At 33.0% G+C, this 280043-nt stretch overlaps 38 protein-coding genes, 2 long non-coding RNA genes and 3 pseudogenes across 63 annotated transcripts; 22 read left to right on the top strand and 21 right to left on the bottom strand.

Annotated features, from left to right (window-relative positions):
- Nucleotides 1-2127, bottom strand: part of LOC128195386 (adenylosuccinate synthetase 2, chloroplastic-like) — a 5985-nt pseudogene extending 3858 nt beyond the window's left edge.
- On the bottom strand, nt 1894-5297 carry LOC108320767 (adenylosuccinate synthetase 2, chloroplastic). The gene is made up of 4 exons (XM_017552293.2): nt 4868-5297; nt 3437-4129; nt 2914-3225; nt 1894-2731 (listed from the first exon to the last, which is right to left on the bottom strand). The coding sequence occupies exons 1-4, from the start codon at nt 5147-5149 to the stop codon at nt 2561-2563; spliced, it is 1458 nt and encodes a 485-aa protein (XP_017407782.1). The 5' UTR covers nt 5150-5297; the 3' UTR covers nt 1894-2560.
- Nucleotides 5298-9015: 3718 nt separating this feature from the next.
- Nucleotides 9016-11071, top strand: LOC128195508 (uncharacterized). The gene is made up of 3 exons (XR_008247132.1): nt 9016-9151; nt 9560-9631; nt 10671-11071. It is a non-coding gene; the product is annotated as an uncharacterized LOC128195508 (long non-coding RNA).
- Nucleotides 11072-12235: 1164 nt separating this feature from the next.
- Nucleotides 12236-18010, bottom strand: LOC108320753 (mitochondrial import inner membrane translocase subunit TIM23-2-like; annotated as a pseudogene).
- Nucleotides 18011-31487: 13477 nt separating this feature from the next.
- Nucleotides 31488-33215, top strand: LOC108320752 (L-ascorbate oxidase homolog). Its single transcript, XM_017552269.2, has one exon. The coding sequence runs from the start codon at nt 31520-31522 to the stop codon at nt 33167-33169; it is 1650 nt and encodes a 549-aa protein (XP_017407758.1). The 5' UTR covers nt 31488-31519; the 3' UTR covers nt 33170-33215.
- Nucleotides 33216-35918: 2703 nt separating this feature from the next.
- Nucleotides 35919-37967, top strand: LOC108320751 (L-ascorbate oxidase homolog). The gene is made up of 3 exons (XM_017552268.2): nt 35919-36210; nt 36294-37403; nt 37515-37967. The coding sequence occupies exons 1-3, from the start codon at nt 35969-35971 to the stop codon at nt 37810-37812; spliced, it is 1650 nt and encodes a 549-aa protein (XP_017407757.1). The 5' UTR covers nt 35919-35968; the 3' UTR covers nt 37813-37967.
- A 9433-nt stretch (nt 37968-47400) lies between these two features.
- On the top strand, nt 47401-50385 carry LOC108320755 (pheophytinase, chloroplastic). The gene is made up of 8 exons (XM_017552271.2): nt 47401-47640; nt 47735-47827; nt 47973-48184; nt 48275-48419; nt 48513-48585; nt 49178-49324; nt 49434-49559; nt 50127-50385. The coding sequence occupies exons 1-8, from the start codon at nt 47471-47473 to the stop codon at nt 50214-50216; spliced, it is 1056 nt and encodes a 351-aa protein (XP_017407760.1). The 5' UTR covers nt 47401-47470; the 3' UTR covers nt 50217-50385.
- Nucleotides 50386-51885: 1500 nt separating this feature from the next.
- LOC108320766 (serine/arginine-rich SC35-like splicing factor SCL33) lies at nt 51886-55050 on the top strand. 3 transcript variants are annotated; one of them, XM_017552292.2, is made up of 7 exons: nt 51886-51983; nt 52072-52260; nt 52353-52430; nt 52882-53043; nt 53930-54070; nt 54143-54330; nt 54729-55050. In XM_017552292.2, the coding sequence occupies exons 2-7, from the start codon at nt 52109-52111 to the stop codon at nt 54758-54760; spliced, it is 753 nt and encodes a 250-aa protein (XP_017407781.2). In that variant the 5' UTR covers nt 51886-51983; nt 52072-52108; the 3' UTR covers nt 54761-55050. The 3 variants fall into 3 exon arrangements, with proteins under 3 accessions (XP_017407781.2, XP_052729936.1, XP_017407780.2); XM_052873976.1 differs by having other exon boundaries at nt 51942-52260; nt 54164-54330; XM_017552291.2 differs by having other exon boundaries at nt 51942-52260.
- Nucleotides 55051-58657: 3607 nt separating this feature from the next.
- Nucleotides 58658-63594, top strand: LOC108320765 (ubiquitin carboxyl-terminal hydrolase 2). 3 transcript variants are annotated; one of them, XM_052872847.1, is made up of 3 exons: nt 58658-58990; nt 59481-62200; nt 63156-63594. In XM_052872847.1, the coding sequence occupies exons 2-3, from the start codon at nt 59487-59489 to the stop codon at nt 63385-63387; spliced, it is 2946 nt and encodes a 981-aa protein (XP_052728807.1). In that variant the 5' UTR covers nt 58658-58990; nt 59481-59486; the 3' UTR covers nt 63388-63594. The 3 variants fall into 3 exon arrangements, with proteins under 3 accessions (XP_052728807.1, XP_017407778.1, XP_052728808.1); XM_017552289.2 differs by having other exon boundaries at nt 58659-58990; nt 63159-63594; XM_052872848.1 differs by lacking the exon at nt 58658-58990 and adding an exon at nt 58997-59383.
- A 4206-nt stretch (nt 63595-67800) lies between these two features.
- On the bottom strand, nt 67801-69127 carry LOC108320756 (acetylserotonin O-methyltransferase-like). The gene is made up of 2 exons (XM_017552272.2): nt 68273-69127; nt 67801-68200 (listed from the first exon to the last, which is right to left on the bottom strand). The coding sequence occupies exons 1-2, from the start codon at nt 69047-69049 to the stop codon at nt 67895-67897; spliced, it is 1083 nt and encodes a 360-aa protein (XP_017407761.2). The 5' UTR covers nt 69050-69127; the 3' UTR covers nt 67801-67894.
- Nucleotides 69128-80126: 10999 nt separating this feature from the next.
- LOC108320759 (phytoene synthase 2, chloroplastic) lies at nt 80127-82118 on the top strand. Its single transcript, XM_017552273.2, has 6 exons — nt 80127-80518; nt 80601-80651; nt 80768-80940; nt 81035-81270; nt 81352-81544; nt 81786-82118. Exons 1-6 carry the CDS (start codon nt 80194-80196, stop codon nt 81969-81971), a joined length of 1164 nt encoding a protein of 387 aa, XP_017407762.2. The 5' UTR covers nt 80127-80193; the 3' UTR covers nt 81972-82118.
- A 1242-nt stretch (nt 82119-83360) lies between these two features.
- Nucleotides 83361-85690, top strand: LOC108320748 (pentatricopeptide repeat-containing protein At5g39980, chloroplastic). Its single transcript, XM_017552265.2, has one exon. The coding sequence runs from the start codon at nt 83503-83505 to the stop codon at nt 85531-85533; it is 2031 nt and encodes a 676-aa protein (XP_017407754.1). The 5' UTR covers nt 83361-83502; the 3' UTR covers nt 85534-85690.
- A 1867-nt stretch (nt 85691-87557) lies between these two features.
- On the top strand, nt 87558-94154 carry LOC108320763 (DEAD-box ATP-dependent RNA helicase 37). 8 transcript variants are annotated; one of them, XM_017552284.2, is made up of 8 exons: nt 87558-87633; nt 87851-87914; nt 88036-88773; nt 88900-88983; nt 89071-89313; nt 89633-89800; nt 90465-90578; nt 93140-94154. In XM_017552284.2, exons 3-8 carry the CDS (start codon nt 88090-88092, stop codon nt 93626-93628), a joined length of 1782 nt encoding a protein of 593 aa, XP_017407773.1. In that variant the 5' UTR covers nt 87558-87633; nt 87851-87914; nt 88036-88089; the 3' UTR covers nt 93629-94154. The 8 variants fall into 8 exon arrangements, with proteins under 8 accessions (XP_017407773.1, XP_017407770.1, XP_052729847.1 ...); XM_017552281.2 differs by having other exon boundaries at nt 87561-87633; nt 87851-87930; XM_052873887.1 differs by having other exon boundaries at nt 87562-87633; nt 87851-87918.
- A 2621-nt stretch (nt 94155-96775) lies between these two features.
- On the bottom strand, nt 96776-98157 carry LOC108320764 (non-specific lipid transfer protein GPI-anchored 6). 2 transcript variants are annotated; one of them, XM_017552288.2, is made up of 3 exons: nt 97350-98157; nt 97161-97256; nt 96776-97069 (listed from the first exon to the last, which is right to left on the bottom strand). In XM_017552288.2, the coding sequence occupies exons 1-3, from the start codon at nt 97738-97740 to the stop codon at nt 96972-96974; spliced, it is 585 nt and encodes a 194-aa protein (XP_017407777.1). In that variant the 5' UTR covers nt 97741-98157; the 3' UTR covers nt 96776-96971. The 2 variants fall into 2 exon arrangements, with proteins under 2 accessions (XP_017407777.1, XP_017407776.1); XM_017552287.2 differs by having other exon boundaries at nt 96776-97075; nt 97350-98150.
- A 2484-nt stretch (nt 98158-100641) lies between these two features.
- LOC108320762 (uncharacterized) lies at nt 100642-106340 on the bottom strand. 3 transcript variants are annotated; one of them, XM_017552278.2, is made up of 10 exons: nt 106093-106340; nt 105811-105927; nt 105329-105696; nt 104689-104817; nt 104538-104577; nt 104348-104430; nt 103207-103284; nt 102993-103046; nt 102714-102842; nt 100642-102569 (listed from the first exon to the last, which is right to left on the bottom strand). In XM_017552278.2, the coding sequence occupies exons 3-10, from the start codon at nt 105623-105625 to the stop codon at nt 100980-100982; spliced, it is 2400 nt and encodes a 799-aa protein (XP_017407767.1). In that variant the 5' UTR covers nt 105626-105696; nt 105811-105927; nt 106093-106340; the 3' UTR covers nt 100642-100979. The 3 variants fall into 3 exon arrangements, with proteins under 3 accessions (XP_017407767.1, XP_017407766.1, XP_017407768.1); XM_017552277.2 differs by lacking the exon at nt 105811-105927; XM_017552279.2 differs by lacking the exon at nt 105811-105927 and having other exon boundaries at nt 104538-104574.
- A 3056-nt stretch (nt 106341-109396) lies between these two features.
- On the bottom strand, nt 109397-109968 carry LOC108320761 (gibberellin-regulated protein 12-like). Its single transcript, XM_017552275.1, has 3 exons — nt 109870-109968; nt 109752-109782; nt 109397-109668 (listed from the first exon to the last, which is right to left on the bottom strand). Exons 1-3 carry the CDS (start codon nt 109933-109935, stop codon nt 109487-109489), a joined length of 279 nt encoding a protein of 92 aa, XP_017407764.1. The 5' UTR covers nt 109936-109968; the 3' UTR covers nt 109397-109486.
- A 9941-nt stretch (nt 109969-119909) lies between these two features.
- Nucleotides 119910-120449, bottom strand: LOC108320760 (gibberellin-regulated protein 12-like). The gene is made up of 3 exons (XM_017552274.1): nt 120360-120449; nt 120215-120245; nt 119910-120126 (listed from the first exon to the last, which is right to left on the bottom strand). The coding sequence occupies exons 1-3, from the start codon at nt 120423-120425 to the stop codon at nt 119945-119947; spliced, it is 279 nt and encodes a 92-aa protein (XP_017407763.1). The 5' UTR covers nt 120426-120449; the 3' UTR covers nt 119910-119944.
- A 4474-nt stretch (nt 120450-124923) lies between these two features.
- Nucleotides 124924-129027, top strand: LOC108320750 (PLASMODESMATA CALLOSE-BINDING PROTEIN 3). The gene is made up of 3 exons (XM_017552267.2): nt 124924-125330; nt 125410-125461; nt 128716-129027. The coding sequence occupies exons 1-3, from the start codon at nt 125027-125029 to the stop codon at nt 128906-128908; spliced, it is 549 nt and encodes a 182-aa protein (XP_017407756.1). The 5' UTR covers nt 124924-125026; the 3' UTR covers nt 128909-129027.
- LOC108320749 (purple acid phosphatase 15) lies at nt 128967-131924 on the bottom strand. Its single transcript, XM_017552266.2, has 7 exons — nt 131498-131924; nt 131116-131307; nt 130667-131000; nt 130339-130556; nt 130000-130190; nt 129488-129772; nt 128967-129304 (listed from the first exon to the last, which is right to left on the bottom strand). The coding sequence occupies exons 1-7, from the start codon at nt 131787-131789 to the stop codon at nt 129179-129181; spliced, it is 1638 nt and encodes a 545-aa protein (XP_017407755.1). The 5' UTR covers nt 131790-131924; the 3' UTR covers nt 128967-129178.
- A 4918-nt stretch (nt 131925-136842) lies between these two features.
- LOC108320747 (uncharacterized) lies at nt 136843-140192 on the bottom strand. Its single transcript, XR_001831409.2, has 3 exons — nt 139594-140192; nt 137190-137220; nt 136843-137106 (listed from the first exon to the last, which is right to left on the bottom strand). It is a non-coding gene; the product is annotated as an uncharacterized LOC108320747 (long non-coding RNA).
- A 5172-nt stretch (nt 140193-145364) lies between these two features.
- LOC108319032 (protein transport protein SEC23) lies at nt 145365-148147 on the top strand. The gene is made up of 2 exons (XM_017550038.2): nt 145365-146058; nt 146177-148147. The coding sequence occupies exons 1-2, from the start codon at nt 145489-145491 to the stop codon at nt 147824-147826; spliced, it is 2220 nt and encodes a 739-aa protein (XP_017405527.2). The 5' UTR covers nt 145365-145488; the 3' UTR covers nt 147827-148147.
- A 1613-nt stretch (nt 148148-149760) lies between these two features.
- LOC108319033 (uncharacterized) lies at nt 149761-156352 on the top strand. 4 transcript variants are annotated; one of them, XR_008247005.1, is made up of 10 exons: nt 149761-150018; nt 150098-150196; nt 150280-150384; nt 150466-150618; nt 151011-151109; nt 151199-151327; nt 151961-152140; nt 152605-152721; nt 154830-155197; nt 156031-156152. XR_008247005.1 is itself a non-coding variant. In XM_052873071.1 (10 exons), the coding sequence occupies exons 1-10, from the start codon at nt 149761-149763 to the stop codon at nt 155068-155070; spliced, it is 1203 nt and encodes a 400-aa protein (XP_052729031.1). In that variant the 3' UTR covers nt 155071-155194. The 4 variants fall into 4 exon arrangements, 2 of the variants coding, with proteins under 2 accessions (XP_052729031.1, XP_017405531.1); XM_052873071.1 differs by lacking the exon at nt 156031-156152 and having other exon boundaries at nt 154830-154884; nt 155063-155194; XR_008247006.1 differs by having other exon boundaries at nt 149881-150018; nt 150106-150196.
- Nucleotides 156353-160181: 3829 nt separating this feature from the next.
- On the top strand, nt 160182-162715 carry LOC108318973 (cation/H(+) antiporter 15). The gene is made up of 3 exons (XM_017549970.1): nt 160182-160445; nt 160527-161537; nt 161627-162715. The coding sequence occupies exons 1-3, from the start codon at nt 160182-160184 to the stop codon at nt 162713-162715; spliced, it is 2364 nt and encodes a 787-aa protein (XP_017405459.1).
- Nucleotides 162716-163091: 376 nt separating this feature from the next.
- On the top strand, nt 163092-167762 carry LOC108318952 (uncharacterized). Its single transcript, XM_017549946.2, has 13 exons — nt 163092-163647; nt 163932-164144; nt 164216-164309; nt 164398-164446; nt 164533-164634; nt 164798-164862; nt 165063-165164; nt 165288-165367; nt 165448-165667; nt 166466-166521; nt 166611-166706; nt 166783-166963; nt 167510-167762. Exons 2-13 carry the CDS (start codon nt 164113-164115, stop codon nt 167618-167620), a joined length of 1188 nt encoding a protein of 395 aa, XP_017405435.1. The 5' UTR covers nt 163092-163647; nt 163932-164112; the 3' UTR covers nt 167621-167762.
- Nucleotides 167763-170282: 2520 nt separating this feature from the next.
- Nucleotides 170283-172450, bottom strand: LOC108319019 (probable magnesium transporter NIPA1). Its single transcript, XM_017550015.2, has 9 exons — nt 172278-172450; nt 172014-172214; nt 171868-171924; nt 171690-171780; nt 171417-171577; nt 171186-171313; nt 170931-171068; nt 170738-170830; nt 170283-170648 (listed from the first exon to the last, which is right to left on the bottom strand). Exons 2-9 carry the CDS (start codon nt 172138-172140, stop codon nt 170463-170465), a joined length of 981 nt encoding a protein of 326 aa, XP_017405504.1. The 5' UTR covers nt 172141-172214; nt 172278-172450; the 3' UTR covers nt 170283-170462.
- Nucleotides 172451-175495: 3045 nt separating this feature from the next.
- Nucleotides 175496-182580, bottom strand: LOC108319060 (calcium sensing receptor, chloroplastic). 2 transcript variants are annotated; one of them, XM_017550075.2, is made up of 14 exons: nt 182425-182580; nt 182200-182295; nt 181142-181996; nt 180822-180922; nt 180602-180716; nt 180301-180378; nt 180045-180137; nt 179711-179794; nt 178887-178985; nt 177913-177975; nt 177496-177526; nt 177043-177089; nt 176762-176820; nt 175496-176052 (listed from the first exon to the last, which is right to left on the bottom strand). In XM_017550075.2, exons 2-14 carry the CDS (start codon nt 182251-182253, stop codon nt 175833-175835), a joined length of 1899 nt encoding a protein of 632 aa, XP_017405564.1. In that variant the 5' UTR covers nt 182254-182295; nt 182425-182580; the 3' UTR covers nt 175496-175832. The 2 variants fall into 2 exon arrangements, with proteins under 2 accessions (XP_017405564.1, XP_052729030.1); XM_052873070.1 differs by lacking the exon at nt 182425-182580 and having other exon boundaries at nt 182200-182314.
- A 2354-nt stretch (nt 182581-184934) lies between these two features.
- LOC108318986 (glycine-rich RNA-binding protein 4, mitochondrial) lies at nt 184935-186911 on the top strand. 2 transcript variants are annotated; one of them, XM_017549982.2, is made up of 5 exons: nt 184935-185087; nt 185592-185750; nt 185846-185914; nt 186429-186535; nt 186617-186911. In XM_017549982.2, exons 2-5 carry the CDS (start codon nt 185627-185629, stop codon nt 186743-186745), a joined length of 429 nt encoding a protein of 142 aa, XP_017405471.1. In that variant the 5' UTR covers nt 184935-185087; nt 185592-185626; the 3' UTR covers nt 186746-186911. The 2 variants fall into 2 exon arrangements, with proteins under 2 accessions (XP_017405471.1, XP_052729029.1); XM_052873069.1 differs by lacking the exon at nt 184935-185087 and adding an exon at nt 185151-185274.
- A 3156-nt stretch (nt 186912-190067) lies between these two features.
- LOC108319070 (UDP-glucuronate 4-epimerase 6) lies at nt 190068-192229 on the bottom strand. Its single transcript, XM_017550091.2, has one exon. It carries the CDS (start codon nt 191754-191756, stop codon nt 190422-190424), a length of 1335 nt encoding a protein of 444 aa, XP_017405580.1. The 5' UTR covers nt 191757-192229; the 3' UTR covers nt 190068-190421.
- A 4236-nt stretch (nt 192230-196465) lies between these two features.
- On the bottom strand, nt 196466-199816 carry LOC108319005 (3'-5' exonuclease). Its single transcript, XM_017549999.2, has 6 exons — nt 199513-199816; nt 198938-199117; nt 198087-198217; nt 197832-197990; nt 197242-197352; nt 196466-196936 (listed from the first exon to the last, which is right to left on the bottom strand). The coding sequence occupies exons 1-6, from the start codon at nt 199757-199759 to the stop codon at nt 196865-196867; spliced, it is 900 nt and encodes a 299-aa protein (XP_017405488.1). The 5' UTR covers nt 199760-199816; the 3' UTR covers nt 196466-196864.
- Nucleotides 199817-201956: 2140 nt separating this feature from the next.
- Nucleotides 201957-211504, top strand: LOC108319056 (DNA repair protein RAD50). Its single transcript, XM_017550070.2, has 27 exons — nt 201957-202178; nt 202253-202339; nt 202413-202580; nt 202654-202829; nt 202931-203045; nt 203523-203751; nt 204010-204188; nt 204275-204445; nt 204870-204974; nt 205058-205165; nt 205259-205470; nt 205568-205660; nt 206011-206138; nt 206500-206614; nt 206744-206873; nt 206970-207179; nt 207683-207891; nt 208057-208258; nt 208440-208609; nt 208682-209006; nt 209163-209288; nt 209376-209428; nt 210309-210459; nt 210547-210609; nt 210706-210839; nt 210927-211055; nt 211164-211504. The coding sequence occupies exons 1-27, from the start codon at nt 202056-202058 to the stop codon at nt 211201-211203; spliced, it is 3951 nt and encodes a 1316-aa protein (XP_017405559.1). The 5' UTR covers nt 201957-202055; the 3' UTR covers nt 211204-211504.
- A 759-nt stretch (nt 211505-212263) lies between these two features.
- Nucleotides 212264-214136, bottom strand: LOC108318999 (pentatricopeptide repeat-containing protein At1g09220, mitochondrial). Its single transcript, XM_017549995.2, is given in 1 exon segment — nt 212264-214136. A coding segment is annotated over 1 exon segment (1557 nt). The 5' UTR covers nt 214041-214136; the 3' UTR covers nt 212264-212483.
- An 826-nt stretch (nt 214137-214962) lies between these two features.
- On the bottom strand, nt 214963-217093 carry LOC108319054 (serine hydroxymethyltransferase 4). Its single transcript, XM_017550068.2, has 4 exons — nt 216333-217093; nt 215855-216245; nt 215671-215772; nt 214963-215410 (listed from the first exon to the last, which is right to left on the bottom strand). The coding sequence occupies exons 1-4, from the start codon at nt 217008-217010 to the stop codon at nt 215166-215168; spliced, it is 1416 nt and encodes a 471-aa protein (XP_017405557.1). The 5' UTR covers nt 217011-217093; the 3' UTR covers nt 214963-215165.
- A 536-nt stretch (nt 217094-217629) lies between these two features.
- LOC108318974 (adenosylhomocysteinase-like) lies at nt 217630-218330 on the top strand (annotated as a pseudogene).
- A 3070-nt stretch (nt 218331-221400) lies between these two features.
- On the bottom strand, nt 221401-222128 carry LOC108318994 (protein RALF-like 24). The gene has a single exon (XM_017549989.2). The coding sequence runs from the start codon at nt 221963-221965 to the stop codon at nt 221579-221581; it is 387 nt and encodes a 128-aa protein (XP_017405478.1). The 5' UTR covers nt 221966-222128; the 3' UTR covers nt 221401-221578.
- Nucleotides 222129-223635: 1507 nt separating this feature from the next.
- Nucleotides 223636-225601, bottom strand: LOC108318989 (heat stress transcription factor A-5). The gene is made up of 2 exons (XM_017549985.2): nt 225175-225601; nt 223636-224970 (listed from the first exon to the last, which is right to left on the bottom strand). The coding sequence occupies exons 1-2, from the start codon at nt 225412-225414 to the stop codon at nt 223831-223833; spliced, it is 1380 nt and encodes a 459-aa protein (XP_017405474.1). The 5' UTR covers nt 225415-225601; the 3' UTR covers nt 223636-223830.
- A 3687-nt stretch (nt 225602-229288) lies between these two features.
- LOC108318975 (probable polygalacturonase At3g15720) lies at nt 229289-230999 on the top strand. Its single transcript, XM_017549971.1, has 7 exons — nt 229289-229417; nt 229517-229654; nt 229747-229920; nt 230007-230214; nt 230292-230373; nt 230471-230579; nt 230655-230999. The coding sequence occupies exons 1-7, from the start codon at nt 229289-229291 to the stop codon at nt 230997-230999; spliced, it is 1185 nt and encodes a 394-aa protein (XP_017405460.1).
- A 1481-nt stretch (nt 231000-232480) lies between these two features.
- Nucleotides 232481-234929, top strand: LOC108319014 (probable xyloglucan galactosyltransferase GT14). Its single transcript, XM_017550011.2, has one exon. The coding sequence runs from the start codon at nt 232710-232712 to the stop codon at nt 234138-234140; it is 1431 nt and encodes a 476-aa protein (XP_017405500.1). The 5' UTR covers nt 232481-232709; the 3' UTR covers nt 234141-234929.
- A 146-nt stretch (nt 234930-235075) lies between these two features.
- On the top strand, nt 235076-238749 carry LOC108318953 (uncharacterized). Of its 2 annotated transcripts, XR_001831234.2 has the most exons (9): nt 235076-235345; nt 235421-235483; nt 235578-235644; nt 235740-235840; nt 237160-237204; nt 237287-237577; nt 237719-237821; nt 238210-238407; nt 238580-238749. XR_001831234.2 is itself a non-coding variant. In XM_017549947.2 (8 exons), exons 1-8 carry the CDS (start codon nt 235229-235231, stop codon nt 238290-238292), a joined length of 870 nt encoding a protein of 289 aa, XP_017405436.1. In that variant the 5' UTR covers nt 235076-235228; the 3' UTR covers nt 238293-238749. The 2 variants fall into 2 exon arrangements, 1 of the variants encoding a protein (XP_017405436.1); XM_017549947.2 differs by having other exon boundaries at nt 238210-238749.
- Nucleotides 238750-240214: 1465 nt separating this feature from the next.
- Nucleotides 240215-243348, bottom strand: LOC108319061 (selenium-binding protein 1). The gene is made up of 7 exons (XM_017550078.2): nt 243081-243348; nt 242777-242972; nt 242127-242354; nt 241572-241803; nt 241281-241388; nt 240911-241183; nt 240215-240624 (listed from the first exon to the last, which is right to left on the bottom strand). The coding sequence occupies exons 1-7, from the start codon at nt 243190-243192 to the stop codon at nt 240343-240345; spliced, it is 1431 nt and encodes a 476-aa protein (XP_017405567.1). The 5' UTR covers nt 243193-243348; the 3' UTR covers nt 240215-240342.
- A 3092-nt stretch (nt 243349-246440) lies between these two features.
- On the top strand, nt 246441-248827 carry LOC108319045 (pentatricopeptide repeat-containing protein At4g14050, mitochondrial). Its single transcript, XM_017550058.2, has one exon. The coding sequence runs from the start codon at nt 246680-246682 to the stop codon at nt 248513-248515; it is 1836 nt and encodes a 611-aa protein (XP_017405547.1). The 5' UTR covers nt 246441-246679; the 3' UTR covers nt 248516-248827.
- An 84-nt stretch (nt 248828-248911) lies between these two features.
- On the bottom strand, nt 248912-262061 carry LOC108319044 (probable acyl-activating enzyme 16, chloroplastic). Of its 4 annotated transcripts, XM_017550057.2 has the most exons (18): nt 261820-262045; nt 261226-261417; nt 259649-259763; nt 258910-258997; nt 257690-257901; nt 257103-257221; nt 256349-256498; nt 256193-256260; nt 255755-255860; nt 254897-255055; nt 253231-253284; nt 253070-253150; nt 252076-252213; nt 251532-251691; nt 250015-250094; nt 249752-249897; nt 249309-249366; nt 248912-249224 (listed from the first exon to the last, which is right to left on the bottom strand). In XM_017550057.2, the coding sequence occupies exons 1-18, from the start codon at nt 261958-261960 to the stop codon at nt 249132-249134; spliced, it is 2160 nt and encodes a 719-aa protein (XP_017405546.1). In that variant the 5' UTR covers nt 261961-262045; the 3' UTR covers nt 248912-249131. The 4 variants fall into 4 exon arrangements, with proteins under 4 accessions (XP_017405546.1, XP_052729026.1, XP_052729028.1 ...); XM_052873066.1 differs by lacking the exon at nt 254897-255055; XM_052873068.1 differs by lacking the exons at nt 261226-261417; nt 261820-262045 and adding an exon at nt 260232-260267.
- Nucleotides 262062-267167: 5106 nt separating this feature from the next.
- LOC108319065 (bifunctional aspartokinase/homoserine dehydrogenase 2, chloroplastic) lies at nt 267168-273931 on the top strand. The gene is made up of 18 exons (XM_017550084.2): nt 267168-267405; nt 267632-267684; nt 267805-268179; nt 268262-268350; nt 268433-268736; nt 268846-268898; nt 268981-269195; nt 269277-269364; nt 269456-269569; nt 270089-270187; nt 270457-270651; nt 270906-270991; nt 271290-271515; nt 272062-272207; nt 272450-272585; nt 272980-273063; nt 273148-273240; nt 273398-273931. Exons 1-18 carry the CDS (start codon nt 267272-267274, stop codon nt 273641-273643), a joined length of 2736 nt encoding a protein of 911 aa, XP_017405573.1. The 5' UTR covers nt 267168-267271; the 3' UTR covers nt 273644-273931.
- Nucleotides 273932-274551: 620 nt separating this feature from the next.
- LOC108318977 (receptor-like kinase TMK4) lies at nt 274552-277453 on the bottom strand. The gene is given in 4 exon segments (XM_052873065.1): nt 274552-275097; nt 275172-275615; nt 275618-275721; nt 275723-277453. Coding segments are annotated over 4 exon segments (2643 nt in total). The 5' UTR covers nt 277399-277453; the 3' UTR covers nt 274552-274678.
- Between the last annotated feature and the right edge of the window lie 2590 nt (nt 277454-280043).

Here is a 280043-nt window from a genome sequence, read left to right as displayed (position 1 = left end):
AAAATAATACAAAAGACCACAAGAATGAAATCATGTCGAGCTTTATCCAGTCTCATATGTTTCCACCACAACACAATTGAAAAAGTTAATAATGTGAAAAACATCCGAAACTAAACTATATGATCGTGAATAATTTTTCCAGGAAAAAAAAAAAAGGAAATATAAAGTGAAAGAGAAATGTGATTTTCCCGCCACTCCCCCGCACTCATCAATTCAATTTCCTGATTTTATTTTTTACACTTTCAACATTTTTAACACACTTTCAACTTTTTATAAAAAAAAATATTTAACACACTTTCAACCTTTTATAAAAAAAATCTTATTTTGCTTTTTTTAACTTTTTTAAAACTGAAAGGAAAAATAAAAATTTAAACTATAGAAAATTAATTTTAAATAACTTTTTAAAATATTAAGTTTAAGTTTTAATTGCTTTGAAAGGAAAAACACAAAAAAATAATTAAAGGTAAATAAAATTTGAAATTAAATTTATTGTCATCGATTTTTCCAAAAAATAACTTTTGCTTTTGTAATGTAATTTTAATTTTGAACTTATGAATTATAGAATAAATATAACGGTTTAAGTAAAATAATGTAATGTGAAAAATGTGAATTAAATAATTAATTGTTTTTATGAATGAATATTCTAATTTATTTTTTTAAATACTGTGATTCTTGTAACTCCTAGATATAAAAATAGAATAATAAGTATAATAAATAAAAAGACAATTAAGCAAATTAATAAACTCATAAATTACAAGGTTTTATCTTAATGTTAACTTCTTAAAAGGTAAATAATTTAAGAAAATGTTTGAAAAAGATTAAAAAGATTTAAATAAACTAAATGCAGATTTTTTTTAAAGGAAATAAATCAAATTTATCCTTTTAATTAATTGAACTCATTTAAATTAAGGAGTCAAATTTATTTAACCTATTTTGTTTACAAGTATAATTTTTTTTTATCCTATAGGTATTATAATATGTTCTTATTTTACGTTTCCAACTTAAAATCATTGTTATTTAATATTTTTTATAAAATATTAATTGTTTAATTACACTTTTAGTTTTCTATCTTTGTTTGGAAATTCGTCTTGTAATTTATTTTTTTCAATTAAGTTTTTATTTTCTTAAAAATTCATTCAATTTAGTCGTGTATTAGTTGATAGTATTTTTTACTTATTTATTTATTATTATTTAAGTAAAGAATATCACACAGTTGTAATATTATGTAGTAAGTACCACATGCAAAAACAGAAACAAAGTTAGAAACTCGGTCAAAATCAAAAGCTCGTTAGTAAAAATTATAAATAAAAGAACTTATTAGTTAAAATCATTAAATGGAAACTCTCAACACAATAAAATCCTAGTTTCCTTTTTAACGGAGTAGAATTCAAAGAACAATTATCAATCTCCACTTATCTAGGAATTAAAATGAGAATTATAGTGTTTACTAAGTTAGAATTAATCAAAATTAGAATTACAGTAAAATAATAGCTAAAATCACTGTATTAACACATTTACAAAATCAAAGAATTTTACTCTGTAAATCAAATGTCATAAAAACAAAAAATTAGACACTAAACACAACTTTAAAAAAATACAATTAGCTTAGAAAGATCCGAAATTAATTTACTTTTTTCAATTATTACCCTCAAAAACTCTGAATTATTTTAAATTTATTCGTTTGTTTTGTGTTTACAAGCCAGTATAATGCATAGAAAACACCATAATTATTTATACCACTTTGAAAAAAAAATTAGTGAGAAACATGAATTGGATATTTTGGTGGGAAATAATATAATAAGTAAAATTAACCATCATGGCAGATTGTATAAAATTTAGCACTAGTTGTATAAAATCACGGACATGACATGAGTACGAAGAAAGAGTACTTAGTTAGACTTAAAAAGTACATAAACTTTAAAATTCTCAGCGCCATAACCAATTAACTTCAGAGCTCGAGAATTCATAGGGTCAAACTTTAACTCTTTGCATGATACATATAACCCTTCAACAACTTAGCAACTTAGATGGTCTAAGAGCTCATTATGATTGTTAGAATCAGGCAAATCCAATAACCATCAGCTTACAAGATCCCAATGTTGACACCCTAGATGGTCTAACCTCCATAGCCTATGTAGACATCCTAATCTCTGTTTATTTCAAATTTTCCCGTGTTATAGTAGTGTGTTAAGTATTTTATGTGAGTGTCCAGAACATATACTGTTTCAGTCGGATCTAGTGTGACCCTATTAAAACACTCACGAACGGTAAAGACTCGCGGACGAACGATGAAACTGCTACGGATCGGACTGACGCTTGGTGACGGACGGACGCTTTCTCACGAACTGAAGCAGATCGAGCGGCTCTGGCGCTTGGGAACACTAGAAGCTAACGAAAACCAGACAGTTACCTCTTGCTGAGGGCTGGACGCGCTGGGAAGGACCGAACGGGAAGAATATGTTTTCATCCCAAAACTCATCAAATGTTAGCGGGAATTGGCATCCCTACCGCAAAAAGCCTCAACTTTACCTACAGAGGCATGCAAATTCAACATGAAAAATCATTTGTATATGAGGGCATCACGTCCAGGTCCAACACCAATGTAGTGAATAGGGACCCCCACAAGTTCTTCTACCCTTTCCACGTATTGCCGTGCAGCTTTTGGAAGGTCAGAGTAGTTTCTTACGGAAGAAATATCGGACTTCCATCCTGGAAGTACTTCGTATTCCACCTAAAACATAAAAAAAACAAATAAACATAAGCAAGCTCCCTAGCAATTAAGGAGCTTTACCTTCCTTGAAAAACCTGTTCTTTCACGTTCTGGTTATGTTAGAATGTATCAAATCAAAGCATTTAGTTGGTGATCCAGAAGGACCAACAATGGAGTGGATGGGAAAGATGGAAAAAAGTTACCTTCAATTGCTCAAGAAGACGGAGGTCAGAGGGAAATGATTTGATTAAGGTGCCATCATCGAGTTTGTAAGAAATACCCAACTGAATTTCTTCAAGATCTGATAAAACATCCAGCTTGGTAAGATTCAACGATGAAAAACCATTTATCTGACATGAGTATTTCAAGGCTACTATATCCAGCCAGCCACACCGCCGAGGACGGCCAGTAGTTGTGCCAAACTCCTGCCCGGCAAATCTGAGGAGATCACCCCCTGAACCCAGAATTTCAGTAGGAAAAGGTCCGGAACCAACTCTTGTAGTGTATGCCTTCACCTGCACAGCCAAAATAAAATTAAGTATGAGTTTAATTTGTTGACATTATATTCTTTAACACAAAAAAACAGAAACAAGTTGAAGTTCCTGAGCCAAGTGTTTAATGTTTGGCAGTAAGGAACAATTAGTTATAAGAAGCAAAAGAAAAAACAATTTCGATAAACAGATAAATACTCTAATGAACAATAAAAACAGATAAATATCCACGTACCACTCCTATTAAATCACCAATCACCCTTGGAGCAATACCAAGACCAGTGCATATCCCGCCTGCTGATGGGCTAGACGATGTAACAAAAGGATAAGTTCCAAAATCAATGTCCAACATGGTTGCTTGTCCTCCTTCAACCAAAATCTTCCTTTTCTGTGTTATGGCCTCATTCATGACATGCACAGTATCAGCAATAAATGGTTCCAACCTCTCAGTATATCTCTTGTATTTTTCAACTTCTTCCCTTAGCACGTCTGGACCATAGCTGAAATCTTTGAACCTTAATGCTACATCTGACAATATAACATCAAGCTTTTGGGGGAAAGTATCCATTTGCCTCAAATCACCTACTCTAATGCCATTGCGGTTAACCTTGCTGGAGTAGCAGGGTCCAATGCCTCTCTTGGTGGTGCCGATGAAAGATTTAGCAAGCTCGGCTTCCCTCAATCCATCCACTACTTGGTGGAAATCGAACAACAGGTGAGCACGATCAGATACCAATATCCTTCCCTGGCAAGAGACCCCACTTGACTCAAGACCATCAATCTCTTTAAACAACCCCGGCAGGTGCACTACAACCCCATTCCCAATAACACACAGAGTATCCTCGTTCAGAATACCAGAAGGAACAAGATGAAGCGCAAACTTTTTCCCTTCTGCATTGTAGATAGTATGCCCAGCATTAGCTCCACCCTGAGAAATACATTAATAACCACAAATTATCATTGCAAAACAACAACAAAAAAGACAAAGCAATACCAAGCGATCTCAATACACCAAAATAATCCCTAAAATTAACCCTATCGCAATCTGGAACTGCAGAAATGCGGTTATTGTCCCTGAAATTACCAGACATCAATCAATTTAAGAAAAAAAGAAAAAAAAATAAAAAAACAGATTCTCTAGGTTAAAATTTGATTGAAGCTACAAAACATGTACAGTACTCATTAAAGAAGAAACCAGACTGAAAAATTTATGAATTAAAATAAATTCCAACCACTAGTAGAAACGAAATTCAAAAGAGCGTATCAGACAGCATATTACTAAAGATTTCCCTCTCGAATTCTTACTTTTTGTAATTTCAGGGACTCAAAAGTCAAAACCCACTGTCCTTTGGTAACAAAGGAGAACTAAAATAAACATTATTTAATAATTTGAAAAACGAAAATGACATCACTGTAGATTCAGGGACAACGGCACACCTAATTCAAGATTCAATTCAGTGTACTTCTTATAATAAATTATTACAAAAAAAAATATGAATCAAAAAATCAAAAACCTTAAACAAAGGCACTGGTAAACAGACAAATGAACCCTAAGACAACACTTCCACCACAACCCACTAATTCCATCGAAATTCCAAGACATCCCTCGATTCGCGACAAGGGGAAAAGCTGCGAAAGGGTAAAAAGAAAAGAACTTGCACGGTACCTGACAGCGAGCAACGATTTCGAAGTGTTGGCCCAAGACGTCGACGAGTTTACCCTTGCCCTCATCACCCCACTGGCAACCCAGCACGCCAGAGACCTGGCTCAGCGAGCCGATGCGGGCGGCGGATGTGTCGGCGGCGGCGAGCTTGGTGGGAGGAGGCGCGACGGGCTTAGCGGAGCATACGACAAGGTTTCGAGCGAGATAAAAGCGGCGAGATGAAAAGGGGCGGTGAGGGTTGCGTATCGCGTGAGAATCAAACGTGACCGATGAGATGCTGTTCATTGTGGACACACACTAAAGATACTACTCACTGAAGAATAGAACAATGTGTGAGAGAGTGAGAGAGAATAAAAAACAAACACAGAAAGGGCACAAAAAAGGGTGTGTTGTTGACAATGTTGCGTTTTGATAGCTGATACTTCAAGCCATTATTGGATTCCACATCATAGAATAGTGAGATATAGTTTACGTATTTAAAACTGGTTTTAATGCACCAATCACATCTTATACCTTTAAAATAAATTACCAACGTAGTTTTAATAATTGGATTATTAATCATTAAAACTAAATAATCCAATATTTTTATTTTCTTTTAAATAGATTTTTCTAGTATTATTGTAAATATCTATTATAAAATATTTTCAAAATATTTATAAATAATATTTTATGATATAATAACTGGACTATTATTCATTAAAACTAAATAATCAAATATATTTATTCTCTGTTAAATAGATTTTTTTAGTATTACTGTATATATTTGTTATAAAATATTTTCAAAATATGTATAAATAATATTTTATGATATAGTTACTTATAACATCATTATTATCATTTTAATATATTATAAAATATCTTTATAATTTATTTTTTAAGATATTATGTTATAATAATTGATTATTAATATTTTTAAATAATATAATAGTGGACTGTGTAATAAATTGAAAACTTTGAAAACTTTTCATGAATGTACTTATTATCGAAACATAAACAAAATATTCATCTACAAAAAATTCTCTAATTTACAAATCAATAAAAAAGTTTGAGAGTATGAAAATGAATATTATTCCTTAAAAAATAACATGTATTTATAATGTTTATAAGTTCTTAAGAAATTAGTTACACAAAAATCATAATATCAATAATAATAATAATAACTTATGATATATCCTATACTTAGTAATAATAAAAGATAATATAAACTAATAAAATATATTATATTATGTTGATATATAATATTAAGAATATATAAAATATAATCAAACTACTAATATTTTATCACGTATTTTGTTAATATATTTTAATTAAGCTAACAGGTATATTTTTAAACATTATTAACCACATCAAGAAGTGAATAGTGTTAAATAGACTAACAATGTTATTTAATATATTTTTTGAGTTAGATAAATACCGTCTTAATTATTATTTTTAGATGTTATTTTATTTGTTGGTTTTAGTTACATTGAAATCTACATTTTTAAAGGATTGAAAATGAATATATTAGTTGTTGGATTTGAAGTCTCGTTTATAAATTTTGTAAGTTTAGACAAATTTGTTGAATTTGTATAAAATAACTTATATGTGTTTGATTTTTCTTGTATTAAGGTGAAGTTTTGTATTTGAAGTTATGGACCTCGTTAGATTCCTTCTATAGACTTATGTCATATACAGTTTAAATGTACTCTAAACATTTAGACATAAATCATTTGTTTAATTTTATAATTTTAGAAGTTGTTTTTTTTTTTTCTTTCCTTTTCTCTCAAATTTAGAATTGTTGTTTCATTTTCTGTCTCTTGTTGTGATATTATTTTTTTATATATGGAAAAGTAATTACTGAAAACTAATTTATGAATTCAATATATATAAATCAGATTAAAATTTGCATCAATCAATTGATGCTATGAGATTGTTTTTCTTTTTTCTAATTTAAATTTATTTTGTGATTGTAATCTAATGTCTTTATTTTTAGAAATCAATTGAATCTTTATTTGATAATTAGGTAAAAATTAGATTAAATGATATTTTAATTTGATTAATTTAATTGGTTAATTGTTTCAATTTATATCTAAATTTTTAGATAATTATGATAAGATGAATTGTATGGAGCTTCAATTTGTAAATTGACTTTTTTATCTTTTTATTTTATATTTTTCAATCTTTGTTTTATGTTTTTAATTCATTTTGGTTATAAAAAACCCAAATTACTTTATATGAGAATAAATGCTACAAAAGGAATACAATCAATAACTAATGTGTCTTTTGATAATAGACTTAGTATTAATGTGTCCTTTTTATAATAGACTTGGAATTAATGTGTCTTTTTGATAATACTAGAAAATATTGCACAAAATATTGATATTTAATCCTTAGTTTCTTAGTGATGAAAAAATTGTTCAAGTGGAGTCTGTAGAAAGCAAACAACAATTACAAATTGGGTGTTGCTCCCTCCACCTCCACAACTTTCTCCCTCCACCTCTCCAATTATCTTTAATTCCAATTATATCCTTAAAGTTAAAATTTTTTATTTTTATTATTTTAATATTTTAATATTTAAATATAAACTAATATAAATATACATTATTAAAATACATTAAAAAGATATTCAAAAATAATAAATCAAAATATTAAAATATCTAATAAAATAATAACAGAAACATAAAATTAAAACAAAACTTAAACGGATGACATCCTTCAACGTATGTCAACATCCGTTTAAAGCAAAACGGATGTCGACATCCGTTTCGCCTTAAACGGATGTTGACATCCGTTGAAGGATGTCATCCGTTTAGGCTTCGTTTTCATTTTACGTTTTAGGGTTAAAGGATTATTGGAAAGATTATTGGAAGGATTATTGGAAGGGTTTAGGGTTTAGGATTATTGAAAGGATTATGACTACGTACCTGGAGAACCACGACAAGCACATTACACCACAAACGCACTGCACCACGTACTGCACCGAAAGCAAGAGGAAGATTGCTTGATAATTCTTTTCACGATCATTGAGCTTTGCTGAAAAATATTTTACTCATACAAAGAATTACGTAGGTTATCAGTGAAATATGTTATAAATGAGTAAAATTAAAAAACAATAATTCTAAAAATAAAATTTTACTGAGGGGCAAAATAGTAAAGGAGAGGTGGAGGGAGAAGGCTGTGGTGGTGGAGGGAGCAACACCCTTACAAATTTAATACACATGTTGAATGTTGAAATACCCAAGATGTCAATACTTAATTTCGTCCAGTTTGATAAAAACATCTAGAATTAAGAGGAAATAATAAAATAAAATATTAAAAGACAAAGACAAATTTCATATAAGTTTATTGTCTTTTAGGAAGAAATAAAAAAAAGGAGAGTTTTTGTTGTTATTTTCTTTTCCTTTTTTTTTATTATTTTTATTTGTTACTTTTATTATTATTATTTTTCCTTTTCTATTTTTTGTTTTTTATTTTCTTCTCCTTTATTTATTATTATGTTTTATTTTTAATTTTATTTTTATTCTTTGTTTTTGTTTTATTTTATTTATCTTCTCTTTTGTTTGGTATTTCTATCATTTTTTTCTATCTATGTATATATTTATCTTATTTATTTTTATTGTTTTTATTTATTTACTTATTTATTTTTATTGTTTTAATTATCAAAGTTTTTCCTTTTTATTTTTATTTTTCTTTTTTTTCTTAGATTCAAGAAAGGAAGATTTTCTTAAATAATATATGATGCATTTCTAACGTTAAAAAAAAAAAGAAGAAAAAAAAAAGAAAAAAGAAACAAAAACAAAACACTAAACACTAAACACAAAAGTCAACTAAGCCTTTCTCTACAACACAAAAGCAACTGCAACATTACACATTAATGTTAAAAATACTACAGCAGCAAGAGAAAGTTCTGATTCCTATAGCTAAAATTCCCTATAGAGAGTTGCCATCATACATCAAATAGGAAAAAGATATCTGAATGGCTTATCCCAGCTGATTCAATTTAGAAAAAGAATACTTTGACACGGCCAAAGTATTTGACATTCATATCACACGCGGTGGGGTCCAAATTTTGTGAATGTACAAAAGGGTGATATTGTCATTTACCCTCTAAATTAAACGCTGCGTTTTATTTAGGGTGCTTTCTGTATTCAGTTTTCCAGTTTGTTTGATTTCACATTTTGGAAGAGCTCTTCGTACTTTGCTAGGGTTGGGGGTAATAGAGAAGCAGAGAAGTGGAAGAGCGTGTTGTGGTAGGGTTCGGTTGATAGAGAAGGCGAGAACTCCATGGGTGCCACTTAATCGGAGGGTGTATGGTTCTTCTTTGTTTCTTTTTTTGTCATGATTTTTGTATTTTTTTCATTTGTTTTTGCTTCATTTTGGTGAACCCTAGACTAAAGGGGTCAAGGTGGTATGAGGGAGAGTTGCGGTAGGGAGAACACTAAATTCTCAATCCGTGACAAGCGAGAAGACGGTTTGGGGAGTTATCTCTGTCTAATTTGAAAACTGTGTTTGAATGTGTAATTTGTCATATTATTTTGGTTAGTTTCCCTATTTGACAAATTTGATTGTCCTGTATTGTAAACTAATATTGATTTATGACAAATCTGGTTTGCTTGATTTGTAACTTGTATACTAAATGTTTAGTAAATCTGTAATTGAAAGTTGTTTCTTGATTGAAGAAAAATGTCTTTAAATTGAAGTTGTGACATTTTGCAGGTACGAGAAGCACAATTAGCTCAGTACAAGTACATGTTGGTTGTCGGAGAGGAGGAAGCAAATACTGGACAGGTTCTTCATTTTTCCCTTATCATAAATAATCCTTTTCTTTTTCTCTATTGACATATCGTCATGCATTTCATATTTATTTGACCTAGGGTTGCTAACAACTGTAAACACAGTTATTAATGAATTTCTCACACTTGGATAATTATGTTTGGATTAATTAGAAGTGTATAAAATGAAGAAGTATCTTCACTTTTATGTCTTAAGTATATACAATAAATATTCTCTTGGTAAATGGTTTATATTTGTGAATTTTGCCCTTCCATTTGTGAATAACAACTTAGGAATTGAAATTTGAAAAAGGGGAGAAACACTCTTAAGAATTCAAGAGCGTCATATCAAGGGAGAATATTAAGTTGGATACTGGAGTGGCTTTAGTGTTAATAGAATGTGCGTATAGATTTTTGTGGGTGTCGAAATTGAAGAGGGTTGAAAGTATTGGAAGTATCATGTGGGTGTTAGTGTTTTAATTTGTGGATTGGAAATTGGAAGTATATATCCTGTGTTGTTTTAATTGATTCTGGTTACATGTGTTGTGATTCTTTTTAACAGGTTGTATGGCCATCTGAAGTTGTCGTGGTAGATTTACTCTGCTTTCATAAAGTAGGAACAACTAAAATAAGTTATAGAAATTTATTGGTTGCTCTAAGTGTACTAATTTTCGTGTTTCCATCATGCTTGATGATATGAAGTGCTTTATTGGAAGTTAATTGTTCTCCACAAGCACATAACCATTGGGAATGGTCACATATCAACCAAGTAACAATATAGAAATATTTATCCTTTAGCTACAATTATAACTAAGGTGGTTGTATCCTGATTGATACCGCATGCATTTTTAATCTTTTAGGCACACCAATAAGGAGGAAATTTAAAGAGATGTACATTTATTGGAAAGATGGATAGGATACTTAGTAGGATAAACAATTACATTCAAGCACAGATTTTTAAAGAGGCTAATGCAGTTTTAACAAAGAATTATTGTGGTGTTATATATTTTTTGAACTTTTTTTATCACTTTGAATGATACTCCCCGTATGTGCAGGTTTTTGCAAGTGATATTGGTTGCCGAAGTGATGACCTAGTATGTCTATCAATACCAATTGTTACCAAAAGCCTCCAACATGTTCCGTTGATGACATCCTTAGCAAATTGATTTCACCTGTTTACAACGACAAACATGAAAGCAGTGGATCAAACAAGAACAATTAAAAGTAAAACAAATTGAGGACTTTCATAATTTGTTGATTTGTATTTCAATTTTATCCTTGTCATTTTTTAATATTGTGCGTGGTTACACTACTTTGTTACGCAGTACAATTAGTGAAGTACTAAAGTTAGTTTCATGAATGTGTTGTTGCATTAAGTGGTAATGTCATGTATGTTATGTTCTAAGTTTTATATGATGTTGTGATATAAAAAAAATTGACAAATTCGTATAGTAAATGGTTAAAGATGTTATATATTAAAGTGGTTTTGTACAACTGACGAAATGATTAATAACGAAATAAATTGCACCCAATGTTGCAGTTCAATAACTCTTAATCCATAGCACAACGAAGTACAATGATTAAAGTAAATAATTATGAACATTCTGCAAAAATCAAAGATAAATGGCACATATAAGTGAAAAACTGATTTCACAAGCATTGGTCCAGTAAGTGGTTATGTCTTAAGTGTTATGTGGTTATTTATTAAGGTAGTTATGTACAAATAAACAATAATAAAGTAGTTAAATTCAATATCAATGATCACATTTATTAGTGCAGTAAGTACTTATGTACTCATGCCTAAGTGGTATTTTACTCAATTGCTTACGAACAACAAATGTTGTGGTTTTTGAGGTTAGATTTCATCAAATATATTGGTGCAGTATATGGTTATCTGCTCAATCCTATGTGATTATTTTTTAAAGCGGTTTTGTACAACAATAAAAGTGGTTAAATTCAATATCAATGATCACATTTTTTTGGTGTAGTAAGTGGTTATATAATAGGTGTTATGTGGTTTTACACTCAACTTCTTATGAATAACAAATGTTGTATTTTTTAGGTTAGATTTCATCAAATATATTGGTGCAGTATGTGGTTATCTACTAAGTCTTATGTGGTTATTTTTGAAAAAGGTTATGTACAACAATAAAAGTGGTTAAATTCAATATCAATGATCACATTTTTTTGGTGTAGTAAGTGGTTATATAATAGGTGTTATGTGGTTTTACACTCAATTTCTTATGAACAACAAATGTTGTGGTTTTTGAGGTTAGATTTCAATCTCAATGACCACATTTCTTTAGTGTTGTAAGTGGTTATCTACTATGTTTTATGTGGTTATTTCTGAAAAGTGTTTTGTACAAGAATAAAAGGGATTTATTAAATCTGAATGACCACATTTCTTTGGTGCAGTAAATGGTTATCTAGTAAGTCCTATGTGGTTATTGTTGAAAGAGGTTATGTACAACAATAAAAGTGGTTTAATTTAATATCAATCATCACATTTCTTAGGACAGATTTCATCAATATGATTGCCATCCAAACTTTTATGAATAACCAAACTTAAATTTTCATCCATAAAGCATTTTATAATCAATCATACAATTCATAAACATTAAACATTACAACATATTCTTCATTACAGAAACTAAACAACCTAAAATATGTACATTATGTTCAATATCTGTTCCCATACTTCAATGTATTCAACTTGATCATGTTGTCCTACTTCATGAATTAATCAATGCCTAAAGCATCCCACAATTCTTCAATACCATACTGCGATGAGCATTATCTTCGTGTAATACCCACCGACAAACCATCTGTTGTTGCACAACTTGTAATTGTTCCTGCAATAACAATACTCTTGTTAAATATTAGACTTAAAAACCTTTTATCATAAATTATATTGAAATAAACATATACATAAACCTTTTACTCAGAGAGAAGAGAATTGATTGAAAAGTGAAAATAAAAGTGCAAGGTGTGACTTTAGAGATTGCATTACTTTGTTCATATCACTATATCCTACACATTGTATAACCACTTACTGCACCTGTAAAAGTTATTCATGAAATTCAATATTATCCAAATATGTATTTATATGGTCACTGTCTGTACTTCTCCTTAAACAATTCAATAGAAGAATAATTACTACTTATTGGGCTAATTAATATCATGCTCGATAATCAACTTAATCATTTTTTTTAGATGCTCATAACCAGTATAAGAACTAACCACATACGAATGACCAAATAACCACTTACTGCACCTGTAAAAGTTATTCATGAAATTCAATATTATCCAAATATGTATTTATATGGTCACTGTCTGTACTTCTCCTAAAACAATTCAATAGAAGAATAATTACTACTTATTGGGCTATCTAATATCATGCTTGATAATGAACTTAATCATTTTTTTAGATGCTCATAACCAGTATAAGAACTAACCACATACGAATGACCAAATAACCACTTACTGCACCTGTAAAAGTTATTCATGAAATTAAATATTATCTAAATATGTATTTATATGGTCACTGTCTGTACTTCTCCTAAAACAATTCAATAGAAGAATAATTACTACTTATTGGGCTAATTAATATCATGCTTGATAATGAACTTAATCATTTTTTTAGATGCTCATAACCAGTATAAGAACTAACCACATACGAATGACCAAATAACCACTTACTGCACCGTTAATTTTGAATTTTTATTTTAAATGACCATTCTGGAAACAATTACTTCACAGTTAACATTACAAACCATTATGCTATCTCATGAAATTAAAATGGGTATAAAGTTAAATAATTCAATCGGAAGAAGAAGTCAAATTCAAGTAAGATGACAAATATAAATCCAAACATTAAATAACTTCAACAACCTCCTGGGCAACACAAAAATATATTCTTTTGCAAATAAAACTTGTAATCACTCACCTATTTAATAGAACTTCAATGGTTGTGGACAGATATGGAGTATGCATTTTAAGTTTTACAGGACAATGATCATAGTTTTATCAAGCTAAAACATGTAACATTAAAATTTTTTGGTCATCCATCCAACATACCCAACCAGCAACATTTCAAATACATTTTAATTCAATTCTTAAATGCATACCCAAACAGCATTTTAACCCAAACAGTACAGAATTTTAATTGAAACAGTACATAATTCCTGCAACAATTTTAACCCAAACAACAAATAATATTTCTGCAGTAACAGCATCAAAACAGCAAACAATTTTTTGTAGCATTCTAATCAAAACAACAAACAATTTTCTGCACCAATTTAATTTTAAAACAATAAAGTTTCTGGTGCAGTAACAACAATCAATTAAATTGAATCCATAAAATTAGTAAATCAATTAATATTTTAAACAATAATATCACTTTGACTATTTTAGCATAGCATTTAAAGTTTGTCACTAATTCTATTATACACTAATCAACATAAAACATTACAATTATACCATATAACTCTATAAAACCATACTAGCATAGCATATAATATCATCATGATCCATTCTCACATGATAACCTTTAATTTCTAGCAATCCATCATCTAAGATTAACAACAAGAATTGTTTATTTGCTCAAATGAACTCAGTTTTTGAACAGCCAATTTCATATATATAAATCACCTATTTAAACCAACACATCTATTAACATCACATTTCATGCACGTTAATCCAACAGCCATGGTCAATGCTAAACTTATGTACATGTGATTTTACAGCAATTAGAATGAGTCTTTTATGCAAGTTTCTTAACCAAAACAGGAAGGAATTTTTTTCTGTAGCACTTTTATACTAAAAAAGCAAGGATTTTACGATAGTAACAACAGCCAAAACAACAACAAACAGCAATGTTTTATACAGGATTTTTAACCCAATAGAAAGACTTTTCTAGTGTAAAAACAACAAGGAATTTACAGCATTTATAATAGTTAACAGACAGACTTTTTGGCAGCAAACAACAAAGTTTTTATGGAGGTTTTACAGCAAAGGTTTCTGCAAAATTGTAGTATAAAACAACAGCAATTTTCTGCAGCATTTTTATGTCAAAACCACACCATTTTCTGCAGAATTATATTCTAAAACAACAACCATTTTTCTGCAGAATTTTATTTTAATATAGCAAACAGTACAGTGTTTTACATAGATTAATTTGTTAATCTTTTTTTTCAAACCTTAAATCCCCAACTACTGATTGCAGGTTTGACATCCCTCTGCAAAATTGGTGGCTTTGATATCCCTATGCAAAATTATAGGTTGAACTCCATACTTCAAATAGGCCAACCCCTTTGCCACATCCAAGATTATGCTTTTCCTCTTAGGCCATCTCCATGATGCCTTTGCTTTACTTTCATCTAAAAAGTCTGAACATAGATAGCTTTGCCACAAGCTTTTCATAAAATTCCCCCTCCTAGCGTAGGTTTATTTAGGAATCCATTTTATCAAAAACCCAAGCAACACCATTGATTTTCTCAACAAAAACACATTTATAAATTATAACCACAATACTTTCTTGACTCTCAAAACTGCTTCTTTTGTGCACATATATTCAAACATAAAAGAGTAAACATCATCACTAATTACAAGCCATAATCAACTTTACTAATATACCTTCAAAGTACAAGGCTGCAATGAGAGATGAGGAAGGTAAGAAACAATGAAACATGCAAAATATATCATCAAAGATACCAAAATTCATCAAAAATCTGATGAGGCACAAACAACCTTTTCCGAATAAGGTAATAATAGTAAATTTAAGTCTAACTTATCTCATAAAATTAGTTTGAAAAATAAAACATACTTTTAATCTATGTAAGAATTCCATCGCATCCCTCACAGATGAAACTATATATATATGCAGTACCATAAGTTTAACAAAATTTACTATAATGAACTCTGATATGATATCTCAGTCACACAAAAAACCACATTCAAAATGAGATTTTTCAGTCCAAAATGTTTCCAGCAAACCAATGAAACACAAGATGAGGTTTGGTATTCACTCAAAATCATATCCAGCAAATCCCATCACATAAAAAGAGGCAAGAGAATCACAATTTTTTTAGTGGCATCACAAACTATATTCATCACAAGGTGACTCAATAAATTACACACTATAATCTGCAGTCATAGTAAAAGTGAAAAAACATGGCATGAAAGCAATACTCTGCAACCTGCAAAAGATGCTCAGTCACTACCATCAACACTACCGTATTTGACATAACTATTACAATCATTTTCTAACACTGTAATCTATGTCATTTCTTTATCCCTCAAAGTTTGATATAATTAAAAGATATTAGAGGTTCTGTTTCGCACTCTAACCGGGTGATGATCTTTCTTTTATACAGGCACATATCGTTTCAACGCTTGCTTCCCCGCCACGGCCACTCCCACCACAGCGCCGCCCACCACTCCGGCTACCGCCGCTCATCTCACCCCTCTCGTTGCCCGGTACAGTGCGCTGGTGCAGAGCCTCGTTGGGATGCTATTTCATACGTCGTCTGCGTCTCTTGCCGCCTGGATTCTGCTCTCGATTTTAGCGTAGAGTAACCCTAGTATCCCGACCCGGTTTCCCCAGACCCGACCCGAGTGTCCCGCTGCGTTCAGAACGCGGTTGATTCGGAGCTTCATTGTGTCCCCGGACTCAAAGGCCTTGACGCCCTCAACGAGTCCTGAGCCTGCACCGCCAATGGCTCCGGCCAAGTAGCCGCATCTGGTGTAGAAGGTGAGGTTCTCGCCCCATGAGCGGCGCTTTCGGCGGGCCTCTTCAACGAAGAGGAACTCCGGCGAGGTTGGGAGGTGGTAAAGGTTTCGAATTGGAGCATCGAGATCCTTGTAGGGATCGTAAGCTCGGGTGGGGAGAAAGGGTTTTGCAGAAGCTAGGGTTTAGAAATACAAAGTTGGTTCTCAAACAAAGAGTAGTAATTTTTTTTTCAATCACAACCGAAACAAAGAACGAAACCTTCTCCCCTTTTTACCCTCAATCAGAATGTAATTTTAAAAAAAAAATTAGTAAGTCGGCCGTGTCATATGAATGTAAGTGCCACGTAAGCGTGTCATTGTATTACTACTCTTCAATTTAAAGAAGAAAAAAAGACAAAGAAAGATCTCATGTCAGAGAAAGGGGAACCATTTTGGGAGACATCAAGACACGGAACCCATCATTCGCCTCTCACAAAAACTTCTATCCACTCTCTACTCACTAAACAGAGGGACACTACTCTCAACTCCTCCAGAATTTCCTCCATCGGGCACACGCATCATTCCCCAACCTACATCCTCATTCACTCATTTTCCTAGCCGCTGACAGAAACTCCAACCTTTGTCTCCCTCGCAAGCCACCATCAACCGCTTGGATTCTCCATTAGGCCTTGACTCCCCTCACCCAAACACCAATCATAAATTTCGAGGTAACCATTCATCATTGGTAACAAAGAAAAAAGGGAGCAATCGAAGGAATAGGAGGGAGAAGGTTTTAATCAGAAGAGGAAGGTTACTAGAAATTACAAAGAGAAGAAAACTTGAATACAAAAGGTAAGTTCCTCTTCTTAAATCTTTATTGCTAATGGTAGACGTTTTGTCGTATGTTTATGTTGGGTGATATATGCTCCTATTTATTTCCATCTGATGATGAGTTGGTCTCGCATCTTGTTTATGCTTCGTGATGTCCGTTTTTGTTTGTTTTCCTTTAAGTTGATTTGGCCTCGTATACTGCTTGTCACCTATCCTAATAACAAAAACATGCCTCACCACAAATCCAGCGTTCACCTCTCACATTCAGATGTACACAACACACACTCATAATTTTCAATCCCAGTAAAACGTCGAATCAATCAATGCCAAATTAATCAGTAAATAAATAAAAAATGAGAAAAAAAGAGAGGAAAGAATGCGTCGGTCCGGTGGTGATGCTGGAGACGAAAGAACCCTTGAAAGAGAAATAGGAGAGCTCATCGCGGCAGCCTCGGTGGCGGTAGTTTCCGCCTATGTGGTGGCGGCAACTATGGACGGAGAAGGGAGAGAACTTCCCGCGCGCGACGAGCGACGGAGGAAGAGAGATTTCACCTCGACTGGCGACGGCCCCGGTGGCTCGCGGCTGCCAGCCGGATGGAGGCTGGGTCGCTGTGGCTGGATTTGACGAAGCAGTGGCGCGGTTGAGCTGGCGACGGCTTGACGGTGACTCGCGGTGGCCGGTCAAACGGGAAGCGAGTGCGTCGACCTCGCGCGCGAAGAAGAGAGGGAGAGAGAGGTCGGAGCAGTCGCCGGCGTTGGCCTTGATGGCGATCGGCGCCGCCCTGATTCTCGGTTTTCGGTGGCCGGCGTGGTTGATGCGGCAAAGGCTGTGGCATGGGTGTGCGACGGGCGCCATTCTTTCACGCTCTGGGGAAAGGTATCTCCGTTTTGGTTAAGGACAAATGAAGCTGTGGAGGCAAAACCCCTGATGTGCTGAAGAAACCTTGGGCCAAGTGGATCATTTCCTTTCCCTTTTAAAAAAAACGAAATATAAAATAAAATAAAAAGAACTTTTTGCCTGCACCCCTGGCTTTAGGTTTTGCACCCCGTTCTCGTTGGGCTTAAGTCCATTCTGCCTAGAAAGCTTTTTGCTTTTCTTTGCACCCCTTTCTCTGCTAAGTCTCACCCCCTTTTTGTTAAAAAGCACCTCTACACTTATTTTATTTTATTTTTTTTTATTTCATTTTATTTTACTTTTTATCTTATTTTTTATGTTTATCCTTATTTATTTATCTTGTTATTTTATTTTTCCTTTTTGATCTTTCTGTTTTAAATATCTATTTTCATTTTTAATACAAATATTTCAAAAATTAAAAATATATATTTTAAAGGTAAAGCGCATGTGTGATCGCTCGCATCGTCCTTGTAATAAAAATTTTTCCTCTTTCTCAAATAAATTATAAAAATATGTCTTAAAGATTAAGCGCATGTGTGATCGCTCGCATCGTCCTTGTGCTACAAAACCTTTTCACCTTTTTTTTCTCAAAAAAATACCAAAAAAATAAAAAAATTTCAAAAACTAAAAACATCCACAATTTCAAACAAAAAATGTTTCTAGCCAGAACTACGTGATCCTTGATTCTCCATCAAGAGTGGAGTTACGTAGGAGCAAGACTAGTCCTTGTCAGGTTCACTTCACAAAAATCCAAAATCATTTCAAATCAAATTTTCAAACAAATTTCTCAAACAGTTTCAAAAGAACTACGTAACCCTGATTTCTCATTCTGAATGAAAATACATAGGAGTAAGGTCAATCCTTGTCGGGCCAAAAAAACTAAAAAATATATTTTGTCTCTTTAGAGGTTTAGGGAATAGTTAAACATTTTGAAAACCACATCATATTCGCGTATTTAGTTAAAGGTACTGCCTTAGGACAGACGTTGTAGGGTGCTAATACCTTTCCTACACGTAACAGACTCTCGAACCCAGAACCTGATTTTTCCTAGACCATGCCTTATCATTTTATGGTTTTTCCGTAGTTTTCCAGAATAAACTATAGTGGCGACTCCCAAAAATCTCTTTTCAAAACCCGTTCTTTTTTTTGGATCGTCGTCCCGTCGCGATTTCGGTTGCGACACAAGAAGATATCATTTTCAAAAAGATATGAGTCTCCATCAACTTTTAAAAAAGATATATGATTTATCAATTCTTAATACAATTACCACAAGACAACATTGAAACAAATAAATGATAACAAATTAAAAAGAGTTTGTCAATACAAATAGAAATACAAATAGAAATAATCATAAAGATTTTATAACTCAACACAACTTTGATTATTTAAAACTAGAAAACACTTTTGAAAATATGAAACAACTTTGTTAATTTTAATATAATTCGGTCAAAATAACTGCAAAATTACTTCAAAGATTGAGATTGAATGTCTATTTATAAAGTTTTTAAAACACTTATTTAAAATACAAAATTATACTTTTATTGATTGTATGAAACATATGATCAATTATTTTAATTGAATTTTGAAAACTAATTATAGAGCTTTCAGCATTTTAAACAATTAATGAGCATAATTGTAAGGCAACAACAATAGTTTGGAGATTGACCATAATCTCTTGTTTGATAACCTTCGAGACAAGGTCATTCGGTTGAAATTACAGGTTGTTCCAAAAGTGTACGACTAACTTTGTCAGCATGTGGGTATCCCAATCAAAGTACTTGTGGATGCCATAGTGAGAACATCATAGCCATACTCTTAAGTTCTTGAAGATTAACCTAGTGTTAAAGGTAGAGCCTTGTTGATTTGTCTTTTGTTGGACCAACAATTGAGACTCTCCAAGCAACATCATAAACATCTTCAATGATGATGGAAACTTCTTAGTTCAGATTGGTGATCATGGTAGCAGGTAAGTGTTTTTGGAAGTTTGAGAGCTTCTAGGAGTGAACAAATTTAGTACATTCTAGTCGTCTGAATGAAAAGGAAAGATATATTTTGACATTGCATATGTGTATTTTTTTATTATTTATTTGATATTATATTGATTGTACTCTAAATTCAATGAAAAAAATGACATGTATATTATGTTAAAATATTGTGAAAATATATGTGATAATATGTATCATTATCTAAATGGAAACGACAAAGTGAAAACTAGATTACAAAAAATTTAGGCGAAATTTTATTGTGTTATTTTTCTTTAAGTAATTTTCTTCCCCTGCTTGTGGTGGTAAGTCGAATGTTGATTGGATCATTGGGCTTAAGAGTGATAGGTATTACACCATCACTTGATTGGGTCACGAGTGACATTTTAGCGATTGAATTTTGTTTTTGTCATTTATTGGATATTATGATAGAGAATACAAAAAGGATAAGGTTAAAGAAACATATTTATGTAAGACGACATATTTAATAAAATCAATAAAGGAAGAAAATTACTTTTAAAGACTTTCTAAAGGTAGATTAGAAGCTTGAGGTGGAAAGTCAATCTAGATAAAAAAAAAAGATGGAAAGTAAGGAAAGGGGACACTCTTAATGCTTTAGGTAATCGAATTTCATATCTTTTGACTAAAACATTTTACATGAGTTATTTCAGTTGACAAGGATCAATGATAATGAGAGTTTTGTCACCATATTTACTTAACCCTTAGAAATGACATAAAGAACGTATCTTTTTATTAAAAGTGTATAGGAATGTTTCTTTAACTATATATAATTTTGCAAATGAAACAATGCATAATTAAACTATATCATAAATTCAACTTTCAAATTGTGTAATTTGAAAATAATTTTTTTGGATTTTGCAACCTTAAAGTCATTTTTTACTTATGTATTGCATAGTCATTTTTATTAATATGTATTTTCATTTATTTTTAAAAAATAAATAAAGAACCTATCTAACAAAATTCGAAAGCATGATCAAATATAAAACCTATTCTAGTTTTTAAAATATTTAAAATTAAAAAGGACAACACAGAGGATAATTGTCTCTTCTAACGTTGAAAGATTAATGGAGTAAACGTGAGTAAACGTGAAGTTGGCGCCAACTAACAACTCTGTCACCGGACACTTCATTAAATATCCCTTTCGCTCGAAAAAGCTCCCACACACCACCTCACAACAACTCTTTTTCCTCTTTCTTTTCTTCCTTTCTCTCTCTTCAGTTCCCAATTCGTAATGCATTAATGAGAGCACCGTTCACCAATGGCGTTTCAGCTGCAAGTCTAGTTTGTCTTTTTTTTTCGCAATTTCATTCGCGTTTCTTCTGAGCGTGTGATTCTATTGCAGCAATGGCGTTTGAGCGCTCAACCGCCGCACCGCTCAACTCCGCCATGACCTACGACGAGGAATCCATGGAGCGTAGCAAGACGCCTTGCAAGTTTCCTCTCTCTTATCTCTTATTTTCTCTTTTCTTGGCAGTTCTTGTTTTAATTTTTGTGTTTGTTTGGTTGACTTCACCAATGGCGTTGCATTCCCAGTTTTTATATGATAGGAAGATTATGAAAGACATATGAAGGGGAAGATAACCAGAGAGATCCTGTTATTCCTCTTTGCCAAGGGAAACCCTTCTTCTACTACAACTGTGAAAACAGGTTATTAGCATCTAAAAAAAATACTTCCTCATCTCCTATCTGATAGAAACTTATATTTATAAGTCCCTCTCCTCAACTCTCAAATTTTTCAAATAGACCTCTCTAACTACTCTTACCACCTCCTTTACTATCTGGGTTTTCCAGTTACCAGTCGCCCATTACATCTTGTTGGTTCATTTGCCTCCTTGTAAAATGGACCTTTAATATTGGAATATCTTGGCGAGGTTCATAACGTATGATGTTTTCCAACGTGATACAAAAACATATAAAATTGGCCTTTATTTATGCTAATGTTAGATCATAATTCTAACTTATTAATGAATCATTGGGGGTAAAAAAATGTAGGGACTAATCTTGAGAGGTAACCTAAGATATATTCAAATTAATTGTAAAATACAGGTATACTATTGAAATTTTGTCATATTTTAACACTAATCAACTTTCGTTGTGTGTTCTTTTGTACTAACAATTTCCATTCAATTTTGTTTGGCTTTATTAAATTAATGTTAAAACACTTTTTGTCCTTTCATAAGGAAAACAAGTTGCCAGTCATAATAACATCCAGTTTTTAATCATATGCATTTAGGCTGATGGCTATGTATTCTTTCTTGTTTGTTTCAGGTAAAGAACAAGAATATTGGGAGCAGGACAATATAAGAGAAGAGTATGATCCAGTAGCATACAGGTTTGATAAGATTTTAGTCCTATCCATAGTGATTAAATGATTACAGCAGTCACTAGTGAACCTTGTAATTTAATTTATTACCATCAGTTTATTTGTGCAATATTCCTTTGATTGTTTCAGTGCCCTGATTCTTTTTTTAGTTCTTACGAAACTATAAACCATTGATATCTATATTTCTTATATTATAAGATATTCATTTTAGTCCTTACTATTTAAGAAAGATCAGGTGTGTTCTGTAGTAGATGGTTGTCACCTCAAAATTATTAGTTACTGGAGATCAAAACCATAAAATAAAATTTGATGGAGATCAAAACCATTAAATTAGTATATTACAGATACAAGAAACATAGTTAAGTCTGTTTTTTTTGTTTCCTTATCTTAGTGGGTTTCAATCTGTTAGTGCACTAGGGATTTTTGAAGCTGCTCTAGTACCTGATCTAATCAGTAATTATTAGAATAAATAGAAGTTTTAGGTTAAGTTATTTCTTGCATAAACTTATGATGTTTTCCAATGTGATACAAAAACATATAAAATTGGCCTTTATTTATGCTAATGCTAGATCATAATTCTATCTGATTAATGAATCATTCGGGTAAAGAAATATGGGGACTAATCTTGAGAGGTAACCTACGATATATTCAAACTAATTGTAAAATACAGTTGCTATACTATTGAAATTTTATCATGTATTCTGTTAGGGATGGAGAGTTTACGAGTGAAGGAATAAAACATTAAATGCCCAACTGCCTTAACTACCTTAGCAGTTAGGAAGAGCGAGGTTATTGGTTGTATAAATAACAAATAATCAATTGTAGTGGGGGGTCGATTGTTTGGGTTTGTCATCCTAAGGAGGGAGGTTAGGCTCTCTAGATGGAGGTTATGCTCCTAAACCTAGTCCTTGTAAAGAGATTGGTTTACGGTGAATAATAACAAAACTCATTCTTTCATTTATGTTTCTATCTTTTGAGTTTTTTCTCGTTAGGTTCCAAACTCATGAACCTAACAATTGGTCTGACCTGCCGGATATCCTTAGGAGAGGGGTCAAGAACGGATCAAGAAGTGGTCAAGAAAGGGGAAGCATGGAAGGGAGAGACAATTCTTGGGAAAGGAGGATCAGCGAACAGAAAAGGGAGCTAGCATAATGGAGAAGAAATATGCAAGAAATGCGGCAGGAAACCAGAGAACCCTTGCGAGTTCTTGGAGGAAGGGTGTGTGTTGAAAGGGTCGCACCTCCCACAAAAGTTGATTGCATAAAAGAATGCAGTATAGTGCTAGGAAGTGACTCCTAGGTCGTCTCTCAAGGACCAATTGTGGTTCAGGTAATAGGTCGAACACATTAGGGGGGGTTTGAAAAGGTTTTGCAAAAATTAAAGAACTTAATAAAGACACAGATGCAATCAAACTAATTTAAGCTAGCATGGTTATTAAACTAGGACTATTAAAAGCCTTAGATAACATTCATACATCAAACACTGTTACAAACTGATTAACAAACACAGTTAAAAATAATTAAATGCAACACTAACTCAAACACATAAACTCAACCTATTAATTAAATTAATTAAAAACCAAAGAAATCAACAAGCCTAATTTAATCCTAGCAAATTACTTGTCATAATGGCAATTAACAAATGAATTTAAAAGTCCAATTGGCCAAAGAAAACACATGGCCGTGAGTCATCATGCACCCAAGTCAAACTTCAATTTCACCTTAAATAAGCCACAAAATGTGTTGACTTCTTCTCCTATGTGCACCATTTTTCAAGAAATTAAGCATGTGCCTTCCACACTCTCCAAGACCGTCCCCTCTCTCCTTCCATGCAGCAAAGAAATGATTTTATACACCAAAGCACACAATTTACGTGAACCACCAAGTGGAAATGCCAAAGAATGCTTCAAAGACCAATGTGCAAATGGAAGATACCATGGGTGCTCCTACCAATGTGCCAAGTAAGCTAAATCAAATGAAAACAAACTCTAAAAACCTCCATTTCTTTGCAATTCACGGCTGGAACAAGCAAAGGCCAAATCTCAAAGTGGAAACATTCCTTGGGTCAAAACAAGCATCTTTTGTGTTGGTCCAAAAGTGGTAAAAATTAAATGAAGCAATTTCCTCTCTCCTACAAACTCCAAACGGTTTTTCTTCAAGAATTATGCATCCAAAAGCTTTCTTCCACTCTTCCATACAGATAACAACTTCAAGAAACCAAAGTTAAAGTTGCAAATGAACACAAGAACAATAAACCCAAACTTCTACTCATCAACCCATCTTTAACACTACATTTCTTCAAGTTTCTTTGCAAAAACGAAAATAATACTTAGACCATTAATTCCAGTTCTGTCCAGCCTCCATAACATCACAAAGATCTGATCCCAACCTTGTCTCAAGCATCAAAACCGAAAAATGCAAGAAAAGAGTTAAACCCACAACACCCACACATCATCTTAAGCTCTTTTCAACCTAAAACTACATAGAACTTCATTTTTATCATCCAACCATATAGAATGAGATAAAAATCGAGAGGAACAGCAGCAAAGGGAGAGGAAAACGAAATATAAAGTTACTCAAACCCAACATCCACCATGGAAATGCAAAGACAAGCTCCAAAACTCAAACTTCAAGCATCAAGAACAAGCAAATAGAAGTGGAAATGAATAGTTTTTCACCACCAATAAGCTTAGACAACCAAGAGTAAATTAAGAGAAGAAGAAAATCTGCATCTTGCTCATTGAAATGGCCAAAAACGAGACACCCAAGCCAAGCTCTCCATAAGAGTGTTCATATAAGAAACCCTAAGAGAGAAAAGAAAAAAAACGTCAAAAAAAATGAAGTGTGTAAGAGTCTTTTTGTGTGGTGGTTGGCTAAGGCTCTCTAAAATGCCGAGAGTTTCTCCTCCAAATGGGGTCCACAATCAATTAAAAACCTTAATCAAAAAGGCACATGTCCTACAAATGGGTCTTTTTACAAAATTGCCCCTAAAAGGGTCCAAAACACCTAATTCTAATTAAGGGCTTCTAGAAAACGAAATTACAGTTTTAATTAGAATCTAAATGACTAAATGTTGAGCCTTTGAGTGTGTCACGCCATATCCCAATGCTCCAGATGATGTTTCCACAACTTTCCTGCAACCAGAAATGCACTTAATCAGCTCAGAAAACCCAAATTAGCACAATTATGAATTTCCGACCAAATTAAGCAGAATTCAGAAAACGGGGAAATAATAGACAATTAAACATAATTCCTTGGTTTATTTAAGTGCAATAAACTAAATATAATTCAAGAAATAACGACTCATCAGTGTGGAACCAAGAAAAGGGATTAGAAGGTAGTCCAGGGTTTGTAGATGAAGATCAACATACTGTTAACGAGAATCAGAGAAGGAAAAGGGAGTGCTCGGGGGAGGAACGAGAGCGAAGACAAAGGGGGGAAAAATTAAACGCACTAGAAGGAAGAATGGAGGAACGAATGACGGCAATGGAGCCGTCAATGGATGGACGAAAGGCGGAGATGGAGTCGTCAAGGGAGGAAATGAAGGTGAAAACGGCGACAGTTCGACAAGACTCGGCAGCCACAAGCCAGGATCTTCAAGAAGTGAGGCGATTATCGGGGGGACGACACCGCATTCAAGGGGAACTGTTTGACGACAGTCAGGCGCCTGTGAACGCCAATAGGAGTACGAGACGCAAGGACGAAATTGGGGGTGGAGAAGGTGAGCGATTCAATTGGAGAAAAAGGGTGGAGCTGCCCGTGTTCGAAGGATTAGATACATTGAACTGGATCAATTGGGCGGAGCGATTCTTCAAATTTCAAGGAGTAGCGGAAGAGGAGAAGGTACGATTAGCGTATGTGAGCATGGAGGGGAGCGCTGGCTACTGGTTTAAAGCTTGGAAGGAGAAAGTCAAGAATCGTTCATGGGATGGTTTGAAGGAAGCCTTGGTGATAAGGTTTGGAACCATTGTTGAGCGGTTGACAGCATTGAGACAGACAGGGACGGTGGACGAGTATGTACAATACTTCAAGATATTGGCGGGTTGAACGAAGAGGGTACCGAACGAGCAGCTGTTGGGATATTTTCTTGTGGGATTGAAAGAGGACATCCGGAATCAAGTCCGACAGTATGAACCGCAGGAATGGATGGTGGCGATGCGGATCGCAAGGGATGTTGAGGAGTTACATAGAGTTGCCGAACGATTTTGAGGACAAGTGCTATAGCCCATACCGATCGGGAGTTGCCGAGCAATCTAAGGCCATAGAAGACCAATTGTTTAGGGGACGAACATGCGGTGAGGTGACACGATTCAAGGCCAATTGCTATAAACCAAGCAAATCGAAAGTTGTCGAGCGGTCTGAGGACAAGTGCTACAGTCCATGCCGATCGGGAGTGGTTGAGCGGCCCGAGGCCATAAAAGACAAGTCATCTTGGGGACGAATCGATCGCTATAACCTAGGCCGATCGAGAGTTACCGAACGGTCGAAGGCCAAGCGCTATAGCCCAGGTCGATCGAGAGTGGTCGAGCGGTCGGTCGGATCCGAACAAGAGAAGACTGATGGACCCAACGGGAGAGGCTTGACGAAGTCGAACGGGCTAGCACTACAAGCTGCGCACCCGAGAGGACTGAAGGAACCGAACGGTCCGGAAATGAACGGGAAAGAACTATCGAATCCGAACGTGAAAGGACAGGAGGAACCGAACGATCTTACATTTACAGTCAAAGGCCGAACGGTTTTACACTCAAAACGATCTCCTAGTCATTGGCCGAACGGTCTTACAGTTACATTCAAAGGTCAAACGGTCTTATAGTCCAAACAATCTCTCAATAATTGGCCGAACGGGCTTACAATTAGAATTGTTTTTACTGCAGAAGATTAGTTTAAGTGTTTAGGTATATTTTGTAGTTCTAGTTCTCTGAGTAGTTACCATAGTTGTAGTTTTAGAGTTAGAAAATAGGATTAGTTGCATTTAGTATTTTAAGTAGAATAGTAAGTTGTGGTGTAATTTAGTAGGTATAGTTAGCTCAATTTACAATTAGTTAATTGAATGAATTGTAGTACATTTTCTTATACTTAGTTTAATAAATTAGACTTGTTAGGATAGTTTAGCATAGTTTTTTGTTGTTGTAACGATAGAGTAGTTATAATTTTAGTATTGTTTTTAGTGTTCTAAGCAGGTTTAGGTGGTGAAATTTTGAATTTTAGGTAAATTTAGGTATTTGATATTTTCTTTTGCTTAGTTTAGTCATTTTAAACTTGTTTGACCATCTTAGTTTATATTTTTGAACGATTTTTACATATTTGCTTATTTAATCATTGTACTAGTTCTAGTTGCAAATTGTAGATGATGGATAAGTTGCTAATTTAAGTGTATAGCTTTTTAGTCATGTTTTTACAATTGCAATTAATGATGAATGATTTTTACATGAAAGAATTAGTATATAATCAATTTTGACAATGATTGACCCTTGAGTGAGTTTGGACCATATTTTCTTTGTATGTGTGTGCACTCATCAGAATGAACATCACAGAATCTTTGGTAGTATCACTTTGTCCTGATAAAACAGTCTGCCTTTCTTCCATTCATACCTACGGTGAGCCTTGGAATCTAACATGAGATCATGTATTATAGAGGTGACCTTGGAATCATGCTAAACTTCCTCATTCCAAGCTTCCTACTCATTAGTTTGGAAGCTAAATAAAGCTAGAAAATACCTTGTCTTGGACAATGCGTCTACCATCTTATTCTTTGTTGTTGGATCTCCTCTTGGTGTTGTTGCCTTCTTTGTCCTTGTCTATGTGTTGTGTCAAGATGAAGTCAATGAAAAAAGTTTCTACATTGTACAATTTGAAATAATTTTTTTATGTAAAAAAGAAAACTTATGGAACACAATATGAAAGATTACACAATCCCATAAGATTTTTATGAAAAAATACTTACAAATTGTTTACAAGCTGTTTTTTTATGTAACAAATGACTTTCATATTGCACATAGAAGTAAGAAAGCTTCAAAACTATACAATACATAAGTCAAAAATGACTTTAAGGTTGTGCAATCCAAAAAAATAATTAATAAAAGAATTATTTTTAAATTACACAATTCGAAAGTCGAATTTATGATATAGTTTTATTATGCATTGTATCATTAGGCAAAATTATATATAGTTAAAGAAACTTTCCCATACACTTTTGATAAAAAGATATGTTCCTTATGTCATTTCCAAAGGCTAAGTAAATATGGTGACAAAACCTTCATTACCATTGATCCTTGTCAATTGAAAGAACTAATATAAAATGTTCTAACCAAAAGTTATGAAATTCGATTACCTAAAGCATTAAGAGTGTCCCCTTTCCTTAGTTTCCATTTTTTTTTATCTAAATTGACTTTCGACCCCAAGCTTCCAATCTACCTTTAAAGAGTCTTTAAAAGTATTTTTCTTCCTTTATTGCTTTTATTAAATATGTCGTCTTACTTAAATATGTTTCTTTAACCTTATCCTCTTTGTATTCCCTATCATAATATCCAATAAATGACAAAAACAAAATCCAATCGTTAAAATATCACTCGTGACCCAATCAAGTGATGGTGTAATACCTAACACTCTTAAGTCCAATGATCCAATCAACGGCTTACCACCACAAGTACGGGAAGAAAATTACTTAAAGAAAAATAACATAGTAAAATTTTGCCTAAATTTTTTGTAATCTAGTTTTCACTTTGTTATTTCCATTTAGATAATGATACATATTATCGCATATATTTTTACAATATTTTAACATAATATACATGTCATTTTTTTTATTTAGAGTACAATCAATATAATATCAAATAAATAATAAAAAAAAATACACGTATGCAATGTCAAAATATATTTTTCCTTGCATAGAATGAGATTACCCAAATTTAAAATATAATATTCATGGTCTCGAATACAAAAGACTGGATCCAAATTATTTCACTCAGAATTATTCTCTTTAACAAGTTGCCTTTCAATACATTCTAAACTTTTAGCAACTGAAAAATAAACTAATGAACTAAGAGATACTTTCATAAGCATGGACTCGAGCACAATGTACACCATTCAAAATCCCATCAACTAAACTACACCTTAACCGTCTCTAATTTAACAAACCTCCCTCCAATTAATTTCATAACTCCTCTAAAAGAAGAGTTAAGTCTTAATTCATAAACAGTGTTCATCACACACAAATGTATTTCATGGCATCTTATACAAGATATGGAAGCTTATATTTCAATAAAAAGGAAGTTACTCATCAAAAGTGTTGTGCTAGAACATGTTTATTGGTTTCGTAACTATATTTTATTTAACCTGAATTATAAAATAAGTTGAATGGTTTCATAACTATATTTTATTTAACCTTAAGTATAAAATGTTGAAGTATGTTTGACTATAGCGCAACTTATATAAATTAATTATATTGATATTTTATCTTAACCTATAATTTCAAATTTAAATAGATTACTCTTAATGGTATTAAGCTCTTTTAATTTAATATGAAATTCAATATATATTTAATATACTTTAATTACATTAAATTGTGTAGCTTACCCAATACTATACACAGTTACATTAAATTATATTGACCTTCAACTTAGGTCGAGTCATTTTAACAGCTGACATGGTTCGATTATGAATTTAGATCGACTCGACTTAACTTTGAGTCCAAGCCGACTTAACTTAATCGTCGGCTAAAACCAACTCATCTTTATTTATGATCACGAGTGACTTGTCTTGACTTTTTATCCAACCGACTTATCCAAAAGTTGAGTCAAATAATTTTTAAAATAAAATCTTGTCTTAAAAGAAAAATTAATTTTTTTATCCAAAATAAAAAAATGAAATTCAAAATATTTCAATTAATCTATCCAAATCAATTTTAAAAAAATAAAGAAAATTCAATTCTAATTGAAATGATTCAAATTCTTAGTCTTTAAATTTATGGTCAATCATATTCAAATTAATCAATATTTGTTATGAATTTAAGGATACAAATATATAATATTATTTCACTTCAAAATTTAATAGATCAAGTTTAAAAATTCAGATCTAAAAATAAAGAAAAGAATAAAAATGTAAAGATAAAGAAAGCAAACTCCAAAATGAAGTCAACATGGGTTGAAAGAATGCAATGTATAAAGTATGGTATGGAGATGCTAGGGTTGCCTTTCCTACCTCTTATATAAATAACTTAAAAAATATTATTTTTTGGTAAATCTCTATCATATCATCATCTCATTAAAATATTTAATTCTTAATTTTTTAGGCAATTGAACTAAATTGATTCAATATACTCTCAATCAATCATTTATAAATTATAATTAATCCATCTATAATACAGATCATGAGTTTTTAAAGAATACATATTAAAATCAATATATTTCTTCCATTAATTCTATTAGGTGTTTTCCACGATATTCCATGTTTAAAAGCACTTTTCAATGTCAATTAAGTCTTTGAACAAGAGTGATCAAACTAATTCAGAGATTAAGGATACAAATAAGATCAATATAATTGAAATAACTTTTGTAAATTCAAAATCAAGTATTTATATTAGTCTGAGTTTTGATGTTCCTCCTAAGGAAGTAAAATTAATCATTCACAATCTCACTAGAAAATAATTTGAATGGATGAAAAAATTATTTGTAATGAGTTTTTATGTCTAGTCGATGTTGCAAAATAATATATTAATATAGATTTTTTTACAATAATATATGTATTGTTTTTTATTTGATTTAAAATATGTTAATATAATAATAAATTAGTAAAAAAATTATACGTGTAAAAAAAAGGTAAAAAATCTGTGTTGAAATATTTCTTTTACCTGTTGTTGTAAGTCTAAAGCAAGCAAAAACTCACTTTTATATTTGTTCATTATTTATTTGTTACCTGAAAAGAGAATGTAACGAGTAAAGGAAAAAAAATCTAAAAATAAGAAGAGGTCGAGCGAAGTATGAGGGAAGAGAGGAATGGAGGATTAGTGGTTGGAGGTGGGGGAAATGGTATAAAAGGGGGAGGGAGGGGAGAACAGCATCAGACCATCTTCTTCTTCCTCTTCTTCAAATAAACAAAAAGGAAAAGGAAGAAAATAGTGTGTACAGGAGCAGGAGAAAAAAAAAGAATGGGTGGCAAGAGAAAATTGTGGTTGTCGATGTTATGCCTGTTGGCGGCGGCAGTGCAAGGTGAAGACCCGTACTTGTATTACACATGGAACGTGACCTACGGGACGATATCTCCTCTTGGAGTGCCCCAGCAGGGTATTCTCATCAACGGCCAATTCCCAGGACCCGAAATCAACAGCACAAGCAACAACAACATTGTGGTAAATGTTTTTAACAACCTTGACGAGCCATTCCTCTTCACCTGGCATGGTATTCAACACAGGAAGAACTCATGGCAAGACGGTACACCAGGAACCTCATGCCCCATCGCTCCAGGGACAAACTACACCTACCACTTCCAAGTGAAGGATCAAATTGGAACTTTCTTCTACTATCCTTCTTTAGGAGTGCACAGGGCAGCCGGTGGTTTCGGTGGCCTTCGAGTCTTCAGTCGTCTTTTGATTCCCGTTCCATATGCTGATCCAGAGGATGAGTATTGGGTTCTCATGGGTGACTGGTACACAAAGAGCCACAACATCCTCAGGAAATTCTTGGACACCGGTCGCTCTCTTGGTAGCCCACAGGGTGTCCTCATCAATGGCAAAACAGCCAAGGGTGATGGCAGTGATGAACCCCTTTACACCATGATTCCTGGCAAGACCTACAAGTACAGAATATGCAACGTTGGTCTCAAGGACGCCCTTAATTTCAGGATCCAAGGCCATTCCATCAAGCTTGTCGAGACCGAAGGCTCCCACGTTGTCCAAAACGTCTATGACTCTCTTGACGTTCATGTTGGTCAATGCTTTACTGTCCTTGTCACCGCCGACAAAGACCCTAAGGACTATTACATGGTCGCCTCCACTCGCTTCACCAAATACGATCTCACTGCCAAGGCCCTCATCCGCTACACCAATAGTGCTGGCCCTGCCTCGCCGGAGCTCCCTCCATCGCCAGTTGGTTGGGCCTGGTCTCTTAACCAGTTCCGCTCCTTCCGTTGGAACCTCACCGCCAGTGCTGCAAGGCCCAATCCCCAGGGTTCTTACCATTATGGTCAGATCAACATCACTCGCACCATCAAGCTCGCCAACTCCGTAAGCAGAGTCCAAGGTCTTCGTTATGCCATCAATGCCGTCTCACATGTAGATCCTGAAACTCCTCTAAAGCTCGCTGAGTACTACGGAGTTGCTGACAAGGTTTTCAACTACAACACCATATCCGACGAGCCCCCATTTGATCTGAACTCAATCACCAAGGTGCCTAATGTCATCAATGCTACATTCCGCGACTTCATCGAGATCATCTTTGAGAACCATGGAAAAACCGTCCAATCATACAATTTGGATGGTTACTCGTTCTTTGCAGTCGCCATTGAGCCAGGCAGATGGAGCCCTGAGAAAAGGAAGAACTATAACCTTCTGGACGCCGTGAGCAGACACACCATTCAAGTCTTCCCCAAATCTTGGGCCGCCATCATGTTGACTTTCGACAATGCTGGAATGTGGAACCTGAGATCGGAGCATGCTGAGAATCGTTACCTGGGGCAACAACTCTACGTGAGCGTTTTGTCTCCTGGACGTTCCCTCAGGGACGAGTACAACCTCCCAGATACCCAGCTTCTTTGCGGCATCGTCAAGGATATGCCCAAGCCACCACCATACTCTTCTTAGAGTTTTTCCCTTTTGTGCCATTCCTATTTCATCCAAACACCCAAACATCCACCCATTCAATTAATTAATTAGCCCTGGTTACTGAACTCAATTCTATGCTCTTGTTTATATTTTATTTTTTATTTGTTTCATAAACCAACGTATAAAAATATATCCTAAAATAAAGACAAAAAAATATATGTTATAAATTAATTATCTAGTTAATCACGTCAGTAAAAGTTTAAATATAGAATTGAACGGACGCTGTCTATAATCAAAAGTCTATAAAACTTATTATTAGAATCGATTCAATTGAAAGGACAATTATATTTCCCACGTATCTAATTTTATATGCAATCTCAACTTTATGAGTGTATATATTGATCACTAATTTATACTATTTTTATTATATTACTTTTTCTTTTTGTTCATCTTACAAGAAAAAAAACTTATATATCTTACTTTTCTTCTCATCATATTTTTACTACATAATCACTTTTTTACACTTTTTGATTAATTATTAGGCCATTAGTGTTAAATACTAAATTTGAAGTCCTTGTTAGTCAGTTTTGTTTATTTATATATATATATATATATGGGTTAAATATGTTTTTAGTCCCTCGTTTTTTGTTTTCGTTATTCTTTCAAAGTAAGGTATAAAGTAAGGTACAATTTGGTCCTCATTCTTTTCGAAACGTTCGATTTAGTCCTCGAAAACCAACACCCTTCAAAAATTTGGTCCTATTTAGTCAACAAAATGAGAACTAAAACCAAAGTTTCGAGGACTAAAACGAAGACCAAAACCAAAAATGGCCAATAATTTAGGGACTAAAAACATATTTAACCCTATATATATATATATATATATATATATATATATATATATATATATATATATATATATATATATATATATATATATATATATATATATATATATATATATATATATATATATATATATATATATATATATATATATATATATATATATATATATATATATATATATATTTTAGTATATTCGAATACAAATAAAACTAGCTAAACGTTTCATGTCAAATTATAATTTTTTATGTTTTACTATATTAAAAAATATTAAAATACTTATGTATTTAAAGTATATCGTTTTTTATGATTAGAGATATTTTTATCAACTAAAATTTGATACATTTTAAAAGTTATATAAATTAGCAAACTTCATTATTATATATACAATAAACTGTCAAAAAGTAACAATTTTTCCCATATTTCATAAATATTAATTTTTAACAACTTTTTCCCGATATTTCATAAATATTAATTTAATTATATTTTTATATATTAAGAAGTAAAAACATTTAAAATTATTTCTTGTCATACGTTTTAAATTATTTTTTGTCATGCATATTTTTTACAATTTATTAATAAAATAAAAAAATTAAGATATATAGTTATATTATAACATATACTATCTTTATATATATATATATATATATCAATCTCCAATGTTTAGGCTCATAAGCCTTCCTAAATGAGTTGCAGGTTTGGGCTATAAAGCAATGAAAGATTGTCAATATATATACTTATATATTAGTCATAAGCCAAGCATGAGCTAGTAATATTTTTAGTTATTATCCTTGTATTTCTTGTAATATTTTGTTATTAACTTTGTGATCTTTAGTTTGACACTCGTAAATTGTTGCTAATTATAAAAAAAAAATATATTAGTGTCAGTCTTAATTTAAGTTTATTTTATTAATTACGAATGTCACACAATCTTCAATAATAATTAATTATTAATATCGAGTCTATTCTGTTTCGATAGAAATTTTGTGAGACCGAAATACTATGTGTGCTCCGCTTGTATGTTTCAAGTTTAGACTGCTCGGTTGCCTTGGTAAAAATGAGTGGTATCTGCAAAATGCACTCTGACGCTCAAGAAGTTAGGAGCGATTTTATGAACTGTTTGTTCAGGTTAAATATTTAAGTCCTGATCCGAAATAAGTAGGAGGTAGAGGAGTATGAGTTGAACGTGTGCTTACCTCAAATCTAAACCTTATAAAGATGCAAGTGATTGCATTTATTGAATATTTAAAACTTAAATATTCAATTAAATATATAGGAGAAAATTCTACAAGACATTGAAAGAAGTAGAATGAAACTAAGAGACATAACTGATTTAAACTGTGAATGTATAGTTTTTTATCCTACATACTGAAATAATATATATATATATATATATATATATATATATATATATATATATATATATATATGCATGCATGCACATGAGAAAGAGATGTAATAATCAAACGTAAACAATACAAATAAAATAATTAGTCCATAAAAAACAATAATAAAATTTTAAACGATCTAAAAAATAACATCTAAAAATAGTCCAAAATATATTTTTCAACAATAAAAACTAATATTTCTATACAAATATCATAGTGACATGTATTTGTTTTATTTTGCAATTATCAAATACTTACTCAAAAGAACTTTAAAGTATATTAGTTAATTTTATACAGTTACGAGAATTTTTTAAGGAATAATTAAGGATTTTATTAAAATAGATTAAAATTGAAGAAGTGGTATTATGACACTCCTTCCCCTCTAGGCTCTAAGTATAGGATTTGACGAGGAAAAGGGAAAGGTGTAATGAAGTACGAGTTGGAAGGAGCGGAAAATAATGGGATGTGTGGGGGATTAAGTGGTTGCGAGATGAGGAGGACATACATATAAGGGAAAGGGTGGTGGGGGTATGAGACATCAAGCAACAGTTCTTCTCCTGATCAGTAATCAGTAATAAATTGTAAAAAATAAATAAAGGATTCGATGGAGATACGAGGCATAATTTTTGGGGTCTTGCTGAGTCTGCTGTCGATGGTGCGGGGTGAAGACCCCTATATCAACCATACATGGAACGTTACCTATGGCATCATCTCCCCATTGGGAGTACCCCAGCAAGGCATTCTCATCAATGGCAAATTCCCAGGACCCAGTATTAATACCACCAGCAACAACAATCTAATAGTCAATGTCTTCAATAATCTTGACGAGCCTCTTCTTTTTACATGGTGATTATTATATTTAATTAATTATAAACATTATAATGCATAAAAAATAAATAATTTGCTTGATTAATGCATGCGCCGTGCAGGAATGGCATCCAGCACAGAAAGAATTCGTGGCAAGATGGGGTCCTCGGTACAAACTGCCCCATTCCTCCAGGGAAAAATTTCACCTACCGTATGCAGGTGAAGGACCAGATAGGTAGTTTCTTCTACTACCCGAGCACAGCGTTGCACAGGGCAGCTGGTGGTTTTGGGTCGCACCGTATAAACAGCAGGTTGCTGATTCCAGTGCCGTACCATGATCCCGAGGACGAATACGACGTTGTGATCGGTGACTGGTACACAAAGAGCCACACCACTCTGAGGAAGTTCTTGGATAGCGGTCGCTCCATTGGGAGGCCTGAAGGTGTTCTAATCAACGGCAAAACGGCTAAAGGTGATGGAAGTGACCAGCCATTGTTCACCATGAAGCCCGAAAAGACCTACAAATTCCGAGTATGCAACGTAGGGATGAAATTTTCACTCAACTTCAGGATCCAAGGTCACCCGTTGACGGTTGTTGAGATTGAAGGCTCCCACGTGGTACAAAACCAATACGAGTCTCTGGACGTCCATATAGGTGGCTGCTTTTCTGTCCTTGTCACAGCAGACAAGGACCCAAAGGATTACTACATGGTGGCTTCCACGCGTTTCAGCAAGACTGTTCTCACAGGAAAAGGCATCATCCGTTACACAAATGGCAAGAGTGGTCCCTCGCCCGACATCCCGGAGGCTCCAGTCGGCTGGGCTTGGTCTCTCAATCAATTCCGTTCCTTCCGCTGGAATCTCACTGCCAGCGCCGCCAGGCCCAACCCTCAGGGTTCCTACAAATACGCCAAAATCGAAATCACCCGTACCATCAAGCTCATCAACTCCGTCAGTAGGGAAAACGGTAAGCTTCGCTATGCCCTCAATGGTGTATCCCACGAAGACCCCGAAACTCCTCTCAAACTAGCTGAATACTATGGAGTTGCTGACAAGGTTTTCAAATATAATACTATCAAAGACGACCCATCATCTGACGTTGGAACCACTGTTAAAATTCAGCCAAATGTTCTCAGCCTTGACCACCGTAAATTCATCGAGGTCATCTTTGAGAACCATGAAAAATCTATCCAGTCATATCACATAGATGGTTATGCGTTCTTCGCAGTCGCGTCAGTATTCCTTCTTTCCTTTTTCCTTTCCTTTATCATTCTTACTCTCTTTCTCTTTAATTAGTTTTTTTTTTTGTTGATTACTTAATATATATCTTGCTTACAATACAGCATAGAGCCTGGCAAATGGACCCCAGAGAAGAGGAACAGCTACAACCCTCTCGATGCCATCAGCAGACACACAATTCAGGTCTTCCCAAAATCTTGGGCCGCCATCTTGTTATCAACCGACAACGTTGGAATGTGGAACTTGAGATCGATGATTACTGAAAATATGTATCTTGGCCAACAGATGTACTTCAGCATTATCAGCCCCGAGCGTTCTCTCAGAGACGAGTACAATATTCCAGACAACGCTTTACTTTGCGGTGTTGTCAAGGGTTTGCCAAAGCCCCCACCATACACCTAAGAAAGACTCCTTCTATATATGCAATAAAAAGGAGTGTAGATTAACTATTGGAGTTGATCAATGCCTCAACCCGATTTGCAGTTCTTTCCAACTTAATTATCTACTAGTTCTGGTAATGTTTTAGCAAAAGCATAGGCTCATACCATTTCATTTTTTTTAACAGTCACAGTATTTCTTTCTTAATAAACTGATGAGATTTTTTTTAGGTAATGATAGATGAGATACCTTTATATTCATATTCTTTACACGTAAAATGGTTATAAAAAAAGGATGAATTTTTGTACTTTTAATAAAAAGTAAAAAAAAAAGATTAAATAAATATAAATTTTGTTGTGTATGAAAGGATAACCTTTTTTATTTTTCTTTATTGTTTATGAAATCGTGTGTTCAGAATATTATAATTTTTATGTCTCCGTCCATATTTTAAAGTAAGTACTACTGTAAACACATGCATCTTGACTTTTTTTTATCAAAACTTTATTATATTATAAATTAATTTGTATAATTTTTTATTATTAACTTTTTTAATTATAAACAATAGTTAAATATATATATATATATATATATATATATATATATATATTCAAAGTTAATAATAAACGTTATAGATGGATGTTGATGTTGATATTTATAATTAAAAATTAATTTTAATAATAATTAAAGATATTTATTTATATTATATTAAAAACAATATTTTATAATTAATATTTTATTTTTTAAATGTTTCTATAAACTATTTCTTAATATTTATAATTAAAATTATAAAATATAGAATGAAAATTATTTCTTTGCTAAATATTGATTTCAATTTTATAGTAAAAAATTTAACCCACTGTGTATTTCTTAATTTCTAATTTTTGAAAAAAACATATATTCCTTTGTATTACAATAAAATATATATATATATATATATATTTATTTATTTATTTATTTATTTATTTATTTATTTATTTTGTATGATCAGATTGTCATTGACATTGGATTGAGCGGAAAAGAATGTTAAGAAAGAATAACCGGTTACATGCATCTAAACTCATAAAAATCAAATAAACAATATAAGGACCATCAAGTTAGATATGATTAGAGAAAGAACGGATGCCTTAATCGTAAATTTTTAAACTTCATTTCAAACCAAGATTATGAGTAAGTGTTACTTAGCAGATAATGGATTATGATTAGACCTCCTGATTAGGGTTTTGGTAATCATAAGTTCATCTTAAAAACTATAAATAAAAGTTAAAAGTAATAAAGTAGGTGATCACATTTATTAAGAATTTAAGATTTCATTATGACACGTCAGTCTCACGCGATTTGCATTATGAATCATCTAAGCAAACTCAAAGTAAGATGTGAAAATGTGTTTTATAGAGATATTCTAATCTATATCTAAAATAATATACATTACTTATCTATATATTTTATTCATATAAAATTAATCTACCATTGAAGATGATAAAACTTGAATATTATTTGAATTAATAAATTATTTACTAAAGATAAAAAGTAATGACGATGATATACTTAAATAAATTAGACCGGTAGATGTAAATTGAGAAATATAAAATTTTATAATACTTAATATATAAAGAGTTCGTTAAGTATTTAATTGAACATATTTTAATTTATCATACAATAAAAACGTGTATCAGTGAAGGCTTATAACCGACGGTCTTTGGGCCTTCAGTAATTTATTGGTGAAATTAAATACCGAGGGTTTTTGTCGTTCGGTAATGCCAGCGATGCCTCATCATATGCAAACCACATCTTCGTCCCGCCATTCTCCAGAGATCCACCCGCACACATCTCTTTTTCTCTCGAACCTCCGCTTGTCTCCGATCCATATTTCAAGCTCTTCCGCCTTAGATCTTCATCCGCCATCCACGGTTAGTCTCTAGATCTTCATTCTCCCGTACATTTCTCCCTTACCTTAGCCTAATCCACCATTGAATCCACTTTTCACCGATTAAACCTATCCTCACCGTTCTATCTTCACTTTTGCCTGATTAAAACCTCTTTTCATTCCATTCCATCGATTCAATCGTGGAATCCTTTTTCTCCACCGATCAAAACGTCCCAAATCCCCAACCCTAGAATCTACACCAATCAAATAACTCAATCTAGGGTTTGCCTTCATTGTCCGTGATCTGTTGCTATTCTTCTTCAATTAGCTCGACCTGTGCCAGTTTCATGGTGATATATTCTATCATCTTGTCCAATTCAACTTTTTGATATTTTCCATCCAATACTTTTTAATTTTTAACCTTATTGAGATGCTCTATGTGGCAATAATTTTTGTTATTGTGACTGATATTAAGTTAACTAATAAGCTACATTTAATTTTAATTAACAATTGTAATATTGAGAAAGATCCGAAGCTTTAATATTGAAGATAATATAAGACTTTTTGAGCAACTAAAACTCTCTTTCTATTTATAATATTAAAGCGAAAATTATCATAAGTTTTTTTTTTTCATACACGTTCTGATTATCAGATAAATTTTATTTTATCGCATCTTCATTTTTGCATTTTTATTTATATATTACTAACAAATAACATTTTAACAGAAAAAATATAAATAGTTAGCGATTTTTTTTTCATTGAATATCATACACTTGTATAGAAATGTTTTTAAAAAATGTTACAAAATTACAATGTTGTAATTAACTATCATAATTGAATATAACTTCTTTTTCTTATGGAATGTCAACTGTTTTTTAGGCAGTATTTGATCACACTTTGCCATTTTAAGTTTTATGCAAAATCACGATTTAAATAATTTTTCTCTTCAGTTAATCACTTAATTTGATCATAGAAAAAGCTTATTGTATTAATTATTTTAACCATTGTTTTAATTTTTTCGTAAATTTATTCATATAATTGTTAAATATATTTTATATCGCGAATATGTTGGAATATATATTTGAAGCATCCATTTTATTTTGCACATAAAAGTTATTTTCTTTTACATAGTACATAAAATTATTGTTGCAATGTATGAAATATATTTGGTCGTCGACAGTTAACAGATATATTAGCATGCATTGATGGATCATATTGTCCTATACTTTACAAATATATGGTAGGGTTTGATTGCGTAAAAATATTATGCATTAATGGTTAGTGAAAGGGTTTAGTTGTCACAAGTTCCATAAATATGCAATTGATGTTCAGGTAAAGACATCATTTTCTATCCTAACATGATATCTTTATGAAACATATTTGACTTGAGCATCAAAGTGTGTTATGCAGGTCAACAACTCATTAGAGTGTATTGCGTTCTGGAGAAGATTGGATGACCGAAAAAAAGCAGAGCAAGGAAGAACGACCAACCCTGGATAAGTTCAACTGAAACATTTGACACCCACAGTGTGACCAAGCGACATCTCCATGTAACCACGAGGAACCAGACGTGCGCTCGGTCTCGACATTGCTACTTTAGATTAATACCATGTTTTGCATTAGGAGCAAAAAATTCCAAAATAATTTTTAAATATTGAAGTGTTGCTACTTCATATTAATACCATGTTTTGCATTAGGAGCAAAAAATTCCATAATAATTTTTAAATATTGAAGTGTTTACTTTATTTTGTTTAACGCTTATTGTTGTGAGTAAAAATATCCTAGATAGAGAAGTTCAACCGCTCGCTCGGTTAGACCACTAACATTCAACCTTATCACGTTTTTCATTATAAAAGAAGATTATAAAATATTAAATATTTTGTTTAATCCATATATATTTTTTGTGAGTAAAAATATCATGAACAGGAAAGTTCAACCCCTTACCACCCTCCTTACCACTCGCTCAGTTGGACCACTAACATTCAACTTTATCAGGTTCCAATGACTTTTCATTATAAAAGAAGATTATAAAATATTAAATATTTTGTTTAACCCATATATATTGTTGTGAGTAAAAATATCCTCTAGAGGAAGGTTCAACCCCTTACCATTCGCTCGGTTGGACCACTAACGTTCAACCCTGTCGTCAAGTTCCAATGATTTTTCATTATAAAAGAAGATTATAAAATAATAAATATTTTGTTTAACCCATATATATTTTTGTGAGTAAAAATATCCTGCAAGGAAGGTTCAATCCCTTACCATTTACTGAGTTGGACTACCAACATTGAACTTTATCAGGTTCCAATATATTATATTTTAAATTTAACTATTGTTTATAATTGAAACTATATTACTTTTATAAAAAAGGCTTAAATACCTACTTAGTCCCCGTGTTAATAGCTGAATTTCCATTTAATACCCGGTTTTAAAAATGAAGACATTAGGTCCCTATATTATGAAAAGTGTATGACTTTAGTCCTGTCCGTTAAGTTGGTAGTAACGGTGTTAACTCCGCGCTGACGTGGCTACGCTTCTTTTCTCTCTCCTCTGCTCTTCCTGACACCTTCTGCTTTTTGTATATTAATTATTTTCATGATTTCTCTCTCACCAAACCTTTCTCTACACTTCATGCTTTTTGCACATTGTCCGTTGATTTTTCTTAGAAGAAGAGAAGCCTTCGGACAGCTACAGCAGAGTCCAGCAGCAAGGTGCTCCACGGTCTTGGTCTATGCAAATTGTCATTAAGGAAGGAGCAAATTGTCATTCCTTTTCTATATAAGCAAACGGCCATGAAGCACATGGAGGAGGGGGCCACCACTTTGAAAGCCTACGTGCAAATGAAGGAGCTCCAACATTCTATGCTTTTGATTTTTAATTAATGAATACAACCACACGGCCCACATGGAAAAGATGTATATTCACTTTGGCTTGTAGTGCAGATTTTTCACTCTCCATGCTCTTCCACGAAGCTTTTGGTTTTGGACATTCAATGGAAAAAAGAAGCTCACGGTTTTTAAAGAAAGTTGCTGCCACAATTCTTATGCATTCACGGTCACACTAGATTTGTTGTTTTTGGCTTCAAAACATATGTGGTCACGGAAGAGTAGCTTGGAGGGCCCCAACCTTATTTCTTTTCTCACCTCCAAGAGGTGCTCACGAGTGAGCTGAAATGTGGAAGCAAAGAAGGTGCATGTCAAAGGCAGCCCACGTTAGCTGGAAGCTAAAGACAGCAGCTTGCACACGGTGAAAGAAGGTCCAGCAACAGAGAAGCATGCCACGGCCCATGGCTGCAAGTGATCTTCATTTTGAAGAGAAACACAATGGAGGGCTGCATGTGGACATCAACACAAGATCTGCACTCCTTCAAATCTTCATCCAAAAGGGTCCATGAGAAGAAAAGCTTTGGAGCAGCCAGCTATCAAATATAAAAGCTGGAAGGAATTTAGGAGCAAATCAGAAGGTATCAGGAAGAGCAGAGGAGAGAGAAAAGAAGCGTAACCACGTCAGCGCGGAGTTAACACCGTTACTACCAACTTAACGGACAGGACTAAAGTCATACACTTTTCATAATATAGGGACCTAATGTCTTCATTTTTAAAACCGGATATTAAACGGAAATTCAGCTATTAATACGGGGACTAAGTAGGTATTTAAGCCTATAAAAAAATGTATAAATATTTTTACCCAAAATATAACATATATATATATATATATATATATAACATTATTTTTATATGAATTGAAACTATATATTACTTTTATAAAAAAAATGTATAAATATTTTTACGAAAAATATAATTTTTTAATTTTAATATTTCAATGTACAAAATATTTTTTTAATATATGATTTCTTAAAATTTTAATTTTACTTACTAATTAGAAATATTAAATATAATTTAATAAATAAATTATCATATAATTATTATTTTATTATTAATATTAATTTTATAATAAAATATTATTTATGAGTTAATGATTTTAACTTTATTGTGATTTTCTATTTTATTTAATCAGATTTATTACAATTTATTCTTATTTTACTTTCTTATACTTATCATTTACCTATTTGTTTAAAGAAAATATATAACAAAAGTGTAGCTTATATGAAATTGTTTTCACTATTATGTTCTATATTGTCTTTTAGAATATTAGTGTTAATAAAGTTTAAAAATTTATTTGCACTCAACCTATCTGACATGTTGTATTTTGGGATCGAAACACATAGTAATTATATAATATATTTGTCATAAATATAATTAAGTCGCTTTCATATAAGTTTGTAAAATTTATGTTTTAGCGAGGAACAACAAATAGAATTATAAACCAATAAAATTGTGACTTACTCAGTATTCTCTATGTGATTTTTAAACTTACTGATTTTTTTTATATGAAATTGATGTTTTAACCTCTTCTACTTTCAAAACCGATAAAGATATTTTATATCATGAAGATATTTTAAGTGTTTTATATGATAATATTTATAACATAATTTGTCACGGTAAACTTTTTTTAAACGTATGGTAATATACACAAAGTAACATCTTATAGTCAGTATAAAAAAAAACAGAGTTTTCTTTTAAATGGTAAATGTTATTCTACAATATCTTACTTGTCTAAAAGTGAGTTAAAACTTTATATTTTGCATATCTTTTAAGGAAATTCTTTACAAAGATGGTGATAAAACTCATTTCAACTTGTAAAAAGAAATTACATTTAAAATGTTTCAAAGTATTATAAGATATGAAAAAAAAAACACATTTCAAATATTTCAGAATGTACATGTCTTGTAAATGTTAACATAAAAGAAAAATTATTATTTATTTATTTTGAAGTGAGTAAAACTTCTTAAAAATATAAATATATTTTTTAAAGGATAAATTAAATAAAAATAGTTATGATACATGTTTAGATAATATTATTTTTTAATTTTCTAATTATGATATTCATGAAATTTCTTGAGATTATTAAAAAATATATTAATGTAAATTTGATTTTTAGTTTGGTGACTCAAAATCAACTACTATTACCATCACTGATGAGATAGAATTTGTTTAAGTTTTTTTATATAATTTATTATTATTAAATAAACACATATCTCTTACTTCAAATCATTCTAACAAGAAGTTGCTATATATAAAGTCTCTAGCAAAAATTTTAATAAAGAAAAAGGCATATGAGAGTCACATGTAAATTTCTTAGAAATTTAATTATTTATGATATTATTTTTCTTGATTTTGGCAAAAGATTAACTTACCAAGATTGATGAGTCAATAAGTACTTGAGAGAGAGATTGGGTGTTGCTCCCTCCACCATCAAGTGTTTCTGGATCTTTTTACTATTTTTTTTATTCCAAAAATATTTTACATATTCACACTATTTTCTTTTATTCCAAAAATACTCTACACATATCTATTATTTTCTTTTATTCCAAAATATCTTACATCTCTCCACTATATTCAACAAGTGAAAGTGAATTTGGAAGTAAATTTTTTTAATCTGTCATATCAATCAAATCCTACACTAATTCTTTCAAACTTTACTTTCAAATTCACTCTCACTTATTTCAAAATCTATTCAAATAAACAACAAAAAATTTACCTTCAAATCCTCTCAAATTCATTCATCCACTCTTCTCCAAATCCATTCAAGAATAAAGCCTTAAACTTGAAAGACTCAAATTTGAAAAGTTCCTTACAGTGAAAACCCAAATATTAAACATAAACTATAAATGAAAGTGCAAGACATAAAAAAAAATTTATTGATTGAATTTTCAATATTGGATATAGAGACATGGATTTAATGAATATGGTGAAGGGAATATCCACATAGCATAATATTTTGTTTGATAACAATGAATCATTTTTAATATCTTTTGTTGAGTTTGTTTATCTTCATGCACTAGTAAAAAATTAGTCTTTTAACACGCTTAATACATCTCGGTTTTCACAAAACCGAAGCATATTAAAATGCGGTGGTATTTTTGCAATTAAGACAAACTTATATGTCTCGGTTCAGTCAAAACCGGAGCCTATCCTCCCTACTGTCTCGGTTATTTACAAAACCGAAGCATTAAAGTCCTCTCCATTAAAGCCTATTGCTTCGGTCTTTATTCACCCGATGTCATTTGGCATTTATGATTCGGTTTGCGGTCTAACCGAGGCATATTAAGCTAGTAAATTTCTGAATCTTAAGAGGCATTTTCTTATACAACTCCTCCAAACCCTTGGTGCTCCTAACATCATACCCGACCCCTCAACGCACTCGTCGAGCTCCCTTTGGTCATTGGCGGCCTGAAACATCCGAGTGAGCCTCTCATTGCCAGCTTCATCCATCGAGGACCCACGAAGCCTGCACTCGAGTGCGGGGAGGCTGGAGGTCGAGCTGAAAGCAATGTAGTGGTCGCGAAAGGTAAGGTCGATGTTGACGATGTTGAGGGAACGAGGCTCGAACCATTGGGCCTCGGTGTGGAACTGGAAGGCACGATACTTGTGCGTGTGCGCATGTGAGAAGGGCGCGTTGTCGAAGGGAGGGAAGCTAGAAGGAGGCGACGGAGGACAGATCTGTGCGCATGGAGGGGCAGGGTAGATCTGGGCACATGGAGGGGCGAAATATGATGATCAGAAGGAAACTTCAAGTTTGTACTGTTCTGGAGGAATATGATGATCAGCTTCCTAAGACTGGCCTAGTGAATAATGAATCTAATATGATTCAGGATTTGTCTTGTATAAATTTAAATAAAAACATGAATTTGTTAGTGTATGTAAAAGGAAGGTCGTCTGCTGGAACCTTGTTGTTTGTCCAACTAGTGTCTTGCGGCAATGGGATGAAGAGTTGCACAGTAAAGTTACTGGCAAAGCAAATAAAAATACTGAAAAAAGGACCCTATTGACTCGGTTCAGGCTCTAACCGAGGCAGTAGAGGGGGAGAAACGACTTCAGTTCTTAACCGAGGCATAAAATCAACCACTTTTTATCTCGTCTGAATATGCCTCGATTCCGGAATCGATGTCTATCACCGAAAATAACCGTTGTCGTTTCCCCTAACTACACTAGTGATGTTTTGTATAATATGATACCTTTAAGGTCATTTTACATTAGAACGATATTAGAACAATATTTTGTCTTAAACTGATTTTATAAAAGAAAAAAAATATTTAAGTTTAAACACATTTTATTTTGAAGTTCTTTCAAAATATTTTGAACAAAATATGTATTTCATATTGTTTTAAGTAATTCTAATTATATAGTGAAACCAAATTTATTAACTTGAGGGATTTTAAATTATAAATGTGAATAACACCTTTAAAAGGTGTATACTGTCTGTTCAATTATATATATATATATATATATATATATATATAACTTTTTATAATCATTGTTATATAATTAGTTTCAATTTGATACAAATTTTAAAGTTTGTTATTTTTTTAAAAATTTAATAAAAATATTAATTTTAATAAAAATATCAACATAAGATTTATACCAAAAATAAATTTTGTTAAGAGAATACTAAAATAATAAAATATTATTATTCATTTCAAAAAATAAAATACTTATAATAAATTTTAGCTATATTTCTATAAATTTAAATTTATATAATAAATATATTTTAATTTAAAATAAGAGGAGATATTTTCAATTTCTCAAAATAAAGATGGTACTGGGATTTGTGGTTTTGACATGTCAGTTTTGAATGGATGAATTGTGCAATTATGTGTTAAATAAATACGTGGCGTGCTCTAGAACAGAGGAACTGGCGAGAAATGAGATATAGAAAGCAAGGGGAAAGGGCGAATGAGTGTGGAAAAGAAAGGCCATGGTCACGAGCACAATGACTAGCGCTTGTATGACATCAATCACCATAACCAGTCTCGGTTTCCCTCGCTACCGCTCACGCTGTCACTCTCCAGTTCAAAATAAAATTCATTTCCCCCGTCGATTCTTTTCCAAATTAAACATTGACGCTGAGGACGAGGTTCAGACCCGGTAATTTTCTTTCTGTATCGCATGATAATTATTTTATTTTTTCTAGTTTTTGGAACAGTGAATAAACGATTCAGACCTCGAATTGTACGCGTAGCGTTTGGAATTGGAGGGATTACTCCATTCGCTATCAACATTCTGGGAACAATGGTCCTGCGCTACTTTTAGTCCACGGTTTTGGAGCTAACAGGTACTAGGTCTGCAGTCTGGATGGACTTCATATGTTTATGTTTTATACCAAATTTAATTTCATCTGTTAGCTTCCGCACTTATTTTGACTTTCTCAATTCCTTTGTTTATGCCACAATGTAATTCTAGAGTTTAATTCGTTGCAGTGACCACTGGAGGAACAACATTTCAGTTCTTGCTCAATCTCACCGTGTCTACGCCATTGATCTCATTGGATACGGATATTCAGATAAACCAAATCCTCGTCAAATAGGAGACCATTCTTTTTACAATTTCGAAACGTGGGCCTCTCAATTAAATGATTTTTGTCTTGATGTCATAAAGGATGAAGCATTCTTTTTATGCAATTCTATTGGAGGTGATTTTTTTCAACTATCTTCCCTTCATAAATTCATAAATAATCACTGCCCTGCTTCCGTGTTTCATATTGTTGTTTATTTTTGTACAGGAGTTGTTGGTCTTCAAGCAGCTGTGGTAGCACCAAACATTTGCCGGGGCATTATCCTTCTCAATATATCTCTGCGTATGCTTCATATAAAGAAGCAGCCTTGGTATGGAAAGCCTTTCATCAGATCATTCCAGAGATTGCTTAGGTAAAAGTGAAACCCTAGTTTCTTTACATGGACTTGAGATATTTAAAGTCTTGAGCAGACGATTTACCCATATTATCATGTTTTATATTGTAGGGATACTGCTTTAGGAAAATTCTTCTATAAAACTGTTGCCACAAAAGAATCTGTAAGGAACATTCTTTGCCAGGTACTCCTCTCGCTTAACTTTCAATTTCATCTCTTTAAAACTCATGCCTTGAACACGGTAGACTGGATAGAAAAACAGAAAGGAAGTGTGTTAGATGAGGCTGGTAATGTATTGGAATAAATCTGATTGCTAAGGAGTCCAATTTGACAACAAATGATGGGCATATCCATGACGAGATTCACAGAAACAGGAACGTAAAATATTCTTAGAAACATTGCAGGTACTTGGAGGGGTAGTGGGTTGGCTTCCTCCCTTTTCAAACATTACTCACAATTCTCTGCCTTTCCCCTCTTTACTCTTCTGTCTTTACCTAATGCCCATTAGTCAAATCTGTTTTCCGGTACTGCCAAGTGATCAAGTTGTTACTAATCTCATACATTCCCTTGCACATCCCTTGCACACTACCCAAACATAGCCTATAATCTCATACATACACTCCTATTTTTCTTATTCTACACCCATGTTAGTAGGGTTGCATATCTATCACTGGAGCTGCAAGTGGCCAACTCCATGGTGGTATCATGCTTTGAAATTTGACTACTGAGGTTGCTATTACCCACAACTTATGATTACATGTGTATTGCTTTGACAGTGCTATCATGACACCTCCAAGGTGACAGATGAGCTAGTGCAGATCATCCTTAGTCCAGGTCTGGAACCTGGAGCTGCAGAGGTATTTCTTGAGTTCATTTGCTATTCAGGTGGTCCTCTTCCCGAGGAACTACTACCTCGAGTAAAGGTAAGCCTCCAAACACCAGTAGTTGAGGAAATGGGAATAACAAGTGAATGTATGTTTGAGATGCCAAAATCCAACAACGATATAGTGTGTTTAATTTTTATTTTTTCAGTGCCCGGTTCTGATAGCATGGGGTGACAAGGATCCTTGGGAACCAATTGAGATTGGAAGAAATTATGAAAATTTTGATTCTGTTGAAGACTTCATTGTCCTTCCTAATGTTGGACATTGCCCCCAGGTTCTCTCTCCCTCTCCTTCTCTCTCTTTCCTTTTACATGTAATGTAAGAGTTCCCAATCTTTTTCTTAATAGCATCTAAAATAATTCATAAAGTATTCATAGATGACAATTATCATTATCTTAATTAATTTGCTTGGAATCAATTACATATTATCCTAATCCCATAGTTATACTTGCCTCCTGCTCTTACTTCTGTTGAGAAGTCTCGGTGCGTCTTTTCTAATCCTAATTTTTTGGGTCTCCTTTTAGGGCGAGAAGCATTAAAAATTCCCATTTTTTTCTGCAGGAAATTAATTACAAGGACTACTAAAGAATAATGAAGTATTAGATAATCTTAAGAAACCAGAATGGTTAAAATTATTAAGGACACTACAATTTTAATCAAAGAGAACAGTGAAGGGCCATTTAATGCGATCCTTTTCTGGAATTTAGAGTTAATAAAATCTATATAATCCTGTTCATATTATCGTAATGGAATTTTATGTCTTCATTTTTTGTACGTGCATTTTTTTATGTTTAATTTTCATGTTTATGACAAAACTTTATTTATTGTGCACTTCATGAAGGATGAGGCACCTCATCTTGTGAACCCACTCGTAGAATCATTTGTGGCACGACATGCTCAATCCTCGCCCAGTACCTCAATTGTTAATTGATTCACTATCTGTGAGTTTGTTGATGCTGCTCGACTCATTGAAATCGTGTACATATCTTCATTGGCTTCCATTAAGATTGAATTTAATTTTTTGTATAGTTACAAATTGTGACCTGTTGATGTGAGACAATTTATCCAATATGATTCGTACACATAAAAGAATGATTAAATCAACTAAACAAATATTATAAATAAATTAAATTATAATATATTATTATAAAACAAATATTATGAATCAACGGTTCAATTAATTTAGTTCAATCAATTATTAATTGGTTAAAATTTATTCAATCAATTGAATCAATTATTACAATAAAATAATCTAATAAAATCAATTGCTTACTTAATTAGTTCTTTATATCTTGATAGAAAATTTATTATTTTTTATGTCCCTACCAACCAAAGCCCTCCCTTAAACCTCAACAATCGAAACCTTATTTACAAAGTGAGAAACTTTAACCATTTGTTTTACTGGCAAAATATTAGTTGTTAGTATATTCTTTTTTACAAACTTTTCAAACTAATCTTATAATTTTTAAATGTTAGTGGAGGTAATTAAATCTACAATCTCTTCCACTCTTCTTTTTTAACTTTTATCATTAACCTAATTTTATAGCTCTTTATTCCCACAACCATGAATCTCCTTTTTAACTTCTATCATTAACCTAGTCTTATAGCTCCTAATTCCCACTACTATGAATAAGACAAACTCAACAACCTCCACTAGACGTACACTATAATAAAAATTCACTTTTAAAGAAAGTTCCATGTATTATTTAGATAGAAGAAATTACATAGAGTTTATTTTAAAAATATAGGAATTCAATTAAATAAAAAATAAATATAGGAAAAAAAATCTTGGAACTCAATATAAAAACTAAATTATTAATCAAGTCAAAATTAATTTTAGGAAAATTAAAAAAAAAATTAATTGATCAAACTAATGTTATACTCAATTAAATTATTTCTAACACACCAAACATTTAATTAATTATTAAAATTACACAATTGATTAGATTTTGTTAAGAGACCATTAATATCAATCCAAAGTTAGTTTTCATGTTATTACTTATTCAAGTGCATCAAATTTAGTTCTTTTTATCAATTTATTTATTTATTTTTATTTTACTTCACTCAGTTTCTGTACTTAAACTAAACTAGATACAAGTGACTTCTCACGTTCACATATAACAATAATAACTTATATTTCAATACTTTATTTTCTAAAAATAACTTATATCCAATATTATTTTGTCCTAACGAAATATCACATTTTAATTGAAAATGCATTATGAAATGAGCTTTCTCAAATAAAGTTTTTGAAACAAGTTTTCCAGAACGTATAAGATGCTTTCTGATATAAAATAAAGTTTCTCAAATAAAATTTTTGAAACAAGCTTTTCAGAAAATATGAGATGCTTTTTAGGATGAACTTTCCATTACAAGTTTTATAAAAACAAACTTTCTGAAACATGAGATGCATTGTGGAACAGGATTTCCATAACAAATTTATGTAACAAACTTTCCAAACATTTTAATTTATCTCTCTGTTATTCCTCCAAAGTACAGTAGAATTAGGGTCCATTTTTAGTAATAATAGGGGCGCAGGAAGAAAAACCCATTAAAATTGGGAAAATGGGCCAAAAAGTTGGACCTAGGAGAGAGCTTGGGCCAGAGGAGAATGATAAAGGTAAACCCTAGGAATAGGGAGTCATGATGCGGGGCGGCGTAGCAGAGGTGTAAAATGTTGTTAAGTTATTAGGTTAAGGTAAGGAATGAAAAAGCTTTGCGTTTTGGTGTGGTGGAAGATCAGGAGCAGGAGTGGGGAAAGGGATTAATCGCAGTTGCAATTATAGTTGCAGGCAAAAGAGAAGAGAAGCGAAAGCGCGAGAGATGAGAGGAAGGAGCTATAGTCCTTCGCCTCCGCGTTACAGCAGAAGAGGCGGAGGGAGGAGTCCCAGCCCTAGAGGCCGCTACCCTCCCCGCCCCCGACAACCAGATCTTCCTACCAGCCTTCTTGTTCGTAACCTTCGCCACGACTGCAGGCTCGTCTCTTTCCCTTTCTTTTTATATTTTTACCTTCATTCTTTCATTCTAATTTCCGACCTAATCCATGTTCCAACCAACGGTTTTTCAGGCCCGAGGATCTTCGCAGACCATTCGGTCAATTTGGTCCTCTGAAGGACATTTACCTGCCTAAGGATTACTACTCTGGGTGAGTCACTCCCCTTCTCTTCCTCCCTTTTCTCCCCCTCCTCCGTCTTCTATCCTCTGCATCCACTGTCATCTTTAAAACACTACACACTTTCGATTAGGGTCTTTTATTTGAGACTGCTGCTATTGTAATAGCCACCTTCTTAGGTTTAGCAGTGATTTAGAGTTTTGAAGACATCAATCAATCAAGTAAGTAGAAGATGTTATTGGTAGTCAAGAGTTCAAGCTACTTCACTTTCATTACATTATGAAGATGTTCCAAGTCTTGAAGATTTTCCACTCATCTTTAAACTGACACAAAGGTCAGCAGCCTAGTGCTTGCCTGCTTTATTATCCATATCATTGGGGTCTATTTTCCTCCTAAAGTGTGCACTCTTCTCATTACCAGTTTCCTATCGGATTCCGACCAATACTAGTTATGATTGTGCCTTCGCCTTTCCTTCTTTGTGCAGAGAACCTCGTGGGTTTGGTTTTGTCCAATACGTCGATCCTGCTGATGCAGCCGATGCTAAATATCATATGGATGGCCAAATTCTTCTTGGTCGGGAGCTCACTGTCGTCTTTGCCGAGGAGAATAGAAAGAAGCCAACTGAGATGAGGTCAAGAGAAAGAAGGTGCTACAACTTTTCTCTTTACCTACTTTTGGTTCTATGTCTAAATTTCACTGACTAAATTACGTCTGCACTCTATCATGGCGTATACAAACTCTGATTACTTTCTGTCAGCATTTAGATTTTATATGTTTTATTCATGATGTAGTTTCATGAGGCTCTTCTAATTTGTTAAATATTAGTTTAATGTCAACATCTGAATAAAATGCCCATCTGAAACTACTTGTTTGGGAAATATTGCTTTTCGTTGGTGCTGCTGCGCTTTACTCTGTCACAGGTTTAGCTAATAATGCTTGCATTTTTACTCTTTCCCTTTAGGTATCTTGCAGAAAATAAAATTATTGTTTCCCTGTAATTAATCTCAACCAAACATACTTTTAATCTGACGTATCATGTTCAAAAGTGATTTGACTGCCCCATTAAGGTGCCTTTGTTTGCTGTTAGGGGCGTTTGGTAGAAGAGAAACTTTTTTTTTTACGTGGGAATCTTTTGTGATAATATATTTCCCACTTTGGTTCAGCTCTTAAAATTAACTTTCCTAGTCAATCCCAATAATGGGTTAGTTAAGTTTACCCCAAAAAAAATAATTGGGTAGGTGGAAAAGTTAAAAGTTGAATTTTTTTGTAAATATTCACAATAATATTTGTACCGATTAGACGTATTTTAATCATTCTTAGTAATCAATTTAACCAGATTCATGATTCTTAAGGTTCACGATTCTCAGTAATCATGATTTCTGGTTATAAATTTTTTGCTGTACTTATTTGTTCTGAGTCATTTTCTACTAAAACATAGTGTTATGCTTCACTTTTGTTCTGCCAACTGTTTCAGCATATTGCAGCTAATAGGACGGGTGCTTTTCTGATTTCGTATTTTTTGTCTCTCACAGGGGTCGATTTTATGATCGAAGGAGGTCTCCTCCTCGTTACTCTCGTTCACCCCGCAATTCTCGATCTCCACCGCCACGCCATAGATCTCGTTCTCGGAGTCGTGACTATTATTCCCCTGCCAAACGAAGGGATTATTCTAGGTATGTGGTCTTTACGGACTAATGGATGTATGGTCAGTTTTGCACTTGTATGATGCATGACCTGTTTTATAGATCTCTCTCCCCTGAGGACAGACGATACAGTCGAGAAAGATCATATTCGCCGCAGAGTAGGGAGAGGTCATACTCACGCTCTCCAGCTTATAATGGGGGCTCGAGGAGTCGTAGTCACAGTCCTGCAAAGGGTCCAACTCGAAGCAGAAGTCCAAGTCCGGACCATGATGTTAAGGAACCAGCCCGTGGTAGGTCCCCCAGTCAGTGAAAAGGGGGAAAAAAGATTTAGTTCGCAATATTAGATTCTGGATCTTGTCACAATATTGGGCTCATTACTGTTTCTGTTGTCTGAAGGCTGATACAGTGGAGTTGGATTTTGATTTGTGGTTCTATAGAACAGAGATGGTTGTTGCTTGAACTAAACATCGTAGGGAAGTCTAGACCCATTTTTATTTTGAATGTTATTACTATTCTACATCTAGTTTTTAGTTGGATGTTTATATAGTCATTGGTAATATTTGATTTTTTTTTTACGATGGTTGTCATTGAATGCTGATGGTAAGTTTTGGGTGTTGTCATTTAATGCTATTGATTATCATAAAAACACGATGATTATGATTCGTAGACATTTTAGTCTAATTTGCAGGTAAGCCTGTTTTTGGTATTCACAATGCCTGAGTATTCGTTGTCCCAATACCGAAGAGAATGAGAACATGGACATGACCTCAAAATAACCGTACGATCTTTGTCCATGGGTCCTACATGGTCGATAGTGAAACATGCGGCACGCTAAACCAAACCATTAACAACTCCTCTCAGCCTGCAATGGTTCATAATGATTACACTTATTACATTTGTATTCAATACTTGTTCACTTCCTTTATTTTCATTATTTATATCTTAGCCCATGTTCTTGATATTTTTATTATAATTGTCTCAACTCAATGAATTTCTTAAATTTTATCTCTTCTCCGCCTTTCAATTTTTTTATTGAAGAGTCTTATTTTATATATTTTTATCAGCAAGTGTTTGTATATAAAACATCATCATCCTTTCTAGTTGGAATAAACTCAACCGTTAAAAGACCATATTTATCATAATATCATTGCATGATCTTTACTTGGATATTTCTCCTTGACATTTTCCTTTTCCATTGCCTAAATGACCTCCAACACTAAAGTCATAAATCTCAAACCTTAATTAATTATGATGATGTATAATCTCTAGAATTTATTGATTATGCAATCTGAAGTAGAATCAATATTACAATCATGTAAAACGTTTGTCATTGAACTTTCTAATTTATCTAATCCATATTTGCTCAATAATATGGATGAAGATGTTGTATGTAGTCACGGTGGAACACTTTTATGCAGCAGTGATGCATTTGTGAAGTTTGATAGGATGGATATATACCTAATTGTGATTAGAATGTGGCAACTCATAAATCTTAGAACCAACCCCGATGTAAAAGAAACAAATATACAATTGTCTTAGTATTTTTCTTAGTTTAATATAAATTCCTTTGCAAGGCATTATTCTGTTCTTTGTTTGAAGACTTTACTTTTTCAAATATAATAGAATTTTATCTTTTGCTGTTGTCTTGTTGTATTCAGAGCTTCTAAGAAGCTCATGTCTTCTACTCAACGTCAACAATCTTTATCTTTTGCTGAATAATTTCAAACAAGTTTGGATGATTTTTTTGGTGTGGAAACAACAAGTTCTTTCCATAATCAGGGGTTTCAAATTAGAGTCATTTCTTACGGGTCTTGATGTACTATAACAATTTTCTCCATACGTCAAATTCATTTCTTAATCTAAATTCAAAAGGTAATTTTCCGAGTACCCTGATCACTAACTGCAAGGTCCACTTCACCACGTCGACCTCTGTTAAACTCAGAAAGTCCCTTTAGTACCTATAATGCTACAATGTTGCAGAATTCCATGCTAACCAGTATTAACCACTACGGTACCTTCCACATCAATTCCAAAAATTAATCATGCACCTAGAGTCTACCCAATTCATTCCTGACCGTAATTACATTGCCAAATGACGAAAGCACTAAAACAAAGTATTCTACTTTTAACCACACATGCACGTATAATCATTCAAGATCATCACATGCAAATTCATAGAAAATAAGAGACAAGGTTCAACTTTCCTTACCTTATTCTAATAAAGATTACAGCCTCTAAGTGGTTCCAAAAGCTCAACACAAGGACTCTTTATAATCAGTCTCTGAAGCACGTTCCTCTCCCTCTCTTAGACAGAAAAAAATGCAATATAAGCTCTCTTTCACTCACGACTGTAGTAGAGTCTTTTCGTACATAACCTTCACCTTAAACTTTATTAATAACTCCTGCCCAGCCTAACCCTATCCCTAACTGCCCATTAAGCCTTTTTTTCTTCTTCTAAAAACTCTCTCATTTAAAAAAAACAAAACAAACTCATCAGTTTTAGGAACTACCTCGAATAAATTGTTTTCTATTTCTCTGTTTAACTGATCTGAGTATGTGCAATTAAAACAAACACGTGGCAGCCAAAAAAAAAGGAAAACAAGATACATAAAAAAATATTAGCCAAGGTTCAAACCTTGCACTCTAAACATCATGCAGCGCACAACAATCACATTTAACTTTTCTTACAATCATGCATAATAATTTATATAAGCACATTTTAAAAGAATTAACCAAAACAAATCATTGCACAGGAATAGAACAGAACACAAGACTATCACACCATAGCAAGACTTTTTCACCAACCAAGCTACGTATTACTTGTGAAAAACATACACTTTCTTGTTAATAAACATCTAACACAATCACATTATCCGTGGATTTTTCCAGGATCTTACATTCTTTGCAATCCAAAAACATTTCATACTCGATAATTGTTCTACCCAAGGAAAACATACAAATATTCATTCTTTATATAATCTTCAAGCTCCCAAGTTACCACCTTTGTCCCAAAAGGGCTTCACCATGTAAATGTCTTTTCCGCGAAGCTTCTTGGTCTGAAAAACCAACACCCGCACTGGTCCAACATCTAAGGTTAAGTCCTCACTAACTTGGATGTCATTTGTGTCAAGCACATGAGCCGCATTTGGAATATACTTTCTTAATTGAGATACATGAAATACATTATGCAAGTTCACGAACTGTAGTGGTAGCAACATTACTTCATAACTCATCAATCCAATCCTCTTGAGAATCTCATATGGTCCAAGAAACTTTTGTAACATCTTCTTTGATCTGATAGTTATTCTAATTCTTGTTGTTGGTGTCACCGGCAAAAGTAGATGATCCACTACCTTAAACTTTAACGATCTCCTCCTTCTATTTACATAAGACTTCTACTTGCTCTGAGTTGTTCACATCCGATTTTGAATCAACTTTACATTTTTTGTATTTTGTTATAACAACTCACTATGGATGGCAACGGGTCAGGACGGATACGAATAGTACCTAACTGCAACCTGACCCGCAAAGAAATATTCGACCCATAACCCGTCCGCTACCCGCACGGGTACTGGTTAGAAAATATTCGTGGGTATTTGCGTATATCCGCAAAATATTAGAAAAATATATTTTATACATTTTTAAATAACATTTAAATAAAATTACAATATATATATATATATATATAATAATATAAATTAAATTTAACCTAATAAAATATACATTAATTTTATTTTTAATTAAATTTAATTAAAAATATATATAAAAATTAATATTTTTATTATTATTTTTTGTGAGTAGCGAATTTTATCTGCGGATACCCGTACCTGCGTATTTTTTTGTCATCCCTACTGAGGATATACTATTACTTTCTCATCTTGATATCGACACAAAGATGTTGACCATCTTCTTTCATACAAATCTTCTAAAAGTATCACCCCGATGCTAGAATGATAATTGTTGTTCTAAGTGATTTCCATTTAGAGTAAGATCTTTATTTCAACCTCTCAAATAATCTAGCATGCACATTCTCAATAGATCATCCAAAGACTAAATAGTTCTTTTAGACTGTTCATCCACATGAAATTATATGTTGAACTTGTGTACCTTGTGTAACTCTATAACTAAATAAAAGTATTGTTGGATCGTTTAACAATTATTGAACCATAAATACAATACAAATGTGTATATATATATATATATATATATATATATATATATATATATATATATATATATATATATATATATATATATATATATATATTATAAGTGTATATTTTTTAAAATATTTATTTTTACTTTAATTACATATTTTAGTTATTAATATTGCCTTTCGTATTAAATTTGTAAAAAAAAGTTCGTGAGACCATAAGTCCTGTAATTAAAAATCCATCTAATTCGTAAACTAAACCGATTGGTAACTAAAACTGCAACAGTCATCCATATTAAAAAGTGATTAAATTTATAGGATTGAATAAAATGAAAATTTATTGGCAATTCCTTTAATTTTTGTAGTGATTTAAGAAGAGTATTTATATAAGAAAATAAAATAGAGATTGAATTTAGGAATAGGAAGGAAATACTGTGAAAGGGTGATAAAATAAATTAAGATTAGGGTATATTGTCTTGTGTTGTCTTCTCAAAAGAGGGGCGGATCGGGTGGTGACCCCTTCCGGACTGGAACCCAACCAAACCAAACCTTGCACGTCTCTCGTCAGAGGCATTCTCACAGCACGGACCACGCAGATACTCTTCATCTTCCTCTCCTCTTCCTATTCATTCCTTTATATCTCTTATTGGATTCATCTATCTCTCTCTCTCTCTCTCTCTCTCTCTCTCTCTCTCTCTCTCTCTCTCTCTCTCTCTCTATATTCTCTGTCACTCACTCGCCTTCACTCACCAACCCAAGCTTCCACCCCTTTTCGACTCCCTTCCATTCACTCGCAGGTATTTCCTTTAAAGTATTATTTTTTGACAATTCATCGATTCACAATTCCGCTCTATCACACCAACTTTATTCCGCTCTATTCACGCCCACGCCCTAATCTCGATCTGATGCTTCCAACTTCTGCCATTTTTTTTCATTTATCAGTAGGGACCCATCAATGTATCCTAATTCGCTTCTCTATGCATCTCAGTAAATTTATTTAACTGATATCTGAATCCGACCTTCATCCCTCTTGATCTTCAAATAAATTTTGTGTTTTACATACTCCGATACCTAAAACATTTGCATTACATTAGTTTGCTGTCTTCGCGTATTTAACACACTTGCAATTCTCTATTTTCGTCGTCCCCTTCTGTACTTTTTCACCGGCTGTATTTGCGTGTTAACAACGGGTATCGTATGTTGCTATTTAATATAATAGGGACTGGATGTCTGTTTTCCTGTCTTTTGTATGCTGACCCAGCTCATTGATTTGAATTTGGATTACAGTAACTGATGGGGAAGAAAGTCAGAAAGAAGAGTCGAGGTTCTGCCAAGGAGAAGGGGGTTGCTGCCCCTTCACCTAAAAAGGTTGTTGAGCCTACCAACTTGACTGTCGAGTCTGTTGATGAAGGCGTTTTGGTTGCAAAAGAGACAAATTATTGCCCTCATCTCGTAAAAGGTGTTAATTTAAGCACATTGTCCACCAAGATTGAGTCTGGTGGATCCATAAGGTGTGAAGATTGTAGGGAAGGTGCGTCTGATAGAAGGGGTGGTAAAGGAAAAGGTAAACATGGGAAGAAGAAAAGTGGTGCATCACTGGATTCAAAATCTGAGTCAAAGTCAATATGGGTGTGTTTGGAGTGTGGTCAATTTACCTGTGGTGGCGTGGGACTACCCACAATCACTCACTGCCATGCAATAGGGCACGCGAGGAAAAGTCGGCACCCCTTGGTTGTTCACTTTGATAAGCCTCAACTGTGTTGGTGTTTCCCTTGCAAAATGCTTATTCAAGATGATAAAATTGTAAAAACTGATGAACCGATTCATCTTCTATCTGATGTTATGAAATTATTGAAAGGACGATCACAAGAAAAATCTTCCGTGGATATTGAAGATGTTTCCGCTGGGGATTGCAGTATTACTTCGGAAATCAAGTCAAAAGCTCTGTTCACTAATGATTCGACTGTACAATGCGGTTATGTAGTTAGAGGTATGCTAAATCTGGGGAATACTTGCTTCTTCAATTCAGTCATGCAAAATCTGCTAGCCATGAGTAGATTGCGGGACAGCTTTCTAAAGTTAGATGCTCCAGTTGGGCCTCTTATTAGTTCCTTGAAGAAGCTTTTCACTGAAACAAACCCTGTATCTGGATTAAAAAATGTTATAAATCCTAGATCCTTTTTTGGCTGTGTCTGTTCTAAGTCTCCCCAATTTCGAGGATATCAGCAGCATGACAGTCACGAATTGCTCCGTTGTTTACTCGATGGGTTAAGTACTGAAGAACTGGCTGGAAGAAAGCAGAATGGTGCTCCAAAGAGAGATGGGACCTCTTCCAATACGTTAGTTGATGCTTTATTTGGGGGTCAGATATCAAGTACTGTACGTTGCATAGAATGTGGGCATTTCTCAACAGTGTATGAACCTTTTTTAGATCTTTCACTTTCTGTTCCAACTAAGAAACCTCCTCTTCGGAAGGCTCAAGCAGTACCTCGAACCAAAAAAGGTAAACTTCCACCAAAAAGAGGTGGAAAGACTCGAGTCAAAGTTAACAGGGATACTGATCCCTTACCTGTTCAAACTCTATCGAACCAATCATCCAGCCACCAATCACAATGTCCTGATCAGTCTGTCATATCAGCTGCCGGAGAGATGGGGACTTGTTTTGGTGATTCTACATTATTGGGTTCTGAACAAATAAACAGCGTGGCTGATAAAGAGGAGTTGTCTTCACCAAATTTGGTTATTGCTGGAGAACCTCAACATATGCAAGTGCTTGACAATGGTGCAACGAAAACCTCAGAAGATTTTTCATGGTTGAATTATGTGGAAGCTAGACCAATGATAGATGAGTGTGATTTTATTTCCCAAAAGGAGGATGCCCCAGAGGTACAGGATACTGAGCGCAAAGATGATTGTTTAAAAGAATTCCACGGACAGGCCAGCAGTGAATCTAGTGGTCCTGTTTGTTTCCCTACGGATGATCAGAACTTAGGACCCGATTTTTCTTCAGCAAATGGATGGGAAGATGAGGTTCCATTACAAGTTCAAGATTCAGAAGTGTTGTTACTTCCATACAAAGAAGAAAGTTCCTCGGCTGCTGAGATCATAGGAGGAGATGGCGAGGCCTCCTCATCGGTTTTGGGTGGTCGTCCAGAAGAATTGGAGATTGATGGCTTTGGTGACTTATTCAACGAGCCTGAAGTTTTTGCCGGGCCTGCTCCCAGACCATCTTCTTGTGGTGAGGTTGTGGAAGCTAGTTTTATCGTTGGAAGTAATAGTGAGTCTGATCCCGATGAAGTAGATGACACAGATTCCCCTGTCTCTGTAGAGAGTTGCTTGGCACATTTTATAAAACCTGAGCTTCTCTCGGACGAAAATGCCTGGTATTGTGAGAACTGTTCAAAAGTTCTCCATCTTCAAAAGATGGAAGAAGAAAAGCAGGCAAGAGATGTATGTGATGGAAACGAGTCTGGAATTCATGATGAACCATGGCATGCAGGTAATTCTTGTTCTGTTAATGTCAGAACCAATGGAAATGGGAGCATAGAAAATGACCAAAACATAGAAAGTTCAGTTTCACGGGAGAAACATGAGACAAAGCTTGAAAATGGTCAAAGGGATGAGCTTTGTTTAATCCTTAATGAAAGGAATGGTGGGTCACTTGAAAAGGAAGATACTCCTAACAATGAGATGCAGTCTTCAAGGTTTCATAATGCTTGCAATGAAGAAAGCTCCAGTCATTTAACTGCTGATTCTTGTACTGCAGAAAATGTCCGAAGAGATTATCCGATGATAGATAATGATAACAGTGACTTGGAGGATGCTGACTCCAAAAGTGTGAAAGTGAAAAGGGATGCAACCAAGAGGGTCCTCATATATAAAGCTCCGCCTGTCTTGACCATTCATTTGAAGAGATTCAGTCAAGATGCCCGTGGTCGCTTAAGTAAATTAAACGGCCATGTCAATTTCAGAGAAAAAATGGATATTAGACCATATATTGATCCCAGGTAATTTGTTACTTTTCTAGATCTTGTTTGAAGTTCGAACAATTAATAAGTGCGCAATTCTTGCCCCTTCAGAATGGTATATCAGCATGTCGGACACTATTCAGCGCTGGGACTCCTTCGACCTGCCTTGAGCATGTGTCAAATATCCCTTTACCTCTCGCAATTAAAAACTAATTTATTTTCTGCTGAGACTCCTCTTGGAAACTGACTAAGAGCGGTGACCCAAGCCAACACGTTCTCTTGACTAGACACTTGAAAGAGAACAACTTCTGCTATTGACTAGACACTTTATACACTCCTATAAAACAGTACTATACGTTTTAAACAATTACTTAGACGTTCAAATCATTTAAATTGAAAAGATTATGAAGCACGGAACCCTTTCTATTGAAAGCAAGTATCCTTATACCCAAAACCCTGTTGTCTTGGTTCTAAGTAGCTGCTCTACCTAATCGTGGTGGTTGTTGTTGTCCTTCACTATGGTTGTTGTTGTTGCCTAATGTGCCTTGAGCATCTGTTGTTGGTGATGCTTCTCCACCATCGTGGTGGGCAGACGTCAATATTTTTTAGGTCCTTTGCCCGTATGCAGTATAATCCCTCTAAGTATCTTTTTTGTAATGGTCATTATCATATGAAAAATTGTAAAGCTTTTAAACTATTTTTAGAAGGGGCGCATATATACTGCATCCCATTGTTGTATACTTTGAAGATGTTTCACAGATGTGTCTACGTGTTTTCATTTATTTTACACTCACCCTAGTTTTTTATTCAAGTGTTGTGAATTGTTTTTCTAATTTTGGCACAAGAAATATTTTGGAGACAATTTCACATTATTTCAGTTGCTAACAGTTTGGATTTGTAAATGCAGTTATGATTGGAAGTCTTAGTTGTTTGTTTTGTTTAGTACTTTACTGATCTGGTGGCTTGTTGTAATTCACTCACAATTCTATTAAAGCAGGTGCACAATTGAAGAGAAGTATGAATACCACTTGGTTGGTTTAGTGGAGCATTCGGGAACAATGAGAGGGGGTCACTATGTTGCCTATGTGAGAGGAGGGCACAGGAACAGTGGGAAAGAGAGTGAGGGTTCCACATGGTATCAGGCAAGTGATGCATATGTGCGTGAAGTTTCCCTTGATGAAGTTCTTCGCTGTGAGGCATACATTTTATTCTACGAAAAAGTTTGAGTGAAACGCATCTATTTTTTAAGAATTTACATTCTAGATAGATATAGAGGTTTACTAAAGTTAGGAGGAAGGGAGATATATCTTTGCAGGTGAGTGTAAAAGAAATTAGAGGATATTGTATACCATTTTTTAGACATGTGATGAGATGTTGAATGTACAATGCGATGTCATACAATCAAAATTTAAAAACTTTCTTTTGATGCTAAACTCTAAAAGCCCTCTCTCCCCTCACCTTCTGTTCAACCTTTGTTTCGTCATTAATTATTTAATGTAGGTCATAAATTTATTCATACCAAATTTCTCTCCGATATTTTTATCGTGAAAAGAATTTCAATTCATAAGGTTATAGTGAACCTCACTCCCTATTTTTTCTCCTTATTTTTTCTCTTTTGGAAGCACGAATAAATTAGCTTTTCTAATGGAGTTGTTTGCTTGTTGGCATCATTACTTTAGTCACACCTGTTTTGAATAATTTTCTTTCTAATCACGTTTAGAGAATAAATGAAATTAGTTTCTTCATAAAAATTAATCCATAAATAAATAAGTTTATAAAAACTTTCTCACATAGTTTTTCTAATTTTTATTTAATTAGAAATATATTTATTTCTGTTTTTTCTTCTAACATTAACCAAAATGTTTATATTTAATAACATTAAATTGAAACCTAGTAAAAAATAATAAATGTAAGGATTACGTTCACTTTTTAATCCTTACAAAATTTGAATGTAGTTTTGACTCTCTAAATCACTAAAATTAAATAATTTTCATCTACCATCACTATATCAATTAATGGTTAAAAGAAAAATCTTAACATTATGAAGTTAATGATCAAATCTTTAAATGAGTAATTACTATAATTATCACTTTCTGTAACTAGATAATATATTAATTATTGCACGAATTTACTTACTTTTAAAATTGAAAATGAATCTGCAATTAAAATTTTACAAAAGCTAATATTATACAGTCACAAAAATTATAAGGACTGAAATAAATTTAAGCACTTAGTATAAACATTGAATTGGACTATAAAAGAAAGTAAAAATAAGGTTGCTAGAATTAAAAGAAGAATGAACATAAATTAAAATATAAATATATTATTATTATTTAGTTTTTCCGTTTACATATTATTTAAATATTTATATTTTCATTATAATAAAAATATTACTGAAACGTTGTTAGCATAATTGTTCATGTTAATGATAACCAATAATAGAATAATCAATTAAGTAAATAAGAATATTTACGTTTCATAAATTACTATTATATAATTATTTCTTGAACATAAATAAACGCCACCAATTATTCAATTTAAAAAATATATATATAGTTTTTGTGTGGAAAGTTCTATTGAAGGATATTTATGTTTCATAATCTCTTATTTATTGTTTTTCAATTTTTGACTTTTTTTTATGTTTTGTTCATTCTTCAAGTTTCCATGCCTGGAAACCACATTTATGCACAGTTTTACCCTTAATTTGTCTTCTCACCAACATTAACGTCTTCCCATGCACAATGAGTTTCCCTATTCTAAAGACTTCAACTGCCATAGGCAAAACTTTCTCATCACAAACACTTTTGCAGCCACTGCATTCAGATATTTTGAATAATAGTTGAGTATTCTTACATTAGTTTTTTGTAGAAATATTTAAGGAAAATTATAAATCATTTTATAAGTAAAAACTTATTTATACATAAACTAAAAATAATAATCATGCTGCTTTTAAATTCATCATGCTGCTTCGATTTACCGGGATAAATGTTTATTTTTATTTTTATATTTTTTAGCGCAAAATGTTCACTTTGTCGAGAATGTGTGTTATATCTATCAACCTAAGTAATCCGATTTCTGTACTCTGACTCATTTTTATAGTACTCAGAAGCAGCTGTTGGATACATAATTTTTGTTTTAAAATAAAGACCTTAAATTATGAAAATGAATGTTTAAGTAAATAAAATTAGATTTGTACCAATGAAAACAGTTGAGTTTGAATTTAATTTATAAAATCAATTTTTATTTAACTAAGGAGATTGTAAGAACCTAAAAATAATTAAAGTGTATAAGTAATTTATTTTTATAAATATATTTGATTATTTTATTATTAAAAGACTGAACTGTAAATAAAAAAATTAGTTCATCAAGTTTCATTTTGTTTTTTCTAAAAACTATTTTCACCTTTTATTTATTTGAATACCATAAACAAGTTTAAGAGTTTTGATTTAAAGCACAACACTTTTATTCTAACACATGATAAGAGTAAATTTAATTTTTGTTCTTTTCATCATTTGAAAAATTTATATGCATACTATATCTTAATTGATTTCATGTAGTTTAAGAGAGCTCAAAATGAATCTCTACCTTCTACCTGTTTATAGTTGTTAGAATGTGTTTAGATTATTGATGTAAGTTTTTTTTTCATAGATAGAACATTTTATGAGAATTGAGAATTAGAGCTTTTAGAGTGAAGTTGGTTTAAAATTTTCATCCAATTAGAGAAGTTACTATTTTTATATTGTAATGCTTTGATTGAATGATGGATATGACTAAATTACAATTCAGATCTCTTAAGATGTGTTATGACTAAATTATGATTCAGATCTCTAGATATGTTATGACTATCTGAATTGATAATTTATTTTGACGGATAGTTTTAGTCAAATTAATTTGAAGGTATTTTATATCTTAGAAAGTTCAAGTAGCCTTGCTTGCTGGGTAAGCTTATGAGAAAAGCTTCCAGTGGTCAGTAAACCACTTATGATACAAAAATATTTTTGTAAATGTTCAAAGAGCTCTCTATTTCCGCTAGAAAAAATTATATGTTTTGTTTCTAGTACTCATTCATTAGGTGAGTCGTTCCCTTGCCAAACGAAAATTATTGTTTACATCAAAAAAACTCAAAAAGGGAAATGTACTTCCATATTTCCACCGAGGCTTTCGCTTCTTCTTCCTCTTCTACCTTCTCCCTCGACAACACTCCCTCTCTCTCTCTATCTCCCATCTCTCTCTTCTTTTCACTTCTCTTCTGTCACCATCACACCTTCATTTATACATGCCTCTCCTAGCAGAGGCAAAAACCAAAATGCAAAGCTTATTTTTTACTGTTATTAATGCAGATTGAAGAGAACCAATAATCCATAATGCTAACATTAAAACCCACAGATTTGTCTCCTCTCTGTCCTTTATCACCATTCCTCTATGTACCTCATTAAATTAATATTCCAACTTCCTCACTTGTAGGGTTGTTGCAAATTTAATGCAACTTCTTCAATGTTACCGTTACCAGCCATCTCATCTTCTCCTGATCTTCCTTCTTTAATACCACATTCTTCTTTTCATTTTTACTTCAATGCTTCCAAACCCTAACAAAGATAACATCAACCCTCCTTTTTCTTACTTTTTTTCAATAATAAAAAAGAATGAAAAATAAAGTATCAATAAATATAGAAATGTGTCAAAATATATTTTCTAGATGTTTCTGCTGAAAGGGACCGAGGAAAACTCCTGCTGCTCCCGTTCGGAAATGCTTCTCCGTTACCGACCGGTCCTCCTCCTTTACTCCTGAATTCTTCTTCAATGTCAAAATGGGGTGACCTGCAGGAAACACTCCGACGCTCAAGTCAGAAATTATCCTTGCAAGTCTAACGTAAATCAATCATAATCAGAGAGTTTAACTTCTCCATCGTTTGTTATTTATATGGTTTCAAAGAATCTTATCCATTAATTTACCTCTTAATGACAATCAATGCTCACCTTGACTGCTCGACACTAACTGTTACACCATTAATTACGCATTCATGGTTATTCAAAAGCTGTCTCCAGCCAACGGCTGGAAAGTTTCCATCACCTTCATGTGTCTGGTCGGTCTAATTGGCCGATCAACCCCGCGTGCTCGGTAAAACAAGTATGCCCGGTCGGCTAACCCTACTCGATAATAACACTAGACAAGAGAGAATGGTAGTTGAACGATGTGACTTTACATTTGAAAATAAAACAAAAAATGGTTTAAAATAAAATATATCCAAATTTTAAAATTTCAAAATAAAATATATCCAAACATGTGAAAACTTTATTAGAGACGTTATCCTAATAATAATGTGAACTTGTACATACACAATGATATTACGTTTCTTGACTTTGAAAAACCCAGTATAAACTTAACCAAATCAACATTCTATTTAAAATTAATAATTAAATACATGACTATAGCTGTTTTGTTGATGGAATATACTATTATGAACACTTAAATATATATGGACTAAACATGTTTTTTATCTTCTCTTCGCAAATTATGAAATTTCAGTCGAACATGGTTATATATATAATATGAGTTAAATCAATAAATATTGGAAAATATGTGTTGTTGAATTAGGCTGAGTATGAGAAAGTACGTAAAGTTGGACGGAGAGAAAGAGGAAAGAAAATACGAAGAAGACTTTATTTGGGTGGCGTGAAAAAGTCCAAACATACATATAGGACGTGTTTTATTTGATTAAAGGGGAAAGTGGATCAGTAGAAAGCCAGAATCACAGACTGCACTGCGGGAATGGGTTTGACAGTGTATGAGCTAAAGCCTGCCATTTTGATAACATATTCCCACTCTTTCAGGGTCCGCTCTTTCCCAAAGTTAGTGTGAGCCATCATCACCATGTCCAGCATCAGCCCCACGTCTTCCAGGGCCTTCACCTTACCTTCTTCTCCTTCTTCTATCACCGCCTCCACGATCATCACCTTCCCATTTTCCTTCGAGATTGCTTCCCTACACTTCTTCAAGATTTCGATGCACTCTTCGTCCGACCAGTCGTGCAAAACCCACTGCATGTCTTTCTCTTGTTACAAAAACGCATACAAACAAAGTGAAAATGCAAACAATTAGTACAAACATACCATGAGAAAAGCAGCATCGGCTTTAGGAACACTCTGGAACATGTCTCCTGCCCCGTGTTCGAGGCCATCGGAGTGAGGGGCCTGGGCGATGACATGGGGAAGATCAAAATTGATGGCTCGAATGGAAGGGAGAGCTTGATGGAGGATGCGCATGGCAGTGCCGTTGCCCCCTCCCACGTCCACCACCGACTTGAGACCACGGAATTCCTCGTTGCAATTTTCGATGATGACAGGCATGACAAGCTTGGCATCGCATGCCATCGCTTCGTTGATGAGGTTGCTGTGGTCGAGATTGGCGGCGGCATAGCGCCACACGTCTTCGCCGTGAGTGTTTTGAAATGAGGGACGGCCATTGGCCATGACGCGAGCGCTTAGACTGTGCCAAGGTGCTAGCATTATAGGAGTACTCTCCAGCAAAAGTAAAGCGGCCATGCTCTGTTGCCCCTCTTTCATCAAACGACGAGACAGAGGTGTCTGTGTATAGCCATTGCTGCCGCCCATGGTTACGGCTTTGAATATCTTCCTGTGCGCCAGGAATCTCATTATGCGTTTCAGAAGAGCAGGATCACACCCCAGAGCTGATGATATCTCCGACACTGTCATCGCCCTTCCATGCTTTTCTATGGCTTCAGCAATGCCAAGCTCTATCGCACATTTCACCACTGCCATTTCCACAAATCCAAATATGTACTTCCATATCTCCACCGAGGCTTCCGCTTCTTCTTCCTCTTCTACCTTCTCCCTCGACAACACTCCCTCTCTCTCTATCTCCCCCATCTCTCTCTTCTCTTCACTTCTCTTCTGCCACCATCACACCTTCATTTATACATGCCTCCCCTGTTAGGCCCCTGCTAGGAAGGATACCATGTACCACACATTTTTATCAAGAAAGAAAATAAAAATAAAATAAAAAGTAAAAAAAAAACAGTATTAGTCAAAATGAACTTCAAAAATTTAATTATATCAAATAATATTTTTCTTGATAATATTCAAATACTCAGCATCATCAAAATATAGAAACAATGAGTGAAGACTATATCTAAAAGTACATGAAGCTTAATCCTCAATTAAGTCTGATTAATTTGTCTTGAGGTTGAGGTGATTAATTATGACTCCACTCCACTATGATTCAAAATAATTTAAAGCGAATGGGGTTTGGTGCAATTATTTTAGAATTGTTCGCAATAACCGAAATATTGCCGGTCCCGCCCAAAAGATTCACCTAAACATAAAAAGATTTAGGATGTCGGAGATGTTTTACTATTTACATCTAGATGACAAAAAAGGATCAGTTGGGTAAGTTTAACAGTCTAACTTCTTTGAAAATATATATTAAATTTTATGAATATATTTGAATTTTTAATTATTAATAAAAAAAATTAGATAAATTTATCGGAAATGTATATTTTATTTTTTAATAAAAATTTTCATTAACAATACTTATTTTATTTTATCAGTTAATTTTTCATTAATAAAGTTTTCTAATAATTACGAATCTTAAATTTCTACAATAATTTAAAATGTTTATTATCAATAGATTTATCTATTGATAAATATGTGGATAAAAAAATAATAATTTTTTTTGTCTAAAATATGCTTTGCTCCTAAGACTAAAATAAAAAAAATGTCTAAGTTTTTGAAAAGATGAAGATGCGATAAAGAGAAAAAGAATGTCATTTTTTAACAACTAACTTGACATAAGGATTCTAGCTCACTCACTCAGTTAGAGATTTTCGGACGGAAAAGTGTTACTGAGCATTTTTTTTCTTTGCAGTAATCGAGTTTTTTCTTCCTCGATGATTGGGGCGGTCACAAATTGTTGCACATCGGAGGTGTGTGCTTAAAGTTGCACTAACTTGTTGAAGCCAATAATGTCATCGCCTCGGCATAATGTAGTATGTTCGTCACAACAACTATAAATAAACAAACAAAATCACATTGTACATGTTAATTTAATTTTGGAGAACATGATTTGATTTTATTAGACATTTGTATTGATTGAGACTATGAGTGTTGAGTTGATGGAAAAGTGAAGATGAATTTTGAAAACTAAAAGAAAAAAAAATTAGGGAAGTAGAGGAAGATAAACCAAATTGTAATGTTTATTGACGAATTTTATAAATAAAATTTTTTCATCGATAATTAACGACATATTTTTTTGTCGATAATTACTGACGAACAAAAAATTATGTGGGTGAAATTTATTAATGAGAATTTTATCAATAATTTTTTTATTATTGGTAATTCGTTAGTAATTTTAATTTACTAAAAGATTTTAAGTATCAATGAAAAAATTTTAGTCATTTTGACAATATCAATTTTTCTTGTGGTGTAGGACTCATTGATATAAATGTCTATATATGTTAACATTTATGTTTGTATTGTATGATGTTTCTTTTTGGTACATTCTTTTATCTCTTCATTTTCTATTTTTTTTGTTTGTTTTAATTTTTGTTTCGGTGGATATTTTTGGGACCGAGAGACTAACCTGCTGATGTGTCTGAACCGCTCGCTCGCTTCCGGTCCCCTCTTTGACGAGGGAGGATGTACCTGCAAAAGATACTCCGACGCTCAGCGAATGATGCTTAAGTGGAACGTACCTGGCTTTCGGCCCTGGCTTTGTATTTATAATTTACCTCATGGATCCTAAGCTGATATAAACCCAACAAAATATAAACAGAATAAGATATAAACAGATTACTTCTTCATTTTCTATTTTTTTTGTTTTTTTTAATTTTTTTTTGTAATAATTATCTTAATTATTTGAGCAAATGAAGATGAGTGATGCTAAAGTGTAGAGTTAGATGGTTTGATTCTAGCTCATGTAAGTTTTTGCAAAAAAATTATTATACTTTTTAATCAGTGCAATTTACTTCTTAGTTGTACAAGACATTTTGATATTATAGTTATATTTGAAATAATTTTAATAACATGATGTATATATTTTTTAAATATATTCTTTTATATTAAATGTGTGATATTTTCTTTACTAATTGTATATTTTGAAACAAAATATTACAATATTTTTTGTCACTATTTCTTCAATAAAGTAGCGAAAAGTTAGCTAAAAATATTTTTTCCTATTACCAATTTTGTTTTAGTTTATACATTGACATTCTTTCGTAATTTTTAATACTTAAGAGGTCATTTTGAAAAAAAAATGATATTTACTTTTTTATTATTATTATAAAATAAGATTGCTTATGAAAAAAGGCATTCTTATACTTAATATATTTATTAAATATGAATCATTAAAATTGTTTTTATATTCTAATTCTAATATATTTATTCTATATACTTTATATGTTTCGGTTAGTGGGGTGGAAGTTAAGTCTTTTTATTCAAATCGTCTCCTAACTCTTAGCTCAAGTCACAAGATAGTCTTTAAATCTCCTTGTACCATTTGGTCCAATCGGATATTACCTGTAGAAAGCACTCCGACTAAGTGTTTGTCTGAATAGTTTTGCAATAAATGTGTAGCAAAAGTAGTCAACAATCTGAATATCAAACCTGTATTTATAAATTGTAATGGGTTTATGATTAGGACTGACCCAATTACGAACCACATATTAGTAACCTTATCTTGGTTTAACCTAATCACTCCTAATAATTAATCTTGTTTGAGTGATTGACCGATCAATTATTTTATTAATTGGTAATTAACCGTTCAATTTATGAATAATTGGACAATTATACAATATATTTTATTTATCTTATTTTCCCATGTTTACAAGGCTTCATGCAAGCCCTCACTTGTTTTATATAAACGAAAGATTAATAATTTTGAGGAGAAAAAAAAAAAGAGAAGAAAATAGCCATAATTTGAAACGTAATCATTGGTTCCTCATAAATTAGCTTTATAATTTAATATTTTATAATAATCTGAAATGTTACTTTAGTGGATTAAAAAAAAATAAAGTTTCCATTAATATTCTAAAAGAATAATTTTAATATAATCAAGGTCCGCTGCGAAAATTAACAAATGAAAATGCACTGACCATTAAATTTTAGTGGCAGACACTCCTTATACGCAAGGATTTGCCAACTGTTTATTGTAATAATTAAAATTCAATTACTTTGCTCAGTTGAGATTGAGATGGATGAGCAGACCCATATTTCAGTAAAAGGAGTTTGTGAATGTTGTTTACCGAATAATTTTGTTTTTATATTTTGAAAAATATTAAAAAATATGAAAATATATTAGAAAAATTACAGAATATAAAAAGAAACTATTGTAATAAAAATGTTACTTTCCAAAATATTGAAACATAAAATAGTGTGCTAGAATAATGGTAATAATATATCACTAATACAATATTAACCTTTCACGTTATATAATTTTCGTTGTACAAATAGGAAACCTCGAAAAAAATAAAAAAAATGTGTGGAGATATTTTGTAAATATATAAAATTTGTTTACATCGGATTGGTTGTGTAAAATTGTTTAAATTAGGATTTTTCACCTTTTTCCTTTGGTGCAATTTCTTCTTTTCCATTATTGTTTTGTGCTTTTAGGTGACAAAGGGCCTGCAAGGGTGTTTTTGGACGTTTTGCACACCTTTTTGTGGTATAAATAATTAATTATTATAATTAATTATTATTTTTAGATGTATTTATTATATAAATATTAAGGCCACTAAACCTGCTCATAAGTAACTAAATTGCAATCACTAAACATGTTTATAACTATACTAAGAATATATGCCCTAAAAATAATTACTAACATTAATAATAAGTAGTAGTAAATAATCATAATAATAATATTTTACTATTTCAATATCAAGTTAGAGCATGAAGATTCAAATGTCTAACTTAAGAAGAAAAAACTCAAATTATATTTTTCTCAATACTTTGTAAAAATGTTTATTAATTTTACTGATAGAAACCTCGTTACGAATAAAATGATAATTACCTTTAATATATTCCATTCTTTCATAAAATTACTCCAAATTACTAAGCAACTATATAAACTATTTTAATTCACATGTCATCACCGTTCTAAATGGATATTCACCTTCTAAAAAATAGAGAGATAATTGGTTGTTTTAAAAAATTTCAATATATTAACGAAGGACTACCATATGCTTAGATATTTCAGTCTTGCTATATGTGTCTTTAAAACATACATGACATATTAATGATGGTTAGAGCTGTCAAATGAGCTCATTTAATAAGATTTGGTCATAGCCCATGAGGTTAGGGCCAAAAAAACCCACAGAGCAAAAAAACTCTTTATTAAAAAAACCCACAGGGTTAAAAACCCCTAAAGCCCTATAGGCCAGGGCCAGCCCATGGGCTTTCCTTTTTACAAAATTTAATGTCCAGAAACATAATATCATCATACAAGTAATCACAAATCATATATATTTTTTATCCAGCTTTCATTTTATCTTTGTTAGTAATAACTTATAACCATAATTGATTCATGTGTAATTATATTTTTTTACCAATAAAATTAATTTTCTACTTCATAATTGTTTCTATATTAATTAGTTTAATAATAATGCTTTTATACAATTATTCCTTAATTTCCAAATTTTGTTTTGATAATTTTTTATCTTAATTTTGGTTTCTTAATTTGACGGTTCAGATATATCCACATAAAATAGGTTTAAAAGTTAAAAAATTTAATTTAATTTGTAAAATTTTGATGGACTAACGAATTTATTTATAGATGGTAATCTATTTTGTCACTAGTTTAAATTAATATCATTAGATTAAGATTTGTGATCAAAATTACATTATTTTTAATTGGTGTGAACATGTTAAAATTTTGACTTAATAACTTTTTAATTTTTTTAATTTTCCAAATTTAATAAAATTAATATTTATTATTTTTAAAGTTATATAATTCTTTAAAAAAAATTTATGAAACGTATAATTTAGTCATTTACATCAATTTATATATTTTTATGTCTTTTTCATATATTTTATATTATATTCATTTGTTTTTTTTATTAGTTTCTTATTAAGAGACATTGATGTAATTTATTTATTATTATAATTATTATAATTTTTATTTATTTTATATGTTAATAATTAAATACAATAATAATTTTAATTTTAGTATTATAAATTATAACATTATATTTATTTAAATATATTGTATCTATTATTTAATTATTTTTTATTACAATCGGCTTAGAAAAAAAAATCTGATTTTATAACCAATAGGATTACATCTAGATCTTGTATACTAACATATATGATATTTATAACAATTTTTCCTAACAAGGATTTTCACTAAAAAGTTAGTTCTTTTATTATGTGAAATTAATTTTAAACTTTATAAAGTTTGTGGTTTAATTTTTTAATGTATATATATCTATACAAAACATTCAACAAAAGAATTTTATACGACAAACTATAAAAAATAAAATTTTTACACCGATATTAAAAATTCATCCAATCAGTAGATTTGAATTTAAAATCTATCCATAATTAATATTTCAAATATTTATATAGATATCAGAATTCGATTATTGAAAAATCAAAATTTCAATTGTGTTACTTTTATAATTTCTTTTTTGAAATTTTTTTCATTTTCTTTTAAATAAAAATAATAATAAAAATTTTCTTTTTTAAATCTCCAAAATAATAAAATTATATATTTAAAATATACTTATAATTAAAAAATATTTTTAAATAACTTTTTATAAAATTAATATTTATACATTTATATTTAATTAAAAAGATATTAAATATCATGTAAATTTTGGAAATTATTGAACTTGTAAAGTAAATAAAAGAAATAACTAAAAAAACATTAAAAGTGAATTAATTTAGTTTGGGGGCTAGCTCCATCCTAACCCTACCCCAACCCACTTTATGTGAGACTTTAGGGGTTGGGGCTTTTAAAAAACCCCCTATTAAGTGAGCTAAAAAATTGGGGTTTAATTTTAGAAGGGATCAGAGTCAACCCATGGGTTAGGGGCTCAAATGACACCTCTAGTGATGGTAATGGAAAACATGATAAACATTTCATCGGCCCGCGAGAGCAAAGTGTGGGTTGGTCTATTTCATCTCGCAGGCTATGCTATTTTTTTAATATTATTTATATGTGAAATATGATTAAATATTTTTATTTATTATTTCATCAATATCATATATTTAATGGTGGACACTTAAATTTTGTTCCATGATTAACTTTAGTATTTTTTTTTCATATGTTTCCATATTTGCTTGTAATAAATAATAAATAATTAGTTTTTAAATTTTTTATATAATTATTATATTTACAATAAATATTTATTTTTAATTTATACAGTTCAGTATGCAAATATTCAACTAGCTCAGATCTATTAACCCACAAGTCTTATATGAGATAATTCGTTTCAATCAATTTTTTAGAACCAAAATGAAACTATTTGACTGTATTATCATCCGTATAACATATTTATTGTTTATACCAATCAACATCGTTATTAGTGATGATGAAAATATTAATATAATTTAAAAAATAAATAAATAAATAAAATCATATTGTTATTAATGTTTTTATATAAATAAATAATATCAATTTTAAAGATAAATGTTATTTATAGATAATTGATCTTTTATATTTATTTTACTGATTATAAATTATTTTATTTTAAAAGCATATTTAATACAATTGACTTCCAAGTCAATCTAGGTTGTGTCTGACAAAAAAAATCTGTGAACACGAGTATCTGCGAGTAAAATTCGTAACGGATATTCGCAGATAATAGCGGATATTTTAATATCTGCTTCTAAACGGGTAGGGTAGCGAGTATTTTAATATCTGCTTCTAAACAGGTCGGATAGGGATAATATATTATTCGACCTCCGGGTACCCGTTACCTGTAAAAAATAAATAAAAAAATAATTTATATATATTTTACTTAAATTTAATTAAAAATAAAATAAAATTATATTTTATTATGTTAAATTTAATTGAAATTAAATTTTAATTTATATTTAATTTAATATATATTATATTATATATAATTTTTCTAATTTTATTTAAATTTTATTTTTAAAATGTATAAAATATTTTGTTTTTATTTTTTGTGGATATCTGTAGTATCTGCGAGTTTTAAAATATCTGTGAGTATTTTCTAAACGAATACCCACGCGGGTAGCAGGTCGAATAACGAGCACAGTTTTATCCGATGGGTCGGGTTGTGGATAAGAATTGTCTTACTCGACCCGTTGTCATCTCTAGTTGGATCTACTTTTTTTTTTTACGTGTATTTTTTATATTTGTTATCATTTGTCATGACAATTATTAGGTCTAATTAATATTTTTATTTAAATCTCTGTTTTATTATTATTATTTTTATTATTATTTACTTTTTTTATTGATTTTTCTAACATTCTTAGAAAGAAAAATAATTTATTTTAGTTTTATTCATTATTATTTTTGTTATTACAACAGTCAGAGATAAAATTATATAATATATCTGTTATGAATATATTTAAATTACTTTCATGTGTATAAGAAGTTTACATGTGAATTGTTTTTTTGACATGCAATATATTTAATTACCAATAGTAATACAATAAAAATGAATACATAATTTAGTATAGTTGTAACTATAAAACAATCACACTTTTAAAAGATTGTTCTTCTTTTATGTTCTTGAACTCATTAGTAATTGAATCAGAATTAAAATTTTTAGTTCTTTTTCAATGTAAATAATTATATTGTTGAGAAGAAATTTATAATTCATTTTATTTTACAATCTTGTTTTTATGATTTTTATTGTAGAATACATTCTGCTATGGCCATAAAAACAAAAAGAGTTTAAATAAGTTGAATTAAATGATCAATGAAGTAAAATATCTTTGATTTTCATGTTATTGCAAGATTGAATTTGTCATGTGTTTGTTTTCATGGATAGTTCTTCTTTTATCACTTTTAAATGATAAATTTATTCTTTTATTTTTCATCAATATACCTATGTTTTAAAAAAATATAAAACTAAAAGATAATTTATCATAATCTAATAAAAAATTGAGGACATAAATACTAAAAAAAAATATGATAATCAAACCACAATTAAAAATAGGTTATGAAAAAAAAATACATTGTTCATTAGTTTTTCTTCTATATTCATAAAAAATAAATATACAAAATATTTATGAGATAAAAAATATTATTAGCTATTAAACTAATGTTTCACTATCAAGTAATAAGAGATAATTACTTATTTCCCTTTTAAGAATGGAAGAAAGCATATAAGAAATGAAAGGAAAAAATAATGAGTTTGTGTTTAACTTTTTTTTTCATAAACAAAAGAAAACAAAATAGAATGGGAGAGAAGTGCAATGTGTAAGAAACTTAAAAGATAATGGAAAACAAAAAAAATATCTTATTAATTTTTTATACTTTATTATGTTTGATTTTGTATTTTATTATTTATTAACATTAAATGTTATGCTTTATAAAATAAATAACAAGATAAATAATTTAATTTCCATTAATTCCTAATATATACTCTTATAATTTAAAACATTTGAAAAGATCAAAATTTCATATACTACATATAATTTAAAAGTTTTCAAAAAATAAAATTTTCATATACTAAAAAATTCAAAAAATTTGGGGAGCCATGGCCATCCCTAGTCCCTTCAATGATTTGCTATTGACTTTGTGTTTTTATCTGTTTCAATCCAAGTTATTTCTACTTCTTTTCTCGTTTATTTTTTATCTTGTATTATTATTTTTTGTTATTATAATTTTTGGGTTTGATTAATATTTTTATATCTATATCTGACTTATTATTCTTATTTTTATTATTATTATTATTATTATTATTATTATTATTTTATTTTTCTTTTTCTTTTGTCTCTGCTATGTGAAATGAGATATTTTGATTGAAGTGTGACATTTGAAAGATACATATCTATTCTTTTTAAGTTTATTTATATAATTTAGTTTTAATATAATTTTTATCATCAAATACTTATAAAGGTCATTTTAATGCATATGAATATTTTATCTTGAGTTTTTTTCTTTTGGAATTTTATTCAGAAAAATCATGTATGTGCATTTTATTCTTTAGTTTTCACATTTTATTATTTGTTTAAAATAAACGGTTTTAAGGACAGAAAGCATTTACATATAAGTAATTGTTTAACTTTACAGGCCATGACAAGTAATTGTGCAAAATATTTATCTAATAAATTGCTAAATAAAGACATTAGTGCCTGAAAGTCGTTTTACTGTGGTTAAAAAAAGTTTTTCTATTCATCAGTCAACAGTGTAAAAGGTTTTTACTTTTCACTTTTTATACGAATACTAGTTAAAATCACAACTAATATAAAAAATCTTACGATAAGAAAATATGTCATCTATAAACAAAATAGAAAAATCTATTTACCAGTGACCCTTATTGAATGGTCTTTTCCTAATCATTCTACATCCAATAGTTTTAATAGATTAATGTATTATTTTCTATACAAATTGTGAATCCAATCAATAAAGAAAGTTTTATAATATTTATAATTACGTCACTTTATTAATTATATATCAAATAAATTATAATCAATATAAAAATCGTCATAAAAATATATTTTGTACTAAAAAGTTATATAAATTTAACTTAAAAAATTGTAAATATAGATTTATATTATTCATACAACTACATATACATTATATTTTCCATCCATTATAATCTTAAATATGTGTAATGTTTCTATCTTTTTCTCACGTTATAAATTTTTGTACAGATTAATTTCATACAATTATGACATTATAATAACGAAATGGTGGAATAGGCCATTAAAAAGGCAGGTTCTTCTAGAAGGCATTTTCTTCCTGCACTTTTTGTAAATCTTATGCATATAAAAGAAACTATGTTTTTCCTCTTTTTAGTAAAAAATAATTTTTAAATTATACAAGCTAGATTGGAAGTCTTACATCGACTAGAGATAAAGCTAAATTATAATATATAACTGAGGTGCAAACCTCATATTACACGTATGTTTTGTGGGGTTGAGTTAGGCTTTCAGTCCACTTTCCAACATGTTATTAGAGTTATGGTTAGAGTTAGCGATACTTCTTGTTTCTTGGACATTTCTATCCCACCCATTGTCGGACTACTATTGGACCACTCATCTTACAAGTAGGTTTTGTGAAGATGAATTAGGCTTAAAACCCACTTTCTAACAGACTTTGATAAAATGACACACTTAGTGAAACATAGTTTTTATAAAAGGAGAATAAAAAATAATATATTAAATGAATGTATAAACGTGTGAAAATATATTTTTCATTATACAAATGTAAATTGGGAGTGAAAATTGATTTGCAAAAGGTGAAGAAAGTTATGAAAAAAAAAATTAAATTACATAATTCAGAAGGTATTTTGATTTCAGATAATAAGAAAATAATTTTCTTATTTTTATATTTTATAAAGTATATTTTTCAGAAAAAAAAATTAAATTACCAAAATGCGAAGCCCTGGAAAGGGATAATGCAAGAGGGGAAGGCATCACGGGTGACTAAGATTCTTTGCAACCAACTTAACTAGAAGACACAAATGCAGTAGAAAATTTAGGTGGCCTTTTAAAAGACAAAACCAGCATCTTTGAAAGTCCCGTTCTTGCTCAAACCAAACTATGTGACGCATAAATAAACAAATATTCTACAACTTTGTTTAATGCACAAACTAGGTCACTAACTTTATTATACAAATTCCGTTGTTTCATTCGTTAGCCAGATGTCAAGACTGAAATGCAATATGAAGCATCAATCTTATAAGAATATTCTATATTACACCAAATTGCCATTCAAATGGTTGATGTTTACACAGTAATTATAAAAATTACAACCATAGCTTATATAGAAAGAAAAGATAATTATATAATTGATGATAGGCTCCTTCACATTGACTTATATAGCAGCACGATCCCAAGTAAAGTACAATACAAGGTGCTAGCTTGAGAATAGAAAAATGGTGATGAGTTTATCATTTTCTTCGGTGACAGTAAAGCCTTTTTCCATGAGTGTGAGCAATAAGAAAGCATGTCGTAGCAGAAGAAGATTTAGTGTTACAAGGTCAGAAATAACCGTGGCTCCCAATCCCCAGCAGAGAAGGCAATTATCGAAGCAAGGATTTCCTCTAACGGATTTACACGTACAAGAGGTTGTTCACAGGCAGACTCAAATTATTAGTCCTTGTAGCAAGCCTAATATACAGTTTCATTCAACTTTTCTGAATGACGCCTATGAAATGTGCAGAAATATCTGCGCCGAATACGCCAAGACCTTCTATCTAGGTATTCTAGATTCTTTTCTTACTTGCAGATTGTTTCAATTAACATGTTTCTTGTGTGATTTACCTGGCTTGACTATAAACAGGAACCTTGCTTATGACGGAAGAAAGACAGAAAGCTATATGGGCAATTTATGGTAAGAAAAAAATAATTACATGACAATACTAAAAGATAGGAGAAAATTGAAAACAAGGAGGTTGTTTTGGCATGGTGAAACCTTTAGTGAAACGGTAGCTTATTCTCTCTCTGCAGTTTGGTGCAGGAGGACGGATGAGCTGGTTGATGGTCCTAACGCTGCGTATATGAGCTCTGCTGTTCTTGATAGATGGGAAGATAGATTGCACGACATTTTCAATGGGCATCCCTATGATATGCTTGATGCTGCTCTTACTGATACCCTCTCCAAGTTTCCCTTGGATATCAAGGTCATTAATTACTCCTTATGTTATCATCATGAATTACATATTCATGACTGAGATCTATCTGATGAATTCTACTCCTCTGCTGCACTAATTACAGCCTTTCAGAGACATGATACTAGGAATGAGAATGGATACGAGGAAAGCTCGCTACAACAATTTCCAGGAGCTATATCTTTATTGTTACTATGTGGCGGGAACTGTTGGCTTAATGACTGTTCCAATAATGGGTATCGCACAGGAGTCGGTTGTCCCTGTACAAAGTGTATATGATGCTGCACTATATCTGGGTATAGGAAATCAACTCACCAACATTCTTAGAGACGTGGGAGAGGAGTAAGTTTCTCGTAATTACTATATTATTACATGTAAAAATAAAACCGATATATTACTTCATGACCTTACTGTTTTAATCAGTGCATTAAGAGGTAGAGTGTATCTTCCCCAAGACGAACTAGCCCAGTTTGGATTATGTGACAAGGATGTGTTTTCAAGAAATGTGAGTGAAAGATGGAGAAAGTTTATGAAACATCAAATTACGAGGGCAAGATTCTACTTCAACCGGGCAGAAGAAGGAGTTTCTCAGCTTGAAAAGGCCAGCCGTTGGCCGGTAGGTGAACCTGCATGTTATTGTATTGGTACGCTGAAAGAATAATGCATTTTGTCATCCCATATTCCACTAAATGAAATTCATGCAAATAGCATAGAAAAGCTAGGATAGCTTAGGATTGCCATGCATACAAACATGAAGTTGCTCTGTTATTGTTAAGAGAATTAAGAACGTAAAGTCCCTGAAAATAGTTTAGACATATTGTATCATATGCTGATTATTCTCCGTGTGTGGTATGCAGGTTTGGTCCTCGTTAATATTGTATCGTAAGATCCTAGATGCAATTGAAGACAACGACTACGACAATTTGACTAAACGAGCTCATGTGGGACGAGCTAAGAAATTTTTTACGTTGCCTGAAGCTTACACTAGATCTCTTTCAAATTACAAAACGAAATTTCGTCCTTCTTTGACAAGGCTTATTTAGCAAACTGGTATCCTGAAATTGTTTGTATGCCAAATACGTACCCAATGACATATACTTGGCTTCCTTGTACAGACAATTGGAAAGAAAGTACTGAAATAAATTCTAAACCAATATGAATGCGTGTCCTTTGCAACCGTCAACTTCCACGATGATGCAACATTTCCACTTTTCTTTATCCTCACAAACACAACATCAATCAACAATATAAGTATTTTTTTAAGCTTTTCAACTAATACGTATAGACAAAGGATTTGCGGACGCATGAAGTAAGTTGTAGCACGTTTTACCAAAATTTTGATGCCTGGAGCTACTTTAGAATGTCTGAAGCAAAGGGCAATGACATGCCAAATTGTCAATGGGTATATATTGTGGTAAGTTGACTAGCTAGCCTGTGTTCAGAATTACCACGACCACCTACTCCAAAGAATGAAAGGCAGAACAACAATCATCTATTTCAGGTGTAACACTTGTATATCATTTAGACTGTATTGTAGCCAGGAAGTTTAAAGGAAATTATCTTACCTATAATATCTCTTGACTTGTGAGCGTCCTTAATGCGTAACTTGAGCGCTTATGTAAAATTGAGTGGCTGTCAACGCATCAACTTTCTATCTTAATGGAAAAGTTTTTTTGACACCTGACTTTTTGTCTGTGGGTATCAATAACACGAGTCCATGACACTGAACTGGAGCATGCATCTGACTAAACACAGAAAAATCAAGTTAGCAATAATTAATTAAAACATTCCAAGAAACTAAGTTCCTCTGCGACATTTGGTAGGACACTTGAGCGGCTTCAACTAAAAGACCCCAACTTAAGTACATCTGCAATAGCCCATTTTGAAGGACGACAGAGGAGACAATTGTGAGAGTGGAGTTGTTGCAAAAGTTGGGATTTAGAAGGATGTTTGAGAAGAAGAGAGAGCGAGTGTTGTGGGTGTTTAGTTTGGAAGAGGACGAAGGAGGTGCGTTAATGGACGCAGAAAACGGTGATAGATGGTGATGGTGTACATGGTAATCGCTGCTACAACTACAAAACTTGAAAATGAAAGAGGGTCTTTAGTTTCAAGAAGGGCATGTCCATAACCAAAACAATGGTCGTTGACTTGGCAGGGTATAAAATAAATGTAAAATAAAATCATTTTAAATACTGTATACTTTTAATTATATAAGTTGAGATAAATAAATAAATTTAACTTATGAATGGAGGTTGATTCATTTTACTTTTGGAAAAAATGACTGTGAAATTTTATTTTTACCCATGATATTTTAACAATTTAATTCATATATTTGAAACGGTATAGGATAAGATGTCGTAAAAAAATTATAAAAAAAAATGGTTAAAAAGACATTTTTCATTTTTTTTAGTACACGGACAACAAATCAAATGTAAAGGGTGTATGGGGTGGAATTTCAGTGAGGCCTATTGGTCTTTATAGGTAAGCAGCAGAGACAGATAGAGAATAGAGATAGAGATGTTCCATACATGACAAGACCAAACCAACGATTAGTAAGCATAGAGCTGATTGAAGATGTGCACGGTATCAGGTTCTATCCTTCTGCTTCTGTGCTATCCTTCATCTTCTTCTTCAATATCACTTGTTTGTTGTTATTCCAATACCATAGCCAAAAAGAGGGTTGGGAATGGCATAAGCCATTTAAGTGCGGCCACCGCCACTTGTGCTATGGCTAAAGATGTGTGGAGCCGAACATGTGGATCTGCTTGTTCCTCTCCCATTCCCAGGGAAGGTGGCCGCAGAAGGCAACAACAAGGTACGTGCTTGGACCGCAGTGTGGACATGGAAGAGTTATTAGCGGCAATTGGGGAGACCCAGAACGAGGATGAACTGTATGCGGTGATGTCCCCCTACAGCGGGAGGCAGCTGTCTATTCGCTTCATGGTTTCCCTGCTCTCCCGCGAGCCCGATTGGCAACGCACTCTTGCCCTTCTCGATTGGATAAACGAAAAGGCCCTCTATTCCCCTTCCCTCTTCGCCTACAACGTCGTCCTCCGCAACGTCCTTCGGGCCAAGCAGTGGCACCTCGCCCACGGCCTGTTCGACGAAATGCGCCACAAGGGCCTTTCCCCCGATAGGTACACCTACTCCACCCTCATCACTTCTTTCGCCAAACACGGCTTGTTTGATTCTTCTCTCTTTTGGCTCCAGCAGATGGAGCAAGACAACGTTTCCGGCGACCTTGTCCTCTACAGTAATTTGATCGACCTTGCCCGCAAGTTGTGCGATTATTCCAAGGCCATTTCCATCTTCACCAGATTGAAAGCCTCTACCATTACCCCCGACCTCATTGCCTATAACTCCATGATCAATGTATTTGGAAAAGCCAAGCTCTTCCGCGAGGCTCGCCTTGTTCTTCAAGAGATGGCCGACAATGCTGTTCAACCCGACACCGTCAGCTATTCCACTCTTCTTGCCATCTACGTTGACAATCAAAAGTTTGTTGAAGCGCTTTCTCTGTTCTCTCAAATGAATGAAGCCAAATGCCCGCTTGATCTCACCACCTGTAACATCATGATTGATGTTTATGGCCAGCTTCACATGCCCAAGGAAGCGGATCGCCTCTTCTGGAGCATGAGGAAAATGGGGATTCAACCCAATGTGGTTAGCTACAATACGCTCTTGAGGGTTTATGGAGAGGCTGAGCTATTTGGGGAAGCCATCCACCTGTTTCGCTTGATGCAGAGTAAAGATGTACCGCAGAATGTTGTCACTTACAACACTATGATTCATATCTATGGTAAGACCCTTGAGCACGAGAAAGCTACCAATCTCGTTCAAGAAATGAAGAAAAGGGGTATTGAACCCAATGCCATCACTTACTCGACCATAATATCCATTTGGGAAAAGGCAGGCAAACTGGACCGCGCAGCTATCTTGTTTCAAAAATTAAGGAGTTCAGGAGTTCGAATTGACGAGGTTCTTTACCAGACAATGATTGTAGCCTACGAGAGGGCAGGTTTAGTTGCTCATGCCAAGCGTCTGCTGCATGAGCTTAAGAGACCGGACAACATTCCCAGGGAGACTGCAATTGCAATTCTTGCCAGAGCTGGTAGAGTTGAAGAGGCTACCTGGGTTTTTCGTCAGGCTTTTGATGCTGGAGAAGTTAAAGATATATCTGTGTTTGGGTGCATGATTAATCTTTTCTCTAAGAACAAAAAGTACAGCAATGTCGTTGAAGTGTTTGAGAAGATGAGACAGGTTGGATATTTTCCTGATTCTGATGTTATTGCTCTCGTGCTGAATGCTTTTGGAAAGCTGCGTGAATTTGATAAAGCAGATGCTTTATATAGACAGATGCACCAGGAAGGGTGTGTTTTTCCAGATGAAGTTCATTTCCAGATGCTGAGTCTATATGGTGCAAGAAAGGATTTCATGATGGTAGAGTCATTGTTTGAGGAGCTGGATTCAAATCCTAATGTCAATAAGAAGGAGTTGCATCTTGTTGTTGCTAGCATTTATGAGCGAGCAGATAGACTTAACGATGCTTCCCGAGTCATGAATAGGATGAACCAAAGAGCAATCAGAAGTCACGATCATACTTAGTAGTGTGTATCCGCCTTCCCCTCTGTAACTTGTTGATGACCATTCTTTTAGCCCTAAAATGATCAGAAAACCTCTCATATTAAGTGTCATGTATATATGTAATATTCACCAAGACGCATATTCGGAATAGCAGCATCCTGGGAATTAATCATTGCAACTCTGGCTTATTTGCAATCTTCATTTTTTAATGTGTCCTTTTGGATTGTCTTTTAAAATGTTCTTGATGCCTCTTCTCTACTGAAAGTGGAGCCGCTCTTTCTGCAAAAGTATGACTGTGTTTCTCTGCGGAAATCATGGCTGTGCTTAGGAAGGCGCTACAAAGTTATTTGTGCTGGAATTTCGGTTTTGTTAGTCAGACAGACCATTTACGATAATTTTTATTAATTGAGCATGGGGAGTTTTTTTCTTTTTCCTCTATTACATTCTTGGAGGTGATGATATGTTGATGCAGCTTACTATTTATTTTTGAAATACAACATTATGTTGTTATAGAATTACTATTTGTCTAAGAATAGTTAACAGAATTTAGAATTAAATTGCCTATATTATGAGTAAATTTTCAAATACTTTAATTATAGTTATAAGAGAGAAAAGGGTTTGACCGAAAACCTAACTTATAAGTTGATTAGTAGACTATCACTAGCTTTCCATCTTATAAGCTAGTTTATTATTGATTTTAAAATGTTTAGTAAAATCAAGTGATAAAATTTATATTTTTAAGAAAATTATATTATTATTTAATTATGTGTTTCTAAATAACTAATCTTTTTACTATTTCTATTTATTTTAAAATTGTTATGTATTTTTTATTTGAACCGATTATTTTATTTAAATAAATTGATTTAATGAATATTAATTGAATTTTATTTGTGTTTATTATTATCATTTTTTTTATTTCTCAATTTAAACTAATACTGTATTGAGTTTTTTTTTCATAATATTTCAATGATTGAATAGCGAAAATAAAAATACTTTATATATAAATATATATATATATATATTATTGTACCCATTATTTATTTTATTGCTTTTACTATTTCATAAAATTTATCTTCATTTAGATATTTCACAAGATTTATTTATGAAAGAAAGACTGTAATCTGTAACTATATTTACTATGGTTATAATAGTTAATTTTGATTTCATATGGGTTAATGATTTTCATTTTATGACTATTGTATTAAGAAAATGGCTTAAATGCTTGTTTGGTCCTCATGTTAAGAGTTGGATTTCTGTTTAGTACGCGGTTTTAAAAATGAAGACATTGGGTCCTATGTTGAGAGCAACGACGTTAAGTCAACTTGTTCCTTCTCTGTGGATGTTATTCATATATTTTTCATAACATAGGACTAATGTCTTCATTTTTAAAACCGCTTACTAAACAGAAATTCATCTCTTAACATGGAGACGAAGTAAACATTTAACCCTAAAAAATTGACCAATAACAAAGTGATAAAAAATATCTATACATCATGAACTGAACCACATAAAGATATGTTAATAATGATCATTTTATTAATAATAATACTAATAATATGATTAATAATTATAACCATAACAATATTATTATAATAATCATAATTATGATAATTTAAAATAATAATAATAATTTAAATAGTAATAATAATAATCATTTCTACAAAATAGACAAATTAGTTATCTTCGACTTGTTTTTATTAAAACATTTTTTTAACCATTATATTAATCAAATAATACAATTTCATAAATTTTTCACTCAATGTTTTGTATATTTTTTATTTTTCTTTTAATTCAAATAACTTACTTTTTTTAAAAATAATTATTGATCACTTCCTCAAGTTTATCCTCTACTAAAAGTATCAGAAATGAATTAAAGGTGAGAAATTTTAAATTTAAAAATGTTAGATGTTAATTAAAAATGACTGTAAAAAACAAGAGTGAAATGGAAAGGAAATTAGTGAAGAAGAGGGTTAGGGGGATTAGCAGAGTTTAGGCAGTAAAAAATTTATGCTAATATCGGTGACTGGAAGACAACTAAGAATAGAATGGAATAGTAAGTTGAGATTTACAGCAGCCTCAGCCGCAGCAGCAGCCGCAAAGCAGCGTATCGCATCTCATCAGGTAGGGTTGAAAGCCTTCATTTGAACTTTGAAGCTTAAACAGAAAGAGCCTTTTATTTACATTCATACGTTATAAATAAAAAAATAAAAATGGAAAAAGAAAAAAAAAAGAAAATAATGTGAAATAAGGGAGAGAGAGAAGGCGCATTCTTAGGCAGAAAAGATATTTTTGTATCTATCGCATCCAAGTTTGAAGGCGTGTTGTGTGTGGCGTTTAGGGTTTCTTCATCCTCGTCAACGATCGTCTACACTTGAGGGTTTTAGTCTTCCCAATACAGACAGGTAGGTAGGTAGGCAGGTTGTTTCTCTTCTCTATGCTCTTCTATCTCACTCATTCATCCATTCGATCATTCACCTCCTCTCTCTGCACCATTGTTATGTAATGTGATTGTTTCAATTGCAGGCTGGGGGCGTGAATCGTGATCCTTTGGAAGGAAGCACACTACACAGGGCAAGCATGCCAACATCGTGGGCTGATTTGGCTGCGAATTCCGCCTCTGAAAATGCGGGAACATCCAACTCCACAGCTCCGACGCGGCCTGTTTATGTGCCTCCGCATCTGAGGAACCGTGCAGCATCAGCATCAGCATCAACGGAATCCCCCCCTGCTCCGCCCAATGTGAGTTCTAATAATAATGTCGGATCACGGTGGGGTGCGCCCAGAAACGGTTGGGGGAACAGAACCGGTGTTTGGGATCGGCGGGAAGTGAACCCCTTCGAAGATCAGGAGGATGCAGCTGAAGAGGGAGCAGCAGCTTCTGGCGAGGAGCAGGGAAACATGGGAATTAATTTTGATGCTTACGAGGACATTCCCGTTGAGACGACCGGTGAAAACGTGCCCCCACCTGTGAATACTTTTGCGGAGATTGACTTGGGCGATGCTCTTAATCAGAACATTAGACGCTGCAAATATGTTAAACCAACGCCGGTCCAGCGGCATGCCATACCCATATCCCTTGGCGGACGGGATTTGATGGCTTGTGCGCAGACTGGTTCCGGAAAGACTGCAGCATTCTGTTTCCCTATTATCAGTGGCATTATGAGAGGTCAAGGGCAGGCCCCCCTGCGGCCCCCTCGCGGTGCCCGTACAGTCTATCCACTTGCCCTTGTTCTCTCGCCGACTAGGGAGTTATCCGTGCAAGTCAGTACTTTCTTATTATATACACTCTTCATCTCACATGCTTCCTCTCTTTTTGATTCCCTCCACTGCTCTGCCCATCTATACACTCTCCATCTCACATGCTTCCTCTCTTTTCGTTCCTTTCAGATACTTGAAGAGGCTAGGAAGTTTTCATACCAGACAGGGGTCAGGGTCGTTGTTGCCTATGGTGGAGCTCCTATAAACCAGCAGGTCTTCAATCCTTGTTCTTTCCACAATTGAATATTAATATGTTGATTTACATGTTGGCATAGGTCCTAACTAAATATAATTTTCCAGCTACGGGAACTTGAGAGAGGGGTGGACATTCTTGTTGCAACTCCAGGAAGATTGGTAGATTTGCTGGAGAGAGCTAGAGTTTCATTGCAGATGATCAAATATTTGGCCTTAGATGAGGCAGATAGGATGCTGGACATGGGTTTTGAACCACAAATAAGGAAGATTGTAGAACAAATGGACATGCCTCCACCAGGTGCCAGACAGACTATGTTGTTCAGTGCCACATTTCCAAGAGAGATACAGGTTTAATATTCTCTATGCTGGGCAGGAGGATGTGCCTAATCTTACAATTTTAGTTGTAAACTGTAATTAATCTAAGATGCTCGTTCCTCATGTTTATGTGCACCACATATTTGCATTTAGGTTTCTTTTGATCCTTAATAATTCTTTCATCTTTACTCATGGAAAGATCAGCACTATTACAATTAAGTAATTTCTATTTCAAATTTTAATTGGGATATAAATGGCAGACATCCAAGTAATCCAAATCAATATTATTTATTGGATGTATAGCTTCCTCATCTCATCGTTTAATTTTGTTGTATTTACTGTTAATATGCAGAGACTGGCCTCTGATTTCCTTTCAAATTATGTTTTTCTGGCCGTTGGAAGAGTGGGCTCAAGTACAGATTTGATTGTCCAAAGAGTTGAGTACGTTCAAGAGTCTGACAAGAGAAGTCACCTCATGGATCTTCTTCATGCGCAGAGGGCAAATGGGGTACAAGGAAAGGTATTCTCACAGTTCATAGAAAGTGTATTTTACTAGTATAAAACTTAATTTATGTGTTTTTTGCAATTAAATGTAAAGAAATTATTGTTTCTGAGGGCTTATTCAAGTTGTTTTGGACTCAAATCAGCGTCTCAATGCTGATCCATGCATGTATTTTGTCTTGGGAAGATGTTCCAGATCAATGAAATGGGGATTATGCTAAGAACGCATAGTTTTCCTGAGTTTTATGGTTGGAAGTTATTTTTTTCTTTAACTATCGGCTTCTCATGTAAGAGTATACTGGCAGACTGAAGAAGCTTTTACATTGAACATCATGATTAGTATTGTCACAGAAACTGTTTGGACCTAATTTTGATGGGTTTTTCTGGACTATGTTTGATCAATCAATCTAGTATACTTGTTTTGCATGATAATATTTAGGTCAATGCACGATTCATGTATTCTGTTGTCTAAAACTTGGAATGTCTACTCCTTTTCTGTTTGTCCTAGCAGTGCCAGATGTTTCGTACTTCTTGACAGTTACTAGTATATATTTTTGTTTCTGTGGTAAATTATATAATGGATGTTGTGTTTTCTCATTGTATGGACATGTTTATTTTCTCAAGGAAAATACTATTACTTAATTATGTAAGGCCTAGTTCATGGATGATTTTATTTTCTGCAGCAAGCTTTGACTTTAGTTTTTGTGGAGACAAAGAAGGGAGCTGATGCTCTCGAGCATTGGTTGTGTCGTAATGGTTTTCCAGCAACTACTATTCACGGTGACAGGTCACAACAGGTTAGTCTGTTGTACAATTATATCTGCTTTTGCATCTGTGTGTAGATCCAGACTAATACTTTGATTTATATTTGATGGACAAGGTCCATACTCCAGCTATTCTCATCTTTTTTTCTGCCTTAATAATGTTTGGTGCTTTCGGAAAGTAGAGTTGGACGCTTATGATTATTCATGTCTGGTGTATAGAGTTAATGTTGTGGAAAGTGGGGGGATGACATCTGACTTTCCTTGGTTTTCCTTAGGGCCTTGCATAAGACATTTTAAAAGATGGTTGTGAGTTAATGTCTTGGAAAGTTGGGGGAGGACATCTGACTTCCCTAGGTTTATCTGTGTTAGGACCTTTGTATAAAGACTATTTAAAAAGCCAGTTGTAAGTCACACGTAATAGAATAAAAGGAGAGAATGAGGAGTAAATCTGAACAATTTGATTGAAAGAGGTAACAGTTAGGGGTCATTTTTATGTGTAGTATAGATTATTTATTTTGCATTATAATATTTAAGCTCACTTGTACTTTTGGTCCCCTTGTTATCATTTCTCAAATTTGGTTCTCATATTTTTCAATTTTTGGCCCCTCTATTATTTTAGTTGTGCAATTTTGGTTCATTCGTTAACTTGACATGTAATATTTGATTGAAAGGCTTGCATGATGGTAGTCTTGTAGTGGATGTGCAATAAAGTGATATGCCTGCATTTTTATTAAATTTTGGATGTTAAGTCAGTGGGTAGATCAAAACTGTACATTTTAAAATAACGGGGTTGGTGGGACACCAAATTCAAGAAATGGCAATAGTAGGGCGATTCAGTTGTCAACTTCCGGCTATCACGCCGTGATTGCTGATAGGCGGGTGGAGTGGCCTGCTATCAAACTGTACATTTTGGATGTCTGAGCGGCTTACAGTAGGAGTGGTAGCCCAGCAAATCACTGGCAGAAGTGACTTTTGCAGCCACTCGACTATTTGGGCTGTTGATTGTGTGCTCTCTGCAGGGTAGTTTGATGGAGGACTTGTTGAATCATGCCTATTAAAGTCATTGCCTTTCTGTTCTGAAGTCTCTTCTCATCTTGCCTATTGAGAGTACTGTGGCTTGCTAAGATTGGAATTAGTATTAGTATAATAATAATAAAATGTGGACAAAATAATAAAAGAATTAAGGCATATTATACATTATAGTAAATTAAAAGCGATAGCAAAAAAATAGAATAAGCTAAATAATAAAATTAAATAATATTATAATAAGGAATGTGTATAAAATAAGTAAAAAAGAATATTAAACAATATGTATTGTTATATAAGACAAGAAAACTATATGTACTTAAAAATGTAAAAAAACATTTATATATATATATATATGTGTGTGTGTGTATATATATATATATATATATATATATTAAAAATTCAGTATAGGTACACAAACTATTCAGAATAGCTGTCGTCCCACCTCTTGCTTTAGCATTTTTAGGCGCTCTGCCCAGCTATCCATTGTTGACATATGAGAAGACTAAAAGTGGCAATGAAGCCTATATATAAAATTATTACCATCTAACTTCTCGTAATGGCATTTTTAGAGTTTGCTGCTGTGCATTGCAATCTGAGATTGATTACTATGGAGGTTATCATCGTTGTTAATCAGGAATTTTAACTTGTATACTCAGATGAGTCCGTCTACTTCCCTATCAAGAACAAGTTAGAACGCTTGAAACTCAGATGAACATGAACTCATCTAAACTTGCATGTTCGTGGGCAAGTTCTTGAATACACATACTCTTAAGATACAAACAAAGTTTCACATAAAATATGAGTTTATATACACACAAGATACCTTCCTTGGTAAGAGGCCTTTTGTAGTGGTATTAAAAGCAAATCCGTGAGAGTTTGACCCAAAGCGGATAATATTTTATCATTGTGGAGATCTATGTGTGTCGAACCTCCCTACAATTGGTATTAGAGTTGATGGTTCAAGTATGGTGACGGGCTCAGACGATGTCCTTTATTTGAGGGATTGTTAGGATACAAACAAAGTTCCATATTGGATAAAACAAGAGATGAACATGGATTTATATACACATAAGATACCTCCATTGGTAAGAGATCTTTTGGAGTGGTGTCAAAAGAAAATTCATGAGGGTTTAGCCCAAAGCGGACAATATCTTACCATTGTGGAGATCTATATATGTGTCGAACCTTCCTACGCATACCTTCTGTATTTTCTGCAAACTAAATCATCCATAATCTTTGAAATCCATAGGCATTTCTCATTAATTTAATAGGCATTTCTCATTAATTAATATGTATTTCTATCGTGGGCACTGTATTTCTATCGTGGGCAATGGTGATTAGTGGGGTTCAAAATGACTATTCTGCACATTTGTCCTCGGTAATGAATTAATTTTTTCGAATAAAGTTATCTTGCATAGTTAGTCTGAGTTTAATTTCTCTGTTTGAAGCTGAAGCTTGCAAATATCATACTGTCTCAAGGTGAAATGTTGTTGCAATCATCTTTTTTGAAATATTTTTACGTTTGTGTATCTATATGTAGGCTTATTATTTTACCATGCTTGCAGGAAAGAGAATTGGCATTAAGATCATTTAAAACTGGCAACACCCCCATTTTGGTTGCAACTGATGTGGCTGCACGCGGGCTTGATATTCCTCATGTTGCCCATGTGGTTAACTTTGACGTTCCTAATGATATTGATGATTATGTACACCGTATTGGAAGAACAGGGCGAGCAGGAAAGAAAGGCCTTGCAACTGCGTTCTTTAATGACAACAATGCATCACTAGCTAGGCCTTTAGCAGATCTGATGCAAGAAGCGAATCAAGAAGTACCTGATTGGCTCTCACGGTATGCTGCTCGCTCTTCTATTGGTGGTGGACGGAACCGTCGAACAGGAGGAAGCCGATTTGGTGGCCGTGACTTTCGAAGAGAAGGTTCTTTTAGTAGGGGTGGTTCTGATTACTACAGTACAGGAAACAACAGTGGTGGATATGGCAATTCTGGTGGTTATGGTGGAGGATATGGTCCTGGGGTAACTAGTGCTTGGGACTGATTTTCAACCCCTGATAGCATTATACAGTGTCTTAGGTATTAGGTGCAGACTTACACCTATAGGGTGATTTTTCTCCCTTTTTTGTCTTTCAAAGTTCATGTTCTTCAATTTACTTTTTTCCTTCCCGGTGTGTCAATCCAACATCATTTTGTACGGTTTATAACTCTAATCACCAAGAGAGATGTTGGTGTGTGCGGCATCATTACCAGATCAGCAGAGGTCGTGCAGTGTCAGTAGGTGTTGGCAATGGCGATTACTAACATATTACTAGGAGTTCATTTTTACAACTATCTGTACCCTTTCATTTTTGGTGGTTATTTTGCTGAGGGAAAGGTTGTAGGCTTTTATTTACAGTCGTGTCTATTTATCTCTTGATCATCTTGTGTTTCTTCACAATATATGTTGTCATTTCGAGTTTCCCCATTTTAATGGGCTAAGGTTTTGTAATATTTTAGTAGTGACTGAAATGAATGAAAATTATTCTTTCCGGATCTTTATATTTCACATTTATGTGGAAATGTTTGTTCATGGTTTTTCTTGCACGAATGCATTGATTTCTTTTCAAATAAACGTGTTAAAAGAAATATCCATACTTTGATAGTGTGTTTTCATGAAGTAATTGCGAATAGTTTTCATTTATTTAATAGATTTATTTTTAATTTTTAAAATAACATGGATTATTTGGATGAAAAAAATTAAAATATTATGAAAATTGTAAACTTTTGAAAAAGGTATTTGGAATAATTAAAATAATTACTCTTAGAAAAAGGAGAAAATTAAAATGTTATGACTAGTCACATTTTTATGTAGACATATATATTGCAAAAATTAAAATATTAAATATTATTTAAAGATTAATATTTTTTGTTATAAAATTTAATTTTAAAATCTATATATATATATATATATATATATATATATAATGTGGAACTTAGATTCTCGATACCTCTTCTCGGATCTATCGAGTAGGAGATTTATTGAAGAGATATAACACCAATGAGATTTGAGGTCAACCACATAAGATTGACACTACTCTCTACCAAAAATAATCTTAAGGCAATGAATTAATGAATCTTCGACCTTATATGATGTTCTACTTTCTCATTTTTTATTTGTATTTTGGGTTTAGCCCATATTTTTTCTATTATAAATAGAGTATTTTATATGTATATTCAACAAAGGAAGATTAATCTTATACATAGTTTTCAATACATTCAATACTTTATAATATAATTATTAATTAAATTTTCAAAAAATATAATTAAGTGAGTTTTTAGAAATAATTGTTATGTTGAAATATTTTATATAAATCTATCAAAGTTCTTTTTTCTATTTTGTTTTTTTATTATATTTGTAGTCTGCCAACATTCATTCAAGTAATTTTTATTATTTTCTTTGTTTTTCTATAAATGAACATAATTAATTTTTATATATTATTAACTTATAATACAATATAAATATTTAATAAATACAAACAGGTGAGATAGAATGTAAGAACCTAGAAAATAGAATATTAGAGTTGATAAGTGTTTTAAAATAATGAGACAAAATATTTTAATGTTAAAATAATTTAATAATATAAATACAATTTCATAAACTCGTCTCATTATCTAAAATACTCATCATTTCTCTAAAAGTCTTTCTCTGAGTTTCCTTTCCTTCTCTCTAAGATTTCTAACTCTTTAATCATTTGTTTGACGATCAGGATGCTTCTAAGATATCACAGCATTGTATTCTCCATTATCATCCGAGCAGTTTTCCTTCTAGAGAAAGTAATCTTTTTTCTTAAATTCGTAATTTAAGAGACATGCAACTTGAAGTTTATCGCATGTGTCGTCTCCTTATCTTTTCTAGTTCTTTGCTGATTAGAAGTTCTAGGGACTCACTTTAATCATAATTTTGTGATTTGTAGATGTGTCTAGAGTTCTTGAGTTTGAAGCAAGGGTTGTGTGAGTATAGAGCTTAGTAGCATTCTTTTAAGGTAAGGGAAGCTAGTGATTATTCTTTAATTTTGAAATTTACGAGTATGATTGATAGTGGCTGGAATAGTATGTTGATTGAGTATAATTGCATTATTTGTTCTAGTGTTCATTGTGTTTTTTTAATGAATTTAATTAGTTGTGTGATGCTTGATGCTTAGTATGATTCAGTTGTAGATTTATCTGATGTTGTGCATGATTGATGTTGTGAAGATTAATTACATGAATTTGGTGTAGCAATTGAAGAACAAAAGTGATTGGGGTCTGTTGTTGGGTTATTTTGGACTTGTTCTAAGTAGTTAAGTTATGTGTTAAAATTTGTAGAATTGATTTATGGTCCATATAGTGGTATTTTAGTTGACTTGAATTGGAATTTCATGTTGAAATGAGTTTAAACTTATTTAAGTTGGATCATATATACTTGGATAGGTTAATTGAAGCTTAGAATACCAAATGAAAGTGGTAGAAGTTGGTAGAGGTGCATAAGATAGGAGGACATGTGAGATTGAGAGGGTGCAAACTCTGCATAATTGGTGTTTTGCAAAATTTTGCAGTGGCTGGGCGAGTATTTGGAATGTTTTCGCAGTGGGTTTTGAAGGCTAAAGGAGCTCTCTGTTTGAGCTTTCACTAAGCGACTAGATCTGCTCGCTGGATGAACTGGTGCTTGCTTGGCGTCAGGACACTAGACAACTAGGTTTGGACACTCTTTGGTTGTTTTATCTTTTTTTCTTTTCTATGTTGAATGTATTTATATATTATTTATTTTATTTTGTTGTCTGTGTTGAAAAAACACACTATGTAATTTATAAACTTTGTTATAAAAAAATAGGAGTAAATAAAAGAAATAAGATTGTTAGATTAAGTAAAAAAATGCAAATGATATATAATAACGTTGGAACAATAAATGGTAAAAGAATTATTTATGAGAATCGGTACTAGAAAGTAATTTTTTGAAGTTATGTTCAATAGATATGTGAAGAGGTGGTGTAACTCGACTATCATTTGTCATTCTCATTACCTTCATTATTTTCGCTTTGATTATTAGATTTTTTTCCTATTTGAAAGTATACCTCTGATATGTGAAAAATACTACGTCATGTTTTTCAATTAAAAATGAACTATTCACATGATAAAATTAAAATAAATTATGCAAAGAGACTTGATGAAGTATATTGAAAGTGGGTCCTTCCTTTTGTTGATACATAGAGAAAATGAAAAAGATAACATCAGGAATTCATGATTACTACTACTATTAATAGATGGATATAGAATGATTTTAGTACAGATTTGCTAACAAATATAGAGTGATGAGAAACAGAGGCGTGAAGCAAGTAGTAGTAGGCGAGTGCTCATTCTGCTTCAGTTCAAACAAGAAGGAAGAGAAGTGGTAGTAAGATCGAGGAAAGCAGGTCTGCCACCGGCCACCTCTTTGTAGACATACCACTCTTTTCCTCACCACCACCTGCACCTACCATTTTCAACTTTCAAAACAAAGCATATATGGCATAAGATTAATCACAAACATGTATTAAGAGTAATATAATAATAATCACCACTGGAAACTGGGGTGGAACTGTTTGATTTGGCGGATTTTTGCAATCCCTCAAACACCTTGGCATCAGGAGAGTTAGGTGCTAAATGCAAAAGATCTGAAAAGTGTGATATTATATATGAAATGGAATGAAAATGAAAATGAAAATGAAAATATTGAGAAAAAAGAGTGAGATGATATGAGTAGGTACCTACACAGTGAGATATATTAGCAGGTGCGTTGCAAGCAGAGGGTAGTTGAATGGCGAGAGTGGCATTGATTTTGATGCCAAGATTGGGGTCATCACGATCTTTGATGAGGATGCAGATGCACTTCTTGCTCTTGTCGAGGACAGCTTTGAGACCACTGCAGCAGTCTATGGTTGGGGTTTTGGCCTCACCACCAACGTAAGGAACACAGCTAGCCAGCCCTATAAGTTTGTCTGCACACTCTTCTCTGTCTTTGCCTAAATCTGAGTTACCAAACCCAACCAACAGTAAAAGCAAGATGAAGGAGGAGAATGCTGCATCCCTCACCCTTTTGCTTTTGGAAACCATTCCAATTAAGACTTTGTTCTTCAAGGGAATCTGATCTGATCTCATACAATGCTATGCTATGCTATGCTATGTAACATTGTGCTTTGCTTTGGTTGTGACTTATGTATGACTTTACTTTACTAGCCATAGTGCTCTGGCCTGTGCCTGTGGGACCTACATCTCTATCACATGTGAACCAACTTTTGTCTCTAGGCGTCCTATGATCCTTCATTATGTTTCTTTTATCGTGAAAAAAAACTAAACCATTTGTGCAATAAGGTTCCCTTTTATTTTTTCCAATATGAACTTATATGAAACTAGACAGCCCACAGGAATAAAGTAAGATGAAGAATATCAAAAGCAAGCCACAGGAAACCCTGATATCAACTTCACTGATAAATCCCAACAAACACATTTTGTTCAACCCATTGTATGTTCAAGGAATTTAAACAAGGAAGAAGCATGTACCTCTGAAAAGTGATGCTGAAGCAGAAAATTGGAAAAAAAAAAAAAAAGCGGTCAAATTCCAATTTCATGTTCTGCATACACTCCAAAGTGATTAAGTGAAAATATGGTGAAGCCCTTTTCTATCATTCTTTCATCAACTTAGGAGGCTGAAGTGGGAGAAATCAAATCACCTAAGAAATTGCATACAAAAGGTAAAAAGGTTGAGTTCAACCTGTGCTAAATGTACAATAATTTCTTCTGAATAAACACAAAAAATCTACATTTGAAGTCGAAAATCGATTGACACAAATGAAGGTCAACAATGATGACAAAAGAAACTCAAATCTTTACTGTAATTGAAGGGGCTTAGCTGCGGTTCTGTGTTTTTGGTTAAATCCTTTAAATGGACATTCAATTAAAAGTCAATATAACAGCGGTGTTGCTCCCTCCACCTCCACAGCCTTCTCCCTCCACCTCCCCTTTACTATTTTGCCCCTTCCTCTATCTTTTTTTACTATTTTGCCCCTCAGTAAAATTTTATTTTTAAAATTATTGTTTTTTAATTTTACTCATTTATCACATATTTCACTGATAACCTACGTAGTTCCTTGTATGAGTAAAATATTTTTCTGCAAAACTTGGTGATCGTGAAAAGAATTATCAAGCAATCTTCCTCTTGTTCTCGGTGCAATACGTGGTGCAGTGCGTTTGTGGTGTAGTGTCCTTATCGTGGTTCCTCTCCAGGTACGTAGTCATAATCCTTCCAATAATCCTAAACCCTAAACCCTTCCCATAATGCTTCCAATAATCCTTTTAATATGCAAGCCTATAATCCTTCCCATGAGCCGCCAATAGTAAAATAAAAACGAAACGTAAAGGAACACTGCCTGGACGGATGACATCCTTCAACAGATGTCAACATCCGTTTAAGGCGAAACGGGTTTCGTTTTTATTTTATTTAGGATTTATTTTATTTACAGTAGTTTATATTTAACGTTTCGGCCTTTCGCGGACACTGTTGAAACGCGACAAGCACCAAGGCAGAAAGCACCGAAAACAAACCTGGACCACGCCGCACGCCACAGATCCGCTCCTCTCCCAGCTGAACGGCCTCCACCGCACCAAGGCACCAACGGCTCAACGGCTGCTCCACAAACGCTCTTCCGGAAAATGAAGAAGAAAGAAATGGAGAAATAGAAGTGAAAGGTTGATGAGGCTTGACGGAAGAGAAGAGAAAAAGCTTGACGGAAGATAGAAAGGTAAACGGAAATGGAAGAGAGGAAGAGGTGCAGAGGGAAGTAAATCAAAGGTTTTAAATAAATTAAAATATTAAAATAATAAAAGTAAAATCAAAGGATATAATTGGCATTTTAGAAAATTGGGGAGGTGGAGGAAAAGACGTGTGGGGGTGGAGGGAGTAACACCCTAACAGTAGTTTTTTAAAAAAAATTATGATTTGCTGAAATAGCTGCGGTTGTGTGTTTTTATGGTCTCATTAACACGGGAATCTTTCTGCCCTTTTTTAATATATAAAAATTGGATAGTAAGAAATTCGAAGTTGTTATTTTATTTTAGTTGAAGATATAGATGAACCCGTGACAAATCGACAAGTTCTTAAGGCTAACCCGTGATTATTTTGGATCTATTTCTGAACAGGTGCAGTTGATTAGAGACAATGGGTTAAATCCCAATAAAGTATCAAATATAAAATAATATTACTTTTATGATAATATAATTTATAATTTTTTTACGTTAATAACATTTAATATATATTATTTTAATTTAGATTCACACAATAATAATAGTAATATGTTTCTTGTACTTTTAAGAATTTTTAAATATTTTTTCATATATATATTATTAAAATAAATAAACGTATGCATCTAATATGCCTTCATAAGCTGAAGCAACAAAGTAGATGGCAGCGGGCACCCTTTATTTATGCACCTTCAAAATTTTGCAAAATGACTATTTTATTTTTTTCAGAACTGACTTTTGGATTACTGAAAATTATCTGGAACAAGTTTTTGAAATAGAAATTCTGAAATGTATATAATATCTTCGGAATGAGATTATTTGGAGCATCCCCACATGAAATGTATTCTGGAACAATGAAGAATATTTTAGTTTATTTTAGTTAGTGTGCAGAGCATTTAATAATTGTGGGGGTGCAGGAAGCAATATCCTCACCCGAAGCGCAAAACTCAAGCCCAATTTTATGAGTAATCTGCTCAGGCGGCTTCTTCCTATACTTTCGTATATTTCTTCCTGCACCTCCATAAAAACCAATTCCTTTTGAATTGTGCAATCTAAATTACGGAATCCAGAAACTAAATAACTTCTGGACTGTGCAGTCTAAAAACTAAATCCAGAAGTTATTTTTGACTTTCAAATTGCACAATTAAAAAATGGCGAGATCTTTATAAAAAATATTAACTTTTACAGCTCCAGGGATAAATATTTTAAACTGTATTTAATTATGTCAAAAACATTATCTAATAAGAAATTATGGACTAAATCTAAAATAGTTAAAAACTTATTTCAAATTATACATTTTAAATATAACTTAAAACTAACAGGCGCAACCGCAGTGACGAAATCCAAATGCAAATGAAATGAAGTGGCTTACATAGTGGAGGGATTACCACATTTCTGAAAAGATTAGCTGAACTCAATTCCCCTCAACTAAAACTTGTAATAAGAAAGGCCCAAAAATAACTATGACAATATGTCCTCTCAACTAAAACTTGTAATAAGAAACCATCTATACAATTAGTATCTCGCCTGCTTGCCTAAAACAGCAGTCATAACTCAAGATTTCACTGCCAGCGACGTATCTGTGGCCACATCAAATTCCCTCATTGTCCAGGATTACCTTTTTGTTGTGGAGGTGCAGAAGTGGGTGAAAAGGGGTCATAAATTTGGTCCGCAGAATATGGTAGCTTACCAGAAGCCATGAGGGTATTGTTGACAAACTTGTGATTCAGGGGCATTTGGATATCTGGCCGTGCCATCTGAACGGCGTAGCTTTGTCGGATAGGCATGCCTCTTTGGGCAACAGCACCGGTCAAGTTTGGCCTTTGCGGAGCAGGAATGAAGTTATTCATACCCATTTGTGGGACTGGAGATCTAGGTGCAGGTTGACCACCATATGGAAATGCAGTATGCCTTGGTGGAGGAATTGAGTTCGACATGGAACCTGATCTTCCCCCGAAGGAAATGGTTTGATCCACTTGAGCAGGGAATTGTGTCCTAGGAAAGTTTTGAAGAGGCTGATCAGGCACGCCAAACCCAAATGGCGGAGGCCGAGGACCAGAAGGTGGCTCCTGCGTAGCACCTGCTTGACTGTTTGGTCCAGAAACCACTTGACTGTAGTCTGCATTGGGGGGATGTGATCGAAAAGTAAAATTTCCAGATTTTGATGGCGCCAAGACAGATGGTTTTACATGGGTGTGAAAAGGAGCAATTCCAGAAGCAGAATTGGGTATTCCTGCTTGCTGAGGCAATGGAAAAGAGGGGGACATTCCTGACGAAGGAAATGAAACAGGTCCTGATAAATGGTTTACAGATGAATGTTTAGGTGCAGGTATTGATACAGACATAGGTCTCAAAGATGATAGTGGTCCGGGGGATATTCCTACTTGTGGAGGAAAGGAAGCAGATCGTGGTATCATTGACATATTTGACTGTGGTGGCATAAATGCAACTTCCGGTTGATGATGTAGAGAGCCAGGTCTTCCAGGTGGAGCCATTGACCCCATATTGCTGGGACCAATAGATGTTTTAACAGCGACAAGAGCTTCATTCTGTCCAGAAGGGGCCCCAAGATGGGTGATGGGCTGGTTAGGTATGGTCAGTGGTGATACACCAGATATGGGTAGAGGAAATGAAGACACTGATGTCTGCACTTGTCCTATTGGAGTTGATTGGCTTAAAGTAACAGGAAATGAATGTGAAGCATTTGTTGGAGTTGACAGATTCCGTACAGATATTATAGAAGCATTTCTTGGGGGCCCAACGTGACCCAAAGGACTCGCTTGAGACAAATGAGGATAGTGTAAAATCTGTCTTGGTGGTGGTGCTTGCACGGAAACATGTTGATTTGGAATAATTGGTTGAAATCCAGGTTGAGCACCAAAAGTAGGAACCGAATTTGACGTTTGTGATGAAAAATGGGGAGTTCTAGCAAGGCCTAATGGGTTTGGGTGGGCTACAGTGCCAGATGAAGCAAAAATGGGGGTATTAGAAGGAACCACTGAAAACCATGGTGTAGAGTATTGGAAGTTATCTTCATACTTTTGGGTAACAGCTGCTGGTTGCAGAACAGCCTGGTTTTCCAGAGAAACAGAATCTGCATGAGAAGGCTGGCCTTCTCGGTTTTGACACAGAATATCAGTGCTTTCCCTAGAAACTGATATAGAGGGTGTAGAGCCAGCGTCTAAATTCCCCTGAATAAAAGACAGCAATTATTACAAGGAACGAACAAAATTACATAAGGAATGACATCATTATAAAACTAGTAGTCATAAAATATATTATTCACATAACCATAAATCATACAAACTTGTGTCATTTGAAATGACAAAACTCACAGTTACAGAGGTAATCAGCAGTTCAATTATTGACATTGCTGCATCCACTTTTTCAAAACTATCAGCTGATATGTTAACACCAATCTCCTTGTAACTGGAATGGATATCAGTTCCAGGCTTAATTTCACCCTGAAAACATAGAGCAGTTAACGAATAGCAAACAGAAAACAAATGCAAACAATTACAGTTCTTTCCTCCCGAAATCAAGTTAAAATATTTCAGTTATATGTGCAGTGGATAATAGTCACATTACATTATCAACAAAGTGAAGGAACTTACTTTCTCTCCTGTCTCTGCTTTGGTTCCATGAATTTTTATCTTGGCACCAGTTTCCTGGTATATGCATATATCAGAGATCAATTAAAAAATGAAGAAATTAATTTCATGAACTAAATAAGTGTGTGTGTGTGTGTGTGTGTGTGTGTGTGTGTGTATACAGCTTAGTGACTGTAAAACACTAGTTGGAGATTAGATATCAACCCAAAGATCTTACCTTTTCTAGTTGTTTCTGATTATCACCTTCAGGTCCATATATTAGACCAACAAAATTGTACCCAGGATATTCTTGAACCTGTGTATGGTATTACATGTAAGACTTTTCATTGCATTATAGAGAACTTCAAGTTTAGTTAACTTAAAGATATTTTAATTTTGAAAAAGTCACAGATCATTCTTAACATTAAGTTTACAACTAAGAACTGCCAAACTTTGGTGTAAACAACATGAGCAGCAAAAACAGTTGACTCATTTTGCATAGTTACCCTACGTAGCAATCAGTATTGCGTATACTATTAATATATGGTAAACCAGGCTGGGGGGTGTTAGTGCCACAAAATTCTGAAGCTTAATTCATAGGTACATCTTGTACAACAAGTTATTTTTCAACTTTCTCTCAAAAGACTGAGGGCGAGCTTCTCAAACAACGTCAACCATCAGGAAATTAATCCAAGAAAATAAATGAGAAGACCGGTTTGGAAAAGAAAATCTAGAAATGAGTTGTCTGTTTCTGGTCAGTTAATTAACACTTTCCACATGCTCAGGTCAAACAAACGGACCTTCAAGTAAAACTCAGAAATAATATAAGGTCCTATCACCTAAAAATTGCCACAATCTTGCAACATTAAGAAATATTACAAGGCCCACAAAATGTCAACCATACTAGAGTTTTGACCAGACATGAAACTATTAAATATATCAATATTAGTGAATAGTAGAGGATTAGTGTCTACACAACGGTAATGATACTAGCTTGTGACCTACAAATCATGGGTTCAAATCCTAGAAAAATTCCTTGGTTGTAGGGATATGACCGAGTACATCTACACTCCCCAGACCATTTTAGGTCGCAAACTAGTGCACTGAATTGCCCTTCTTTTTTGTCAATGTTCATTGACAGTAAGGAAAAAGAACTGTACAAAACATGCTGGATGCATTCTGGTAGCAAAATGATCCATATATCCATAATCCAACCAAAATTAAATCCAATGCAATCAATTCATTTCAGTAAATATTAAATGGATTTTATGGACTGGGTAATTGTGATTAATGAATGGCAATTATTCATCCATTATTTTCTCAATCCATTGGAATATTAAATTATTGGAAGTTGGAATCATTTTAGAATCAATACTTACAGGCAAAGGAATGCTGGCTTCTTTTAACAATGGTTTAAAACCACGTGGAGGTTTGTAACTGGGATCTAATTTTAGTATTTCACCTGGAAATGATTAAGATCACGATTATGTTTGAATAAACAGTATGTAGTATGAATTAAAAAACAGTTGAGGAGGCATAAAAAGTATAGGTACTTCAAGAAAAACAAACCTATGGCTCCACGCTTTTCAAGTTCGAGCATTTCTGACTTCTTAGATCCATAAAACAACATCAGAAGTTGATTTAATAATAATAAATGCACAGCATTGAGAAAATAATAAGTGATAAAAATTAAAAAGGAATAGTGTCAATTGTCGTTAACCTTGTTGCCGTTCATTTGAGAGCCAGATTTAATTTTATCCGTGTTCTCAGCTCCCAATGGCAAGTTCTGAGTGTCCCCAACTTCCAGTTTTTCTGATTCCAACTGCTTTGTGATTTGATCCACTCGAATCTACAAATTGTGTGCAACAAAAGTATGAGTTGTGGATACCGCAGAAGCAAGAACCTGGGCAAATATTAGCAGAAGCACACACTATGCCACCCAACATGTAAGGAAATTTGAATAGCTTCTAGATATAAATCACATTCCCTGCCAAAGTCCAACAAAAATACCTCTTTACTAATGTCAATATCATGGTTTTCATTTAAGTAAATATTTGTCTAGTATCTCACAACATGCAGTATTGGGGATTTAAAACGGGCAAAGAAGCATTGTGAGGAGGGGAGCAAAGATTAAGGTCGCATCCAAAGCATGTGAAGAACATTGTAAAACTAAAATTTAAAAAAAAAAGGAATAGGGAGTAATAAAATAATAAACATTTTAACCAAAACTTATAAAGAAATGTAAATATGACCTTAAAATTGAATGCTTTAAAGGAAATGATAATGGAAGAATGAGAGAAAAAAATACATAGCAATATAAATGTTAGTGGAGTGTTGTTTGAAAGGATTCCAGGAAACACCTGCAAAGCTAGAGCCTTTCCCCTCCTGACAGTTGCATCCTGTGTAAGATCATGTCCCCATTTTGATTTCCTCTCAGTTTGTTTTGAACTTTCTTCATTGATGGCTCCAGTGACCCCGTGTTTTTTAGCCCCTCGGAAAATAGGGACCAGTGACCCGGACAATTTGTTTTTAGGGATGACAAATCCTGATTTGGCTGCAAATATAGAGAGCTTTTGGCCACTGGGGGTTGTTACTGATGAAGTTCCAGACATTTTATGAAGTTCAGGTGCAGAAGTTGAATCAATCTCTGCACTCATTCTCTTATCCAGTCACGTTGCAGACACACTGCTAACGTGATATAACTTCCGACGAGAAGATCGGAGTCAATCTGCAAATAACAAATTATTTTGTGAACAGCCATCAGTTCATAAAGAACTAGTTTCATTTTATAACTTAATTTGCGATAGAGTCAGATGAGCACTCATCCTATTAAATTTCTCACAGCTTGATTTTCAGTCACAATTTTGTGAATTGAGTTACCCTAGGCGCGTGTAGAACTAGATTCCTCCACTTTCTTACTAAAATGTCTAGGCTAGCATGACCGTAATTCCGTTTTGGCCTTCAGCAGTTACATAAATTGAATTAAGAAAAAGGTACGAGAATGCAGATTGCAGCATAAATTGCAACGAAGCGAAAGGAAATAAGAGGAATAATGAGAATTAACATAGTGAGAGAGAGAAAGAGCAATAGCAATGCACAAAGCAATTAAAAAACGAATGGGAACCTGTGGCTGTGGGATGAATCTGAAACCAGAATTAAATTGCCTTTGCCACTCTCCTCATAGTCGCGTCATGAGACAGAGATAACTCATTCCATCTTTTCTTTTCCTTTCTTCCAATTCGAGTTGAAGCGCTTCATTTATGTATTATTACAAAGAAAATCGAAACAATTGATCTGCAAAACCCTCTCCCTTTCCTCCGCGTTCCTCCACCACCGCTACCACTACCCTTATTTGGTATTCAAATTCTTGCATTATTATCACCCGGTTATAAAAAAACTTTACATCTTTATCGTATAACAGGTAGGACAGACGTGGGTTAATTTGATTGGAAAATTATTAATTTGGATTTTTTTTTAAAAAAGTTATATATAAGGTTAAGTTGTGTTAAATAGTAACAATTTTCTTGTAAATAAATCGTTATTAAATTAGATAATTTTTAATTTTTTTAAACTGAAGTCGGATTTTCAAAGCATAATTTTTGTGTTAATAATAAAATTGCAAAGATCAAATATCATTTTACTTAAAATTAACTATGTTTAGGTAAAATTACGTAAGAAAAATATAACTTTAATATATATATATATATATATATATATATATATATATAAAATCATCAATAAATACTACAACTTATTCAAAAGTTTCACTTCAAATAAAGTTGTACAGTCCATAAACAATTTCCATTTAAAATTTGCTATATGATGGTATTAAAAAGGATGAAGTCATATTTCATAAATACTACTTTTAATTTTATAAAATAGTCAGCATCTTATTCACGACTTCATTTTTTTTTAGTGATATAATATATATATATATATATATATATATATATATATATATATATATATATATATATATATATATATATATATATATATATATATATATATATATATATATAAACTTATGCAAGTCGTAGTATGAACATCCAAATTTCTTTTCTCTATCTTTATTTATTTTTTCTTTTATTTTAAAGTTTTATATATTTTCTTTTTTTCAAATATTTAGATAATTTAATTATTAAAATTAAATTTATACAATTTACTCGTTGAAACAATAATATATTTTTTTAAAATTTTAATATATTAATAAAATTATAAAAAAAATATCTTAAAATATAAAATATTGTTATAATTATTATTATTATTATTATATATATAATAATAATAATAAAATTATTTAATCATTTCAAAATAAAAAATATTTTTATATAAAACTAAAAAACCATGAATATTTTTACAAAAGTAAAAGAACTTAAAACATTATTTTTAATTTATTAATAAAATTATTAAAGAAATATAAAAATTAAAAATATATGATTGAATAAGAATTAAGATGACATAAAAAAATTTAAAAAATCAATAATCATATTATTAAGAAATTATTTTAATATAAAAAGATAATCTACAAAAAAAAAAGTAATATATTAAAATAACGACTTCCATACATTAAAATAAAGTTGACGACTTTTTTTATAAAATTAAAAGTATAGGTGTTAGAAAACATAAGACCCATGTGTGTGTTTCTGAAAATCAAGAAAACACAGTTGAGGTACTTATATCTAATTAAACTTTTGGCTACCATTGTTTATGGCGATAAAATTTGAGAAGAGGTGGGCAGCCTTCCATGTTTGCATTTTGGAAATAAGAAATCACGGGACCCTTGGCAAGCCAGACTTTTTCTATAAATAGAGCAAGTTTCCAAAACAAATAAAAACATAACTTACTCATTGCAAAAGGATAAAAGAACAAAGAAAGAAGAGAGTTTAACGAAGAATTCTAGCAAAGATATAGGAAAAGTTAACTCTTTTCTTTTTACATTATAATTGTATATTTTAGAATGAAAAATAAGAGTTATTTCTATTTTATGATAAGAGTAACACAAACGAGTTATTTCAATTTTTTTTGTCTCGGTACAGTGTCGTTCCAAAAAAAAATGACATTACTTGTCATAAAAAGTTAGGTCACAATCTTAATTAGTCAAAATCTTGACGCAAAAAGACTAATTAGTGAATTAGTTACTTACCTGTCAACTTTTTATATTTTACGTGTATATATATATATATATACATATATATACATATATATATATATATATGTATATATATATATGTATATATATATACATATATATATATATACATATATATATATACATATGTATATATACATATATATATATATATATGTATATATATATATATATATGTATATATACATATAAAGCATATTTAATTTTATAAATATTTTTTTCAATTTATGATGTTTGAAATAAGATAAACTAAAATAATTTTTATTTCTACATGTTAAATTAAATTATTATAATTAACAATTAAAACTTAATTTATAAATGTTCAATAATATTGTGTATTGTGTCATTTGAGTAATAATATAATAAAAAAATTATAAACTACTTTTTATTTAATTTTTTATATTTATTTTTAAAAATGAACTAGCATATTAGTCTGTCCTTAATTATTTTTGACAGTTTGATAGATTAAGGCCTTGTTCACTTGAATGGATTTGGGGGAGAATAATTCAGGAGATTTGAGAGGATTTGAAGATAAATTTTGTTATTGTTTATTTGAGTGAATTTGGAAGTAAGTGAGAATGATTTTGAAAGTAAAGTTTATGAGAATTAGTGTAGGATTTGATTGACGTGACCGATTAAAAAAATTTACTATTCTCAAATCCCCTCAATTACTCTCCCTCAAATCCACTCAAGTGAACAAGGCCTAAGAGATGGACTAGGACATTCTAATAATTTGAAATCACCAACTCAACTTGGCAGAATTTGATAAGTTGACATATTAGCATGTCAACTAAGATTCACTTTTTTAATGTCTTTCCTATTTGATTAGAGGGAGAGAGAAAGGGAAATGAGACTTTATTTTATAGTGAAGAAGAATACATTATGTCTAATACTTTTTTCTTAAGATTATTTTATTTTAACTAAATATTAAAGGTTTGATACAACGAATTATCATTTATTTGTCATTTTGTTATTCACTTTTAATTTTAAATTTATAATATTGTTTAATTTATAATACCTTATATAGACAGTTTAAATTTTTGTGAGATTATATAAAAGATTTTTTTTTTTTCAATCCAAGACTGATTATTCTTTTACGCTAACAATTGTATACATTATCTCACAACTACAACAAAATTGATGGTTTGTTAATATGGCGAAATGAAATGGTGGTTTGTGTTGTTAATTCACGTTTGGTTGTTATGCATGGAGAAAGTAAGATGTTGAAGAAAACAAGAAAAAGGAAGAAGAGGAGAAGAGCATGAATATGAATTTATTTCTCATGGTGGTCTACCAAGCAAATTCAATATTATAGAAGTTTGGAAGAAAACATAGAAAAGAAATAAAGTTTATTTGTGGAGGGAGATTAAGGACACTTTGGTTTTCCTTGCCTTGATTTCCAATTGTTGTAACAAGGACATTCTTGTTTGTTGCCAGAGGTTCCAGAGGGAACACATAAACATTTCTTACAACACATGTTACAGTAGAGAAGACACTCCGTTGGAATCCGAGTATTTGAACAACGATAGTTGCATGCACTCGCACATTCTGAAATAATTCACCGCTATAGTAATCACTTCCCACGTAACATGTATATTAATTTTAAAAAGTTTTACGAGATGAGTAAATACCTCTGGGTTTAAGAGACCCTTCGCCACCACCCTGAACAAATAAATTTATATAAATAAATAAAAGTGTGAATAAGATAGATATAAGGAAAAATATAGCAAGAGAGAAAAAGTGAATTACATAAACAAATTGAGTGAGGAAAGCCATGATAAATATGAGAAGAAGCACGGAGACGAATTTAGTCATAATGAGTGACTATGTCTTTAGAATAAAATAATGTTTGAGTTTGAATCTAAGTGAGTAAGAAATATTTCAGAAGTAAGGTTTATATAGATATCAACCTTCACTTTGCAATTAATTTCCAAAGATGTTATCCTCAACGTCTATTAAAATATAATTTTTATTATTAAATTATATAAAAATGATAGGTTTCTCTTTATAACAATATCAAACTTATCATTTCTTATTACTATACATTTCAAAATTATTTTATTTTAGGAATTCTCAATCAATAAAACATAAATGTAAGATGACTTTTTTAGGTATTATCATTTAATATATTTTATTTTTATCTTAAAATAACTGACTAACTTCATAATTTTTAACACTATTTTTATAATTATAAATATTTTAAATTACATTATTTCGCATTTTTTATTAATTATCTGTACAAATAAATAATAAAATTATATATATACTTTACTGTTTATATAAAAGAAACGCTGTTTTTTTTTTATTCACTCATTTGAACGAATAACTTTTTCTTTTAATTATAAGATGAAAGCAATTTGAAGTTACAATTCTTAAATCTGAATAATGAATAATTTATTTGTAGAATTTAAAGAACTTTTGATGTAAAAGATTAATTACATCCAATAATTAAATTAATTATATTTTAAATATGCAGGTTCATATTAGTGCTTTGACTTCTCAAATGCAATTAATTCAATTATGAATGTTTTTCTTATTTATTTAAATTTTGTTTAAATGAAAGTCCGTGTATATCAACTTTTAATTTAAATAATACATATGATTAATATTTTTAATTATTAATATCCAATCTGATTGTATATCCCATAATTTAATTAATTGTATTTTATATTTAAAATAAAATGGTAACGTTTTTATTTGTTTTTATATTATTTGTAACTTTACATAAAAGTTAGCTCAAATTATCTAATTAGTAGACTCAACATTATTTATTGTAAGTCAAAACTTAGCTGTCTCAAGTTGAATTAGTATGACAACATCTGAAAAAAACTTAATATCCATCTAACGTGGATTTAATTTAACTTGATTCAAAGTAAATTGATTTGGTCCGATGAACTCAATTCAACTTAACAAAAAATGAAGACTTTACTTAATCAATGAGATTGACTAAACTACACAATGAACCAAAAATAATTAATTTAATTATGAATGTGATTTAAATTGATTTCAATTTTATTTAATTGAAAATTTATATTTACTCTGAATTTAAATATAATAATATTAATAACCTTTAAATATACATACAAATTAACTAATATGTGTATTTACTATTAATCTAACCTTTAAATATACATATAAATTAACTAATATGTGTATTTACTATTAATCTAAACTGATTGTATATTTCATAATTAAATTAATTCAATTTAATAAAAATTCATTTATTAGTATTAACGTGCTTGTCAAATGCATTTAATTTAATTATGAATGTGGTTTTTATTGATTTAAAAGAAAGTTACTTATATTTACTTAGAGTTTACACACAACAATTAAAACGACAGTTAAATATATATATATATATATATATATATATATATATATATATATATATATATATATATATGGGGTTTGTTAACGCGCGTAAGTCTGTTGTTGAGTTGGTACATTTTAGCAATGTGTAACGAGTTTTAGTAGACAAAAATACACTTATATATCATGGATTCTAAGTTTTAAGCTTAATGGTATTTTAATAATTTCATTCTCAAAACTAAAAAAAAAAAAACAAGAAACTCTCAAACTCTTACTCACCTCCCTCGTTCCTGTCCATCATTTCTCTTTCATCTCTCTCACTCTATTGTAGCCCCAAGTGAAAAAGTCAGAAACATTCATTATTAAACAATTTGTCTTTGTGAAGAGTTGAGTCATTGACATATTCGCCTTCAAGCAAAAGTTCATTCAAGATCTCTTCAATTTCATCATCTTCACTAACCTCTCTAATTTCATCATATGCAGATGTTGAATCATCATCTCTCAAAAAAACCCTCTAGGTCAATTACCAATTATTTCATATGTCATTATGCTTGTGAAAATTAGATAAGACACAAATTATAAAATGAAAACTCATTATATAATCATTTATTTAAGAAATTGTTTAACCACGAGTGTCTCTGATTTTTTTCCAGGCCAATTACCAATTTCTTTGGATGTCTTTGGATGTCAGTATGCTTGTGAAAATTATATAAAATTAGATAAGACAAAAATTATAAAATGAAAAACTCATTATAAAATCTTTTTTTTTTAAGAAATTGTTTAACCGCGAGTGTTTTTTATTTTTTAAAGGTCAATTACCCATTCCTTCATATGTCATTATGCTTGTGAAAATTAGATAAAATTAGATAAGACAAAAATTATAAAACGAAAACTCATTATAAAATCATTTTTTGTAAGAAATTATTTAACCGCGAGTGTTTCTGATTTTTTTTTTCAGTTGGGGCTACGACAGAAAAAATGTTGGAATGAGAGAGATGAAAAAGAAAGGGTTGAGAGGAATGAGAGAGGTAAGTAAGGGTTTGGGGGTTTCTTTTTTTTTGCAGTTTAAGAATGAAAATTATTAAAATACCCTTAACCTTAAAACTTAGAATCCATGATATATAAGGGTATTTTTGTCCACTAAAACCCGGTACACATTGCTAAAATGTACCAACTGAAAAAGAGGCGTACGCGTGTGTGTATATATATATATATATATATATATATATATATATATATATATATATATATATATATAATCTTATTTTAAACTGATTTTAAAAAAATGCATTTATTAATATTTACAGATACTTGTCAAAATGCAATTAATTTAATTAAGAAAATGATTTTTACTGATTTAAATAAAAAATGTATTTATTAATATTACTGGTACTAGTAAAATGCAATTAATTTAATTATGAAAACGATTTTTATCAGTTTAAATTTTGTTTAAATGAAAGCCAGTTTACAATTAATATATATATATATATATTTATATTTATATATTTTTATATAAGAGTTTGCTTATACCGGATTTTAGTAGACAAAAATATGCTTATATATAATGGATTCTAAGTTTTAAGATTAAGGGTATTTTAATAATTTTTATTTTTAAAACTAAAAAAAAGAAACTCTCAAACCCTTACTCACCTCTCTCATTCTTCTCAACCCGAATTCTCTTTCATCTCTCTCACTCCAACCTTTTCTCCGTTATCCTACTGTAGCTCTAACTGAAAAAATCAGAAACATTTGTCGTTAAACAATTTGCCTTTGTAAAAAGTTGAGTCATTGACATATTCACCTTTAGACAAAAGTTCATTCAAGATCTTTTCAATTTCACCATCTTCACTAACCTCTCTAATTTCATCATGTGCATATGTTGAATCATCATCTCTAAAAATACCAATTCCTTGGAATGTCATTATGCTTGTGAAAATTAGATAAAATTATATACGACAAAAATTATAAAATTAAAACTTATTATAAAATAATTTTTTGTAAGAAATTGTTTGACTACTGTTTCTGATTTTTTACATGCCAATTACCAATTCATTTGATGTCATTATGCTTGTGAAAATTAGATAAAATTAGATAAGACAAAAATTATAAAATGAAAACTCATTATATAATCATTATAAGAAATTGTTTAACAACGAGTATTTCTGATTTTTTCCAGGTCAATTACCAATTCCTTTATGCTTGTGAAAATTGGATAAAATTAGATAAGACAAAAATTATAAAATGAAAACTCATTATAAAATCATTTTTTTGTAAGATTGTTTAACCGCTGGTGTTTCTGAATCTCCATATTCTTCCTCGCCCACACACAACAACCAGCGACACCGCAATTTGTTGCTCTTGCTCTGTTCGTTCATTTGTTTTACACTTTAATAACAAAATAATTGATGATGTTGATTTTTGATTGGAGAGTTGTGTTATATATTTTCCCATCTGATTATTATTAAATATTTTAGAATTTTGTTGTGTTACAAACTCCCCTTCTGCAGGCACACTATCATCCATAAACCAATATCAAAATCAAACCAAGGTTAGTCAATTAAAAATTAAGTCAAAAGAATGTAATGATAAATAAAACATTTAGCTTCACAAATCACAAAAACAAATTAGATAAGTGAGGAAGGTAGATTAGGGTAGACGAATGTTTCTTATTTTTTTTCAGTTGAAGCTACCATAGGATGACAGAGAAAATGTTGGAGTGAGAGATGAAAGAGAAAGGGTTGAGAGGAATGAGGGAGGTGAGCAAGGGCTTAGGGGTTTCTTTTTTTAGTTTTGAGAATGAAAATTATTAAAATACACTTAACCTTAAAACTTAGAATTCATAATATATAAGGGTATTTTTGTCTACTAAAATCCGGTACACATTACTAAAATGTATTAACCGAAAGCGTACGTTAGTAAACCTATATATATATATATATATATATATATATATATATATATATATATATATATATATATATATATATATATATATATATATATATATATATATATATATATATATATATATGGGGTTTGCTAACGCGCGTACGCCTGTTTTTCCAGTTGGTACATTTTAGCAATGTGTACCGGGTTTTAGTAGACAAAAAATATCCTTATATACATGGATTCTAAGTTTTAAGGTTAAGGGTATTTTAATAATTTTCATTCTCAAAACTAAAAAAAAAAAAAGAAACCCCCCAAACCCTTACTCACCTCTCTCATTCCTCTCAACCCTTTCTCTTTCATCTTTCTCACTCCAATCTTTTCTCACTCCAATCTTTTCTCTGTTAATTGAAAAAATCAGAAACACCCTACTATAACCCCAATTGAAAAAATCAGAAACACTTGTCGTTAAACAATCTTACAAAAAAATGATTTTATAATGAGTTTTGATCTTATAATTTTTGTCTTATCTAATTTTATCCAATTTTCACAAGCATAAAGGAATTGGTAATTGACCTGGAAAAAATCAGAAATACTTGTTGTTAAACAATTTCTTACAAAAAATGATTTTATAATGAGTTTTTATTTTATAATTTTTGTCTTATCTAATTTTCACAAACATCAAAGGAATTGGTAATTGGCCTGAAAAAAATCAGAAATACTCGTTGTTAAACAATTTCTTACAAAAAATGACTTTATAATGAGTTTTCATTTTATAATTTTTGTCGTATATAATTTTATCTAATTTTCACAAGCATAATGACATCTGAAAGAATTGGTAATTGGCTTGGAGGGTTTTTTTAGAGATGATGATTCAACATATGCAGATGATGAAATTAGAGAGATTGGTGAAGATGGTGAAATTGAAGAGATCTTGAATGAATCTTTGCCTGAAGGTGAATATGTCAATGACTCAACTCTTTACAAAGGCAAATTGTTTAAAGGCAAGTGTTTCTGATTTTTTCAATTCGAGCTACAGTAGGGATGACAGAGAAAATGTTGGGGTGAGAGAGATGGAAATGTTTAGGGGGTTTCTTTTTTTTTTTTTAAGTTTTGAGAATGAAAATTATTAAAATACCCTTAACCTTAAAACTTAGAATCCATACTATATAAGGGTATTTTTATCTACTAAAATCCGGTACACATTGCTAAAATGTACTAACTGAAAAACAGGCGTACGCGCGTTAGCAAACCCCTATATATATATATAATATTTATGTTTACAATTAATTTAAACTGATTTTGAAAATTTAATTGATCTAGTTTTTTTATTTTAAATTTAAATATAAGAGAGTTTAATCAAATATTTATTTGATATTTTTAATTTCGATTTCTTGCAAAAAGTAAATAATAACAAAATAAATTAAAGTTATATAGAATTGTAAAGTTATTTTTAAATATTAATTATTCTTTAAATCTATGTAATTTTATGAAATGCTATTAATTAAAGAAATTTAAATATATCGTTTATAAATTAATTACTTCATAATGAATCATTCGTGAATTTTAATTCGGAATCTTTTATTAAAATTAAATTATGAATACTTTTGTAATTTGCTATATTATCTAGATAATTTATTTATTTTATCATATTAACTGAATTTATTAAACTTTTTATTGTTTTTAATTTTATCAATCTCACTTTTTTCCATTCTTTCTTTTTTTCTTTTTAATTATCGTCACAATATTAGAACTAAAAAAAGTTTAATTTAATTTATATAAATCTTAAAAATATGTATTATTTGTTTTGAATAAATATAAAGTGCTAAAGTAAAAGGCAATGTCTTGACAAAATAATTACAAAAGAATTTAAATGTTAAATGACATTTGTTTTTTCTGAATTCAAATGAAATTGTATAGATCGAATCATATATAGCATAATCAAATTATAAAATTATACGTGACAATAATTAAACATATATTTAAATTTTAATTAAGTTTTAAAATAAAAATTAAGAGAAAATGTTATTATAACACAAAATTATATTAAAATAAAATACAAATCTATAAATTGATATAAATGATTAAAATATATAGTTTAAAAAAATTTGAAAAAATATTTTTGATTTCTAAACATTAGCGAAGGAGAAAAACTCATAAAAATTTTATTGTTAGAAAAACGAGAATATAAAATAATAAAAACACGAAAAATCGAAATGAGTTATGTATAGTAAACTTTCTACTCATTTTGACAAAACTAGGCTTAATAGTAAAAGTTCAAAAGTAACTCGATTATACGTATTAATTGATTCTTTAATATAATTATAATTATAACTTTTATTAAAATCAATAAATAATTAAAATTAAAATAGTAGATAAAATTAAATTTTAATATTTTCTAAAATAATTTTTTTAAAATTATACTTTTGTTATTTATTGAAAATTTGTAATATTTTTATTACTGAGAACGAAAATGATACTCAAATGTTACTAGATACATTAATCATTTATAAGGATATTTAGTGTCAAGTGCGTGTGGTAGAAGTTACTATAGTCATTTTCTATTCTGATTGCTATTAGGTTTTATTATCTTTCAAAAGTTTCACAAAAATCAATATCTTTTGATGGAAGATAACTTTAGCTGCCAACTTATACATGCATAAAAGAAAAAAATTATAAACAACATTTACATGTTCTAACAATAATTTTGACATAAAAATATTTATAGGTATAAAACAAAACATAAACTTGACTCACATAAAAAAGTTAGGTGATATATGCCATGACAAAAAGGAGAAGAAAGGTGCATATAAGTAATTTGGAGAAGTTATATAGGAACATACACTTACTAATTCAATTTGATAGTTATAAATTTAGTTGCTATCAAATCCAAGTCTTGTTCGTCAAATACGGATTTGGAGTACCTCTTAAAGATCTTGTAATGTCAAAATTATATCCGTTCAAATTGTAAGAGTAATAAATGTGTAACTTATCTCTTTACTTTGAAATATTATTTATATAGACTTTGTGATGAACTTTTGATTAAGGTTGGTCTAATTATGATCCAAGTATAAATAGCCCTTTTAGCTTTTAAATAGGATGATTTCGTAGTTAATATGCTTCAGCTTAACTATTTGATCTCTATGTATTTCAACCAACCAATCTAGTTCACTTAACAATTACTTGACTATTCCTTTAATAATTGGCCTAACACATGGGAAAGTTATACATTTTGTAAGATTTTTTTTTGTCTCTATCATATTCACATTAGTATTTTACTATCTATCATATTCACATTTAAGTCAAATTAATTGATAATTAAATAGATATTTAATACTTTACCGCAATATACTTCTTTATTTTTTTCATCTCATAATGTTTCAAGGAATACTTTTATCAATTTTATACTAAATTAAATTTGAACCACAATTAATGTGTATATTCAATTTAAATTAAATTTAATTGTATTTTAAATTTCTTATAAATTTATAAACAGTTATTAATAAAATAATTTTTTTATGATTTATATTTTATAATTGAGTTTCTGCTATTAAATTTTTTATTAACTATATGATATCTTGTTAAGTGGTTGAGGTGATTATCACTGTATCATGTAATATGATCGAGATATTGTAACATCTTATTTTATTATTTTAAAGTTTGATTTTTTTTAATTTTATAATTTTATAAAAATAAAAATAGAAAAGAAGTATTTAGTGGTTCTTATTAATAAACAGTTAATGTTTTATCCATTAATTAAATATATTTTAACATTTTTATTTAATTTTAAATCAATTATAATATATATATATATATATATATATATATATATATATATATATTAATTCACAATATTCAATTTAAATACTATTTTATTATCTTTCAAAAGTTTTACAAAAATATATATCTTTTGTGAAGATAACCTTAGCCACCAACTTGTATATGCATAAGAGAGAACATTATAAACAACACTTACATGTTGTAACAATAATTTTGACATAAAAATATTTATAGATATAAAACAAAACAGATAAACATGACTCACATAAAAAAGTTGGATGACATATACTATGACAAAGAAAAAAAGCAAGGCGCATACAAGTTTAAGTGATTTGAAGGCTATGGAAGTGGATGAGTTATATAAGAACATATGCTTACTAATTCAATTTGATAGTTATACATTTATTCGCTACCAATCAAAGTCTTTTTGTCAAATATCGATTGGAAGTACCTTTCAAAGGTCTTCTGATGTCAAAATCAAATCGGTTCAAATTGTAAGCATAATAAATGTGTAATTAGTTCCTAACACATCTCTTTACCTTGAAACAATATTTGTAGATTTTGTGATGATTTTTTTTTATTAAAGTTAGTCTAATTATGATCCAAATATAACTAGTTGTGATTAGCTTTTAAATAGGATGATTTTGTAATTAATATACTCAAGCTTAACTATTTGATCTCTACAATATTTCAACCAATCAATCTAGTTCACCCAATAAATATTTGACGATTTGTTTAATAATTGACCTAATGGATATACAGTAAAGTTATACATTTTGTGCGTTTTTGTTTTTTTTTCTTTTTTGTCTCTATCATATTCATATTAGTATTTCATATTCACATTTAAGTCAAATTAATTAATAATTAAGTAAATATTTAATACTTTACCTTAATATAATTGTATTTTAAATTTCTTTTAATTTATAAACCGTTATTAATAAAATATTTTTTTATGAATTATATTCAATGAATTTATATTTTATGATTGAGTTTCTCTATTAAATTTTTTATTAACATATCGTTGTTAAGTGGTTTACGTGATTATCACTATATCATGTAATATGATCGAGATATTGTCACATCTTGTTTTATTTTATTTTAAAAATTGATTTTTTTTATAATTTTATAATTTATAAAAATAAAATTGGAGAAAAAAGTATTTAGTGGTTCTTATGTATAAACAATTAATGTTTTATCTATTAATTAAATATATCTTAACATTTTTATTTAATTTTACATCAATTATAATATATATATATATATATATATATATATATATTGTATTATTTAAAATTATTATTTATGAAAACTGTATTTAAAAATTAATTTCAAATCTACTTATCATAAAAGTAAAAGAAGTATACACGGCAATATTTACATATGTATTTAGAAGAAAATGGGTTAAATTTACTAAAACACTATTTTATATGTAAATAATCAATAACTATTTGTCATCTATAACTTTGACGTTAAATTTATATTATTTAATTTAAAATAGTATATATTAGTTTGACGTTATACAAAATCATTCTTTAATTTTGCTAACCGTACACTAATTTTTGTGATTTGCTTAAATATATATTAGTTTGACATTTTGTAACATTAAACTGCTCTTCAATAGCTAAAAAAACCAAGTAATATATGTCTCTTAGATGAATTGTTAAATTGTTAAAAACACGAGCTTTGTATAATTTGTCACAATCAAACGTGTATTATGTGGTATCAATCTATTATTTTTTAATGGAATATTACATAAACGAATTAAAAGAAGATGAGTATGAAATCACAAAAACAGTTCAGAAAGAACAAAAAAATTATTGGTGGAGAAGAATGTTATATTGAAATTGAATTAGGGACACTTAGGTGTTCCATTATTGGTTTTCCAGTTGTTATAACATGGACATTCTTCTTTATTACCGTAGGTTCCAGATGGAACACATAAACATTTATCACAACACAAGTTACAATAATAGAGACACGCCTTCTTAACTCGAGTCGCTGAACAACGATAGTCGCATTTCGTCGGACATTCTGAAATCATTCATATAACACATTTCAATTCATAGTATTAAATTTAATACTAATTATTATCTTTTGAAAACTTCACGAAAATAAATACCTTCTGGTTTAAGAGATCCTTCACCACCACCCTATACATGTACAAAATAAAACAAATTTATAAGTAATACATTCATTTGTTATACCAATAATCTTAAAAAAGCTAATATCATAGGTATAAAAAGAAATAGAGAAACATGACTCACATAAACGAGTTCATTGACAAAAGTCATGACAAAAAAAAGAAAAAAGACACACACAAATTTAGTCATTACGCTTAATGGCTTGTCTGAAACAAAATTTAAGTGAGTTAAAAGATATGGAAATGGAAGACTTATATAGTCACAAATCCTCTCTAATTCAAATTGATATTTATGTTTTTTTTTACGTTTTTTTTGTGTTAATTTATGTATTTTTGTCTCTATCGAATTCACATTAATCTATTATTGCCATCTCTTTTAAGTCAAACTAATAATTAATTAATAATTAATAAATAATGAAGTAGATATTTAATGCTTTACTTTTTTTATTAAAGAATTATACTCTTTATTTCGTGTCATATTTGCAACTTTTAATCCAAGTCAATGATATTATAATACAAGGAGTTAATTAATTTTGGCCTATTACATCTGTTAAGCAATCAAGGTATAATTAAACTATGTAGGAAGTGCGAAACATGTTACATCTTATGAATAACCGATGCAGAATATGACCACTTCAAATCGCAATGTGTCGGTCAATGAGGCACACCTACGAGCAATTGAGTGGTGGAAAGTTGTAACGCAGTGCCGGTGGGTCGTGGGTCGGAGAGTTGTGCTAAATTCGAAGAAGATAAATGGCGTAGAGAACAACAAGAATGATAGAGAATGCCATAAAGAAGAAAGAAAATTGAAGATGGAGCATTGCAGTGGCATTGTGGATCAAAAGATGTGTAATTTGTTAATATAAAATTATAAAATTCTAAGCAATCGTTCGTGTGTCATTTCACAAGTTTAATAGAAAAACAAACCCCCATAATTTACAAATTTTGTGTTAACTATATCAACCTCTACCAAAATCATCTATATATCTTATGCACCTAAATTTATTTTCATTATTATTATTATGTTTTAATATGAACTTAATATAACTGAAATAAATGTCATAAATCAATATCATAATAGAATTTGTACTAATTTTTTTAATATAAATTTTCATAATTGATAATGTAATAAACCACCTTACGTTCAAGTTAGGAGAAAGGAGGTACAATTTTTTAATTTTGGGTTAATTTTTTTCATATCTTAGATACAATTTTCCCTCTGTTACTTAATTATGTTATTTGCATGGTGTCAAGTTATAATTACTTATGTCTTGTATGAATTTACTTATATAATTACAATGTTGTTTTTTTCATTGATAACTTAGTGAATCTAGTCCAAGTATAAGCTTACAATTTTTTTTCTTCAATAAAGTACATGTAACCAAAGTTGGGTATTGTAAATATAAGTTTTTTGAAATTATAAAAGAATGACTCGAGAAGAAATTGGTTTTGAATTTAGGAATAATAAACTATTCAATTTTGAACTCTTCGTACGAGGCTGCATATAAAGAGAAAAACTACTTTTCTTTTTCCGCAATAAGAGACATTCACCTTTTCTTAAAATTCGAGCGAGTATGAAAATGGTGCAGAAATAAGACAGGTGTTGGGGTTAAATCTAGCACTAAGCATGAGATCCAAAAGGCTTGAATGTATGTCCAACAATTCAGATGCAATTGGGTAGGAACGAGGTTCAATTCAAGTAGCACGCCCATTTGAAACTCATCCAATATATCTTCACAAGCAAATTGTTGAACAGACATGTATACATGTAAAAGAAGTCTGACGAGGAACCCTCTTTATCATGGCATACACATTTGTTCCCTTTGCAAATTTTCAAGTTAATGGCACTGTCATTAATGCCTTCACTAAGAACGTATTATCGTTTAGTCCAATCGAACCTATCTATATTCTAACAAAAACGAGTCATGTAGTCATGAACCTCATAAAGTACCTCGTCCTAACTCAGGACAACTGAAAGGTTCAACTCATCCTCTTCATTCGAAAAATCGACCTCAATTTCTGTAGTTGAATCCTCATCACTTGCATACAAATATCAAACCATAAATCAACCCTCTCAATACCAAATCTATCATACTTTGTCACATCAATCAATAAAACCAAAACCATATAATATGTTTATTGAATTGTCCAACCTTGAATCAGTTTTGCATGCCTTCAATTTACCAACCACAATCACAATTAATTCTCATATATTTGTGTAACCATACATATCTAAAAATTCCTATCAATATAAATATGTTTTTAACTACACATTAAAATATATTAATGATTAACTTCCATTGTCTCAAAGAGGTAGACTATCACAACTCTATCCATTTTTACAATCTCACAAAGGGTCGATTCAACAATTAAGACATAATTTTAGGAGTTGATATCAATATGGACAATTGCTCAATTTAGAATCTTCTCATTCAATCTCTATGTCAAGCCACAATTCATTATATTCACAAACACATAATACAACACTCATTCACCACAAATCATCATCTATACAACAACTGATGCAAATTCAACTATAATTTATACATCAAATTTGTCACATCATCCACGTGCAATGTAAATTTCAACATATAGCCAATAATAATAACAACAAACTAACTTGTCTTACTTGTGAAAAAATGCTCAAACAACTTATAGATAACCAAAACAACTATAGTGTCACATGATACTTTATTTGTACATAGAAATATCACAAAGACGATAAGACATACCGTTATGATCACTAATCAACAGAGATACGTATAAAAGATTAAAAAGATGCATGCAAGCAGAAGAAGACGCACATGTAACAAAAAGAAATAGACCAAAAAAAGAGATGGAACTCAACTTACTAAACTGAGAAATTGATTGGTCCAAATTGAAGAATTCGTCGCAAGAATAAATCATAAAGCAAAAAATGAGAAAAAGATAATAGAAGTTATATAACTCTAAAAAAGTGGTTGCAAGAGATATTGTGCGTTTTAAAATAATGAAGTTTGTTTTTAACAAAACTATTTATACTTATCATTTTAATATTAAAATAATCGAATTTTGTTATTTTTAAACCACTATTAATTCTAAAATATCATTTTCTAAGTCTTTATACAGTTTATTTATAATTGCTTGGAAATCTATACAAATATTTGAAATATAAAAATTTATAATTTTTATACAATTATTTGAAATATAAATTCAAATAATAAGCAATGTTGAAGTATGATGTAATAAAAATATCAATACAAATATATTTAAGATTTTAAAAAAATTAATATAAAATATAAATTTAAATAAATTTAATCTTGTTAAAAATATTTAATAAAAATATCAATTTTAATAAAATAAATCATTATAATATTTATATAAAAATTAAATTTAGTCCTAGACAAACAAAATTGTTTTTTTAAATTAAAACTAAATTGAATCAAAATAACATATATAAAGATTAGGTTAAGATTTTTCGCATAATATTTTATACAATAATGACAGGTAACATGGTTGTATTCTTGTTAATATTATGATTAAATATCTGAAATTTTTTAGTTTACCTCTCCTAATCTTATTTGTATTCTTGTTAAAATTATGGTGTGAATAACATGTTATGTCACACCACCATGTTATGTCACTTTTTTTTAAATCCTTATAGATATATTTAAATAACATAATTAACATTTATATGATTAAGTAAATATAAATATAATTAAACTTAATCTTGTTAAAAATATTTATTAAAAATATCATTTTTAATAAAAATATTTGTTAAGATTTATATATAATTTAAATTTTGTTTGAATTTCAGGGAAAAAATTGTTTAATTTTTAAAATTAAGACTAAATTGAGACAAAATAAAATTACAGGGATTAAATTGAAACATAATAAAAATACAGGGACCAAATTGAGATTAATGCAATGACACGTGGCATGACAATGACACGTGGCACTGTCAGTGTCATGTCACACTGTCATTGCCACGTGGCACACTATCAGTTTTACACGTGCCATTTTTAAATTTTACTTTTTAAAAAAGTTTAAAATAAATAAAAAATAAAAATAATTAAAAAATTCAAAAAAACCACAAACTGACACGTGTCACCTCGGTGTTAGTATGAAACTAACGGCGAGGTCTAAATTGATTCAATTTTTCACAATAAGAGACCTACTCGAGAACATTTACAATACGGAAGACCTATTTGAGACGATCCTGCAGAAATAGAGATGTCCGAAATGATTAAACCTAAATTTATTATTAAATATCTGAAATGTTTTATTCTAACTCTCCTAATCTTAGGTATTTAAACAAGTTTATTGCTGTTTTAGGATAAATTTATATATAATTGAGAGTGCACAAATTCACCACTTGATTTGTCCTTACTAACTTAGGAATTAGATACGCCACACGCACTATTACTATCACATCGTAGATGCTTTCTTTAACACCTGATAATTTTTTTAAAAATTTAAAAAGAATAAAAAAATCATTAAAAACACACATGTATAAAGTGAGTTAACATTGGGACTAAATTATATTCCGTAAAAAAAAAGTAAAAATTTAATTGAAACTAGGAGATTTAATTAAAATTTTAGAATAAATTATTTTAACAAAATGTTAATATGGAATTGAAAAGGCATTTTTTTGTGAACTAAATATTAATATGAGAAAATGGAGCCTCCTGTGTAACCTGTCCCTCGCTAGTTATTTATTTCTCTTTCTCTTTCTGCGTGTGTAGTGCATTTTGTGCAGTGTGCGATTGAAGTGTGGTGATCCTTTACTTCTGAAGTAGTAAAGCAACGGGAATGGGAATGGTGGTGGCAGTGACGGTTACAGTAACGGCAATGGTAATGGAGATGGTGGGAGGAGGGAGTTGGTGCGTGGCAAAGATTGGAGTGAGCGAGGAAGTACTGCAGAGAGCATTGGACTCTGCATGTGGGGATGGCGGAGCCGATTGCGCTCCCATTCAGCCCAACCGCCTTTGCTTCTCTCCCAACACCCTTCAAGCTCACGCTTCCTACGCCTTCAACAGCTTTTACCAACGAAACGGAAGAGCTTCTAACGCCTGCCTCTTCGATGGCGCTTCCACCATCGCCCAAACAGATCCCAGTGCGTGCTCTTCTGTACTATACCATGTCGTTTACAATGATCTTTTCCAATTTCTCATTCACTGTTTATGTTTACACAGGCTATGGATCTTGCATGTACCCGTCCTCTGCAATCAAAACTCCAACCGCCAGGTATGTCATCTTAATTAATCTTTAGTTAAGTAATCAATCACACCGACGAACGAACTAGCTAAATTAATCAAGAGTAATAAAAATTATGGATAAGATTAAAAGTGAAAATTGGTTGATGAGTGGGAAAGAAGCGGGAAAGGTCTGAATTCACGTGCAGGCGGAGAGAGTTTGTGCGTGTGAGAGAACCGAGACGCATGCGTGACTGAGGTGAGGTCAGATGTCTCTGTGACTGTACGTTGTGTTCTCTCGTGCTTCTCAACTAATTTGTCTCATTTATTCCACGCAATCCAACCGTTCATTTTCATCCTCTTCAGCAAATACAGGGCTCAGAGCATTGGCCAAAACACCCTCAAATTAAAGATTAAATCCCTTAATTCAATCTCTATATCAGTACTATGATATTATCATGTATTTTTGTTCAAAATAAATTCGCGAGAGATATCTTTTTGTTTAATTTTTTATCATATAAATTCTAAATAATTTGATGTTAAAGAAAAATTAGATAACAGTTATATTTTTTCTGCTTAAAGAGTATTTTCATATTGAGTTTATCTTCCATTAGATTTAAATAAGAAAAAAAATATTTATTTATTTTCCATTCCTTTCCGCATGTATCTTCTATTTTTCACTGCAGGAGTCATTAACATCTAAGACCTTCTAATTATGTGAAATAAAATTCTGGATTAGATAAAAACTAAAGATCGTGAATTTTAAATAAGATATTGAATTATAAAAGTAAAATATTTTTTTTGTTTTGAAAAGACGTTTTTTTTTATCGTGACTCCTGTATAAAGATAATTTAGTGAAACGATAATTATTTTATTTTGTAAGTCACAATTAAGGTCTTAATGACCAAAATTTACACGAAAAATTAATTAAAGTCCTAATGACTAAATTCTGAACCTAGATTTAGTGTAAATATCTAATCGATTGAAATTTGGTAAAACTTTTTACTTAAATAATATTTTTAAAAAAATTACACCAATAAACTTTTTTTATCTAACTAGGCATCTTTACTTCATCTATATCTATATGTAAAAAAAGTTATCCTTTTTTGTGTTTACTTTTTAAATAAACATGTTTTAAGTTTAAATAATTACATTTTAAATTTTACCTATTAAATATATGTTATTTAAATTTAATTATATTTTAAATTAAAATAAGTATTTTATTGTTTTAAATTATTATTTATTTAAATTTATTTTTTAATGAGTTAATTATCTAAAAAAAACTCATTCCATTAATATTAGAGTTTAACTACTATTTTTAAAAAAATAATTTATAGATTAAAATTGTAACTAATAAGTATTTAATCGTTATTAAAGAGTTATATAACAAAACTAATACTATATATCTATATGTAATATTGGATTATATTACATTGAACCAATAATATGATTTCATTTCAAAATATATCAAATAATGTGTAATTTTCAAATATTTGAATGTAAAGTGTTTAAATTTTTATACAAGACTAGATTAACATTTTCAAAGTTAACGAAAAAAAATAAATATGAAAAAGTACAATTGAAATATCAGAGATGTAATTGAAATGAAAGGAAATAACAAAATAAATGGTTGAGGACCCTATCTCTTTCGGGGAAAAAAACCAAAACAATGCAACGCTCTTGAACTGAAACATTTTATATAAGTAACTTTTGAAGAAAATTAATTTTATTTGTAAAATATAAGTTACTATCAATAATAAATTTATTAGTATATTAGTCTTAATAAAATATACACGGCAAAATCTATAACTTTCACAATTTTTATCCCCGTTTCATCATTTTAGTTTATGATCCTTTAAACTCAAATAACCAATATTATAGCATTAATAAAAAAATTTCTTTTTATTACTCTTTTGGTATTTTATCCTTTAGATTTCTATTTTTAAAATTTAAGTAATTACTTATAATAAAAACAAGGATTAAATATGTTTTTGGTCCCTTAACTTTCAGCGAAAATTGGAATTAGTCTCTCTCCAAAACTTTGGTATAATTTAGTCCCCAAACTTTCAAAATGTGTAAATTTAGTCCTTTTAACTAAATTTTGTTAGGTTTATTTGATGTTTCAAGTGCGTTTCATGATAGCATTTGAGTTGTTTACACCATTTGACACATTTTTGCTTCAATGTTCACTAAGAAATGCGTTTGAAACATCAAATAAAGTTAACAAAATTTGGTTAAAAGGACAAAATTCACACATTTCTAAAGTTTAGGGACTAAATTAGTCTAAAGTTTTAAAGAGGGACTAATTCCAATTTTCGCTAAAAGTTAAGGGACCAAAAACATATTTAACCCTAAAAACAATTACCTACATAATAATTATCTACGATAAATTTATAAAGATTTTTTATTTTTATTTTAGTAAAAACTATCTATACCTATTAATAAAAAAATAATTTTTGTAATTCTTTTATAATAATTTTTTATGTACCTTTTTTTATTAAATTTACTTTTTTTAATATAAATTATTTTATTATATAATCTTTTAAATTTTATAATTATTTTTAAATTTTAGTTAACTATTTACAATAAAAAAATACTAATAATTAAATTATAAAAATTATTTGTTATATCTATTTTAATATTTACATTAAAAATTAATTCTTTTTATTAACTTATGCGAGGATATATGTCTGTCACATTGATGACCTGTTAAGAATAATTTTTTGGGTTAACAATATTTTTTAACAACTTTTTTTATAATAGATTATACCACCAATCACAAACTATACGTTATTAAAAGGGTTGTCAAAAAAATTGTTAAATAAATATTTTTCTAACTTTTTTGTTATGATAAAAAGAAATGGGCGCAAATACAGTTGAAAGGTCAAACTGCAGAGGCTCTTTCTTCTTACACCCAAAACCCCATGGTTTCTTCTACGCTTCCATGGGTTATGGAAAATGTCATGAGTATCACTGTATAGTTTTTATTAGGATAACTCTTGAATTGGAGAGTTTTCAAGATTGCACAATAAAAGAAAAAATGTTGAACTGAAGAGAGCCAGGGGAAGGGGAGGAGAGAGATAATTTGAAGTTCATTTTGAAATTAATTATTTTCTCTTCAATCAAACAAGAGAAAACGTGTTAGTACGGGCTGCATATCTTTTTCTTGTCCGGCGAGAAAGAAAGCTTCGTAAAAGAAATTGAAAAGAGGTGTGATTATTTAACGCATGTGATTATTTGATGTAGTAGAATGCTTCATAATTGCTTACTCACTCGATTTCATATCTTATAATTAATAATGTCTAGTACTGCTGAAGTTACAAATACAACAGTGCCGACACCTTCCTCAACAACAACTACTCCAATCCAAGGCGGGGATGTTGCAGGAGTGAACCCTCAAATCCCTCAAAATTCTACCCCAACTTCAAACACAATATCCTCATCTTTTTTACTCTTTCTTCTCATTCTGTTTCTAGGAGACACTTTTTTTGTAGTGTAGTGATGCAACTACATGTACATTGTGTTAGTCATATCCATTGTTTTCATTCTCATGTCGGAAGTTAGAAGACCCAGTCTTGTATTGAGATTGAATATATCATTTCTAGAGCTTTAATTTAAGTCAATCATCCGTTTCTCAGACAATCATAACCGTTTAAACGTGCTTTCTTACGATGGCTTCTTAATTGTGTATAGCTTACATGTTAGATAACAAATTGAGGGTAAAGCATTTCAAGGGTTACTTGTCTTTAAAAGGATTGAATACATTACATCATGTAGCTGGCTTGAACGGTGGGCAGTTTTGAGGTTGCCTAACGATGTAAATCTCGTCTCCGGCACTATCATAAAAGTCTTGATTGCGATGCCAAATCCACAGTGCATGCGTTTCATTTTTCACCTGCATATATAAGACGTTACAAGTTAGTTTGAAGCCCTACTCAATTCGTGTTTTCTGTTGGCATGTTGCTCTAATATGAATGCAATAACTATTGAACTTGTAGCATGAAGGAATCAACACTGTCTTAACAATTTCTGTCCATAAAAAAGGTGTGAAGAGTGGTGAAAGAAAGATGAGGTATACCTCCAAAATGCCATGACCAAAGCTACTTTCTCTGAAAGCACTGTAATCAGGCTGTCGATCCCAGCAGAAGTTACCTGCCGCTGGGCCGGATGTGAAATTAAAGGTGCAGAAGCCACCCAGAAAGTCATCTGGTGTAGTTGATGGTTCTGGACACTCTCCAGGTTCATCAGCATGTGTGGTTGCCATCTTTTCCCTGTTACCACCATCACCAACCGTGATATAAACAGGTCCACAAGGATCCAATGTGTAGTTGTATACCCGGTTTGTTCTCTCATACGCATTAACCTGTTAAGAATTTTGCAAGCACAAACCATAACTTAACAAAAATGCAATTGTTTATGCGTTTATTAAACACTTCTTAATTTATCTACATGTGATTACGGACAATGATAGGCAAAACAACAAATATCCTTTCACACAAAGTTCTTAATTCAGTAATGTTTGTTTCATCCATAGAGATCACGATTAATATTATAGATGATATTTCACGTGGAGTAAAATAATACACTTACATGTCCATTGAAGACAATGTCAACGCCATATTTATATAGCAAGTCTTCCATCTCTACCCTCATACACTCTGCTTCTCTATAATGTGCCTTGTAGGTGCTGTACCAAGGTGCATGCCATGTGGCTACCAACCACGGAGTTACTTCCCTGTCAACAGAAGCCAAGTCCCTCTCCAGCCACTTGTACTGGTCCCCTGCAATAACAGAGCGGATGACACTAGTTGTGAGTAACACAAATGTAAGTAAACAGCAATGGTTTGTGAAGTCAAAACCATGCTAGTAACACGAAGAATGCGGATCATGAGGAAGATAGTAAAGGAAAAAGATGAAGCAAGAGTTTACCTGATTTGTCATACGATGTGTAGGAGCCGAGCATTATAAAATGTATCCCTCCAGCTTTGAAAGAATAATATAAAGTGGATGTTGATCCACTCTCTTCTGATGGGAAAGCAAATCGAGAACTATAAGCAACAAATGTCTGGTTTTCAGCTTGTGGTTCTATGTCATGATCCCCTTCTATTACCATTATAGGGACACTAGAAATCAGAGGCTGCATGTACCTGAATGAACAAGGAAGTTTAGTTGTAACCAAAACGAAGATAAGGTAGTCCAAGTGGAAGACAAGAAGAATGATGAGAAAAAGGTTGGTAATGAAGAAAGTGAAAGTGACCTTCCCCAGTAATCCCAACGAGGTTGATACGTTTCATGGATGGGAGTGTCAGGAAATGCGCAAGAATAGCAGTCTGCCCCAGTACCATTAGTTAGATAAAGATCGGCATAAGTAACATCTCCAACCAACAAAATAAGATCGGGATGGTTACTGGTGATGTGGTCAAAAGTGGATGTGGTATTGTACGTAAGACCCAGGTCTCCAACCACTGCTATTCTGTTAGGGTAGCTCTTGGGGCCAGAAACTGGCATAGTCCTGAAGTAATGAACATCACTCATTGCTGACAAAGAAGGATCTCCGCATTCATATTGATAGAGTGTGTTGGGTCTCAGACCTGCAGAAAATACAACACAATTCTAAACTTCATTCACTTCATTTCATTCATTCAAACCATAAATGCATGTGGGTTAGTAAGAATTTAGAAGGGAAGCTTGCAGAAACTGTTGTACCCGTGAGACGAACGTGATGTATGATACCAGAGGTGTAGTTCTGAAGACCTTCGAAAGGATGAAGTTGACTGTAAACGAGGGAATAACCCGTGGCTCGGTGACTCATGGACCTTCGGAACCTTCCATATCGAACTACGGTCGCAACACGTTCAGGATCTAAGGGTTCTATGTTGTCCCCAATTTGGAATTCCCCTGAAAACAAAGTTTTGTTAATAGTGGAGTGAGGAAAAAGGTGAGGAGGTAGAGAGTGAGTGTGGTTGGTGTAGCAAAAGAACAGGCATTGGTTAATCGATATAAAAGTAAAAGGGTCACGGGGAGGAAGGAAGGAAAAAAACAAGAAAAGTGACAGCTGGATTGATATGAATTCCTTGGGGAGTGGTACCTGTAATCCAAGAAATGTAAACAGAGTGATGAGAAGAGGAGAGGGAGAGAGATATCTGCTGTGGTTGGAAGCCTTGAGCGGTTGTTTGAAGCAGAGGATCGGTGTGTGGCAAATCCATGGCGTTTCCTCGGAAGGTCTGATCAAGAGGAACGGTGACAGGCTTGAAGGGTCCATCCAGAGTGCTTGGGATGGGAACTTCATAGTCATCATTGTCATTATCAACAATCGCTGAACTTAGTGAAATTAGTGAGAAGTACAACACTGACCAACACAATCTAACCCAATAACCCATTTCAGTACTCAAGTAAGTGCAATCACTCACTTCATATACCTATGCTTAAATACTCAGAAAACAAAGCCCAGAATCAATCATTTCACGCCTCGTGCCTTACTCCTTGTGTACTAACACTTTTATGTATTGCCATTACAAAATGGGAAACGTTTTTAATGCCCCAAATAAACTATTTTTCTTATTTAATTCTCCTTTTCTGCTTCTAAAGCTTTTAAAGTTTGAATATATCTTCATTGTGAAATAAAAAACAGTCACACCTTTCATGCACAGACCGGTTCGGTGTATTAAATATACACTTTTATTCCATTCTATAAAAATATTAACGTAATATTTATGTAAATAGATTCCTATAAAAGCAAATAAAAATCTAAAAACATGTTTGCATGCACGATATGAAAAATTCAAAAACATCTTTTGAAAGCATGGTTTAAAAAATATAATTGTTTCGGGGTAGAGAGTCAAGTAACTTTTAACACCTCCACAATTTCCTCTTCTCAGTCGTTCGCGTAGTCGTATCTTTGTCTTCGTCTTCATTCCAATCATCTGGAGGGGTACCTGTCAAAGGTTTTTCGATGCTTAAGTCAGTAAATAATTCGGTAGTCAGAGCAATAGTATTTAATGCACAGTAAATGCAATCACTTATCTCTTACTTTTAACCTTTATTTATAGTTTTTGAGATGAACTTGAGATTAGTGAGACCTTAATCTTAGCCCAATCTCGGCCCATTACCTTTAATGAGTACTTACCTTAATCTTTGATCTGGGAGAGTTAATTATCACGTTGTGTCGTCTGGCCTGATCCTGTCTGGTCGGTATCTTATGACCTTTGGACCTACAGGCTACTTCGTATGTTCCAGGACTGTTCGGCCTTACGGTACACAGACCCCCAAGCCTTAAACAACACTAGTTGATGTGGGGATTTGTTATTTGGGCCTCTATTGGTGTAGTCGGCTGTAATGGAGAAGGACCATTCGACGAATTTTGAATAGGGAAATTGGCGGGAAGACACGTGTCGCGTGCGCGTAGCGCCTCGCTCTCGAGCAGTGAGAAGGTCGTGTGATCTGGGTTGTTGATCATGTTTGTCTTTAACAGTGGTGATGCGATGGCGGTTATGAAAATCTTCCCTATAAATAGGGTGGTGGGTGTTCTGTCACTTTCACTATTCTCCTTCTTCTCGCTCTGCATACCGTCCGACTTCCTTTTTGCATTTTTTTATTCAGGTAATAATAATGAGCAATGTGCACCATTTTCTCGTCTGAGGAGTCATCGGGTAAAGGTGGCGGGGATCCAGCGGGCTCGGGTGGTCGACCTTTATCTCCAAGCTCTGTGTCGTCTTCGTATATTGAGGGATCCGAACGAGAAAGTAGCTCACGGCCTCAATCCCCTCCCACATATGGCGAGACGACTATCAACGGGGTAGCCATCGACCTTTACACCAGCAGTGTCGATATTGATGATGAGGAGGTTGCTCCTGTTGGCGATTTCCCAGTGATTGGTGGCTATGGGTGGGCGGCGCATGAGGTCGGTCTTTACACGTCATGCTTCCTTCGCAAAAGGGACCTGGAGTGGTGGGCTGACCATTCGCACGTGGTGCAGTGTATTGAGCACCCGCGTTTGATCAGACTCGGTGTTTGCAAAAAGAGCGAACGGGTATACCAAGGGAAGGGGTCAAGTACCGAAGATTTCTTCTTCGTTTATACTTACCTTTTCTCCCAAATGTATGTTCGAGTGCCCTTCACCACTTTCAGTGGGACGTACTGCGCGAACTCAGCATTGCCCTCACCCATCTTCATTCGAACGAATGGGCATGCATACAAGCCTTCGTGATAATTTGCTCCGCCTTGGGGATAACTCCAACAGTTCCTGTTTTCTTGCATTACTACCATGTCTGGCCGCTCGCCAAGCGAGGATGGGTGTTGTTGACCTCCGTGGGGAATAAGTGGTTATTTAAACCCTTCTGGGATTCTTTTAAAGGGTTTAAGACTAGATATTTTAAGATTACAATAAGAGAGTCCGACCGAACAGATTTTCATGACGAGATTGTCCTTCCCTTGTTTCCCTTTTATTGGACCAGGGAGCCTCGTAAAATAACGGTTTGTCCCAAAGACAATATGAGTCATATAGTCACGAACCTCATAAAGTACTTCGTCATAACCCGGGACAACTGAAAGGTTCAACTCATCCTCTTCATTCAAAAAGTCGACCTCGATTTTTGTAGTTGAATCCTTCTCAGTAGTCACATTGAGAGTTTTTTTTATTTTTTTCACGTTATGAACACTTATGACTACAATGTCAACCTGGCTTTTAGAAGCAAACTAACTTTGACATCTAAAAACCTTGACAGGTCCCACCAATCGATATTGAAAAATAAGAATTGAATTTGAATATAGGAAGTGAACAATTGCTCGTTGAAAAGGAAACAATGGACTCACGTATCGAAACAAAGTTAAATTATAATGTTGTCTTTTAAAAAAAAGACTTTCCAAAATTCAAGACTTTTTGGAAAATAAAAAGTTTTGGTCCAATCTTCAATTTTGTGTGGTTTAATTTTTTTATGTTTATGTTTTAATTAATCAAATTATTTTTGGAGGGTTTGTTAAATGCAAGTTTGGACAGTCAAAAAGAAAAAAGGTACTCTGAAAAGGTAAAAAGGTAAAAAGAGCATAGTGTAAAAGAGATAGATATTTTTGTAATTTAAAATGTGTTGACGTGACTTTCTCCTTTATTCTCTGCATTATTTGATCCGTCGAAACTCAATCTAAAAAATTAGTCTTCCAAAATCAGTGCAAATCACCTCATCCAAACAACATTGATACCTGCATTTCTTTTTTCAACTACAATAAATCAATTCAAATAAACACAATATTAATATTATAATTAGATAATCTCATAAAAAATTGAGTTATAAGATACCTGCATTTCTTTTTTCAACTACAATAAATCAACTCAAATAAACACAACATTAATATTATAATTAGATAATCTCATAAGAAATTGAGTTATAAGGAGCAACTTAATAAAGAAAATGTTTAACCAAGATAAAGAAAACTAGTCTTAATATTTACACATTTTATGCCTATGATCTAATTTGATTGTTGGGTATTCTCTAATTTGATCATTGAATTGGTACGTTTTGTTGAGTTGATTGACGTGTGAAATTGTTAATTTAATTTATTGGTGATATGCGAATGATTTGTTAATGTAGAAGATTAAACTTGTGGTATTCTTGGTTTCTAATAAGTCTTTAGCTTTGAAAAAAAAAAATAGATACACATACACTAAATTTCTAATATTAAAAGAAGAATTTTTTCTTTTAGCATATATAATTTTTTATCAATTTTATTCTTTGAATAAGCATTTTGTAAATTTAAGCATTTTTTAATATTAAAATAATTATCTATAATAAAAAATATACTCACAAAATAAAAAATAAATATAAATTATCTATAATTTATTTTCACAATTATAATAATTTTATTATTTTTTATTATCTGAAAAAATGAATATCATTAATATATACAGAGAGGGAAAAAAAATCGAAAATTAGTATAACACTCACATCCCTAAAAAAAAGTGTAGTACAAGTAATAATTAGTCAATAACTACTTTTAAACAAAAGATATAAAAACATTATAAAAAAATGTTAACATATAGAAAGACTCATCCTTTTTGTGTTTATTTTTCTTTTTCAATTTTTCTTTTTCTTAAGTAATTTTTTTTAAAATTAAAATAACTATTTTGTCAATTTATTATTTAAATGGTTATTTTTCAAAATTTATTTTTTCTTTTCGTTTGAATATTTTTGAAATTATTTATTTTTTAAACTAAAATAATTATCTATAATTAAAAAAATACTTACAAAGTAAATAAAAAAGGTATTTACAATAAAATTATAAAATTATTTATATTCACTTTTACAATTATAATTTTATTAATTTTTGTTGTCTATAAAAAAAATAATACATACTCGTGTTTTACTAATTGTTAATAAAGATGGTCTTATTATTATCTTTAAAAATAATATATATTATTTTATGGAAGTTTTATGATAGGAGTCACACAAACAAGTCATTTCAATTTATTTTGTCTAGGTTCTGTGTCGTTCGATAACAAAATACATTACTTGTAATTAAAAAATTAGGTCAAAATCTTGACGCAAAAGGACTAATTAGTGGACTAGAGACTGACCTGTCAACTTTTTATATTTTTTATGCTTATATATATATATATATATATATATATATATTAAAAGCATATTTACTTTTATAAATATTTTTTAATAGTTTTATCAATTTATGATGTTTCAAATAAGAAATTAAAATAATCATTATTTCCACATATTAAATTAAATTAAATTATTATAATTAACAATTAAAACTTAATTTATAAATGTTCAATAATATTGTGTATTGTGTCATTTAAGTAATAATATAATACAAAAAATTATAAAATACTTTTTATTTAACTTTTAGTTTTTAAAAATGAACTATTATTTCTGACGTGTCAGTTTGGTAGATTAGGAGATGGACTAAGACATTCTAATAATTTGAAATCACGAACTTCAACTAAGATTCACTTTCTCAATATCTTTCCTATTTGATTAGAGGGAGAGAAAAAGAGAAATGAGACTTTATTTTACTGTAAAGAAGAATATATGGTAATATGTCTAATTCTTTTTTCTTAAGATTAAATTTAATTTCTCTTATTTTATTTTATCTAAATATTAAATTTTTCATACAACTGAATCATCATTTATTTGTCATTTTGTTATTCACTTTTAACTTTAAATTTATAATATTGTTTAATTTAGAATACGTTACCTTACATAGACAGTTTGAAGTTTTGTGAGATTATATAAAACATCTTAAATTTTTCAATCCAACACTGATTATTCTTTTACCCTAACAATTGTATACATTATCTCACAAATTAAAAAAAAATGATGGTTTGTTAATATGACGAAATGAAGGGGTGGTTTGTGTTGTTAATTCACGTTTGGTTGTTATGCGTGGAGAAAGTAAGATGTTGAAGAAAAAAGAAAAAGGAAGAAGGGAAAAAGAGCATGAATATGAATTCATTTCTCGTGGTGTGGTCTACCAAGCAAATTCAATATTATTTGTGGATGAAGATTAAGGACACTCTGGTTTGAAATTGTTGTAACAAGGACATTCTTGCTTGTTGTTGCCAAAGGTTCCAGAGGGAACACAAACATTCCTCACAACATATGTAACAGTAGTGCATACACCTAAAACAGTAGTGCATAAACCTTTTTCGACTTTTAGTCTTTGAACAACGATTGCTGCATGCACTCGGACATTCTGAAATAATTCACCAATATAGTAATCAATTTCAACATCACATGTATATTAATTTTCAAAAAATTTACCAGATGAGTAAATACCTTTGACCTTAAGAGACCCTTCGCCACCACCCTGCACAAATAATTTTAGATGAATAAGTACGAATAAGATAGATATAAGAAAAAATACAAGAGAGAAAGATGAATTACATAATCAAATTGAGTGAGGAAAGTCATGACAAAGATGAGAAGAAGCACATAGACGAATTTAGTCATAATGAGTGACTATGTCTTTAGAATGAAACAATGTTTGAGTTTGAGTCTGAGTGTAACGTCCTGACTCTGGTATACAATCATCACAACACATACAAAAATATGGGTGAGCTATGTAAATAACCACAATTATAATATATTCTCAATTTATCACAATAATTGAATTCACCAATAACTTTACTCTTACTGGTCTAACGTCACACAAACTAGAATTATTTAAAACCAATACCCTTAACTTTCAGTCCCACAAACATACATGTCACACAGACTATATCGTTATCACACAGACTAAGGGCTCTTCTTCTATTCACACAGATCAAATCTCATGTCAAAATGTCATCAACCAATAACATCATATTCATAAACCAAAAGTACAATTGGGATGCACACAGCCACAACTATTCACTCAATTTGCCTCATTAGTACTACAATTACAAGCCAACAGGATTCCCTAGCTTAAAACCACTTGAAAGTAATCTTGACACTTGCTCATTCCCACATCATCTATCAAAGAAGACTTAACCAAATAATACACCCAATTATATTACTACACCTTCAAGTACTTATAACATAAGATATCAAAATCATTTTAAGCATAAAGTTTTAATCATATATAAAACACATTCTAATATATATTAACAGTTCACATATAATAGCTCTTTCCAAGAATTCTGAAACCCTCCATACAACTCCAATAACCAGAAAAAAACCAGACACGTTATACTCACCTCCCTGCATAATTTTTCAGCCCATATTTTCAAATCCTAAAATATCTAACTAATTCATATTCAATTTAAAAACTCGAAACAGTCCATACCAAGAATATTGTAATTAATTTTCTAATTAGAACCAACTACCACAAGACACACTACACTACCATGCGTCAATTTTAAGGAAAAGAAAACCATATTCAAACATTCAAATTAAAACACTGCACCTACCGTCTTAGAGCACCACTTTTATTCAATCATATTTCACGCACACCCACAATTGTATTCCTTTCATGCTTATCTAAAAGCTTTTTCAAATAAACTATCATACCATCAACGAGACCCACCAACACATGCTTAACCAAATCAGTCCAGAATCTACACACTAAAATTTTAAAAAAATATAACTTATTTCCAATGTTGAAACCCCACTGCATTCGAAAATATAAAAATATATTTCCTTTAATTCTATTATAATAATTATATTAAACCATAATTCTATTATAATATTTATATTAAACCAAGAAGCGTACCAAACATTCCTAATATTTATATTAAAATATTATAAATTATCATGATTCTGAACATTTCCAACTATCGTCCTTCTCTTTTATACATATCATCCAATTTGACAATTCACTACAGGTCATTCAATCCTACCAATCATATTCACCTTATTTCACATCAGCCAAATTAACATTAAAATAACATTGAATATCTTAGCTTCAAAATGTAATTCACGTCAGAATTCTTTTCTGATTGGATTTTCTTGAAATTAAAATTTCATATGCTTATTTAAAATGCACCAAAAAAAACATATAAAATAATCACCAACGCATCCCTGAACATTCTACAATTTTTAAAACCCAACAAAACTTTCTTATCAAGAATTAACACCACACATGAAGTAGTTTTCCAATCCGTTAATCCAAAGAAAACAGTTTTTATAAACTCCAGCAACTTAACTTCATAATAACCAATCTACATATTACTGAACAGCATCCAGACCCAAATATGCATCTAATTTTCAGTACCCACACGATATCAAACCTTTTTCTACTCAGGAAGTTTCCAGAATTTAAACACTATAATGGTTATTATAACTACACCAAAACACATACATCATATCAACTCATCAGCCTAGAATTTCAACATGTTTAAAAACCCAAAGGGAATTCACTTTTCACAACCCGAAACCACAATGCATCAGAAGCTTTAACTTAACTAAAACAACCAGTCAAACAACAATTTCTTATTAACCGAAAATTTCCATAACTCTCCATCACACAACTCATGAAATATATCATGTGTAGAAACGTAGAAGTGACTGAAAAGTCTAATTAATTGCTTCCAAATGCAGATATTTACTGATTCTAAATTATCTCAGCAGCTATAGCAATCCATACCCATCCAATATGAACAAAAACAGAATATTGAACAAACCATTCGCACCGCAGAACATCATTCACCACGCATTCAGACCAAAACCACAATTAAAAGCGAGCCAAGTTAACTCCCCATACCTGAAAACGTGCTCTTCTTCACGATGCAACCACTTCTACCTAGTTATGCCCTTTGATAGACGGTGCTCCGAGGAGAAGACGGAACTTGAGCGAATTGGACTCCTCGATCGCAGCGGAAAAAATAGATGAAGCAGACGAGGCAGCGGAAAGAAGCAGAGAAATAGAAAACCCAAGGCGCGAAGGGAAAAACCCTAATTGGCGGAGGAAACCTTAAATGTACAGATTAATCGGTGAGAAATGGTGTTTAATCGGTGGGAAGTGAAGATTAAACGGTGAGAGGAGGTTTAATCGATCAAAAATGGCGGAAAAGGTGTGAGGAGGCAGAAACCCTAACTAAAGGCATGGATCGAAGAACTAACCGGTGGAAATGGATGGATTAGGGTTCTGTGATGAGGAAATAGTGAATGGATGATGAAGCTGTGGTCTCGAGAAGGAGAAGCTCTCGCGGAAGGAATGATGCTCGAGAGAGAAAGCTCGAGAGTTGATGCTGAGGTCGTCAGGTTCAAACGAGAATGAAGATGTGGCTCGTGAGGAATGCATCAGCGTATGGAATAAGTACTCTTTTACTGCATTTTTATTTACTTTCTTTTTTTTCTTTTCAAACAGGCACACAAACAAGCACACAACACATCACCACTAGGCCAAGCTAATTTTGTAGATATTACACTCATTTAATAGCTATTTAACTCTTATTTTGCAAATTTCGAATTTAGCTTCACCAATTCTTATTTTATTTTAAGACATGTCTACAAGACCTTTTATTCCACCCTTAAATAACATAACACTTTTATTAATATACTATATATTTTGATTGCGGTTACCAAACATCTTCACAATTTGCTCTTTTCCACAATTTTGCTTCCTAGTCTCCTGTTTCGCTCTTCCGTTCAGAGGCGTACTTGTTAAAGGTTCGATAATTTAATGTAACAGTAATAAATGCACAGCAAATGTAATCACCTACCTCTCCCCTTTGACCCATATTTATAGTTTTTGGCATAGGCTCAAGATTAGTTATGTCTTAATATCGGTCCAATCATAATCTATTACCCTTAATCTAGACTTACCTTAATCTCGGGGATTGGTTTTTGCTTGTCGCAGACCTACCATCCTTGCAGGACATCTTCTTTTCTTACCATAGCGGTTGTCCGATCATCCAGTACACTATAAAATATATAAGCTTCCCAGAGAAGTCAAACATTCCATAACATCTACAACTAGGATCTTACACTAAGTGAGTAAGAAACCCTTAAAGAAATAGGGTTTATATAGATATCACCATTCACTTTGCAATTAATTTTTAAATTAGAATGTTATACTCTCTTACTATTGACATCTACTAAAATCTAATTTTCATTATTAAATTACATGAAAAGTGATGTTTCTCTTTATAACAATATCAAACTTATCATCTCTTACTACTATACATTTCAAATTATTTAATTTTAAGAATTCTCAATCACATAAAACAAATGTAAGTTCACTTTTTTAGGTATTATCATTTAATATATTTTATTTTTATCTTAAAATAACTTAATAACTTCATATTTTTTAACACTATTTTTATAATTATAAATATTTTAAATTATATTATTTCATATTTTTAGTTAATTATATGTACAAATAAATAATAAAATTATATATATACTTTACTGTTTATATAAAAAAAACGCTGTTTTTTTTTTTTGCATTCACTCATTTGAACAAATGAACTTTTTCTTTTAATTATAAGATGAAAGCAATTTGAAGTTACAATTCTTAAATCTGAATGATAAATAATTTATTTGTAGAATTTAAATAACTTTTGATGTAAAAAATTAATTACATCCAATAATTAAATTAATTATATTTTAAATATGCAGGTTTATATTAGTGTTTTGACTTCTCAAATGCAATTAATTTAATTATGAATGTTTTTCTTACTTATTTAAATTTTGTTTAAATGAAAGTCACTGTATATCAACTTTTAATTTAAATAAAAATAATTGTAACAATCCAAAATTATTTATATTTATTATTTTAATATTAAAATAATCTAATCTTGTTATTTTTAAATTATTATTAATTTTAAAATATCGTTTTCTTAGTTTTTATCTAATTTATTTATAATTGCTTGGAAATCTATACAAATATTTGAAATATAAATTTATAATTTTTATACGATTATTTGAAATATAAATTCAAATAATAAACAATATTTAAGTATGATGTAATAAAAATATCAATACAAATATATTTAAGATTTTAAAACAAAATTTAAATGTAAAATATAAATTTAAATAAATTTAATCTTTATTAAAAATATTTAATAAAAATATCAATTTTAATAAAAAAAATCATTATAATATTTATATAAAAATTAAATTTAATCTAAATTTGTTGACAGACAAAATTATTATTTTTAAAATTAAAACTAAATTGAATCAAAATAGCACATATAAAAATTAGATTAAGATTTTTTACATTATACTTGATGCAACAATTACAGATAACATTGTTGTATTCTTGTTAAAATTATTATTAAGTATCTGAAAATTTGTATTCTACCTCTACTAATTTTATGTATTTAAACCAGTTGGTTGCTCTTTTATGATAAATTTATATATAATTAAGAGTGCACAAATTCGACTTGTCCTCACTAACTTAGGAATTAGATCTGCCACTCGTCAGTATTACTATCACATCGTAAATGCTTTCTTTAACACTTGCTAATTTTTTAAAAATTTAAAAGAATAAAAAAATCATTAAACACATGTAAAGCGAGTTAACATCATTGGGACTAAATTATATTCCATCAAAAAAAATAAAGATTTAATTGAAACTAATCAAACGAGATTTATTTAAAATTTTAGATTAAATACTATGAACAACCGATTATTTTAACAAAATGTTAATATGAAATTGAAAAGGCATATTTTTTGTGAACTAAATATTAGTATGAGAAAATGGAACCATCCTTTGTAACTTGTTTTTCGTTAGTTATTTATTCACACACATGTCTATTATTGGTGACAAGTTTGTGGTAGACTTAGATAAACTATAATGTAGTTGCGAAAAATGGACTATAATGAGAATCTCATGCTGTCACGCACTAACTGCCATGACATTTTTAAACATTAATGGAGAAGACTACATCTCACATTAATTTACGAGGTCAACCTGTGAAAAAACATACATTATAGTGATATATCCTGTAAACGGTTATCATCTATGGCAAATGACTACAAATCCTGATGTTTTGCCTCCACTTAAAAGGGTTTTGTCTGGAAGACCAAAAAAGAAAAAAAGACTAGAGTCTTGATAGCTAAAGAAGGATGAAACACAACTAAGACAAGATGGAACTTGTAAGAGATGTAGGATATGTAGACAACTTAGACATAAAATAACTAGTTGCCCACAAGCAACTCAAACATAACACCGGTGAACTACAACAAACCCAACTCCATGTCAATCAAGTCAGATTACTCAATGTCAGCTTTAAGAAACCCAACAAAGTTAGCCAACTCCAACAGTAGTTTAGAAGTCATGAAACGTTATTAATGTGCATATTGGTGCCTATTTGGAAGCTATATAAATTGAAACTTCAATATGTATTATGTACTTTATTTTGGTTATGACCTTATTATATTGTTTTGTCTTTATTTTGGTTAAGATCTTTTTATATTGTTTTGTGTTTTTTTTATTGAAGAATAATGTTCTTTGTTGAATGTATATTAACATGAATATCATGCACATTTAAAGCACGATTTCTGATTTCAATGTATATTGAAATGAATATCACTTTTATTGAAAGGAGAATTTCTGATTTTATTGTATATTGAATCTGATTTAAAGCAAAATATCACTTATATCATAAATATCATTTATATTGTATATTGTATATTCAAAGCATAATTTCATATTTTTGATTCTTTTAATAACATCACATTACAACGTCAGATATATCCAACTCGGTAATGACATGTTACTAATACAACATTTCATGAAATTTTAAACAAAATACAAAAATGATGATGTTAATCAACCCCATAAAACATAACATCCACATTAACAACTTCTCTCATTTATGAGAAATCAAAATTGTTTTTTCCAAACTAGTAATGTTTCTCCTTCGCTTAGCAATAGAAGTATCCCGTTCATCCACATTATCTTCATTGTGCCATTTAAAACATTTGCATCCTTTAAATTATTCATTTTGACTATGTTCAAAAAGTCTAACCATAACAAACATTTCATTAACCACCAAATAAATTTACCTCAAATGAAAAAGTAAATTCACACATCAAACCTTGTAATTAGGGCAACCCTAAAATTGTTTCCCCTCGTTCGTAACAATTTTTTCCACTCTCAAGACAACAATCTCCCTACAATGACATATTTGTGTTCCAACCACTCCTCTGGATGAACCACCACGAGAGGTCCCCCATGAGCAAGACGAACAACACTGATTCTATGACATTGCCACTTCCTAAGCCAACGTGCAAGGACAAAACAAGACTTCGTGAAACAATTCCAAACCAGAGAGTAGACAACACTTCTTCAACGAACTCCCAATGAAAGAAGAAGAAGACTTTGTCAAACAACTTGCAAGGAGGGAAGAACATTTTGTGAACCAAGACCCACCATGCAACTCGCAACACAAAATAGTAACCTCCAAACCCTAAAGCTCCAAACTTTACTTTACTTGGGGTTCATATTTCACTTAGGACAACTACGTATAGGCTCCTCCTTTGTATACAACTGTCAAGAACATCGTTGCATAGTAAATTTAAACAACTTTACTCCTTTCAAATATATTTTGTTACGTTACCATAATGTGTTGCTGCGTTACCATACAGTGTTAACACCATTTATGCAAAATTAACGGAATGAACTTAATTGATACACATTACACAAAGTGTGAACTAAGTTGACATTTTTTCAAAAGTAACAACCAAATAAACACATTATCATAAAAAATGAGGATGAAGAGAGTAATTAAACTTTTAACTTTTAAACATAATTGTCTACTGCATCTCTCCTACTCCTAAACTAAATATAGCCTATATTAGATTACTGTAGGTGGGACCAAGGTAAAAAATTGAACTTATTTAATCACATTAAATCAATTAAATTCAACTAATAAATATTGGTTTAAAAACAACTTAATCTATTTAATTAATATTATTTTATATTTTTAAAAATCATAAATTTAGACTAAAAAACAATAAAAGAATCAGTTTAATAAATTATTTTTGATTAAAAAAGTCAAATTCTATAAATAGATAAAAAATGTGTACATGTTTTAGAAATTAGTACTTCTTCTACCGTAATATATTTCATCACTACTTATTATAATAGAAATGTTAGACATATAAATTAATAATAAAAAAACTGTTAGAATTTTGTATTAATACGTCGTACTCAAGATTCTTATATTACCTGTTCTAATTATGGTGATTATCTATGAAATACATTATCACTTCTAAAATAGACAAAAAAAAAATCATGCAATTATAAAAGTAGGGCTTGGAAATATTTAATTTGAAATCACCTAAGCAAGTAGCGGGAATATCAACCATAGGAAGTAGCATCGATGTGTGAATTTCTTAGGGACTCTACAAAAAGAACAAGATTAACCTTATTTCTCTTATCATTTTTTCACCTTAGTTGGAGAATATATTTGAGAGATTAAGAATGAATATAAACTTTATAAGTATATGTATAGATGATTTGATGATTAATTTTGTAATTATTATATCAGAATAAAATTAGTTCTTCACTAAATATAATTGAACAAATTTTGAAAAGGTGCAGAAGAGGAATTCGGTGTAGAAGGGTAAAGGAAGGTTGGAATGGAATTTGGTGGGTGCAAAGGGCAAGGGAAATAGAGAGCGAGTGTGTGCGTGTGTGAGAGAGATGGACCTGCTGGAATTGGAGGCGGTGGAAGGGCTCCGGTGGACGTGGAATTCGTGGGCGGCGGAGGGGACGAATCTGGTGATCCCTCTGAGCATAATGTGTAGTCCATTGATGGTGAGTGAGGTCCCTATCCTCCCATACCACCCTCTTCTCTGTTCGCGATGCGCCGCCGTTTTGAACCCCTACGCACGCCTCGACTACCAGTCCCGCATCTGGCACTGCCCCTTCTGCTTCCTCCGCAACCCCTTTCCCCGCCCCATCGCCGACACCAACCTCCCTGCCGAACTCTTCCCCACCTACAGCACCGTCGAGTACTCTCCTTCTCTCCCCTCCTCCTCTCCCCCTCCCCCTCCCCCCGCCTTCGTCTTTCTCATCGATCTTTCCTCCCCCGACGACCAACTGCTCTCCCTCAAGAAGGACCTCCTCCTCCTCCTCCACCACCACTTCCCCGATCACGCCCTCGTCGCTCTCCTCACCTTCGATTCCATGGTCTATCTCCACCATCTCGCCTCTTCCCCCTGTTCCTCCCTCCACCTCTTTCACGGCAGCCGCCATCTCTCCTCCAATCAGGTATTTCACTCTTATTATTCTTACTTCTTCTGATTCAATCCCCGCTTTCTTTTACACTCAATCCACTTCATTCGATCATCAACTGACTTTATTCAATCTTCCTTAATTTCTCCCTCAGATCCGCCAGTTCCTCAACATCGGCCGCCCCCACCCGCTGCATCACGGACACACCCCAAAACAGGATTTTCTGTTGCCATTTTCCGAATGTGAATTCTCCATCACTTCTGCAATTGAAGACATCCATTCCACATTCTACTCCACCTCCGCCACTCGCCCTCCAAGGTGCACCGGCACTGCCATTTCCGTCGCCCTCGGACTTCTAGAGTCTTGCCTTGTCACCACAGGCTCCAGGATCATGCTCTTCACCTCCGGACCTGCCACTATCGGACCCGGAATCGTTGTTGACTCTGAGCTCCGCCAACCCATCAGAACCCACCATCACATCTTCAACAACCAAGCCAGACACCACGCCAACTCGTGCTCTTTCTATAACCAACTCTCCAAGAGGCTATCTGATGCGTCTGTTATTCTTGATCTCTTTGCCTGTTCGCTCGACCAAGTTGGGGCCGCCGAGCTTCGACAACCTGTTGAGCAGTCTGGTGGATTCATGATTCTCTCCGAATCTTTCGAATCCGATCAGTTCAAGAAATGTCTCGGGCATATGTTCAAGTCTGACAACCAGGGCCATTTGAAGATGAACTTTGATGCCACTATTGAGATAGTTACCACCAAAGATGTCCAAATCTGTGGAGCACTTGGCCCTTGCGTGTCTCTGCATAGAAAGAACAGTTTGGTGAGTGACGCTGAGGTTGGACAAGGTGGCACCTCTTTGTGGAAGTTAAACACTCTTACCCACAAAACTTGCATTGCTTTTTTCTTCCAAGTGAATCAGCGGCAAAGAATTCAACCCGGCTCCGCATTTTTGATTCAGTTTATCACGCGGTACAGGCAGGGGAACATGGAATGCCGGAAAAGAGTGACAACTGCTGCTAGACGATGGGTTGCAAACCATTCTGCTGATATTGCTGCTGGATTTGATCAAGAAGCCGCCGCTGCAGTTATGGCAAGACTTGCCATTCTACGTGCACAGGAATGCCATCCCCGTGATGTTATTAGATGGCTGGATGACACGCTCATACGTTTTACTTCTAAGTTTGGGGACTATGTGCCAGAAGACCCATCTTCCTTCCGCCTATCCTCCAACTTTTCGCTCTATCCCCAGTTTATGTTTCACTTGAGGCGATCTCAATTCATTGATGTCTGTAACACTACTCCTGATGAGACTGCTTTTTTCCGGCTCATGCTCAACCGCGAGGGAGTTGTAGGATCGCTTATAATGATTCAACCTACGCTTTTCCAATATTCGTTTGATGGTCCACCTGTTCCAGTACTGCTGGATATTCGTTCTGTTTCTCCGGATTTTATCTTGCTCTTTGATTCTTTCTTCTATGTGGTGATTCATCACGGGTCCAAGATCGCTCAGTGGAGGAAGCTGGGTTATGACAAGGACCCCAATCATGAGAACTTCAGAAAGCTGTTGGAAGCCCCGGAACTGGATGCAGAGCAATTGGTGGCCGACAGGGTTCCAGTGCCAAGGATTATAAGATGTGATCAGCATAGTAGCCAGGCTAGATTTCTTCTCGCCAAGTTGAATCCATCTGTTACTCAAAACTCAACCTACACAGATGGATCAGATATTATATTTACTGATGAAATGAGCTTGGAAGTTTTTCTAGATCAGTTGCAGGTACTGGCAGTGCAAAGCTAGTAAAGCAGAATACTAATTTGGATTATTCTCTTTATTATGGACATGCGAAAGAGTTTTTGAAATTTGTAAGTAATTTTCAAAGAAGAGGTTTCTTGTTTTCGGAAGATTGTTTTTTTGATGTTTACATTTACGGACTTGTAAATTATATCTGATATCTTCACTGTGATTAGATTGGTTTTGTCTATTAGACTAGTTTTGAAGATGTAGGTAGCATATGGTTACTGTTACTCTGACTAGAAACTGTATTATTCCCCCAGCTTCTTTCCTGGACTGTAAATAACACTACGACAGATTAAAGTTACGCTCGGTTTTATTTGCATTTACATTGTGTTTCTTCTTTATGGTGCGAGCAAGACTTATTTTCTCTTGGTTGGTAGGGACAATATGTTTGCCAGGGTTCATTGTTCAAACATATAGAGCTTCTTCATTTATCGCTTCGCTGTAAGGTGATCTTTATATGGTTTTGGTAAGCTGGTTGGCGAGGTTTGCAAAAACAAATTATGCACCCCAGACTCATACACTGGGTAACAAATTCTTAACCCTTGGCGCATACAAATTTTATTTAGAAAGCTACAGTGACAAATTCTTGACTGAAGTTGATTATTACATATGTTAATCAATTTCAGAATACTGAGGTATATCCAGATTGACAACATAAAAATGGAATACTCGGTTAATGTCGTACTACAGTTGTATTTCTTATAGGCATAACTCGCCCGTTTTCATTGTGTTATTACTTGCTCTCAACAGTGTACCGAAGAAAAAACATTGCATCACCTCTAAGTTTGTAGGATCTGAAAACTAGTGGAACAGTCTGTTCAGAAAAAAAAAAGACAGTAGTCTGTTGATAAATAAAATTGACACACTTTTAAGTAGAAGATGAAAGAAAAAAAAAGAGAATATCCGAAGACATTTTAAAGTTGAAGCAAAGTCCTTTTGCACTCCCCATTGAAAAATTGGAGAGAAACTACTATTTTGAAAGGTGTGCAAACAAAGGTTTCTTCAAGCTTTCTTCCAACTCGGAATTTCAGTAAGAATGCAAATGACGTTTCCGACTGGTTATGCCTTTTGATTCAGAGTTGTAACGACATCAAGTTGTTCAAAACATTCTCCAGGTCGTAGCTTTACTGAAATTGTGGACCCAGAATTTTCACAGCAAAACCGAATTCTTTTAACGGAAAAGACATTGCTTTCAAACAAAATTTTGAATAACTTCCGTTTGTGTTGTTATAACGGGCTTTTGGGGGGGTTTGAATAGTTTGTGAGTTAAATGATCTTGTTGTCTCCTATTAAATATCAAGGAAGTAAATAACTTATAGGCCTTTTTTGTTTAAAACAAACTCTCACAGTAGTAAATTGTACAATGAGTTTAATGGAATGAAGTAAAGAATTTTTATGATAATTACAAAGGATTTTTCATTAAAATGTTAGCATGGAATATTTGGTGTTATTTTAATTATTGGTTGGTTACCAATTAAATAACTTATTAAGAATTGAGATTACAAGTGTGGAATTTGGTGTATAATATGTAGTTAATAATGAGCTAAGTTTGGAAGCTTTGATGAAGTGTTTTAATCCAAAAGGTGATTTAGAAGAAAATGAAGAAATTGTTACAGTAAGGCATGAAGGGAATAGGCATTCGGTGTAGATGGTGTTGTGTTTGTGTTATGTGGTGAAGTGTGTTGTGGTGGCATAGTGTAGCGGGGCCATGTGTATAGATACAATACAAGCAGAGAAGAGTAGAGGAAGAGGTGTAAATACGAAATTGCAAATGCATGCCTCGATGTTGGTTGCCGTTGAGTTGAATATTTTCTCTTCCAATTCCGAATTCCAATTCCAATTCCAATTTCTTTTTATGCAGTGGAAGCAAATCTAATATATTCTAGTCCTGACCCTGAGCGGAGAAACCCTAGATTGAAAGTAAAACAAGGAGAATGATGAAGAAGAAGAAACAGGTACCGGAGTGGATGAACAGTTCTCTGTGGTCCTCCCCCTCCGATCACCACCGCTTTAGCCCGCCCTCTCCTCCTCCTCCCCCTCCTCCTCCTCCTCCTCCGCCTCCCCCCGTTTCTGTCAGAGAAGATCCTCCAACTAATCACAATGCCTCTCCTTCTTCTTCGTCCGTCGACTCTTCTGCTTCTGCATCCTCCGCCGCCGATGACATCTCCTCTCAGGCTCAGTTGTTGACCGAGGTTAGCTTTCCCAATCATTTATCCATGGACTAATTGATTTTTTTAGTTTTTTTTGGTTGCTAAGTTAGTTTGTGATTAGTTATCTAGGAAGATGATAGACATACGCGAGTTGAGGAGAGTCGCTTCTCAAGGCATTCCTCGTGCTGCCGCCCCTGCTTTACGCCCTACGCTCTGGAAGGTACCTACCCTCTCTTTACCAATTTAATGTCATCTCTCACACACAGACACGATTACAATTTATTTTGTTTTTTATCTTTTCAGCTTTTGCTTGGATATCTTCCGTCCGATCGTTCCCTTTGGTCCTCTGAATTAGCCAAGAAGAGGTCCCAGTACAGACAATTCAAAGACGACCTCCTCATGAATCCTGTAAGTTCGTCACCTACATCAATTATTTCCTTTCTTAAGAGTCCCAACCACACACTTCTGAATGTTTCTGTGCCTAGTCAGTCAGAAATCACGAGGAGGATCTACAACTCCGCTGCTCATGACATCGATGATGCAAAATCTGAGACTCGTATCTTGCTTTCTAGATCACAAATCCCTCATGAGGATCACCCTTTGAGTCTTGGCAAGACCAGCATATGGAATCAATTCTTCCAGGTACTAATCTAATATCTATGCATTTTTTTCTGCCTAAGTCTAATTATACGTCTTATTTACACATAAATATCACCTACTTTACGGTTAAGAAATTACAAAGCCATTTACTGCAACTCGTTACTTTCTACACTTACAGATACAGTATTCTCAATTGCGTGCTAAGTTTCTGGTTTGCTTCTATATATACAATCTGTTCTACCATTACCACTGTGTCTGTGGGGGGAATTAGTTTTACACAGCGGAACCTGTACCAATACTGCTAATGATCTTTCCGTTATCAATATTTTAATCTTTTATGAACTTCTATGCTACTTCCTGTGTCATGACTACTGTTACTCAAAACTTAATCTAATCTCCTGTACTCCTCTTTTTATTTTCTTTCATTTTTCTAGGACACAGAGCTCATAGAGCAGATTGATCGTGATGTAAAACGTACTCATCCAGATATACAGTTCTTCTCCGGTGATTGTCAATTGGCAAAATCTAATCAGGTTGTTCCTCTATTTATTTTGAAATTCATATAGACAAATTGAGTAACTCAATCCTTTTTCTTGACTTTCAACTTTTGGGGAATTTTCAGGATGCTTTAAAGAACATATTAATTATTTTTGCAAAGTTGAACCAAGGTATAAGATACGTTCAAGGGATGAATGAAGTAGTGGCCCCTCTCTTCTATGTGTTCAAAAATGACCCCGATGAGGAAAATGCTGTGAGTACATCTTTGCAAACATAGAAAATGGAGAAATGCTTACTTAGGGAATTAGGACAGTAAATATTGCCATCTGTTATATACAATGTTTTCATGTACATAAAACAAAATGAGAAAAGGTGAAATAATTAATGGCCATTGGGATTTCTTTGTTTAAGGCTATTAATTTCATGTTTCTCTTATATACAGAGAAGGAAATAAATGTGATGATAGACTTGGTAATTCGGGTTTGGATTCCAGGGTAGAGTTTGCTTGGTATGGTAGGTTTCCCACTTGTTTTACTCGGGACCTTTTTAGGAACCGGTATGGGCTACCAGGTTTTCTTGATTGCTGCATCTGTTTAGTGTTGACCCCAATGGTTGGTTGTAATATTTTGTATCTTTTCTTTTTCTTTTTAATGCATCTTGCTCTAGAAGCACATGATTGTTGAAGCTTTGGGGTGCCAATGTATTTCAAAGCTTCATAATGATGATTTCTGGAGAGAAACTTTTTTATAAAAAAAATATGGCCATGGGGATGTTGATAAGAGGTTTTTGTTTAATAAAAGTTGCTCAGATAGCAGTGATTGATTATGTAGTTTCATTTTACTCGTGATTTTGAATTTTCCCAGCTGTTTCCAATAACTAAATGCAGGCCTTTGCTGAAGCAGACACATTCTTTTGTTTTGTTGAGCTATTGAGTGGGTTCCAAGATAATTTTTGTCAACAACTTGATAATAGTATTGTTGGAATCCGTTCCACTATTACAAGATTGTCCCAGCTTTTAAAAGAACACGATGAAGAACTGTGGCGTCATCTTGAGGTTACTACTCAGGTAAGAGGCAATTTAAGTACGTGCTCTATCTATCCAAAAGAAACGCCTTAGAGCAATGGTGGCTAACTCGTTTTGTTTGACAAATAATTACAAGGGCGAGGGATGAAGACATTGTCCTATCATCTCTTTTCTGTTTTATTAAATTTGTTCAAAAAATGTTTTCATTATTCTCCAATATTTTATTCATAAAATAACTAATAAATAATAAATGATCTAGTAAGTGTGTTCCTGCCTGCTTCATTGATTCAGTGACGCGTTCTATGTTGCACCTGTTCTTTTTGGACCTTTTTTTTTTCTTTTTGGTAGACAGTTTTTGTGTTCATCTACTAGTTAAGTGTCACTTTTAGTCTTTAATTAGTCGGTATAATGTTCAGTTTCAATTTGTCAGATGATTCAAGTACGTGTTTGATTTGGTTATTGAGCAGTTGATCGAAAAAATGACAAATCTCACATTTAAATTTCAGGTCAATCCCCAATTCTATGCATTTAGGTGGATTACTCTCCTCTTGACTCAGGAATTTAATTTTTCTGACATCCTCCATATTTGGGACGTCATTTTAAGTGATCCAGAGGGTCCACAGGTACAGTTTTGCTCCTATTTTCCTTATACTATATTGGACTCCCTAAACTTTTCCCTCAATAAAATTAATGGTCTGACATTTAACCCAATGGTTCCCCTAAGCTTTTCCCTCAATAAAATTAATGGACTTACATTTAACCTCATGGTCCGCCACACTTGGCGATGTCAATGGTAATAGATGATATTGGATTTTAAGTTTCAGGGTTACTTTAAGGTAGCTAATTAAAAGGAAAGGCATTGACCTATTTAGATAGTAGGCTGCGCTTCTTGACTAGTTTTACATTAATAATGTTGAAGAGAATAAACAATGATGAAAAAAAAAGTAGTGGTTAGCTTTAAGTTATCCTCCAAGCGAAGTCACATAGTTGAAGGAAAAAAGGAAAATAAAACAAAACCCAATAAGAAGCCGCAAAAACACATTGGACAGAGAAAACAGTACAAGGAAACACCGCAACTGCCCCAAAACCCTCAGGAAATTCCATTCACCAAAGACGGGCAACAGGAGGGGGAACTAGTTTTCAATTTTGTTTTGCTTCAGTTTTAAGTTTTGGAATTTTTAAAACCTAAAACTAGTTTTCAGTTTTATAAATTAGTTCTCAATTTATTGTAGTTTTCATTTTTCAAATTGTAAACTGAAACCACATGAGTCGCAATACTTGTCGAATCACTCTCTCCCTGAAAGCAAAAGCTCTTACCATTTCATCATTCCTCAACTAGTCAACAACTCCCTTTGATTTATGCAATACATACACTTAAGATTTAAACAAGAGAGAATATATCTTTTGAGGGTTTAGTGAATCCCTCTCATAGTCATCTATTTATATATATATATATATATATATATATATATATATATATATGAAAAGATGATACAATAGGAAGATTAAACATTAAAGCATTATCTTAGACTACTTAGACAGAGAGCTAGTACCGAGGTTATCTAACACACAACTCCTTACCTTAAATGTAATGATTACATAGATTTACTAATTATTTCAACACTCCTCTTTAAGCTAGATCATACAAATTGTATGTACCAAGCTTATAACAAATAAACTCAATCCGAGATCGCCTATGCAATTTGCATATCATACCAAACTCCCCCCAAGCAACAAACCTAGGAGGTTGTTCCATGTAAATTTCCTCCTCAAGATCACCATAGAGGAAGACATTTTTGATATCTGATTTATGAAGTGGCTAGTGACAAATGACTGCCATTGCAAAGAAAAGATGAACAATGGTCATCTTGGCCACAGAGAAAAAATGTGACAACAACTAACTGAGGTTTGAGTCTATCAACTTGTACAATAGAGCCGACTTTGATAGCATACACCCATTGACATTAAACTGTCCTTTTTCCTAGTGGAAAAGGCACCAACTCCCAAGTATTACTTTGTCAATGACATTGCCGAAGGTGACAAACAGGCAGAGCACTGCTCTGATACCAACTTAAGATTTAAACAAGAGAGAAAATATATGTTTTTAGGGCTTAATGAATCCCTCTCATAGTCCTTTATTTATATATATGAAAAACTGATACAATGGAAGGATTAAACATCAAAGCACTGTCCTAGACTACTTAGACAGAGAGCTAGGTACAAGATTATCTAACACACAACCCCCTACCTTATATGTAATGATTACATAGATTTACTAATTATTTCAACACATACATTAAGACTCACCGCTCTTTAATGATTATTATGAATATTTCATGAACTTTGAGTTTTTTTAGCATTATGTATGTAATTATGTACACCTTATTATATACAAAAATTATTACTCAAATCACTCGCTCCCCGAAAGCAAAAGCTCTTTCCAATTCATCATTCCTCTCAACTAGTCAACCACTCCTTATGTTTTATGCAATACAGTAAGACTTGCGGCTCTTTATTGATTATTATGAATATTTCATGAAATTTAAGCTTTTTTAGCATTATATATGTAATTATGTACACCTTATTACATACAAAAATCATTAAATAGAAGCCACCCTTCTTTCTGCCATTTGGCTATAGCATGTTTGGGGTTGGCCACGGCCTTCCGCCTTCTGTAACCGGTAAACTCTCCTTCCTCACGCCAACCAATGGGTATTGCATGCAATTACAGTTTTGGACGGTAATGTACCCAGCAAGCTGCGGCAGGCCTTCCTTCACGTGCTTCTGTATGTTGGCTGTCTTTTTGCCAAGCAATGCATATCTTAATGTCTCAAATTCAGCTGAGTTCTTTTTATTCTATATGACCTCTGTACTCATGATAGCAACAGTGTGTTTTGAAACACATTGTGCATCATCATTTTATACTCTGGATCCTGCTACCCATTATAGTCATGTTGTTGCCAGCATCATAACATGTACGCTCTCATTGAGGAGGCATTTCGGTTTTGTTTGGTAAATGGCTTTGATTGGCCTTTGCCATCTATTGTCCAGTGGAAGGAGCTGAGAAGCTACTGCCCCCAAGATATGATGTTGGAAAAGGTTTGAATGATCACGTGAAAAATTAAACTACCTTTATTTTAGTTGAATATATGTTTGGTTAAACTATTCATTTAGTCCTTATAATTTTTTTTGAATTTCAGTCCCTAAATGGGAAAACTAGAAGTTTTAGTCCTTATACATGTGTACACGTTAAGTTGTGGTCCCTATTGAGAATTCTGTAGAAATCCTTTTGACTACGTAGAACCTGTATACCAGTTAAGTGCGGTCCCTGCTGTGGACTCTGCCGAAAACTTTTTATTATATAAAACCGCCATGAAAATTTTCCAAAGATGATAAACCGCCAAACAAAATCTGTATGGGAACTATAACTTACTATTTTTCTCGTATAGGAACTAATTACGGCCTAAGTAAATAGTTTCACGGATGTCTTGCAATTTATATTGGAAAACTAAACCGAAAACCTGCAACTATCCAGAAGATGTCCTAATTAAAAACTTATTAAGCATCATTAAGAACAGTTCTCATGTTTACTATACTTTATAACGCTTGCTCTATTTACCCCCGACCTGCAAGTGTAACCTGCAGTTTATAGCATCTTTTCTTAAAGGAAAGATGATTAGAACAAGGTCGAAGTTACTTCCTTTTGTGTTTCGCTTGAGAAAACTAGGGTATGTGACAGCTTACAAGTCATGTGCTTTCCTTAATTGTAGTATTGGAACTATAAATTCCTTTTGGTTATCATATTGTTGCATAGAACTGGTAATGATTGGTCAGGACGTCTGAGGAGCTTGCTTTTCAAAATATCTAGTAATTATTTTTCATTCAGTGAAAATAGAATAAAGAGGAAAATTAACTCTTGCGATACTGTGTAGGAAACACTCCTCAGAATATGCTGCGCAATGCTAATTCTCGTCCGTAGGCGCCTCCTAGCGGGTGATTTCACTTCTAACCTCAAGTTGCTGCAAAGTTATCCTTCTACAAACATAAGTCATTTGCTCCATGTGGCCAACAAGTTACGTGTACAGTCAGGCTAATGAAATTCACCGTGATTATTTTGCTGTGTTTTTTTCTCTAACATAGAGTTTTCGATTTTATAATTGTAAATTACTCTGTAATTATAAATGTTGGTTCGGAACAGGAACGGGTATTTTTGCGTATTCTGGTTTTGTTATTTTATTTTTAGTTGTAAGTCTATGTTACCATGTTCTTGGTGGATTTCGCCTCTATTTTCAGTTATTCACCACCCTTGCACCCTCAAATGAATAATAAATTGTTGAAGCTTTAAAACGGGTGATTAGCCCATGTGGCTTTTAATGTTTATGGTTGTACCCCACTCACTCAATTGTTTACTCTTCTCGCAAAAAGTTTACGATCTAAAGGTGTTAGCAGAGTCAATGAATGAAATGGAGAATGCAAGAAATAGAGACAACGTTTGGTTTTCATGAGCATGTAAAGTTGGGTCTAACAGAAATATAGAAGTTCTATATATTGACTTGTAATACGTTTTTGAAAAGGGAAAGAAAAATAATTTATAATGTTTTATTTTTTATAATATTGTTCAGACCTTGAGTCTCATTGGATAACTTCATCCCATTTAGGAGACATGTTGCTGCAAAACTATGACTGTCAAAAGTGTGAAAAAAAAAAATTGAGCTTCGCCAAGAGTACGTCTTTACTTGAAGTTGAGTGTTTTTAAAAGTTCCGATTTCTCATTACTTTTTTAGCTTTCTCCTATCAATAACTGATTACTGTTTCTCAATATTCTAACTGCATATGAACGATTTTTAACCATTGAAACGTATAAAAATATTTTCATGTGCTTCCGCTTTGGTGTAAACCTTTTCTTCTATATCATTATTAAGCAATGATTTTTTCACATTCAATTGATTAACTTTAAATAAATATGAGCTATTAATGTCATGATTAGTCTTAAAGAATCTTTCACTTGATTCAGAAAAAAAAAATGTCTCCTTATAATTTGGAAAATTTTAGTCATGAGTTAACAACTTGCCTTTTCTTGATGTTGCTGTGGGAGTCTTTCTGTCTTAAAAACATATATAGCCATTGTATTTTAGATTATTAGACAATTTAGTGAGATTGTGTGTTTGTGTTGGAGAAATTCAAGTATAAATTTAAATAGAAATAAGAAAATTAAGTATTATAAAAGAAAGAATATCTATAAACTTAATTAATGCCTTATAATGTTTTTGGGTTGGAGGTAAGACTAATTATTTGTCTTGGTGATCGATTTAGTTGATCATATCTGATATCTTATATAAAAAATTTCCTAAAAAAACTCACTTATTTAGAAATTCAAATATAAATTTAAGTTCCACATTATATTATAAATATGAAAGAACTTGGGATTCGAACAAAAATGTTAGTATTTATAGATATCACATAAATATGATTAGATTTCTATCATTTTACAAAAATATAATTTTCATCACAATTTAAAATTAAAATCATTTTCATTAATGAAAACATGTCTTAATTTATGAATCTAATAATATAAAACATTTCATAAATTAAAGTCTCATTGAAAGAAAATAATTTTATAACCTTTACAAAGTTATAAAAATAATTAGTTCCATTTAGAATTTCTAACAGTGATTCATCCTTATTGAGAGTTCAAACATAATAAAATATACGTGGATAAATTTTATTATACTAGATAATTAATTATAATTGAAAAATTTAAATACGGTTATAAATTTTGATAAATAATATTACTAAGTATTGGACAATTACCTATGATAAAAGTTATATTAACATTAAAGTCTTTAAGAAATGGATATTTTCACAAACAACATAATATTGTTTGAATTAAATATACTGTTGAAATTACACATCATGTACCGACTTTAGCTCAGTTGCTAGAGCGGAGAACTGTAGTTGGATAATGTCTGTAGACAATCCTTAGGTCGCTGGTTTGAATCCGGCGGGTCGGAATTTTTTTTGTTTGTTAAAAACTTTTTGATCTAGTTGTTTTAAAGTTATTCATCTATTATTGTTGTTTTTCCTTTGTCAGATACACTTGATGAGCCAGCACTACTAGTGTCCCAGGAAAGTTAAAGAAATCCAATTTTTGAAATCTTCATCTGGTAAGCATATTAACAAAAGCCGAGACAGATTCTATGGAGTTTTAGTCATGGATGCATTTAAAAAGGATATGCAATTCAAAACCTGAACAGAATTCTAAACTCAAGATTCAATCAGAATATCATAACAATTTCAAGAAGCTTAGAACAAAAACTGTGGGGTTTGGATCAAAATTGCCAAGACTCAATCCACCCACCGCTTCACCGACAGCTCGGTCTCGATCATGCCTCCGCTCGGTCTCGGTCATGCCTCACTGGAAATGCATCCTAATAGTAAAAGCTTCATTGAGGATGAACAACTCAATACAATTGAAGTTTTCAAAATCAACAACACAACAGGTAGTCTCGCTGAACCGAACCCAGACCCTCTTCCACAAACCCCTAATAAACAAATCTCAAAGAAGAAAAATAGCGGCACCAAGAGACCCCTAACTGCTGAAGTTGTTGGTGCAGTTTTTGGTGTCGTTTTCCTCTCCCTTATCATCGTTTTGTTCCTCATCAAACGCAGAAAGAACGTCTCTTTCAAAAGGTTTTACCGAGAAACCTCCAATGGAAGTCCCGTTCACCATCTCATCGAACAGGTTTCTTCCTTCTCCTCCCATTTTTCCTCGCTTTATTCCCTCACCGTTTTTTTATCTGTTAATTGCGTCAGTTGGTTGTGATTGCGAATGTAGCACTCCATTGATTACTGGCTCTGGGTGGATATCATTGCAAGCACCCCAATCTCGATGAGGCTCTTGAACAGTGTCATCAGATTCACCAAGAGGAGGCAATCACTTTTTCTCAATTAAAAAATAAAATAAATTAAGAACCCTAATCTGATTTCAGAAACCAAAACGTCGTGTCACAGTAACTTGCATCAAACATGGCTCGCCGTTTGTCACATAAAAAAAAAAATTTAACACCGTTCAATTCTAAGAAATAAACATAAGAATTTCAAAACTAAGAGGACTAAAAGGAACAAAACTTTCGAATAGAGATTAAACCTAAAATCCTAAAATCGCGTGATAGTTTAGGAACTAAAAATATATTTAACCCTATATATATATAAATAATGGAATGTACTTAACTATCTAACAATTAAAAACTGGAGGGATTAAATATTTTAAAAAAATATATTGAGTTACTGAAATCATACCGTGACTGGATAATTTTATTTTTTGAGATAATCTAGAAATGATTCATCATGCTAAAAATAAAATCACACGTTACTATTTTGATTTCTTTCATAATTTAGAAAAAGATAGATGACGAAATTGCTATCTATAAACAGGATCTTATGAGTTTTTTTATTAAAGAAAAATAATATTTTGAAACTTCTTAAGAAAATAAAAGTTACAATCATTTCACAATCTCTTTAATAATATAATAGTTTATATTTAAAATTTTAAGATAACAAATAAATATAAATATAGTTAACTTATTGTTTTGAACGGTTAAATTAGTGCTTTTTATTATTTGAACTCTAAAATTACTGTTACCGTTTATTAAAAGATACACAGAAGAGATTAGGTAATCTTAATCTTTGAAGTGACACATGTATCTACATAATTGGAAACATTATTCAGTTATATTTTTCTAATTATAATAGATAGTTAAAATTAGTAGGAGATTACAACTGTGTAAAGATGTAAGGTGTAAATATAGTTGTATGGTCTGAAGTTGGTTGATGATGACGATGAGAAACTAATTACTTATGAAAGAATAAACGATTTGTTACACCCTAAAAGATTAATACTCTAGTTGACAACTGTGGTCAAACTTTGGATAGGCTGTATCATCAGATAATCATGGGATACAGACATATACATATATGTGATATACCTTCTCTTTCATACTCCACAGATCAATATTGGGGGAATTGATTGAGTAAATTTTTATTATCAGTCTGAGATATTGATATCGATTAACTGGTGGGGAAAATGGCGTTAAATGCAAGTGAAACGATGTTCCTCTCGATCACGGAAGTGGATGAAAGGAGACAAAGGTACCAGGTATGTCTTGATGCTCCACCCCACATTGTTTCAGATGGGTTATGGCGTAGCAGCCCACAAAATACAAGAGCTCCGATGAGATCTTTTCTCCCCTTGTTTGAGTTGCAAGTCCTTCTAATATTTGCCATCACCCAAATCTGTCGGCTCATCCTCATGCCCTTCAAAGTTCCTCTCTTTATTTCCCAGATGATGGTATGTATATGTCTCAATCAACACTTGTTTTTATGCAATCATATTAATTATATGTATTCATCAATTTATTTGTATACACAGGCTGGGCTAATTCTGCAAGCTCTTTTTGTGGGGGAACCAGTGGGGTCGTACATGAGGGTGCTGTTTCCGTATGGAACTCACGACACGATCACGACAATAACGTCAATTGGTTTTGTGCTTTTCATTTTCATAAACGGTGTGCAGATGGATTTTAGCTTGATAACAAGGATGGGAAAGAAGGCATGGACCATTGCCATCATCGGATTGGTAGTGCCCATACTCACCGCAGTTGCATTCTTGGCCGTACTATCACATCCACTGCTTGAAGTCATCGATCATAACTACAACAGTTTCCTTGTTGCATTGGTCTCCCACACTGTCATTTCATTTGCCGTCATTGCTTCCCTTCTCAATGAACTTCAAATCCAAAACTCCGAACTTGGCAAATTGGCATTGTCTGCCGCATTGGTGAGTGACGTACTGTGCACATTCGCTACCACCATCGGCACTGTTTTTATGTTTAGTGAGGGTGATGGTACCAAAGAGATTGTTACAAACCTCTTGGGTTTGCTTGCAATGGCTATCTTTGTTCCATTGGTGTGTCGCCCAGTAATGTTTTGGATCGTCAGAAGTACACCAGAAGGAAGGCCTGTCAAAGATGGTTACCTCTACGTCATCATCGTACTGCTCTTTGTCTTAGGTTGGGTTTCGGTTAAAATAAACCAAGAATTCGTGCTCGGAGCTTTCATTCTGGGATTGGCCGTGCCGGAGGGACCTCCACTGGGAGCTGCATTGGTCAAGAAGCTTAACTTCTTCGGTACCACCTTCCTTCTGCCAATATTCGTCACCATCTGCATGCTGAAAGCAGATTTTTCCTCCACTTATTCCTCCACATCGGTTTTCGCTGTCTGTCTCGTCATCATCCTCACCCACTTGGTCAAAATTTTATCCTGCATTCTACCCGCCCTCTACTGCCACATGCCCTTCCGTGATGCTCTCTCCCTCTCCCTCATTTTAAACTCCAAAGGCGTTGTGGAAATCGGTCTCTATTGCTTCTTATACGACTACAAGGTCATCATCCATCTTATCTTATTGTATACCATTATGCCTAATACAGAATTTCTAATATAGATTGAAAAACAAAAAAAAAAAACTTGCAGGTAATCGATGGGCTGACATACGGAATAATGATTCTGAGCATAATTGTGGTAGCATGCATAGTGCAATGGTCCGTGAGGTTTTTGTACGACCCTTCAAGAAAATACGCCGGGTACCAAAAAAGGAACATCATGAGCTTAAGAGCTTGGTCGGAGCTGAGGATACTGGTGTGCATTCATAAGCCAAGCCACATATCGTCGATGATAGATATGATTGACCTGTGTTGTCCAACGGCAGAAAGTCCGATCATAGTGGATGCATTGCATCTGATAGAGTTGGTGGGACGTGCCTTGCCAATTTTCATCCCGCATCGCATTCAAAGGCAAGAATCAGGGCTTCAACACAGGTCATACTCAGACGACGTAATTCTTGCCTTCGACGTTTACGAGCACGAGAACCCTCATGTGGTGACGGCGTACCCCTGCACCGCAGTGTCTCCACCGAGCCTGATGTACGAAGACGTTTGCAACCTTGCCTTTGACAAGGTGGCGTCCATCATAATTCTTCCGTTTCATCTGAGATGGTCGACGGACGGGGAAGTGGAATCGGACGAGAAGAGCATAAGGGCACTGAATTGTAGGGTGCTAGAAAAAGCTCCATGCTCGGTCGGAATCCTGGTGTCCCGAGGTTCGCAGAGAATGAGAGAGGAGTCTTCAATTCGAGTGGGGTTGATTTATTTGGGGGGAGAGGACGACGAGGAGGCGCTGTGCATAGCGAAGAGAGCTATGATGAAGACGGGGATGAAGCTGGTGGTGTACCACCTGGTGCACGAGGCAGAGGAGGAGTGGGATGAAGGGGAAGCCATGGAAGAGATGAAACACAACATAAGATACCAACAGATAGTGGCAAGGGAAGGGTCTGAGACAGCAGCGTTCCTCGGTGAGGTGGCGAAAGAGCATGATTTCTTCATTGTCGGAAGGAGGCATGGGATTGAGTCCCCTCAGACCCAGGGACTCACAAACTGGAGCGAATTCCCAGAGTTAGGTGTCATCGGCGACTTTCTGGCCTCGCCGGATTTGGAGAGCCGCGCATCAATTTTGGTGGTGCAGCAACAAGTCGCACTCAAGCCTCGCAAAGGCTGGTTATTTTAGTTCTCTCTCCTCCTCTCTCGTGTCCTCTCACCTTAAATCCTTTTATAACATTTCCATTCTGTCACTTATATTTTCCTTCTCATTTATAATATTTTTTTTATTCGCAATTTTCTTTTTCTAACTTATTTTTACCGATATAACTTCATAAGTAAAAAAAAATTAAATAAAGTGACAAATGAAATATTTACCAACACCAAAACCAAAATGTTATCTTTTATACTAATATATAAACTTTTTTACACTCATTTTACATTTATTACTTTATTTTTTATTTTATTTATTTATTATTATAAAAAGTTACTTTTTTTTTTATGACGGTATTATTCTTTAAAGTGGTTGTCAAGTAGTCCTATTAGGTGTTAAAAAATCATTTCTCTGTTTAAAAATTTGGTGGGCTGAGAGTGTCATTGGACATAGAAGGGCAATGGGATAACTGTGATCGGTGCTTTCGAATTTGAATTTGGCTCATCTTTTGGTTTGCAGTTTCAAATTTTTATCCTCATTTCAGTTTTGCCTCCCCCTTCTTTCACTTTCACACCCTCTCGTCTTGTCCGCAATGCATTTCCTGAGTTTTCTTTAGGTTTCCCAACTTGTTTTTTTGTAAAGCATTGATCTTTTCCCTCACCCATCTGAGTTTATATTTGGGTCTCCCCTCTTCTCCCCTTGTCCATTGTTGGGGTAATCCGTTGGTTTGGGTCGTTTCCGCCTGTTTTTTTTTTTTTTTTGTTTTCTCCGGCGCGTCGGCGGTTTTGTTTTGGTGGTTTTCGGCTAGTTTGGTGGGGGTGGTTTTTTCCTGTTGTTTTGTGTGCGTTGGCTGTGGTGTTGCCCCCTCTTTGTGGGTGTCATTTCGGGGTCGCTGTGGTTTGTTTTCCGGTGCCTTGTGGTTGGTTTTTTGGGCACTTTCGATGGCTTCATTGATTGGGTAGAAAAAGGTAAGTATTTATTATAGCTGTTTTTGTATTGCAGATACCCAATTCTCCTATTTGTGATGTTTATTGTCTTGAAGTTGTGTATTGGAGTGTATTTCTGCATATTTTGAAATGATATGTTGAAGTTTTGTTGATTAAAACAATTGGGTGTCTGTTTATGATAGAACCATATGTATAATATTTGAATGGTGTTGATCGTTTCCTTGGAGTTTTGGGGTTTCTCGGGCTTTTCTTTCGTTTTTAGGATTTCCCTCTGCCGTTTTCCAATATGCTTATTTGAATTTCAGGTTGATGCTTGTACCAACTATCGTGCTAGTGGGTCAGTGAGAGTAAGAGATGCTCTGTCATCACTAAGTTCTTTTGTTAAGGTTTCTGTTTTCTTTGCGCTTGTGTTTTCTGCGTTTGCCAAATGGAGATTATAATGCCTTAAACAAGTCTGCAAAAGTTGTGTTGGATTTTGAGAGAAAGATGGCTGAAGAACAATTTACCGAGCTCCGCAGGTACTGGTTCATTTACCGGCTTCTCATTCTAATTACCCCTCTCTGTTACGATTGTTGTGTGTTTGTTTCAGTCGAATGGCGCAGATTCAGAAGCTTTGCGATGTTGACCACGATTTCAACCCTTTAGAATTGGATACCCCCAATCGTTGCGCTCTTCATCTTGAGGTTAGATTAGGTTACCTGTTCTCATTCGTGGCTGTTCCCAATTCCCAACGGCTTCCTATCTATTCACTTTCAATTTTCAATACTACAGAATACACTGCAGCACATTGTATCCGACTTCCCTTCTTTCGAAATTCAAGGTTCTTCTCTTTTACTCCCTTCTCCCTACTCATTTCATCTCATTTTGTGTGAGAATTGAATCTTAACTTTTGTTGCCCCACTCCAGATGCTTACATACACCATTTGCAAGAGGAGCTTCACACCGTCCACCTTCAATCTGCCCAAATGGCTGACCAGATTGGCCTTCTTACCAAAATTCACAACGATGGTCTCTCTCTCACACCCACTCACATACTTGCCAGCACACTCGCACTTGCCAGCACCTACCATCTTTTAATCCAATTCATGTTATCTGTCTTCTCTATTAGTATTACTATTACGTCACCATCGTGAATCATTCCACATTTTGCTTCTTATTCCACCCTCTCCAGATTCTGCCATATTGGAGGCCAAACTTGAAGAATTGGACTTTTCTTTACATTATATTCAGTCAAAGGTTGCTGCTTCCTACTTGGTCCTCTTGTAAATTAAGAACCTGTTTGTGGCTAATTCCTTTGCTCGCTCTGATGGGCAGCTGCTGTGAATTTCGTTGTTATTACTATGTCCACTTCATTGACCATCTCTTTGGCACATGTGGAGTTGTAGCGGGGTTTCGTGTGGTTATCATATTTTGATATCAGCTTTTAATAACTACAGGATCAGAAGAACATATCTGAGGCTACTGAAGGCATTGATTCCCCAATTCTAAGAGAAGATTGTTCAAATTTGGCTGCTGAAAATGTAGACAAAAATTTAGAGGTGTTGTTGACACTTAGAATCCATGCTACTTTCTTGGGGATTGAATTGAATTGAATTAGTTTCAAAGACATGCAAAACTATATGACATCTATAAATAGTATATTTTTTTTTCATATGTTGCAGCTATTTGAACTTGAAAATAAGATTGATGAAATGAAGTTGATTCTAAAGTCTCTGCAGGATCTTCAGTTCACAGTGAAGTGGTGAGTCAGCTTTCACTTACCCTTGAAATGTTTATTTGTGATTCTGTGTCACAGCTTACTCATCTTGTTCCCTTATTTAGGTTTGAAGTTGTAGAGCAGATTGAGGATGCGCTCACGGGTCTAAGAGTGCTTGCATTTGATGAGAATTGCATTAGGTTGTCATTGCAGACTCATATACCATCATTTGAGGACATTTTTTATCAGCTGAGTGTTCAAGAAGATACCATTGATGCAGCTGAGCTGAATCATGAGTTGTTAATTGAAGTTTTTGAAGGGACTATGAAGTTAAAGAATGTCCAGGTATGAAAATATGTCCTCATCTTAATTTGACTTTTGTATGAGGATTGCTGTTCAAAAGAATTAACTTGTTAATGGTGTATTTTTGAGTTGGTTGGGCCTTGGACTTCATGGTTTAGGTTAGTGATCTTTATTATAATATTTATTATAATATTGCACTGACTTTATAATTATCATTAATTCATTAGTATCTTGCTAAGTTCAGAACTAACTCTGTGTTACAATGTTATCACATATTTGATAAACGAGTAAATTTTTCTAGTTATATTATGTTGATATAAAATATTCCATCACAATAGCAATAGATTTTTAAAGATACCAGTGGGAATTTGATGTTGAGGGTTTACTTATTTTTCCCTTTCCCAACTTGTGTACCCTAGCATTTCTTGTATACCTACAGTTTTGCTTTGAACTCTAGATTTCATATAGATGATTCTAGAGGGAGCACTTATCAGATTAAGTGCTCTAGGAATTTATATCTATTCATTGGTACTGTTATTACGTATTTTTAATATGATCCTGGCAGAACACAACAATGCGGTGTTCTAGGAATTTATATCCAATTATTAGTACTGTTGTTTCATACTTTTAATGTGATCCTGGCAGAACACAAAATGCATTTATTTTTTTCTTTCTGTAATCTATTTTAAGTATGTATCATAGGATGTTTTGATATGATACCATTTATTTATGCTGCAAGGACAACATATGAAAAACTTCAACTTGTGAATTTAATTTTCCATTTTTGTAATCCTTGTTATCTTCAGATGACTTATTAAATTTCTTGGATATATTATTTAGGTTTTTCCAAATGATATATATTTGAGCGACATTGTTGATTATGCAAAGTCTGTCAGGTTTGCCATGTCGTCATTTTTTTCCGTAATCATGGGTCCCAGATTTCTTGTGGCCACAACTCATGCCTTGACATTCATTTACCATGCAGCAAGTTCTCGTTGCAGTGGTTTATGCAGAAAGTGCAAGATAGAATTATACTAAGCATACTTAGGAGTCTTGTAATAAAGGATGCTAATAAATTGAGGTGAGACTGTTTGGCTTTGATGCTCTTAAATTGGGATATCTTTCAGTATCTCTTTACATTTTTTGGCTCAATGCAGATATTCACTTGAATACTTGGACAAAGATGAGACTATTGTGGCTCATATAGCAGGAGGAACTGATGCGTACATAAAGTTGTCGCATGGCTGGCCCATACTTCGATCTCCATTGAAGCTGATATGCATAAAGGGATCAGATGATTTGAAGAGAGCTTCTCTGAGTTTTCATTGCAAAGTTGAGGTGAGGGAATTCAGTCTGTATTAGCTATAAAACTTCTGTCTTCATTCTTCCTTGTGATTTATGGATATTTCCGAAGAGTATCAATGTGGTATCAGGATTTTAAGCTCAAATTGTTCTTAATTGTTTGCTGAACCTATTGAAATCTCATAGTAGCTTAGTCCTAGAATGTATCTTTAGTTTCTTTTGACAACTAGAAAACTAACGTAGTGGCTCAGCCAGTTCTAGTCTCAATTCAGTAATATGTCTCCTAAAGTGTATAATTGCAGTTTGAGACCAGGGTTATGATGGAGGTTATTAAATGTTACAGGGGTTCAAGCTTGAACTTAAATATAATCCGCTTACATTGAAATCCACTTTTTGAAAAAATGAAATAATATAAGTTTATGAAGCAGTAAATCTTTCCATTTTTGTTCATTTATCTTTTTCTGATCAACCGAATTGAATGGTGTTGTGTGATACTAGAATAAGATTTTGTAGTATTCCTTTTAACCACATCATATTGGTGGATTTATACTTCACATGTTGACCATGCTTTTGATTTTTCAGAAGTTGGCCAATTCTTTGGATACTCATGTTCGGCAAAATATATCAAGTTTCGTGGATGCTGTTGAAAAAGTAGTCATAGAACAGCTGCAGCTTGATCATACTTCAGGCTAAGGATACTATCAGTTCATCATATATCATACTAATTGTATATACCTTCACAACTAGAACCTTTGTTTGAGGTCAAAATGCTGAACTTGTTTTCCATTTAATGAAACAAATTGTTAAAATGTCTTGTAAAGGTTATTTTCTACAAGTGCCAAATTGTTAAAAATCTTGACCACTCTTTAAACAAGTTCTTTTGATAAATGTGCATTCAATGTGTAAAGCACTTTTTACATCAATTAAAAAAAAGTTGTTCATCATATAATTTATAAAATAGTTATCACTAAAATTTAGAAACTTTGTAATTGGATTTCAATATAAAGTTCATCAATTGTATCAGTGTAATAGTTTGTAAATAAGACACTTATAATTTTCCTTTTTAAAGATCTGACATTGAAGAAATTATGTAATTAATATTTAAGACAACATATAACAAACACGAGTATTTGTATAGACATAAATTTTGTTGACGATGAAAATAGGGACAAAGTTAAGGTAAATTTTTATTTTGTATAACAATGATAAATAGACTAGCATCAACCCCGCTCTTCCCATTGTAATGAAGTTGGATGGTTCAAAAGTTGAATACAAAAAGAACTTCCAATTTACTCTTTCATGCTATAGGTATATTTTTATTTTTATTTTTTATTATTTTTACTTTTTCATTTTATTTTTATTTCTATTGTTAACTTCCTCTTATATAATCAAAGTGGTATATATAGAATAATTAAAAAAAAAATTATTTGTAGGAATTAAAATAAAATATTATATATTTATTAGATTAAAAATAAAAATAAAGTATTAATGACCATTAAAAACCAAAATAATATATTATTGAAAAAATAATATTAAAAATATAATATATTTACAAAAGAGTAAAATAAATAAAAAATAACATTTATTATAGTACTAAAATTAATTGATAACTATTAGTTATTTTAAAGTGATTTGTACTGAGTATAATAATTTATTTAAAATTTGTTAAATTGATAATTTCTAACGTTATCGTAATTTACTATTGTTTTCATCCTATTAAACTATAATAATATTTATTATAAAAAAAATCTACAATAATTAATTAATATGATTTTTTTTTACTTAAAAAATTGTTTAAAATTATCAATCTTTATTATTGTCAATATGTAATTATTGGACATAAAAATATCAAAATTTATATGGATCCAAAATTTTTGTAAATTATATGAAGTTAGGAACAAATATTATGGTTTAAATAAAAAATATCTTTGTAAAAATAAAGCCTTGAATTTCTTATAGTCTAATCCATATAACCTTAAGGGCGCTTCTTTCTGCATTTCACGTTTTTTCTTCATACACTTCCAAACTTTTCTTTTTCTCATACTACCTTTTTATAATAACAAACCGAATAACAGGATAATTAATCAGATTTAAAAATTCAGAAGATGTGATTTGAATTGGAATAAGAAATTAAGTTAATTTTTTTAAGGGTGTAATTGTCAAAATTCATAATCTGGGCTATAAATAAACGTACCAAAATTTCCGTAAACACTCACAAACACAATCTAGTATTAAAAAAAAATAGACCCTTATCTGAATTTTAAAATTTATTCAACAAAAATATCATACAACCAAATTTCGAAATTAGATAAAAAGAAATATTAATACATAACCAAATTTTAAAATTCAATAAACATAAAAAATAATTTACACAATCTTATTTCCAAATCCGCAAAAAAAAAAAAAAATTATTTCCTTTGTGTTGAATATATACATAGAACTCTCTATTTATAATAGAAGAAATATGAGATCTTTTATATATATATTCAACACAAGGAATATTAATCACATAGTTTTCACTATATTCAACATGGTATTAGAGTCAAGTTAGAGTCTTTTCTATCAGATTACTCATTAATATCTAGTTTCACATTCGAGATGTATATATCTCCTCAGCGTGAAGGGAGTGTGTTAGAAGTCTCACATCAACTAGAGATAAGATCAATTTATAATATATAAAGTGAGTACAAACCTAACTATACAAATCGGTTTTGTTAGGTTGAATTAGGCTTAAAATTCACTTCTTTAACATGAAATTCATGAAAAAAAAAAAGTAAAACTTGTTCATTTCTATATTAACAAGAAGACTAATCCGACTCAAACCACTGCATATTACAAGTTAGAGTTTACATGATCGCAAACACTTTAAGATGTACCTACGCGTACGAAGACTTGGATGATGAGTCTGTCGCTTTAAAACGGTACTTCTTTGTTCCATTGTGGATTTTGGCTTGGATGTGACTGCACTAGGTTCTATAAGTTGTATAATTTAGAATGTAATGACAATGTGACTGGACCTGTATTATTTTGATCTGTGGATTTTAGACTTACGGATTTTGTGTGACTATTGTAATTTGATTTAATTAAAGTAACAATGAATGAAATGATATAGATTGTTAGATTGTTTGGAATGTTTCTGAATGCCGATTTTGGGATGTATCTGGAAACAGTTATTATATATCTAAATTCGCATGCATTTACTTCGGTCAAGCCGTTAACTATTAAATAATTCGCATGCATTTACGTTTTAGATGGTACTACCATATTAATGAGTATTTGGTTCAGAGCTGTGTGCGTGTCAATAACAAAACCTCAGTATACGTTTTCAAGACTTTAGTTTCGCACAAACGGGTGGTAAATCAAAACAGAAATGCTTCTTCTAATTATAAATAAATAAAAGAATAACATCTCCTTGTGCCCTATCAAGCATGTGCTTCCTTTAATCTTCCATGTTTTCATGACATTTCTAATGAAAGTGTTAAGAACAAATGGTATTGTACATGTACATAATTAGGTATGAAAGAGAAGTGTTGTTTCAAATTTCGCTGGTTTGAGGTGTCTTAGTATTATCAGGACATTGTAGTGGATCGGAACTTGAATGAACTTCGGAGGGTCTATTTCCCATATCTTTAGTTCTGTGAAGTAGGAAGGTCCCTGATAAAATTGTCACAAACCCACACAACTCCGTAGCAATCTGCGATGCATCCTGCTTCGCCCATTCCTGCACCATGCATTTATTATATATTACTATTCTCAATCATTGGCCTCATATTCTTCACTGCAATCTCATGAAACCTGATAACAACTCACCTTAAACATGATAACGCTGGCGACTATTGTAAATGATGTGAACATAACGTAGTAAACTGGCGACACCACAGCAGTGTTAAAGGTGTCCAAAGCCTGCAAACACGTGTTCCAAATCAAGGGGTAAAGTGTCTTCAACTTCTAATATCTGTAAACACACACACACACACACATATATATATATATATATATATACCTTGTTCAAGTAGTTGATCTGTGTAAGGCAACATCCTATGACAACCACTGTAAATAGCCAGGTTTCAAAGAAAATAAACTGATTCATCCCTTCGAATGTGAGCTTCAAAGCAATTCCAACTGCTTTGACTCCCATAACCTATGCATGCATGCAAATATTTAAAAACAATGAAACAAAGATGGAGACAATAAGCTTATCGTGATCGTGTATATATTATCGTATCATAAGTAAGCATCGAGCATTAGAGTAATATACCGTGATGGAACCGATGAGAGAACATATTCCAATATATACCATCATATTTTTCTGCCCATGGGATTTCACAAAGCGGAAAATAAGGACGCAAACTGCTACCGCAACAACGCAAATGTACACGAGAAAACCTGTGTCACGGAAAATGAATTAAAAAGCTAGCTTAGGCTCATCGATTAGTTAATTATATACATAAGCAGAGAGATGCGAATGACATGGCATTGGCTTAATTACCTGGTTCTGTGGCAAGTTCCCACACTTCCTTCACAGAATGAATGTCTTTTTCATGCGGTGCATGCAAAACAATTGTCGTAGATCCCACCACACACAGGGCACACCCAAGCACGCCAAAGATGTGCAATCTCTCTTTCAATATGAAGTGAGCTAGCACTGAGCTGCATAACGTATACGTATTTATAAATATCTATATCTATATCTATATCTATATATATATATATGGTCCACCCAGGTTTGTTGTATAAACATGATCCACCTAGGTTTGCTTACCTGAAAATGATGCTTAAAGCTCCCAAAGGAGTTACAAGGATGGCAGGAGCGAAAGCATAAGCTGCAAAATTGGCTATTTCCCCACCGATCACTACAAAATGCAGGGTTGATTGATTTCATGATAAGTGTTTGATTAATTATTTAGGTTTGAAGTCAATAAGTCGATTGGAGGACTCACTTGAAATCATTCCGAGCCACCAAAAGGGTTCGAACAGATAGGAATGCCCTCCGGTGGCTGATAAAAATGAAAAGTTGTGGATGCGTTAGAAAAGAAAAGAAAAGTTTGATTAGATTTGAAGATAGAATTAAGGAAGGGAAATGAACCTGCTCTTTTGCCGTTGCTGGCTGCTTTTATAAGGCCCATTTTCTTAACTATAAAGCTAGAGCCAATGAAGACGCTGGAAGAGACAGCCAGGACAAGGCCAACGACGTTGTCGTGTGTCGTCCCCATTATTAATTATTTAGAATTGGCGACCAACGTGTCGGCAGGGCCAAGATATGTCCGATCCAAAAACGTGGTTTGACCTGGCATGAAGAAGATGAAGATTGAAGATGAATGATTGATTAATTAGGTTTAATTAAGGATACCTTGTCTTGGCAGCCTGCGAGGTTGGGGAGCTAAAGCCCCATGGTGATGAATTGAAACGGAGGTGACGATGAAGAATGAGGAATGGATGATGAAGGAAGGAGAAATGGGGAGTTGAAACGCAATAGGTAACGGTAGTTGTTACCTACGCGAATGCATCCCAGAGCCAAATGAGAAGCACACGCCTCTATTTATTTACTTCCATCATCCATAATAAGCAAACCACCATTTCATCCATTTCTATTTCCACTTTAACCTACTTCTTCCAAATTTCTCTTCCATTTTTAGATTATTTTATGCCGTTAAATTTATCTTTCTTTTTTCTTTTGAAACTATCTTCACAATATTAATCTCATTAATCCACCTAAGTTAATCAAACCTATTATGGATATTTTCCTACAATATTATTATTTCAATGTCTAGACCCAGCAAACAAATATGATAGAAAAGTATTGTTTGGGACTTCTTTTGAATCTACGTACACTTGACAATTGGTTTTATAATAAAATATTATATTTAATGTAATAAAAATAAATATAAATAAAGTATTATAATAAAACAATATTATATGAAGTTGTAAGTTGGATTTAATAGAAAAATGAGAGTGCCATTATGATTGTTTTAGCTTCCAATGAAGTATTGTCAAATTAATGTTCAAGACTCCAAGTTCCGATAACATGAACTTCACTATTTCAACCAAGAAAATAGCAAAAAGCACCCTCTCACACCTAAAACTACCTATCCTGAACCTGAGTGAGACTGCAAAACACCACCTTTGACTCCACCATCCCTTACCAGAATAATCCTCTTCCAAGATTCAAACACCGGCACAACACAATGTCTTCCATGGAAGAGACCGTTTCAAATAAAAATCGGATGGGCAAATCTAAAATTTTAAATCTTGTGGAGTGCAGGAAGCAAGAGCATACAAATTTCTCCACAAAAAAAGGACAATTTTTTCATGCTCCTCCGTAAATTTTCCTCTTCATCTGTTATAAAGAAGAACTCATTTTTATCCTTTTTCGAATTTATACGGTCTGAAATTTATTTTTTGAAATTAAAAATAATTTTTAGATTATTTGAAAGTCAAAAATATTTTGTGATTTGGAAGTCATTGTTTTCCTTAAAAAAAGACTTGGGGATTGCATAATGAAGTCAAAAATAACTTTGAGACTGTCTATTCCGAGAATATTTGAAAAACAAAACATATTATGCAATCTGAAAAGATTAAAAATAGTTTTTTTTACCTAGAGTGTAAGAAAAAAAAAATTAAAGACGCAGAAGAGGTTGATCAAAATTCTAAACCAAAACTCGTAAAAATGGATATCGAATTGGGCCACAATGGGTCAACCACACCCATACTTTAAATTATATGAAAAATGAAAAGAGTGTTTCTTTTTACTCCATCAAGTTTCTTCCTGCACCCCATCACAAGCTTCCGAAATAAGAACGGCATGAGTATCTTTTCGGAAAAAAAAATCCAAAATTCATTTAATGTGTTCCAAAAATCAAAATCCGGTTTGATTGGGTGTCCGGAGAAATTTGATGGAAGCAGGAAGATAATGAAAAAGATAATAGTGATATAATGTTAAGAATGCCATTAATGAAATAAAGTGATATGAAATTGAAAGTTTAAAATAATCTTTAGCTAAAGTTATTAATTAATTTTACTAATTGAAAATATTTTATAAAATTAAAGTATTGATCAGCTTAATTAATACAAAGTCATAGTCTCGAGACCTAAAATAATTTAAATAAAGAAGCAATGAAATGAAAAAGAAGAGGTGTTTTGGTTCATGAATAACTTTATTTATAAATCAAACTAACCCTAAAATTGTCTAAAAAAGGAGAGCCAAAAAGTAATCTAAAAATTTGAATTTTGGAATCAAAAGTATACATGCTCAAAGTGTAACTTCCCACATAGGTAAGCACATGTTCCACATCTTGTGCCCATAATGAGAGAGTCTTGTTCTCCAAGTTTGTCTTAAATTAGGGTTCAAAAAACTCTAATTCTATGCGCCATTTCCATGGGTCCTAAACTAGGTCATTTCTTCTTTTAGGTCCAAAATTAGGTCCTTTCTTTGTTTAAGTCCAAACTAGACTACTAAGTCGAAGTCCGGACCCAAAATAAAATCATAACTAAGTTCATAATATAAAGTTCAAAATATTATTACTCTAATATTTATAAAAGATGAACATCAATTTAGGTTTATTCTGTTCAAATGAAGTTCAATCTTCTATTCTTGCCATTACTCTCGTGGTTTGTCATCACGATGTTATTTGATGAACTTGAAATCGAAATATGAGCATTCACTGTGAACCAATAATCTTCTATTCTTGCCATTACTATTGTGGTTTGTCATCACGATGTTATTTGATGAACTTGAAATCGAAATATGAGCATTCACTGTGAACCAATAATGAGTTTCAAGACGAATCTTAAGTCTTCCATAATAGATAAATAATCATTATCCTTTCATCTCAACTTCTACAAATGGAGATGAATCTCTCTTACTATATAACATCGGTTCGTGTGCCTAGGAAGTGGGATTAAGTAATAAGTCCATCACTGCATATTTTAAAATTGAAGCATTTAAGCTTAGTGCCTAACTTAGTCCAATAAACAAACATTATGCGCCACCAACCAAAATACAGATGAATTAATGAAAACGCCATCATCATAAAATTTATTAGTTTTAAAACTTAATTCATCTCACGTGACAAACTTACAAAATAAAAAAATAAAAAAAACTAACTCTGTAAGAACATAAACTAACTTATCAGAAGGTTAAAGCTCTGTCACAGGGAAAGGAGTCTGAAAGTCATAAAATCAACCATATCCTGGATTTAAACTTGACCAATAGTCTTTCTACATACACATATCTTATTTGTCTTCCAAAAGTATACAAAGAAAACGATTATCCATAAGGCTCTGATACCAGAGATGGATTTTTATTTCATATCAGGGGTTGTAAGAGAAATTATATATACGTGTAAAATTAAGTTTTAACCCATACAAAGAATTAATATCACTTTTAATCCAAAATTCTAAAATAAAAAGTTTATTAATTTTTCATCTTATATAATGTTTAATTTGATCTTTTTTATCTAACATGGGATTTTGACTCATTAGATTATTCTTAACATATAATAAGTGTGGGCAAGGTGATCCTTGGTAAACGGATATTAGAAGACCAAAATAGCAATGAGTTTATAGGAGTTAGCTTGCAAGACTATAAATTGCACCACCACATATTTTTACTACAAATTACAATAGTAACATTCTTGTTACTTTGACCATGGAAATTGTACCAAGCACTTGAGGCATGGCATGCAACAAATCAAACATAATCATCCTTGTGAATTGTGATTTTTTTTCCCTATATTTTCAAAATGCCTACAGGCAGGACAGAGTCGAGTTTCGTGGCAGGACAGTGTTTGGAAAAGGTTGGATAGCGTCAACTTGCTAACTTTTCAGTCAATTTAAGTTAAATTGCTGTGACCATATTAATCTCTGTTCTGCTTTTCATGTTAGCACATGACAGTCTGGAATGGTCTCATACATTCTGATTGAGAGAAACTGTCGATTCAGGAGCAGGATCTTGGTTACCTTCACTATCAGATGGTTGAGATTCATGTTTTGCAGCAGCCTGCAACACCCGGTTCTGAACATCTAATGAGGAAGGTGATGTTGGTAATCCTAAGCCATTTGATTCTAATTTTCCAGCAGCCCATGAAAAAGCTTTGGCTCCAAGTCTAACGGGAGAAAGCAACAACCTTTGAAGGAGAAAACAAGACAATGAGATCAAATTTAATATCAGATGAAAACTCTTCTCCCAATATATTTTTTATATTGAAGCTCGGGCATACAGCATTTTAGTTAAAGGCAATTTTGGAACAAGCACTGTAGTCAGCATAGATTTTAAGCCTGTCCTAGTTACAAGTTTCAATATGTATTATTCATGTTTGAGCACAAGTCACGTTTAATATCTTGTTATCAGGGCACAGTAAAAATGTCTGTCATTGTACACTGTTTCAATAAAATTTTCTAGTTATTAGTGACTTCAGCTATTTGTCCATCCCCAAGACAAAAAATACAAGAAAAGTTATGCCTGAATAGTTGCTTTAGCTACATGAATTCCAAAATGAAAAGTGCTGATGCATTTGTGTCATACGCTCTATGCTCATGTATATCTGTCATTATATGGGAGAACACACAAAATCATTTTTTGATCATTTTACATGCCTAAAATCATTGACTTTTTTGTCCGTGAAATGGCAAATTAATTTAACATGATTCATGATATATATACCCAATAGTTCAGAACAGAACAAAAAGACAATTTTGACAAACCTTCGGCTTGAATATTAAGGTAAGTGGAAATAAACAGAAAATATATGTCGTGGTCATAATATAATGTTTAAATTACTTAAAAACTCTATTTTCATGATTCTATGACGAAATATCCACAATTAAGTAACTTACCTCACATCTTGATTTAGATCTTCAGCGTCTTCATATGAAGAAACCCGCAAATAGATGGTCTGGTGAATAAACAGAAAACCGTTTGTGAGGAAATGGAAAATCATTGATGTTATTGACCAAGTGACTATAAAATATGACAGAATATAAGAATTTCCCAGCACACACGTTACGTGTCCACCGTATGATTTCCAACATGAGTGGATAAATAAACTAAAAACTCAGTGAAACTTTTAAAGAAACAATTTGATTGAAAAACACTTGCTGAAAGGAAATGAACATACCAAACCGAGGCCAAATGCACCAATTAACTGTAATGTCTTCTCCCACTCTGAGACAATATTGATGTTCTTTGTCAGATCAGGATAACTTAGCAAAACCTCATCCCGCATGAGGATGGTGAACAATAAAGTGATGGAAGGTTTTCATAAAAAGATCATAGACGTGAAATCACTTGTGCATGATATATTAAGCTTCAGTTTAAGCTATTAAAACAAAATGAATTTGCATAAACTACATAACCTCTTAAAACATAGTGCAAGAAAAATTTGATAAATCACTAATAAGCTTCAAACAAACCTATGTTTGTACGCATATATATATATATATATATATATATATATATATATGCAAAGGTACATATTAAAAGAAAAAAAATCTACAACCTTGATGCAACCCAAAAATTGAAGTTTTAAATTGTCAGCAAATTGATAGTTTGTGAAAGAACATGCACGCACCTAATAATGCATACAGCCCTCCAACAAATACCTGAACCAAAAGTTGTTGCATTTATTAGGAGATAATAAAATTGAATATAATCATGTAATCAATCATTTCCAAATCAAATAAAAATATGGAAGAAAATATTCCTTCGTAGTATTAAGGAAGTAGACTATTTATTTAAAATTACTGTCTATTGCGTAGGAATATTCAGTTACATACATATTCAAGCAGCAATAGGTAGAATTCTGAAAATGTTATAGCGACAGAAAAATTAAATAACTAGAAACTGCTATCAATTCTTTTCCCCACAAATATGTTTTCTACCATACGGTGGTGTTCTATATATCATGTTACAAAAGAAAATCAACGTCATAATTGACAAATAACAGTTGGAAAATCATATAGGAGTCATTAAAGAAATTGCCACTTACCGTACCATAACCTAATAGTTGCCCAGGAGAAGGACTAACTTCCTCCAGAATTGCTTCAGCTTCCTGTAAATGTACCAAAATGCACGTGCATCAAACAAAACCCAGCATATATAGTCAAGCTAAAATTTCTCTTTTAACCTTTTATATGACTTCACAATGAAATCATAAACACGGAACAGATATGGAGCCCAGGACAATACAAAGCAGTTAGTAGTTACATTATTAGGTCATAAAGAGAAGTGAAAGAATCTGTTAGTTAGCTAGCTTGAACAGTAGGAGGGGGTGAAAGAGGATTCCTTCTGAATTGGCAATATCGGAGAAACCAACACTAGCTCAAAGGGAAAACCTTTATTGAAGGAGAAACCCTTGGAAGGAGTATTCCTTTTTTTTTTGTCATTTGATCTCTCATCAAAGATGCATTCTTTCACTTCCTCTCTTAGTCTTCTAACCTTTCTTAAATTTCAGGTTCTATTTATGGCTTTGTAACCGACACACACACACAAGATGAAGTCTTATGATAATAAATTGAAAAAATGCTGGAAGAAACCTTAATTGATTGATACAATGTCAGAAATAAGCAATTACTGGATTAGAAATATATAGGTTTCACTTCATTTGTCCTAAAGCAAGATTTATAAAGAAACTGCAATCTTGATAAACTTCCAAAAAATATGCCATGAGACTACTTTAAAGTTTACTAAAACGATATGCAAAATCATAGATTGTTGCACATTCTGTATTAACTTTCAGAATACAGACAATGGAACTGGAAGATGAATAACTAAAGGTAGCTAACCAATCGCTTGCTGTAGAAATCATTTCGGTGATTTTAGACAAATATTAATTTACAACAAGGAGCATAAACTCCTAGCTCAAGCACCTAAATAGCAGCACCATTACCTAACCCGGCAGAGTTTTCATCCCATTATTTTTTATTACTTAATGTAATAAAATAATAGTAGTTTGGTGAATACCTCATTGAGTATGGAAAGTGCGGTCTCAGGTTTGAGTTCTTTGATGCGGAGACCTTGTTTCATCCAAGACTGAAAGCCGCCTTCAACCAAGTATGTATTCTGTAATATCATAAAAGGTTGTTAATTTTATGACCATTGTATGTTTGATATCAAAGTTGGTGCTTAAATGGACTTTGCAGAATATATCTGTTAGTCAACCTGGGCAACAAACAACCACCACACTAAAGCACAGATACTTGAATCAAAAGCTGTCTCTGTCTATTATGTATCTGACAATTGACATTTGTGTTGGCAAGGAAGGACGAACTGTTAGTTTGAACACACAAATTAGGGCAACTTGAATTCAATCAAATTCATTCTTCTTTCCATTTACAGTTTCAAGCAATCAAAACCTCGTGTCATTTACTGGAGTATCATGAACTAACTCATAAATCATCATATTTTAACTTCACAATATGATTTCAATCCATTTTCATTCAAAACTATCAGGTTATATTTGATATTATTGATAAAGATACTGCTAGGTTGAAATCAAGCATACACAAACAAAGACTTAAGTTATGTGGAATACTATGAGTACATTTACTGGAATTTTTCTCTACTATGATCTTACTTTTTCCCCCATGATGAGAAAACTCTCCAACCCCAACCTTTAAATACAAATGCCAATTTGAAGAATTCTATGTCAGACAAGGAAGCAGTGTAAACTGATATTCCCAACCTAGATGCCACATCTCGTAGTACAAAGTTAATCTCAGCCAATAATTTTATGTAACATATCAGTAGTTTTGCAGCAAAATATCAGCAGGTATTAGAAGACTTGCCTTGACCCCAATCTTCTTCAAGGATCTTGCAATGCCTTTAGAACGAGTACCATCAGCATCCAACACTATAACCTTGGAACTGTCCTATAGGCCAGAGAAAATAAGATTTTAAGACATCATTTTTCATGCCAACTTCTAATCACATGTGAAAAGTATACGTTCACCTCATTAAAATAGAGAGAGAAATAGAACAGTGGGTATAATATACCATTTTGCAAAGAATGTCAAGTAGAAGAAATCCAAAAGAGGAATATTTTTCTGGGGTTATTCCATGGACTTTCGACTAATTTTATTCAGAACAATAGACCCTATTCCAAGATACAAAGATAAACACCTTAACAGTCTTCAAATTTCGAATAATAACAGCAATCAAGGAATCTTCGAGGTCTCTACCACTCTTCAACAACTTGCGTATGGAACCATCAACCTGACAATTGCATAATGTCATTTAGCAGTAGAAAGATTATAAATTAGTTGCTAATCCAAATAACAAGTGACCAAGATTCTGGATTTGTTCCCTTTACCAGCGATAAAGTGTACCACAACAATTCCAACCACATCTTTTAAACATTATTGTGCTTTAAACCAACCTCGAGAGGAGTTACACTTGCATAACGAAACCGAGCAGCTCGTCGGAGATCAGGAACGCCATCTCTTTCTCGCAATTCCTGAAGAAAAAAGGAGCAGTGACTTCTCATTGGTCAAACTTCGAATCAAAAAGCAAGCCAAACTAATGCAAGGAAAACTTTCAAAATATGCGGAAACCATTGTTCAAATTGGGAAGAAGTGTTGACCAAAATTGGAATGGCATCAAAACACGGGGTGGTTCATGAATTATACAACATTTTTTCCTGCTCCGAATAAAAGCCAGAAAAGTTAGTCGTAACTTGCCTCAGAGCGGACATCAATAAGTGCAGCATTTCCATCCTCAGACAAAAGCTCCAAAGCTGATTTAGGGGACAAATCTCCTGAATACCCTCCATATGTCCACAACCAATAAAAGGCCCTGCATATCTATGAAATCTATTACCGATAGCGTTTCTTTATGGAAATTTTATTATCCAATACATAAACAACAAAATTTACTTTTGAGGAAGGAAAATTCACATACCATAATGTGGCTGAAGAGCCTACAAGAACAAAAAATGGAATAATTGGGTCATTTGGATCCAAGCCAAAAGTCTTCTCCAATGAGTAGACACCCGTGTATATCTACGGATGGAGCATAAATTGTTCAATGCATAAACAGACTAGAAACATTCATCAAAGTTAAAATGTTTGTGAAACGAAACAGCATGTTGAGAACATGGATTCAAAATATTTCATCCACCAGTAACAGCAAATAATTTATGTAGTAAAGTGAAGACTATGAATCAGGTAAAATTGAGAGTAAAGGATCTTATCGAAACTTCTGTTATTCAGTAAAATTACCCTTTGTGTTGCAGAACCAACAGGCCTCAAGATTTCTGTTGCTTTATCTTCATATACATTGACTGTGTCCCTAATCCCTGCTGGAAGGAGATCCTTGGCCGACCCATATAGGTAGACAACATACGAAGCCCCGCTTGTCAGGGAACTCTCTACTACTACAATTGCGCGGCGCAACACATCAATAGCCACAGCAGGTGCTTTATTTGTGACTCCACTCAGCCCACTTGAAAAGCTAGTGAGTTTATTGTTTGCTATGTCTCCTGTTTGATCAACAGCAGAAAATGCCTTACTAAAAGCATTATCAACAGATTTAGTAGCAGTTTTACCAACAGAATCTGCAAAAGAAGTGACTGTATCCAGTGAGCTTCGTAAAGCATTTTCTCCCTGACTGATTGAGGCCTTGAATGAGTCATTGATTCCAGAAAGAAAATCCCCAACACTTGCTTTTGTACTGGCTAATGATTCATTGTCCACATTAATTGAACTAAGCCTTGGGGCAAAATTCTCTGGTATTATATCAGTACTTGATAATGTTTCTGGTTGTGGAGTGGACTGTTCTTCTGCAAAGGCCACTAATCCCTCTGGCACAGTGGATAAATGATAACTTTCCAAGTGCCTCAGTGAATGATGTCCGTCGGTTGTCAGTGGTGAATAACCCCGTGGGATTGTAAGGTATCCTCCCGGTTCACTTGTAGAAGAAAAACCATCCAAGACCGTCTTTGTAGCAGCGCGCACTGCAAATGAATTTCTGAGTGAATAAGTTCCATGTTGCGAAGCCAAATGCACGCCTTCTTCAACCACAAGTCTGCTCTCGAGATCTTTCCGATTGGGAAGCAATCCCCCAAACAAGGGGATCTGCAAGAACAAGGTTACGTGTTTTAAGTAAACAAAAACTAACACCGCAGAGATAACAGAAGTGATAAACTGAAACACCCAGATAAATAAAAGTAGAGTATTTCACAAAAACATGATTCCCATGGCTGAATTGAGAATTTTGATTGATGGGTACGTAAGAATGGTGAAGAAAGAAGAATGAAAAGAAATGGGTAGGAATCGACCTGGGAAGACGCGGAATAGCTCGGGGTGGCTGAGCAAACAGGCAACATTCTCATACTGGCGATCGATCACTAAACACATAAATCAAACATCATCCTCTGCATAAAACCAACACAAGCAGTGAATCCAGATTAACACGCGTCCCTAATTTCATCAAATGTGTATGTTTTAGTTATAATTATGAATTAATTAAGCAATCAATTAGTTCGTAACAGAGTCAGGCTCACCTCAGTCCTTTGCTCCTCTGTATGTCTGGTTACCTTTTTTATCCCTTCTTTTGTTAATTTATTATGATTGAGAAATTTTTGTGGAATGTTATGGGAGATTATCCGAATGGAAGAGAAGGAGGATATGGTGGAACACCACTGGCTCATCTTATTTGGTTCCTTTTTGTCTCTTATGCATTAGTGTAACCACACAAACTCATATCGCACATGGATCACTCGTTCCTGCGAAGCACATTTCTTCATAAATCACTCCAGGCTAATCAAAATCAATTATTTGATTCTCCTCATCTATTCAAGATTTTGCTAAGTCTGTTGTAAAATGAATTTTTAAGTTAAGCATTCAATTCTAAAGGATTAGGACATAGTAGTAGATTGATTATTGTTCTTCATACATGATACATTAATTAAAATTTTTTGTTCATGAGGATCTACAAAATAATATAGTTAGAATTTACATATTATTATTTTTATTGATAAAAATAAGACAAAAATTAATATAATTACAATTATATAAAAGAATTTTTGAACTTGTTAATAATTGGATAAAAACTAAAATTTTAACACATTAATCACTTAAAATCTATAATAAGTAAAACTATTAATTTATGTTTTATTTTTTTTTATTCATAAAGTATTAAAAATAGTAGTTACAGATTATATATATATATATATATATATATATATATGGTCTTTTTTCGTCTATACATTTTATTAATTTTAATTTTTATTATATTTTGTTGTTACAAAGGATCATATGTATTTGTACGCTTTTTACTTATCTATTTGTATTTTTTTATTATTCAATATGTGTCTTGGAATATTTTTGATTTGCATGTAAATACACTTCAACTTCAAATTAGTATATATTGTAAATAATAATAAATAATAATGACTATTTATAATAACTATATGAACCGTGACTCGGGATAAACATAAGATTTTTTTTTCTTTTGCATGATTACTTATCACTTATTTAATATTATCTTGATATAAGTCATACTTCAAGTAATATTGCTAATTAGTAATTGACAACACAATTTTAGGATCAATCTGACAGTTACTAATATGTGTACATAGTTTAAATCAATATACACATTTAATTCTAATAAAGTCGTCGAAATTTAACTAAATATTAAGTTAAAAGTATCACTTAAGCTTTATTACTGGTAGACCATAAAAATGTAACAAACAAAATATAAATAGTATGTATTTCCTAATTTAAAAAAATGAGAAAAAAAAGACATTAAGTTCATTAAACTTTGAAACAATTTTCCCGCCATATATAATAAGCATTAGAAAAATAATAAATAAAATGTGATCAATCTCATAGTAACGTGATTATACTGTTGAATGATATACTCAACACATGGTTCAAATATCAGATCAGACTCAAAATAATCATAATAAACACTACCAAAACACGTGTATAAGAATAATTTGTAATAAAATTAAAGAATAAAATATTTAATCATAACAAAATAAATAATAAATTTATTTATTATAATATAATATAATATTAAACTGGTATGTCAAAAAGAGCAAACTAAATAGACCTGTTAAAAAAAATACACAGTAAAATTATAAAATCGATCGAAACAAAATCGCAAATATTGATGTTTGTATGTACAAATCGAATCAAACGCATACATTTTTTATATGATCGATTTAAGTGTATTTTTAACTAAAAATCAAAGCCACCAATTAATACCGAACATTCAATTAAATACTACAGTACCACTAAAGATATTAGTTCCAAAAAAGTACGAGCTTCTGCCGCAACATCTGGATTTGGAACTATATTCTGAAATACATTATCTGAAATGTATTTCAAAACATACATTTTAGAAAGTAATGGAATACATAATTCAAAATGTAATTAAAAATATATATTTAAGAAATATGTATTTTGAAAGTATTTCTAAATTTGAAACTACTTTATGAAATATATAATTTAGAATGTATTCTGAAAATGCATAATTCAAAATGTATTTAAAAAAACATATATTCAAAATAGAGTTAAGGGAATTAATGATAACGCAATTCTTTGAGAAGAGAAGGAAAAGTGAATTTATTAATTTTTTTTAAGGAGAGTGAAATGATGTTTATAAATTTTATGGGGGTGCATGAAGAAAAAGGGCAAGTTGGGGGAAGGAATTGGATTGGGAGCTTCCAAAGGTTTTGTTACATTTGAAAAAAACCTGGGCTTCTATAATATTTTTTAAAATGTTCTCTATATATTTTAGTATCAAGTTATCAACCTATTTATCGTAAATATAAGTGTTTTTAATATTAAATAAAAAATTTAATTTTATGCAAAATACGGAAAAAGGAAAAATAACTACATAAAAAACAATTTTGACTTTACTCAGTGTATTTGTTTGCTAACGGTGAAATGATTTGGTAGTGTGCTGGTTCAGAAAACTAAGATAGGGTCCCGAAAGTAAAGGCGTTAATGATGAAAGTGAAGGAAGAAAAAGAAACGAAAGTATAGCAATAGGAAGCGGTTGTAGTTTTAAAAAAGTAGAGTTAGATGCAGAGGATTGATTCTGGACTGTACTACCCTTCACTCTGTCTATAAAGAAGGAGATATTTTTGTAGCCACTTCTCTCTGATATTTCAGCTTAAACCCTAGCGAGCCGCATTGCTCTTCCCTCTTCCATTCGGTATTTTTCTTCTTCGTTCTTTCCCTATTTTACCTCAAACCCTATAATTTTTATGCATTTATCTCACTCGCTTCTCTGTTATTTTCTCATTTCCCTAATTTTTGTTCATTCGTATTGATCGTTTCCTTGGAGTTTTGGGGGGTCACGGGCTTTTCATTCGTTTTTCGGGTTTCCCACTGCCGTTCAGGTGCCAATATGCTTATTTGAATTTTTGGTTGATGCATTTACCAACTTTCATGCTACTTGGTCACTGAGAATAATAGATGCTCTGTCATCACTACTTTTGTTAAGATTTCTGTTTTGGTTGCGTTTGTCTTTTCTGCGTTTGCCATATGGAGATTATAATGCCTTAAACGAGACCACAAAAGCTGTGTTGTATTTTGAGAAGTGAGGTCTATATAACCTTTTAGAATTTTTTTTATTCGGTTGTTGTGTTGTGGTTACCATGATCATGTATTTTTATTCTAGCGATCGTCACCTTACTGGTCTTATTGTTGGTTTCAGGAACTCAGTTACTCCAAGTTTAGGCAGCAGTCATAATGGCGTTTTCTACTACGGTTGGAAATGTCTTGAGGCAGGGTGCTGCTCGCAGCACACAAGCACCTGTTGCATCCATGCTTAATTATATTCGCTGCATGTCTTCAAGCAAGCTTTTCATTGGAGGTATTGACATTTGTTGCAATGATTGTGATGGATACAAACCACGTATGTTGATGCTAATTTTATGTTTTTATTGGTTTGGTATTTTGATAATTTAGGCCTTTCGTACGGAGTTGATGACCAGTCTCTTAAGGACGCATTTGCTAGTTTTGGAGACGTGGTTGAGGGTGAGTTCGGCTTCTTTCGTTATTGTTATCTTGTGGTCCCATTTAGCAATGGATTCACCTGTTAGCATGGGATTGCTATATGTTGTCTAGCTGTAGTCGGTTTCGTTATAACATGCATAGTCGTTATTAGCTGTCGGTATAGCACAATGGCATTGCTGAACTTGCAGCAGCAGAGTTTCAGCCTTCTGCAATTTTTGCTATCTTTTATTGACAATTGATGCACCGTTAGATTTTTATTGGCAGCTGGAGTATGTTGCAGAATGCCATTGTGTCTGGGCATATCACCTGTGTACTGAAAGCTGCATAGCATTTGTAATTTAATTGTAAAAATGGCTAAGAGAATATTTTGGTGCCAGTGTATTCAAGAGAAAATTTACTGGTTTGGTTATTTGCGAAATTGGAATAAAACATTAGAAAAGTTAACCGGTCAGATTTCTTGCCAGCACTAAAAAAATGTCAGCCCCATCATATTTTTGGTTCTGGCTTACCTATACTTGCTGGTTCTGTTTCACAGCAAGGGTTATAACTGATAGAGACACCGGAAGATCAAGGGGATTTGGATTTGTCAACTTCTCCAGTGATGAGTCTGCAACTACGGCACTGTCTGCAATGGACGGGCAGGTAAGAATGCTCTTCTGTTTATATTTAGCTCTGTTGTCATAGTCGTTGTTAGTTGACTGACTTGCTATGGTGGCTCTTTAGGATCTAAATGGGCGAAACATTAGGGTATCTTATGCAACTGATAGATCTTCTGGACCACGACCTGGTGGTGGTGGTGGTGGTTTTGGTGGTGGTGGTTATGCACCTCGTAATGGCGGTGGTGGTTGGTGATCCAATATATTCTAAATTTTCTGGTGCTCGTGCTTAGTTTTGAGATTTAATGTTTATTCCTAAAACTTCGATTAAGGTAGCTAGTGGAATGCCGTGTTTTCTTCGGTAACATTTCTTGGTTACGTTATTCTAACGACTTTTATAGAATGTGTGTTGGTTGGATTTCTGATTAGTTTTCAATTATGGGTTCATTTATTTGGGCCTTAAAAATCACCGAGCCCACCCGAGGGCATTAAAATTCTAATATTGATCTTCTGGAGCGTTACTGTCCAATTATTATTATTTGTGTGGTAGCGTATCAATAGATGCTGTTTTCTTAATCACTTTTCATAAAATGGTGGTTTTATAAGTTAATAGAGTTTTATCTAGTGGAAATAGGAGCTGATGCAATTGAGTGTGCATTGTGAGTATTTGTTGTACATGGTAATAAAATTAGTCCCTTATTAATGTAGTATCTACTGCTAAACGGAGTGTATGAGTATTGTAGATGTGATTGGTTGTGGAAGGATAATGGTAATATTTGTAATATTGATAAGTTTTGAACGACAAAACAAGTACGTGAAATAAGGATGTTTTCCGTATAAATATAGAGAAATTTCAGTCAGGCGTGGCTTTGCAATTTGGCATGTTTTGCAATTATATGTTGGGGACGAATACTGGAATGTGAGGAAATAGAAGTAGAGAGAATTTTGATACGCTTTGAATAATATTAAAATTAAAATTTTAGTTTTCATTCCTGAATATTGAAGCGCAAATAATAATATACCAAACGTTTACTACTATGATGTTATGTGACATGGTGACTTAGTTTTCTACCTTTGAAGGCAAAACGCCCATTAATTACCAAATGGATTTATTAACACATTTTTCAAGAAAACGTTAATACAACTTCCTTGAAAAAAATATTATAAAATTCATTAGCAAATTTAATAAAAGCACTTGGAGTAATTTTTTAATAAGTTTTTAGTTCACAATTTGTATGAAGTTGAATAAAGTTTCTACGAAGAGCTTTTTAAATATTTTGTGATAAAATAATTTTCGTGGATGGAATGTGCAGTGAGTGTCGGTGACCATAAGGTGGGGTGCATGTGCTTATGTCCCTGTTGTTATTGTTCTGTTATGCGTTAAGAAAAGATATGGATCACGTCAATTTTTTCGCTGAAATAGCACTTGCACAACATTGATGGTGGAGTGTCTTTCTCCCTCTCAATTGCAACATTTGTCCTCTTCTATCAACATTACATCACAACCATACAAACCCAACACATTTTTTTCTCTTGGTTTGCAGTTCAAACACCCTCTTCATCACATCTTTTGTCTAAGGTTGTGTGACACTAGCTCATGATTTCACAATATAGCACTTTTATTACTTTATAATTCAAAAACAATAAGGGAAACAGTTATTCTTTTAAATTTAATCAAAACCAAATTCGCGACTTTTGTTTTATCTAGTGATGATATTCATAGAAAATATAGTGTGCATAGGTCATGCATGCATTGTGCAACCAAGTTTGGTATCTTTGCAAACTTTCAAACTTATATATTATGAAGGTAAACTATTCCTGACTTTTCTGCTAATTGGTCCCCTTACTCTTACACATTAAAATAACAGAAAGAAGAAACATTCCGTTGACATTAACTGTATAGACAGACCATTTCTCTGTCCCTCTATTCCTGCCTTCTAGCAGGATCATGCCATTGTTAAACCATTTTCCTTTTAATTTCAGAATAAAATAAAAATAACAAAACCATGCTTTTTCCTTCCATAAAATCAATTTTAACTATCTTCATGTTGGATCATGATAAACGCTTAATCCCAAATTTTGATACAGATTTATTTTAAAAATGTAGTAGGCATGGACTGTCGGTGTAGAATTTTCACACTTTAAACAAATGAAAAACATTATTAGTTTAATGAGAATTTGAAGACTCCGGTGGTCAACTCTGTTAGATAAGTATCGTAGACACCATGTCTAATCTCTATCTCTTTTGATTTATTCGGAAAAAAAGGTTCCAAGCTTTGGAAACGTAAATCATATTATATTTAACAGAACACGATTTGAAGACATGGGTTGTCAACTAGATCAGATCTAATACAAAGAGACATAAATTCTTGACTCTTTCATTTGTATGACAATATCTCTCAGTTGATCCTTCCCTAACTTGAAGCTCACCAATTCTATAGGTATATCATGTTTGATCTAAGAATGGAGGAATGCAGGGATTTAGTTAAGTTAGCATTAGCTTTATGAAATGATTACACGTGAGAAATGAGGTGATAGAGTGAGTTGGCATTGGCAGTAACAGGAAGAATATTAAACGAGGTTGCAGTCTACGCGTATTGGTCTTCCCTACCATTCAAATTATCCCATTTCTACACAAAAATCTTTTCTTCTTCCATTTGGTCAAACATTGCATACATAATTGTTCCATTTCTCAAGAGGCAATCGCCGTGTGCAGTGAATGCACACACCATCCGATTTAAAGTTCTACAAGACAAGAAGCTTGTGACACACTCACACACATAAGTCTTTAGTGTGCTGCAACTAATTAATGGTGGAAATTTGAACATGTGAATTGTTTACTTTTAGGTTTGGGTTAAAGTTACACCAACTTCACTCTCATAAGCTCTAAACAGTTTACTAGAATAGCATTAATGTAGATGAAAATAATTAGTAAATAAGCAGCAAACATAGAATCAAAGGACAGAGGGAATCATAATTACTTAATTGGATTCTCAAAATCTTGACTTAGTGGCCAAACACAACCAAAAGGCGTACGGAGCTTGCAATAATTATGCTCCTTTTTTTAAGCCGCAAGTTTTTAACCTGTGTCTTTGTAGTAACACAACTAAAACGCGTTCTCTTATAAAAGGTGTACCTAAATTACGGTATTTGTTTATAAACAGTAAATTCCAGTATTGTATCCTTATTGTTAGGGAGAAATAAAGAAAGAAGTGAAATGTGCTCGGTGCCCACAATGCCTCTTTGGATTGGGACCTGGGAATAAAGAACTTTACAACTTTACAACTTGAGAATGACAATTGTACTTATATTAAGAAATGTTGTTCTTTTTTACGAAATACTTGGTTATAACCAGAAAAGAACTATGATAATGTCACGTAGTCACAGTTACTTCTTAACTAAAATTTAAATCAGAAGAACAGATGTTTAACTACTTGGAAAAAGAAACATGTTAGTGTTGAATTTAACAAGGCGTATGTGGAGGAAGAAGGATGAAACAGTAAAAATTATGGGTGTACTAAATGCAGGTAAACATATGTATATGGTAGGAAAAAGACTTGAAAAATAAGAAGAAAGGGTTGCGAAAGAAAGAGGTAAGTAAATTAAAGGTGTGAAATGAAAATATATGGATAAAGAAGGGGAGAGATCTGCAACCTTTGTGGCAGACCCCACCAGCCATTATTACAACCCTCGTTCTCTTTTGGTTTAGCTTTGGATACAGATCTACACAATACATACATACATACAGTAAGACACTTGCTTTGTGTTCCTTTCCTTCACATTTATGTCTTTCATCTATACCATCAGATATTTATATGTGTATAGTTGCCACACCAACATTTGGGTCCACGGAAAATAATTAACAAAAAAGAATGACAGCAATAATTAAGGAAGATGAAGATGGAGATGGAGATGATGACGTGGCCAAGGCATCAGTTGTCAAGAAGAGATTCCCTTTTGGGCCTCAGGTGGGGTCCGTAATAACCGACGTACCATTTCACGAACTTCCGGAGACCGGTGGGGAGATCGGTGGTGGGTTTGTAAGAGAAATCGCGGAAGGCCAGGCTCACATTGGCGTGTGTGTAGGGGACGTCGCCGTTCGAAGGCATCTTGATCACGTGTTTTTTGGCTTTGGTGTTCAGCAACCCTTCAAGAATCGAGACCAAGTTCCCCACCGGAACCGGGGAGGTGTTGCCCAGATTGTAAATCCTCAACTGGGCTGGCCCACGCTTCTTCCCACCGCTCCCGGTGCTCTTCTCGGCGGTGTCCAGAGCCCCGAGGCACCCCTTCACGATATCGTCGATGTAGGTGAAGTCACGAGCCACCTGCTTCCCGTCCTGCGTCTCGTACACGTCGATGGTCTTCCCCTGGAGGATGTCTTTGGTGAAGAAAAAGTAGGCCATGTCGGGTCTCCCCCAGGGGCCGTACACCGTGAAGAAGCGGAGGCCTGTGAGGGAGAGGCCGTAAATGTGGTTGTAGGTGTGGGCGATTTCCTCCCCGGCTTTCTTGGTGGCGGCGTAGAGGCTGGCGGGTTGGTCGGTCCGGTGGAGCTCCGAAAAGGGGTTCTGAGTGTTGAGGCCGTAGACGGAGCTGGAGGAAGCCCAGACTATGGAGGGTTGGGGGTTGGCGGATTTGGAAACTTCGAGAAGGTTGACGAAGCCCGCAATGTTGGCGGTGATGTAGGACTGGGGGTTCTGCATGGCGTAGCGGACGCCGGCCTGGGCGGCAAGGTGGAGGACGTGGGTGAAAGCGACGACGTCGAATAGCTTCCGGAGCAAGGGCGTGTCGTTGAGGTCACCTTCCACGATGAACACCTGGTGCTTGGCCAGCATTGCTTGGCGGGCGCGCTTCAAGGAGGGGTCGTAGTAGGAGTTGAAGTTATCGAGACCCAGCACCCCGTCCCCCCGTCTTTTAAGGGCGAGGGAGCAGTGGCTGCCGACGAAGCCCGCCGCCCCGGTGACGAGGACGGTGAGGCCGTTGGGCCGGCGAGGAGTGGAGGAGTGGCGCACCTGCTTCTCCCAGGCGCCGAATGCGGAGGAGAGGAAGTGGGAGTGGGCGTGGAGATGGCGGTGGGTGGTGTCGGCGAGGGGAGGGTAGTTGAAGGTGAAGAGGAATACGAGGATGAGGGCGACGAGTAGGGTGGCGCGGAAGAGGAGCTTGGAAGAGGCGTTGAGCAGCTTGGTGCTGTTGACTCTCCTGATGTAGCTGTTGTATCTCTCCAGCTTTATGCTCTTGCTGGTGTCCGGCGGAGAAACCATTCGATCCATCGAGAGAGAAGAGAAGTAAGGTAACTCCGAATGCTTGTTATCTGTTTGTGTTTGTGTCTGACTGAGAGAGAGCCGATGCGAGGTGAGCCCTGAAGCTTGAAAGATAGGAAAAAGGTTGATATAAAGGCAAAGGAGAGAGAGAGAGAGAGAGAAAATACAGGTTGGTGTTGGTTGGATAGCACCACTTCCTTCCTTCCTTCTTACTTACTATCACACTCTCATCAAAACTATTCTATTCTCCTACTTAGCCCTTCTTCACATTTGTCAGTCAGTCATGGATCACCAAATACTCCCCACCATGTGCTCTCCACGTGCTACCATGTCAACTCTTCTCCTCTTTTAGGCCATTTACCATCTCCATTTTCCTATTATTTTTAAAATAAATCAATTAAAATCTAATTTAATCTTTAATACCACAAGGTCTGTTAATACCATACCACACTCTCTCGTCGACATAATTGAGTCCACATTAATTAGGCACCGACAGCGTTAGACTACTACCGCTTTCATATTCATCTTTGTCCTTATATACTTACTGTTTATTTAACCCTTTTCTTTCAGACACCGCGTTAAATGCTGTAATTAAAGAAAAAGTTTATAATAAATTTCCCCCTTATCTTAAACTTGCCGATCTAATCAACGTTGATGTAAATTAAGGATGAGAATGGCCTTGGTCGGCTCTATAAGTAAAAAATATTGGGTTCTTCTCTTCTTCTCTTCTTCCATCCATTAGGCATAAGGCAATGTCAGTCGATTCCATGCAGCAGGTCCATGTCTAATTAATTGCCCATGGAGCACCACTTGCATTAAATAAACATGTTTTTGCTGTTAAAACAAAATTTTCATTCATTTTTGTATTTTTGTATTTTTGTACTGCCTCTGTATTGTACTACCACATTTAATACCAACAACACTCTTTCTTACCACTCTCCGTAATTTGCAACACTCTCTTTCTGCTTTTTAAGTTTATCCATAAATAATTATGTCAGGAAAAAAGTTGACGAATAATAATTGGTACAGAGCAAGATAAACGGTTTCCAGTACCTTTTCCGGTGGGCCCGAGTGTGTTAATAATACACATGCAATCCCTGGAACAAGAGTAATAAATAAAGGGAACAATTATAAATCTAAAATGTTAAGAAATTAATTTTGATTTAGAGTGTGTTAATTGATAGCTGGACAAATTACGTAGTTTTTCACACATGATGACAACAACTACCTCCGGCCCAACGTTTAGTTTGACAGAAAGATTTGACTTTAAATGTGACTGCATTCCTTTTCTCACTGTCGTCACTGTTAACTCTATTCCTATGTACTTCAACATTCTCCATACATTATCTTAATTGCACCCATTATCATTTATGTCTGCCAAATACTCAATTAATTTTTCACAAATCATATATATTACTTCAATAATACTAACATCTATTAACTTTTTTTTCTATATGATAATCACGGTTAAGATTATAAAATGTTATGATTTTTATATAATAATAGGATAAATACGTAACCGAACATATCAGATTTGTCGATTGAATTATAATACAGTCCCATAAACACAACTTTGAGATGGTGGAAGAAACATATCAGATCAGAATGAGAAGACAGAAGAATAAATACGTAACCGAACACACTTTAAATAAGTAGTCAGAAAATTTGAAAGTGTTCATTTTTACTACATAGACAGGTGTTTGTTAAGGAATAGAATACGAAAACAGCTTATTTATCGTATAAAAAGATATCATAAAATAAATCATAGGATGTGGCATGCGATAAAATCATTAACCCTTATGATACTTATATTGAAACTACTTGCATGATAAGATGTTTGGGACGTGGTTTATGTTCTGGTGTTTGGCCAATATTGTGAATATTTCTCTCTCAAATTTGTATCATAGTAATAATTATGGAGGCAACTTTCCAGATCCCAACAAACTCCACGAGAAAGATCAAACCATTTTGTCAATTATTGAGCAAGATCTAAAGGAATTTCTTGTACGTATAAAGTTTAAAGAAAAATGTATACAACTTGTTTTGAGGGAGAAAAAATACAGCATAAATACGGAGAAAGTCAAAAGTAGAAATATGAAAACATTATGAAAAAAGCAAACAGCACATAATACTGTGAATTTATAAAACAAATTTGAGAAGTGGGTGTTTGAAAAGGAGAAGAGGATGATGAAATGTGGGGCAGAAGAAAGGAAAGGAAATGCAGAAGAAGGTTCCTAAGTCATAAAATGGAGCATTTCTCTTCTTTATTCCTTCACACCTATATCTATATATTCTCCCTGTCACATGCCAATACCAGTACTTATGTATGTACATATTAATTGCGTACCTTCACAGCACACTAATCACTACCAAAAACAAAACATTACACTGTTTCATTCTTTAACTCACCAGGAAAAAACACCTTTATATTATGTGCAAAACAAATTCTAAAAATCAACACTGTCCAAAAATATATGCTAGAAATACAGAAAATAAGTTACCCACAAAACACGCAACCGAAGATAAAGCTCATGGGATATGTTAAAAAATTTGAAGATAAGGACATCTTTTACGTGTGAAACAACTTTTTTTAAAGATCAGAAAATGTAAACAGTGAATAGAGTTAGTTTTATTGTTAAAAATGAAGAATGGAACTTTACTCAAGTCACAAAAGCTACAGAGTTTTATGTAAAACTCGAATCATCTTTCAGCAGCTGGCTCTTTCTGTGTGTCAAGAAAGAAAGAAAGAACATTGTAATGCAACATGCAACAGAAAACGGAAGAAAAAGAACAGGTTTATCAGCTGAATGGCACGACCATTAGTAAATTAATTAATGTGAAGTGGAGTTGGATTAGATGGGTTAATATCTTGACTTTTTTTTCAATATATAATTACGTACATTTACTGATTAAAAAAGGAAAGGCCTAGAAAATAGTGGTATATTAGAAAGAGAGCTTGGAATTTGCTCTTCCTCTTATTTCATTTTATATATGAAAATGGCATTCGCAGCAATGGACAGCTTCCAGAGAAACGATGAATGAATGCGTTGTCGTTTTGTGTGTTTGTTAATTATACTTCACTCCTCAATCACACCATATCTTTCCACTGTCGGCAGCTCACCCTCACCCTCAACCTTTTTCATCAATCAAACCTTTATTTATTATAATATTCAAAATCTGCCTATGTAATCTAATGAATCTCTTTCAGCTCATACTTTTTCCTAGTTATTTAGTCAGAAAAACGTCAAGCACAATACCATTTTGCTCTTGTTTTTTGAAAGAAAAAAAGTGAAATATAATTTCTCCTTCTGAGTCTTTCCTTTCCATTCTGCCAAACACATCCTTTTATTATTATTATTATTATTATTATTATTAAAGGCCCTTGTAATCTGAAAGCGAGAGCACGTGTTAGAAAAAAGAAGTGAGGTGCTGAAAGGAATGCATGGGGACAGTTGGGTTGGGGCCATGCCATCACCTTCAAAATTAGTTAACATGCCAACAAACAACATTTTATAAAGGAAAAATACCTTTCTTAGGTTTTATCATATTTCTTTTACTCTTGTAACTTTCTTTCTGCATAATTTCAGAAACCGGTTCATAGAAATGACAAAGCTCTTGTTTTTTTCATCTTCATACAACAATCCTTTTACTAGATTCTGCATGTTAGCCAACCCAGTTGAAAGACCCCACTTGTCATCACCACCAAGCTTCTTGCATCGAAACAAACATCCATCAAACCTTTCACAGATATTTTATAATCTTTAAAACCTTCATAGCGTCTCCATCAAACTTTCTATTAATACTTATACAATAATTTATTAGTTGACGTAGACAAAAGAAAAAACATGAACAAAAATCCAGTTTAACAGAAATAGCAACCTTCAGAACTGAGGGATCTTCAAGCAAAAGCTGTAAATTTTGAGGGATTCCCAAGCGAGGATGAGAATTTCAACTTCCATCATCGCAGAGGAACGCGTATCCGCAAATATAATCGCATGTCATCCTTCAAACCCATCCGTGTCTACAGTAAACATGTAGAAGCAAAACGCACGTTAAATTTTACATGAATGTACCAAAATATAAGAATTCATTCTTTTTTTATATATAATTATTTTATCACAAAAATAATCTGGTTATCTTAAAGTTTTATCTATTAAAAAAATTATCATCCACATTAATCAGATCAATTCTCCAATCCGAACCAAGCAAAAAAAAACCTATTAGGTGGATCTAAGTCTCAATGTAATTATTTATATTTTCTAGTAATATTTTATTCTGGTAGTGATTGTTATTTATAGGATAAACTGGACTTTATATAGTTTAAAAAGAAGAATAATACCAAATGTAAGTTTGTATCGTAAGTATAAGAAGTATTGACACACCTCAAGAACTTTCCTTTTACTCATTACAAAAACCAGTTTTATTTTGAAGATTTTCTAGTCATGTTTGGCACATTTATTTTATCTTTTCAAACCAAAACCTTATTCAATAAAATTAGTTCTTTTAGTTTTAATAGTGCCCATTGCTTCCTTCATCCCCGCAAAATTACCAACTGCACCCGATAATGACAGAAAAAGACTCAAGGCCAGATTCAAATACCCTTAACTACTGCACCACACTACCATTGGCGTCACGGCCTCTGCCATCGTTGCTTCCATTATCATTGCTGGGTTAGATTGTAGAGGAAGAAGAAAAGAGAGAACCATTGCAAAGGAAGATGAGAAAAAAAAAACACTCGTTTCAAAAAGTTCTTTCTGAAACACATTTTATATGTTTCGAAGAGCTCTTTCTGGAGCACAATATTCCGGAAAACTCAGTTCTGAAATACAATTTGATGGATCAGGCAAGATGGATTAAAAACTCCAATCCAGCCACCAAAATTTGACAAGGTTGAGCCGTTTTGACATCCCTAATAAACACCACATTTTATACACTCAGCTGACATACTCTGCATCTTTTCTCATCATATCCTGTCTATTTATCTTAACTGCTGAAGGGTACACCTTCCTATGGGTGTCCGAGAAGGAAAATAAATATTGCAATACAATATTAATAATTACTACTTAATACTTAATATTTAATATAAACTAAATTTAATACACACAACAAAGATGTAGTCAGTCCTGCCGTAGACCATCAACTTCGCCACTTTTGTCCGTGAATTGGGCGTCCGGGAGATCTTTAATTGCCTGCAAAAGAATAAACCAATTCCTGAAATCAAGTATCAATAAAATGGAAGACAAGACTAAGAACGTTAATAGTTTGAATTTGAAATCAAAATAAGGCTAACAATTAGCTGTTGGGGGTGGTATTTACTATTTAGTCAAATATGAAAAGAAACTAAGGTGTAAAATAAAGTAAACTTTAATATATTCTATGCTTCGAAAAAATCGAGGTATATAAGTTGATTTCATATTATGAGATAAATTTAACTTGTTTTACTTTTTCTCAAATAAGAAAATTTTGTAAAAGTTTATTCAAGAATAGTATGTACCTGATAAAGATACCAAGAAACAAAAGCATCGGTAGCAGCGTACTCTAGTTGCTCCTTTGACAAAACAGGAGTCTCCCAATTTCCAAGTCTTATTTTATTGGGCTTTTTCAGCTGCAAAAATAACAAGATTCGTAAATATCACACACAGATTGAAACATCTCACTGACCGATTCACATCCCCCTCTCCATGAACATAGAAGAGAAACATAAATAAAAAAATGAAAATGTAATTAAAAAGGGGTAATGATCGAGCCATTATAGAAAAATACATATAACTTATCTCTATTTTTGTGTGAGTGTAGGGATACAATAAACTAGTGACCACAAAATGAACAAGAAAAAAACAGCTTATTATTTATGGCATCCACGTTAGTATTTTCTATTTTGGATGTGTTCTCACACCAGGACAGCTAAATCCTATTAAGATGGAAAAACTGCATAAAGTGCAGTAAGGCACGTGCTAAAATTTTTTGTTATTGTTTTCTTTAATGAAAGAAAAGATTTATTTTCAGTACTACTAGTTAGTAATTAAAACTGGCAAAAAAATATAAATAACATTTTAATTTAAGACAATTGGATTCGAAGCATACCTGTTTCGATAAAAGTTTTTCAGTCAAAGATGAAAGACCCCACTTGTGATCACCACCAAGCTTCTGATTGGCATGGAAAGCAAGATCCATCACACCTTTGACAGATATTTTATAATCTCTAAAAACCTTCATAGCATCACTATCAATCCCAACTCCAACCTTGCGCACACCAAACTTTGTATTAATACTTACATAATTGATTAGTTGACGTAGACAAGAAAAAAACAAGAAATCCAGTTTAACAGAAATAAAAACCTTCAGAACTGTGGGATCTTCAAGCAAAAGCTGCAAATTTGGAGGGATTCCAGAATGAATTAAATGTAGAACATGGCAATGACTACTGTCAGTACATATCTGCATGACTGCTACCTTTCCGGGTGGAACGCCTATAAAAGTTTTATACAATAATGAGTAAGTAATTGAAGTTGCGAAAAATTTTCTTCTTTTTTTCAAGAATTAATGTTTTATAGGAAAAAAAGAAAACACTGTTCTGCACAAAAGTAGGAAATTCCTCTCTTTGAAGAAAAGCTAATCAATAAACTATTAGGAGTAAGGATCCAAATAATTAGCCGGAATTAAAACTTCAATCTCCCAGATACCAAATCATGTCTTTACCTTCATCCACATTACAATTTGCAACCCAACACAGTCATTCAAAGTTTTATAAATTTGAGCAATGATCTGATTCTAGCCTGAAAACATTCTATTCTTCAAAATACAGATTAAAAAACCTAAACTGGTTGAAGAACAACCGGCATAATTTATTGTATACAAAACCAGTAAAAACTCTTAATATCAGATAAAAAAAATAATCACCATACACTCACTTTCTCTTCCATCTCAATTTCATCATATTTTCTTCTTATTTGTCTCTTCTCCATCGCATCACTAGTTACACCTATTACTTCGTTTCCCCTATTTTCTTCTCGTCTCTTTTTCCTTTGCACTCCAATCGGTTTCAGAATGAGTGATTTAGCATTACTATTAAATCACCTCAATAATATTACTTAATGCAGCAACTGTAACAGAAGACTCAACACTAACAGGAAATCGCTTTTGCCGTAATCAGCAGTTATTGAAAAACAGGGAGAAGATGCTGAAACAACCTTTAGTGAAGGAAGGTTTCCACTCAATGTCAAATCCAATTGCAGATTGCACAATCTCTCTATTTTTTTCGTCCAGGGCTTGTAAGAGTTTTGCTGCAGCTTTATATACAGAATCAAAAGTCCTGCTGTACATAATTCGACCACTAAACTTAATTGCAGATAATCTCATTCTTGAATAGCCTGCACAAGATAAGAAAAGAATAGAAAACTTAAGAGGCAATGCAAATACAAATTCACCTAAAAGTCAGATTAATAAACTGTTTTCAAGAACCAAATTTCTTTCAAGCATTTACAATTCAATATAACAGAATCATAAATATTAAGCCCTCCTCGGACATGACTTAGAGGAAGCAGAAATCGAGAAAATAACTAGCTTGTAGGAGATACTTCAATTAACTTTGATTTCAAAATTAATGTGTTGTTTTCAAAATTAGTGAGATAAATAGGATTGCTTGAACAGGTGTCATTTGGTGGTAAGAATGTGGAAAATATGCGATGAAACAAGAGGAGAAATATTTTCATGTGGTGTTGTATGGCGCAATAAAAAGGCGAAATGAGGAATTAGTGTAAAGAACCTGGACGAGGGGATAAAGAAGAAATATTTGGGTGTTGAAGTGCGATGAGCGATTCGGGCAAGCGACGGCGGCGGGGACTGCGGCGGGGACTGCGGCGGGGAGTGAGATCGTCAAACCGTCGTTTGTTGTTAGGGTTGGAAAGAGAAGCTTCGATGCTTTCAAGCTCTTCCTCCGTGAAAGGCTCACAATCGCAGACGAATGAGGCAAGGCGCGTGAAACCACTCTCCTCCTCCGCCACTTTCTTCATCTCAAATCTCTTCCCGCTTCAGAGACATTAAAGAATAGATGTGGTGAAAAGAAGGAACTTTTATTTTTAATAACATAATAAAATATTATATATAACACTATTCTATATGAATATATATTTCACTTTTGCTTTTTAATACCTTCTAAATATAATAATTAATAAAACATATCAAAATATAATTTAAAATTTTTCGCTGTGACCCAAATTTTTTTTTTTTTAATTTTCTAAAGTATGAGAACACGTAACTATAGAAATGTATGTGTGAAACCTAGTCCTCACAAACCGTTTAATTACACTGCAAATAATTTTGACATTTATGTTATATTAAACTAGTAAATAGAATATTTGTTTCGACTTTATGTTATTTAAAAATAAATAAGAAAAACAATAATATTGATCAAAATAAATAATAGATAATATGTATATTGTTTAAAAATCGACTACAAAAATTATAGATTTTTTTAGCTATTTTATTTTACTTTTTAAAATACTTTTTTCAAAAAAAATGGTTATTAGACCTTCTCTCATAAATTTAAATTTATTTCTACTTTTCAATTTTGATAATTGGTTTTGCTATTTTAGTTGTTGACTAAAAATTAAATATTATTGAAACATGAGCTTAAATTATTTTAAAAGTTAAAAAAAAAAATTATCAATTTCAAAATTTGGTTATATAAAATTTACCAAGTCTTAAGAAAAATCTGATCGTGTATAAAAATAAAACAGGCAAGTTCTAGACTTGAAAATTGTGATGTGTTTTAGTGTAATTAAAAGGATAGACTTTTTAAAACTAATAAATATATTATTTGAGTAATGAACGGATGTTTTAAAAAATATGACAAATTTTGATGTAGAGGGTTGTGCTTAATTAATTGTGTGTATTGTTTTTAGTTATTTTAATCAAATCAAAATATTATTAACTTGATTTTTATTTATTAAAATAATTATTGAATTAAACCATTTTAATATGAAAATAACTTAGATAGTGTGTAAATATGTCTTATTTATTTAACTATGAATAAAGATTATGTTTTACTTTTATATTGTCTTCATGAGTATGTTTTGTCATCATCCTTGAAAATGGATTAATATTATTATCCAGCGATATTTTGTTTAATCAATTATAAATAATAGTTATGTCTTAATTTTTCTTTTTTGGTTCTTTTCTTACATATGTATGTATTTGGAGTGAATGGTTATTTAGTCTTATATTGATGTTTTATTTAGTTAATTATAATAATGATTATATTTTTATTTTCAATGTCTTCTTACTTAAGTATATCTTCATCATTAGTAGTAGAGTTTTAGTGTGGTTGAGGGTGATTTTGGCCTTCACCTTTTTTTATATAAACAAAGTAAGACTCAAATAAATCAATTTATTCGAATTTTAGCATATCTTCTGTATTTAATATTATAAAATTTTTGTACATGACTCTTGACACCTCCAAAATATTGTTTAAAAATTCATCGCTATTTTTTATGCTAAAATAATATATTAATGTCATCATCTATCTATTAAAAAAATATTTTGTAGGATAACAGTATGAGTTGAGATTTTAATTTGGTTAATCTCATAAATATTTAAATTTGGTTAATCTCATAAATATTTAAATTTAGGTTTGTCTCCTAAAGACAATAATAAACACAAGTTTTTAAATTTAATTTGGTAAAACATTGTGAACTATTTTATCATTAACACAAAAAAATACTTTTAACGTATTATATTTTATCATTGTGAACTATTTTAAAGCATTATATATTTAATCTCACCAACACTGACCGATTGCTTCTCCAATGTCAATAAAAACATTTTCCAATAAATTAATATCGATTGAAATAACTTCAATTCATTTTAAGCTTAAATAGCTATGATAAACATCAATCGAAAACAATTTCAACATTAATCAATAAAATACGTTGTCAATGTTAATTAAAAGAAAAAGTTTAAAAATTAAAAAAAAAACATCTATGAATATTAATTAAATTAAAAGAAACTATTTATAGTTTTTGATATATCCAGTGAAAATAAAAAATATTTTATTTAAATAAAGAAATTAGAAGTAATAAATTTAAATTTCATTATTTAAATAAAAAATGATAGTTTAAATTTAATATGTTACAGTGTCTTAAAGAGTAAGCGAAAGGAGTACAGAAGGGTATAAAAGGAAATTACATTACATAACAGAAGGGTACAAAGGAGGTTTGAATTGAATTGAAGAGGGGAGAAGAAAGGTGCAAGTGAGTTGAGAGGGAATGAGTAGAAGAAGAGTGAGTGAGTGAGCAAACGCGGGAGAAGATGAGCACCGTTGATAAAATGCTGATCAAGGGCATCCGGAGTTTCGACCCGGAGAACAAGAACGTCATCACCTTCTTCAAGCCCTTAACCCTAATCGTTGGTCCCAACGGTGCCGGCAAGACCGTATGATCCATCCATCTATTCGTTTTTTTTTCTCTTTCTTGCTTTCCGCAATGCAATCTCTTCTCCTTCTGCAGACCATCATCGAGTGCTTGAAGCTTTCCTGCACCGGCGAGTTGCCTCCTAACGCCAGGTCTGGCCACAGTTTCATCCACGACCCCAAGGTAATCTAACCTAAGTCTCACTCTCTTTTTAACTAAGTATTCGATTAATCAATTATTTCTTTTATCTTGGAAGGTCGCTGGGGAAACCGAAACCAAGGGACAGATTAAGCTCCGATTCAAGACGGCCGCCGGTAAAGACGTCGTCTGCGTCAGGTCCTTTCAGCTTACGCAAAAGGCCTCTAAAATGGAATACAAGGCTATTGAGAGTGTGATTCAAACCATTAGTCCTCATACTGGAGAGGTATTACACTTTTTGACTTTCTTCTACTTCTTCACTCTCTTCCCATTAACTCTCTTTTCCTCTTTTCTGTCAGAAAGTTAGCCTCAGCTATCGATGCGCTGACATGGATAAAGAAGTTCCAGCGCTCATGGGTGTTTCCAAGGCCATTCTCGAAAATGTTATATTCGTTCACCAAGATGAAGCCAACTGGCCCCTACAGGATCCTTCCACTTTAAAGAAGAAGTTTGACGATATCTTTTCCGCAACTCGGTATCTCTCCTTCCCTTTCCCCACTTTCTTCCTCTGTTTTTTTTTCCACTCAACATGTTTTAATGTATATCATACACATATGCTTCACATTCAATGTACAGATACACCAAGGCATTGGAAGTTATAAAGAAACTTCATAAGGAGCAGGCTCAAGAGATAAAGACTTACAAGCTCAAACTCGAACATCTTCAAACTCTCAAAGATGCTGCTTATAAGGTCTCTTTCCTCTTCAAAAATATCACCCAACTCTATAAACGTTAACAACAACAATAATAATTAAATAAAGTTTAACGTATACTCTTTTGTTCTATTTTAACCGGAGCACATTTCCACTACTTGTATAGTACCTGTTGTGCCCCATTAACATGACACTTTTCTCTTGCATTCTCAATAGAAGGAAAAAAAAATTAATCACTTTTCAAGGTGTTTAATTTTTATGCAAGGACACATTCTTGTGTTGAGGACCAAGATTTTATTCTGCTTTAGTTGGCCCTTTTGCCCTACTGCATTTTTCTTTTTTTGGGCCATTTTAAATCATTCCATGAAGTAAAAATTCTTCTGTGCCTTTTTAGTCTAGCTAGTTATGTTAGAACTTAAGCTTTGCCTTCCACTTTGACAGCTTTTAACATAAAGAAAACCACGTCATACCAAAATTGAAAGAAAATCTAACTGTTTAGTTTTATTTTGTTATAGCTACGGGAAAGCATTGCACACGATCAAGAGAAAACAGAGTCTGTAAAGTGTCAAGTACTGGAGTTGGAAGATAACATTAAACAATTGGAGGATAAAATTCATCATGCAGAGGAAACGTTAAAAGATTTGCGGAAGCTGCAAGAGCAGATATCAACTAAAACTGCTCAGCGAAGCACCCTGCTTAAGGAACAAGAGAAGCAACATGCTGCTCTTGTTGAGGAGAATGTAGGTAAGTGTTGAACATGGTATATATATATATATATATATATATGCATTACCATCATTGAGCCAGTTTTGGATTTTGTATCTCCTTCCAAATTGTTATATTTCCTAATGGATTTACACAGACATGCCCTGTGAAATATATATATATATATATATATATATATATATATATATATATATATATATATATATATCTGTGTGTGTGTGTGGGTGTGGAAGTTTCTAATGCGTTTTTCTTTTTCTGCATTTTATATTTAATTAGATTCTGATGAGTTATTGATGGAATGGAAGACCAAGTTTGAAGAAAGGATTGCAATTTTAGAAGCAAAGATAAGAAAGTTGGAAAGAGAATTGAATGATGCTGCCGAGAAAGGTACTGCCCTCATGAATATCATTGGTCATACCATCAAAGAGATTGCCAAACTACAAGCGGAAGCAGAAGTAAATGAATTGATACACAAGCTGCCTATACTGACATCTGGTTTTGCAATGTGTTATTGTAATTTTGTTAATATTTTGAACTTCAGGTTCACATGTCTTTGAAGAATGAGCGTGATTCCTCCATTCAAGATCTTTTTACGACATATAGTTTAGGGTCTCTTCCAAATTCTCCTTTCAGTGATGAGGTTGCTTTAAATCTCTTCAGGCGTGTAAAATTGAGGTTGGCAGATCTCGAGAAAGATCTGGATGATAAAAAGGTGATTTTTTCTGTTCCCTCATTCTGGTTTGTGTGTGTATGTTCACTTTTAGGTGCCTCACAAATGAGAAGTTGAGGAATTTTCAGGGATGTTTTCTTGCTGTTACTTGGTATTTGGCATAAAGGGTTTATTTGTCTTCTTTGTATATTCAATTGGCAGTATTGTAGTGGGTTTTTGGTGGATATGCAGAGAGATTGGAATGCTTTGCACAATTAGTGTTTACCTTTTTACAGGTTTTTCCTTTGTCAAGAATATTGTATCTGCTCCTGTGGCTCTTTCTTTCTTCGTTTCACTTTTCAGTGAATTCATTTTCATTTTCAAAGAATGTGGTTGGCTAAATTTACCAACTTTTAAAATTATTTTCACCATATCAAAAGTAAGAAAACTACATGTTTGTGACTGTTTGCTTTTTTCTTTTGTACAGAAAGCAAATGACAAGGAACTTGAGATGGCATGGAAATGCTACATGAATGCTAATGACCGTTGGAAAGATACTGAGGCTAAAATAAAGGCTATGCAAGGGATCAAGGTTTGGTGTTTCATTCCAATACATACTTTTCTTGTCAAATGTCTGTATCTTACTTGTACACTGTTAATACGTTATGTTTGCAGGAAGGCAATCTGAAGCGCATCAAAGAGAAGAAAAACGAGCTCGATTCGTCTGAACTTCAAATGACTAATGTGAACTTATCTCACATAGATGAAAGAGAAAGAAATTTGGTAAGGCACCCACTCTCTGTTGTTGTTTAGTAATATATAATCTTAGGACTTCTGACCAATATGATTAGAATAATTTTTGAGTAATGTTTGCAGAAAAATGAGATTGAGAGGAAGGGAAGTCAACTATCTCAGAGACAATTTGAAACCACTATACGTCAAATGCAAAATGAGATATATAGTGTAGATCAAAAGATTAAGACTGTCAATCGGGAGAAGGATATCATGACTGCTGATTCAGAGCACAGAGTTATGCTATCTCATAAGAAAGCAGAGTTGGAAAATCGGAAAAAGAAACATAAAAAAATGTAAATCCATTTTGTTTGTATACCCTTTACTTTCCACTTTTCGTTCTTTAGAATTATGTTTCAAAGTTGGCAATCATCTGTTTATTATTTATTATAGATTTGATGACCTCAAGGACAAAATTAGAAAGGTGCTGAAAGGGAGGGTTCCTCTTGATAAGGACGTGAAAAAGGATATTACTGAAGCATTAAGGTTGGGAAAATCTTCTTTTTTTTAATTTTTTTTATATTTACTCGTAGTTGTAGGCACCTACCTCTTGAATTTGGGCTGGGAACCTAACTTCATCCTGAAATGTATAAGGTGAGAATTGTCCAACCTTTTATAAGCTCAAAGTTGGCCATATGTACAGTTCATGTGAAATCTCAAACACGTTCTTCATGTTCAAAACTGGTTGAACCAAGTTCACTTTGAGAGTTGAGGATGAGCCGAGATAAGATTTATGATAAGTTGGAGTGGCAAGTATAAGTGAAAAAGTCTCACATTGGGTAAGATTGCCAAGTAGATCACAATTTACCTTGTATAGAATTTTCTTTCTGGTGCAGGGCTGTTGGAGTGGAATTTGATGATGTGAAAGAAAAGCACCGCGATGCTGAGAAGGAAGTCAATATGTTGCAAATAAAAATACAAGAAGTTAATTGTAACCTATCCAAACACCACAAGGATTTGGAATGTAAGTGCTATCTATCATTCAAAGAAGTTGAATATAAAAAATTTAGTTTTTGAAGGAAATCAATGTTTTAGTTCTGCATGCTTATTGTTGCAATGGTTCACAGGATGCACTTGCCTATTTGTCATGCCAATAGATTCCTATTTTGCGTATCAACATGATAATAGTATGCAGTAAATATAAATAGCCTTTCTTTTATTTAGCGTTTTATATGTGTCTCTTGATATAAGTGATGGTGCCCACTTGATATTTTTTATTTTTTCATGCTGCATCCTCTTTGCTCTAGTTTGGTTTCTTTCTTCCACCATGCTGAATAACTGAAGACATAGTTTTGTACATTTATACTTAAATGATTTTCTTGCAGCAAGAAAGAGATTTATTGAATCGAAGCTTCAGTCTTTGGATCAGCAATGTTCTGGACTTGATTCTTATCTCAAAGTTTTAGAGTCTTCCAAGGAAAAAAGAGATGTACAGCGAAGGTCAATTTGTGCCAGACCATAGTGTTGATGTTGTTTTTGTGACCATATCAAAGTTGTCTCTGGACTTGATGTTGTCACTGGTATGCTGGTTTCATATCCACTAATACTTTGTCTTGTGATTGCTTGCAGCAAATATAATATTGCTGATGGCATGAGGCAGATGTTTGATCCTTTTGAAAGGGTTGCCAGAGCTCATCATGTTTGCCCTTGCTGTGAGCGGCCTTTCTCTCCAGAAGAAGAAGACAATTTTGTCAAGAAGGTTTTTAACTTCAAATCATGTTATTATATACTTACGTTATCTATTGGCTTGAGCAAGCACGTTATGTAGTTTTGAACTGCACTTTTTCAATGACAGCAAAGAGTTAAGGCAGCTAGTTCAGCTGAACATATGAAAGTTCTCGCTGTAGAATCCTCAAATGCAGAGTCTCATTTTCAGCAGCTGGACAAGCTTAGGATGGTTTACGAAGAATATGTTAAACTTGGCAAGGAGACCATCCCTAATACTGAAAAGGAACTTCAGCAACTTAAAGATGAGATGGATGAGAAATCTCAGGCTCTTGATGATGTAACGATCATAAGTTCTTTTAAAGATTTCCTGGAAATTTCTTTTAAGTACATTGAATTCCAACGTTTGCTTTCTGAAATGTTGTTTTGTCGAAGGTGATTATTATTTTATATCAATTTTTTATTTAGTACTTCCTCTTGTCCTCAATATAACAAGCATATTTTAGAAAAAAATGATGGTCCTTTTTCGAAGGAATTTTATAGTTTACTGGAAACAGGATATTTCTTGTCCTTGTTTGTCCAATTACATATTATGAATGTCTGTTTTTTATTGACAATTAACGAGAGGAGGCTTTTTAAAGTTATTTATAACAAGGGTAAATTTGATAAACTGGCAACATTGTTTTAAATATTAAAAAATTCAACAAAGTCAATTGAGTTAATTATTTTTATTGGTCTGTGTGGTTCTGTTAGAAGTGCCTTGTACCAGAGAGTGTATTATCTGTTTCCCCTTTATGCTTTCCGTTAACTTGTTTTGGGTTATACAATTGCTGCAATTTTCAGGTTTTATGTGTTTTAGCACAAGTGAAGACTGACAAGGATTTAGTTGACACATTAGTGCAACCTGTTGAAAATGCTGATCGGCTTTTCCAAGACATTCAAGATTTGAAAAAACAAGTTGAGGATTTAGAAGATGAGCTTAATTTTCGAGGACAGGGAGTGAGGACTCTCGAAGAGATTCAACTGGAGCTTAACACCCTGCAGAGCACCAAGTAAATAGCTGAAGTTTTTTCTACTGTTTACTAACATGGGCAATTTTACCATCTCGATTCATTAAGATAATTGAATTCTGTCATATTCGCAACATCTCCATTTCTTAAGTTTCAGTTTTTGTTTCTTATTCATATCATTATTTCCATTCATATCTTGGTTAAAAGGGACAATTTGCAATCTGAATTGGAGAGGCTGAGGGAAGAACAAAGGCATAGGGAGAAAGATCTATCAAATATTCGTATTCGGTGGCTCAATCTAAAGGAGGAGAAATTGAAAGCAACCAACGTATTACAAAGTGTTAGCAGATTAGAAGAAGAATTGGAACGTTTAACTGAAGAAAATACTCAAGTTGATCTTGATGAGAAGGTGTCTTATTATCTGATACATTGATGTATATTTAGTTGTTGTTTTAGGCTTGGGGAAATTGCCTTCTTTTTCCACCTTGCTTCACTCATAATTTCCAATAATTCTAAAAAAGGCTCTAGTTTTTTCTCTCTTTTTGCCATGTCAAAATGCATAGTATCACCGAGAATTTGTGTATTTGCAGCATTTGGCAGATGATCTCGGATCTTTTTCCAGTGAGAAAGATAAATTACTGACTAACCATAATGATATGAAAATTAGACTCAACCGTGAGTACGAGGACCTGGCTGAGCAAAAGAGAAGTTATCAGCAAGAAGCTGAATCACTTTTCAGAATGAATTCTAAGATCAAAGAGTGAGCTTATCTTATTGAAAGTTGTTGTTTTTAAGACCCCAAATTTCTTTAACATATGTTTTGTTTGATCAGGTATTCCGATTTAAGGAAAGGAGATAGGTTGAAGGAACTGCAGGAAAAGCATTCTCTATCACAATCTCAACTTCAAAGTTGTGATGCCAGGAAGCAGGAAATTTTAGCTGAGTTAGTCAAAAGTAAAGATTTGATGCAAAATCAAGATCAGTTAAGAAGAAAAATTGATGACAACTTAAATTATAGGAAAACTAAGGCTGAAGTAGATGAGCTAGGACATGAAATTGAAACACTAGAAGAAAATATATTAAAGGCTGGTGGGATCTCTACAATTGAAACTGAACGCCAGAAACTATCACAGGAGAGGGAGAGACTTCTTTCAGAGGTATTTTCAAATCCCCGAATCACACATCTATGCTTGCAACTGATCGCAAGTAGTTCAGCCAATTACCATTTCTATGCTCACATCTTTGATATTCCTTCTAGTGTCGAACTGACACATTTCTCTCTCTTTGGTTATATATCTGTACCATGATGACAGGTAAACCGGTGCCGTGGAACAATGTCTGTTTACCAAAGCAATATTTCCAAAAATAAGGTTGATCTTAAGCAGACTCAATACAAGGACATAGATAAGCGATACTTCGACCAGCTTATCCTGCTTAAGGTGTAATCACATGTGATTTCATAGTCTTATTCTTTCTTTAATCCTCTTTTTTGTATTGTTGACATGACAATTCATCGTTCTTTGCAGACAACTGAAATGGCCAACAAGGATCTGGACAGATACTACAATGCACTTGATAAGTGAGTTGCTTGAGATTCATTAATTTTCAACGTTACATCAAGTTTGTATTCTTTGTTGTGTGATAGTCATGGTTTTGCAATGCATAAGTAAGATCACTCCTTTTGTCCTCACGAGGCCATTTCTCTCTTGTTCTTCAAAAGCTGATACATGTAACCATCACACTTTGCATTGTGAGGTGCTGAGGTCACTTGGGACCTTGGTATAAGCTGTTGGGGTAAAATACTGGATATTTTTGTTCCATATAACTCTATTTCGTTTCGCTATTGTATTTACATTCCAAAGGGTGTGTTTTATGTGTTGGGAATGCAAAGTGCACATTCATTATTCTTCCCCCACTAGAAAAAAAAATGAAGATTAAGTTTGTGGTTCCTTAAGCATCAATATATGAGATTTAATCCCATTAAACCCTGTAGTTTTTTAATTTTATGCAACCAAGCCCCCTTCTCTTTTTGGAATTGAGTGCCCATTGCTTACATTGCGTTAAAATTCATCATTTGGCCTTAGTAAAGCAATACAAATTCCACGTCAGGTTGATTGGGGCTTAGCTGTGTAAACTGGTTAACTATCAGAAAAGCGTGCTATTGAACAAGGGGCAACCAAAAGCACCGAAGTGTATCAAGCAAACCAAAGAAAATGAAAAATATAACTAAAAGGGAGATAAGCACACATCTTTGAAGAAGTTCATAAAGTTGGTTTGCAAGCTAATATTTATCGTGCCTGAAATAAATTACAAATTAGAATATGAAAGCATATTAAACAGTCTATTTCAAGCATTAATCAATAAGGATATACTTAATAACAAAATAGATACTTCTGTATTAAATTACTGATATATTCTGCATTCATATTGTTCCTTGGTGGCTCTTAATGATTCATCAGGGCACTGATGCGCTTCCACACAATGAAAATGGAAGAGATCAACAAAATTATTAGGGAGTTGTGGCAGCAAACCTATAGAGGGCAAGACATTGACTACATCAGTATTCATTCAGACTCCGAAGGTGCAGGGACCCGTTCCTACAGTTACAAGGTTTGACATGACATATTGAAAACCAATTCCTTCAGAAGCTGTCTAATTTCCTTCCTAGTAAATATTGTTCCTTTGCATTCCGTACAGGTTGTTATGCAGACTGGTGATGCAGAGTTGGAGATGAGAGGAAGATGTAGTGCTGGTCAAAAGGTATGTTATCAATAAGGGAATTACTATTATATCTAGTAATCCCTTTTCTTAACTAAAATAATAAATAATAAGTTTTACTTAACTTCGGGGTTTCAGGTTCTGGCGTCTCTTATCATACGTTTAGCGCTGGCTGAAACGTTTTGTCTCAATTGTGGAATACTTGCGCTGGATGAACCTACCACAAATTTGGATGGACCAAATGCTGAAAGTCTGGCTGCAGCTCTTGTAAGGTATTGCTGGATTGCTTAGTTCTGATTAAACAACTAATAATGAATTAATTAAAATTTAATGTGATGCTGTCTTCATTAAAAATGAAGGATCATGGAGGACAGGAAAGGACAGGAAAATTTTCAGTTAATTGTAATCACTCATGATGAGCGTTTTGCTCAACTGATTGGTCAGCGCCAGCATGCAGAGAGATATTATCGTGTCTCCAAAGATGATCTGTAAGAACTTCATTTGGTTGTCTTGTCGTTCCTGCATCACACATACGAACTTTCTTAATCACTATAATTCTGTTTACAGAACTTAACTAACTTCTCTCACATTTTCAGTCAGCACAGTATAATCGAAAGTCAGGAGATATTTGACTGAAGGCCGTATTGTTTATATGAAATTGTAAAGCCCGACTTCCCCAACTTATTCATGCAGTCGGTACAGGATCATCTAGGAGTGGTTCGTCCTAGTTAATTAAAAGTTTTTAGCGCGTTTTACAATAGTTCTTTTGAGAACATTTTACTTATTTTTTATGATCTTCCATTGTAAGGGCCTGCTGAACTGACACTGTAAAATGTGCACGTAGAAAAAACAGTTTTCTGTTTACTCCCATTTGTAATATATAACTTTTATATTCTTTCCCGGGTGATTAAAAAAATTAATCGAAGTTGAAGTTCGATGAAGATGTCATAAGAAATTATCATAAATTACTATAACACACGTTTCCACTGAAGTTGTTTGTAATAGATACTGTGTTTCTTTTAATTTTATGTTTATCAGAGTTTAATTAGTAAGTAATATTATTTTATTTTTTTAATGACTAATAATATCTTCAATTAAAGTTTGTAAATTAATTTTCGTTTTGAAAATAAATACAACTTACAGTAATATAATTCCATTTTGTAATGCTTGTATCAAATGTTAATTTGTTATTGAGAGTTTGTTTCCTATGAAGTTTATTTTATCTACAAAACTAAAATATGGAATTCGACCATTCAACTTAATTGCAGGTAATTTCATTCTTGAGTAGCTGGAAAAGACCAGTATTTGGTAGGTACGTAAACCCACATATTATTATATTGGTTTAGAAATTGTTTACGTGGCCTTTATCTTATACTAGATCTCTCAAATCGAAAAACGAAATTTTGTCCTTCTTTAACAAGGCTTATTTAGCAAACTAGTTGCTGAAAATAGTTTGATCGTATGCCAAATTACGGATCCAATGAAACACATATTTGGCTTCCTTGTACAGATGACTGGAAAGAAGTACTGAAATCAATGCTTAACCTGTATGATTGAATGTCCTTTGCAATCGTCAATTTCCAGGATGGGTGCATTATTTCCAATTTTTTATCCTCAGACAATACACCATAAATCGGCAATATTAATTGTTTTCAAGCTTTTCAAATAATACAGCTAGATGAAATATTTGTTGACGTATGAAGTAATATGCAGCAGGTTTTACCACAATTTTGATGCCTCGAACCAATATAGAATGTCTGAAGCAAACGGCAATGGCATGTCAAATTGCCAATATGCCTCTTGCCTAGAGATAAATGGACCTGTCTATGGACATGGTTCTTCTACCATGCTCACAAGTTGAATTACCTCCTAGTCCCAAGCTAGAAAGGCAGAACAAAAGTCATCTATTGTATCATTTAGACTATACTATAGCCAGGAAGTTTAAATGCAATTCTTTTATCTATCATATCTCTCAACCTTTGAGGGTCCTTAAATCTCCCGACACCAACAAGAATATTGGACATAAGAACATAATCCCCACCGTGTCCTCTCTCCATCTCTAGTACTTTCCTGGTCACCCTCTGACCAATTTCAACATTATTATGAACACTACAAGCACCCAGCAAAGTTCTCCACATTACAGCATTGGCAACCTCATGAGGTACCTGTGAAGCAACCTTTTCAGCTTCTTCTAACCTGGCAGCCCTCCCCAGCATATCTATCATACAACCGTAGTGCTTGATATCTGGCACAAGTTTACAATCCTTTACCATTTTAACAAAAAAATCAAGGCCTTCTTGAACCAATCCTCCATGACTACAGGCACTCAAAACACTAAGGAATGTCACACGGTTCGGACTAACCCCAGCCTTCTCCATGTTTTCAAAAGTCTCTAGGGCTTCCCTCCCCATCCCATTCATTGCAAAACCAGAGATAGCTGAAGTCCACGATACCAAATTCTTCCTCTGATCAGGTAATTCCTGCAAGAATCTATTCACACTTGCTATACATCCACACTTTGCATACAAATCAATTAATGCATTGGTAATGCGTATGTCAGAGGAATTGAACCCTCTCTTCTCTGCATATCCATGAGCTGATTGACATATCTCAATACACCCAATGTTTGCAATACCAGGAAAAACGGTCAAAAGAGTAACTTGAGTAGGTTCTATACCATCAACTTGGATCATTTCCCTGAATAAAGTTAAAGCTTTCACGGGCTGATTCCTGCGTGTGTATCCATCAATAACAAGGGTCCATGAAACTACACTCCGAGAAGGCATCTGATTAAACACAGAAAGTGCAAGTTCAACCTCACCCCATCTAATCAAACCAGTGATAAAAACATTCCAAGTCACTAAGCTTCTTCGTGGCATTTGATAGAACACTTGTGCGGCTTCAACTAAAAGACCCCAACTTGAGTACATTTGCAACAGCCCAGTTTGCACATACATATGAAACTGAAACCCAACCTTGAAAACGAGGGCGTGAAGTTGAGTCCCAAAGCGGGTGCAGTTTGGATTGGCAGAAGCGTGGGAAAGAAAGGCAAAAGAAAAGGTGTCAAGGGAAGGGTATTGAAGAAAGTGAGAGAGTGTTGGGTGTACCTAAAGAAGTGAAGAGCTAAGTGGGGTGAAGGGCCGGCCACGGGAGTAACAGCGGATGACGTTGTTCAAGAGGAGTAAACAAGAGGAGGTGTGGTGAAAAGGGTAGTGAAAGAGGCCAGAAGTGATAATGTAACAGTGAACTAGTTGCAGAATTTGGGGTTGAGAAGGATGTTTGAGAAGAAGAGAGAGCAAGTGTTGTGGATGTTTAGGTTTGGGAGAGAATGAAGGAGCTGCGATTTCAAGACACCGAAAACGGTGAGAAATGGTGGTGCTGGATATGGCTGCCGCTGTTACAAAACCTGTAAGGGAGAAAGGGTGCTTTGGTTTCAAGAGTGACATTTTACCAACCATGCTCCATAAAACCATGTTCCACAAAACCAAGGCTAAAATACGTGTAATTTCTATTGTTAAATAAAATCATTTTAAATATTGTAGCTTTTTTTTTTACTTCTCTTTATTTAATTTTTCGAAGTTAAATATGATTTTTTTTTAATTCACAGACAACAAATCACATGATACTGGAAGATGGTGAGAATCGCTAAATCAATAAACTATTTTGAAATTCAACCCAAGATGCACGTACTCCATAATGGATCCAAGCAATTTGTCATCAAGATCATATAACAACATAACCAAGAATTGTTACTAGAAGATTAAAAATATAATCAATACGGTGTTTGTTAAAAAATGATTTCTGGAAAGTAATTTAATTTAAGTGATCAGTTTACCCAAAATAATAAAAATATAATAAATAATCATTTTATTAAGAAACACTTTCTCAAAAATAATCACATCATTAATTTTTAATCATATAAGAATTCCTAAAACAAAATTATAGCACCGACAAAAAGAATAATGAATGCCGACATGTGTATTTATTTTAGGACACCATATATACACGTTGTTGCACATTTTGTTACTTAAATTTTTTTTTTTTTCATGATGGTCCACCGTAAATTTGATTTGTTTTAAAAAATATATTAGAAATGGTTGAAGTAGGTTTTAGGGATAATATTGCCATAATGTTTTTGAAAAGGTAAAATATTACTTCATATTTCAAAATAACATTTCTTTTTAAGTTTTTCTTTTCTAAAAATATAAACATAAATTTGTTGATTCTACATTATGTTTACGATATTTTGCTATTAATCAATAATGTTTACGATATCTTATTCCATATTTTAAATGGAAACATGTTTATTAAAATGGTGGAAGATTGTTTGTGGAGTATTGTCAGAAGTAATATGTGAAAGAACCTACTTCTGTTAAAAAGAATAGATGGCAAATGTGAGTCCCAAAATAGAATTTATTTTCCAAAACATGAATTTGCCAGAATGATTCTCATGCTGCTGCTGCAGCTGCAGGAATGACAATGATAAGGTATAGATATAATAAAAACAGAAACAGAGGAATGAACTTAAAAACCAACAAGCTGTGTACATGACACCGAAAAGAAAAGATTTATGATGAAGAGATGCATTTTGAAGCTAGCTAGTCCTTGTACTTCAACTCAGATACTAGGAAACCAGGCATATCGAAGGAGGCTGAAAATTTCTCAACATCAACTTTGAGATCTTCGATAGCCTTATTGTTCACCAGGCCCTTGTTGAAATCCTTCAAAAGCTTGCCATACTCCTTCTGGATCTCCAGCGTTAGAACCACTGCACGGTGAAGGAACTCTCCGATCTGTTCAAAGTCCTTCTCAACCAACCCCCTAGAAGTCATGGCTGGGGCACCTGTAAACAGATCACAAACTCCTGTCAAGTACTCATGCAAAATTATGAATTCTGCTAATCTGTCATAAGAACACACAGAATGACTCAGATCACATTATATAAATAACAATGATAATTGGTTTGGCAGTAACATTACATAAACAGGGATTTCAATTTTGGCTTCAGTATAAAAGGCATGCACGAAGTCTCTATTCTATGAATCTAGTTCGCCTTACACTCTAAACGCATTAGATTCAAAAGTTTGGAAGAGAAGGTGTTACCAATTCGTACTCCTCCAGGAGCCAATGCGCTGCTATCACCAAAGACAGCATTTTTATTGACAGTAATGTTGCAGAGGTCACAAAGTTTCTCTACCTTGTTGCCTGGGAGAAGTGTGTGGGAAATGCATCAAGAAACTGAAGTGAGGTGTTATGGTTAATGTATTTAGTATGAGTAGAAGCTTACCAGTTAGGCCAAGAGGACGGAGATCCCACAAGACAAGGTGGTTCTCAGTTCCTCCGGTGACAAGACTGTATCCCTTGCTCAGCAAATAATTACCAAGTGCAACTGCATTTGCCTTAACCTGCTTCGCGTATGCCTTGAATCCTGGGCTCACAGCCTGTTTCAATGCAACCGCAAGTGCCCCAATCTGGTGATTGTGAGGACCACCCTGGAGGGAAGGGAACACCGCAAAGTTTATTTTGTCTTCAAAATCGTACACTGCATTCTCGGCTTGCCCTTTCTTCGGCGGTTTAGGTCCCTTCCGGTAGAAGATCATACCGGCCCTAGGACCCCTCAAGCTCTTGTGGGTCGTCGTGGTCACAATGTCACAGTACTCGAATGGATTGTTAGCTTCCTGCATCATCATTCATTTCACAAACCAACCCAAAACGGATTTCTGGAAAACATTTGAAGAAAAACACAGATCTGATATAGTGTTTACCTGAGCAGCAACAAGACCACTGATGTGAGCCATGTCACAAAGCAAGAGAGCACCGCACTTGTCGGCTACCTGTCTGAACCTGGCATAGTCCCAGTCCCTGGGGTAGGCACTGCCACCACAGATGATCAGCTTGGGCCGGAAATCCAAGGCTTTCTCCTCCAACCTATCGTAGTCGATGAATCCGGTGGTGGAATTCACCTTGTAAGGCAAACTCTCAAAGTAAATGGAGGTGGCAGAGATCTTCTTCCCACCGGAGGTGTAGTAGCCGTGGGTGAGGTGGCCGCCGGAGGGGAGATCCAAACCCATGATGCGGTCGTGGGGCTGGAGCACGGCAGTGTAGGCGGCAAAGTTGGCCGGAGAACCGGAGTAGGGTTGGACGTTGACGCCCCATCGGGAGGGATCGAGATGGAAGGCCTCGAGGGCGCGAGAACGGCACAGGTTCTCAATCTGATCGATGAACTCGTTGCCACCGTAGTAGCGGTTGCCAGGCATACCCTCGGAGTACTTGTTGGTAAGGGCACTCCCCAGCGCCTCTATGACAGCGAAGGAAGTGAAGTTCTCCGACGCTATAAGCTCTATTCCCCGACACTGGCGACGCTTCTCCTTCTCAATGAGATCGTGGATTTCTGGATCCACCGTCGCCAACGGCGTGTTACCCCAGGCACTCACTGCTTCCATCCTTTGGCTATGCTTCTCAAGACACCGAAACGAAGAACCAAGATAGCAAGAAGTGCAGAAGTGTACACTCTCATCTCATCCCGTCTCCCTTTAAATAAAGCCACTCCTCATATCTTCATTTACCATTCTACCCCTCACACCCTTTCTTTTTGTCACACCATCTATGTGAGCCCCACAAGCTTCAATTTTCTTTGAATACAAGGAAAGCTTTCAATTTTACTGGAATTTGGAAGTTTATGCATCACTACTGAAAATTATTTCTCTGATCTCCCATGGATTCTAGTGTAGTTGGTGGCTTAACTTGCTGTGAGATTGTCCAAAGAGAGTTGGTGAGGGTGGCATGGTCATTTCCTTCTTTTACCAACCCCACGCTCATTCGCGCTTCTAGCTGCACTGTTTCCTTCACATTTACTCCCAGACCGCGTTATCACTTGGAATTCAAAATTACTTTATATTTTATTTGAATAATAAAATTGAAAATTACTAAGCGACGATAAATATTAAATTGTTTAAAATGTATAGGATTAATATGAAAATGAATAAAATGAAATGATTCCTAGTTAAATTGGGAATGTGAGAGTGAGGGATTGATCCGGAAGGAAAGGAATGGGCTTGGTGAAAAGGAGGGTATTTAAAGAACATCGATCCAAGAACAAGAGGAAGAACATCGTTAATCGATAATGGCGTTGCTCTGCTGGAAGGTATGATGGAGGGTCTTCAGGTTCTCACCCTGGAGGATGTTGTCTCTGAAGCCGACATGAAGAAAAAATGAAGAACAACGCGATCGTGTGCAACATTGGGCACTTGAGAACTACCCTGGTGTGAAGCGCATCAGTATTAAGCCTCAAACCGACAGATGGGTTTTCCCTGAGACCGGGACACGCATCATTGTGTTGGCTGAGGGTCGTCTGATGAACTTGGGGTGTGCGACGGGCCACCCCTGCTCCTTCACCAATCAGGTCATCGCTCAGCTTGAGCTGTGGAAGGAGAAGGGTACTGGCAAGTACGAAAACGAAGGTTTATGTTTTGTCCAAACAGCTTGATGAGAAAGTTGCTGCCCTCCACCTTGGCCAGCTAGGAGATAAGCTCACCAAGCTCACCAAAGATCAGACTGATTACATCAGTGTCCCTGTTGAGGGTCCATACAAGCCTGCTCATTACAGCTACTGATCAGAGGGACAATCAAGACAAACATCCTTTTTCAAATTTCTGCTAGAATCTTTGTATTTTTCTTTTCCTAGGATCACAATACGACCAAATGGGTCTGCTGCGGCTGTGTGTGTTATGACTTAGCAGCTATCATATTTATTCTAGTCCATCCTTCATATTCGAAACAGAATATGCAAAAATTCAGAAAAAAAAAATCTTGTTATTTGACGTCTCCTTCCAAACCGTCTCTCACAAGTTATGTTTTCTAAATCGTTTTCATGTGGTCGCTGAAACTGAAACTGAAACTCCCTGTTAGCTCTAACCAAGTACACCAATCCCGTTCAGCACACAAATTAAAGTGTCTGTCTACATCCAATTTTATAATTCTATGATGTCCTCGTGTTTTATTTCAAACGCTTCAACTAACCTGCTGATATAATTTTCTCCAGAACATCACGTCACTGAAATTTATGTTATCAGTTGAACTCAAAGATTGATTAATATCATGTAAAATAAGAAGCTTCTTATTATATATTGCATTGATATAGTAAGAGGACATCAAGTGTTGTTTCATTCTCTTATTTTAAGATATTGTGGTTGGAAATGAGCTAAAAAAATGGTTTGAAGTTGAAAGTCCTGGAGTGGAGAGTCTGAAATAGTTTGCAGATGAAGAGTTCCGGTGGCATATTGTTAAGAATAAGCTGAATAAGATTGAGAAATGGATCAAAATCAACACATACGTTTGTTTTAAAAGTAGTAAAATATGTGATATATTCATATTAAAAACTATAAAAAAATTCTTGAAAAACTTAATAAATATATGATGGTGCGAATTCAAATTAAAATCAAATGTTTCAAAAAAAAAACTTTGATCGACTCATTGTAGCTCCACTCTACTATCAGGATGTTTATGCAGATATTTTATGTTGGATTTTATATATGCCTAATAAAAATATTTATTCAATTTAAAATTGATTTTTTTTTAAGAACCTGTTAATCCTAACCTCACCAATGCTAATAGGTCTATTATTTTGTAAAGAAAAATAATGGAGAAAGTGGGTAGAGTTGGGATGCTTAAAATTGGATCCAGCAGACGCACTCACTCATGCACATTGCACAGCATGATTGCGCCCACCCAATACCAATAGCAGCAATGATCAAGCCATCATCATAACTGCGTTTAGAAGCTTCAAAATGGTTTCCACCTAACAAAACCAAGATTCACGTTTACAGATTCTAACATTCATTTCAAATCTAATGAGCCAAGTCAAAGTTTTCAAACTAAGCCTTTTAGCTTTTCTACATTTCACATTCACACTATTCTAACAACGCCACATGGATCATCTTCGGTTCTTACAAATACAGTTGGACAAGGGTCCCATGAAAATCCCACAAGTGACCAGACATAGCACAACAATATTTAATTGTTTGTGAATAATGTTTAGAACCTGCTCAACATCTTTCCAACTTCTGTCCAGATTCTATCATTTTAGGCAAATTTTTACTACCATGCATTGAAAAATATGACCGCCGTGTAAGCTACTTTACAGAGATGTTACCATTTAAAACAACCAACAACGACTAACACATTATTATTTACCATATCCAGGCAAAAACTAGATAATATAATGCCATAGAAGCTTATTTTGACAAGTATACATCTTTCATATTCTGACAATAATCACAAGCAATATCATCCAACTTTATGACGTGGAGAAAGAAATTGTACGAGCCAGTTGGATGTAATTGCTATAAAGTCGAATGAAGGAATTGATCCTTCTATTTTCGGAAGGGATGGTACTCTGTTACATAACACTCTGCAACAATGAATTGATGTGGTTAAATAAGCTAAAGGAGGAATGGGAAATCAGAGTGCCTTTGTACCCAAGGAAAATAATTCCTATTAAGGTAACATAGAAGTAGAAAAACATTGATCACCTAACATATATGCGTAAGAAATGGTTTTTAATTTTCTGAACAGTCAACCTACAACAACAGTAACAAAAGATCCGAAAGCCACTAGTTCAGAAAAAGGATGGCAAGTAACATCTTTTCTTACCTTATCAGAAACCTCAAAAGCAGTATTAGATGCAACTGCCTGTCAAGTCTGGTGCTAATTGGCAAAAGCCAGTGACAGACAGCTTTGATGACTAAATTTTGGAAAAAAAATGTTTTTTGTCATACTTTATCTTGGTCTATTTGTTAATTGATTCTTAAAAATGTTTCCTCCAACTTTTCACTCTCCTGTTCTCTGGTTACTACGCCAACATTAGCCCCAGATACAAGCACTGCAGAAGAGATGATGCTAGATGCTGTCTACTAAACATTTCTTAAGTCACGTTATATAATTAAAACTCGCAGGTCACAAAGAGTATGGAACTACAGACTTTCCTATCAGACACCTCGACTTTAATGATGGATTGATTGTGCTTTTTACTTCGGATTTAAGTTCCTATCTGGGTTAAGCTTCAAAATTAAGTTACATAACTTGGTTAACTATTCAAACTGCAAAGGCTACTTAGGTGACCAAGATTAGCATAGTCCTGTTTTAAACAATAAGACATGATAGCTTGCGTTTGATCCACAAAATCTTGCTCCGGTAACATTCAAGAGAGTAAAGAAAAGTAGAATTGAAAAACCTGCGGCTGTATAGATTCAAGATCCCACAGTAGTACTCAATAGTCTAAAATTAGATCAGGGCAAAATGGAAACAGGCAATAAGGGATTGTTTTAAATGAGGTGGTTTTGCAATTCATTTTTTTAGATGTTATTTTGTCGACCCACATGAAGAAATCAACTTCTTTTCCCCTGCAATCAACATCTGGTTTATATTAGGAGCTATCTTCTACACTAGAAGGTTGGTTTGTTTCATTATCTCCTATTAAATCAAATAAAAGTATTCTTTCCATCGCCTCATGCGATTGATTTTTCCAATTCCACTCTAAAACTTGACATTTGCTGACAACAGAACTTCAAGAAAAACCTAGCTTCTGGGAAAATAATTATCCCTCTTAGCATTTTCTATCCCAACCCAACAATGGAAGACCAAATTAATCTCAAGGAAAAAGTTAAACGCTGCAACTAATCCCCATGCTAAATTGTTGTATGGATAATTTTTTTTTTTCTGTTTTGCTAAAAAGGATATCGTTTAATTTTTCCAGACCCTGCTTCCAACAAAATGATATCACCAAATTAAAACAATAACCACAACTTCTAATCGTATCTGTAACAAATAAGCATCTTCTGGGAAAGAAAAATCGATACTTTCATAGACACGCCGGTCATATAAATGTTCAAAAGTAAAACAGAAAGCATTTAAAGGGGGTGATCTTAACTACAAAGGAAAGCTAATGGGGGGAAAGAAAGGGGAAAAGAGAACAGAGAAGAGTTTCCCCCATTTCATTGTGAGTTCTAACCTATCAAGTCTTGATGTCGTGACCTCTACATGCAGTAATTACCTCACAGCCTCTATTATAAGGATGGGCTGGTATTGCATGACAATTGTAGTAAGAAGCTCCAGCCCTGTCACAGGGAACCATGTCTTTCTTGAGTGTCTCATAGCTAATGTACTTTCTCTGCATTTCCAGAACTCTTCTGTTGGTCTCCGAATCCATGTCTGGGTCGGTCAAACTCAGACACTCTCCAATGGTTTTGGTGCAAACCCTTTTGGTCATCACAGCCATTTCATTTTGTTTCAACAAATTGAGGTCCACAAACGATAGGCCGTTGCAGATTGGAAGATGGGCGTGGAGCAGAAGAAGGGTGAGACAGAGGGAGACAATGGAGAGGAATCTGGGTTGGGACATGCTTGTGTTTTGAGATCTTTTGTTTTTGAGTCAGTGAAAGTGAGATGCGTGATTGCTGGAGGGTTATAAATGGGGCAGTAGGTGTAGGAGTGGCGCAGCACAGTAGCATAGCATAGCATAGCATAAGCAGATGTTGTGTTACAACTAGTCAACCATATTAGTGCCATCATTACTGTCAGCAACGCAGAATGAGATAAATGATTACATTCCAGAATTAGTACACACTCACTAATTTTATTCATTTTTTCAGATTGGTTAGGTTTAGTTTCATCATCCTCTCATCACATAACATCAATGCTTCATTATTCAATTCATCACTCAATCTTTCTCCCTTAATTACCTCTTATTTGTCTTACTTGTTTTTCACTTTCCCCATAAATAGTGTTTTCCTCAAATATATTTGAATTTCTTCTCGTGGTGTATTAGGAACACAGTAGAAATACACAAGTTCTTTTTTTGTATGCGCATTGTAGGTATCTTTCATATCACAGTCAAAGAGTCAATTTCCTTCTGGATGTTAAATTCTTTTAATAAAAAATTGCATACACACCAAAGAAGAATCCTTTTACGACTCAAAAACCATCCCCCAGAAAATAAAATACATTAACAATCGCATAACTAATCACTTTTCAAAACGTAATTGACAAATTCAAATACTATTACTATTGTAGTTCATATATTTTTATAGAAAAAATCCGTCGATTAATTATATAAAAAATAAATTCTCAAAACATTACTTCTCTGAAACTACAAATCTAATCTGACTGAATTATTGATCACAGAGTGATTCACAAAGACAATAAAATGACAGTTTTAACAGTCCAAAAAGGCTACCGAGAATGCTGAAACAAAAAAGAAAAGCAAGAATGGAGAAAGGATACGGAAAACTAAAGTTAAACTGAAACAATTAAGAATAAACCCTTTGAGTTAAAATATGTTAACCAGAAAAGTGTACTGATAGACCATTTTGTTATGTGTGAATAAACCTTTTCCAATCGATAGGAAATAAAAATGAAGCAAGCAAACTGGCCAGGCAGAGAGCATTTGTAATAAGGTAGTTAACTTTGATAAAGATAAACTTATGCATTTCGGACAATAAAAGTAAATTAAGGTGTGTTTATTTGTAAATTTGGAAAACAAAAAGTAGTACCTATAAAACAATGATTGAATTACCGTGGAAAATGAAGTTTACAGTGCAAGAAGTCCTACATCTTAGTAAAACAGAAATGTAAGACATATGTATGTGGCTCGAAGAAAGTAACAAATTATTGTGCTTTTCTGCCTCTTCAAATATGTAACGACATCAGACATTCTCGTTATCGTGTTCAACAGTCTCGATCAAGTAACAACGAGTACGACTGAATTAAAAATAGCATCTTGTTCATTTTATACAGCACTAACACGGCTCAGAAATCAAGAGTTTTATTTGTTGCTGATGTCACCCCAACTTTCCATCATATTACGGGAATAGAATGATATGATTTAACTTATGTCGTCTAAACATAAAAATGGAAAGAAATGCAGTACAGAAGTGGCAATCAAAACGCAGAACCGAAAACAATGCATTTCCAATTCAAACTTTTACTACCCATCCGACAAAGAAATACCACGCAATTATTCACAATGTTTTCTGACTCTGTTAAATAAAAACATTCTGAACATTAATGTCTACAAAAACTGTCACGTAACAAGCTAGTACCTCGTATACATCAGTGATAATGTGTCCAAGAGAAGTGCAGATTATCCATATTTTACACAAAATAGGCATAAAAATCGATGTCAAGTTTCAAATAGTATGTTTAATCTATCATGCAAAACTCACATACCAATATCAAAACTAGTATTAAGGATCCAGTACAATATGGTCAGAGTGTGAGCTGATCCATGTCCATAACATTTCCAGAGATTCCATGAACGGATCGCCCTTCATCTTGATCAGCAACATAAGCATTTACTTTGTGGGTGGACATTGAGCCTTCGGTGTCAGAACAACCTGGTCTTTCAGTAAGGAACTGTTCCCAGAACACATCATTTACTCTAACTGGAGCAGTTGGGGTAGCCTCGGCTAAATTACTGACCTCGTTTAGACTTCTGCTTGAAGAGGCTCCAGCGTCATATTCTTTAATATCATCGGCACAAAACTTTGATCCATCCAATTTGCCAAATTCTGGACAGTCTATTAGGGATGGGGATCTATCTGGGAATGTGTTTCTCTTGGCTTGTAGTGGAGAAGATGCCAGAGATAGATTCAAAAGACAGGATATATAACTGTCACCATCTTCATTATTTGAGTCCAATTTGGGGCTCTCGGTAGCTGTGGCGGTTCGTGATAAACAGGAATGCATCTCAAAATTAAGAGACTCTCCGGTCTGTGCAATCTCTGCTATCTCAGGTAGCATCATATTATGTGGGCTTTCTCCATCTTCATTTGAACTCTGTGTACTACACGACACCACCAAGTTCATTTCTGAAACAGCAGGTGACAGTTCCAGTGTGAGTTTATCGGAGAATTCTTGATGAGAAACATTTCCAAATTCCGTTCCAAAACATTCAACAAAGGTGTTTCCAGCAACGTGGTCACGATCATCAAGCCGACGAGGTAATCGCCTTTTCTTGTTATAAGCCAGCAAATCCATGGACTCGATTTTGCGAGTGATCTGTTGAAGAAGAGTAGGATTGTGAAGAGCGTTTTGAAAGAAGGTGAGCAAATTTTGCTGCCTCTCCTCCATGCCATCCAATCGCAGAAGCAGATCTTGAAGATAAGTCTTGGCAGCGGAGTGGTGTTGTTTGAAGCGGAAAATATTGGATTGAATGGTGGCCTTGTCGCGTGAAAGTTTCTCTATCTGTTCCTCAAATGCGGACCTTTCCGAATCCACGAGGGGTTGTGTGAGTGAGTGACTGTGGATAGGTTTCCTGCGGTGAATATTCTTTAGAAGATGCTTTTGATCTTTCACAAAATCTTCATTAGCAAACTCCCATCGCTCAGGGTGTACTTTTCTAAATCCCTGACAATAGAGGTGCGTAGGGAAATTTGGCAGAGCTCAATAGTACGCAAAAGAAATCAATCGTTGTTTCATTTTAAACAATTTTGAATTCAGAGGCAGAGTATAATATATATATGTAATGACACGAATGAATAACTCTGCCATGATATAAGCAGAAAAAGAGAATGGCATGATGCATGCAGAGAGAGAGAGAGAGATAGATACATAGGTGTTAAGCTGACGGATGAAGCTGGAGAAGTTGTTGTGTTTGAAAAAAGTGGGAAGAAGAAGGCGAGAAAATTCAGCAGGGTTCCAAACGATGAAGGTGTTGTTGTTGGAACTCCACGATACTATTTCCTCCGTCGATGAATCATCCACCATCTCGTATGTCTTCAGTAGGAACGGTGCTGGACCTGCCGGAGCTGCCGGACCTGACGAACCTGATCCTGACCCTGTTCCCTCCATTTTCTTCTTCTGATGATAGATACAACCCAACCCAACACAACACAAAACAAAACACAAAAACACGCAACTTCTTATTCCTATTCCTATTCCTATTCCTATTTGATCTTACGTAAGTACAGTTGACTTTTACTTTGTCTCTGTTAACGAACCCCTACCGGATCGATGCTTCCGTAAACACCAATTCACCGACTTACCATTTTCTTTACCATGCAACACCTCTTACTGTTGTCTATTTAATCATATATTATTATCTAATCCTTTTACTTAAGTCGCTGTGTGAAAGATAAATGCATATTGATTAAGGTGATGAAAATGTTTTTCTCCAACGTTTGACTTTGACTATCCTGCATCACCCAGAACAGACACGCTTCTACCTTCCAAACCTAACACATTCATTTCACTCTAAATCAACGATGACCACCGGTCTAAATCCAACTTCCTTTTTTCTTTCTACTTTCACCATTTTAATTAAATACCTTTATTTTATCTTTCTTAATTATTTCTTTTTGAACCTCTCCAAACTAAACTTTTTGTGTTTCTTCATTAGTGTATTAGTGTTGAGTCAATCCAAATGTGAGTAAAACATAATAAATAAAAAAGACTCATTAATTCATAATTTTAAAGTTTTGGATAATCCTTTATATTGGACTCATAATTCATAAGTGAACTTCCTAATCTAATACTTTGATAATCAAGATTTTCATAAAAAAATATTATTTAAAATTAGGTTTCTGATTTTGGTAAATATTTCTTTTTTCAGTTTTTTAAATAACCAAAATGAGAGTAAGATTTTGGATTTCAGCTAATACGAGAGTATTTATTTATTTTAAAAATTACAAAAGTAAAATGACCAAGCCAATCCTTCTTATTAAACTTTTTTAGAAAACTATTTTCAGGTCTGAATATATTCAACCAAATCATTATTTATTTTTTGTTCTTCGTGAATTTCGTCATTTTACGTATTAGATTTTGTTAACTAACTACTTAAAAAAAATCAATTGCATTTTATTGCAAAATTAATCAGAATTATGGACATATATGGAGATTTTAAATCATGTAATAAAATTTCCAACAATCACTCAATCTCTTTTAAGAGATGTACTTAATTTTGCGCGTTGTTACTTTTTACAGCCTCCTTTTTTGTTATTCACAATCTCATCTTTTATCTGACAAATACCCTTAATATTGCTCATTTGAATTGAGTTTTTCCTTCTTCTATAGTTTTAAATAAGTTAATTATGATGTTTACAAGTTTAAATTATGAAATAAAAAAATATACAGGAAAAAAGAGATCATAACGTAAACATGTAAGAATTAAGATATAAAAAGATTGCATGAAGAATTTATTATGATTCACTCATTAAACTAAGAAGTACGGTTCTTCATTTTACTTGAAGGAATTTTTTAAGTATATTATGCTATTATCTTTTTAAAATATTTTCTATTTGATGATGAAACCTAAAGGAAATGAAAAAATCCCAAAAAAAAACTTTGTATTTGTTGATTTTCATACAGTTAAACAAGACAAAATTTTAAAAAAATATGTGTGATCTATTTCAGAAGGGATTTGAGAATGATTTGAAGATAATGGATTTGGGAGACAGTGATTGAGTGGATTTGAAGATAAATTTGGTTGTTATTTATTTGAGTGAATTTATAGGTAAATGAGAGTGAATTTGGAAGCAACATTTGTGAGAATTAGTGTAGGATTTAATTGATGTGACAAATTAAAAAAATTTACTTTCAAATCTACTCTCGCTTACCTCCAAATTCACTCAAATAAACAAAAAAAAAATTATTTTTAAATCCTCTCAAATTCACTTAATGACTCTTCTTCAAATACATTCAAGTGAACAAAGCCTTAGAGAATAGAAATATACTGTAAAATTTAATTGAAGACGACAACAAATTGTAAAAATGTTATTGAGGGCTAAAATAAAAGAAAAAAAAAATCAGGTGTACATTCAGGCCAAGTGTCACTTAAGAAATATACTTCACTTAACACTGCTCATAAATGACAAAAATCGAATTATACATACAAAATTCATTAATGACAAAAAAAACTAAAAACTATATTTAAAAATTTAATATATATTTTTATATTATAAAATATAATTAAATGAAAAAGTTTATTTATTATTTGTATTAAAAAAAATATGTTTCGTTATAAACAAGATAAATAAAATAAATAATGTTGATTAATATATACAATATATATGATCACTCAATTAAAATAATGTGGGATTTTGATTTATATCATTAAAAAAATTAAATATGGATCAGATTTATGAATTTGTGTTATTGAGGTTGTTTGATACATATTGTTGTGGTTTTCTTATTTGAATCTACCACCAATTCGTGTATATTTGACACATACCCAATTTTAATTTAAGATCTTTTTAAGTGAAATAAATTTGTGGTGCTGTTCATGTCAATGACGTTATTTAAAGTATTTTTTAGCACCAGAATTTATTTCAAAAAACGAAAAGGTTAAAAAGAATTACTAAGGAAAAAAATAAAATTCAATAATTTATATGATAAAAAACATATTTAAACACACACACACACACATATATATATATATATATGTATGCCTTTCTCTTTTTATATTAATTGCATTATATATTATTGCATTGAAACATGTTCTATTAGATGAAAAATACATCAATCATTAAAATTGGAATATGTAATAATAGTGTCATGTTAATTTATACATGGTTAGAGCAAACTATTTACTACTGAACCATATTCTCTTATAAATTATACGTCTGAATGAATTAATTCTAATTTAATTTTGACTTTTTTTTATTATTTAACATATAAAATTTGGTTAATATTATTCAAAGTGAACTAATTGTTTTTGTTACAAAAATAAATGATAATAAAAATATTAATACAGATGCTATATGATATGACTAGTATAAAATAATAACAAAATTCTGTTGTCACAAATATGTTTTTCTAGAAATTGTACTAATGGTGGATCGCAATATTACCAAATTATAAATGGTATAAATGAAATTATTATTTAGATGGAGAGAGAGAGAGGGAAGAGAATGAATGTGTGTTGACTAATTTATATGATAATAAGTTATTTAGAATATCTGAAAATATTGTTTTATTTATTTGAGAAGATATATATACAATTTGTAAATGGAAGATTCGGAATATAAATGTTTACTTTTACATTTTTTTGGTTAAAGTAAAGAAAACAACAAATTAAATTTAGTTTTATTTGATGAACAACGCTGAAAGTATATTATATGTATAATGTTTGGATCTGCTTGAGAAGATACAGAAGTGGAAAAAAAATGGAAGATTTATATAAAAATATATTTTACTTTTAGGTTGTCTGTTGAACAATAATGACTTTTTTTTTTTTATTTCTGTGAAGTTGATATTTAGTTTTCATGCATTAATTTCCATTTATATCGTTTGCAATACCCAACTGATAATTCTATTTAGTACTACATTTTCTAAATTCATATATCATGCATTAGTTCAGTAAATTACACATATGGTAAAAATAAATGACGAATTTTGTTTCAAATAAAATGTTATTGCATGTGGTGAGTTTTTTTATGGTAACTTGGAATCACACCATGTTTTGGAAAGTAATTGAAATGCAAACGCAATTATTGCCCATAATCTGGAAAGGTGAAGGATGATAAATATGGTTTTGGAGGGATGATATTATTTAGTTTAGTGATTAGTGGGATTATTATTTCTGATTTCTGATTACAATGAGAATTACATTTTTCCTTATTTATTTATAAAAGTTAGCATCCTCTGTCCAATTTTCACCTCACAAACATCTTCCTGTGATCGCTAACTTAACACCAACAACTCTGTTTTTTGTATATCTATCTGAAAGATGAAGGTTCTATTTGTTGTCCTTCTGGTATTTGTAATTGCTTCATCTAACTTGTGTGCTACAGAATGTTCAACTTTCGACGTTGTTGGCTACGGTGCCACAGGGAATGGCCAGACTGATGATACAAAAGTATGTTTTGTCTACTTTCGATCATACACTTTATTTTATTTTTTTCCACATACAAATATGTTTGATGCTGTATATAATAAATCAATGTATTTCTCAAAGGCTTTCTTGAAAGCATGGAAAGACGTGTGTGGTGCAACTCTGCAGACGGCGAAACTTGTCATACCCCGGAATAAAACATTCATGTTGCAACCTCTGTCGCTTAAGGGTCCTTGCAATCCAGCAACCATTGAAGTTCGGGTAAATGAAAAATCAGTTTTTTGTAGTAATTTCTGCACGTACGTACGTTTATATGATTATATATTGTGTGTGAATAAAATGTTTGAATGCAGCTTGAGGGGACTGTCATAGCACCTAAAAGCAATGGGGATTGGAAATTTTTGGACGAAAAAAATAAATGGATAGAATTTTCAGACATATCTGGTCTTGTGATTGAGGGAGGAGGGCTGATTGATGGGCAAGGCGCTGCGTGGTGGAACATCGCCGATGTCTCCATAAGGCCCACTGTACGTTCAAATTCAAATCTAAGACATTCATGACCAATGCAACTCTATATGATATTGAAACTAATAACGTTTAACAAAATGTGCAGGCTCTACATTTCCATAACTGTAAAGATGTAAGACTTAGATCGATGCATCACAAGAACAGCCCCAGAAATCATATAAGCATAGACACGTGCAATGGGTTAGAAATCTCCCATGTTCGCATCACTGCACCGATGCAAAGTCCAAACACCGACGGGATAGATATCTCTGGATCATCCAACATCTTCATACACTCTTCCATCATTCAAACCGGTAACTAATCAACCTACATTCGTATATCACTGTTCATCATCACTTTCCATTTATTAATGAATACATATTCATCACAGGTGATGACTGCATCGCCATAAACTCGGGTACTTCCTTCGTCAATATAAGTGATATTTTCTGTGGACCTGGCCACGGCATCAGGTAAGTCCAATTCCAAATAATAAATTAATTAATTTCCTCTCACTATAATATTAAGAGTGTTTTGAATTCTTTGTGGTGTGTTTGGAATGAAAAAAAGTATTGGGAGCCTGGGACGTAATGGAGATGATGCCAGAGTTGAGAATATACATGTGCGGAATTGCACCTTCCTGGGAAGTACGAACGGAGTGAGATTGAAGACATGGAGGGTGAGCAGTTATTAGAAGAGAGGTTAAACGAGAATTAATAAATGATTAATACGATGATGTTTTTTGTTTGACTAGGGAGGACGGGGTTATGCGAGGAAGATCGTATTTGAAGATATTAAAGTTGTGGGAGTGATGCGGCCGGTGATTATCAACCAGAATTATTTGGGATTGCTTGACGGGATAAGTGCAGTGAAAATAAGTGACGTCAGTTTCCGGAACGTGAAAGGAACGACCGGCAGTGACAGTGCAGTGGAACTGAATTGTGATCCGTATGTAGGCTGCAACGACATCGTTTTGGATCATATTTCCATAGTGAAAGAAGACGGAGGTGAAGCAAAGGCATCATGCTCAGGTGCACAGGGGACCTGCTTTCGCTGCAATCCAATCGTCCCTTGTCTTTCCGATTCCCAACTTACCTAGTTTTGGATCAATCAATCACTTTTTTTCTTTCAGATTTTTCAGTTTAACACCCAATTCAAACTAAACTGAGATCTTTCACATCTCAGTATCACGAACCAAATCAAAAACATGTATTCTTTGACTTAGGTGAATATCATTAGAGTTTTGAGTAACCTGAAGACCGAAAAAGTAAGTTAAATCTCTCAATTATTATTGGTATTTATTTTATTATATAGAAACGGACCATTTTTGGAATGAGCCCTAATTAAATATACTTTTTTTACACATAAAAGGTCATTTATATTTGAGTTTCTTTCTTTTTAACTGTAATAAACAGAAGACGTTACTTCAAGATTTTTAAAACTTTTGTATTAATCAGATTTTTTTATATATATTTGTATCAGTGTGATGTTTAGAAATGATATTCAGGTACTTTATTTTTTAGAAATTGAAATATGTAATTAGTAACGAGATAAGAATAGGTGTGGTATATTCTCGTATTTGCACAAAGTTCTTTCAGCAAATACAACTTATGTAATATTTCTTGTAATATATACAAGGTAAGTAGTGGAAAAACAGAACGAAACTGTATATTAAGATTTACCTATTTATAAAATTTCTTATGGAACTTTAGCTCTTCAAAGTATTAAAGAAACTTGATTAGATTCCATTTAGACTGAAACAAAATATTAAAAAAAAAAAACTAAAAAGAACTGACCCACTTGAATAGTACTCATCAAGAGTGTTTCTTTCTACACTATCCCACATTTTTCTTTGTATCCTCGTATTTTTTAAAAATTCTAAAACTATTCTTGCATTTTAAAAAAAAATTCTACATTCCACTTTTTTTTTCTTCTAACAGATTTTGAAATTTGTTGTATAATTTTTTTTTCTTCATCAATTTTAAAATCCATTAAAAAAGAATATTTTTTAAATGTGAGGGTGCAGAAAAAAAAAATGGAAAGATGCTGGATGAAACACTCACTCATCAAAAGAAAACCAAGTTTGATTGTTTCTAGCATTAAGTTCTCATATACCATTTTTCATATCAAACATATATATATTCGTGGTATAATTTATATAATTGAAAAATGTGATACATAGACACGCACATGTGTGTAAGTACTTCTGTGTCTAGAGTTTTTATTTTTCTTTCCACAACTCTTTTTCCTTTTTTAAAATAAGACAATTTTTTTTAACCTATTGAATTAACAGGCTATATTGTAATATCGATCTTAATAAAATTGTTATTTACCTAATCATAGTCGTGTCTTGGTGTAAAGTTTATAAATCCTGTATTATATATTTATTAAGCTTCTTTATAGTTTTCGTATTTCTTAATATTTTATTTTTATTTTTTTAAAAGTATGAACCTATTTTATCCATTATACTCTCTCTTTTCTTTTATTAAGTGAAAATAAAATGTGAAACTTCAGAGCAATTAAATATATTTCCTATTGACAATTTAGATTTTGTTAGAGCCAAGAGTTAGGTATTGCATTGGCGCCGACAAGGTAACGGACGTTTGGTGTTCCGTGAGGCAGTGTTCATTGTACAATACGAAGTAAAGTCTTTAAATTTGATGATGTTGTCTTAATGGCAACTGAAAAAGCTGAAGTTAGTTTTGAGTTAGTTTTGTAGGCATGTGTCTGAAGATTAGGAGCATGAGAAGCTAAGCTTCGAAATCCAACTTCACTGCTACATGCACATCATACTTGAATCGAAGATCAGATGGAAAAATCAGCCCCGATCTTCAGAGGTTGCTACGACAACCACCACTTCTGCCTTGCAATTCTCTTCTCCTTTCTCTTCTGCTCTTTATTCCTATCATTTCGTGCTCCCAATAAGGCACTCACATTCAAACACCTGAACCCATCCACCACCACGAATCCCTGCTTTGGCCGCTATGTTTATATCCACCAACTCCCTTCTCGCTTCAACGATGACTTGCTTCACAATTGCCACACCCTTACCAGAGGCACTGATAAACCCAACATGTGCCCGTATATGCAAAACATGGGCTTGGGTCCTCAGATTCTTACCTCTCAAGGGGTTTTAACCAACAACACTTGGTATGCCACCAACCAATTCTTGCTGGAGGTCATTTTTCATAACAGGATGAGCAAATATGCCTGCTTGACCAACGATTCCTCCGTCGCCTCTGCAATCTTTGTCCCCTTTTATGCCGGTCTTGACGTTAGCCGTTTCCTTTGGCTCTCTAATCTCACTGACAGAGATTCCTCCGGTCGAGATCTTCTTCAATGGCTTGCAAACAGACCCGAGTGGAAGAAAATGTGGGGCAGAGACCATTTCCTTATTTCTGGGAGGATTGCTTGGGATTTCAGGAGACAGCGCGACGAGGAGTCCTATTGGGGTAGCAAGTTCAGATTTCTTCCTGAATCCATGAACATGTCCATGTTAGCAGTCGAAGCTAGTTCGTGGAATAACGACTATGCAATACCCTACCCAACTTCTTTCCATCCCTCGGATGACACTCAAGTTCTGCAATGGCAGAGAAAAATCAGACATCAAAAGCGGCCGTATTTGTTTACTTTCACCGGAGCTCCAAGGCCCGAGCTTGAAGGTTCTATCAGGGGTAAGATCATAGACCAGTGTCGAGCTTCGAGTGCCTGCAAATTCGTTGACTGCAGCTATGGTGTGGAGAGATGTGACGACCCTGTCAATGTTATAAAGGTGTTTCGAAGTTCTGTGTTCTGTTTGCAGCCTCCCGGTGACTCGTACACCAGAAGGTCCATTTTTGATTCTATGTTGGCCGGTTGTATTCCCGTTTTCTTTCATCCGGGCACTGCTTATTCACAGTACAAGTGGCATTTGCCTAGGAACAGAACAGGGTACTCTGTATATATACCGGTGAAGGATGTAAAACAATGGAATACCAGTGTGGAAGAGGTGTTGCTGGGAATTTCAGAGAGTGAGGTCTTAGCAATGAGGGAGGAGGTTTTAAAGGTGATTCCAAATATCATTTATGCGGATCCCAGGTCTAAGTTAGATTTCTTCGAAGACGCGTTTGATTTAGCAGTAAAAGGAATGCTTGAAAGAATAGAGAAGGTGAGGGAGGCGACAAGGAGAGGGAGAGATCCCAGCATTGGTTTTGCAGACGAGGACCATTATAAGTATACATTTTCACAAAGTTACAGCTAAATGAAGACATGTATTACGTGAAATACCGTTTCATGATATCAGTAATGCCGGAAAGATAAAAATTTTGTTTTTGGTTGCTCTGGCTTTTCTTATTTGTCCATGAAGCTTGCTTCTTGACTTGGAAGAAGGAAATCCGGTGGCAGTGATTACAAGTGAAGGAAAATGTACGTAACTTGCAGGAAGAAACGGTTTAATGCCACCAAGCAAGCATATAGCAGTGAAAACATTTTTATCATTGGTTTGTTACTTATAAGTAAAAATATCCATTTTACAATAAGAACACAAGCACATGTGTGTTGTAACATTTTAACCCTCTTTATGAGTTACGGTGTCTGTTCTGAAACGAGTGTCTGCCGACAGTGAGGTTTCCATGTGAGTGGTGGTGTTGAAAGAAAAGGGCATGGGCATGGGCATTGGCATGGCATGGGATGCATGTGAATGAGTGACAGTGATAAAAGATGGGAGCATTGAAGGGGTAGACCCTGACTCCCCTATTATCGCCTGCAATTAAGGCCCGTTACACGACTCTCACTAAAGCTACCATTAAGGCCTCTTCTTCTCAAAAGGGTCACGCATTCCGATTTCTTTTTCCAACACAGTTTCATGGAGTCAAACTTATCTTTTTTACCTTCTTTTTCTCAATCAATCTGTTTCTTGGTACTAATCAAAAGCGATCAAAATTAATAAAACGTGTTTTAAGTTTCAATAGAAATTCTTTAATTTCGCTTTACAATTTTTTTTTCTGTTAAATTTTGTTTTTATAATTTTAATTATTATTATTATTTAAATGACAAGTCCTCAAATTCTCTCATAATGATTAACCAAACCAAAATTTTGCTATGACTTTGTCTTTTCATTAAAAAGCAAGTTTCAGGATAAGTGGGGTGTTTTAATAAGGGGGTTCAAATAGTAGCTATTCACGTAAGAGTGGGCTCAACGTCCATCAGCCCAGCCCAGCCCAACTCAGTGCTTTGAATACATAGAGCCCAGAAGAAAACGACAAATTTAGAGAGAGGGAAAAAAACAACCAGTGTTCGTGTTAAGGTTTTGTTGCGGCACTAAAACAGGGCAGTGCTGAGAAAACAAGTATGGAAACGTTTCAGTTATTCTCTTCCTCTACTTCTGGCTTCGGAATCTTCGATGATGCTGCTCAACAATCTCCTGTCATACCTCCTCCTCCTTGCGTTGAAGTCCTCGCTTCTGAGGTATTCTTTCTTCTCCCTTCATCATCCTTTGAAACGATGTCGTTTTTAATCTTGCTTCTTTTCCCTCGAAATTAGGTTCCTTCATCTGCCATAAACAACTGGGACTTGGTTAATTTGGATGAAGTTACTTTGTTAAAGGTGATGTTTCTTTCTTTCTCTTCGTCTTCAAAATATTTGTGGGGAGATTATAATTTAGTGTTATTGTTTATGTTATTTTATGGACGATTCTCAGGGGCGCGTGAGTACCCAACAAGTTTTTGGCTTGTCCAACTCCGATTTAGTTCCCGGGAAATATGAAGGTGGTGCCATTTCGATCCTTGCATTTCTGTTCATTCGTTCGTTTCCGTCTTTCCGATGACTGAATCAGTTTAATTCTTGGTTCCCTTTTGGTTAGGAGGACTGAAGCTGTGGGAAGGTTCACTTGATTTAATTAAGGCCCTTCGTTCAGATATCAGAACTGGCCTTACATCATTTGGCGGGAAGCGAGTATTGGAGGTGGCTTTCTCTTTTTCGAGCTGGTTGTGTTTCTCTGTATGATAAGTGGCCGTCTGTTTAGTTTTGAGTTGAAATTCTGAAAGCATACAGGGAAGCACTGTAGTCATTAGCTAGTATGGATATATGCAGTTTGTATATTAGGGTATGAGGATGAAACTTAGGTGTGTTAAAAACATATTGAAGTTTTTATACTAGATATAAGATAGAATTTAGAACTTGCACGGCCGAATGTATGCAATTGTTGATATAGCTTTTAGACTGGAGTCCCAGGCGTAATTGTTCACATAGAAAGATACACTTTCCGATACCACTGCACTGCACTTAAATTGGACAGTAATATAAAGATATCTGCGAGTTTTCTTAAGGTTACCTGCTTCATATTACAGTCTTGCATTTACTGAAGAGATATTTATTTTCGGTTTTGCTTTTGTCTGATAGTATATTGAAGAAAATGACATTTATCGAGGGGTTCAATTTTAGAAGATCAAATTATTATTGAAAAAAGAACAATCATCTTTGAATACTTTCTCTAATATCATTGATTGTATTTGTTAAAGTCTTTCAAATTTATATGCACGAATATCCCGGGGGCAGTGACTGCCATAAGGCACTTGAAAATTGCTCAGCGGCTGTCTTAAGGTTGCGTTCCCAGTGTGTTATCATGTTCTTCCGCATCCTGTTTAAAAACATCATGGACGGTTGATATTTAAGGATAGCATGCCAATTTATTGGATTCTTTCCACTGTACTTTTTTTTTTGTTTCTTGCACTTTAAGGAAAATTCAATTCCATAGAAGTATAAGATCTTTTTGGAAATATAGGTAGTTACTTATTTTTTTCCGTGGTTTAATTGTATGGAAATAATGAATTTGAGACCCACTCATGCAGTTAATTACAAAGATAGAGTATGAATTTTGATTCTTATTTTTATCCTCCTTCCTAGTACATTGGTTTTAGTCCCCAAATCTTGAGCATTTCTGGGATTTTAGCAAGACTTGTTTCAATCATTTTGAATTTTTGTGTAATTTGAGTATGTGGCTAAGATATGTTGTACTTCTCTAAGACGAGCTTGTCTATAGAGTTAGCAAGTAAGAATGTATCGTTTCTTAATTTTAATTTAAAGTGCATCATGATCATAACCCCCCTCTAAGGAATATTAGGCTGGATGCTCCGTTTACTTTCTCATAATAGAGATTCTACAAACTCGCTTTAGAGGTTTTTTTCCAGTTTATATTAGGAAGATACGTGTAATGTATATGAATCTTAGTAGAAAAGTTGTCACTCTATATCAGTTCCCAGCATTCAATATTTTATTTTCAGGTAGGATGCGGCCATGGATTGCCTGGAATCTTTGCATTGCTCGAGGTGAAACTAGTTCATTTTGGCTTTGCTTTAGCATCCTTAACTTTTGAAAAATATAATAATTTGCTTATTATGGTTGCTTTAGGGGGCTGCTGCTGTACATTTTCAAGACTTCAATGCCGAGGTCCTACGTTGCCTCACCATTCCTAATTTAAATGCAAATATTTCTGGAGAATCTCAACTATCACCATCCAACCCGACAATTTGTGACAAGGCAGAAGTTCGCTTTTTTGCTGGTGACTGGAGTGGAATTGATAAACTGCTCCCTCATGTTAGTACGGATGATAATTATGGTGGTGGTTATGACTTTATTCTGATGGCTGAGACAGTTTACTCGGTCAGCAGTCTCCAAACTCTTTATAATCTTATTAAAAAGGTACTGTTTTGTTCAATGACGACGACAGCAACATTATATTTCTGTGTGGAGTCATTGATTACATTTATCTGAGTGTTTCAATGTAATGTTTTTAATTATTAAATATTGTTTTCCTTATACATGGAAGTTTTTGATACACAGTGCTTGCAACATCCTGATGGAGTTGTATACATGGCAGCAAAGAAGTATTATTTTGGAGTAGGTGGTGGATCTCGGCGATTTCTGTCCCTGGTAGAAAAGGATGGTGAGCTAGTGCTGACATGAAATTATATTCACGCTGGATTATTATTCTGAATTTCTGATTCTTTGTATGTTATGGCCTTTGCAGTTGCATATCCTTGATATGCAAACAGTTTATAGTAATGTACATATTGATTCTTTTAACTTGTTGGTTCTCTCCTATACGACCTGTTAGCTTGAATCTTAATCATGGAGCAATGTGTTCCATGCCGGATGGGAGTCATCAGAAGATTGGTCACGTTATGCAATGTTAACTATGGAGAATATAATTTCATCCTTATAAGATTGTATACCAGTTTAGCTATCACTGTGTCGGTCCCATGATGTCATAATTTCCCTGTTTCCGGAAACTGCTGGTCTCATGATGTCACAATTTTCTTTTATTTGTGCAGGTGTCTTGAGCAGTAGCCTGGTTGCTGAAATCACAGACGGTTCATCTAATGTGCGTGAAGTATGGAAGCTTGCATTCAAGTAGTAATAGTATTTTCTTCCTTCACCATTCAAACTGTCCCCGGTTTATCTGGTCATGATTTCTCCCATGCATGGAAAAGGGGCTAGTGGGGAAGTTGTTGTAGAAATCGTGTGGTCAGGTGAGAATCTTATCGTCCCATGCTATACCTTTCTGCCTTTACAGGGCTTGGTTTTTCTTGGTCTATTGTATTTTCTATTAGGTGATGCAAATATATATAATGTTTCCATTTGTATTTATTTTGATTCCTAGAGGGATAAGGTTTTTGTTTTTGTTGTATTTACTTTTATCAGATGCACATTGCTGGAGATAACCCCTTATCAGATATTTAGGAATCAAAGAATGATCATAACATGAGGGAAGCAGAAGCAAATCTGTCTCATAATTTTAAATTGCAAAGCTCCTATAATTATGGTAAAGAACAGAAAGATTATATATTAATCCAACAACCCATAAGATCTTATATAATTATTGTTTACGCAACCAATGATATCGTTCATTTTTTTATTCTAAAAGGATCTCGAGAAACAGAAGCAATTAATTATTCCTTGTTAATTTTTAATGTTTTTACTACATTATTTGCAAGAGGGGAGAAAACCACTGGACTATTAATTATAAAACTCCATTGGTCTAATCTACCTTCTTATAGCACTGCAAATAATAAGGAGTAAAAATAGTTCCATTATTTTGTAATGTTTATGACATTGATGTTTTTATTATTTAGTTGCTATCTCATAATCTCAAATCTTCTTTCATGTTCGGCCTTTAATCTCGAGGCCTTTTGATTTTGACTCAATTTCCTCGTGTAAGGTTGACATTGGTCAAATTTATCAAAAACTAAAATAAAATAAAAGCATTTATGTTCTCAAAAATATGTTTACACCATTTAAAATACAATCTTTCTCATACTTATTGACTTGATCTTATTTTTTTACATGTAGTAAATAGGTGAACATTGCAATTTTTTAAACATGGGAAAATAATTTTATATTACCAAAAAAAGAAACCAAGAAATAATCTTATAGACATTAGGAAAAGAAAATAAGAATGAGGTTAATTTCGTAAAACTTTTATATTTTAATTATTCAAAAGTTCATTGGAATCTTATCATTTGATTACGTGTACGTTATTGTATTTATCGCTTACCAAATTATGGACACGAGTTTGAAAGGTCGGTCATCGGCGACTATAAAATTGCTCCGTCTGAGTGAAAATTGACTGTACTAAAATTAATTTTTATTTAGTGCTTTTCCGATTTCTTCCACTCTTCATTTCTTTAATACATATAGAAGTGGCACATGCAGATGGGACATCAAAATTCTAACACATCAATAACTAATGCATATGCGAAAACAACAATTTATACATGTTCGAGGATAATCAAAATACTTGTAACTTGCCTAAAATTATGTTATGCAACACTTAAAATTTAACGTAGTTGGCACAGAAAGAAGAAAGAAAACATAACATAGCGCTACTGAATTGTCCTAAAATTATAACTGGATAAATAATGTGGTTAAATATCAGTTATGCAAGTTATTCATCGCAGGAACGGTAGAAATCGGGGCATGCTTAATTCGTTATCGCGTACGAACTATTTTACAAAATTACTATATACTAAATTATTTTTTATGTGCACTTTGTTGTTCTGTGGATAGAACAGAACCAGATAAATTTGTTGAATTCAGAGCCTGGTCATTAATCTAAAAAGTCATAGTCAAATCCAGAACACATTTTGTCACCTAGGTTGACAATCAATCACTTCTGTCATTTCTACACGTCAATATGCTTTAATTTCTATTTTTTGTCTTTCCATGTTCTTTTTATCTTTGGTTAAATGGGGCATGGACCAATTTGTTAACACCCTTATTGTAAGTTGGTGGTAACCACAAAGGTAGAAAAACCAGTAGACAGACAAAGAAAGAGGGTTTTTAGATGAGCATAACCCATTTGTGAAATTGCATACTGTCTTGACAATATCATTATTTATAGCAAAATAACTCATTGCAAACATATTATAGATAAGTTTATCAAAGGAAAATAATGAGATGTGTGCTTAAATCCATATATCTGAAGTACAGTCACCACCAGGATATCTCATCTCATGGGCAAGAGAAGGACCATGAGGCTCAGTTCCAAAGTCGACGAAGAAGTTGGGGTTGATTTTCAGGCCACCTTTCTCAGTATCAACATCAATCTGTATTATGTGGGAGCCCTGCTGGACAAGATCTGGATAAAATTGTTTGTCCCATGTACTAAATAGTGAGTTTGTTGCATACAGCCGCTTCCCATCTAAACTCAATTGAATCATCTGAGGGCCCGCTCTCAACTTTTTCCCCTGAAAACCAATGTCTTACTGTTAATATGGACAGATAACAAGCTACCCTTGAATTTCCAAGAATAAGTCCATGCATCATATATTATTATATTTGTGCTCTCTTGCTTAGCAGTAACAAGACAAATAAGTTTTAAGCATATCTAGAACAGTTTCGTTTTTTAAAGTCATTGAATACTAAATATTATTTTTAAAAGTAATATTTCACTATACTCAGCAAAACTTTGAATGTTATTTTGACGAATTCCTTTGTACTTGAAAAGTTTCAACAGGGCAAGATTGCAATTACCTGAATCTCTGGAACCTCGGCTTGCCAAGTTTCTCCATCATCTGTTACAGCTACAATAGGGCTTCCTTTCTGGATAAGTCCACCAACCCATACTTGTCCAGTCAGTTTAGGATTTTTAACGTCCTCAATGTTATATTGCCTTATATCCCCGTGAAGCCAGTTTACAAAGTACAGAAACCGGTCATCAAGAGAAATCAGAAAATCAGTTATGAGCCCAGGCATTTCAGGAAGAATCCAGTTTTGCACTTTCAGTGGTTTCACTGATATGGAGACCTGCAAAGTAAGCTTAGTCTGTAAGTATTGAGGATATTGATATATTGGTTTTGAGTACACATACTGACAGAGGAGAAAAGATACTATCTTGATATACCTCATGGCTCCATGATCCATCTTGGTTCTTGAAGAATCGTATCATGTTACTTGTCAATGCACTCCCAACAAAACCTGTATCTTTAGCAGGATCATGCAAGAACCTTATCTGCATTTAAGGTACATTAATTATAAAATATGTCAATTTTGCAAATTGGCTCACAATTACAACTTCAAAGTAAGAGGAAAGTGCAGTCATAGTTAAATCAAACAGGTAGTAAACAGGGTTCAGATACACAAAGTTCCAATAAATGCATCCCGAACATCTATCCTGATTATACTAACAACTTGCCTCCAAGGGTAGAAGCCCTGAATCACCAAGGTCCAGTGTTTGTCTCAGTTCGCCCCCAGGCCAGTCATATACATGGAGATGCCTGCCATATAATCCTTCAGAGAGATGCTCTAAGTTAAAACCTTTCGTGAAAGCTCTTGGAGCACCCCATGATGTGCTTATCATAGTGTTGTGTCGTGGTTGGTACCAAAAGTCATATCCATATTGTGGACTGTGCCCTGGTTTCTCCCACCTAAGCAATGTAAAGCAGGATACAGCAGAAGTTTCAAAGATGTAACCCATCTACTGTTTAATACACAAGCAATTATGTAATTGAACAATTCTATGTAAACATGTTCACTAAATCCGTCTTCTCAACCTTAAACTTTATTTCAATGCATGATTGATTGACACCATTTCATCTGCATGCATGTTACCTAAATCCAAGATAGGCATTTAAAACTAAAGGATCTAACAGAGTCATGCAGGGGTGAATATTGTTAGGTACACTCCGGAAAATTTCAACACTCCAAAAAGCATTCTCACATTTCTCAATCAAATATCTACAAATAGTACCTTCCTTTCACGTTAAACTCTGAATCAAGAATAAGAAACCCATTGCCTTCAGCATTTCCATCCTTATCTCCAAGACATGAGATCATAATTTCACCAGAAGCAAGGCAGTGAGAGGTGTGTGGATAAGCTAATCCAGTCTTCTCAATGATATCTGCAGGATCAACAACTTTGTGCAAAGATGGAGCCTTTGGATTTGTTTTCACATCAATAACATATACGCGACCCGATCTGAAACAGGACAAAAAGTAGACTTAATGAGGTAATTTAAAAATAGACGAAACGAAATAAATTTTATATGTTTCGAAAGAGTTCCTCGAATTCAATAAGTGAGCAAAACATATCTGAGTTAGGAAAAAGGGAAGAGGACAAAAAAGAAAAAAAAAAACACCACGAAGACGATGCTCTAATTATGGCATAATTTTTTATTTTTTTCACAGAACCACGGTTTCCATAACGCTTTCATGAATTTCTGTTACAGGATGACATACCAAAGTATTCTCACTTGAATTCTTGGGAAAAAGCCAAAAAAGAAAAACAGAAACAAAAGCGTGGGATATACTTGAAATTGAAAAACACCATCGTGCAGCAAAAGTACAAACACGGTAAAATAGGATTGTTTTTCTCCATGCATGTACGGATGAGGGTCTTACACGAGCGCAGGCACGATGAGAAATCGTCGCTGAGCCGAGGGATCTCCATGGCAAGAGCTGCAGGAATTCCAGCCAGTGTGATGCAATTCATCACCCAAATGAGGAACAGGTAGCCTATGGATGACTTTGGAATAAGTGGGAGAGTTTGGATCTACGTCCACTGTGGCCAAATAGTCAGGCTTCTCAATTCCCGTTCCTGAATGATATAGTGTATTGAATCCATGATGAGTGAGTGAACATAAAAAGCAGCAAGTTTGAGAGCTTTGAATATACAGAAGTTTCCAGAAGAAGATGAGTTAGTTACCTGAATAGACAGAGGTGACATAAATGAGAGACTCTCTTGGACCAGACATGGCTTCCAGCGGTGAAGCGTAGCCTGGCCCTGTTTTGCAGCATCCATGGCCGTTACTACTCATCTTTCTTTCTCTCTTTTCTTGTTTTCTCTTCTCTTGATTAGGCTTCTCGTGAGAGAGATGATGATGGCATAAATAAAGGGAAAGGGAAATTGGGGAATTGGGGATTCACGTGGTGCAAATAAGATAGGACTGAAAAATTGCAGTTCCGAGCCAGAACACAACACTGCACAGACAATGTTGTTTTGTTTTGTATTACGTTGGTGTTTCGTATGTACTGAGTCATCAAACTGGTCTTTCTTTGTACGTATTGTGTAAATCATGTCCAGGTTGGATGAATCACACACATCTCAATGCATTCCATATCCTGCATCCCTGTGGGCCCTCCTCAATCTTCCCTCCATTCCTCCCATACCTTAATTATACGTATCTCTCTGCTTAATTGACTATTCTAATTATTATTATTATTATTAAGACCTTCAAATAACTAATTAAGAAAATTATTAATTTTAAAAAAGAAACAGTGTTTATTAAAATTAAAAACATTAAACAATTTTATTTTTAAGGACTAAAAACTTGTCATTATACAAAATGTAGGATCAAGTATATTTTTAATTTTAAAATTTAAACATAAATTACAATTTGTTCTGTTTGAAATTGTTATACAAAAAGTTGATGTTATAACTAACTGGTGATTGAAATTTGCCCTGAGAGTACTTGCAGGTTTATTTTATACAACTTATATTTATGATAAATACGTTATATAGAGTACGATTTCTAATGAATAACTGCTTTAAATATGTTAAATGTAGTTAATTTTGGTCGTAAGTAATTTATATTGTGATACGTATGTTTTTCTTTTAATCATTATTAATGTTTTTAAAATATTAAAATCTAACTTAGAATTAAAATACTAGGATAGAATAATATAATAAGAAGATTTTTTTCCAAAACTGCTCACCTGTGAAATCAATAGACAAGAATCATTAAAAAAATAATAACTGAAGCCTGTCATTAAACAATATTATAATTTATATATACAATTTTTTTTTTAAATAATTGAAGTCAACTACAGAATTATTTACATAAAGTCAATTAAACCTCTACGTATTCAATAAAAAAATAAATAAACTTAAAAAAAATACTGAATTACCTTTCATCGACAAAGTCACAGTGAAATATCTAAAATTAATTACTATAGTTACATTCTATCTATTTTTTCAGATTTTGTAAATTATAAATCGTTTTTTTAACTTATATTTGTTACTAATACGGTAATGAATTATGAGCTAAACTAAATTATAAAATATTGAAACTTGTATGCTTACATTATTTATTTATGAAACATCCAAACATTCCGTAGTACCATTTGTAATTTTGCAAATAAAACACTACTTTTTCTTCACTTACCTTTTTAGTTTTATTTATGCTACATTTATTATAAGATATTCATGCATATCATAGTATTGTATCATTTTATCAATTAAGAAAGTGTATTTAAGAGATAAATATTTAATGTTATCTCTTCTTATCATGGGAAATAAAATGATAGAGGAAGAACGTGATGCTAAGGTTTGAGATGTCTTATAGTGCTACAAACTGTAAAAAAAAACATTAAAGTCAGATTTTGATGAAATCGAGAGAACATGTGTGGCTGAGTTGAGCTGTGCTATCTTGTCGTATATTTTCCAAATCATAGAAATTAGCAAAGAGTATCAAAGTTTGACAAGAACACCTAAAAGGTAGAATTTTTAAATATTATTTTTTAATATTTACGGTTTAAAATGAGTTTAGTTCATTTCTCTTTCTTCGTATGATAGTTAAAAAATATATATTTATTTTCCTGAATATATTAAATCAGACTTACAAACCAGTCATTTTCAAATGAATATCCTATATATTTTTATTTTTAATAAAGTAATATTTGCATCTTTTAATTTTTAAATAGATATTTAATTTCTTTTACATTTTAAACTTAAATTTTCTTGTAGTCTTTATAGGTTTTTAAGTGTGCGATTACGCTTTCCATAATATCTGTCTTTCAATGTTTAAAAGTTAAATTTATTCCATCGACGGCAAATATATTATTTAATTATTAGTAAAGAATGGTTTGGATTGAAAATAAAGTAGAAAAAGAAAGAAATGAATGTAAAATTAAGAGACAAATGAATTTAATTGAATTAAAAGAAAATAGGAAATAATTGTGAAAATTTTATAACAAATTTAATTAATGTGACAAAAAAGTAAAATTAATTAAATATTATTATGAATTACCAAAATATCATTAATTTAATAATTAATAAATACAATTAAAGCATACTTGACGTTTATCAATTATATTCATTTTCATCTATTACTTATAATATTATTCAACTATATGCCTACATCATCATGTAAAACTATTCAAGAATAGTACGATTTAGAATTGTATGTTAACATAATAGATAATGTGTTTATGTCATCAATTGTTTCATGCATTTCATTTGAAGTCAGAGGTTAACATTCACATTTTTCAAATTCCAATTTCAAATAAGAAAAATTCATTTGTAAAATTGCAATTCTTTTCAAAATAAAATCACTTTAATTCAGTGTGCAGATAAGATTTAGATTGCAGACAAATTGCAACATATAAGCTTCCATATATACATGTGTTTTTTCTTCCCTTCAGTTCACACCATGATGATAGTAACAACAAGCCTTCAATTGTCGTGAACAATCTTATTTTTTAAAATATAAATTTAAATAAAATTCTAAAAATATAATTTAAATAAAGTTTCTTGTAAAATTATTAGTATAAAAAATAGGTTCTGTTTAAAGATACATTTAAATAAGTTACGTGATAAATTATAAGCTGAGAAAAAAATATTTTCTATAAAAATAATTTTAAATAAAAACCCTAAACCTATAGAGTCAAATAATAAATAATTCTTCAATTACTACTATTTTTCTTAGCAGTAAATTTATTTTAGTCTTCTAAGGAATATTTAAATAAAACTAACTAGCCAAATTGAATATTATAATACTTGTATGAGCTTCACCATGTAATTAAATTCTCATACATATATAAAGGAAAAACATTTCAGACGTTAATACAGAATAATGTTTTAAATTGTTTATATAGAAGTTAATTTTAATTTAGAAAGTAATTTATGCACTTATTTTTATTTCAAAAAGAAGTGTTTGTGAAAAATTCATGTTCATTAACATAAGAGGAATAAAGAATTTTGTTGATAAATTTTGTTACGAAGAGATCCTTTATCAAACTGGTGTTGTGTTCACAGATTGAAGCGTCAATATAGCTTTATTTTTTTTGTCTTTTCTCTGCTGCTTCTTTAATCTTCTTCTTTCCTCTATTTTGCACTATTTTAAGTAAGGTGGAGAAAGAAAAGGTTCCATGAAGTTGTGATTTATTCATCATATCAAACAGTTTGAAGAAAGTGAAATAATACAGAGAAATCTCAAATTTTAAGTAAACATAATTAATGGTGCGAAAGTAATCAGTCGTAAAGTATTTATTGTACGGCCAGTGCAAAAGTTTATGAAGGTTTGAATGTCAGTAGCTGAGTTTCTCCATTCTCAACTGTGCTCCGTGGCAAGGCAGAGCCCGTGCCTGGCGAAGAAGATTCATGGACAAATCATAAAAGCTGGTCTCAACCAACACGAACCCATCCCCAACACACTTTTAGATGCATATGGCAAGTGTGGTCTCGTAGAAGACGCAATCCAACTGTTCGACGCATTGCCCCGCCGAAACCCAGTCGCATGGGCCTCCCTTCTCACCGCCTGCAATCTCGCCAACCGCCCTCGCCGTGCCCTCTCCATCTCACGCTCCCTTCTCGCTGCAGGCTTCCACCCCGACCACTTCGTCTTCGCCTCCCTCGTCAAAGCTTGTTCTAACTTGGGTTGTCTTCACGTGAAACAAGGGAAACAAGTGCATGTTCGCTTCTTCCTCTCACCATTCTCCGATGATGACGTTGTCAAGTCATCTTTGGTCGACATGTACGCGAAATTCGGGTTGCCCGATTACGGGCGTGCCGTTTTCGACTCCATTTCTTCGTTGAATTCGATTTCTTGGACTGCCATGATATCTGGGTATGCGCGAAGTGGGCGAAAGTTGGAGGCTTTTCAACTGTTTCGTCAAACGCCGTATCGGAACTTGTTTGCTTGGACTGCTTTGATTTCCGGGTTGGTCCAGAGTGGGAATGGATTTGAGGCTTTGAACATGTTTGTTGAAATGCGGTATGATGGGGTCAGTGTAACAGACCCGTTGGTTCTTTCCAGTGTGGTTGGTGCTTGTGCTAATTTAGCTCTTTGGGAGCTGGGTAAACAGATGCACGGTCTGGTTATAGCCCTTGGCTATGGGTCTTGCTTGTTTATAAGCAATGCACTTGTAGATATGTATGCCAAATGCAGTGACCTTGTTGCTGCAAAGTATATCTTCTGGGACATGTGCAGAAAGGATGTGGTTTCTTGGACTTCCATAATTGTTGGCAGTGCCCAACATGGACAGGCTGAGGAGGCTCTGAGTCTGTATGATGGCATGGTTTTGGCTGGGGTTAAGCCAAATGAGGTGACCTTTGTAGGGTTGATTCATGCATGTAGCCATGCTGGCCTGGTTAGCAAGGGCAGGGCTTTGTTCAGGTCTATGGTTGAAGATTATGGAATTGAACCCTCTCTTCAGCACTATACTTGTTTGCTAGATCTTTTTAGTCGATCAGGGCACCTTCATGAGGCTGAGAGTCTCATTAGAACTATGCCAGTCAGCCCTGATGAACCCACTTGGGCTGCTTTGCTTAGTGCTTGCAAGCGGCATGGTAACACCCAGATGGCAGTTAGGATTGCTGATCATCTATTAAATTTAAAACCAGAAGAACCCTCTTCTTATATATTGTTATCTAACGTATATGCCGGAGCTGGTATATGGGAGAATGTTTCAAAAGTGAGAAAGTTAATGATGGTGATGGAAGTAAAAAAGGAACCAGGTTATAGCTGCGTCGACTTGGGAAAGGAAAGCCATGTGTTTTATGCTGGAGAGACTTCTCACCCAATGAAGAATGAGATTATAGGTTTAATTAGGGAGTTGGATGCAGAGATGAGGAAAAGGGGTTATACTCCTGATACCAGCTCGGTTTTACATGACATGGATCAACAAGAGAAGGAAAGACAACTTTTCTGGCACAGTGAGAGGTTGGCTGTGGCTTATGGGCTTCTAAAGGCTGTTCCAGGGACTATAATACGTATAGTGAAAAATCTTCGTGTTTGTGGAGATTGTCATACTGTTCTGAAACTCATCAGCACTATAACAAATAGGGAAATTTATGTCCGAGATGCAAAAAGATATCACCATTTTAAAGATGGGAATTGTTCTTGCAATGACTTCTGGTGACTTGCGAATTCTGATTTAAATTTCCACAAATTTAGTGAGTTATTGTTTGAAAGTTTAAGACTTGCAAGTATGAAGATTTTCTGGGGAAGCACCAAAACATAGTAGAACACAGAAGTTGGAGTTTGTTGCTTCCTGATTAACTAGGATCGATTCTCATAGCGCTAATCAAAGCACGCTGATACTGATTTTTAGCCCTTAAGCAATAATCTTTCTCTATTGTTATTTCGACGCCACTTCACCTGTAAACTGCTACTTAACTATGAGTAAGTTGAATTTGGGAGTGTTGAAAAGCATAACAGCTATTTGAGTTGACGCCAATCTGTTAAACCCATTTTAACGCAATAAATTTAAATGCAAGTGAATAGCATTATCCATTCGTGTATTGTGAGAATATAATAACAAAAGAATTGTCACGAGACGGTATATATATAACTTTTAATAAAGAAACAGTATTCTACATTCTGTGAGAATATATAACTTCTAATAAAGAAACAGTTTTCTACATTCTGTAAGAGGTGAAAGGTGAAAGAATTGTCCCCACACGGAAAAGGTCTTAAGGATTTTCCTACTTTCAATACACAGTAAAATCCATACGTAGGCATTAGGAACTAAGGTTTTACTTGTATAGATTCTCTATTTGGTCCCTGTATTGAACCGCAACTTTATCCCTTCGAATTTTCATGGTGGGTGTCATAAGGCCATTATCAATCTGCCATGGTAGTAAATATTAATTAGGTACGTTAATTCAGCTACTTAAACAGTATACAGATATGACTTTGAAGTTTAATCTAACCGTGAAGGGGTCATTTACGAGAAGGACTGGTCCGATTTGAAATGGAGACTCTGATGTCCTGCATCACAAAGACAGGAAAAAAGGAGGACGGGGTATCAAATCAATTAAAGGGACAATAAAGAAACATGAGTTTAAGAAAGAAAACTACTTTCTTACAAAAGTGTAAAAAGACAATCACTATACAAGACTGTAACCCCAACCAAGTTGACATGTATCAATCATTTGCACCACACCAAAATATCATTAATGAAATAAAGCAAACAAAATATTTTTCAGTATCCTATTCATTACACCTCTAACAATTCCTTCTCATAAACCTAAACTAAATTATAACTGTTTTATAGTTAAAAAAATGCCCTTGTTTATAATATGCCATTGCAATATAAAGGCATGAAATTTCTTTCTAACTCATTACAGCAAGCAGAAATGAGACACGATCTTACCATGTCCTTAATTCTTTACATATTAAGCTGGTCACGTTTTCCTGACCGACATCAGAACTGTTAGGATCTATAATCGACGACTCCCTTGCTGCCTTTACGACTTCTTCAATGTTAGGAACAATGACAGCCCCTAAACGTCGCTTATCCTATATGTTAAGGTAGTAATCAAAGAAGTAAAATTATTGCATGTTGTAATACCTGGATATGTATTTCATATAAAAAGTCTTGAGCCATAAAGTTTAGACAGCAGGATTTAAATTCACCTGTCCAATAACAACAATTTGATGTATGAGGCTACTCCTCATGGCAGCTTCTTCAATCTCTCCCGGTTCAACATTTTCACCTTCTCTCGTTGAAACATGTAATTAGTATGGGAAAAACTGATGACCAACAAGCCTTTTATGCAGTGCAAAAAATCAAATTTGCAGTTAAGTAAAAAATGGAAAATAAGCCTTAAGCCTAACAGCAAAGGTATGACAACTAAGAAAGCCAATACTTAACAGCAAAAAGAACAAAATCAAAAAGTTAAAAAGTGGCTATTTTCCTCCAGGGCAGGAACATTAACTTAGCGGTTTAGACATAGCAAATAATATAGAAAATTAAAAACGAATTTACTGAAACTATTTATTAGTTTTTATTTTTTGATAAAAAATATTAATTAGCTGAAATTTTTTAAATATGATATGATTATCAATTATTTGATTGTTTTGAACTAAGCTCAAACGAAGCTCGTGTAGAACTACACCCACATATAATTAAAATAGTTCATGCACGCATAAATTCATACTATAAGATTGATATCTTGTATGAAACAAAGTTATTAATGTAGACACTAAACCTCTCCTGTGAAAAAACCTTATTCATCTCTTGTTGTTCCATTTATGCAATCAACAATACAACTTATAGACTTACAATTTTCTGACCCGTTCTCAAAACAGACAAAAACAGGTACAAGTGACTAACTCGTTAACTATCTAGACTCCACCGGCTAGTACATTAACTAGCCAGAAGGACTAATTATCCACAACTGCTAATATATTTAAGTTAACAAACCCAACAATTAACGTCTCTTAACTCTAACTTTGTTTTGAACACAAATATATAAAAAAAAGAGAAAAAATAAAAATATAATAATTTCATCAACATAAAGAGGTTTAATTTGAATAAAACACAAAGTATGTAGCAAAAAAATATAATAATAAAATGTAATATGTATCACTCTTAATATTCTATATCCAATAGCCAAATTATGTTCCATATTAACAACAGCAGCTACTACAATGTGAGGCAATATCACTAATAATATATTCTTAGTTGTGCACCTTCTAGTGCAGGAACCTAAAATAAATATTAAAAAAATAAATGTTTGTTCTAAAAATTGATTTAGTGGCTGTAAATTTGGTTACTCTTCAATTTCATCTTCGTATCATGAACAATTTCATATAATCCAAGAATTTAAAATCCTATAAACCCTTTGGTTATTAACAAAAAAAAACCTTATATGAGGAATGCATACATTTGTTCAGTTACAAATGGACGGAAAAGTGCACCTTTAATCTGTTCAGTTACAAATGCCAAGTTTACGCTTACTTTCAGTTATTTTCTTTTATCTTCTTGGAGGTAGCCTTCCCTCAAAGAAAGGCCTTACACAGAGTCCGTTAATCGCAAAGATAAAATTAGTAGAAAGCACACATAAGTGTATAACACATGCAAACACACGGGAAAGGAGGAAATATTTATTCATAGGATCCAAAGATCAACGTACACACTTCTGTTGTACCTGTAGAAAGCACAATGGTGTCTTTAGCACGACCATCCACAACAATTACTCCACTGGAATTACGACTCCGCCCAGATGAATGATGGGGAACAATCCAACCAATATCCCCAGTATTCAGCCAACCATCCCTATCTAAGACCTGATTTGTAGCTGAAGGATTCTGATACAAGAATAAGAGACGTGACGGACACTTCTTGATTGCTATGAACATTACACAAGTTTCTGGTACATCATGGGAAATGTATTTCATGATAAAATAGAATTCTTCATCTGAAGATAATATTTAAGTTTGACAGACAGTCAAATATTTACAAATGAATAAATCTAAAATCATAAAACTCCAGTATAAAAAGAGGTAGAAACAAAAAAGCCTGAAATGTAAGAAAGATATCCATACTTTTATATCTATGCATGCCCAACACATTGTAATATTTTCGTCAACATGCTCTCTCTCTCTGTCCCTCTCCCTCTTTCTGTCTCAGATGTGCAAACACACATGTCAACTCAAGACACAACATGTTTGAATTTTGATAGAGTAAATTACCTTGTAGTATCCCTTCATCAATTGTGGACCTCGAACTTTCAAAATTCCCTTCGTCCCAGGTGGGAGAACTTCATCAGTCTCAGAATCTACGATTTTGAATTCCGTATGCTTAATTGGATGACCAACAGACCCAATAACCTTCAAAAGATTGCATTGATAACATTTTCAATATAATCACAACTCTTAGCAGACACAAAATACAAACTAATTAGATGAATGAAAATTATGTAATTATTATGAATATCTAGCTCTAGATAGACGGTTGACAAAAGCAAAATGTTCAGTGTGAATGACGGTATCTTAAGAAAAATAACTATAAACATTAAAAATAATTATGAACAAGAACTGCAGATTAAGTAGGCATGTCCACATCTCATTTAGTAGAACTCTCATTTTACCCTTTTTGTTTTACCAAACCCAAATATTGTTCTCAATTTACTATTTACTTTTCCAAAAGGGTAGAGACATAGAAATATTATGCACTAAGGTAGAGAGAGAGAAAGCAGTAGGAGGAGTTCAAATAAGATATAAAATGACATGCTTAATGATAGGATATGGAGAGTTTACGAAAGGAAGAGAAAAGGGAATAAAGAGGGGGAGAGGCATTAAGGAGTTGTAAATGTAATAACAGTTTGTGGCGGGAAACAAAGCTCCTATAAAAGAGCTGATGTATCTTGTATTAGTTAGTTTTGGAATTGTTTACTTTGTATAGACAGGATCATTCTTATCCTGTGGAGGGAGAACTTGGCTCTCTTGGAGGTTTTGACCGTACAGTTTGCCAAATTCAATACACAATTACTCAATTTACTGTCTTTTCTGCCTGTTTGGTGTGTGTTGAGTAAAATTGAGATAGGTTTCATATTCAGAAACGTATCACTTAATTATTCAATATAGGTAGAGTAACAAGTTTTGGTAACCAAAGGGAAAAACAACATGTTAAAATGACAAACTCGTCTTGCACAACATTAATGCAGTTGATAAATCTACTGCTTACATTACAACTAAGTCTTCGAGCAGCAATAACTGGTGAAGTTTCTGTTAAACCATATCCATTCTGCACAGTCACGCCAATAGCCTGCATATTATTTAAAAATCGTGAGAATAATTTCAAAAAGAAAAACCCTGGCTAAAAGTTACATGTTTGAAGTATCAGACCTCAAAAAATCTATCCACGTGAGATGATAGGCTACCACCACCACTTATTCCAGCCTGCAGAATGCCAGGGGATTTTGCTTATCATGAGTAGAAAAGTGATCCGTTGTTACAAACCGACACCTCAAAAATAAGAAGAAAGCACAAAAAATAAGTAAACACTGATATTTGTATTATTTGCCAGTGGAAGGAGGGTACAGAAGGATAACAAATCCCACTGCCCAGACCTAAGCTCCTCTAGAACAAACCAGGCAGTTGCTCTCCTTCACAACAAAAAAGACCTCCCTTAACTAACAGCAAAACAGAATAATAATAGGATCCCCATTCCCCCTCAACAATTGATTTTCTCCCACAAAAATATTCTTCTCTCTCCTCTAATTGCTCTTCCCACAGGTCATGCCACCTCAGCCATCGAATTATTCTTTCTCACATATAGTCTTCCCCATTGTGGCTTGCTCCCTTCCTAGGCTAGTGGTTCACAAATCCCACTTATTCTTTGAGCTGCATCATCCATTTCCAAAATCATGAATAATTTATAAGATGAAATGGATGAAACTGTGGGGCAATCCCTAATATACAGCAGGTATAGGAAAAAGATATGGCTAAAAAAGGGAAGAAAGGATTATAGTAACTATAACCAAGAAGAGGAAACCAAACTAAAAGACCCAGATATGAACAAAAGGATTTGTTCCACTTTGGCAAAGGTAGAATTAACACACAAGGGAAGCCATGCTTGGTTTGTATAGGCACGTCCCGAGATAACTCTTTGCTTTTACCTAACCAAAGGGGACCATACAAAGCTACATCTATCCATCTTCCACACACTGCAGGTCTTGCGTTGCTCTTTTGCAAAGGCAGAATTAACACACAATACACACTTTCAAAAGAGAAGCCATGCTTGGTTTGTACAAGCATCTCCCAAGAAATTCTGTGTTTATCTAAATAAAGGGACCATACCATAGCTATATCCCACACAATACAGACCCTCAACACAGTGGAAGTATCATCCATCATCCATAAGGTACAAAAAGATAAAAGGGACAGAAAACTTCACAGTGCAAAATTTATTAGTCTACACCACTATTTCTCAATTGTGAAATGCTCACAATACACACTATATTCGGTTGCATTAAATCATATTGGTCACGCTCCAAATTTAGTGGAACCATATGAATTTCACCTAACTTCTCATTCAGACCCTTTGTTAAATTGAAGTGTAGACTGTCAACCTTGAGAAAATATAGAGGTAGATGTAACTATATTGCTGCCATTTATATGTCCTACAAAACTTGTCTTTGGTAATATAACCTTCATTTAAAAAGTTAATTTAGAAAGAGTCACGAGTAGGATCGTAGCATGAAATAGTAAGAGGTAATGAATTTACAGAAAAAATTCTATGAATAAACTTTCAAAAAAATACAACAGATTTCTTCACAAAGTGTTTTCAACTTAAGTATAATTATCCATTCAACTTAGATAAATTCATAAGAAATTACTCATTAAGAGCTCTTTAAACTTCTTTAACCAAGTGGCCGTTTACTCCTAAACTGCATTTATTTTCCCCAAACATTTTGCAAGAGCAATCAGTCAGTATGGCACTTCACAAAAAGAGACACAGTAAAACAAACACAAACTATTTCATTATAAATCATATTTAACAACGGAAGACCTTTGAAATTCCAATAGCTGAATGAATTTTACTGTAGACCAGTTTCTTCGCCAACAAATGAACTGGAAACAATATTGTGGCAATAATTCTAGCCCATAACCAATCCAACATTGATTGGAGATAAGAAGGCGGCTTCTGATCCTTCGTTAGACATTTACCCTACAAGTATTCAAAATTTATAATTTAAATAAAGCAATATGTTAGAGCAGAACTAAAACTGCTTCCGTTCATAAATTTAATTTAATTTGACATGTTATATCGATGCAATAAGTGTCAAAAGGAAGCACAGCACAAGGTATGATGACATTGATCAGAAATAAATTTGAGAGTGACCCCCTATATTTGTCCTTGAGAAATACAACAAACATATCATCCATAAGAAACATAAAAATCCCATTCTAGTCCCTTGGTAAGCACAAAGTGTAGGTCATATAGCTCCTTGTTTTAGGGACCAATGAGGGATTTCATATTGTTGGGGATTTAGGTGACCAGCCTAAGTTTCACACGGATGAATTGAAGGGTTCACTCCAAAATTTGAGCAAGTGAGAAAAAGATAGAATTAGACAATTGAAGGGTATGACGTATTCCTTTGGGATATGACGTATTTCTTTGGGATATGACGTATTCCAATTTGTTGGTACATAATGGTAGTCCAAATTACATCATATCAACAAAATGCCATTTAATCTATATTCTTTCTCGTTATTTAAATTAGCTCACACTTACATCCCCTATTTTTTTATCTTCTTTTGAGAAAAACAATTGGGTGAAATAAGTCTTTACTAAAGCATAGAAAACAGATTTCAAGGTAGAGAATGATGATTTTGGGAGACCTACAAAAATAGCAGATGACCATACCTCATAAATACGCCTGCATTCCATGTACCTCATGCTAGCCCTTAAAAATGTGAGTGCAACAAGCTTTCTAACAAGGGAGCTTGTAGATATCTGCTTCTGGATCCCACTACAGGAATCAAGAATAAATACAATTTTCACAATTGACATTAAGTACTCTTACAAAGTGAGTAGAACACAACTCAATCCTACAAAATAACCTTTGTAAGAAGATGGTATCATAGCAGTATGTTAAAGATATGATTTGATTACTCTAAATAGAAAAATATGATATAATTTGATTGCATCAAATAGGGAAATATTTATCTTTATAAATTATCTTTATTAATGTATCTCTTCTTCATTATAAATAAGAATACTCGTGTGTACACACATAATACAAGTAATCCTTTCAATAAATACAATGGACTAAGTTCATACAATTCCTGGAAAAGGAATTACCTGTATAAAGTTTCATAAACTAAAGGGACAGAAATCAAGTAATGTGGTTGATATCTTCTCAAATCATCCTTTAAAGAATAAAAAATAAGATATTAATACATGATGCAATGCATCGTCTCTTTATAACAAACCATACGTGAAACTTAGTAATAATACCTTCAACTTTCTCACAGTTGTGTATACTTGTTCAACACCGCACGAGAAGATAAAATATTCAGAAGCTCTTTCATATGCATGCCAGGAGGGCAACATGCTTAGAAATCTATCCCCAACTTCAGCAGGTACAATATCCCCTAAGTTTCTTATCTATAAATTCATTAACAAATGATAAACAACATCGATGATCAGTTAAAACCAAGAATTATCTTTAATTGAAAGCGATTTAAAACCTGGAAAACTTCATAAACAAAAGAAAATATAAGTACAGATTAACAAAAGGTGACTGAGCAGGCCCACATTTCCATTATGCTCTCTCTTCCTTCACCCGTACAAATGTTGTAATAAATATTAAGAGGGTGTTTTATCCTATTCCAGTTATACTCTTCACTTTTATTCAAATAAAATTTTATTATAAAATTGGAAATACATGAATTAAGTGACAAAGATATGAGAGAGAGATGGAGACAATATGCAAGACTGTTGGTTGAAGCACTATGGCTGTTAATTACCCCCAGCCTACACATCAACTCAACCAATATGCAGAGGAATATCACAAAAATATTTTGCCAACCAATCTAGCTCCAATAGTCCAACTAGAAATGGAATAATCCACAATTCATAACCATTAATTCAGATACATTTTATTAATTCATAACCTCAACATAGTTTTCTATACTCTGAACAAAAATCAACACATCCTGTCTAAAAAACCATTGCCACAATAAACTCTATTAAAGGATAGCCATCAAACCTGATGCAAAAGATTCTGATGTGTTAGCATAACACCTTTTGGATTTCCAGTAGTTCCACTTGTGTATACAAGAGTAGCAATGTCATCAGATTTGATTGCTTCATACATGTACTGCTTCCCTGAAATAACAAAGTTTTAGAGAATCGGATCACTGCTCCTTTTGATTATAAATACAAAGATCAATATGTCTCTTCTACTGTAAAATAAGCAAGCACATAATTTCTTAATATGAAATAATAAAACTATTAAATGTAACTCTATTCAGAAAGAGTTACATTTTTGGCTTCTCTGTGGTCATTACTATCTCATATGAACATAGAGATTTGGGAACCTTGCTGCACTATTTAGTTCCCTGCCCAACCCATCCCCAATTTTTCTTTTTGATTTTCAATTTTTATTATATTTAATCTTATCTGTTATGGAGGAATTCTTAGACCCACTAGCAGTACTTCACTATCTTTTGCTTAAGTATGTCCTCCTTGTGTGTTTGTGTGTATTCTGGTACTTTCCCTATGAACAAAAGATAGCACAGTTGAATGATAAATATATTTAATCCACATTTGCAGAGCAAGATCCAGGTGACATACTATTATCAAGAGAATCAAACAATACTCTGCGACTCTCTTGTCCCAAATGTATGAGTTCCATGAAAGTATAGACAGGCACCTCCTTTTCTCCTTCACTGACTAGGCCTGATTTTTCTCCCCAAAGCAGAATAATAAATCTCATTGAATTCTTCAAAGAAAATAGCTTTGCTATCCGATTACACATTTCAGGATTGTCCACAGCTAGTGCAACACTGAAAAATAATAGCAGCAGTTAGCAAAATTCTATTGAATAATCAATAGAGACTGGCATTTAAAAATGTGACAATGCACCAGTATAGTCAAGGAACGTGTAAGTATAAACATTATTGCTTATTCAACAAACTTAACTTCTACGGTGAAATACTATTCCTACTCTTCTTGTTGTTGTTGTTGTTTAAATGCAATTCAATAAATACTGATTAAATCTTTTAACGCTAAGGTGAATCGTCTTTCTTCCCTACATTCTACCACTCTAGTAAAGGCCAAACTCAAAACCTAGCATTTGCAGACTAGATATGTTACTAAAACCAATTCACATTATCTTTTGATAATATTTTTTGACATCAGTTTTTAGGAACATTTCTCGTAGAACATTTTTAAAAGAAAAAGCTCTACACTGTTATATACTGTGGTTGTATATATGTGTTTTTCTGAAATAAATAAATAAATAACTAAATTAATTTATATATACATGATGCGCTTGAGAGGAACAAGGGGTGGACTAAAAACAAAAATTTTAATTAAAGAAAAGAAAGGGACTAAAATGGTGATTGTTCCAAGAACACACAAATGAGAAATATCAAACCTCTAATCACACTTACAAACCATATCAGAGCTCAAACAAATATTCCATTTCTCATCAATTCTTAGAACTTGTCAAGATGAAGTTGACCGGTCCCAAATTTTCAGTTTTCAGGGCATATAAATATCTAACTACAAAATCAAATGAACAATATATTGCTCACAAAAGCTGGAAGGCATAGTGAAGACCCACGGTGCATTTATTTTCATGTACATGTCAAATGATTGAGTATGCATTAATTTTAATAACAGAAATACTTAGGTGACAAGTCTCAAAATTGGACCACATTACACATATAAATGAAAGTAATAATCATACTGAAAAATCATTCAAATTAAGGTAGATGTAGAATGAGTTATGAAATGGCCAAATATACAATAATAGATACAATCTGTTTGACAGAAAATATTAATTAAACCTTTCAGAGTGGTTGTATATTTGCAGCAGTTCTTCAGTTGATGACCTCGAACCCCTTACCACATTGATTGCCCCACATGCCATCATACCTAAACTAAAATCATAACATGGATGTGATTAAAACAAAATAACTACTTTTGTAGGTGTATAGGTACTACCCAACTCGCAAGCTTGTGTACTATAAATCTGCTACTGAGCTTAGCACCAGTCCAAATGGGTAAAAAATAATTTTCATTCAGTAAACACAGGAAAGGTAGAATGTTCAGCTTTGTACTAAGATGATGAAGCGAAATCTAATTACCAAAATATTTTGCTTGGCATTTTCTTCAAAGAATAAAATATGAACATAAAAATTTAGGTTATAGAAGCTCTATAAGTAGGCTAACTGCATTGGAAGCAACCTAGCAGCCTTCTATTTACCAATTTTTGTAGAGTTAAACAGTAATCCTAGGTACACAAAGCCATAAACAAAAGTAATTATTCTAAAGCACATAATATTTAAACAAGGACGATACCTTTTACAAAACAAAATTGCAAATATAGTTTTTGTTTACAATATATTGGCACCATCTCACATTTGCTTATGTTATTATTGTGCTAACAAAAATCTAAAAAAGCAATTTTAATTTTGTTTGTCTTGAAAAGCTTGTGGACATGTACACATATAAGTTGTGCAGCTAGCAGTTACGAGACATAATACTGTGAGAACAGATAACAAAAATAAATTCTGCTCTACACACCTTGATCAGCTACAAGCCAGCGACAAGAATTATCAGCAAAAAGTGCAAGCTTTTCACTGGGTCTCACTCCAATAACTCTCAATCCTTCAGCAAAGTCCAATATTGCATCCTCCAACTGAAATTTTGATTAGACAGATATAGAGAATCAGAATAGCATGCCACTAACATGACTCTGGATAAATTTCTCGTTTAATGTAATTCAACATTGGAACAAAAAACATTAGTTTTATACGTCAAGCTCATAAAAGATTATGATTATTTGGAATTATTTGCATTCTGTCAATAAATCTTTATATTAAATATAATTCTACTTTGAATCACAATTTAATATTGTGCAGCATATGGCCTCAACACGATAACATATAATTCAACAATCATTCAAAAGAACAACTCATATTCTGTAACAAGTTACATAGTGGTAAGTAATGAATGGAAATGAAAAAAAGAATAAAATGAGGAAAATGAGGTGACAGCTACGAAGGACCACATGACAACCAATCCACACGGAACAGCTTGAGACCCAAAATAAATAACATTCGGTTTAAGGACTATTTGCAGACGGGGAAAGTAGTATATAGCTCACAGGTATAGAGAGAGAAGTCATGGATGAAATTGTATGGGCTGAACCTCCTTCTTTCTTGGGTTCTTTCTTTCCTTCAACAGTAAATTGCTATAGTAGCAATACTTCTTCCATTGTAAGAAATACACAGAAGAAATAATACATCACAGAGTTCATTTGCCTTAATTGTTATATTTTATTTTGGTAATCCTCAACAGTACATGGTGTTAAGAGTGTGAAATCTTAAAACAGTTTCAATTGATCTCCGACATACAATATTATGCTCATCATTATCCTATGCCATGTGCCCATGACCATTTGGGGTATAGATATCCAGGTAGAGGTGTCTCAACATCCATAGAACTCACCCATAGTTCCTAGAGTAAAAAGAAAAATCCCGCAAAAAGATCATTAATCAAACGCGGTGGTTTTTCAAACCTCTAGCACAGGAAATAGTTATTACTAATCAAATTAAAAGATAGCAAAAAAACATACTGAAGCATAGACCTTCATTTTTTGGTAAAGAACTTCCTCCTCAATGTCATCTACTTTGAAACAAAATCTACAGTCACCCATACCCTAATCATACCCAATTTCAACAATGGTGCTAATAGCCATTTACCATGCCATCAAGCTAGGCTGTCAAACACAACATATTTCTGAAGAATGAGTGTATGGGATTAAGCCAAATATCAGAACACATGCTCACATTACAGTTCCAAATAGTGGAGACAATGATTAACAAAACTAACAGGCAAAAGAGACACGCAACACTAACAACAATCAAAGCACTTTCCTGATAGGTAAGTTGATTACATGGATCATACCGTGTCTTTGAGTCTTGTAAAAATTAGTTCTTCATATATAAGCTACTTAGAGTTTTCCTTGGCTTTCGTCTACCTTACATATGTGATATCCCTACACAATCTATTCTTCTAACTAGTGCTTTTATCAGTCTTCTCACATGTCTAGACCGTCTAGACCGAAAAGGAGATATAACAAGAAAAAAAAAATAGACCTGTTTATATGTCATTGTTGAAGGAGGATCATGATACGGATCTACTAATGCTATTTTGTCACCATACTTCTCGGCAGAAGATCTCCAAATATCAGGAACAGTTTTCCACTCGTCTGAGGCCACAACACCATTACCAGATAGTAATGAACTTTCAAGAAAGGGGGCGCACCTTCTTGTCAGCGGTTTCTCTGTCTACATTCAAAAGTTTGTGGTTGGAACTCGGAAGAATTAAAATAAAAACATAATGAACAACAAAAAACATTGATATCCAACATCCTGTAGACACACAGAAATACGAACAGTGCGGGCAAGGTTATCATAGCTATACAAAGGACAAGAGTGATATTAGCTAATCATAATTCATAACATAACATGGTTAAACAATAAGCAAGCGAAACCGATTCTTCGAAAGGAAAAGTATCAGGCAAATACAATTTTCACACCAAAATTTAAAAACTCCAGACATAACAAAACTTATATGCGAAATTTCATTGACTTTGAACCTCGGGTATTTTCCCCTAAAAATTTGCCCTGACAAACAATGAAAACAAATAAATAACGAGCAAGGACGAAGTCGGAAGAAGCAAAAATGACCTTAGATTGAAATTGGCAAAAGACAGGTGGGTGAAGATTGATCCTGGTGAAGTTGCTGCGAGCAAAGACGGAAGGAAAGACATAAGCAGAATACGAGAAGGTGGAAGCATAGCTGGAGCTTATAGGAATCGGTGGCGACATTGGATTTGGCAGAAGAAGGGAGACGAAGATGAAGCACGTTCCTTCTAGATATATGCATCCGTGTATATGAAGTATGATATTATTATAAAATATGAGAGTGAGAGAGACAGTGGTAGTAGCTGTTGCTGGTCAACTCAATGGCGACTTTGACCCTTGGCTGGGTTGGTGCCAACAATAAAACACAAAATATGATTGGCTTACGATTCATTAAAATTGATAAATGAGATCCTACAAACTAAACTAGTATTCACTGATACTTTGATAATGAAATATGTTCGGAATAAATAATAAATTTCTATTTTAACAACTTTAACTATAATTAAGGGAATTTTAATCACCGACAAGGAAAATATTGTAATAATATTTGTTTCTATTTATACTATATTAACGCTTAATTTTAAATTGACTTATTGTCTTTAATTTATTAAGTCCCATACTTGCATAGTTTTAAAATTTAATCATTAAGATACAATAATATATAATTATGATTATCTAAATATGTCTTGTATTAAATATTTAATAATTTTATTAAGATGACATTGTATACCTGTCAATTGTTTACCACATATATTAATAATAAAATATGATTTGTTAGAGTAATATTCTTTTAATTTATAATTGTTTTACAAATTTAAAGAATTACTAATTTTAATAAAAAAAATCATATATATTACTTATTCTATTATCAAACGTCTCCAATTACATTATTTATTATATTAGATGAATAAGTATGTATTTTCAAATATTTGTTTTTTAAATATTGAGTTCTAAGTGGTAAGTTAATAAAAAATCATTTTAATTATACCTTCTCACAAATAATATATATATTGTTTTGTGAAATTAGGGTGATAAATTAAACTTACTATATTTGTAAATAATATGTATTAAGTATTTAGAATAAACATTAACATTTTATTTATAATGTGTTTTTTTTTATAAGATCTATTTACTTAATATTAGAACTTCATTTAAATGTCATTTAATTAAGTATAATTGTAATACACAAATTTTTTTAACTCTATATAATTATAGAGATACATGAATGTAATTTGAGTGAGTCATCATTGAGTGAATTTTTTTAAAAATTGAAATCAAGTTATTTGCTCGCTCTTAACAAGTGAATTTATTGTATAAGTGACGTGTCATATCATTTGAGCGATGAATACTTTAAATGAAATATAATTTATTTAGCTGTTTTTTCTTAGAATCGTAAATGAATGATTTTACATTACTTTTAGTTTTAGGGGAAAATTATATCATGGTCTCATAAAAAAAAATCTATTAGTAAACATTTGTTCGGTTTATGAATTATAATAGCAGTATTTTTTTGTAATCAATGTAATTAAGGGAAACCCACTTTTAAGCTCTATGAGACAATATTAGTCTTCATTTATAAATTTTTTATTCTATTTTTAAATCAACTAAACTTCTAAAAAATATATTAAATAACATTAATATGAAAATTAAATTTGATTTCAATCTAAAAAATATAAAATTGTTTATTTTAAAAAACAGTTAAGACTAAATTATAAAAAAATAATGAATATAAAAATCAAATTAAATATAAAATATCAGACATAACTCTACCTCATAATATAATACTCACTTAACATGTATACAATTTTTTAAATTAAAATAATTAAAAAAATAATAACATTCAACATTGAAAAAATTAAAATCTTATTAAAGAAATATGAAAACTGAATTGATAAAATACTGTTTCATTGCAGACAAAAAATATTTAAGAAAAATATCGAAACATAATTGTAATTCTTCTATACTAAAATAATAAATTACAATCCTCGTACTCTTTTTATTACAAATATTCATAAAAAACAATAGTAACAGGTGACAATATATATTAAAAAACGAACCTATATTTTTAATATTAAAAGTAAATGCATACTTTAATTTTAATTAATTAAACTAAACGCTTTTTTTTTTAATATTGATAAGTTAAATCACGAATATTTAACTTCAAATATATAAAATTATGATGTAACTGATTTTAATATTAATCTAATTATGTAGTTGTAAACAAAATTTATCTATAGCAACGGTTCATAATCACGTCACTCTACGTTTTTGTCTTTTTCAGATAAAAAAAAATTATGTAGTGCTTCTTATGTTTTAGGTGATGTTGAAACTACTTTTCTACTAAATAAAATTAATTTAAAACAACATTAATAGAATTGAGAAATTAATCTTCAACACTATATTTATTTTAATTTCTGATATTTTGAAAACTTATTTTATTTATAGTTTTAGTTATTTATTTAATACCTTGTACACGTATATTTCGTTTATACACCAAAAAATAATATTTTTTTATAAATTCAATCATTAATTATATAAATATAAAAAAAGTTGTCATATACACAGATCTCATTATTAATCAGTTAACAACACTGTATTTTTTTTTGGACAACTATTGTTCATTTTTATCAGAATATATAATTACATTAATTAAAATAGTTATAAATAATGAATGTATTTCAATTTTAATCAACAAAAATAATATGTACCCTGTGAATAAAATTAGGAAAATAAGTTATTACTATGCTTTGCTAAAAATGAAGGTAAGTTTCACAATTAGCCAAAATGAATCTGTTCAAAGATAATTGTTTATTCTGTATGTTTTATAAAATTAAGCATTGAGTGGGTCCCATGCTTATTTTTTATTTCCATTTTAATCACATCTCCGTGTTTACATACCATACAATTTCAGTGTCGGTATTCAATTCATATTAATAAAAAATTGTGTTAATTATAAAACTACACTATATTTTAACCATATATATTTTATATTAAGTTTATTTTTAAAAAATTATGTGTTAGGTGTAATATTTTTTGTAACATTGTTTAGTTTCAGTCTCTTTATATTCTTCTTCGTCAATTAAGTTTATTTTTTAATTTATCAATTTTGGTTGAAACGTTACAATTTTTTATAATAAAAATATTTATAAATTGGCTTGATTAGTTTTTCTCCCTCTGATATTTTCAAAATTTTAAAATAAGAATTCTAAAAAAGTATCTTCTTCCAACCCTAATTTGTACTTTGCAAGTAATTGATACATAAAAGTTATTCCTTCCCTTTTTTGTCATAAAAACCAAGATTGAAGTTCGTTTGTTATTTTTGTTTATAAGAAGTAATTTAGAATGTCTCTTGCATAAAGCCATTTTCTAAGTTTGTTGAATAATACATTATTATTATTTTAACCATTTTTTTGAAAAACTAACTCTATCTACTACAAATGGTATTTTGCAAAGTGTTGACATTTTTTATTAGTAATTCCCACAGTTTTCTTTATCACGCTTTGAGTAAAACTAAAATTAAATGGGATAAATATTTTTAAAGACGTATATAGCATTACTTTCCTAGGTAATCACTGTATTTGTTTATAAAGGATACATTACTAGTATTTTTAGTATTTATTTAATGAATTGACTTTTTACCTTTAAAAGCTAAAAACAATAGCTGATTTTGAATTTAGGAATTAATATATATATATTTTTTAACTTAAATATTTATATATATAGTTCTCCTACCTCTCTTACAGGTACTTTTATCCATAAGTACACCATAGTCGATTAATCCATGATTACGTACTGACCTGAACCATCGGTTTTGATATTATTTATAGACTCATAGATCTTTACAATGGTAAAATATTGTCTGTTTTGGGTTAAGCCCTCACATTTGATATCACTTCAAAATATCTCTTACTAACGGAGGTATCTTATGTGTATATAAACTCATCTCACCTCTTGTTTTATTTGATGCGAGATTTTATTTGTACCAACATGAATGAGTATTAGAAGATGAAATTTAAAATTAATAAAAAAAAGTTATAATTATTAAGTTAAAAGTTTTTGGAGGAGAATTGTGAAGTTTTTGCAAGCTGTTTTTCCACCTAATTTACCTAATGAATTAAAAATTCAGCAATAAAAACATGAAATTCCGATTTTATGATTTTTGTCAATGAAACAGTGGTAATTGTGAGTTCTGAATTTCGCTTTCCAAAAATCCGTAAAGCAATTTAATTTAATTTTTTCTGAAAAATTGTAAAAAAGTCAATTTAATCATTTAGTATCATGTTTTAAGATAATTTAATGTCTTTAGTAGACAATAAATATGTTTAATTCATATATTAATAAGTATAAAATGTTTTAAATACATTTCTTATTATTAAAAACGGGAGTAAACAATATTCAATTATATATATATATATATATATAATGATTTTCGTCAAACCATATTTACTTTTTTAACAGTTTTAAGTAATATTTTAGACTGAAACTAAAACGTATCAAATAATATAAGTAATTTAAATATAATACGAAATACAATTTAATATGTAAAAATTAAAAGTGTTATATTTATTTATTTTTAAAAATTAAATATGAAACCATATTAAAATTCATCCAACTAAAATCATATCTAATTCTTAATTATTATAGGTTGCTATAGACAAAGATATTAGAATTGGAGAACAGGAAGTGTGGGGATAACTTGCTTGGGCTCAGATTGGACAGTCTACCTACTCACAAATGGCGTGGAATGAGCTGAAAGAAAAGAAACACGATTAGGTTGTTGGAAACGTGAAATATACATATTTGATAAAAATATACATATATTTGATACACTATAATACAAACTAAAATACTAATTGGCATAAGGGATTATATTGATGATGCACATTCTTCTCTGGCTTCATTATCTTTTGCAAACTTTATATTGTCAGTTCAAAATTCCAAAAAAAGTGTTTGATGAATTTGCAAGCAAATAAACATGGACCAATAAAGAAATAACCATACCTATTAAAGTATTTGTACGATGTTGGCCTTACATGGATGAATAACAAAAAAACGTGTTGGAAAAAAAATCATAGAAGGTAATTCTGGGATAGGTAGTGTGAATGGCTAATGTCGCCGAGGTTATCATTTTCAGTACGGCACGTGAATTTAGGGTTGACAGGACAAAATCACGAATTTCACTGAAATAATTGAGGACTGGGTAAGGACTCATAGGTCCCTAAACACATTCCAAGGGCTCACATGCTAACACTGCCACACAATTAATCAAGTTATAAAAAATTATACAGTTGAACCCAATGGTGCGGGTGCTTTGATTTTTTGTACAAAACAAATGCAAAATACAGAGATAAAGAAATGATTTTTACACGTGATAGAGTAGCGGCGAGAGAAAAGTAAAAATGGAGTCAAAGAAAGAGGTAAGAAAGTGAATGTTGATATATAGACTTCATATTTGACAAACTGGGTCACACTGTCCTTTCTCTTTTGCACACTCATGGCATTGCCAATGGTGTCACTTGGTTCTGTCATCTTTCATTCTCTTCCAATCCCACAGACTTCACATGTTGTTCCCCGCTTTCCATGTCACTGCTCACTCTCTTCCCACCCTTCTTCTTCACATTCCCTTCGGTATGTTCACCAACAACTATTGTCTCATACTCTCATTTCATTTTTCTGAAAATAATGTTGCCTGTAATTCACTTTCCTGCATTTTCATTCTGTTATAGTAGTGTTGCACGCATAAACAACGTTTAAAAGATTAGGTGAATGTAAAACACAAGTGATGTGGATTTTCCTTTGCCATTCAATTAGCCGTTGTCCATTGACAGATTTTCTTTTTCTTGGTGTTAATAAGTTTACCATGGGGGAGAGAGTCACCGAGCGCCAGGATATGTGCTTCAATTACAGGTTCACACTTTCGCTAATTATTTATATGCTCATAGGACTGCTTTCTTGTAGCTGTGCAGAAAGAAGGTATGGAAATTATAGTTGTCAATGACAATTCAGTGTGTGTTTGTTTTCTGGCAGATGTTTCTGTGGATGTAGCTGTAGAGGAAAAACGGCTCCCCAAAGGAGAAACTTGGTCTGTTCACAAGTTTGGTGGAACCTGTGTGGGAAACTCATCGAGAATAAAGAATGTTGCGGACATAATTATTAATGATGATTCTGAGAGGAAATTTGTTGTGGTCTCTGCAATGTCAAAAGTGACAGATATGATGTATGATCTTATCGACAAGGCTCGATCCCGTGACGAGTCTTATGTTTCTGCCCTGGATGCTGTTTTACAGAAGCACAGCTCTACTGCATATGACCTAATTGCTGGAGAAGATCTTGCTGCTTTCCTATCGCAGTTGCATCAAGACATCAGTGACCTAAAGGCAATGCTTCAGGCCATATACATTGGTAACCCCCATTCTCTATCTGTTTCTGCCCTTTAATTTCCCTTTGAACTTAAAGGTCATGTAACATACTTCATATCTTGCAGCTGGTCATGCCACAGAATCCTTTACTGAATTTGTTGTGGGATACGGAGAGTTATGGTCTGCACAGATGTTGTCTTTAGTAATTAAGAAAGTACGCTGTTCTATTGAGAAACGTCTGCATTTTCTTTTAATCTGAATGTGCTGATGGAAGCTGCTTCCCTCTTATTCTGCAGCAAGGGATTGACTGCAAATGGATGGATGCGAGGGAAGTTCTTATTGTAAAACCTACTCGTTCTGATCGAGTTGATCCGGATTACTTGGAATCTGAACGAAGACTTGAGAAGTGGTACTCTCTAAATCCATCTGATGTAATCGTTGCCACAGGATTTATTGCAAGCACACCTCAGAATATTCCTACTACTCTCAAGAGAGATGGAAGTGACTTTTCGGCAGCTATTATGGGTGCTCTCTTTAAGGCTCGCCAGATCACAATTTGGACAGATGTAGATGGCGTGTATAGTGCAGATCCCAGAAAAGGTTCGTTCAGCTCCTTCACTATTTACACGGTGATGATAATTTTGTTTTGTTCTGTCTTATATTTGACAGCCTCAGTGTGAGTTTAATTTAGTATGGGCATGTTCTGCAGTTGCTGATGCTGTGATTTTGAAGACACTGTCTTATCAAGAAGCATGGGAAATGGTAAGTTGTACTCTCGAAAGTGTTAAAGCTAATTATGTGTATAAAATTCAGGAGACTAACTTTCAAACAACATCTTGAGCAGTCTTATTTTGGTGCTAATGTCTTGCATCCACGCACAATAACTCCAGTTATTCGATATGGCATACCAATCATAATAAGGAACATTTTCAACCTTTCTTCTTCTGGAACAATGATCTGCCATCCTTCTATTATTGGTGATGAAGATAAGCTGATATCAAAAAGTTATGTCAAAGGCTTTGCAACCATAGACAATGTGGCACTCGTAAATGTCGAGGGGTGAGTCATGGATTGCAGCCATTTAGGCTAGACGTTCTAAGTTGTAGACTATAATGTTTTTCTCGTTGTTTCCTTTTGCAGAACCGGAATGGCTGGTGTTCCAGGAACTGCTAGCGCTATTTTTTCCGCAGTAAAAGAGGTTGGAGCGAATGTTATTATGATATCGCAGGTGCACTCACCATCTTTTGCTGTTTTTCCTTAATTTTCAATAGCTACATATATACATACATACGAATTTTCTATTGTAATTAACTTTGTAGGCCAGTAGTGAGCATTCTGTGTGCTTTGCTGTTCCTGAGAAAGAAGTAAAAGCTGTTGCTGAGGTGTTACAGTCTTTATTTCATGGAGCTTTGGATGCTGGTCGACTTTCTCAGGTGCCAAATTTAATTCTGGTGCAAATTTCAATTTGATTGAGTCAAATTCTTGTGTTCAGTAGTGACTTCATATCACGATTCAAGTGTCAAGACTATGAAGATTTATCATATTTCTAGATGATTAGCGTTATAAAGCTGAAGATTGATATCGTATAACTTTTCCTTGTATATTTTTGTTTGCTCCCAATAAAAAGAAGACTAAGCATACAACGAATGTTCAAAACATTGGTCATCCCAACTTAACATGGTTTGGAAAAAGAAATCAAATATCAGTTAGGTTATTTAAAATTATTTAAAATTTCTGAAAGTGATTAGGGACTACTTCGTTAATGTTTAATTAAGTTCTCGCATAATGCAAAAGTTTTTTATGTGGGCATCGGTGAACAGATTGCTGATAATAATGAATATCAACAATCTTTCTTTGGGTCGCTTTTAAGTTTGTATGCGGTTTTATATTTTATTTTGTTGAAATATACTATTCGTTAAATTAAACTGTCTAACAATGTACTCGCCTCTCAGGTTGCCATCCATCCAAATTGTAGTATTTTGGCTGCTGTAGGCCAGAAAATGGCAAGTACTCCTGGAGTTAGTGCCACCCTTTTCGAAGCATTGGCAAAGGTCAGGAAATTATGGTTGATGTCAGTATTGCGAAAGTTATTGCTGTCCTGTTATTTGTTTCTATTTAGAAAATTCTGCAATCTATTTAGAAAATATACACCAAGAATGTATACAAAAAGAGATAAGAAATTCAGATATATCCACCGAACATGAATGTTACATTGAATTAACGAATTACTTGCCTTCTACTCTACTCTTTTGGTTTGGCATATATTGTTTCGTAGGTTTAACTTGTGTGTATACAAACATGTTCTTGAAATTTAACACAGGCCAACATAAATGTACGTGCTGTAGCACAAGGTTGTTCTGAGTACAACATCACCGTAGTTGTAAAGCGGGAGGATTCTATAAAGGCTTTACGGGCAGTTCATTCCAGATTTTATCTCTCAAGAACCACCATAGCAATGGGCATTATTGGGCCTGGATTAATTGGAAGCACACTGATTGACCAGCTAAACGACCAGGTAAAGTTTTTGTAGATAATTTTTAAGGAATGCAGATAAGAAATAATAACTATAAATATTCTCATTTCAGAATCAATTTATTATTTGTTGAAAGTACAGTTCTATCAGTTGGTATGCTATTAACTTAGTATTTTGTTACTGTAAAGCATGAGCTTATATGGTGGCATGCATAGCCACGCATACTTATACAGGATCCATGAAATGATGAAGTAACATTTGTTTATCCCGAATTTATGTAACATTTGTTTACGCAGGCTGCAGTTCTTAAAGATGAACTTAACATTGATTTGCGTGTGATGGGGATCATGGGTTCTAAGTTGATGCTCCTTGATGATGATAAGTAAGTCAAATTATTCAAGTTTTATTATTTGAACATCAAATAGTTAACATAATATTTGAGACCTTACAAATAATAGTCAGATTCCAAAGTGAAAAAAAGGAAACCTCTATACCAGAAGTATTAGGTCAGGATAATGATTTAACCCAGAAGCTTATGAGTCTTCAGTTCCAATACTATAGAACAGCATAATAGAAGCATGAGCCATCGCATCCCTAATTCAATCAACAGCTAATTAAGATGAACTATAATTTATGATTTCATTCATTAAATTACCATGAACTATTATTTATGATTTCAGGGGCATCAACTTAGAGAAATGGAGAGAACTTCGAGAAGAAAAAGGGGAAGTGGCTAATTTGGAAAAATTTGTTCAAATTGTGCATGGAAATCATTTTATACCAAATTCTGTGTTAGTGGACTGCACAGCCGACTCCGTCATTGCTAGCAATTACGAAGGTTGGCTATGCAAAGGAATACATGTCATCACTCCCAACAAGAAGGCAAATTCAGGACCACTTGATGAGGTAAAATGAAACCATCCAGCTTATTGTCTTATTGTCCTTTTTATAACATAGACCGTTTTTTATAATGTAACATGTGGATTATTCCTTATTTAAGGATACTCAAACGCCATTTTTAATTCAATTTTTTTGTTATACAACCTATCTTATGTGTTGTCCCTATAAATTTTGGGTATAGCACTCTGCTACAAACTGGAAATCCCCATGCCAATTTATTTAAGATGTTTTGGTAATGTTTCTATGAATACTAAGAAGGTATGATAAATTACGTTAAGCTAAAATCAACTCTTGTTTCTTTCTTTCTTTCTTTCTTTCTTTCAATTTTTCCATAAAAGTTATGCAAGATGCAGTGGGAACTGGGTAGGGGATCCTGCTCTTTTAATTAAATAACATCATTGAAGTTTTTGTCGCTTCCAATTCATACAGAAAAATTGTATTTCTTAAAGTCCTTCCTTTCTATGATCTTCAATACTATTATTCTTTTACTCTTTGCTTCATAGTTAAGTTACTGCTTTTGCGGCTTCTCACCTTCTTTGCATCCATGGCCAGTATTTGAGGTTAAGAGCGCTTCAGAGGCAATCATACACACATTACTTCTATGAAGCTACTGTTGGGGCTGGTCTTCCAATTATCAGCACTTTACGGGGCCTTCTCGAGACAGGTGACAGAATATTGCAAATTGAAGGTATCTTCAGGTTCGTTGTGAAACTGTTTTTCTATCTCCACTTCTCTCTTTTTATGGATTAGACAGCCTAATGTATCAAACATTTGGATTTTCTGTTGTTGCACTCAGTATTATTGTCCACACTGTGGCAGTTTTTGCTCCCTCTGTAGTAAAATAGAAAGAAAGAACATCACTTCATGGATCACTAATGTTTTTACGCTTTATTCCTTTGATCTTATGCTTTCAACCTAAGTTACTGCTTTGGTTTTTCAGTGGGACTTTGAGTTACATCTTTAACAACTTCAAAGATGGCCGGCTTTTTAGTGAGGTAGTAGCTGAAGCAAGGGATGCAGGTTATACTGAGCCTGATCCAAGGGATGACCTCTCAGGAACTGATGTTGCTAGAAAGGTACAATGTATACAGTATTTAACATATCCCAGGGATCCTCTGCAACATTTTCTTGTCACCTCTATGAAGTATAAAATGGCTTCTTGAGGTTGATATATCACGTTAATTTTGAGATATACTAAAAAACAGTGAAATATTTAAAACACACAAGTTCAACCAAACTATGTTAGTTTAAACAGCATCAAATTTTTGTCCTGTCCATAATTTATATGGATAATACAAATCTCAAAATGTATACTTTATATTTATAAAAGAAAGTTACGACTAGTTAGACCATTCGGGATGACGACAGTGCTATTTCTGTTCACGATAGCTTTTTAATTCTTAATTAACTCAATTCTCTTTAACTTTTTTGTTATTATCATTTGATTTTAGATTTCCCGTGGTTTTACAGGTGATAATTCTTGCAAGGGAATCAGGTTTGAAGCTAGAGCTTTCTGATATTCCCGTTGAAAATCTCGTGCCAGAACCATTAAGAGTAAGAACCAATTTTTATTAGTTAAAAAGTTGTTTTATTGAGTAGTATTGCAACACTTTATATGAATATTTTGAGAACTTGCAGGGCAGTGCATCAGCTCAAGAGTTCATGCAGCAGTTGCCAAAATTTGATCAGGAATTAGCAGAGAAATTAAAAGATGCAGAGAGTGGTGGAGAAGTGAGTAACCAGACAATATTCTGGAATCTTGATTAGGATGAAAATAGCTACATTAATTGGTTCACCCACATGATGTATTAAAAATTATTTAAAGAAAGTGTAAATTACAGTATCGTTAAGATAAATTAAAGCTTTGTTTTTGATGTTATGTGTGAAGGTGTTGAGATACGTTGGAGTGGTGGACGTGAGAAATAGCAAAGGAGTAGTAGAACTGAGAAGATACAAGAAGGATGATCCATTTGCACAAGTATCAGGATCAGATAACATGATTGCCTTCACAACAAGAAGGTACAAAACCCAACCACTCATTGTTCGTGGACCTGGAGCTGGTGCCCAAGTCACTGCTGCCGGAATATTCAGTGACATCTTACGACTTGCCTCGTATCTCGGTGCTCCATCATAGCTTCTATTGCAACTTTCAGGGTCAAAACAAACAATACTCCTACAATAAATAATTAGGATTTTAACCTAAGCATTATAGTAGACGCAGTCTATATATATAAACACCTTATTTTAAAAGTGTGGATGTCAGTGCCTGTTAAACGTGAGGCGGTACTAAATTCTGTGAAAGTGAGATATTTACATGTAATCTCCAAAGTTTTTTTTTATTTCTGTATGAGAGAAATAACTCGTTTCACGGTGAATTTATTATGAGTTAGAATTTTCTAATATTATAGTTGAATCAAGTTCATTTTTCGTGTGCTTTATTTCTTCATCCTTTATTATTTATATGCTTTTATTTTTCATGTTGACTTGTGAAGATGGAAATATATAATGAAGATTATTTATTACGAATTTTTATGACAAAAATGTTATTTTATATCAATATTTACAATGATTTTAGTTGTTATGACATTATTTATTTCCAGTAAAATAGATGATTTTTGTGTACAATGTTTTGGGTAGATAAAATCCTTGACCGATTAATGCAAGATATTTTCACTTGTTTCGATCATTGAGAATAATAAGACACGTGTAAAGCACAGCTAGTGTAAAAGGTTAGACGGTGAGAAAGAAGCCCGTGTACAGTTTGGGCCCAAAGAAAAATTGGGTACTACTGACTTATTCACTACAAAGTTTTGTTAATAACATCCTGTTTGTTTCTAAGCACACACCTCTATTTTTAGTTTAATTTTTGTAGTCCAAAACATCTTCGATTGGAACACGCTTCACGGTTTAACTTGCAACAAAGATTTAATTTATTTTATATATATTTAGAAAAAGTCTAAAAATAGCATGAAGTCTTTCTACGTACTATAGAAGAAAAGCATATTAAGAACAGGAAAACTTCTTTTAACTACAAAGAACACATGAACAAACTCGCTTACTTATCAAATTTAAAATTGGTCAACACCGTGTTTGTGGAACTTCTTTTCTCATATTCACACGATTTCAATGAATGATGAATCCATTAACATAAATAAAATTGAAGACATATCTAACGGCCGGAGAGAATTTCCGAGAAGGACATATCATAATGTCCTTCATAAATCACATCACAATATTTTTCTTCATGTTGTTCATGGATACAGGCGGGGTTCCATTGCTCCACTAAAGGAACCAAGACATTCACTGCATGCCATATATCAGGCCTTTTATGAGGTTCAGGAGAAGTGCAATGAGCTGCCAGCTCAGCCACTTTACATATGCTCTCCATGTTTTCATCGTCAAGGTTCAGACTTTCATCAGTTACCAGTGAGATGTTTTTCATGTTGTCTACAATCCTACAGAACCATGAAACCAAATGAGGCATTTCTTCTGGCAAACTACTGTCCAATGCCTTTCTACCGCTAATTAGTTCCATCAAAACTACTCCAAATGCGTACACGTCCACTCTCCTCGTTACTCTTCCCGTAGCTGTTGACAACAATATCACGTTAATAAATAAAACCAAACAAAGACAAAAATGTATTCAAAAGCTTTTTATATACCTGCATATTCAGGTTCTAGATATCCAAATGTTCCCGCCACTCGTGTCCACACAGAATCATTCCCTTCTGGTGCAATAATTTTAACCAAACCAAAATCTGTAATCTTGGCTCTCATCTCATCTCCCAAAAGTATGTTTGAGGGTTTTAAGTCTCTGTGAATGAAGCTTTGTTGAGCTAGGCGGTGCAAATATTCCACTCCTCGTGCTACATCCAAAGCTATTGTTACCCTTTGTTTCCAAGTCAAAGGAACACTACCATTTTCACGCCACAAGAAAAAATGTTGAGTTAATGTCCCTTGAGGCATATACTCAACGCTACCATTTTCATGCCACAAGAACAAATGTTGAGTTAATGTCCCTTGAGGCATATACTCATACACCAAAAGTTTTTCTTCGCCTTCAATGCAATGTCCTAAAAAAGCCACCAAGTGCCTGTGCCTCACTCTGCAATTTCTGCTTCTAATTCATTCATTTCCTTACTTCCTCTTATACAAGAACCATATTCCATCCTCTTCACAGCAATTTTAGTTCCATCATCCAAATCCCCTCTGTCCAAATCCCCCCCTACCCAAAATGTTTTTTTCACTAAAATTATTTGTTACTTGACAAAGAAATTGAATTGACATGATAACACTTTGACCCTCAATGAGAACAACTTTCTTTTCGTTTTCTAGATTCTTAACCTTTTCCAATGTCCAATGCCAGTTTATGGTATGACACGTGCAAAAGACAACCACAACCATCGAGACAAAAAACACACCAATAACCACAATACCTGCGATCCAAGCAGAAGAGAGTGAGAAACCACCTGATGCTGTATTTGGACTTTCGGTTGGTGCATCACTAGAACCGCTTGACGGAGTGGTGTCACTACCACCACCACCTCGAGAATGCCCAAGCAGAAGATTACCTGCATTATTGAACTTCACCTTGGTTGGGAACTTTGGAACATCACCAGATAGATTGTTGTTAGACACATCTAGAATCCTAAGCTGAGCTAAATTAACCAAGTCTCCAGGTATTGATCCTCCTAAATGATTGTCATTGAGATACAGGTTTTTCAAATCAGTTAAATTGGCAAATGCAGGTGATATCGTTCCCGTCAAATTCTGCTTCGCCAAATTCATAGTAACAATCTTTCCCGTAGCACACACAACAAAACTCCAATCCCCACAAGGATCATTCCCGGACCAAGAACGTGCCAACTGAAGGGGATAACCAAAATCTTTAGCAATATCAAGCAAAGTCGTTACTCGAGAATCGCAAGGTCCAGAGTCTTTCCTACAAAAACTATTCACCCCATCAAGAGTGACCTTCACACCTTTCCCAAAAGAAGGAACCGGACCCTGAAGCACATTGTTGTCTAAAGAAACTTTCAGCAAACTAGAAAGGGACATGAGAGAAGGCGGAACCACACCGGTTAACTGGTTGTCACTTAGCTGCAGATCAAACAAAGCGGTGCAATTTGACAAATCCGGAATGGGACCCGTGAAAAGGTTCTTAAAAAGCCACACCCGAGACAAACGGGTCATGGAAGCAAGCACCTCAATGGTACCCGAAAACCCGAACCCGTCTTTCTGATTGTTGAGCCACAGATTCTGGATCCCAGATACCGCGAAGGTCTTTGGCAAACCCCCAGTGAGGTTGTTGTAAGAGAGACGAAGCTCCCGCAAACTCACAAGGGAGTCAAACACGTCAGGCAAGGTACCAATGAGGTTTGTGTTTCCGAGGTCGAGTATGACGAGGTTGGTGGACTGAGTCAACTCCGCGGGAATCCTCCATGGAGCGAGGTTGAAGTTGTCTGCCATGCTGAGGCTCTGTAAGCTAAGGAGACCCTGGAAGCAACCATCGGGAATGGAGGAGAATATGTTGCCTTCGAGGAACACGGTTTCCAGCATGGAGAGGTTGGCAAGGGAAGGCAACGCGCCGGAGAGCGCGTTGCCCTGGAGAGAGAGCGAGGTGAGTTGGGAGAGGGAGTTGAGATCCGGAGGTAGCGTTCCGGTGAGCGACTGTGAAGCGATGTTGATTGAGGAGACGCCGTTAGTGGTGCACCTGACGCCCTTCCACTCACAGAAGCTGGTCCCCGACCACCCCGACGGCGTGGGACTCAAGGCTTTGGCGAGCTTGGACATAAACGCAGCATCGTCGGCAATGGCGATGCACGTGCACAGAAGAGTGAAAGACAAGAGGATTTTAGAGACAGAATGTAGAATTTTGATTGAGAACATGGATGCAGTATGGTTTTACTTAGTGTAAGAGATAAGAGAAGATGATATAACTGTCGGACGCCTGTAAACAATTTCTTTCTATTTCACAAACACTCATTTATTAATATCATCCCATCTTCTTCTGTCTCCTTTTTTTCAATAATAATAATAATAATAATAATAATATAATTCCCACATTATTAATTGCTGCGTGTTGAATGAGTTTGAACTAGTAAAACGTTAATAAAAATTATGAAAAAGTGACCAGTTTTAGTAGTCATTTAGACTTCAGAGTCAATGATTCACTGTTAACCTCAGAAAACTAAATTACTTATTCTTGAATTTGAAATATTTCACATTTTCTTGATGTCAAGATTAAAAATTACTTATATAGCTCTCTTTTTTTTAATAACATATTTCAATATATAATGAGTAAATTTAATATGCAGTGCCTTAGGGTTTGGAGGCATATGCAGGTACGTATAATGAAGTTATTACGCAGGCTATAAGAAAAAGTTGTTAAATAAACTTTCTGACGGGAAAAACACATCAATTAGAAATATCAACTATATAATTGATTCACTTGAATTTGTTCGAGGATCCGTGGAAAATATTTTAGTTGAATTTGGTCGAGGATCGTTGTCCTTTCCCTTTTTTGTTCTTTTTTTATCTTTAATTATTTTCGAAGATACAATCCATTTTGATGAGTTATTAACTATATTCCAACGCTCAAATCAAATATATTTTATAAAAAAGTTTATATTTTATTATAATAGATTAAGATGTGTTTACCTGATATATTTATAGGCTTATGACAATCAAGCTCATAAATTTATATTGAATAGGACAATAATGTCGTATATTTATATTTGATATGGTAATCAAACCATTAATATTTAATAATATACCTGCTAACTGTCCATAAATACTGTATATTTTTTACTGATATGGTCAAAAAGTGTATTAATTGATCATTATCGACATCCATCTTAACTGGCTCATAATCATTGAATTACCGGTTTGGTCTTCTTCTAGGACAGTCGGCTATCATGTATAGTTCAGTAATAAAAATAATTTCCAAAAACTTATAAGAATAATAATAAAATTAGAAAATAGAAAGACATATTTTTTTCATCACGAGTCAGGAGGCAACAGCCACTTTATATATTCACATTCGCTCAGCAGCTACCATAAATTAACAGCATAAAATTAAAGTTAATGTTCCAATACTATCAAGTGATGTACTTAGCGTTAATAACAGTATATTTAAGATATTGTCCATAATTTTGATACAATTTAACTTTTAAAATACGTATAAATAAATAAAAGATGAAAAAAATATTTAAATTAATCTCAACTTTTAAAAAATATAAAATTATTAAATGGGAAAATAACAATTAATAAAATCATGTTTAAAACCAGAATAATCATGTTTAAAACAAGAATCTAACACTGCTTACAACCATTCATTAGGGAAAAGTAAATTAAAATAATTAATTAAAAATGTGGAGAATAAATTTTAATTGATTTGAGAGAGGGAAAAATAAGAAATCTTGTTTTGTAATATTCTAAATTAACTTTTTTACTTTTTGTTTGTTGAAAATAAAATATATAAATTGAATTTTAGAATTTTGCATAAAAATACTACAAAAATGGTTTAAAAACAATTATTATTGGTGGTGTAAAAAATTATAAATGAAGTTAACTGAGTTATGAACTTTTATTATTACATGTATGATGATAAATAATTTTTTGAATATTGATAAAAAATTAAGAGACTCATCAAATCTTTGTTATGTATGTGTTATCTGTAACATCCCAATAATTATAGCATCAAACTATAATAGAGTTCTTACATCATTGATACAATAGAACAGTTGATAGAAGGAGGAATAAGAGTTTTCCTCATTATTATACAAACCCTCACTGTTAATTCAAACTAATTACACTCCACACCTTAAAACAGAAATAAAAACATAGGTTTCATTATTAAAACTATTCTTCAGTCGATCCTCCATCTAAGGCTTGCTCCACCGGCATATCACTGACTTCTGCTCCCATCCACCGGATGATCATCGCCAATCAAAATACATAACACAAAATAACAACCAAACAACAGACAAAGCAAGGGTGAGCTAATGCAATACAAAACATCATAGTAAATTAAATTAATAACCAAACTTCCATCTTATAAGTTAAATTACTCAATAATATAATAAACATACCATTATCATTCGTAAACTCCACTCATTCGGATAATCGTATGAATATTGAACTCTTAGCTAGTTCTACACTTACAGTGGTACTTTACTCAGCTACATCCTATCCTACTTTGTCCCCAAACTGGATCTTCGGACATGGATGTACTTATTCGCTAGCTCAATTATTCTATCCTACTCTGTCCTCCAAACTGGATCTTCGGATATGAATATCACCACTGAAGCTACATCATTCCTACTCTGTCCACTCACACTGTGGATCTTCGGTAAGGATTTTCCACTCTCCACCACATAGCTTTCTCTCTAAGTGAGATCGAGACTATTGAGAGCATAAGAATGAACCCCTAAGTCGGAGTTCCTATATTCATACGTACAGTACTTGACACAAAATCAATAAGGAGTTCCTCCTTGGAACTCTATTATACACTTTCCATTCATAAATACACA

The sequence above is a fragment of the Vigna angularis genome, chromosome 2, assembly GCF_016808095.1.
Source record: "Vigna angularis cultivar LongXiaoDou No.4 chromosome 2, ASM1680809v1, whole genome shotgun sequence".
Classification (NCBI taxonomy): domain Eukaryota; kingdom Viridiplantae; phylum Streptophyta; class Magnoliopsida; order Fabales; family Fabaceae; genus Vigna; species Vigna angularis.
The sequence above is the reverse complement of the archived record's forward strand: the minus strand, read 5'-3'. Positions and strand labels throughout refer to the sequence as shown.

What these genes read in the sequence shown, in the direction of transcription:
- LOC108319033 (XM_017550042.2), top strand. Translation starts at nt 149,761, where the DNA reads ATGATGAAGAAGAAGAAACAGGTACCGGAGTGGATGAACAGTTCTCTG. An exon ending in AGGCTCAGTTGTTGACCGAG is followed by an intron (nt 150,019 to 150,097) that starts GTTAGCTTTCCC and finishes GTTTGTGATTAG; the next exon opens with TTATCTAGGAAGATGATAGA. An exon ending in GTGATCCAGAGGGTCCACAG is followed by an intron (nt 152,722 to 156,030) that starts GTACAGTTTTGC and finishes GATACTGTGTAG; the next exon opens with GAAACACTCCTCAGAATATG.
- LOC108318953 (XM_017549947.2), top strand. Translation starts at nt 235,229, where the DNA reads ATGGAAACGTTTCAGTTATTCTCTTCCTCTACTTCTGGCTTCGGAATC. An exon ending in TTGAAGTCCTCGCTTCTGAG is followed by an intron (nt 235,346 to 235,420) that starts GTATTCTTTCTT and finishes CCTCGAAATTAG; the next exon opens with GTTCCTTCATCTGCCATAAA. An exon ending in GAATCTTTGCATTGCTCGAG is followed by an intron (nt 237,205 to 237,286) that starts GTGAAACTAGTT and finishes TGGTTGCTTTAG; the next exon opens with GGGGCTGCTGCTGTACATTT.
- LOC108318975 (XM_017549971.1), top strand. Translation starts at nt 229,289, where the DNA reads ATGAAGGTTCTATTTGTTGTCCTTCTGGTATTTGTAATTGCTTCATCT. An exon ending in ATGTCTCCATAAGGCCCACT is followed by an intron (nt 229,921 to 230,006) that starts GTACGTTCAAAT and finishes CAAAATGTGCAG; the next exon opens with GCTCTACATTTCCATAACTG. An exon ending in CTCTTCCATCATTCAAACCG is followed by an intron (nt 230,215 to 230,291) that starts GTAACTAATCAA and finishes TATTCATCACAG; the next exon opens with GTGATGACTGCATCGCCATA.
- LOC108320767 (XM_017552293.2), bottom strand. Translation starts at nt 5,149, where the DNA reads ATGAACAGCATCTCATCGGTCACGTTTGATTCTCACGCGATACGCAAC. An exon ending in AAATCGTTGCTCGCTGTCAG is followed by an intron (nt 4,130 to 4,867) that starts GTACCGTGCAAG and finishes TGTATTTCTCAG; the next exon opens with GGTGGAGCTAATGCTGGGCA. An exon ending in GTCTTCTTGAGCAATTGAAG is followed by an intron (nt 2,732 to 2,913) that starts GTAACTTTTTTC and finishes TTTATGTTTTAG; the next exon opens with GTGGAATACGAAGTACTTCC.
- LOC108318994 (XM_017549989.2), bottom strand. Translation starts at nt 221,965, where the DNA reads ATGTCCCAACCCAGATTCCTCTCCATTGTCTCCCTCTGTCTCACCCTT.
- LOC108319061 (XM_017550078.2), bottom strand. Translation starts at nt 243,192, where the DNA reads ATGAGTAGTAACGGCCATGGATGCTGCAAAACAGGGCCAGGCTACGCT. An exon ending in CAGGGCTTCTACCCTTGGAG is followed by an intron (nt 241,389 to 241,571) that starts GCAAGTTGTTAG and finishes CCTTAAATGCAG; the next exon opens with ATAAGGTTCTTGCATGATCC. An exon ending in ATGGATCATGGAGCCATGAG is followed by an intron (nt 241,184 to 241,280) that starts GTATATCAAGAT and finishes CTTACTTTGCAG; the next exon opens with GTCTCCATATCAGTGAAACC.
- LOC108320752 (XM_017552269.2), top strand. Translation starts at nt 31,520, where the DNA reads ATGGGTGGCAAGAGAAAATTGTGGTTGTCGATGTTATGCCTGTTGGCG.
- LOC108319014 (XM_017550011.2), top strand. Translation starts at nt 232,710, where the DNA reads ATGGAAAAATCAGCCCCGATCTTCAGAGGTTGCTACGACAACCACCAC.
- LOC108320756 (XM_017552272.2), bottom strand. Translation starts at nt 69,049, where the DNA reads ATGGGGGAGATAGAGAGAGAGGGAGTGTTGTCGAGGGAGAAGGTAGAA. An exon ending in CCGATGCTGCTTTTCTCATG is followed by an intron (nt 68,201 to 68,272) that starts GTATGTTTGTAC and finishes AAAGACATGCAG; the next exon opens with TGGGTTTTGCACGACTGGTC.
- LOC108319056 (XM_017550070.2), top strand. Translation starts at nt 202,056, where the DNA reads ATGAGCACCGTTGATAAAATGCTGATCAAGGGCATCCGGAGTTTCGAC. An exon ending in ACACCACAAGGATTTGGAAT is followed by an intron (nt 206,139 to 206,499) that starts GTAAGTGCTATC and finishes ATTTTCTTGCAG; the next exon opens with CAAGAAAGAGATTTATTGAA. An exon ending in AAGACAATTTTGTCAAGAAG is followed by an intron (nt 206,874 to 206,969) that starts GTTTTTAACTTC and finishes TTTCAATGACAG; the next exon opens with CAAAGAGTTAAGGCAGCTAG.
- LOC108319060 (XM_017550075.2), bottom strand. Translation starts at nt 182,253, where the DNA reads ATGAGAATGTTGCCTGTTTGCTCAGCCACCCCGAGCTATTCCGCGTCT. An exon ending in CAAGTGTAACTCCTCTCGAG is followed by an intron (nt 180,138 to 180,300) that starts GTTGGTTTAAAG and finishes TGCAATTGTCAG; the next exon opens with GTTGATGGTTCCATACGCAA. An exon ending in GATCTAAATCAAGATGTGAG is followed by an intron (nt 176,053 to 176,761) that starts GTAAGTTACTTA and finishes TCTCCTTCAAAG; the next exon opens with GTTGTTGCTTTCTCCCGTTA.
- LOC108320749 (XM_017552266.2), bottom strand. Translation starts at nt 131,789, where the DNA reads ATGGGTTATTGGGTTAGATTGTGTTGGTCAGTGTTGTACTTCTCACTA. An exon ending in ACATCACGTTCGTCTCACGG is followed by an intron (nt 131,001 to 131,115) that starts GTACAACAGTTT and finishes TATTTTCTGCAG; the next exon opens with GTCTGAGACCCAACACACTC. An exon ending in CACATCGTATGACAAATCAG is followed by an intron (nt 130,191 to 130,338) that starts GTAAACTCTTGC and finishes CTGTTATTGCAG; the next exon opens with GGGACCAGTACAAGTGGCTG.
- LOC108320761 (XM_017552275.1), bottom strand. Translation starts at nt 109,935, where the DNA reads ATGACTAAATTCGTCTCCGTGCTTCTTCTCATATTTATCATGGCTTTC. An exon ending in TCCTCACTCAATTTGTTTAT is followed by an intron (nt 109,783 to 109,869) that starts GTAATTCACTTT and finishes TTATTTGTTCAG; the next exon opens with GGTGGTGGCGAAGGGTCTCT. An exon ending in AGGGTCTCTTAAACCCAGAG is followed by an intron (nt 109,669 to 109,751) that starts GTATTTACTCAT and finishes GAATTATTTCAG; the next exon opens with AATGTGCGAGTGCATGCAAC.
- LOC108319044 (XM_017550057.2), bottom strand. Translation starts at nt 261,960, where the DNA reads ATGTCGCCACCGATTCCTATAAGCTCCAGCTATGCTTCCACCTTCTCG. An exon ending in TTTGCCAATTTCAATCTAAG is followed by an intron (nt 261,418 to 261,819) that starts GTCATTTTTGCT and finishes TTTTGAATGTAG; the next exon opens with ACAGAGAAACCGCTGACAAG. An exon ending in CTGGCTTGTAGCTGATCAAG is followed by an intron (nt 258,998 to 259,648) that starts GTGTGTAGAGCA and finishes ATTTTAGTTTAG; the next exon opens with GTATGATGGCATGTGGGGCA.
- LOC108320766 (XM_017552292.2), top strand. Translation starts at nt 52,109, where the DNA reads ATGAGAGGAAGGAGCTATAGTCCTTCGCCTCCGCGTTACAGCAGAAGA. An exon ending in AACCTTCGCCACGACTGCAG is followed by an intron (nt 52,261 to 52,352) that starts GCTCGTCTCTTT and finishes ACGGTTTTTCAG; the next exon opens with GCCCGAGGATCTTCGCAGAC. An exon ending in ATGAGGTCAAGAGAAAGAAG is followed by an intron (nt 53,044 to 53,929) that starts GTGCTACAACTT and finishes TGTCTCTCACAG; the next exon opens with GGGTCGATTTTATGATCGAA.
- LOC108319045 (XM_017550058.2), top strand. Translation starts at nt 246,680, where the DNA reads ATGTCAGTAGCTGAGTTTCTCCATTCTCAACTGTGCTCCGTGGCAAGG.
- LOC108319019 (XM_017550015.2), bottom strand. Translation starts at nt 172,140, where the DNA reads ATGGGGACGACACACGACAACGTCGTTGGCCTTGTCCTGGCTGTCTCT. An exon ending in GGAACTTGCCACAGAACCAG is followed by an intron (nt 171,314 to 171,416) that starts GTAATTAAGCCA and finishes TCCGTGACACAG; the next exon opens with GTTTTCTCGTGTACATTTGC. An exon ending in CTCTCATCGGTTCCATCACG is followed by an intron (nt 171,069 to 171,185) that starts GTATATTACTCT and finishes ATGCATGCATAG; the next exon opens with GTTATGGGAGTCAAAGCAGT.
- LOC108318986 (XM_017549982.2), top strand. Translation starts at nt 185,627, where the DNA reads ATGGCGTTTTCTACTACGGTTGGAAATGTCTTGAGGCAGGGTGCTGCT. An exon ending in AAGCAAGCTTTTCATTGGAG is followed by an intron (nt 185,751 to 185,845) that starts GTATTGACATTT and finishes TTGATAATTTAG; the next exon opens with GCCTTTCGTACGGAGTTGAT. An exon ending in TGTCTGCAATGGACGGGCAG is followed by an intron (nt 186,536 to 186,616) that starts GTAAGAATGCTC and finishes GTGGCTCTTTAG; the next exon opens with GATCTAAATGGGCGAAACAT.
- LOC108320748 (XM_017552265.2), top strand. Translation starts at nt 83,503, where the DNA reads ATGTGCACGGTATCAGGTTCTATCCTTCTGCTTCTGTGCTATCCTTCA.
- LOC108320762 (XM_017552278.2), bottom strand. Translation starts at nt 105,625, where the DNA reads ATGAGTGCAGAGATTGATTCAACTTCTGCACCTGAACTTCATAAAATG. An exon ending in CTCAAATGAACGGCAACAAG is followed by an intron (nt 104,578 to 104,688) that starts GTTAACGACAAT and finishes TATGGATCTAAG; the next exon opens with AAGTCAGAAATGCTCGAACT. An exon ending in AAGCCAGCATTCCTTTGCCT is followed by an intron (nt 103,285 to 104,347) that starts GTAAGTATTGAT and finishes TACCATACACAG; the next exon opens with GTTCAAGAATATCCTGGGTA.
- LOC108319065 (XM_017550084.2), top strand. Translation starts at nt 267,272, where the DNA reads ATGGCATTGCCAATGGTGTCACTTGGTTCTGTCATCTTTCATTCTCTT. An exon ending in TCTTCTTCACATTCCCTTCG is followed by an intron (nt 267,406 to 267,631) that starts GTATGTTCACCA and finishes GGTGTTAATAAG; the next exon opens with TTTACCATGGGGGAGAGAGT. An exon ending in ATGTTATTATGATATCGCAG is followed by an intron (nt 269,365 to 269,455) that starts GTGCACTCACCA and finishes TTAACTTTGTAG; the next exon opens with GCCAGTAGTGAGCATTCTGT.
- LOC108318952 (XM_017549946.2), top strand. Translation starts at nt 164,113, where the DNA reads ATGGCTGAAGAACAATTTACCGAGCTCCGCAG. An exon ending in TACATTATATTCAGTCAAAG is followed by an intron (nt 164,863 to 165,062) that starts GTTGCTGCTTCC and finishes TAATAACTACAG; the next exon opens with GATCAGAAGAACATATCTGA. An exon ending in CTTCAGTTCACAGTGAAGTG is followed by an intron (nt 165,368 to 165,447) that starts GTGAGTCAGCTT and finishes TCCCTTATTTAG; the next exon opens with GTTTGAAGTTGTAGAGCAGA.
- LOC108320759 (XM_017552273.2), top strand. Translation starts at nt 80,194, where the DNA reads ATGGTGATGAGTTTATCATTTTCTTCGGTGACAGTAAAGCCTTTTTCC. An exon ending in AGTTTCCCTTGGATATCAAG is followed by an intron (nt 80,941 to 81,034) that starts GTCATTAATTAC and finishes CACTAATTACAG; the next exon opens with CCTTTCAGAGACATGATACT. An exon ending in AAAAGGCCAGCCGTTGGCCG is followed by an intron (nt 81,545 to 81,785) that starts GTAGGTGAACCT and finishes TGTGGTATGCAG; the next exon opens with GTTTGGTCCTCGTTAATATT.
- LOC108318973 (XM_017549970.1), top strand. Translation starts at nt 160,182, where the DNA reads ATGGCGTTAAATGCAAGTGAAACGATGTTCCTCTCGATCACGGAAGTG. An exon ending in TCTTTATTTCCCAGATGATG is followed by an intron (nt 160,446 to 160,526) that starts GTATGTATATGT and finishes TTGTATACACAG; the next exon opens with GCTGGGCTAATTCTGCAAGC. An exon ending in GCTTCTTATACGACTACAAG is followed by an intron (nt 161,538 to 161,626) that starts GTCATCATCCAT and finishes AAAAACTTGCAG; the next exon opens with GTAATCGATGGGCTGACATA.
- LOC108319070 (XM_017550091.2), bottom strand. Translation starts at nt 191,756, where the DNA reads ATGGATCGAATGGTTTCTCCGCCGGACACCAGCAAGAGCATAAAGCTG.
- LOC108318989 (XM_017549985.2), bottom strand. Translation starts at nt 225,414, where the DNA reads ATGGAGGGAACAGGGTCAGGATCAGGTTCGTCAGGTCCGGCAGCTCCG. An exon ending in TCCGTCAGCTTAACACCTAT is followed by an intron (nt 224,971 to 225,174) that starts GTATCTATCTCT and finishes CTCTATTGTCAG; the next exon opens with GGATTTAGAAAAGTACACCC.
- LOC108319005 (XM_017549999.2), bottom strand. Translation starts at nt 199,759, where the DNA reads ATGAAGAAAGTGGCGGAGGAGGAGAGTGGTTTCACGCGCCTTGCCTCA. An exon ending in AAAAACTTTTATCGAAACAG is followed by an intron (nt 197,353 to 197,831) that starts GTATGCTTCGAA and finishes TTATTTTTGCAG; the next exon opens with CTGAAAAAGCCCAATAAAAT. An exon ending in TTTCTTGGTATCTTTATCAG is followed by an intron (nt 196,937 to 197,241) that starts GTACATACTATT and finishes ATTCTTTTGCAG; the next exon opens with GCAATTAAAGATCTCCCGGA.
- LOC108320750 (XM_017552267.2), top strand. Translation starts at nt 125,027, where the DNA reads ATGGGAATGGTGGTGGCAGTGACGGTTACAGTAACGGCAATGGTAATG. An exon ending in CATCGCCCAAACAGATCCCA is followed by an intron (nt 125,331 to 125,409) that starts GTGCGTGCTCTT and finishes ATGTTTACACAG; the next exon opens with GCTATGGATCTTGCATGTAC. An exon ending in ATCAAAACTCCAACCGCCAG is followed by an intron (nt 125,462 to 128,715) that starts GTATGTCATCTT and finishes AATAATGTCTAG; the next exon opens with TACTGCTGAAGTTACAAATA.
- LOC108320755 (XM_017552271.2), top strand. Translation starts at nt 47,471, where the DNA reads ATGGTCACGAGCACAATGACTAGCGCTTGTATGACATCAATCACCATA. An exon ending in GAGGACGAGGTTCAGACCCG is followed by an intron (nt 47,641 to 47,734) that starts GTAATTTTCTTT and finishes TTGTACGCGTAG; the next exon opens with CGTTTGGAATTGGAGGGATT. An exon ending in TAAGGAACATTCTTTGCCAG is followed by an intron (nt 48,586 to 49,177) that starts GTACTCCTCTCG and finishes TTGCTTTGACAG; the next exon opens with TGCTATCATGACACCTCCAA.
- LOC108319032 (XM_017550038.2), top strand. Translation starts at nt 145,489, where the DNA reads ATGGACCTGCTGGAATTGGAGGCGGTGGAAGGGCTCCGGTGGACGTGG. An exon ending in GCCATCTCTCCTCCAATCAG is followed by an intron (nt 146,059 to 146,176) that starts GTATTTCACTCT and finishes TTTCTCCCTCAG; the next exon opens with ATCCGCCAGTTCCTCAACAT.
- LOC108320760 (XM_017552274.1), bottom strand. Translation starts at nt 120,425, where the DNA reads ATGACTAAATTTGTGTGTGTCTTTTTTCTTTTTTTTGTCATGACTTTT. An exon ending in TTGTCAATGAACTCGTTTAT is followed by an intron (nt 120,246 to 120,359) that starts GTGAGTCATGTT and finishes GTACATGTATAG; the next exon opens with GGTGGTGGTGAAGGATCTCT. An exon ending in AGGATCTCTTAAACCAGAAG is followed by an intron (nt 120,127 to 120,214) that starts GTATTTATTTTC and finishes GAATGATTTCAG; the next exon opens with AATGTCCGACGAAATGCGAC.
- LOC108320763 (XM_017552284.2), top strand. Translation starts at nt 88,090, where the DNA reads ATGCCAACATCGTGGGCTGATTTGGCTGCGAATTCCGCCTCTGAAAAT. An exon ending in CTAGGGAGTTATCCGTGCAA is followed by an intron (nt 88,774 to 88,899) that starts GTCAGTACTTTC and finishes CGTTCCTTTCAG; the next exon opens with ATACTTGAAGAGGCTAGGAA. An exon ending in CATTTCCAAGAGAGATACAG is followed by an intron (nt 89,314 to 89,632) that starts GTTTAATATTCT and finishes GTTAATATGCAG; the next exon opens with AGACTGGCCTCTGATTTCCT.
- LOC108320751 (XM_017552268.2), top strand. Translation starts at nt 35,969, where the DNA reads ATGGAGATACGAGGCATAATTTTTGGGGTCTTGCTGAGTCTGCTGTCG. An exon ending in GAGCCTCTTCTTTTTACATG is followed by an intron (nt 36,211 to 36,293) that starts GTGATTATTATA and finishes TGCGCCGTGCAG; the next exon opens with GAATGGCATCCAGCACAGAA. An exon ending in TATGCGTTCTTCGCAGTCGC is followed by an intron (nt 37,404 to 37,514) that starts GTCAGTATTCCT and finishes CTTACAATACAG; the next exon opens with CATAGAGCCTGGCAAATGGA.
- LOC108320765 (XM_052872847.1), top strand. Translation starts at nt 59,487, where the DNA reads ATGGGGAAGAAAGTCAGAAAGAAGAGTCGAGGTTCTGCCAAGGAGAAG. An exon ending in AGACCATATATTGATCCCAG is followed by an intron (nt 62,201 to 63,155) that starts GTAATTTGTTAC and finishes ATTCTATTAAAG; the next exon opens with CAGGTGCACAATTGAAGAGA.
- LOC108320764 (XM_017552287.2), bottom strand. Translation starts at nt 97,740, where the DNA reads ATGAGATCAGATCAGATTCCCTTGAAGAACAAAGTCTTAATTGGAATG. An exon ending in TAATATATCTCACTGTGTAG is followed by an intron (nt 97,257 to 97,349) that starts GTACCTACTCAT and finishes CACACTTTTCAG; the next exon opens with ATCTTTTGCATTTAGCACCT. An exon ending in TTCCACCCCAGTTTCCAGTG is followed by an intron (nt 97,076 to 97,160) that starts GTGATTATTATT and finishes TGAAAATGGTAG; the next exon opens with GTGCAGGTGGTGGTGAGGAA.
- LOC108319054 (XM_017550068.2), bottom strand. Translation starts at nt 217,010, where the DNA reads ATGGAAGCAGTGAGTGCCTGGGGTAACACGCCGTTGGCGACGGTGGAT. An exon ending in CCGTCCTCTTGGCCTAACTG is followed by an intron (nt 215,773 to 215,854) that starts GTAAGCTTCTAC and finishes CACTTCTCCCAG; the next exon opens with GCAACAAGGTAGAGAAACTT. An exon ending in TCCTGGAGGAGTACGAATTG is followed by an intron (nt 215,411 to 215,670) that starts GTAACACCTTCT and finishes ATCTGTTTACAG; the next exon opens with GTGCCCCAGCCATGACTTCT.